The sequence below is a fragment of the Carassius carassius genome, chromosome 23 (genome assembly GCF_963082965.1).
Source record: "Carassius carassius chromosome 23, fCarCar2.1, whole genome shotgun sequence".
Lineage (NCBI taxonomy): Eukaryota > Metazoa > Chordata > Actinopteri > Cypriniformes > Cyprinidae > Carassius > Carassius carassius.
Window position 1 is genome coordinate 5,169,566 of NC_081777.1, and position 288,358 is coordinate 5,457,923.

Sequence of the window (288,358 nt, forward strand, 5' to 3'; positions counted from 1 at the left end):
TTTCCACTGTTACTCATTAGTTCCCTGTTTGTGTTCACAGTTAATAGAGGCACAGCCTACCCAGACGCTTGCATCATTCAGCCATTGCCCATCATCATTCCTCACTAGTCCTTCACCAATCTGCCACAAACTCAGAGCCAGTGCCACACCTGAGCCCACGGCAGACCCAGCCAGAGCAAGCCAAGTGTGAGCAGGTTTGTCCGTCCAGAAATCTAAACCTAACCATTTTTCATTCCAGAGCCTAAACCTGCACTGCACTCTCAACAGACAGAACCCCACAGACCCAGAAGCCTGCCAAATCTGACCAAGTGTGCAAGCTTGTATCTATGTTCATCCCCAAGGGACTGATCTTCCTGTGTCTCGTCAGCTGCGCCTGGGTCTCCACCAGTCCTGGCTCCTCCTTCCATCATTTCCACGATGGGCTTTGGTCTTGGCACTGCTCTGCTTTGCTCCTCCCTCCATCATCTCCTCCATGGCATTTCATTATGCCAGAGCTCCAGCCACGTCCCTCTCCAACTGCACATGTTCCTCAGAATGCAGTCCTTTCCTCTTCAGTTGAACTTGTGAAGACTCAGGGCTTGTGGATGTGAGTTTTTGTTCTGAATAATTGTTTATTAAGATTGACAACTGCATTTAGATCCTTCCTCAACTCATCCTTTACCTAAATCTATTGCGGACCATTATGCTGACCATGTTCTTCAAAGGGTTTCTCATATTGGATACTCTCATTTGTTATTTAATTCCAGTAAGTGTTCATTATGAAAGACTAGCAATATAAAACTTATTTTTACATGTACAAAAAAAAAAAAAAAAGATTTCACAGAAAAAAAAACATGTAACCCAATGGAGAAAAGTTTTAGAATTATAGCTACTAAAAGGCTTGCTTACAAAAAAAATTGTGTACTAGTAATCAGAGTGAGGTGGGCTTTTTTTTCAAGTTTTGATGTTAATAATTTAGACGCTTTAGAAATTCATAAGGTTAAGCTCTTGAAAGTAAGAGAAATGGTACTGAATGGTTTTGGTATGAAAAGATATTAGTATAAAAAAAAGTTAGATTTTCCTCCAAATATGAAAGTTGTGGAAAAATCATTCGTTAATCACTTAATCAGGCCAAAAAAACACCAATCACAGGGGTAATTCTTTTCTGAAATTGAGATTTATACATCAATAATAATTAAACTTTCCGTTGATGTATGGTTTGTATGAATAAGACAATATTTGGCCGAGATTTAACTGGTTGAAAATATGGAAAGTGAGGGTGCAAAAAAAAAACACACACACACAATTATTGAGAAAATCACCTTTAATGTTGTCCATATGAACATCTTAGCAATGCATATTACTAATAAAAAAATTAGGTTTCGGTGTGCTTACAGTAGGAAATTTACAAAATATCTTTATGGAACATGATCTTTACCAGTGTTGGGTAAGTTACTCAAAAAAAGTAACCCACTACAAATTACTAATTACTGCTCTAAAATTGTAATTTGATTACATTACTGATTACTGCATGTAAAAAGTAATCAGATTACTAATTACTTTACTTTCAAGTTACTTTGAAAACATATTAAACCTAAAAGAAAACACTACAAACAAATTGAAATTCAGTGCTTTCAGTAATTTAATATTGACTGAAAAATAATACAGAAATATGAAAACAGCAACTTGACTTAAAGATCCAATGCATTTCTATAACTTAACATTCTTAACATAAACTTGCCTAACAATGAAAACTGTAGTCTTTTTAAATGTGTCTACAGTCTCAACTACAACATTCCTTGCTGCGTGCAACATGCACTGTATGTGTGTGCTAGCTTGTACTAACTGTGTTTGTGTGCATTAAAGACAGGAAAAATACTTTAAATTGATAACACTTGAAAAAACTATTTGTAAAATAAAAAAAAAAATAAAAAACATTGCATATTTGAATGCTGAAATGTAGTTGTTTTTCAATTACAAAGTGAAAGTTTATTCTACACTACAGGGTACTAATATGCAATTATGTTTCTTTCTTGATACTGTTACTTGTGACATATTTGCAAATCTGTATCCGCATAGCATTTATCTAGATACCTTGCAAATGTCTTTCGGTCCTGCAAGGGTACAGAGCTGTCCGTCACGGGTATCATCGTAAGCAAGTCTCTGCGATTCCACAGTCGACAAGGGCAGCATTTCCTCCACCACATACGCTGCTACAGCTCTCTTCACCTGTCCAGAAGTTACCTTCCCTCCCGATCTTGAACAAAAATCCAATCTAGCTTGTTTAGACGAGGTTGCACCGCTCTCGTCTCGGGCGTGGGTAACGTTATCCTCCTTTAGCGACGAGTTTTTTCGTAGAATGCACTCTGTTCAAGTGCTTCAACAAATTGCTGGTCGAGTTAATAGCGGTAGAAAGTTCTTTACAAATTGCGCACTGTTTGCATTTAACAGTTATATTTTTGTTTTTACGATCACAAAACTCAAAATAATGTTTATATTTCCACTTGAAGAAACAACCACCACACTTGTCGTCTCCGTCCATTTTAACAGCACGAGTTCTCCAGTAATTCATTAAAGCGCATGCTGACGCAGCCGCCCCAAAACGTGATTAGAAATGCATTTTATTTACTTTAATATTTTTTCTTACCAATACATTTGTAACGCAAGTAACTTAATTTTATTGACATCAGTAACTGTAATCAAATTACATTTATTTTAAATGTAATGAAACGAAAAGTAATTAGAATACAGTAACGCGTTAGAATACAGTTACTTTGTAACGCGTTATACCCAACTCTGATCTTTAACTAATATCTTAATGATTTTCGTCATAAAATAATTTTTTTGCATTTTGAGCCATACAATTGCTACAAATTTACCAGTGCTACTTATGACTGGTTCTGTGGCCCAGGGTCACATAAATAAGTTAACATTTCATCAGCAGAAATGTCCTTCTTGCTGTAAAACAGTGCAGCCTCTGTAAACGTCCACCAGAGGACGCGCTCTGCTGGGGCGAGATGACGCTCGCCCGCGCTAGCGTGAGGTTTGCGGGCATCTAGTAAGGAACTCCCCATGTAGGCACGTGACGCACATGCGGACCCCTGAGTGCTGGTCTGTGAGAGGGAATCCCTGCGTGGAGGCGGTGTCCATAACATGTACAAATACTGAGCATGTTTTCTTGTCTCTGTGGTTGCCATGTAGTCAAGAGACTGCCACGTGTTTACTGCCTTTATGTAACTCTTTTTTTTCTTCTTAAAATACGAAATGTCTCATAGTTCGCATAGAGAGACACATTTAGACGCTTGGTAAGAGGCTTATGGAAAATGACATGCCATTATTTCCTAAGGGGATATTGTTATACTGACACAGTGACTAAAATATGTAGCTACGTTTTCTTTTTCTATTTTTATTAGGCGATATGCACATTCTTTTTTTTCATATAGACTACTGTAAGCACCCGGTTTTGTTTAAAGAAAATTGTTAGGAGTTTCAGTATAAAAAACTGCAGATGATTATAATGATTTATGTTTACTTGCTCAATTTATGGATCTCAAATGCCTGTATGTTCACACAGCCTCAGTCACCGCACACACATACAAACTCTCAGGATTCAGGATTGAAACCAGCCCTGAAGAAAAGGCCAAATAGGGAGATGTTAACGGTTTCCATAAAGAGATGGCGTCAAATCCTGAACTTGGACTTTAGGAAACTTAACGGACCCGAGGAAAAGATATTAATACCTCCTTCTAGGCCATCCCACCACATTCTTCACCACTGAGTCACAATGTAAACCAGCTAGCAATGGAGCAATGGGTGGATTGCCTCTGCTTCTCATTTGTGTTTCTTTCCACTAAGAAATTTAGGAACAGGGAGATACCCTTCCTCTCTTTCTTCCGAAACCCAAAGGGTCACAGTGACACACACACACACACACACACACACACACACACACACACACACACACACACACACACACAATGCCCTCACAGGTTGTGGGGTTGTATGAGAGAAGAGGAACAACACAGGCATTGAGTATATCTTATAAGATGTGAGAAAAGAGCTGATGATGAAGAGCTGGAAAGTATAAGAGAAGAGAGGATCGGGTGGTCGTGCTGGAAGATGGAAAATGTTGGTATGGGGTTTTGGCAGGGAGATCTGTGACTCACTGTTTATCAGGCCTGTCACAGAGCAACTCCACAGCATATGTGTGCACAAGACTGCAGCTTTTTATGCCTGCTTGTGCCTCCTTTCCCAAACATTCAACATTAGTAAAAGGATCTTTCCATTGAAAGGATACCAAATCGTTTTTTAAACTGTCTGAAAAAAAGTCTGTTTTTTTTATCATTGAATGAAAGGAGACAATGTGAAATGTCAACCCAGGGATGTAAAATTAAATATTATTCAGTCTTTCTTTCTTTCATTTAAAAAATGACTAACTGAGACTTGTCATGGCACTTGTATACTGTTGTTGTTCTCTTGTTGATCTGATTGTTTCCATTGTCCTCCTTTGTAAGTCGCTTTGGATAAAAGCGTCTGCTAAATGATTAAATGTAAATGTAATGTAATGTACAGTATAAGCTGTTTTAAATTTCTATTTGTTTTGAGCAAGGAGTGCATAACCCTGTTAGAGAAATTTGATATTTGATTTGTGGAATTTTGTTATTTTCTAGCAATAAACAATACATAAACACAAACATTACATAAAATAATAATGAAAAGGAAGTAAAAACAAACATGGTTCGGCTAGTTTGGCGTAAAGTGTTGGTTTATAGTTTGTACAGTTTGTTCTTTTTTTCTTCTTCAACATTTTACATATCAATGTTATGCTTTTACAGTGCAGTTCTTTATGTAAAAATACTCTCAAATCAAGAAGGTACAGTCAAAGGGTCTTTATTCAGCTCAATATATTTACTGTAAAAACACTGGATAAATGAAGCAGCTAGTGGAACTGTTTACAGTAGTCAGTAAGAAATCGACAATTTCGTATGAAATTTATATATATATATATATATATATATATATATAGATAGATAGATAGATAGATAGATAGATAGATAGATAGATAGATAGATAGATAGATAGATATAGATAGTGACATTCGTTCATAGTATGCATAGAGCTCATTCTATTAAAAAAGACAAAAAACAAAACCAATCACATATAAGCATACCTCATTTTTTATTTTAAAGCAATGACAGCAACATGCTACAAAACTGATTTCAATTAGTGTAATCAATGATTGATTAATCATGATTAATCACATCCAAGATAAAAGTTTTTGTTTACATAATATATATTTGCGTACAGTGTATATTTATTATGTATATATAAATACACACACATGCATGTATATATTTTGAAAATATTTACATGTATTGACATGCATATATGTATATTCTTCTAATTGTATATTTTTTATAAATATATTGTATATATAAACATAACATATTTTTCTTATATATACTGTATATATATATATATATATATATATATGCACATTTGTGTATTTATATATACATTTTATAAATATATACAGTACACACATATATATATACTGTAAACAAAAACTTTTATTTTGAATGCAATTAATCGCGATTAATCGTTTGACAGCACTAAATTAAATGTTCCAAAAACAAATTTCAGAAAGGCTTTTCACTTGCCTCCTTGGGTCTTCTGCTGTCAAAGGAGTTTCAGAGTTTTAAGTGCTTGTCTTGACTTCACATTCTGATTTAGCTGACTACATTAAAAGCCAAGTCTATAGATTTCTACAATGATGAAAATACTGTAAAGTCTGTTATCTACAAGAGTTTTTTCTTTTTTTTTTTAGCTATCCCTTAGTTTGGGAGCCATTATAAGTGTGTAGCATTTCTGGATGTGATGTCATATGATTTTACCGTCAGGAAAAGAATGGTGACAGATGCAACATTCTTTCCAAATTACTGAGACCAGTCTTTGGTTTATCACAACACTCTTTGGCTTCCAGCTGGGAATCATTGCATTTGAACCAAGAATACAAAGTAAGAGATTAATTGCATGTTACAAAATGACCAGAGTACAAAATGACACAAAAATACAGTGAACGGAGATGCACTGCAGCTGCTGTGGAGCTGGACAGCATGCAGGAAGTGCAGACAAGGATCAGTGGAAGCCAAGTGGGCGAATTGTCTAAGCATCAGAGCCTTTTTGTCGGCGTTTGGATGGAGGTACGAGACGGGCTGGCAGCTCAGGGGGCAGCCCGTGACCCTCCAGTTTCACTTCAATCAGATGGCTGGCCAGAGCAAACTCCTCGTCATCCAGCATGCCATCGCGATCCACATCCGAGAGCTTCCAGATGCGGCCCAGTACAGAGTTTGGCAGCCGTGTGCTCACCATCCAATCTTTGGCTTTGGTGCCACTTAGTTTGCCTTCGTTCGGCACTAGGTTGTAGAAGATCTCATCATACTTGGGCTTGTCCTTTGTCACCACCCATTCCTCATTTTCCTCACCCACTTCACCATTTTCATCCGCAGTCTCGCCAAAGGGGTCACCTTCCACAAAGGGTCCAGCACGGGATCCCATGAAAGCCCCACCTTGGACCCCAGGTTGGACCCCAGCCTCTATTTCTTCCTGCCTAAGAAGGGGCATGAGTTGGGCAATATTGGTAGACAACAACTCATCCAGCATAGCCATCAGGTTGGGCTTCAGGGCTTTGAACTTGGTGAAGTCATGTGCCATTAGCTGTTCCTAGGAAAGTCGAGAAAGACTCTTTCAAGCAACAGGAATTACGTTTTACCCTCAAAACAAGGACCAGGTGGTTGTACTAACCTGCATCTTGGCACAATCAGGGAAGTCTCCAGGAGAGATATGATGCTGTAGCTGAATCTTGGAGAAGATGACCGGGAGCTGGTAGATCAGGTTCTTCTTCTTATTGTCCTTCCTGAAGACAGATGGCATCTCTTGCTTCAAGTAACTGATGATATGGGCATGTACCTGTAAGTGAAGCATACGTAGTCCCTATTGACTTTCATTGCATTGACACAATTCATATTATTCAAAATATCATTCGATCAGTTTTAACTTCTGACATCGTCAACAAAGCAGTGATTGAGGATGTTTTAACATACCCTCACAAGACGGGCCCTCTTGACCAAGTCATTAAGTTTGCGTAGGGCTGCGTTGCGTGGCAGATTCTGGATATCAGTAAACAGGTCTTCCTCCTCCAACTCAAACAGCTTGCGATTGTCGGTCACCATAAGAGGTTCAGACCAGAAGGATCCGATGTACACTCTCAGAACCTCAGGAGTACCAAACACTTTCCCCAGAGACCACATTAAAGCTCCATACACCCGCATGAGCTGCTGGGTGTCAATCATATCAGCTTTGTTCAGTACAACACGGAGTTTATCTTCATTGCCCTTGAGAGCCCCGATGGCCTCCGAGAATTCATCCGAGATCTCCAACTTGTGAGCATCAAAGAGAAGGATGATCCGGTCCACACGTTCAGCAAACCAGTGGAGAACTGCTGGAAAGTCATATCCTACAAAATGAGAGAAGAGGTAAAACACAATCAATAAACTGAACAAAACAGACTAAACTCTTCAATAAAGGGTTTGTGGTGATCAAACCCAGCAGCTCTGATTTGATTTGAAGCAAATATTTGAAAATCTAAAAAATAAAAAAAAGCTACGTTAATTATCTAATAAGGGAATGAACTGCAAGAAGCATTGCAAATAAAAAAATCGAATTACAACCAACAGTACATTTTACAACTATTGGCTACAGTTATAAAATACACTATATTTGATGATTCAAATATAAATATATAAGTAGATTATGCACATGGGGAGAAGCCTATGTCATTCAGATTGTTTGGGAGTGGGCAGCAACTGTCTTTGTTTACATTTTAACATTGACATTATTATATGCTTAAATAGTTATGACAACAGCTGAATCCTACAGAGCCTCCTACATACATGTAATTCCTTCACATTCCTTCCCTTTCGTCTCCCTGTCATAACACTTTAATTGCTCACTTTCCCATTCTGTGTGTCACTTCAACTGCTGGAAAATATGTGAGGAAAAGCAGACATCGACCAGAGAGGTGCAACACTGATAAAGTAAGATTACCCAACGATGTTCTCCGTGGGAGGGCCTAGAGACTGATCGTCTGCTGTTTACTCTGAAACATGTCTCAGATCAGGATTATCCTTTTTTGAGTACCTTATACCTGAAGTTTCTTAGAGGGTCTTTACAGGGTTCATTCAGTTTTAACTCTTTACACCGAAAGTATTTTACCAGTAGAAACCGTTTGAAAGGGATATTGTGGGGTATTGTAGAGTTTTCATAGGGGACTAGGGAAAAAGGCTAATAATAAAGGTTCAACATTGAATTAAAGAGACATTGTAGGACCAGTTTAAATAAAATAATAATAATTTAAAGTGAGAAATGGATTGAAATTTGTCATAAAATACTTCCAAACCCCTCTCCACCTACTTTTCCAGTCAGCTTACCTCGACTCACTCTCTGTTTAGCACCGGAGAGGATGCCCGGGGTGTCAATGATGCTGATGCTCTCCAGAACCTGGTTGGGCATCTGAGCACACTGGAATCTGTCAGAGACAGAGATGAGGTTTAAACATATTTTATATTGCATTCACTGATCGAACCAAACTTTAAGTTAATTATTCCTCATGGTTGAATGGGTGCGTGAAGTAAAGGCTTAATGTTGTAAGAGTTAATGTTGTAAGTGTCCAACATTGTCTAAATACGCTTCAGAGGCACTGTATGTCTAATCATGTTATGCACAAAACAGCTGCGATTTGATTCTTTAAAAGGGTGCAGCACAATTATCAAACATTCAGGAGCTCTTTATTTAAAATCACTCTCCCCCTGAGAAAAGCTAAAAAAAAAAAAAAAGATCCATGATCCTATCACAGCTGCTGTGTGTGATCTAAGAAGCAGACTTCTAGCGTCACTCCTCCCAGGCCGAGCCATTGTGTGGAAGTGGTGCTTGAAACACACAGGGCTTCCTGAGGGAAAATAACCAGCGCTGCCAAAATCAAACAATACTTGTCCCTAATGATCTGCGGCATAGAAAAACATGGTCTCTTCCTGCTTTAAACGAGTGGAATGCTTCCCTGGGCAGGAAGTAGGAGAATACAAGTTCGCAAAACATGTTCGCAAAAAAATACACCCAAAGAGACCAGGGTATAACTGAATCTGATGAAGACTCCCTGGTACTCAAAAGAGCGCCGCCTCTGGTGCTGACAGACAACTGCAAAGCTAATAATGTTGAAACTCTCTTGGGAAGGTTAACGAGATGACTGAGGTATTCAGATGACCTGGACTTGAACTACAGCTTACTTTCCTCCCACCGTTTGACTAATGTTTGGTATTTTAATAGCCAGCATTGCTCATCGCATTCACCAAATTAATATTGTTCAGAGGGTAAGAAATTAGTTCTTAATATTAGGGTCAATGCTCTTGTCCAGATCTCTTGATAAAAAAAAATAGCAATGCAATAGAAATGCAACTTGTACATGCAAACACTTAAATAAACCATATACTGTATATTTACATTATAAAATAATGATTGACATGTATACTCTAAAATGTGTTCAAGGTGTAAGGAAAATATGTTATCACTCTTTAATTAGTTGTTACACTTGAGATCTGTAAAACTTTCTGATCGTTTGTTCCATATAATGTGTGCTACATGAATGCTACTTATGTTATAAAGCTAATAAGCAATAACACAACACACTTGCAACTGCATAAAAATAAGCAAAAAAAACTTTGGCAACCTCAATGCTCACTACAATCTTGTGTAAAGCACCATTCACATTATCTGTAGAAAATGCACAAATCCCTTCTTCATAAAATGTAAAACTCATAAATATTTGATTGTGTAAAGACAACTTTGAAACACGGTATTCTCTTTCAACTTTGGCGAACTCCTCTAAACAATCTCACGTTGCAGTTCTGCTTTAGGCACATAAGCGCTCGTTGCCCTCTCATGTGATATTGCTCCCTTCCACAAGTTTTCCACTAATAAGGAAAGTCCCTCCTACCTCAGAAATTTGGCACGGGCGCTTGAAATTCCATAGAGCAAAAACGAACACACTGTTTCTGTTATCTTCCCTGCGTGCCCAGAGTACGGATCAGTCGACACATTCTTCCACACAACCCACCCTCATTTCTCATGTCATGTCATACATAGCGGCTCAGTGTAACATCTGCCTGTATGACCCTATTCACCTGTTGAGGAAGGTGTTTCCGAAGGGGTTGAGCTTCCGGAAGGGTTTGTTGGGATCTACTATCAGGGCATTTCCAGGAATGAGTCCCTCCATGTCTCCATGCATGATAGCGGTGAAGCAGTCGGTGGTGGGCTCCGGCCCTATACGACTACCTGGGACGTCCTGTTCCAGCAGATACCTGTGTTGACAGAACAAAGCCATGGTTACAGTGTTGACATGATAGTTTTTAATAACCTTGAGGTTTTTATTCTGTCATCTACAAAAACAAACAAAACACTGTGGAACAGTTGGGGTTAGTTCAGCTATATATTGTATTTCCATTCAGTAGGCTAAAACCTAGTACCTAAAACCAACCCTTGAACTGAATACTGTGTTCAAACCAATGTTATATAGACAGAGAATAAACAGAAAATCACACCTAGTGAGCTGCCAAGATCCTATCCTGGGCCATAACCACACAGACACCATAGTTTAATCTTCTGTCAAACATACTTTAAAGTCATTGTAAAGCAATATTAAACATGACTGAGTTTGTCACAAAAATGGTGGAAAAATGTTTAATGGCCTAACTACACAATTCGGTACTACATAGTTCACGATTTTTGTAACGTGTTTTTTAGCAATACATTTCTAACATCTGTAATGTGTTTAGATTGACTTTACATGGACTTCAAACCCCTTAAAAGCCCTAGACTCAGAAAAAACACTAGTTAACCGAATTATGTAGGAACTTACTTGATGAAGGTAGTCTTTCCTGTGGAGTACTGCCCAACCACTAGCACCATGGGTTTGTTGTCAAAGTCGGCGTCCTCCAGACTCGGCGAGTGGAAGTCATGGAAGCAGTAGTATTGCTCCAGAGGAAGGAGTTTCTTTCGATAGAGGGACTTGAGGCCCTCGGTCACTGTCTTGATCACCTCAGGGGCCTTCTTGACATTCTTGCGTCCCCAGCGTGACATCTTCGACTTTCGGGAGTATTCAGAGTTTCCTTTGCAGTTAATTTATGGCTCTATTTAGCACTGTGTACGTATTCTCCGGGATGACTGTGAAGACTCTCCTCTTGCTTACAGTATTTATATAATGTACCCAAGTGTTCTGCCTCAAAGGTTTGGAGTTGTTAAGGTATGTTTGCTGGGGTTATAAAGCAAGCTATAGTATACAATGTTATATAACTTTTAACCCCCGGGTTTCTTCTGTTTTAGTAAATGAATTTTTTGCCTGAAAAACAGAAAAATGTAAATGGAAGGTTCAGTGGAAAAAGGTTATATTGTATACTTATACTGTAGGCGTTTTATTTCTTGGGTAACAGGAATTGTGCACATTAAAATGCCTAATTTTTCCATTTATCTTCAAATAAAGAATCTAAAGAGACGTTTTTGCCTACAGGCAAAGTAGAGTGCATTGTCCATGCATGTCCCTGGAAAATGTTGGTGTTCATTTTGGAAACATTTACCCACACACCTAAACTCTGGGTCCACAAATAAACATTCATAACTTATTTCCGTATATTGAATAGAGTGAGACAGGTTTTCCAGCGGCGGCTTACAGTGGAAAGTTAAATGAGTGAAGGATTTCGGTGTGTAAAGGGCTGAATACACAAGTGATGTGTCAAACACAAGTGTATTCAATGGTTTTTGTTGCATCCTGACAGGATTTTGCAGTAATTCCACTAATGAGCTTTTGGCTCACCATGGATTCGAACCACTCCCTACAAACACATCATGCTTAGCAAGACTTATTACAAAAGTTCATGCAGAAGTAAATTCATGTTTCTCACGTTAAGGTTGTGCCAAACTTAGAGCCTCTGAAAAGACACTAGTTGTGTTGTAATAAAAGATAAACTTTCGCACAGCTGCCTTGGCAAAAGCATGGTGGTTGGGATTTGACTTTTATGTAATAAAACTCACATGTTGCGCAGAAGGAAAATGCCTTGTGGCATCCTTCACCACAATTGCAACACAGACAGTTGACTTCTTTTGGAGAAGCCTTGAGATTCAGTTAATTTCCAGAAGTATTACAGAACCAGAACACTGATGTGTGCCAAATAATCGGAGGAAAGGCCAAAGGCATCGGTGCATGCATCAACTGGGATTTTAAAGTGCAACATACAAAGCAAAGGTACACTCCAAAAAGTTAAAGATTTCCCTCTTACCTGGAGAATGCCAAGTCTTGGATTGAAGTACTTGAAGAGATGATGAACCTTATCCACTCTTTCTACAGCTCTGGAGGGGTTTCTACACATGAAAATGTACCTTAGAAGAACGATCTTTGACCGAGGCACCCAAGTAGCACCAAGTCAAATGTTTCAAGTGATGGTTCTTCTCCGATTTTTCATGTATATTTAAGATGAGAGGTCTTGATCTGATCTGCCTGTGCGTCTGACTCCTCCAGCAAAATCAGCTCTAAGGCATGCACACAAGTACTGCCTCTTTCCCAGGCTACGTCTCTCTCTCTGCACCTCTTCAAACACTGCCTGACGCAGAAGCAGGGGAGAGCCCTGGACAGCGAGTGATGACAATGGGTTTAAACCAGGGTGGGGACAGGGAGTGAGGGAGGGCATCCACAAGCTAAGGTGGAGTCGAGTGTTTTACAGGGAGAGCAATTCATTGACAAAGTACTGCCTGCAAATGTGAGGGTGTGGTGGTGCTTGTCTTTCAGCTGATGCCGCACCATGGGGCAATGTATTCTGTTATGATTTCTTTGGCTTTCGTTTGATCTAAGAGATCTGTTTGCAAAGGAGATGTTCACGTGACTCTTGATGCTGGCATGGCAGACCACCTTTGAGAGACTTGGCAGATCTTTGTGCTCTGTTGCGCCTCTCGGACTCAGACCCGATTAAGCAATGCCCCCTACTGGCCTGTAAGATCATTACATAAACACAATGAAATCAAATCTCTAGCCATCAGCCTTGAAAAAAAAAACATGTCAAATGGCAAACAGAAACAAGTGTGATTGTTTCATAAAAGAAGCAAGGTTTAATTTACAGTTTTACTAAATGTACAGTTGTTTTTAAAAAGTGTCATTATACACAATAAATACAATACAAAATTAATCTGTAGTACTATACTTCAAATTCTTACAGTTCTATTTTCTTTTTTTCTCTTTACATTATTGTTCTTTTTTTTTCTCCATGGCATTGCTTTCGCTTTGTTTACTTCTGAGCGGTTTGAGGATCTTTCAGTCATTGTATCTTAAATGTGTAAAAGTGTCTGAACATACATAAGCCTACAAAAATAAAAAATAAAAGTATAAATGAGGGAGGCTTTGTGTCTAGGAACTTTTCAATAATATACCCGAAAAAAAAGTATATTTCTTTGATTAAAAGGGTGACCACATTTGCTGTGGTGTGTATGTAAATGTAAATGTTTGTAAATGTGCTCTTGATGCTGGAATGCTTTAAAAGGTCAAGAGATTTTCTACAGTTCTGGTGACTTTTCTGTTTGTGAATGCTTCATTGTTAATTCCTGTAGCTGAATAACCAAAACAAGATTTCATGTCTTAGGGGAGACAAAAACACTATATTATTATTCATTATTGAGCCTCTACACAGTTCCCAAAAATATAATTTCATGGTAAAGGGGGACCATTCTAACAAAGGGAGAAGTGATCAATTAGTCTCGCCAAAATAAATTCTCCATAATAACCAAATAAACCACTATTTGATATGACAATTTTCATGATATCACTTAAAAAGTTCCTGCAATCTGCATACGTCACAATAATTACAAACATTATTTATTAAATGAATGGTCATGGCTCTCACAAGTTGAGAGAAATCTTTAAATTGGGAAACTGACATAAGATTCGTCCCAGATTCGAACCCAGGAAAGAAACAGAGGGACAAAATTTTGAAAATCATATCAAAGTGCACTTTTTTATACTTTAGAAAGCACACTTAAAGGGCCATATGTAAACCAAAAGTACACGTCATCAGCACAAACCAAAGACAAACAAAGCAAACACAGCTGATCATGGGAAAAGTGTCTCCATTTGCTTCCCCTATCCATTGACATCCTGCTTTCAGTCTTTCAGTCAACATCAGCTAAAGGGGCTGTTATCTACTGTGCGTCTGTGAAACCAAATTTCCATTTTGTCCTCGGCCCCCCACCTGTGGATGCTGGGACATGGCGGCGGACGAGGGTGGCGTGGAGAGGGGAGGCATGGGCTGTCTGTAGGAAGGATGGGTTTGGTGCTGATTAGGCAGGCTTTCCGCATGAACCCTCCCTAAAGCTGCTTTCCCTGAGCCTCCATGTCCAGGAGGGCCCTGTTGGAGGTTCAGTATACTGTCTATGGCACACTGCAGGTGCTCATTCAACGAGTCGTCAGGCGGCGGGCTGCCGCTGGAGAAACTCGCATTGTCCATATCCGGAGAGTCGGACTTGCAGCGTTTGGCAGGAAGTGTGGAGTCTCTTGTGCAAGAAGTCTCTCCAGGAGAAGGTGGACCAGGAGCATGCTGATCCATCCTAAATGTACCCCTTCCTCCCTCTCGGTTTTTGCTCCCTATGCCCTTTAACCGCCCCAAACGGCCACCTTCCCCTGCCTCGTCTTCATCCTCTTTGTCGGAGAACTCTCTGTGATGTTGGTACGCATTTTTGATGCCACGGTAGAGGACATCCTCTACTGCCGCGAGGCTCTGCGACTCTGAATGGGGGTGAGACCGTCCATGTCCGCCCTGCCTTTCTAGTTTCACTCTTGCTATCACAGTCCGTTCGGTTTGAGGAGAAGAACCTTGTGGCTGGGGGGTAGTAGTAATAGGGGGTCCTGCTGGTAGAATGGGCAACGTATCTCCACCTCCTCCTGGTACACCCGGCCTATGACGTGGACTGATGTTCTCACGGTACGTCTTTCGAAGCGGGAGCCGGCAAGTGGTAAGTGGAGGAGTCGCCGTGGACGCTGGGTTCCGTTTAACTCCGCCTACCTCGTGGTGTTCTAGAGTGCCGTTCATCTGTGCCGAAGATGTGGAAGGGGACGATGAAGACCAGGAGGAGGAAAATGAGGGCGTAGGTCCACTGGAGGAAGTTGCGCTACTGGAGGCGGAGCCTGTGTGTGTGGTTACTGTAGGGACAGTGGAAGAGGGGGTAGGGTAAGACGTTGGGGGAGGAGTTCTAATGACTGTGGTGGGTGGGGTTACATGGGTGGGCTTGACTTTCTGCGGCTGCTCAGGGGGCGGTGGTTGTGGAGTGAGTTGGGATTGGGAGTGGACTGGATCTAAAGCAGTGTTGTGAACCACCTTACTAAATCCCGCCTCCTGTTTGATCTTCAGCTTCAAACCTATTCGCTGGCGTGCCTCGTAGGTCTTCATGGGTGGTTTGCTGGTCCGCTGGGGAAGCGCAACATCATCGTCGTCATCAGCAGGGCGGGTGGATGGAGTGCGGCTGAAGGAGGTGTTTGGCGTGACTGGCTCTGCAGATGGCCGGACCACAGGAGCAGGCGTAGGTGTGGAGCTAGTGGACCAGGATACCGATGCTCCCCCTCCACCTTGCTTAATCACCAGTTTGGTAGGAGGAAAGAGGGCAGGGGTAGAAGCAGGAGTGGGGGCAGCAGCTGGGGTAGGTGCAGGAGTTGGGGTAGGAGCAGGGGCAACAACTGCAGCAGGTGCAATTGCAGCTGCCACAGGTTGACCTGCACCTGCTGCTGATGCAATTCGTATAGAACTCAGCTCCACCTTTACAGGTCTCACGGCACTGCTGTCCAGCAAACTGGAATTGGCCACAAATTCTTCTGCAAAGAGTAAAAGAAGGTGATTAAATACCACACCTTTTGAAAATACACAGTTCATTCCCATTTAAAGTTCACACACTTTAATGGTAAGTCTTTACCTGGTTTCTCCTTGGCCAGGACCCTGTCCTGACTAAGCGCAACCTTCTCCTCCTGAATGAACATCCGGTCAATCATAACCATCTCTGCTGAGGGACCCAGCCTCTGCTCAAGGTAAAAAGCAAACAGGAGACCAATTAATTTAGGGCTCACAAGGTCCAAACATTAAGAGAGATCAAGTGAGTGAGATTTAAAATGATACCTTTGATTCCTCAAAAAGCAAGTGACGATATTTATCCACCATTGCTTGTGTGCGCTTCAAGAGTTGGCATGAGACGTTCTCAAATTCTTCATCCACTGGACAGAGAAGTGTAAAGCGAAAATTACACATCAGCCCTGAAGAGGGTGCCACACAACTACGCTACAGGACCTTAAAAGAGTATTCACAAAGCATTTACCTTTGCGGTAGTCTTCTGGGGATGAAGCCATGCCTTGGTACAGGTGGTACGGCATCAGTCGATGAAAAGTGTCCTCAAATGAGCGGAAAGGAGAGCTGTAGTCAGGATGGAGAACAGAGCCTTGCTGTTTTCGCAGCTGTTCCAGCATCCTACAAATAGATTCACAATGTCACATGGAACATTTTATCAATGTCCTTGCTACGATTATGGGTCTGGGGACATTTCAGTTGTGTTGTTGTCTATGCAGGGTCAGAGAATGCTCAGATTTCATCATAAATATAATTAGTGTTCCATGAGGGTGAGTAATTAATGATGGTATTTTCATTTTTGGGTGAACTAATCCTTAAATTTATGTACAAAATAAAGATTTGTAGCATATCTCATGAGCTATGCCTACGTCCTTCGCCCAGGAATGACTTGTGGATCTGAGAGTTTCTAATGTTGTAAATATGGATATTTTTCTCAAAAAAAAAATAATAAAAAGCATCGATTAGCTAAAGGAGGGGTTTATACACCACCCAGAGCCGTGTAAAGCACATTTTATTATGCATGGATGGGCTTTATTTGACTTCTTTTGGACTGTTGAACCATACTCCCAGGGGTGAGTGAAAACATGAGCAAATTTTCCTTTTGGATGAACTAAACCTTTAAATTTCACTTTCCCATCATTTATTGGGTTATTCTTGAATTTAACTAATAACATTTGTAATTTATGCTCTGTATTAGTGTTGGGCGATATGGCCATTTTTCAAATCGTCATTGTCAGCACGTGAGATCAACGATACACGATATTATCATGCATGGGTTGAGCAAGAGAGAGACTCTTTGTTCTTGCCATAGCATAACTATTTGGTGTTTTAAACCGCGCAGGTGCGTGAAAGAGACAGCCTATGGAATTACCAATAATAGAAAAAATATTCTTTCAAACATACTGATAAACTAACATTAAATATAAAAACAATATTTAAATGAGCTAGTTCATATATAGACACAACTGTCATATAGCGCTTCCTGTGAATTTGCCGCATCGTCGCACAGAAGTTATCAGTCTAAATGTTCTGCAAAATCAGTCAACGGTGTAAATCAATAGATTTCTTTTAAACTCCAACAGTTTAACACTAATACTGGACATACACGAACACGTTAAATAGAAAGTATTCAAAACAGGTAAGTTAATATATTTGGAGTAAAGTTGAATTGAACTGCTGCATCAGTCATACAGCGCTCCGGACCGCGCGCTTCATGACGAGCTCGACAACCGCCACAGAAACAAGAATGAGATGCTTTCTAACATAACAGTGGCATTAAACTCAGTTAGTGAGGGCTCGTTTAAAATAATGCACATATATAGGCCTTTCAAATTACATGTTAAAGTGCAATAAAATTCCTTATATCTGCAGATATAATATACGATGTACATCTGTTTGTGGATGGAGACTTTGTAACGGCCAAAACTATGTATTTTGCATGCATCACATTATAGTGCGGTGTGCATGAAAATAATAAGGCGGCAGAGTGAACTTATCATCCATAGTGTTTCTCACGAAGTCCTTTTACGTCATCACCACATAGTGTGTTTTATAAGTTAAGTGATCAGTCTCTTAAGAGAAGGACTACGTGAGAACCACTATGGATGATAGGTTTGCTCTGCCTCCTTGTTATTAATTTGTCTTAACTTTATTTATTGAATGAGAAGAGTGCGTTGCCGTGTAGCAGCCATTAAATGTGTGGGACACCAACTCCTCGTTTTCTATCGCTTTCGAGTTATCCGAGTCAAAGCCTTACAACTTTTTCAACTTATTCTTTGAATACATACTACATTTATAGGAGAATGAACCTATTATCGTCCTGACTATCGACAGAGACATCTGCTTATGTCAATATCTCTGGCTATCGTCGATACACGATACTATCGTCTATCGGCACAACCCTACTCTGCATACAGTATGTATACATTACCTTGCTTCTTTGCTTGGTTCCACACTAAAAGGCCTTTTTAATGCTGAAGTCTGTAAAAAGACAAGAGATAACAAAATTACCATAAAAATTACATCATCCAATTCATTTTAACAGTCTTATGTAATGTGATTTTGAATCTTACCTGTGTTTGGGAAGCAGGTTGTGGAGGTGCCGGCATTTGAGAGAGTGCAGCACCTAAAACCTGTATCTGCAAACCTGCTTTATTCAGAGACAGCCCACCAACTGAACTTATGACTCCTGGCTTTGCCTGCAAACCAGTGTTCAAAACTGAGTTAAGATAATTTTGCAATGTCTTAACTGCAACGGCAAATGGTCCAGCTGTAAACTACAGTAAAAATATTAACAACTACTCTTCTCTCACCTGAACAGCATGCGCAAGGTTTGGAGTCGTGATTCCCTGGTTCACTGTAGCCCCAGCAGACACAGCAGAAAATACATGAGTGTCATTTGCACCTAAGAAGAACATAACACTTTGTAAACATGGGAATATTTGAAAGTAGACATTTAAAGGAAAAACGTATGCAATCCCCACCTGTAATAGAGGACTTGACAAGCACAGACTTCTGCTGCAGAAGGGACTGGACTGGCGCTTGGATGGTGCCACTGGCCGTTGAATTTGCAGCTTGGACTGAAGGCTGATCTGGCATTTTGTTGAACTGGTTTGTGGCCTGTTGCTGAGAGGCCTGAGCTTGGGCTTGAGCCTGAGCTTGTGCCTGAGCTTGCTGCTTAGCCTGTAGAAGAATGTTTTGCTGGATCTGTATAAATCAAAAGCACACAGACAATCATTCAAGTAGAGTTCATATAAAAAAGAACCTTACCTATTACCAAGTAGCTCTTCCCACAGTGACACCTAAACCTTATCAAAGCTCTGCTCTATATAACTGCATTAACCATCTACCATCAATGTGATGATGGGTTATTTTATCAGTTATGGCAGTATTTTCATTTCAGTGCAAACTTTAGCTTTTTTTTACTCTCAGTTGGAACACTATATAAAGTATAAGGTGATGATACATTACCTGGTGAAGTTTTTCCAAAAGCTGCTTTTGCTGAGGAGAGGGCTGTGTGATGGATGACATAGTCTGCAGCTGCGCACTGACCAGCTGAAGGTGATGCTGCTGTTCTGCAGTCAGCCCCGGCACCACCGTCACCTGCTGTTTGACCACTGCAGCTGGAGGCGAGCTAACAGCAGGCTGGAACTGGAACTGTGCAGGAAGGGGCTGCGGAGACTTCGGGGAACAGGAGGAAGGAGGTATGTCTGGCTGCAGGGCAGTAGGCTGAGGCAGAGTCTGAGGAAGAACTTGAGGCTGGAGCTGCACTTGTATTTGCTGAGGCTGCTGCTGTTGCTGTTGTTGAGGAGCTGGCTGTGATGGTTGTGGAGAACCTCCGATCTGATTGTGTATGATAAAGAGGGGTGGTAGAGAGGAAGGCGTGCAGGAACGCGAGGGAGTCTGTGCCTGAGACTGAGGCTGGGGCTGTGATGGAGGCCGAGACTGCTGGTGCTGGTGAGGAGACTGGATCTGCTGCCCGATGGTTATGGGAGAAGCTCGGGCAGGTTGAGGACCGTCAGTCAGGGTGGGTGTTGGTGCATTTGTGACCACAGGCTGCGATGGGGAGGCGCTTTGGATCTTTATAGTCTGAGAATGTGCTGCCGATGGAACCTAGACAGCATAAAAAGAGGAGGAGGAGGAGGAAGAGAGAAAATAGTCAATGGATGTTTGGTTAATCAGCCAGTTAATATTTTGAATTCATCAATTTTGGGAAAAATTAATTTTTAGGGATGCACTGAAATTTCAGCAACAGAAAATGACATCGACAATAAAATAAAATGCTTTCAATAAAATAATTTCAACAGCATTATGAAAAACACCTTATCAAACTTACATTTTGCAATACTGACATTTGAACTTATGCACAGCAAAAAAATACAATAAAATAAAAATCAACATAATGATCAAAACATGATCAACATAAAATAGGAGAAATGTATTCAGGAAGATCCGGATTTGCTGTTTGAGACTTTTCCTCACCTAGGATAATAGAGGAACTTAATCGCAAACCACAACTATTCACAATCAGTGTGTAAATTAGGGCAGAACTTACTTCTGTAAATATGTATAAACTAGTGACACAGACACTATACACCAAGTAGATGGGAACAGCAGGTGAGGAAAAAAAAACAATGTTTAGACACACAATTCCAGGTGCTTTTAATATATTCTACATTACATTTTAAAATGAGATACTTTAGGAAATGACAGAACATCAGGTAACTCTAAATGGCTTTATACTTCATGTTGCTTTCTATTTTAAGCAGTTTAATGCCCTAATGACAAGAATACCAATAGCGAGAGTTTCTTTATATTACTGTTGTAAAATTCATTTCACAATCATTTTTAATGTATGCAAATGGTACCAAAAGCATAGGAAAAAAACTAAATGGTGTCTAAGAATTTCATTTCAGTGCATCACTAAAACAATAGTCCATAAAGTGCAGAAACAAAAAACACCACAAAAATTGGTGACAAAAACCAAACACACAGCAACAAGCAACAATAAACAAATACAAGAACGATAATACAAAAGCATGAAGAAACAGAAAGGAAAAATCTATTTTTTGAATAACATAAAGACTACAACAGCTGAAATAGTACAATTGTACAAAATATCTAAACTGTACATAAGCTACTCATTTAACTGATTAGTGCTTTCTGATAGACACCATTGGGGTTTGGGGAGGGGGGGGTGGGCAACTGACATGAGGACATAATTTTTACAGAGAACAACAAAAAGTGGTTCACAGAGAACAGACAGGAAACAAAAATAGTACAAATCTAAAACAGATTTGCTGGTAGAGGGCAAAGGTAGTTCAGGGCAGCGAGCAAGTGATCAAGATCAAATCTTTGAAAGTGATCTTGAAAGGAATTAAATTGAATTTCTCTTAGTAGGCTGGGTGGTGGTGGTGGGAGGGGGACCGATTGAGGTTGAAAACAGCAGTTACCGAACGTTTGGATAGCAGAGGTAGTGAGTAGGCTGAATGTTAATATGAATGGACAGAGTGAAGACGAAGATTTACAACAGCAAAACTAATAGGAAGAGCCATTGCTCCATCATGACATGCTCATGGGAAAATGCACGAAGATGATGCAAACACACAACCGAAAAAATAAAGTCATTAGAGTTTTATTGTTGCAGGTGAATCCATTTGAAGAGCAACAACTGGACTGTTATTAGCATCAACCCATATCCCAATTAGTGTCAACACAGTTCGGCAAGCTTCTTATTAAAAAATGATGATGCAAAGAACAGGAGAACAGAAATGGATATTGAGGGGAAGGTGTTGCAAGCAATAATAGTATGAGTTAATGGACAAAATAAACCCATTACGCTATAATTATAGTATCAATGACAGAAACGGATAACAGTGCAGACGAAAGACCTGATGAAAACAGAACACACGCAAAACCAAGAGTAAAAATGAGTAAAAGAAAAGGCATCCATGCCTGAGCAATGACAGTAGAAAGACAGGGGGACAGAGAAAGAAAGGGAGTTCTGTTGGGAGACAGTGGTCCAATAAGCAGCAGTGGCAGCAACAAGTGGGTGGAGCTTAGTGCGGAGCATGAGCTCATCTACCTTGTTAACCACTGTTGCCATGTGGGCGGGGCCAGGGGAGGGGCTGGGACACTGCCGAGTCTCGGCTAACAAGCTGTCATGGCCTGAAGGGGCGGGACCAGAACTGCTGCCGCTGACGATAACAGATGCAGGTACACCCACAGCGGCAGGTGGGTCTTTTCCTGCTTGATGCTGTTGGTCCTAACATGGGCACATTTATCAGTTGAGGAATGGGAGAGGTAAAACATTCATCTAAACTGGTCAGAGGTCAGCTTAAGGATCAAATGTTGTTATGTTAGCTTATTAGCAAAGACACACAGTTTGCAAACAACAGATTGTTGAGTTTAAAGAGAGCACACTGACCTGCTGCAGGAACATTTGAAGGGACTCCTGACTTAGGATCATGCTGGAACCGGGTGATGTGAACAACAACTTCCCTGGGCTGTGCTGGGCCTGAGGACCCAAACCCACCATTGAGGATGTGGACGTGGCCATAGTTGGAGATGGAGATGAAGAGGAAGGAACCGAGCCTGCTACTGAAACCGGTGGTGTCATCTGAACCGTGAGAATTGAGGGCTGCGGTTGGGTCTGTGCTGGTTGAGCAGCAGCATCCGTAGAGCCGCCCAATACAGTGATTCCCTCTCCTGTCTGGCACGGCGCCATAGCCGCAGATCCACTGCTACCGTTATTAGGGATGCCGCCAGATTGCTGCAACGTCTGTAAACTGACTGCTGGGCTAAGGCTCTCCAAGGACAGGGAATTCTGTATCGGCATGCCCTGGATGACCGTTTGTACGTGGCCTGTTACTGGATGGGCTTGTGTCTGCGTTTGCGCCAGGGACACCGGCATTTGGAACAGTGTGGGCTGACCCATCTGACCGGGCTGGAGGTGGATGTGTCCAGAGAGAATATGGGCAGCACCAGGGTGACCCTGTGAGGCCAACATCTGACCCAGGTTAATGTTCTGATTGGCTGTCAAGATCTGATTAGCGATTATCTGCCCTCCAGGCCCCTGACTGGTAATGATGTGACCCCCGGGATGCTGAGTCAGGAACTGACCCCCCGCCTGAAGCCCCGGTAACAGGAACTGGTGGTTTTGGCCCTGCAGGACAGTTTGCGAGGGAATGACAATGCTGCCCTGTTGGTTTAACAAGTGAACACTGAGCGGTTTTCCTGACGTTTGGGGGCCCTGTTGCTTAAAGAGCGCTTGAGAGAACTGCGTTCCCTGTGACGTGGCCTGTGTGCTCAAGACTACATTTGAGCCATGCTTCCCGAGGAACGTTACATTCTGACCAGCTGATACTGGGATTTGCTGCACCCCCAGAGCCTTATTAGCATCATTTGGCAAGGCATGTGGAGCAGGAAGCTGTTGCTGCTGCTTGAAGACTTTGGGTTGGATGGCTCCCCCTTGCGGAGGTTTGGGCTGTATTGGTGTTGGCGTTCGCTGGATGATGACATTCTGCATAATTTGGCCTTGAGGCTGGGTTTGAGATCCAATTCCGGCACCCAAAGAGGCATTACCGAAACCCACAATGCCACCAGGAGCGGCCATTGTAGTTGCACTGTTGTTAGTATTTGTGTTGCTTAAGCAGACAGCCGGCCCATTTAAGGCAGGGGACCCTAGAGTGGCCTTTCCCCCTTGAATTAAAAGTCCTCCCCCTGAACTCAAAACAGAGCCTCCAAGCCCAGCCTGCGTTCCAGCACTTGCTGCCTCAGGCCCAGGTTGATGCAATTGGTAGCCACCCATGGTTTTCGTCAAGATCTGCTGCCCAGATGGATTTATAGTCATTACAGTGGGTTGGCCCACAACTTGAATTTGTCCAATGCCCAACGGTCCAGACTGACTGCCATTCGGTAAGGCCTGAAGGCTCGAAATAGGTTGAAGGGTAACATTTCCAAGCCCGACTTGTTGCACGAATGGCTGGACGCTGATAGCTTTGTTCATGACCTGGGGTTGAAGCTGCAGGCCTGGATGTGCCAGGACTGAGCTGAGCATGTCTGGGGTGGCATTAGAGGGTGCAGTAGGGGTGCCTTGGTTTGGAAAAATCTGAGTTGCACCTCCAATGCCCACCCCAGACAGGCCAGCATCAGGCAGGGGTTGGACCACCTGCGTAAGGCCAGTCAGCCCAAACTGACTGAGGTCGAGCTCAGCATCTGCCTCTTGAAGGCTCTGTTCTGTGATGTTAGCCTCTGCCAGACTCTGCTGCAAAATGTCACAAGGCTCATGATTTGTCCCAACACCATTGCTTCCATTGTCTCCTCCCGGCGATCCCCCCAAGATGTCATCTTCCAAGAAGTCCAAATCAACGCTGACTCTTGGAAGGCCTGGCTCATTTGTCGACAGCTGAGCCTGTGGCTGGACCTCAGGAACGTGGCCCTGGAAGACACAGAGAAACCAACGTCAGCTGCTAAAACTTCACACATTCAGAATCACAAAGGAATAAAATAGCAGGGATGGATCTGGAATGGTCGCAGGCTTCTTGGACTGACTGCTGTAGATGCAGATCTGGTGTGCAATGCATCTGATGCGGATGGTGGGTCTGAGGAACATGTGCTACAAAAAAGGTTGGAGGCAGAGAGGTTGGCACAAATGGGGGATATTACTCACCCCAGTGCTGGAGAAGAACGAGCTGGACGGGTCACTTGAGCCATCCAAAAGGTCATCAGTGTCCAGCTATAGACAGATATACCCAGGATAGGACAGGCAGAAATCACCACAGCACACAGACAGGCGTGTGAAAGCGACAGGGAGCAGATGCATAAGGGGCAAATAGGCAGACAGAGAGGGAAAGGCAAGGGAAGAGCAGAGTGAGGACAGTGCACCAATCAACCAGAACAAAACGCAGGCATAACCAAGTTAAAAGGCCAAGCAAAAAGGAAAGAAAACAGGAGTCAAAAGACAGGAAAATCAGATTAGTATGTCATATATGTGAATTAACCAAAGAGGGGGAAATCAGGGCTGCAATTAAGAGCAGCAATAATGTTGTAAAGAAAAGATCAATAAGCTGGAAAACCGGTGTAGGGGCAGAAATGTAAAAATAACCCGGAAAGGATTAGGAGGTTCAGGGAATTCTGTGATTTATCTGGGTTCTAGTTTCAAAGTGGGATTTCTGCCTTTCCCACCAGTGAAGCTTGCAAAAATCTGAGTTTTTTTTTTTTTTCACTTCAGTACTCACTTGTGTTTCTGATCCATGAAGAAAATCATTGAGTGCTTGTGGGTCACTGTACAACAAGAAATGTGTTATTCAGCTGGGTTTACACACAAATAATGTTTAAACCTGAAGTTATGTGCAAAGTTATCGGTTGTTTAAGGTGCAACTTACCAAATTACATCTAGCAAGCACCTGCCATCTTCATCATCCATGTCAACTGTGAAAAAGAAAAAAAAGTGCACAAATATTAGTCCTGTGAACATACGTCTATTTTTAACAAATCAGCTAAACATTACACAGGACTCAAAGGCAAATACTTCCTCAGCAGTGAAATGTAGGTCATTTAATTCACACTCAATTTGATATTTGGATTGGATCATGTCTTAGACTAATGAAAACAAAGTAGAACATCAATTGGCATGTGCTTTAAATGTGAAAAACCTGTATGTGTTATCAATCTAAAGAAAAGGAAATCACACGTATGACAAAAATGCAAATAATATTAAAAGCAGACTGCAAAGCAAAAATGCAAGGTTAAGGCAAATGCCGTCAGGTAAATCTAAATCAGTGTCATGTCAAAAATATAAAAAGAAAGAAACATAACATGGAAACCAATCAAGTTTATTGTATTATACTAGCACATATTTGTAACAAAATATGATACAAAAACCACGTTAAATCTTGCCATTATTATTAACCAATCATTATGGTTACTGTTCTAGTGAATACACTGCAACCACGAAAACACTACATAGACCGATTTATGTTGGCCAACACATTCGTTGTTGACAAAACAAACGTATGTTGAAATATAACGCTTTTTAAAGCCTGTACAAGTAACTATTACAACACAAACGAGTGAATGTGTTCACATCCTTAGAAAGCAGCAGCTGAACTTTCGTGCACAGTCTGTAGCGCGAGAGAAGTTTAGGGAAAAAGCGCGCGCATCACCTCACATTGTCCCACGGCCAGAAAATCACCAGAGGGTCAAATATCACGATTTACAGACTCACAAAGACCAATTCTCACCAGTTTATCAGACTCTGGTGAGTCGCCGCGCTGTTCGCGGTCACAGTCTCCATCTAAACACATCAAACCCACAGAAGGTAGGCGGGGACGCCGCTAACGTTTGTTAGGACTAAAACACTCTCTGAAGAGCACACAGATCATCATTAACGAATATCTGCGAGCGCTTCTTCTGTCAGAGATCGGTTTAGCTCATTTTGAGCGCCTCACATCAGAAGAGACTCCGAGAGACACTCTCTGCAGGACACGGCGGTTATTTACGCGTTTGTAAAGCTGTAACAACTCCCTCGACATGCCCATATGATTTTATTTGCAACCATTTTACAAGTTTAACACTAAAGGACGCCTTTAAATCGTGTTTTTTTCGCTCGTTCTGCAGAATATTCAGTTAAGTTAGCGGTAGCTAGCTAGCTTCCTAGCTCTAATATGTGCGTTTAAAGACGCAACACGAACAAATCTGACAATAACTGACTGTAAACACGCAGTATTTCTGCCATAAGAGCGCATTCAGTGGAGACAATGCACATAATTGGTGAATATCTGGTCGGCGTCCAATAGACGCAATTGCGTAGCCTATCTTTATCCCTGCTAAATATGAGTTTATGTTGGAATACTCTTGGATCAGGGGAGATGTTTGGGAATTCGCTGTAAAATCTCCCTGTTCGCCGAGCTACGCGGCGAGCTGGATATATGAAGCAGAAAGAGGCGAGGTCTGCACGCGAATGTTGCAGTATTTATTGAGAATTATAGAAGAATTGCTACATTGTATTAAACTCACCGAGACGATAGAAGTGCAGCGGCACGGGGTCTCCAGTGCGGCCCTGCACGGGCTCCGCGTCAGGACCCAACACAAGCAGGAAACAGAGGCCCGCCGCAAGCGCCTGATCAATAAACAACACTACACCGAAGATGTTGTTACTGCAGCAGCACACATTTGTCCTTTTTACGTTTTTATTTGTGTATCAGTTGCATTGTGAAAGTAGGGAAATATTGTGCTGTATTAAATTGAAAAACATGATCTTGTTTCGCGGTTGTATACATAAGATACATCCTCCAATGACAACAGTTTAACCTTGATGTGAATGAGCAACATAACTCATTACCTCTTTTGATCATTTTATACATAAGCAAGATTGTAACACTAGCTTTCATATAATTACAATTATATATATACATTAATTACCTTAAATGTGTATATAAGCAAGCTGACCAACCCTTATCCACCCATATACATATGTATTTTATTATTTTAAAATTATTTATTATTATTATTATTTCAAACAAGAAGGAAAGAGTGTAATCAAGGGGATATACAAGAACATTAAGAGTCCTAATAATGTTTACTACAGCGAAGTTCAGTTTTCTACTATATTAATGTTTTGCGTATATATATTTCAGCCAATTTGCGATCAAATGAATTGCATAAATCTGGTAATCATCCTCCCAGCACCACAGAGAAATGCAAGGATGGACTCTCTCCACAATAACAATCAGGCGTTCGTCAGTACAGCTTCACCTGGGGTCCGGATGTTTTTATGACAAAGGAGTGTGTTTTGATGAAACACTGCGGCTCTCATTGGCCCTCTTTGTTAAACATCACAGCTAAGGGGTGGCGCGACCTCAAGCGTTACAGCGGAGGATTGGCTTCTTGTAATAAAGGCTAAAATTAACCATTTGCCCCCTCACAAAAAGGCATTTCTATTAAGTATGTAAAAGGGGCGTGGTCTTCCTTTTTGTTTACAGCCATTGATTGGTCCACTTGAGTCGTGCTTGAATATTGCTTACTACAGTAAGGGTGTGGCTTGGAGCTTCACGAGCTGCTGCTTTAAAATCATCGCTGCCTGATGTTGTGATGATTTATCACAATTAATAGATTTTCATCCGCCGCCGCCCTCTCCTTCCTCTTCGTCTCCTCTCAACTGCGCATGCGCTCCAGTCAACACAGACGTCTTTCAGCCATGTCATAATCGCTCGGAGCAGTATGTAACTCGATCAATCTCGTTAAATTGTGTCGACGAAGTATTACAAAAGAGACCAACCTATACGCGACCCTTCGTTATTCCAGATTGTAGTAATAAGGCACTAATTCTGTTGTCGCTGTACACAGTCTCCAGCAGAGGGCGCCAATGCAGCATTTCATGACGCTCTCCGCAATGACAACAATGACTTTTCAGTATTACATAAGTTTGATTTTTTTTTCTCTCTGAATGGACATGCTCGTTGATGTTGCTGTTCTTACTCCAAAAAGGGATGTCATCATTGTACATAAAAAAAAAATCCCACAATGCATTCAAACATATCTCATATATACAATTTTAACATGCGTATAAAATCGTAAAAAAATAAATAAATTCCATATTATTTACATTTAGTCATTTAGCAGACGCTTTTATCCAAAGCGACTTACAAATGAGGACAGTGGAAGCAATCAAAATCAACAAAAGAGTAATGATATATAAGTGCTATAACACACAGAGTATTGCATTAACAAGCGCAGGGTTGGGGGTTCGAATCCCAGGGAACACATGTTAGGAAAAATTGTCGCTTAAAGTCGCTTAAAGCGTCGGCTAAATGCATAAATATATAAAGTGGTATGAAAAGCCATGTTTCTGAATGAAAGAAAAATGATGCAATGTAGACAGAGAAGAAAAGTGGCCCAAGAGCTGAGCCCTTATATAATTATCTATCTATAATAGATATTATAGCCTACTGCTGTTTCATCTGAGATGTTCTCATAATATCGCACTAGCAATACTAGTACTTTCTGACAAAAAAACAATATCTACACATTTCAGTCCTGTTAGCATAAACACGAGATAATTCATTAGTCTTGGTTCTTGTTTTTAGAAAGAAAGAAAAAACACACAAGAATTATATATTTTTTTCTACTAAACTCAAATAACAAACATCTTTTCACTGTTAAACACATCGACAGTGAAGCCAAGCAGCATATTATAAACACAAGAAAACTAATAATAAAGGTGGAAATACTATCAAAACACGTAGAGCAATTGTGAATACAGATTAAATTAAAATTCAAGAGGGTCAGTCCATATGTATGTTGTTTTGAATCATTTTCAAAATCATTTTATTCATTTTGAAAAGCCTTTAAAACGTGAAACAAATCTATATTTAAAATAAATCTATATTAATCTATATAAAACTGTGCTGCCAAATTAGCTAACATATCGTTACCCCAAAATTATGCCTCTTTGTTTTGCACAAAGACACCACATTTAACAAAAAGGGATGATATCTTCCTTTCCGGACGAAATGTCTCAAATTCTATATATTAACATTAAATTTGATGTAGCTATCAGTATAACTGTATTACTTAATAGGTAAGGACATCAATTTTTTAAAAAAAAGAAAGATATACACTTTCAATATATATTTCTGTAACTAAGGAATCATAATTTCACACCCCTAAAATGCCGCGTCTCCTGGTTTCCATGGTAACACCATCATTCTTTACGACAGCTTACTGCCGTGTTCTGTCAGACCGGTGTCGTAGGTTTTTGCAGAATCACCATGGCGTCTGTGTTGAAGGAGACTGCTGGGTTATATGAGACGCTGAAAGCCGAGTGGAACAAGAAGAATCCAAATCTTAATAAATGCGGCGAGACCCTGAGCAAGCTAAAGGTAGGACCAAAGATATATACCAACAATAATAACGTTACTCCTAAATTGTAGAAACAGTCCGTTGTTGCTGAGCTGTTAGCAGCGCTGCTATCGAGAAGCGTTCAGTCCGATTGATTCCTGTTTAACAACAAACACTATATTTTATGTTTTTGAACTTACATCATACAAACACAGATTATTTTTATTAAATTTTGTGAATCTGGTTTGTTCAGCGCCAAATGACCAAGTTAGCTAGCAGATATCGAACCGATATAACGTTAGCAGTAAACAAGGAGACGGCGTATGTGAACTGATTAAAAAATAAATAAAAAAATACAAATTAATTCACAGGTAACGTTACGTTTTTTTTTCTTTTTTTCTCCATATTTTAAATTATTTTGTCTTGTATACTATTATTTAATATGTTGGCTAATATAAAAAAAATACACCGGTCTCTCAATTGACAGCTGTGATAGTTATTAAATGTAATTTTATGAACGTGAATCTGAACATTTTATGAAAGCATCTTTTTTTTTTTTTTGTTTTTTTTGTGGTAGATATCCCTGCTAGAATTGAACTTTCTACCAACTACTGGGACCAAGCTAACCAAACAACAGCTTATCCTTGCCAGTGAGTATAAATGACAATATTTTACTTATTTATTTTATAGTAAACTGTTTTCATTATTTGTTATTAATTATTATTATTTTTTTATTGTAGGAGATGTTTTGGAGATTGGAGCATTATGGAGCATTCTAAAGAAAGACATCCCGTCCTTTGAACGCTACATGGCTCAGCTTAAGTGTTATTACTTTGATTACAAGTAATTTTTCTTCTGTTTACTCACTATCACTCAGATTTGACTCAATGTGGGCTAACAATAGTTGTGCTGAAATCATGTATCGCCTACAACGCTGTATGTAGCTATCTGTAGTGTGATAAAATGCAGCATTCAAAAGGACTGGACATGCATTGTACACAGACCATCACATGTATGCACGAATATACATTAATGTTTCCAACGTAACTGCATTTCTTTGAGAAATAGATTGGAAATAGATTCTGAATGCAGTTCTAGTTAAATTTTCAGCATGTTATACCCTGAATTGTTTTGCTGGCTTTTTCTTTGCTCCGGTTATGGTCTGATTTCTTGTTAAATGTCACAGGGATGAGTTGCCCGAGTCAGCGTACAGGCACCAGTTGCTGGGTCTCAACTTGCTCTTCCTGCTGTCTCAGAACAGAGTGTCTGAGTTCCACACAGAGCTGGAGAGACTGAGCGCAAAAGACATCCAGACCAATGTCTACATCAGACATCCAGTCTCTTTAGAGCAGGTGTGGGACACTTTTTTTTTTTTTTTTTTTTTTTCTAGTTGCTTATTTTAAATATCAGTGTGTTTTTTACTATGTTTTTGTTTCTTTATTTTCAGTATCTGATGGAGGGCAGTTATAACAAGGTCTTTCTCGCTAAAGGAAATATTCCTGCTGAGAGCTACACCTTCTTCATTGATATTCTTCTTGATACTATTCGGTAGGGGTTATCTATGGTCTTATTTGCGAAATGGAGATGATGAACTGTCATTTAAATGTTTGTTTGTTTTTTGCTTGTAGAGATGAGATTGCAGGTTGTATAGAGAAAGCATACGAACAGATTCAGTTCAATGAGGCCTCACGTGTGCTGTTCTTCTCCTCTCCGAAAAAGATGACCGAATATGCAAAGAAAGTAAGTTTTTGATGTTTGTCAGACATTGTCACTAGGCCTGTCACAATCATGAATTTTGAGGTTAGCTGTCATACAAACAGTTGCCATTAATAATTAAGCTTTATTTTTTCCTAATATGTAATCTTTATTTTTACTGTTAATCATATATAACGTAATGCTGAACTTTATGATAAAACAATCCTATGTAATTTATTCAAAGAAGCACATTCATCTAAAAATGGGTTGAAAATGTACTCACCGTCAAGGCAGATTTTAGCATTGAATCACTTGCTGACCAATGGATGCTCTGCAGTGAATGGGTGCCATCAAAGTGAGAGACTAAACTGCTGATAAAAACATCACAATAATCCACACTCCATCAGTTAATGTCTTGTGAAGTAAAAAAGCTGCATGTTCGTAAGAAACAAATCCATCATTAGTATGTTTGTAACTTCAACCCATTGCTTCTGGCTAAAATACCAGTCATATATCCATTCTGGCTTGTGTTCTCTGCAGAGAGGCTGGACCCAGAGTCCTGATGGATACTATTCATTCAGTACCCAGCATCAAAAGACAGAGGAAGTGACCATCCCTTCCACAGAACTGGCCCAACAAGTCATCGAGTACGCAAGGCAGCTGGAAATGATTGTGTAGTGCAGATATAGCAGCATTTAGACACATGTATACATAAAGGTTCACGTTTATCCAATTATACAAATCAAACCATTGTACAGTGGCCATATGTCTGTACTCAGTTTAGCCAGAGGATGACATGGCTGCAAATAATGACTCTCAGATGATGAGACCAGAACTCTTTAGCCTACAAGTTATTAAGATCTACCTGTATCAGGGTCTCTCTGTATGATTGTGTGCTGCGTGTGTCAACCCTCCTGCATTACTGATCAACATCTAATGACTGGGTCTCAAGGTGTTTTTGTTTTCTAAATAAACGTTTAATATGTCTTATTTTGAAAATTCCTGTTGTTCCTCTCAACAAGGATGGTTTTTATCAAGAGTGAGTTTGTGTAGAAATGTGAGGAAGATTGGCCTGGCTGGCATTGTCACAAGACACTTCTGGTGAATAAAACCGTTTTTTTTTCGCACTCTTTTATAAAATGCCTTCTGGAACTCTGTACATAATAATAAACTAAACAGAAATAATAACGTTATCATTTATATTGTGTTAGTTCGATGCAGGAACTAATGTGAAAATGTTTCAAATGCAAAAAAAGTGAGGTAAGTAGTTAATTTGATTTTTAAACTGATTAAATATTATCTGAATTTAACAGATGTGGTTTATAGTCTGCTTCCTGTTCAGGCAAGACAACCAAGCTTAAGTCACAGATGCATTAAGATGCACATTTTCGCATGCTTGACTCCCCATCTAACATTTAGAGGCAGGTCAGCTTTCAAACAATGTTTGCTGTACATATTTCTTTCATAGTTGCATTGTGTTTTGTTCTGGACTTAGCATATGCTTAGGCTTTTTTGTGTGCATGGGGTCTTTCCAAAAACGATGTTTGTGGTGGTATCAAGCTGGGGTGTCATATTCTATCTTCAAATGCATAACCCACATACAAAAGCGATCATCACTGGTGTCTTCGAGGATCATCTACAGCAGTTATCTTCAACTCTGCTGCTGGTGACCAAGTCCTGGAGAGTTTAGCTCCAACCCTAATCAAACATACCTGCTAAATCAGGGTCTTGTGTTGAACAAGCTGGAAGTGAACTTTGCAGGCCAGTGGGCTTCCAGGAGCAGGGGTAAAGACCTCGAATTTACAGTATCACTGCTTTTTGAATTTTTTTGAGGGCAGAGCAGAGGGATTTCTGGGTGGTTTTGGTGTCAGATCCCCGGGACTTAAACATCTGTTATCTTTCATTCTCTTCTGTGCAGGGTTGACCTCTAATTGTGAATCTTCTTATGGCAATTCAGATGAGCCTCCTGTTTTATAAAGAAAAGAAAACCAAGAGAAGTTTAATGCAAAACATGTCCAAGTTATATTTAACCCAATATATCTAAAGAAAAAAGCATGAAGGAAATTTAGTCTTTTTGAAGGAGCCTTGGAATTGTGGCATTATTGTTGCAACAGTTGAGTGGATTCAATATATTGAACCTGTATTCAAATGTATTGAGATTACATTTCATGACACAAGAGCACATTAGACAAAGAGTCAATCGGAGGAAAGTTTCTTTAACACTTACTTGCATGCCCTTATTTCCACCCTCTTGAGTTTCCTGAGGTGTGTCGCATGTTTTCTTGCACTTCAGCATGTTGGCTTTAAGTGGAGCTGGTGTCTTTTTGGTTGTAGCCTCAATTTCCCTTGGCTCTTCAGGTACAATGTGTGCTGTCTAATAAAAGATCTGCCCTTGTTAGCACAGACTTTAACCTTTCCTTTCATTGATACTGTTCAGGGCCCTTCCTCTCTGCAAGCTTTTAATTTACCAGAATGTTACTGTGAATACAGCAGTCGACATGTTGGTTTGCTCATTATATATCTCATTCAAAAGAGTTCTATAGATATATTCAAGTATTATATGAGAGAATGTGGCTTTTTGTTTTTATTCCAGAAACGAAGATTTTGTGTTAAAAGTTCTTTTTCCAGCAGTGGCTTAGTTTGAAGAAGACCCTTGTGTCAAATATTAAAACATATTCCGTTTTAGCTAAATTACATCGATCTATGCGTTTGAAGCCAACAAACAAAACAAAAGCTAATACTGAAAACGCATTTCTGTAGGCTAATTCACCATTTGAACCAGAATATTATTACGTTACATTATCTCTGCTGTAACCTAATTCAGTAAACTCTACTAAACCTTGGATAGTATTTGTGAAAAATACAGTTTAAATAAATACCCAATTTTGTTGGAATATCTCCAGATAAAAGTGTATAAGAGAGATTTCATTTAGGAATTGATTATTCCTTAATTAGGTGTGGATTTTTGTTCATATAATTCCAATTAAAATAACAATAATCATTTTATTTTTCGTGTAAAATGACTATATTCGGGTCAAATGACTACAGCACCTGGAAAACATTATTAATAAAATGCAAAGAGAAGAGGTCAGGAATTTTTGTGATTTGTAGGCTATATGTGTACTGATAAAAAAAAACTATATATATATTTTTTAAAAGAACAAATGTTATAGGAAAAACAATAGCGATAATCTAGGCTACGACTAATTTAACAACTAAAAAAAGAAAAAAATATTATTAATTAAAATAGCAAACTATTTAAGCACTGCCGTGCTGTAACTTCATGTACTTTATGCATCTGTTTGAAGGAGTGCGAGACGGGTGTTTATTTGAGTTAGAAAGGCTCAAAGCTGGCGGAGCTGTTTATCAATGGTGGGCTATCAGTGAACATGAATGGGGAGTTGGAGATGAATGGAGCTAGCAGCTGTGAATCCTGTCATGGCGTATAGAGCTGTATGTATGGGAGCTGTCCAAGGTACTGAGGCGTGATCCATCGCTGATCTACACTAGAACAGATCAACCGAGTGCACTTACCACTGTGTTACCACTATTGATATTTTGCTTTGTGTAAACATCTCTCTCACTAACATTAGCAGTCACTCTCTTTTCAGTTTTGACAGTGGTGGCTGTTTATGCACATTTCCATTTATAGAAGCAGATTGCTCTGAATGTCCTGACAGCCACAGAACTGGACCGATGCGACTCCCACTCGGGGACACAGCGTCCATCCACGAGTGTGTGAGAACTGCTGTAGACAGGTAAAGAGAGAGAGAGAGAAAGGGAGGGACTGAGAGAGAGACAGAGCGAGAGAGAGAGAGAGAGAGCGAGAGAGAGAGGGGGGAAGCGAGGGAGGGAGGGAGGATGATGATGATGCTGACGGTGGAAAATGGCTGCTGCATCCTCGAGCCCATCCGAAACCCTATGAAGGTGGACAGAGAAAAACAAGAAAAAGAGAGCAGCGAGCGCAAGGAGTTAGTGAACGAGAGACGGTGTGCGTGCGTATGTGAGCGAGAGTGTGAGGACGCGTGCGCGCGCGTGTGAGTGTGAAAACGCGCGCGCGCGCGCGCGAGTGTGTGTGTGTGTTCGGTAAGAAGGGGAATAAAAAAAGACGAGAGACCGGGGGGCAGCCAGCTCGAAGCGGCGGGCAACACCGAGCCATGGAGGGCGAGTAAGTCCATGCATTTTTATTTGAGCAGAACAGACTGATTGATTTGCAGCACCTCTAATGGACTCTAAGATGCTCATAAACACTATTACGCAGCTATGGCTATCAACACTGTACACCATATTCTCCATAACCATCCAACATTTGATGAATAACGCCAGTGAACGGGCCTCGGCTGAAGTGAACTAACGGACATAAAACGCCTTCAATGCCGCGTGAAAGACGAACGGGTCGCAATAAGAGACGGCTTTTTGTCTCAAAGATGATGATGGTGTGTGTGTGTGTGTGTGGAGGCTCCACGTATAACCACCAAATACATCCGTGAATTATAAAATGTGTCGTTCCAAATCCTCGAGATATGGCGAGTTTCCTGGCGTCGGGAACACACCGGCGGAGAGGGATGCTTTTATCAACGCGTCTCGAGTTTCATTATGATTTTTAAAGCCAAACTTTATGAATGAAATGTGATTTTTCTCTCACCCCCTCCTCCTCTTCCTCTTCATGTCCCCCATCCCTCCCCCCAGCGCTTCTCTTCGTCTTCTTCTTCTATTTCTTGTCCATATCCTCCTTTCACCCACTCATCTGCCGTGCTGTAGCATATATGTGATTTTATCCATTCATAAAACAGCGGGATGAACGAATGAGTGCGCGTGAACGCGTGTCGATATGGTGCGGCAGTGGCTTATGATAACTGATGCTGTTTAATATCACGAACGGGGCTGTGAATCAAAATGGATGTGATTTCATAGCGTTTATTGTAATGGAGCTTGTCGGACTGGAAGACCGCTGTGAGGGCCTTGTATGGCGAATGGGCGCGTTCATTGATACATCTAACTCTTCATCTCCCAGCCTCTCCCTCATCATCTCCACACATTTCATTCCCCTCAGGCCATTCATTTATTTACGATTTGCTTCTCTGTTCTACTTCTCCATATGGAGCCATTATGCTCTTTGTTGTTTCATTGTATACAAGAAACGACTGTATTAAATACCTTTCTAAAGAAATGAGCGATGGCTGTAAACGTGCGCGCGCTGAAAGTGAGATTAGATTTTCCTCGCCCACGTGACCGTCCATTAAAAAAATCGCACTGTTTCCTCTCATTGTTTATTTTCGTGATTCACTGTTTATAGATTCCCCATTGTTTAGGGAATATAACAAAGCGCACGTGACGTTGTGATTTAAGATAATTGAGTCAATTTAAAAACGATAAACCTGTCCTTGCAACCATGCCACACCATCTTGTCTCAAGGAATCATTCAAAATTATATTAAAGGGCGTTTTTGTTTATACCCCTGTTACCTGACAGATAAAAGGGGCGTGTCATATTTATTGCGAATGGATGTTGCCAAAAGGGGTGAAATCAATTCGATCATATTTACTTGAGGTTAAAAATGTATGTTATGGGCCCTATTGTGGTACACATCAATTCAAACGTCTCAGTGATATTTTAACAAATAACTAGCTCCACGTCTGAAATGACTCTTCATTTGGACTAACTTCATCATCCTGGCGTGGGCAGGGAAAAGAGCCAAACATGTTTCATCCAGTCCCCTCCAGTCACGTGTCTGCTGCTATAGCTGTGACCATCACATCAACCATATTGTAGCAAAAGACTGTGAAGTGTTTTCTTCCAAAACCCCAATCTCCAGACTAACCTTACTTGCATTCGGCTTGAACTGACTGACTTTGAGTTTTTCAACATTGAAAAAAAGACAATTGTAGAGGTTTAAGGCACTTCACTACCAAGTACTTCCAAAATGTCAGTCGACATGAACTTAAGCCTACTTTTTTAATGCGTGTTCTTTGATGGCCTGTTCATTAGTGCATGCTATTTCTATTAATACAACTTTCTTGTTTTACAGATGTAATGTAACTTACTCATTGTCTGAAACATCCTTTCTTTTTTGTGATGGTTTAACGTCCACTTTTCGTGATCTAATAAGCTTCAAATGGATAAAATCCAATGTCCCACCTCACCTTTATTCACACTGAATATTAAGTTTCACTCGGAAATATGTCCAGAAAGATTACAGAAGCAAAATGGTTTATGAACGTCATCATTCCAGTGGATATTGCAGGCCAAAAAATAGTATTTCCTTACACATCTTAACTCTGCATCTTTGTGCTTTTCCCTATTAATTGTCAGTTACCTTAATTTTGAGGCTATTTTAATATTTTATACTGATGGTTGTATTTTCTTGTTTAATTGCCTATGTCTCAAAGTCTGTGTGTGTGTGTGTGTGTTTGCGCTGAGCTTGCTAATGCACTCACTGCTTTCATTTCCCTGACAGTGTGCGTGTCCGAGCCGTGGTGATGACACGTGATGATTCTAGCGGTGGCTGGGTGCCCCTTGGAGGCGGCGGCCTCAGTCACGTGGTCATATGCAAGGGGCGGAGCTCTCAAGGTCGTGGGCGGAGAGAGTACGTCATACGTGGAGAACGGCTACGCGATCGAGCAGTGAGTGTGTGCGTGTGTATTCATGCCTGTCTTTGAGTGCACTGATGATCCCTCAGCCTGACAGTCCTGGTAGTTTGGGTAATCTGGTAGCTGCCCTCATAAGTGGCCCACGAGTGACCCGCCTGCCTCTTTTTTTTTTTGTGCAGCCTGTGCTGGAATGCGCCATTCAAAAGGGTCTGGTCTACAACAAGGTGAACCCCATCTTCCATCACTGGCGTGTGGAGGAGAGGAAGTTTGGTCTGACCTTCCAGAGCCCAGCTGACGCCATCTCCTTCGAGAAGGGGCTTCAAAGTGTCCTTGAGAAGCTGGACAGAGGTACAGAAGCAGCAAAAGATAGCAAACAGAAAGCTAGTTTAGAGGTTTAAAGCCAAATAACTTTGTTGTTCTGACTTCTTAATGTACCAATACAGTGAAGAAGACAATACCATGTAAGGATCTCGCTAATGTGTCTAATGTGAACTTCTATTTTCTTTTTTAAATGTATTTATGATAAACCAGTCTGTTTTTTTTTATTTCCCTGCAGGATCTGACTCGCCATCCTCCTCGACACCTGAAGAGGGCGACACAGAGGATGACGGTCAAGCAGTGAGTGTTTTATCAAAACAAAGTGCTTCGAACTATCTGGTTCATCTTTGTGTCTGTCTGAGAATTATTCGTGCCTAGATACTCATGAAGTCGTGATAGTCAATTTTGATTTATTGACTTCAATGTCTAATTATTTTCCTAGGCATTTGTGGTCTTACTGTGCCCGATTCACTTGTACAAAGAAAATTGTCTTTGAAATCATCATAACGTAATAACTTGCTTTGCCGTTTACGGTCTAAAATCTTGACAATAATTTAGCTTCTTTTTTGAATACTATTCAAATGAATTCAAAGCAGAATTAGGGAATGACTCGTACATAAAACAAGAAAATCCAAAGTACACATTTACACCTTCTATCCTCCATCTTGTTGCGTAATCATGAGGTGGTTCTGCATGTTTGATGACTTGCAGTCTGTCTCAGTCTCATACAGGGAGTGAGTCGTCATCCAACAGCAGAAAAGAGATGCTGCCCAAACCCATTACCATTGTGACCAGTGAGTCGTCCTCCACCTGTTTTGTGCGCTCCACAGAGGAGTTTGCGTATGGGACAGGGCACGCCTGCACGACGCAGACCCCAGCTCAGGTAAAGGATTCACACTGCTTATAAGTTGACTCTGGTATGTCTGTCAATGCTGTGTCCATGTGTCCAAAAAGGGAACAATCTTTAAGAAATCAAGTTTGAAACAAACATCTTCTCTTTGTATTCATGTGGTTTTGAAAAAAACTTTTATACAATTTTCAAGAAATGGTGTACATCGATGGGAAAAATGTCATGTGGTTCAACCATCAATATAAAATAAAATTTGAATACATATGAATGTATTCATATTAATAATTATGTACAAAAATCTTTTAAATAAATAAATGTATTATTTTAAGAATTTATTTTTTTATAAATTCAATATATAAAATAAATATTGTTAATTTTTTATTAATATTACGTTTTTTGGGAGTCGCACCACATGACATTTTACAAGGTTTTCTTTTCAATTCTTTAAATTATTTTTTTGCTCCATAAGGCGCTTATATTTTACTTTATTCCAACCAAAAAAATCTAAATTAATTCAGAAATGAAAAACATGTTCATCACAGAAATTATGTTTTTGAGTCACAGAAATAAAATGTAAAAAGCTGTCACTGGGGTGGTACCATTTCAAAAAGTACTAATATTTATCATTTTGGTATAAATACATCCTTTTGGGTTACTAATAAGCACCTTCCTGTAGCTCAAACAGAAAAGCATGGTTCTAGCGATGGAAGGGTCATAGGGAAAGCAAGATCGGAAATGTTAATTGACACGTTTGGACTTTATTTTACACTACTGTTCTGCATGTACATACTATGTACTTAATATAATAATTTAAATAACTAGGTAACAACTAGTTACTAACCCTGAACCTACCCATAAACCTAACCTTAACCCATATAGTTACTTTATACGCCCAGTACTTTTTTACAATGTAAGTTCATGTACTGTAGAATAAAGTGTAACCTAAAAGGGTATGTCAAACTCATAGAAATTATGTACCTGTTAAAAAGGTGACAGCTTTTTATCATGTATTCACACCTGTCTTATTTGGTTAAATTAAATCAAACTCAAGTTTGTTTCCCCCCTTGGTGCAAATCTTTTGGGCAAGTGTGAATACAGCAATTGCACTCGGGTGCGGACCAAACAACAGTACCAAGATCAAGCTGAAGAGATGATCTCGGTCCGGTTCCAAATGAACTCTGGTATAGTTGAATGGATGAACCTATGAATGCACAACCTTAGTACACGTTTGGTACATGTTTAGTACAGGTTTAGTCCGCACCTGCCCAAAAGATCTGCACCAAGGGTGGAAACGAAATTTAGTTTGATTCAATCGAGCCAAAAAGACAGGTGTGAATACACAATTTCTGGTTCAGTTGCAAAAGGGGTAGTGTGTAAGCAAACCACACCCAAAAAAATAAAAATAAAATCAACACTGTATTTGGTCTGAACCAAAGCAAGTGAATTAGTAGACTTTCCTGGTGTGAATACACCCATTAATCTATGAATGAAGTGCATTTTTATTGTATTTTTAAATAAATAAATAAATTGATCCAGACTTAAAATACGAGAGTGAAGTCACTGCCCCTCCAGAGTTATATTCAACCCTCGCTCCTCTCTCACTGCAGATCCACACCCGACCTGCCCAGGACCAGCTCACCCAAGTAAGCGCCGTTTTGAACCCTCCGGCACCCCCTCCGCCTCCTCCAGCCCCCCCGACCCCCCCCATATTGCCCCCTGCCTCGTCCCCCCTCTCTCCGCTCTCGCCCACCATCTCCCTGCTGGAGGAAGGGGATCTCCGCAGCCTGGACCCCTGCAAGGACCTGTGGGGTACACGCGGCTACGAGGACTACCGCCGCGCCGGTGCTACACGGACCAAGGTGGGCGGGCTGACGGGGGGCGTGGTGGTGGGCGGCGGCCAGGACAAGACGGAGCTCTGCGTGGTGCGCTTCGAGAAGGAACTGGCCGGCGTGGGCACCACGGGCTGCGAGGTCACCATCATGCTGGACACCAAAGGCTCTCAGCGCAACTCTTCGCCCACTTGCATGCCCAACGCCGTGCCGGGAGTGCCGTCGGCCAGCGGCTCCCCAGAGGAGACGGGCAAAGGCTCGCCCTCACCCTGCTGCATTCACACCTCGCTCGCCACGCCCCGCTCTCGGACTCGCAAGCGAGGGGGCAGTGGAGGGGAAGCCATCTCGCCCGACGACGACAGCTCCTGTCCTCAGGGCTCCTCCTCCTGCTCGTCACGCTGCGTGTACTGCCGCTCCGTCTTCAGCGCCTCTGAGAACGGACGGGGTCGCTGCCGGGACGCTCCCGACCCGGCGCTACACTGCTTGCGCCAGTGGACGTGTGTGTGGTGCGCGGAGAGCCTGCTCTACCACTGCATGTCGGACTCCGAGGGCGAGTTCTGGGAGCCGTGCTCGTGCGAGGACTCGATGGGCGGCCGGCCGCACACGCTGTGCTGCGCCCGCTGGATGGTGCTCTTGACACTGTCTCTTTTCGTGCCCTGCATGTGCTGCTACCTGCCCCTGTGCGCATGCCTGCGCTGTGGGGAAAGATGCGGCTGCTGCGGAGGAAAGCACAAGGCCGTGCGATGAGGCCTGATTGGGGGGAGGGCGTGTGGACGGGGCTTATTGTGACGGGACGGGAGCACAAAGAAGTTGCCGTCGTTCGAGGAACAGCTGTAGAACCAGATCTACTACATAAACCTTCACGATAATATCCCCTTGCCCCCTCTGAGGCCGTCTGCTGCATTCCGCTCTTTCTATTCTCTGCTCGGACCCTTCGCGCTCGTACCGGTGGGGGGTGCATGGGTTCGGGGAGATCGCTCTCTGATTTGCTGGTCGTTGGGTTCAGGGGTTGTCTCCGGGAGGTGGGGAGTGAATGGGGATCAGTGATGTGTAAACAATTGTTAGTTTTTTTTTTCTGAGTTTTATTTCTTAATTTAGGGAGAAAATATGAGATGAAAAATGTTTATAGCTATGGTTATAAGACCTTTTTTTGAGTATCTAATTTTACTTGATCTATTTTTTGCAATTGAGTTAATGAACATTGACTCCCCTTGTACCTCTACGTTACTGGGTTTTACCTCAAAGTCCAGAGGAGAGGAAGGCAGATAGACTTATTTCGGGGACTGTGTGCTGTGGTGAGGTTTTGTATATGGTCTTTGCGGTAGGTTTTTCATGCACGTTCGGGCAGAACATATCTGTGAAGGAGAACATGTTGATGTCATATCACTTTTAGTTGTTTGAGAACAGGGAACATGAACAGTCGGATAGAGGGCAGTTTCACCAAAATCACCACTTTCACCACATACATGCTCATTCTTCTGTCAAGAGAGTATAGTTGTATTGAACTTGCCAGCAACCAAGAAGGTTGCCTATATTTGAAGTATAGACCAAAAACGTGGAGAGATAATCTAGACATAAATCTGCCGAACATTTGCACAGCAAATGTGAACCGAGGCCTTGAAATGTAGTTGTACACACCACCAAAAATAAATTAACTTACTTACTTGTTACTAAGAAGTAAAGAATAAAAGAGCAAAGGCTTGTTTTGTGTGACATTTTAACTTTATCTGTCCGTATAGCAACAAGAGAAGTACTCAGTCATTAACTATAATGAGTTACAATGCGTGTGCTTTTGCGTTGCTAAACAGAGCAACAAAGTGACATGCCATTTTGTGTGGTTAGCCCCGCCCACAGTGAAATCTCATTGGTCCAAAAACATCAGCTACAATTCTGACTGGCTGTGACTGTGTTACAGTACATAATTTAGTTTTCACTGTGGACAGGCAAATGACCTGATGCTGAAAACTTCATTGTCTGGCTAAAAGACGCTAAAGAATTTAGACCAATCAGTTCATACACTGCCTGGCATAACGGTTTGGACCACAAAGTGTTAAGAACCATTGCTTTAAATATCTCAAAGCTGCTATTTCAACTCCCCTAAACTTGTCTTACCTCGCTGCTAGTAATGAGGAGTTAGGGAATCAGACACAGACCTGTAGTCAAAGTTTGAGTTAGGAAGACAATGCCTCTAAATTATGATATCTATGATGGGGAAGAACTAACGTCCAAGAGGTTTCTCCATCAATGTATGTTGTATTAACTACTCATCAGAGTCACTTTAAAAGAAAAGGGTTTTACAGCAAGACCATTAGATCTACACACATGTGCACTGTATTTCATTGTCCATCTGGACTCATTTCAGTCCATTTTCAAAGACGTGAAACATTCTCTCTCACTCACTCACTCACACACACACACACACACACACACACACACACACACACACACACACACACACACACACACACACACACACACACATATTTATGGGCAGAATATTAGACATGAGTAGAGAAACACAAAAAGACCCAAAAATAGCACTGGAAAAAAAGAGAACTTTGCGAGATGAGACCACCCTTGAGGGCCCTAGTCATACATCCTATTAATAAATGTGCCTTTTGATTTATTTAACCAATAACCTATAATTTCTAAGTAACAAAGTACCTAAATACTCATTTTTTTTCCAGGTTGTTTATTTCTGCCAATGTGCATATTTGAATATGTATGTGTCTATTAGTTTGATAAGTAATCAATGGAAAATATTACCTGTTTATATATTTGAGATATTTATTCTAATTCTTTATTTATTTTTGGAGACGGGTTTTTATTTTCTGTGCTGTCTTACTTCTCTGACTTTGTGCCAATTTGCTGCTTTGAGGTGTTACATATCGTGGGTTTGTATCATTAATTAAACCCTAACTCTATATTTTAATGAAAAGTTTGCACTCTGAATCATGTTTACATGTGTTTATGTACTCTAATTGTGGAACGACATTATTCAGCATTCACTCAGAACCACAATATCAGTCTGGTGTACTAGAGCACAATTAATATAATTAATATTTTCATGACAATAACCCCCCCCCCCCCCCCCCCAAAAAATAGAGTAATGGGAGTTCTGTGCAGACAATATTTTTCAAATATAAATTCAAATCTGTGTATTTTATTTAACCTATATATTCATGTATTTTAAATAATTGTATTAATAATTTGTATTACAGTGGTCCAAATCACAAACTACAGAGAACTGGGAGGAGGATGCTCTTGATTGTCCGGAAAATAATGCTAAAAAATAATATTCTTGAAATAAGAGACAATTTCTGACCATTCTGTTTGATATACATTCAATAATCACTCTGACCACTAGGCGGAGCCAAAATCATCACGCGCTTCCTTGATTGTCCACAAGGGGGCGCCAGTGTAATGCAATTCCAGAACTCAATTAATGGCAAGTAGGCCTAGAAGAGAGTTTTCTCATTTATTTAAAATTGTAATAGAGAAAATATAAACACAGCAGAGATGAATGGACAGAAAAGGTCTTAAAGTGTGGTCATGTACCCACATGTGTGCGCTCAGGACAGGTGCTGGCGCTTGTGTTTAAGGATCTCCGTCGAGGTGAGAGTCAGGTCTTTATTACAGATGTCACAATGATAGACCCTTGTCAGACCTGATGAAGATGATGAGGATGTTTGTACACTTTCAGACTCTGTGAATAAAATAAATAAAAAAATAAACATTTACTAAGCAGAACTAGTTAGTGATATTCAAATCTAGAATATTCAAATTACAGTGTATCTGCCAAATCTTTTTCAAAATCTACAGCTAGCCTAATAAGTCATGGTGGAAAATGTTTTCATATTTTTGTGAACACTAAGCAAACATTTTGTTTTTTACATGTATTTATTTCAGCTATTTATGTAGGTCTCATTTTTCAAAATTAACATAGTGGGATGATGTATTGTTGTGAGCCAAAACATGGATATGAGTTTGCATTTTTGCATTTCTGATTGAATTGTCCTGAAATCAGTGGGTTTTTAGCTGAAATGCCTGGAAAAAGGTGGTGAACACAATATTTTAAAGGGTTTGTTCATCGAAAAATCATAATTATGTTATTAATAACTCACCCTCATGTTTTGTTTCAAACCCGTGAGACCTCCGTTTATCTTTGGAACACAGTTTAAGATATTTTAGATTTAGTCCGAGAGCTCTCAGTCCCTCCATTGAAGCTGTGTGTACCGTATACTGTCCATGTCCAGAAAGGTAAGAAAAATATTATCAAAGTAGTCCATGTGACATCAGAGGGTCAGTTAGAATTTTTTGAAGCATCGAAAATACATTTTGGTCCAAAAATAGTAAAAACTAAGACTTTATTCAGCATTGTCTTCTCTTCAGTTCAGCATTGTCTTCTCTTCAGTGTCTGTTGTGTGAGAGAGTTCAAAACAAAGCAGTCTGGATATCTGGTTCGCGAACGAATCATTCAGTTTACCAAATCGAACTGAATCGTTTTAAACGGTTCGCGTCTCCAATACGCATTAATCCACAAATGACTTAAGCTGTTAACTTTTTTAATGTGGCTGACACTCCCTCTGAGTTAAAACAAACCAATATCCCGGAGTAATTCATTTACTCAAACAGTACACTGACTGAACTGCTGTGAAGAGAGAACTGAAGATGAACACTGAGCCGAGCCAGATAAGAAGAATCGAGGAGCTGATGATACTGCGCATGTGTGATTCAGCGTCTGAACCGAACTGATTCTTTTGGCGATTGATTCTGAACTGATTCTTTGCTAGTGTTATGAACGCGGGTAAACCGAAGGCTTGAATCAAGGGCAATCATCGCCAATGACGCCATTATACGTCAAGCGCAAAAGAACCGGTGAAGCGTTTTCTTCAACCGGTTTATTGAATCGAACTGTCTGAAAGAACTACTGGTGATCCGAAAACCGATGCAACTGGTTCTTGACTCGTGAACGTCTTTTGTTCGTTATCTGGCTCGGCTCGGTGTTCATCTTCAGTTCTCTCTTCACAGCAGTTCAGTCAGTGTACTGTTTGAGTAAATGAATTACTCCGGGATATTGGTTTGTTTGAACTCCGAGGGAGTGTCAGCCACATTAAAAAAGTTAACAGCTTAAGTCATTTGTGGATTAATGCTTATTGGAGACGCGAACCGTTTAAAACGATTCAGTTCGATTTGGTGAACTGGTTCAAAAAGATCCGGTTACATCGAATGATTCGTTCGTGAACCGGATATCACAAACTGCTTTGTTTTGAACTCTCTCACAACAGACACGGAAGAGAAGACAATGCTGAATAAAGTCGTAGTTTTGCTATTTTTGGACCAAAATGTATTTTCGATGCTTCAAAAAATTCTAACTGACCCTCTGATGTCACATGGACTACTTTGAAGATGTTTTTCTTACCTTTCTGGACATGGACAGTAGACCGTACACAGCTTCAATGGGGGGACTGAGAGCTCTCAGACTAAATCTAAAATATCTTAAACTGTGTTCCAAAAAGAAATGGAGGTCTAAATGTCAATGTTCTATTCCAGTGGTCCCAACCCTGGTCCTGGAGGCACCCCAACACTGCACATTCTGCATGTCTCCTTTCTCTGACACAACAATGTCTCTACTGAATCAGGTGTGTTTTATTAAGAGGACATGCAAAACATGCAGCATTGAGGTGCCTCCAGGTCCAGGGTTGGGACTATTGTTCTATTCTATGGCACAAAATACATCAGTAAAATCAAAGCTTTTAGTTGTCTTGAAAAAGGCAGTTACTAACAAGAGTCTAAATGGGACTACAAAAGAGTTGGAAGCTTGGTAGTGATGCTCAAGTCATGTGACCGTGTTGTAGTTAATTTCAAACTATTTAAGTTTTTACTTCTGCCGACTATATTTAGTTTTCAGAATTCATAAAAGTTGTGTTCATGGAAATAATCATATTGGGTTTTTGTTGAGGGAACCACGGTGACACGAACTTCCAAGCTGGCCTACAAAAATACATCACTGCACTGCTCTATAGTAAGACATCTCAGCACATCCTGAGCCTTTACAGAGCACAATCCTGCCGCTCACCGTCCTCAGGCTGCTGTTCCTCCGGCGGCCTGCAGATAGCCTCGTGTTGCATGCGCTCCAAAGGAGTCAGGGGCATGTAGAGGTCACATTGAGGGCAGGTCCAAAAAGTGCGTAAACATTCACTGTATAGGTCCTTAGAGTCCTACACAACACCAATTAAAAAAAAAAACATAGGAAGTGGTGCTATTAGAGCACTGTAAGAAAAGGCTTTTAAGCACATCCTGTTTGAGGAAAAGCACTTACACACAGACAGTTGTAGGTAAAGTAGCTGCACAAACGCAGGCCTCCTTTAATGGGATCTGGTTCGGCTTTCATGCCAGGAAACAGAGAGCTGATAGCTGAAGCGGAAGACAGATCGGGATCCAGTTGCGGTCCGATGTAAAGGTTCTGAGACTGCAGCGCTGTCAGACGCCTCAGACTGTAACTAACCTAGTATGAGAGGACGTCATTATCATGTGCGTTTGATCAAGACTGATAGTACAGATGCATTATTATGCTTGCCTCGTTACCTCAGTGTATAACAGAAACCGTACGAGTCCCTCACAGAGTTTATTTAGTTCTTTGCGGGACACTTTGGGCCCGCCTGTCCCGAGGCCGCCCTGTCCGATCTGAAGCTGAAGCAGCCTCTCCCATTCACCCCGCAGACTGAGGGCCGAGGAGAGCACCTTCAGCGCAGAGTCTCCGTCCGTCAAGCCCAGCTCCAGCCAGCCGTCCAGCACCACCCGCGTGCAGTCAGCGTTACTGTCCACAGAGCTGGCCACCAGCAGCAGGGCCTGTGACAAGAAGAGTGTCCAACATCGGCCAAAAGTTTGGGGCAGGTGAGATTTTGAAGAAGTCTCTTAATCTTAGCAAGGCTGTATTTAACTGATCAAAAATACAGTAAAAGATACACATATACAAATACTGCATTTTAGATATTTTAAATTTACATTTATTGCGGGGTTATAGTTTACTAAACCTAAAACCATAGTTGCTTGAAATAAAATAAACTTGAACTGAAATAAAACCAAATATAAAAACCCTTTGGCTAGTTGCCAAAGCAAAAATTCTTATTTTCATGTAGTTTAACTTGATGTACTTAACCTAAAATATGCATTGAGGTTTTCAAAAAAAAAAAGAAGCAGTCTGTATAGTTTAAGTTGAAAACAAAAGTGTTTATTTAAAATAGAAATCTTTTGTAATGCTATAAATACTTTACTGTCAATTTTGATTTGCTAAATAGATGAATACAATTATTAATTTCTTTAAAAGATCCTACTTACCCCAAACTTTTGTATACTTAGTTTTTCTTGTTTGTCCTGAAAACTATTATAGTTTTTTAAGCTAAGTTTAAATTTAATGGCTCTAAAATTGTCATGTTGTGTAACCATTGAATAATAAATATATACAATTTTTCTCACATCTTGAATGTATGTGTGTGAGATTAATTTGGAAAATGTTTTAAATACATTTCTCATTATATATTTAATTTTATGTTTTTATTAATTCATGAATTTAATTACATTTTTATAAAATATTTTAGAAATTTCATTAAGCTTTTCAAGGATTTTTTTTAGTATGAACTAACCCTGCATTGTCTTAAAAAAAAAAAATTATCTGATATTTTGAAAGATTTATTGACTTCATGAGGGTCTGCAGGGGTCCCCTCTATCTATTTCCTGATTTTCTTTATAGAATATGTGAATTTAGTGTGTTTCTTGGTTCAAACGGCAAATAATAAAAATGATAAATCTAAATGATGGTCTCTGTTTTCTCATCCGTCACTGACCTGCAGTGCTGGAACCCGCAGACAGTTGGAGATGTAAGGCTTGTTTGTTTCTAGCAGAGTAACGAAGGCCAGTAACTGATGCCTGTTGCTCTGGCCTTTATCGGCCCCTGCAGAGAGAGAACGTAACAGTGTAACAGAGGACCGAGTCCCTAACCATTACTGTCTTATTACAAAGAGCAGCTTGTACCAAACTCGCTGGACTCGTGCTCGGAGACATGCAGGACTTCAGGGTCACTGGCAAAGACGCTGGTTGGGTGGATCACAACACCTTGTTTATTTCGCGTGTGGAACACCTAACACACAAACACAGAAAAAGGTGAGCCGTCCAAAGCTGCCTGATATTACCGTGCATACATGTGAAGCTGTTACCTGCTCGGAGTCTTTGCGGGTTGCGTTGTGCTCATCTGGAATGGCCAGCTGTGGGTAAAGGCCGCGGCACAGCACCAGCTTGAGCAGAGTCTGCTGCCGTGAAGACAGATCTGCACTGGCGTATGCAGCTTCCTGCAGCTCATTCACATTGTGACGCAATTTGAACTTGACTTCCTGTATGAGCCAGACAACCAAGAATTAGGAGAAAAAAATAAAATAAAAGAGTACAGTATGGGTGAACCTCATAAAACCTGGGTCATATTTCATTTTAAAATCAATAAATAAATAACATTTCTCAATAATAAAATAAAGCCTATTTTTGACTCGAAGCTCAAGCCTTGTGACATTATGATCATTTAAACACATCTGATTTCACCCAGTTTTGTCATTTTTACCAATTTTTCCCATTCAAAATGATCTTGTGCCTACCAAGGCTGCATTTATTTTATCAAAAATACAGTAAATAGAGTAATATTGTGAAATATTATAACAATTTTACATAGTTTCTAATTTAATATATTTTAAAATGTAATTTATTCCTGTAATTTTTATGCTGAATTTTCAGACTCATTACTCTAGTTTTCAGTGTCATGTGATCCTTCAGAAATTATTCTCATAAGCTGATTTGGTGCTCAACAAAAAATTATGGAAACAGTTATGAAACAGTCCCTATTATGGGTAATGAAAGGTTCATATTTTGGTTTTGGGAGTCCCCAACAACTGGTTGACATTCATGAAAATGTCAAAAAACACTTTAATTATCTTATAATATGCATTTATTTTTTTAACGTACTTGCTCAACGACTCCCAAACGATTCGCTCAGCGATTAATCTTTCCAAAAACGTTCCCTTCTTTGTGTGATGCTAATCTGTGGTGATTGGTCAAATTGTTTTAATTTTAATTTCATCGTGTCTGTAGTGCCTGATAAAGCAGTGTTTGTGAGCGCAGTGCTGCTTTGTGTACCGCATTACGGGGGAAGCCTGTTTTTACGGCTCCAAAAGTGGCACCTAGTGGCAAAGAATGAATTTACATTTTCATTCAGACAAACAGAAAAGACCAACAAGTGGGCGGGCAATATGCTAATGTGTCATGTTCACATCTACATGAAACGGCTTGGGATTCGTTAGAAAAATGACTCGTTTCAATAATTCAGATTCGACTCTTTCTTTTGAGAGAGACAGTGCACTTTCAGATTGAAAACTTTGCAGGATGGTTTCATTCACTTAGAGCTGTGTTACACACTGCATGAAAAGTAATAATGGGGCACTTTAATTTTTATGTGGAAATCACGAAACGTTTTTACAGGATTCTCTGATGAACAAAGATCAAAAGAACACAACCGATCTAAAATAAAAATCTTTTGTAGTATCTGAATTTTATCAACACTTTGACCAATTTAATGCATCCCCGTTGAGGACCATATTTAATTCCTTATTTGATTTTGATTATTATATATTAAACTGAAGAGATAGTCAACTCAAAAATAATGTCAAACCTCATGTTGTTCAACATGTTCTTTGTCCATTCACTGGATGTCAGTGAGAACCAAAACCATTTAGTTACCAACATTCTTCAAAATATCTTTTTTGTTTTGTTGCAAAGAAAGAAAGTACCTACACATGTTTGGAACAACATAAGGGTGAGTAAATTATGACGGGGTGTTCATTTTTGGGTGGACTGTCTCTTTAAGAACTGAATACAGGAAACAGCTGAATACAGTTGAATCTAGATGAGCGCTCTCTTTATTTTTCAATCTAAATCAGCTGAGGCACCTGTATGTCCACAGTCTGTTCAGCATCCTCTCTTCTCTTCTTGCTCGTTCCTGCTCCCTCATCGTCAGACCCAGACAGGTCTCCCTCCAGTCCTTCCTCCAGGCGCAGAACTTTCCTCTTGGTGCTCTCCTGGAGCTCATGGTCTCGTTTCAGCTGGTGGAGCTTCTGTCTCTCAGTAAGTCTCTCTCTGCGCCGGGCTCGGTCCTGCGGCTCTCTCCTGCCGCCGGGATCTGCCTCCAGCAGACCGTGAGAGCGCAGCAGCTCCTGTAAGGAACCAGATGACACTGGCAAGGTCAGTCACGTGGACAGACGCAGCTGAAGCTGTTAGAAAGGCACAGAGGAAACTGCTGACTTTGAACTGTCGCCTGAGGTTGACCATCTCGTAAAGCCTCTGTTCCTCCAGCCCTCTCCTCCGGCACCACTTTCTGGAACCACTTCCTCTGTCTGCTTTCACCTGTTGTCATTGGATATATTAATATTATTAGACAACACGGTTATTTGAAGTTACTTTAAGATGACCCTAGACGTCATCTAACACTCACTTGAAGTTAAACTCTTAATAACAGTCATAATCACTAGTGAATATACTGTGAAATTTGGCATGTCTCAAAACCAAAATATTAATTTGTATACTATACATCATTGTGGTAAGTTAAATTATAGCATGATTTTAGTTTTTGAATTTGTAATTTATTAAGACAAAATGTTATATAATTGTAACCCTTTCCATTTAGAGATTATTTTTGACTTTTTTTAAATAGTTAAACAGTGTCTATGGAGCCTTTTCATATAATGCATTATAAAGATAGGACTACGAAAAGGACTTTTTTAGTTTGTTTTGTCAGAACTGCAAGTTATAGCTCTTATAGTTACATACTGACTAAATTAATTCACAATTAACCTCACAATTTATTAAGACATAATAATACATCACAATTCTGAATTCTTAATTTATATATCTATTATGGGGTCCCTAATGTTGTGGATGATGCATAAATGCACAGTTCATGTTTACGCATATTTTGGTACATTCAATTTCATATTAATACTAATGCACGACATCACATTACATTCCCTTAAGGTGATATTTTATTCACAAATTTTATTTTGATACTTGATTGAGCAACACACTGTAATTATAGTACAGAGAAATAGTAAAAATTCTTCTTTTTTTATGCTCATGCAGGCCTCCAGTGCTGATACACACAAAAACAGGCCAATAGGCTTAGACTCTGACCTGCACCCAGGCATTAAAGGTGTTCATCAGAGTGAAGGGGTCTCCCTGGTTGCTGTTCAGGGGCTGGCGAGTGGTGGAGCAGTCAGGGTTGTGCTGAGCACTGCGCAGAAATGGAGACTGGACACTCAGCGCAGCGGCGACAGTCAACACCGGCTCCACCAGGTTAAAGACTGAACCCAAAACTAACATTTTTCCTGGACAAACACAAGTAGGAGAATTTACAATGCCATTAATACATTAGCAAGCTCAACCTCACAAAACATCAGGTAAGGGTTCTTTATCTTTACCAATGACCACATCCACGGGCAGTTGAGCCAGCAGGCTGCCAATAGGAGTGAGCTCCCCGTGTTCATCCAGAGCCCCCTGTTCTTTCAGATACATCACTGCAGTCTGAATACTAGAAGCAGGAGGAGGGTCTATGAAGGGAAAACTGCGAGGGTCACCCAAACCCATGCTCTTCATCTGCAGAAACATCATTCAAACACGTCTTAGTCCAGTGTCTCACTCCATTTTTATAATAATGACCCTTGACACCATTATATAAAAGCACTGTTCTTGTGTTTTCCCAAATGTGAGAGGGCACCTGTAGGATGAGGGAGTCGAGCGCCACCCTGTGGATCTCAGGAACAGCATACGAGGCGAAGGCATCGTAGTCAGATTCAGAGTAGAGTCGGTAACAGACTCCCGGTCCAGTTCTGCCAGCTCGTCCCTTCCTCTGTTCAGAACTGGCCCTGCTGATCCAGAACTCCTGCAGCCGCTGCATCTTGGCCTTCGGATCAAAGCTCATCTCTTTCACCTTTCCTATCGAGAAACATCAGGGATGTTTCAACATGAAGAGAACACACATTTTTGGAAAGAACGATGAGAAGTTGGTGGCAGGCTCTAATAAAATCATAAATTGTTAAATAAAATGTATATTAAAAAATTTAGGACTAGGAAAAATAATAAATAATACCTGAATCGACCACAAAGCGCACTCCATCTATAGTGACTGAGGTCTCAGCAATATTGGTAGAAATGATGCACTTTCTCACACCCGGGGGTGCAATGTCAAACACCTGAAGGTCAAGGTTCACACAGAGAAATTAGACATATTTTATATACCCTTCAAATGTTTGGGGTTTTTAATGTTTTTCAAAGACGTCTCTTATGCTCAAAGCAAAACATTTATGCAGTAAGCCAGTGAAAAAAACAGTAAAATTGTGGCATATTATTACAATTTAAAATTACTTTTTTTAATTTATTTTTTATGTAATTTATTTCTGTTGATGGCAAAGCTGAATTTTTAGCATCATTATTTGAGTCTTTAGTGTCACATGATCCTTCAGAAATGATTCTAATATGCTGCTCAAGTAACATTTATATAACCATTATCAATGCTGAAATCAGTTTTGCTGCTTAATATTTTTGATATGCTTTTTTCAGGATTCTTTGACTAACAGAAAGTTCATAAGAACAGCATTTATTTGAAACAGAATCATTATAAATGTCTTTACTGCCACTTTATGATAAACTGAATGCATCCTTGCTATTAATTTCTTAAAGAATGTGGTGGTAAAAGATGAGTGCAAATAAGAATCCCTGATCAAAAGCTAATAAAAAAATACATCTAGTGCATAAAGATCAGGAGGAAACCTGAATGAACCTGCTGTAGTGCAGAAGTACCTTATCCTGCTGGGCCAGAGAGAGGGTGCTGTGCAGAGGGAGGACGATCCAGCGCTGAGTGTGTGTGGCGTATGTCTGACAGGCCTCCTGGATGGTGGAGATCTCAGCCACTCCGCTGAGGAACAGCAGCAGGTCTCCTCTCTCCTCCGGCGGGTACCGCTGGTCAATACCCTGCAGCACACGCAGGTACGGCCGTGGGTCCAGTTTCTCAGAGCGGGACCCCTGCTCTTCTGGAGGAATGGGCTGGTAGATCACCTACACACATGCATGGAAGAAACTTGCATTTCTGCAATGAATTCACTTAAAAAACTAACCTGTATTGAGAGCTGACCTGAATGGGGAAGAGTCTGCCTGGCACCTGCAGAACAGGTGCGCTGTTGAAGTAGTTGGAGAAGAGTTTGATGTTGATGGTGGCCGACATGAGGACCAGCCGCAGGTCTGGACGCAGGGGCAGAAGGGAGCGCAGCACTCCCAGCAGGAAGTCACAGTGCAGGTGTCTCTCATGCACCTCGTCCAGGATCAGCACCTGGTACTGTCCCAGGGAAGCGTCCCGCTGGATCTGCCGGAGCAGGAGACCCTCGGTCAGGAACAGCAGTTTGGTAGCTGTGGTGCGGCTGGCCTCAAAGCGGATCTGGTACCCAACCTGAAGACAGAACGGACAAGACACTGTGTTCTTCCAGCTAACTCTCAACCAGTTTTCTCTGCCGTCATTCTTTAGCTCAGACCGTTTACATTTTGTATGAATTGTCTTGTCATATATATTTTATTAATCACTTTTCTTTGAATACTGATTCTGTTAATGATTATAGCTAGGTATATACAGAGTTATATTAATTAATAATTGTATATATATTTAAAATATATTTATTAACTAGTTCCACTTTGTATTTTTGTTATTATAAGCCCAATCATAAGCATATATAATTATACTATATTGGTAAAATGATAAAATGAGTATTGTTTATATACATTACCAGTCAAGAGTTAACGAACGGTAAGATAAAAAAAAAATTATGTTTTAATAATAAGGCAAAAAAAGTAACAATGTGACTGGTTTACAAGTATTAACAGAAATAATAAATGTAAACCTGTATCAGTAGAATTATAATGTAAAATTATTATTTTGGAATAGTATTTCTGTGAATAATTCCTGTTTAAAAAATGTCATAGCTGATGTAACCGAGTTTCAACTAGCCTATTATATTATTAGCCATAAAAGAAATATGCAAAAAGAAAATTAAGCCTGTTAACATTTCAGAACTTCTGCATTCATTCAAACAACAGTTATGTACATTTTTGTACCTAATACTCATTGCCACAATGCCAAAAGTAATGAAAATCCTCCTTTACTAAAACTATCAGTTGTTCTGAACTGAAGCAGGCTAACTCTATAGCTTGAGCTCTTGTTTATGAAAGTCACTTTTAATCACATCTTTTTGTGTAGATGACAGCTTTTGATAGCTTTCTAAAGGGTCTGCTGTCAGTTTCTCAATGGTTTATTGGAAGTCGTCTAATTTATATTCAGTTATTAAATAAAAAGGCTCTAACACTAAATTACTCTATTCTTTTTCTCTATTCTATCTGTTTTCTGAAACTGAGACTTGTTAAAGCTCTTGCATATCATTGCGTTTTCGTTGATTTTGATTGCTTCCATTATTGCTTTGGATAAAAGTGTCTGCTAAATGAATAAATGTAAATGCAAATGTAATGTCTGAACATTTATGTTGTGAAAATAATGCACTAAATGGCAGAGCACCTTGGAGCCGTACTGGTTGAGGCTCTCAAAGCTGACTCTCTTGGCCAGTGAGATGCAGGCGATGCGGCGAGGCTGAGTGCAGGCGATGTGCTCGAACCCTGAGGCCAGCAGATACTGCGGCACCTGTGTGGACTTCCCACAGCCCGTGTCTCCAGCCACCAGCACCACCGGATGAGTCCGCACCAGCTCCACGATCCTGTCCCGGTACTGGAAGATAGGGAGGCTCTTCTGCTCCTTCCTCAGCTTGGACAGCTTGTTGAAGCTCTGCTTCTGGTTGAAGTCTAGGAAGTGGAGGAGGGCGAGACGGCAGTCTGTGATCTCCTGTCTGCCGGCTCCAGAGGGATCCCTGCGCCTCCGGTGCTCTGATCCTCCCAGCCGCTCCTCTATGTCTTTGGAGCACACGGAGATGTTGATCCTGTACCTGGCATCATACTCCCTCGGAAGCCCCAGATCCACAGATCCAGACTTCTTCCTGTGTGACTCATGTTTGCTGGATCTGGCGGCTGACATCTCTTTCTTGGCTCTGAATCTCTGGAAGCGCTCAAAGAAGCTCCAGAACTCCTTGTGTTCGGCGCTGCCCGTCTGGATGTAGTCGTGCTGGCGGAAAAACACCTCGTCCAGCTGGGCTCGACACCGAGGACTGTCCCAGTCCCAGCTCCGACTCTCCTCTCGCTCATGGGACATCTTGAACCAGAGACGGTGCGATTCACAAGCGTGAACTAAGTTAGTGTAAATTAAACCTTCAATTACTTCCGGGTTTGCAACGCACAACTGTCCAGTTATTTAGAATTCATTTCACATTACCATTGTTCATACTTCTAGTGGAGCGTTAACATGAAAGGAGCGTTTCTGGTCCGTCTGTGTTTACAGTCCGGATACCGCGCGTCAATACATTATAGTTCCTACAACAACAACAACTCAGAAATACTAATTGCTATATATATATAAACACATACTATGGATGAAAAATGTTTTTGGAGTACAAATAAGCATGCATCACTCTTGCATTAATATATTTATTAAAAAAAAACGTTTTTTTCCCAACAGTGTCCAGTAAAAACGACATTAAATAAGCTTTAGAATTTTTGAAAACATGTTTTTTTTTATTATGATCTCAAAGTAACTGAAAGTATGTAAAGAAGATTGCTTTCATACGAAATAAAATAATCACCACATATACCACAGGGGCATTTAAATAACTGAGGAAAACAAACTTAATTTTGGTTAAACTTGGTGAAATTGAAAGTTAATGGATAAAAAAAAGGAAGAAAAGGTTACAAAATAATGGTCAATTCACATATGTGTAATTCTTGACCAACTGTATTGTTCAACACTATTAACAATGAAATAACAGACTGGGTATATTATTGATTGACAACATCTGAAAAGTCTGTAAGACTGTAAGACTGTATTTGAAGTTTTCAAACAATCTTCTTTAGGTAGAAAATGAATAGAATTTGTACTTCTAGAATCGATTTGTCGCACTCTTTTAGTAAGTATTACACAAATTTCACACTGTATTAATCAGATACACATTTTATTTGTAAAAGGTTGCAGAAATTGTGAATGAAACATTGTTTTTGTTTCTAAATTTATTGAAATCCCTGAATCAAATTTAAAGCGCTCCAGACTCTTGATTTCTTTTCAAGTGTTTCCACGTGTAACTCAAACTTTAAAATCACATTACATACATACATACATACAGCACAAAATTCAAGGAAAGACTTATGATGTTCACATTTAAGCATGTGAGTGTGACACTAGAAACACACACTCCTTGAACCGAAGAAGGCTGAAGGTACAGACTAAAACAAAGCTAAATCTAAAAAAGCTTCACTTTAAGAATGTAGTCACTAAAAACCATAAAACCGTTAAAAGGAGAAAGTAAGACATTTATTTACATATCTTTAGACAGAATAAAACCCTCAAACCGCTCTCCTTTTAAAATATACAAATGTATAAAGCAATCGTTAGACAAAAAAAACAGGTCAAAAGTTCATCCTTCTCTTCAGCCAAGCTATGCTGGGTTATTCCATGTATGTTATAAAAACATATGCGACCTGAGAAAACAAAACAGTTCATAAAATTTCTTTGAGCTATTTATACTCCTGTCTTCTCCTTGATCCAGGCCCTGAATTTTGGCACGTTTGTGTAGATGCCTGGCTTGTTTCTGCGAGCACAGCCATCACCCCAGCTCACCACTCCCGCCAGGTACATACGTTCATTTGTTAAAAAAGTCATAGGACCGCCAGAATCGCCCTGAGGAAAGAAAAAGGGTGTTATTTCGATACTAAAATGTGAGTGAACAAAGAAAAATAAAGAGAAACAGTTAAATAAAATGGCAATTAAATTAAGGACGACCAATATTAAAATTCTGCAAATAATTAAAAAGCAGATCATAATTGTTATTTTATGATAAATAACCAATAAATGGCAGATATTAAAAGTCTATATTGTTTTGTCTAAATATATATATATTTTTTTTACCTGTGTAAACAAAAATCTACTGTTGCTAAATACTACAGGAATGCACAGATATTAAAATTCTGGTTAATACCAAATAGCTCATATTTAATTTCCATTTTATGGTCTATAACCAATAATAGGCTAATATTAAAAGTAAAAAAACAATTTCAAAATTTTCTACACATTAAACCGTATAAACAAAAATTATTCATTTTAAATGCTTCATGAGTGGACTGATATTAACATTCTGGTTCATATCAAAATTAAATATAATTACAACAGTGATAATAATTGTATGTTGTATGATAACCGCTAAATGGCACATTTTAAATGTAATACTACATAAAAAAATAAAACTATAATGTAAAACACAAACGTTTCAAAATGCCTCAATTGAATTTTGGCATTGCATCACTATCTAAAATTAGGCATATACCAATGTATCGGCCACTGATATTTATCGGCTGATTTTTCCTACATTTACAACAATCAGTATATTGGCTATATAAGGAACATATAATGCAGAACATATAATGCAGATAAAATGCTTGAAATGGTGTTATTACTTGGTTTGTCGAGCAGAGAGCGCTCCATTGTTTGTTACTGGCGACCTGGATGAAAAGCTTTAAAGCTTAAGTCTACAGAAACCCATTGAAACTTTGAACAGCCATATCTAAAATCCACAAATCTGCACCAAATTTGGGTGATCCCTTCAGCTCAAGAAACACATTTGAACACGATTCAAGTGTACGTCTAGAGGCCCTCTTTCAAATGAGACCCCCGCATGTATAGCCCCCAGGGTACGGGAGTCACGGGTGATTAAATTCGCAGCCCAGCGCTGACTGATCTAGCGATCCACGGGGGCTAGCGACGCGCAGACTGAGGCGTTCGAGAGGGCTACTCGAGCTAAAGGGACCCGTCCAAATTTGGTGGACATCCACCAGCATGTTCACGAGATGACACCAGTCAACCCTTTCCCTTCAGTAAGGTGGTTTCTTGTTCAGACAGGAGCATTCAAGCATTGTCTTATTCGACTGCAAGTGCACTGCGAAGTGGACTTCAGATAAAATTCCGCCATGATTCCAGTTCCAAGGGAACGTACACGTTATAATACACATCATAGAGCAAATAATGTTCAGCTGCATTTCCCTGTGTCTCTCACTCACGCGTCTCTCTCACATACATGTGCACACTGCGTCTCCATGAGAACGGAAGGTTGGTATCTCGTGAACACCTTTACACAATCACGCATTAAAAAGTGGTATACAAATTTTTTTTAATTCTGAATATAATTTTGTCAGTGTGTTAATGTCGATCTGAGAAGTGATTGCTACTTTAGAAAGTTAACTAGTCACAAGTTTGAGGTAAAATGCATTTGGGTTGTCGATGTCAAAACACTATATAAGCTGTGATTCAAATATTAAACAATGATATGTCATTTGTTTACTCTTACTCTGAATGTTTGCTGCTTCAATCCAGATGAGTAGGCTATTGTATAGGGTACATTTAGTATAGGTTGTGAAAATTGTACAGCTGTGGTATTTGTATAGGGTGTGAATTCTGTATAGAAAATTATTGCTTGACTGAAGTAAAGCCATCTCTCTCTTTCTCACCCATGCACACTCACACACACAACCACACCCACGGCACACACAAAAAATTGAAAAGCTGTATTTCAAGTTTTTTTGTGGTTATTTGTCCTGTTCTTTTCTCAGATTGAGCTTCCTGACAATATGGCAGAAATGTCTTGTGGCTCAAAAATAGGTTGAATACAATGCGGTTTATGTATGTCTTCTTTAGTCTGTTGGCTCTTTAGGTTTTTTTACTGGCACACGTCACTTACACATTTTGCACTTACTGTGGAGTGTTGAGACATATTTGTGCCCATATGTAAATTTTATGTACTGGTTTTATTTTTGAATTAATGTTTTCTACAATTTTATAACATTTTTGTTGAGTTATTACACAATACTTGTTCAGACCTTTTTGAATCTTGCCCCAACAAATAATCCAAATTACAAAAAAATACTAAAACTGATAAAAACTAAACTAAAACTAAGCATTTTCAAAAAATAAAAACTAAACTAGCAAACCCACTTTAAAAACTAATTAAAATTAAACTGAATTTGAAAACAAAAAGTCAAAAAGAAAATGAAAGTGTCCAAACTTTTGACTGGTACTGTACTATAATATACACAAAGAATATCGGTGCTATATCAGTATTGGTCTTTTGTACTCCCTAATATCGGTATCGGCACCCAAAAAACAAAAACATGTATCAGTTGGGCTATAGAAATTATTTGATGATGCAGCAATAAAACTGCTAGTATAATTTAATGCAGGTGTTTTAGAACTTTGCTGATTTAAAACATGATCAAAATACCATTTTGATGCCAAAATTTCTAATAAGAGAGGAAGTATCAAATATCGGTATCGGCCACTAAGAATCCTATTGGTGCATCCCTAATTAAAATATAAGTGATTTTAAGAGAGCATGGTAAAAAGCGATCTAAATCTGAAAATAGGAAAAATTTGCTTTAATAAGTGAATATGTTGACCAAAACTGATATTGTAATAAATAAATAAAAATCTGTAATACTGATCACTAACCCAAACAATGAAATAAACAGAAATAAAACTATACATGCTTTGAAAGAGCAATTGTATGTTTAAAGCACTTAAAGTGTGCTTCTGCTCCAGTGAAAATAGACTTTTAAGCAGCGTATGAAACCCACCTGGCAAGCATCCACTCCTCCTGTCAGAACGCCTGCACACGTCATGCGAGATGTGATCTGTCCATTCATTAGTTCATCACACACTGTGCTGTTGATGATGCGAACATTTGCTTTCTGCAGCACAGCTGCTCCAGCGCCTGAAATACACACACCAGTTACTGAATGCTTTTAGTTACAATATTTCTAAATCTTTGTTAACATTAGTTAGTCAGAATACAACTATTCATTGCTAGTTCATGTTCGCTGAGTCTAATAAATAATATACAACTTTTTGTTTTTATAGTGTATTAGTAAATGTCAAAATCAACTAACTAATAACATTAGGATGCTACAGACATAAATGCTTTAGAATTATTTTTCATTGTTAGTTCACGTTAACAAATGGAACGTTAGGGCAAAGTGTAACTGATGAAATAGGCTTTGTGAAAGGTACAAAGCATCATTGTGTAGTTCTTTTACTGACCCCCTTCTCTGGTGGCACCCCACCCGGTGATAGTGACCGTTTCACCAGGCGGGAAGACGTCAGTGGCAGTGGGCAAGCAAATGGGTTTAATGGTTGTACTGAAGGTCACAGGTGAGTCCAGCTCCATCAGAGCGATGTCATTGTCATAGGTGTAGTGGTTGTAGTATGGGTGAGGAATGATTTGTTTTAGGAATCTCTTTGTTGCCTGTGCTTTCTCTTTTTGTTTGTGGAGACCTAGGTATGCTTCCCATGTTCCTGGCTGACCATATCTGTGAATTCATCAGATGTACAGACATTAATGTTTTCTCTGCCATCCTAAGTGTCTTGAGTAAGAAAACCAATGTAACAGATTGATACAAGTTTAAAGGGTTCGTTCACCCAAAAATGAAAATTCGTCCATGTTTTACTGACCCTCAAAGCATCCTACGTCTATATGACTTTCTTCTTTCAGATGAATCCAATCTAAGTTTTATTAAAAATTGTCCTTGTTCTTTCAAGCTTTAAAATGGGAGTAGGTGGGTGTTTTTGTTCAACAGTCCAAAAGAAGTCAAATAAAGCATGCGCAACCATAATAAAATGTGTCTCGCACACAAAAAAAGTATTTATAACATTTTAAATATGGATATTTCTCTTACAAAAATGCATGGATTTGCTACAGGAGGCTTTTTTTTCACCCCCTTGGAGCCATGGGAGGCATGTTTTATTACAGATGCGCATGCTTTATTGGACTACTTTTGGACAGTTGAACGAACAAAAACGCCTGGCTACTCCCATTCTAAAGCTTGGTAGAGCAAGGACAATTTTATATATAACTTCAATTGGATGTGTCTGAAACGAGAACGTCGTGTACACGTGGGATGCGTTGAGGGTGTGTAAAACATGGGCTTATTTAAATTTTTGGGTGAATAACCCTTTAAGACTTACTGATTAGATTAAAGCTAAATTATAAAACTTTTTCTTATTTGTTATTTTAGCTCTGATAAGATGTCCTGTATCTGTGTACAGCAGTGCATTGAACCACAGACAAAACAATGTTTTACACAAGACACAAGCATATTTTTAACAGCTAGAGGTCCAAAAGTTACATAGCGTAGCTTTAATATACATGTTATTTTTTCAATCTAAGTGGCAACATACCAAACCGAGATACTAGAACTTCTCTGAAAGTTTGCTATTTAATACAAAGAAGTTCACTTTTTACATTATAATTTCTATAGACAACTCTTCTGCACACCAAGATGGTTTATTTGAAGGAAAATACAGTAAAACCAGTAAAATTGTTAAATAATTTTACCATTTAAAATAAAATGTTAATAAAATGTATTCTATTTTAATATTTTTGTAATTTATTCCTGTGATGGCAAAACTGAGTTTTCGGTGTCAGAAATCCATCTAATATGCTGATTTGCTGCTCAAGAAACATTTCTCGTTATTATAAATGTTGAAAACATTTTTGCTGCTTAACATTTTTGATGAAATCATGATATACTACCATTCAAACATTTGGGTCCAGATTTAAAGATTAAAAAATAGAGAGATTAATTTTTTTATTCAGCAAGGACACATTAAATTGATAAAGAGACCGTAAAGACATTCATAAGATTTCTATTTCAAATATATGTTGTTCATTGAACTTTCTAGTCATCAAAGTATTCTGAAAAAAGTATCGTTTTAAATAAAAAAGCACCATTAATAACAGATAACTACAAAGCATGATTTTTGAATAATCGCCGAAGATGTAGTAATGATGCTAAAAATTCAGCTTTGATCACAGCAATAAATGCCATTTTAAAATATATTAAAATAGTTAACAGTTATTTGAAAATGTAATAGCATTTTACTGTATATATAATCAAAAACCCCAGCCTTGGTGACTTCTTTCATAAAAAAAAAGAAAAAAAAAAGTATCCTATTTATAAATTAGAAATCCTATTTAGTGCAAACTTTTGACCTATAGTGTAAGAGTCCAAGCAGTTTTTGAGGCCAGAAATGTTTAGTTAATGGAGCGGTTTCTCAAGTGAAAGTTATAGATTGAAGAAAGAAAAAATAAACAAAAAGAACATTTACTTGATTTTGGCATCATCTTGTACGCAGTGGGCAGCCGTCACAAGCCATCGGTCACTGATGATGGATGCACCACAAACATGTGCTGTGTTTTTAATGTGCAGGCTGACCTGCCATGGGAACTCGCCCTCATCTGCTTCCTGCCCACCCACAATTCGAGACTTTGTGTAAGCCTTCTTACCACAGTCTAAAGGAGAAAGAAAGAGTGAGAGAATACAGATCAAGATCAAACAATGCAGAATATGTGTTGAAGAACAGAGAAAGTAGATGCCACACACCACAGCTAGATTCATCCGAGTTGTCACCACAGTCATCTTGTCCATCACACACAGGGTGCTGTTTTGTGATACATTTGCCATTATTGCACGCAAATGTTGAGGTTTTACAAATATCTGTAAGACAGAGAGTCAAGCCATGAGAAAAAATGTAGAGAAGGAAACTGCTCTCGAAAAATATATCTCTCAAAATATTTTTGAATACAATAAGCAACAAAAATAGCACTAAAAATAAACAGGCTTGTATTATTCTTTATCAAACATATCATCACCTCTCGTACAGCCTTCTTCATCTGAGCCGTCTTTACAGTCTTGTTTCCCGTCACACTTCAGCTTCTCTGAGACACACTGATTGTTCGTGCATTTAAATTCTCCAGCCTTACACCCTGCCAGAGAAGAGAGCATCTATGTTAAACCAGGTGAGGATGTGTTTTTGAGTGGGAGAGAATGAAGAAAAGACAGAAGCTGGTAGTCATAACAAACAAAAAGTTACACTGCTCCATTGTACAATCTGTTGTGTTCAGCGTGACCAGTGCCTCACTGTGCTGATATAGCCGATGTGAAGCATGATGTTTTACGTCGATGCTACAAAGCCTATGAACTAATAAATAATATTCCAGCATCCAGATACATCACGAATCCCTAAAATTTGAATTTGTGTTCGGCATCAGTTTCATCTTACATTAATTTGTTTTTGAATCAATGTTTTTATAGCCTTAACGCATAGCCTTAACTTTAGAGGATTTGTTGTGGAGAGAAACCAATAACTGTGTTTATAATGTTTGTAACATTATTACTGAATGTAATAATAAAGCTACATGACGCGATTTTTTTGTTACATAATTTGTCAAAAATGTCAGTTACAATGCAGACAACACACAAAAACTGAAGGGGTGACACCACAGCACATCCGCGATGGAGGAAAAACACACAAAAACTTTTGAAAAGATATATACCTATGTGGAAATGGCAAATGAGAATGTAAGAATAACATATTGTTATTTAAGATGAACACTTTCTGGATAGAAGCTACTTAGGTTTAATTGATTATCCATATGGCATTTTTTTTCTTTTTTTTAGAAAATTTCATTTAAAATGTTAGTATCAAATATGAGCATTCAGTTAGCATAGCATAATGGCACTGTTAAATAATTTCAAATTTTATTTACATATAGTAATTTAGCAGATGCTTTTATCCAAAGCGATTTACAAATGAGGACAATGGAAGCAATCAAAAACAACAAAAGAGCAATGATATACAAGATCTATAACAAGTCTCAGTTAGCTTAACACAGTAGACTTTTAAGTGACACTTTTTAATAATATAAAAAATAAAACGAAAACAGACAGAATAGAAAAAGAAGAGAGCAAGCTAGTTTTAGGTCTTTGTTGCTTTTGTTAATTGTATAATAAATGAAAATAATGTGCTGTGGTGTCACCCCTTCAGTTTTTGATAGAATACAAAAAGATTAGAAAGCTAGTAAGTTAGTTTTTTTTTTAAGAAAACAAGCAGCAAATAAATAGAGTGCAAGTCTAAAAAAAGACAAGTGATTTTTTTTTTAAAGAATAGAATTAGAATATAGAGTGCTGAAGTTGGAGGGTCAATTAAAGATGAAAGAGATGTGTTTTAGCCGATTCTTGAAGATGCTCGGATTGAGTTGGGAAGGTCATTCCAACAGGAGGAAACTTTTAAATTTTAGGAAATTTTGGAAATTGGATATGCTTGATATATTCTTCACAGTCCCCCTGATTAAGCTAGAAATCTAAGTGAATAAAATACTGATTTCCTGGTAGAAACACTGATGAATATTTTAAAAAGCCCATAAATGATACATCTATGCTGTCTTGTATATTGAATGTTACAGAACCAATGGGTGTTCATGTCTTTTCCCTATATTGCCTACGGAGACAGTATTCCTCAAATTTGGATGCATAATAGAGGGTAAACTGAAAGAAAAGACAGGAGAGAAAGGAAAGCAGAAAAGGGTCCTACCACAATTAAGTTCATCCGTGCCATCTCCACAGTCATCTACTCCATCACACCGCCAGAACATCGGCTTACAGATCCCATTTCTGCACTGGATCATGCTTGCGTCACATTCTGAAATCCACATTCAAACTCTGTATATCTGAACTCAAATTCATATTCAGAGAGCAAGCGTGCAATTCTGTGTGTGAATTTAAGCTCTTACTGCAGTTCCTCTCGTCTGTGCCGTCACCGCAATCGTTCCAGCCGTCACAGCGCAAGTCTGGTTTTATACAGCGATTGTTGTTACAATGGAACTGCTCCGGACAAGCTGAGAGATTCAGAAACTGAATTTACTTTTTAATGTTCACACTGACACCACTTTAAAAACTGGCATCAATTAGTCTTTTTTCCATCTAAGGTCAGACTGCCACTAAAATAATTGTAGTTTTTACTTATGAACCATTGTTATGCCTTTACTTACGGTCAGAGGGATCAAAGACCTCATAAGTGGCCTCGAAACCTCGATCTACTTCTGATGAATCTGATTTGAACACAACCGACACCTGGTTACTGCTGACAGGAACCATGGTATTAGCAGGCAGCTGCCCACACAATGTTCTGCGAAGAAACAAACAAGAACTTGTGTATGTTGGAAATCTCCAACTAAACGATTACAAGCAGTGGTGGTTCAAGATCTGGGCTGGGGAATTTATCGGTTGTAGGTTCAAAAACCACAGTAGACAATCAAAAAAAAGAAAAAAATAATACTCCACAAATACAAGATTGAATTGAAGTTTTAAAACATATTTACCATGGAGAAAAATGCATTTCATGTGATCTTTCAAAGAGATCCTTTTTTTTTAAATGAATGGACCAAGTGATTTGAATGTATAGCCCCTATTGAGCCAAATACATTTTTGTTAGTGAATGAATGTTGTATGAGGTTTTGTGATTGTTGTGATTCTTTGCGAACAGCTGTTTTGGTGCCGCAGCTGAAAATAGTTTAAAGAGATACACTGAATTGCTATTAGCATGAAGAACTACTTTTGATTCCAAAATAAATTATCTCTGCTTAAGACGACTATTCTCATTATAGACATCTGCAAATTGGAAAAGCTTTAAAAGTGGAAAATATCATAAACTGATGTTGTCAGTTGTATCCTTAATGCAATAATAAAGCACACACACAAACAATAGTTGATTGTGAGCCCTCACCATCATGACCTTGAACAAAATGTTTCTATGACAAATGTACTGTACACTACGTTTCAATAAAACTTGACTCTACTGCCATTATTCAGATTTAGGGATTTATTATTTGCTTCATCTGAGAGGAAAAATTACACTAGTTTTCAGTCTTTTAAATATATACAATAAATATCTCAGTATTTATGTGCTCTGAAATGACAACCTCCGAACCAATCACATATTCTTACTGAATATTTCTATCTTGTACTCCAGTAAAATATATAATGTCCTTTAAACAAGATACTTTTACTTGAGAAGCAGACAAAAATAATAATATTCTTGTTAATATTTCTTAAACCAATGGGATTTTTTTCTTGTTTCATGCATAAATCTAATGAAGCTTTGATTTTTCTGAAGACAAATCCTTTCTTGTGTAACCTTTTCTTCTCAAAATAAATGATATAAAGATATTTAGACATGTTAAGACCGAGAGACGCTTTATCAGCGCTCTTGTAGGAACATCATCCAGCCAATCAGACTGAAGGACCAGAACTAAATGTTGTACAAGAGTCAATTCTGTAAAAAATGTCTAATAATAAATTGCTGTTTTACAGTGTTAATTTACTGACCTTTTACCAACAATCTGCACACTATCTCCTGTGCATTGAGGCCCTGTAGAAACCATGAACTTGGGGAACTTCAGCTTGATGAATTTACCATTAGGAACCTTTAAACAATAGAGATGGATATAACACTGTTATAAAAGTGGTTAAGCATGACAACGACTGGTTCAAAATGTGTTTTGGTCTTACCTCGATGTCCCACTGACATGTGGTGCTGGGTGGGTAATAACTGGGGAAGTTGGGTGATTGAAAACTACCGGAGGATCCAATCAATTTACCACCACATGCAACTTCTGTTGAAAGGGGAGAACCAGTGAGAGAGGCTCAACATTTTGGAATAAAGCATGCTGTACTATTAATCAGTCAAGAATGTAGTTGTTCAGCCAGCCAGGATTCATTTTTACCGCTGCTATCTCGACTGATTTGAGTCACACGGGCTCTGAAACCAGGAAAATTTTCGTCTTCGTCGGTTACCAAGGTGACCAACATAACATTCCGGGACGAGATGAAGGATAAGGGATTACTGGGAGAATAAAGTCCACACTTCCTGTTTAAGAGAGAAAGAAACTTGCATTAAAATGCCTTACAGTTGCATATACAGCCACCAGACGGTGCTACATCCACAAACACAACTCACTCTGCCATGAGGTACTTGTCCATGGCGACCAACGAGTCATACACTCTCACAAAGTCATTTGAACAGTTTTTTTCCAGGTTGAAGGTGTCAAAAGACAACTTCAGCACGTGGCCTGGGTCTCCCCGAAGCTGCCACTGCACAAAGGAATTTGGACTGTAAGGTTGGTTAGGGAAACCTGGTGATGTAATGATCTCTTCAGCAGCAGTCCTGGTTTGCTGGGTGAATCTCATACTCTCTGGACATACAGAAAACAAAAGGTTAATCTAACACATTTATTATTGGATACATGGAATATTAAGGAGTCTGAATGTGCTTAGGGAATACAGTCCTGTTTCAAAACCTACTGAACTTTGGTCCCTGAACTACTGTACGATAGAATTGAGTTCCCAAATTAATAACAACAACAATGCAGCTCATTTATGAAGGAATATTAACATTTTTCAATGATGTTTTACTTTAAACAGTAATCGGAAACAGTCTTTCTGACATCTATGATAACTTTACTTGCTTTCTATGGAGGCAGCTAACTAGGTTTTGGAAAATAGAGTATATGACAGACATAAGTATCGCAATACTCACTCCTAGCTTTTGAGAACAGACGTGTGTCCAGAGCTGTTAAGGAAAGATTGACACAGTTATGATTGATGTTTGAATGATAATTTTTTTTTGCACTGTTTGGAGGTTTGTAAATTTGTCTCTTTAATCAAGGTTCAATAATTGAATATATAACCAGCAGTGAAATGCGGCATCATTTTGGTAATCCACAGTTTCTAAATGGGACCTAGACATGCTTTAATGAGATCCATTAATCCAAAGAGTATTACCTGAAGACACAACATGCTCAAAGACCAGGGGACCTTGTTGAACTCTGCGAACTTTGTTGTTATACATTTCATCCAATTTGCTCACAGCCCGATCCACTGCTGCTTCCTGTCCCGCTGGAACAGCAAACTCTGACTCATAGTAAGCGATTACACTGCCCTCACTGCACAGAGACAGACATACAGAATGAGATTAAAACAGTTGAAAATGACCATCTAGGATGTAGATGAATTTGTTTCTTCAGTGAAACAGATTTGGAGAAATGTAGCATTACATCACTTGCTCAGCACAGCAGTGGATCCTCTGCAGTGAATGGGTGCCGTCAGAATTAGAGTCCAAACAGCTGATAGAAACATTTTGGGTTATGAACAAACGCATCTTATGTTTTTAATCAGATGTTTGGACACTCATTCTGACGGCACCCATTCACTGCAGAGGATCCACTGGTGATCAAATTTATGTTTTCATGTAAACGTACCTGAAGGCTATAACATTGGAACTAATGTAATGTTTTGACAGTTCTGGAGCTTCCGAGTACATTGATTTCAGCTAAGTATGAATAAAAAAAAAAACTACATTAAATACAATTTTCACTATCATTGCTATTAAAAAATAAAAAATTGTTTCAATCAATTAGGTTCTCACCTGAGCCATGACTTTGTTTGCCAAGTCTTTAAACTCTGTACTGTCCTGGTTTTTATATGCATCCACAAACTCTTCATTTGTTATCTTAAGTGAGCCTGTGTAAATCTTCTGTAGTTTCAAATCTTTCCGGACTGCAGACACCAGGAAGACATGAACCAATAAACACACGATCAGCACCATCATGACTGACACCGGTAACCGTGTTATGCTGTCTGTGGCTGCAGCTCCTACTTACAGTGGAAATGCCAGACCAGAAGCCCAATGATCAAAGCCAAAATGGCTGCCAAGATCACCAGAGCAACAATGATCCCAACTTTCCCAGGGCCCCTCTTCTTCTCCAGCTTTTTATTATCCGATGCTGGCAAGAATGTGACAGCCTGGTCCCAGTCCTTGTCCTGAACACAAGAGGCAAAATACTTTTTAATCTTCTCTGTAAATTTAACTACATAAAAGTCCGTTCGAAGAGATAAATAAATAATGACACTTGCAGTACATATCCTCAACAGAATAAGATTTTGATTGAGAACAGAAAATAAACAGTAAACTGCATAGCTTTTTTGACAGAATAAGCACAGATTCATAGGCATTATATAAGAGCAGCATGAGAACACTTCCCTAGATGCTCATACTGCTCCACACTTCAAAGTCTACATGGGCTTTGTTTTCAGAGGAGGAGAGAGAGGCAATGTCTCCATTTTTATAAAACAATCATTTTTATGAAGCAATGACATCCATCATAGATTTCTGAAAGTTATGAGTTGTGAAACTTAGGACTGCTTTTACTTTTACCTGTAGATACTAATTATTGTAATGCATTCTTTAACAATACAAAACATTATAAATGAATGCTTTTATTCAGTGAGGATGACTGATCAAATGTACCAGCATAATGTTACAAAATATTTATATTTTAAATTCTGTTCACGGAATGATGTTGAAATGTTATAATGTAAACATTTTAATATTATTTCACAAGATTACTGTTTTACTGTATTTGTGAATTTTATCTATGGCGAATTAATCCGATAAACTGACTGAATCATGAAAAGTGGACATGACTAGAATGAAACTTGTACTAGAGGTGAGGTTGCAGTAGTTAGTAGAGGACTATAGACCAAACATACACAATAACACCAGCAATGAGTATTAAGAATGTAAGCAGTGTTGAGTTTAAACCAAGACACAGCACACTGAATACACAATACAGCCTGATGATGGAAGTAAAAGGCATGATAGGACATGCTAGTCCATGTGGTTAGAGCAATTGTAATGAAACCAGTGGAGAAACATCAAAAGCTCAATATATTTGCAGAACAAAACCATTATTTTTGTATTCAATGAATACTAGTATTACCCTTTAATAGGCTTTTTAGAATTGCATTTCAGTAAATACTCTTAATTTATGTGTAAAATCAGTTGATTAAAATAAATAAATAAAAAATAAAAGGACTTTGGGACAAAACAGTGTTTACACTTGATGTTTACACTTAAAGTGCACTATATCAAAAGTCAGGGGTTCTCACTGAGACAGAATTTATGATTAATGTTATAGTAATGTTTAAAATAGTTGTGCTTCTTAATATTTTTCATGGAAATTGAGATGCATGTAATTTAAGAGTAGTTAAAAAATATTTATTTTTAACAACTTAAAAGTCTTAAAGGTACAGGTTGTAGGACCTGCCACTAGAGGGCGCACTACCATAACAATAATAATCGCATGGTTTGATGACGCTAAGAAGGAGCATGGAATGATGGGATTTGTTGTCTTCTACCCAACCGCTGACGGCCATCAATCAGACGGAAAGATAAATTATGGATTTAACGCGAGTTCAACGATTTGCTCGAGTAGATACATACAAAGTCAATGCAAAGATGCGATCAGACTATGGATCAGATGCATCCTAGAGACGCGATGCCCTGCGTTTGGAGTGTATGCCCCATAATTCTTATCTTGTTGATCGTTATAATAGCATACGCTTTCTGTAAAGATACGAATCAAAACAACTGACCTGTCGAGTAAAACACAAGCGAGATCAGCATCTCTTTCTAGTTGAAGTTTGTCGCGAAGCTACTTCCGCATTTGTCCACGACACTGTTGTCATGTGGTTTCTACATGAGTAAAGGCGGTAACAAAAGGTACCTAACATCATTGATACAGGCGACTGCACTGCCCCGTGTCACTGTTTAGAATGGGAATTTTCTCATGATTTACAAGTAGTTGAAAACATTAGAGATATTGTTAGTAATCAGCTGGACAAAATATATAACACTAGCCTAGTGGTTTTTGGATATTTTAATGCAAATATCTTACAAATTGTACCTTTAACTGTCATTTTAATGCATCCTTACCGAATAAAAGTATGAATTTCAAAAAGGTTTTACTGACCCCAAACTTTTGAACAGAAGTGTACTTTGCTCACTATGAAACACTTGCCTACAACTGTCTTTCATAAACATCGGTTGTCTCAGTTATCTCAGACTGCCGTCACATGACACTGTTCATGACCTATATTCTACTTAATTTGTATCAAAAAATGTGCCAAGACAAAAAGTCCCACCTGAGCTTGAATTCATGGAATAATTGGAAACATTTATGAAACAAAGACTTTGGATTTTCTATTAACGTGCAGTGAAGCCAAATAAAAACTGCCAGTCCCCAATGAGATTTTCAAGGACATGTTTAAAGAGTTTCATTGTCTGTGTAGTTTCCTCTTTGCCACTGCATATTTAAGACCACAGATTTAAAAACAATGATCAAAATGTTCTAATGCCATTTAAACTTAAATTCATTTTATTATATTTACAAACTGTGACTAGAATAACCGTTCCTTTTCCAATCAGACCTGCCTTTGGTGTGAACTTCAGACAGTTAAGTCTAATGAGCATTGAAAGTCTAGCTGTAAATGAGTGAACTAAACCTGGGTTAAGTGGTTAACATTCATTCTATGATGACATGCATGATGCATGAAAAGCAGCTGATCACTGCTGAATAAGTGGGATATCCCGGAGTCATGTTCAGGTTTCGTCTGTGTGGGTGTTGGCTCATAGTAAAGCGTACTGAAGTAAGCATGTCGCAACAGATCTGTGGAATGCGTGCATCTCTACACACACCACACAAATATACAATAACATGCTGTGGTGCGGATCATTCAACTCAAAAATGAGTCATGAAGGCATTGAAACATCAGTCCCTCTCATGTGCACCTGCTCACTTAACCAACTCATAGTAGTGTTGCATACACAGCAGCTCTCAGCTACAAGTTAGCCATAACGTAATTTCTTAAACTACGCCAAAATCTATATTTAATCCGTACAATATATTTTTATCCTTCTCTTATAACTTTATATTTTTCTTATATTTACAGATATTTATCATACATCTACTTTTACAATAAACACAATTCATAAAACTTGAAACCACACTACGCGCAACATTTTGCAACACAACATCTGACAGAAAGAGCGAAGGCATTTGATTATTTTGATAACATCGGCGTGACTATTGTCATTTGGCGTGTCATTTGCTAGTATAATACACTTGGTATTTTACGGGTCAACAGTCATGTAATACACTGAAAAATGTTGATACAGGATTTAAGACAAATTTCACAAATAATTACTAAAAGTTTGTGTTTGTACTTCAATAAACTTTATTTTCAACCATTTTAACCATGTACCCTTGATCGTGGTATCCACATTGGCTGCTGAGAAACCCCTATTGGTTGTCACCACCCCATAAAACCAAACAATTCACCAGAAGTGACTGTTCTTAATCTATCTTTTAAGATGACAGCTACCTATAATCACCAGAGCCATTAACTGCTGCTGTAGACTGGAGGCACTTCATTTAAAGTCTTGTGAATGTCTACTGACACCCTATTCTCACAGACGACAATGAAGAACAGCTAATCCAGCCAGCAGAGTGACTTAAACACGAACGTCTATTGATGATCAATAGAAATCAAATCCCCTACACATGCAAACCGACAAAGAAAATGAACGAATGTCAGCCGACCACCCCGGCTCAAGTTACTACAGACAGGAAATTATGTCTGTCACATTTTGGTAGCATAGAGGACCACAGACAGGAAATTATGTCTGTCACATTTTGGTAGCATAGAGGACCACAGACAGGAAATTATGTCTGTCACACTTTGGTAGCATAGAGGACCACAGACAGGAAATTATGTCTGTCACATTTTGGTAGCATAGAGGACCACAGACAGGAAATTATGTCTGTCACACTTTGATAGCATAGAGGAATAGAGGACCACAGACAGGAAATTATGTCTGTCACATTTTGGTAACATTAAGGGGTTAATGCACTTCACCATTCGGCTGTGCAATGTCCTTTTAATGTCCCTTTTCCAACACAGTTTGAGGCCTGGAAAACCAAACTTGTATGATTTCCTGATATTTACAGAATTGTTTTCCATGAGCGTGAACTCTTAAATATAGTTTTCAAACTTCCAGCCCTTCAGATCTTTATATGATGGCTTCTTAAAAGGCTTGACACAACTGTAAACGGATTAATGTGTTAAAAAATGACCAATGCAAAGCTTTTAGAACAGATATGTTATATTTCAGTTATCATTATGTATTTAAGGTTGCTTAAAAGGTTAAAAACATATGAAGTTGTTAATATGGTAAAGGCCGGAAGAATCTTACCTTAGAACCGGGAGTGTAACGCATTCCTCCATCCATAGGGTCCATTTCTGAGAGACCACCAGGAGAATAAATATCAACACTTCCTCCTCTGCTGACAAAATAAGACGTGTATTTGTGTATGGTAAGAAAGAAACACACACACACACACACACTTGTTATTCTCAGATGAAATCAAAAAAACAACACGCCCATTACAAAGGTGCACGCGGAACAAAATATAAATCGAAGTTTCCTAATAAAAAGTTTTCAATAAAATGTCGAGCAAACTAAAACGTGTATGTCTCAAAAACGAATTCAGAAGATTAAAATGAGGTACATTTAGTCTTCCGTAGAGAATGAAGACTGTTTCGTCTACCTGTGAGACGAGAGAGATATTTCCGGAGACTCGCGGTTCAATGGGAGTGACTAACTCAAGCGATACTTGTTCTTCAGGTGAGCGCTTCTCACAAATAACACTTTAAAACCCAATCTTTAAACTACAAAGTTGCCCTTAATACGTCAAAGTACGGTGAACACATGCGTTAATATTTTAAAACAACAGCAAGGTATATTTTAAGCATAGATATGACTGTAGAAATTCAGTATCGATATGTTTCTGCTTCGGAGTGACTCACCTTCCGCGGGCGTCGGCTGTATGTCGGAATCTAGTGTGCTGCCTACTTAGAGCGCGCGGAGGGCAGTGAACCGCGTCGGAATGCGCCTATGGGACCGAAAACGCTGTCTAGGTAGGGCACGTAGTAGAACTTGAGACAGTCTCAAATGCGGTTTACCTCGGCGTGATACAAACTAGACATGCCGGTTTCTGTTACATAAAAATGGCGTTTCCACGAAGTAGAGCTCACCGGAAGAACCGAGTAGATTTTAAGACATAGAAATAAAAACAGTTTACTAAAACTAGCATTAGGCCAACACAAATCAAATATCTAGAACAACAGCAATAATAAAAAACACACATAGACAACCCCATTTGTGTGTGTGTGTGTGTGTATATATATATATATATATATATATATATATATATATATATATATATATATATATATATATATATATATATGAAGAGTTCAGATGCAAAAGCCTCTAAATGCCATCTGAAATTTTCATCTAAAATTAGGATTTTTATCAGGCTCCTATATTTATGTTCAGTTATTTCACTTTAATAGCCAGGAAAAGGACCTGCACATTGTCATTAAAGTAAAGTGACTCAACCTAAGCATAGGAGCTTGATAAAAATCCTAAATTTAGATGAAAATTTCAGATGGCACTTAGAGGCTTTTGCATCTGAACTCTTCATATATATATATATATATATGTGTGTGTGTGTGTGTATATATATAAATGTGTTTGTATCTGTGTGTGTGTGTGTGTGTGTGTATGTGTATATATATATGTGTGTGTGTATATATATATATATATATATATATATATATATATATATATATATACACACACACACACACACAAACATAAATAGCCTACAATAAAATATAGCCTATTAGATCTTTAACATTTATTATTATCAGATATTAATATAAAATATTAATCATAAAAAGGGGAAGTCTGAATCTATTTGGTAAACTAAACTACAGAACTTAAAATGAGTTGCAGTATAGAAATTAAACAACTACATGAATATTCAGAAGGCAATCTCAGAATGAAGATACCAAAGTGAGTGTACTGGTCGAGTATTCACCAGGAATGGATATGGGTTAGTCTCTGTCCATGTTAAAGGGCATCTGTTGGAGAACAAATCGTCAAGCTTGTCAGTCTCGTGTACAATGGGTCAGCAAATGCAAATAAAATCGATTGTTGTAAATACTGTCTGTTATGTAATCTCTCGCAGCTTCTGAAAACAGTGCAAATGAAATACTATTTTCAACATTAACAATTTCACCGCCACAAAACATTGTTTTTATTCTGAATTATGTTTATGATCAAAATTATTTTATATAGTCTGATAAATGTTTAGATGAATGAACTTACTGACACTTGAAGGTAAGCAACATCAACTGCACAATCTATAGCACACAGTAACTAGCAGGCACTCTGATATGTCATCTATAAGATACTATTGGTTGTACAGTATACAGTGCAACAGAATGTGGGAAAACATAAATGAGCTGCACATACACAGATGGCAGATGACATTAAAGCTTCTCTGACAGATTTATTGACTATTGGATTGTGTAAATGTGGTGTGATGGGAGAAGCAGACAGTCTATTGTGTAATAGCAGCAGGCGGAAAAACATCATGTTGATTTTTCTGCCCACTGCTACTGATTTTTAACGGACCACCTGTAGATCTGTGTTTATGCTCACATGGACATGACAATCAGGGACCTGCTGTGTGATATTACTTCATATAATACAATCCTGGATACAGAATTGTTTTACTCTTTGGGTAGTTTTTTTAAATTATTGAATTATTTTTGAATTATCATTATTATACCACATGACCCTAGCAATTAATTTTTACATGACATTTTTGCATGTTAAAGAGAGGAAACTGTGGCTTTTTCTGAGATGCCAAATGTGATGTTGGTAATGTCAGCTTCCCCTCGTTGATTGTAAAACTGCTGTCAACACAGTGCAATATTGGAAAGAAGAGCATTTAGGTTTGTTTTTATTTTCACTTGGTCTCTTATAAACAAACATATCTCTCCTTTCTGCAGATCTGCACTCTTAAGAATGGTTCTAGACGGTACCAGTAGGGTTCTTCAGCTTGTAACAATAGTGTAACCCGTTTTATAAGGTTCCATAAAGAACCATGCTTTAAAAGTGCTATATACAAACTTAATGGTGTTGTAAAGAACATTCTAAATAATAATATTTTTTTAAATTAATTAATATATATATATATAATATATATAATATAATATATATATTTTTTTTTTTAATATTGTATTTATTTCTACCCCTGATCACCTGCCTGGTCTTATAATAGCTTGTATCTCTATTATATCTCTATTAGGGTCTTACATCAACACCACAACAGCATGTTGTGACAGTCAGGTACTTTTTTGACATATGAAATTGTAGCATTTATGACAGTGCTCTAACAAAAGTTATTAGCTGTATAAAATATGTAAAAGATAATTGACACAAAATATAAATATAAACATAAGTAAAACCAAATGTAGAAACAGAAAATATATGTAATGAAGACCAGTTTCCAGTAAAATATCTTGACAATCCTCTATATGGCAATTTCTCTTTGCAAATAATGAGGTTGTGATAGGTGGCAGCATCTGAATGTTAGAAATACACAATTGGGATTAGAGTTACAGTGCGTTTCTTCCATTTGTTTCAAGGGATGGTCCACCCAAAAATCTCATCCTATTTTTTCAATATTATTGAAGTCTGTGGCTACCGGCTAACAAATGATGTTCCTCACATTCTTCAAAATATCTTCTTTTGTGTTCAGCAGAAGAAATAAACTCACTCAGGTTTGAAACAAGTGGGATTGAGTGAATGACTTTTTTTTTCTTTATGTGAACGATCCCTAAAAAAATAATTATGTTTAGAAAAGTAGTCACTGTGAATGGACAGTATGTGGCATGGTAAAAGGAAAAAAGGGTTAAAAAGTCATAGGATAGCTTTATTCATTTATTTTTGCAACTGAATAGGCTTATGCATAATCCCAAATAATAACAGAAAATTCTAATAATACCATATCTATGTAGTGAGGAAGAAGAGATACATATCCTCAACTGAACAGAGCTGCTCATACCTACATTTTCTGTTAAAAAAGAGACATTTTCAGAAAAAAATTAATAAATTCAGATTTATTTTTTGCATGTTTGTCACACTTTAATGTTTTGGATCAAACAATTTTAAATTTTAGTAAAAGATAACAAGTAAAACACATGCAGTTTTTAAATGAAGGATTTATTAAGGAAAAACAAAATCCAAAACTACATGGCCCTGTGTGAAAAAGTGTTTGCCCCCTAAACCTAATAACTCTTTTGGCCAGCCTTAGCAGCAACAACTGCAATCAAGCATTTATGATAACTTGCAATGAGTTGTTTACAGAGCGGTGGAGAAATTTTGATCTACTTCACTTTGTCAGGCTGTTCCTATTTAAGAGATTTCTTGATTGTGAACAAGTGTGGCAGTAATAAGGCCTGGGTGTGGCTAGAGAAATTAAACTCTGGTGTGATAAACCACAGTTTTAACAGGGGGGCAAACATTTCTTCACAAAGGTAGTTTGTTATTTTGTTTTCCCTTAATAAAAACCTTTTACATGGGGAAAAAAACTTCATTTAAAAATTGGATGTGTTATATTTGACTAATATTTAAATTTGTTGGATGATGTGAAACATTAAAGTGTGACAAACATGCAAAAAAAAAAAAAAAAAGGAAATCAGGAAGGGGGCCAACACTTTTTCACACCACTGTGTGCATACACACACACACACACACACACACACACACATTACCAGTTTTTGAACCATAAGATTTTTTATGTTTTTAAAATAATTATCTTCCAAGCCATCATTTATTTGATCCAAAATACAGCAAAAGCAATATTGTAAAATGTGTTTACTATTTCAAATAGCTGCTTTATATTTTAATATATTTTAAAATTAAATTTAATTAAAAAAAGGTTTTTGTAACATTATACACTACCATTCAAAAGCTTGAAGTCAGTTTAAATTGTTTTTTAAAGCTATAAACAGTTTAATCTGTTTTCAACATCATCATAATAATAATAATGATAATAAAGATCATGTGACTGGAGTATTGATGCTAAACATTCAGCTTTGAAATCACAGGAATAAATTACATTTTAAAATATATTAAAATAGGGAACATTGGTGTGAATATAAAAAAAATACAGTTTTTATGATCGCAGCTGTACAGAGAACAGTAAAAAAAAAACATTAAAAATGAATTCTGTTTAATATTTTCCACTATATATAGGCCCACATTTTATCGTTAAAATCTATTAAATCCGATTTCATAATAGACAAGGAGGTGCTCACCATAGACATCTATGGTGCTCACACCCAGTTGGTATCCTCAGGAGATGACAGCATGATGACCTCATTTCCGGTCTGTCCCTTCATCAGTCAGCCGGGGGCGTGCGTGCTTGTGGTATGGTTTTGAGAGCTCGCGCTCGTGAAGAGGCAGTCGTACACGCGCAGCATTCCACACGCGCTGAGAGCGGGATCTACGCGTACAACAACAACAGCTCGCGGACCGTTTACTGAGCTGTTTTCTGTTTCAGAGCCTCTGATAAGAATCCACAGCGGGATAATTTCAGCACAAATCCTAAAAGAGAGTAACCGTGAAAGATGGGTTCAGTCCCGGCCATATCTGTGCTCATTCTGGCCATCGCGGTTCCGAGTCTGGCTGGATACATTGAGGTAACGTTACGTGCGCACTAATATTTCACCCTTGTTTTCATAATTATCTTCCATTGTTTACTCTGATATTTCTGTACTGAGACGTCTTTTTATTGTGATGGTATTATTTATAGGTAAGTAACGTTAGTAGTTTACATTTTTAAAACCTTTATATTCATTTAAATCTTTTTTTTAAACCCATAATGTAAGTTGCTGTTTTAATTTTTACATTATTTCATAAGTGCATGGATTATAACTGTGGTCTTCCATTGGAGAAGATCTACACTTTTCCTTGATGTCTCGATCAGAAGAGACCTTTTAGAGATTTGTATCTACTCTGAGCTTTGGCTTGGTGTAAAATGACAGCAATGAATCAAGATGGTTAATCCGCTTCAAAAAAAAAATTTGATCACACTATATAACCGAAATGATTCAGATCATTATACATATTCATCAGAAATAAATTGCTTTTCAGGTGTTTGGTCTGATGTTTGTGTCTGACAGGCTTTAGGTGATAAATCACTTCCTGTGTTAAAGGACAAGTTTGTATTTGTCGGAGAACACTGTCAGGCTTGTGAAACGTGTCAGTTGCTTCCACTGTAGGCAAATGAACTCATGTAAGAAAGTCAAGTTTCATTCCTTTCCTGGATGATCCCTGTCTGTTTGCTTTAAAACTTACCTTATCACTGCTGCCTTTGTGCTAGAGGCGTTTTTGTGCTTTTACATGTGTACCAATAGTCCTTTCCGATGGCAAGCTCCTCCAATAAGAGCACCGCCTGCAGGCATGATAAAACAAATTATGAAACAATTCTGTTCAGTGCAAGAAATAATGACACTGACGCACTGAAATAATGAAATCCCGTTGTTGCTAATTGATGCATTTAGAGAGAAAGGAGCTGCTTGTGTTTCACCGTCATGAGGAGGTGCAGTGATGTTTATGAATATGCATAGATCAGCATTACTGTAGAAAATCAAAGAATCATTTTACCCTTCAGATCGATATTACGACCCTATTGTATTTCTGTTATCACCACTTTCGTCTTTGTTATACATTTGACTCCTTGATTGTTTTGATCTGATAGCTCCTCAAGAATACGATTAATGGTAAAATGTTATTTTGAGAGAGGTGTGTTTCCAGACTCTGCAGCTTTGTGTTTCTGGTCAGCGGGAGTTTGATGCTGAGCTAGTGAGTCTCGTTGACCTCAGACCTGATTTATAACCTGGATGGGAAAGTTCTGCAGAGGTTCTGCGCAGCCCTGAAGTCTCACTAACTAAACTGCAGGGGAACTGCATGCATTGAAACCCTCCTAGTGCTGGGGATGGGAATTATTCCCTCTCTTTTGCCAGGTGTTATTGTATTTTGCAGGAGACAAAGGCAACGTGTTAAAATCACACTGGGCTGTCTGTTTGATCGTTGATGCTTTGCTGCTAACTCTCTGAAGCTGGTGCAAGCTTGGAATTTTTTCTTTAAAGGGGTGGTTCGGGATTTTTGACATCGGACCTCATTTTTAAGTCAGCCTGGTTGTTATTCATCAGTGGAGACATTTTTAAAAAAAAAATTATCCAGTCTTTATATTTGGATAGATAGCCGATGCTAGGCTAGCGCGAGTCAATGGGTATATGTTAGCCAGCCATTAAAAACCGTTTTACCCGCTCCACAGTGCACCAAACGCAAATCAATTATAACACTAGACTATCGATGCAAATGTCCGTTGATAGAATTATTTTAGAAATCAAACTTACCTTTCATCACATTGCATTAGTTATAATTTGTTCCCTGTAATCATAAGCCTTGTCGACAGCAGCAGCGGAGTGATATTGATTACCTAGGCAACCGAGTGAGCCGGTCCACACATGACGCAAGTGTATGGTATTTACCTGCCGCTGGCACACTGATTAAAATTCCGCAGCGGCTGAGAAACTAGTTCCTTTAGGATCATTGAGATGAAAGGTAAGTTTGATTTGTGGAGCGGGTAAAACGGTTTTTAATGGCTGGCTAACATATACCCATTGACTCGCGCTAGCCTAGCATCGGCTATCTATCCAAATATAAAGACTGGATAATTAAAAAAAAAATGTCTCCACTGATGAATAACAACCAGGCTGACTTAAAAATGAGGTCCGATGTCAAAAATCCCGAACCACCCCTTTAATCCTCAGCTGTGGATATGTCCCTTTTTTATGTTGTAACAGCCATATGTTATATAACCATGACACATTCAGGCTCAAAAATACAGATTTTTCCCGTTTCTTTTGCTGATACAACAGTTTCACTGGTCCTGAGACCAAACTGAAACCTTAAGCTTGGTTTAAGATTAGATTAGATTCAACTTTATTGTCATTATGCAGAGTACAAGTACAGAGCTAATGAAATGCAGTTAGCATCTAACCAGAAGTGCAAGAATACAGTGTTTTATATACATAAAAGTGCAGAGTAAGTAAAGCTATGATATACAGAATGTACAGTGGAGTTGCTATATACAATATTGATCAGAGTATATACAGAATATAAATATGAATGCAATGTAGGGATTGTATGTACATTATGAACAGAGCAATGAAGGATTATATATACATTATGAATAGAAGGACGTGAGAACAGTGGTAATAAATGCAGTTGGATGAGTGTGCAAAAGTATTGTTGAACAATGTATTATATGCAAAAAAACAGTAGTGCAATGATATTTTTGTAGAAATAGTTTACTGTGCTTGTACAGTAACAACTTTAGACAGTTTATAGCGTAATAGCTTTAAACATGTGCAGTCTGTGCAAAATATGAATAGTGCAAATAATGTATGTAAAGTACTGTGACCAGTGCAGTAAAAGAGCAGGTGCAGGTTAGATTGGTGGTGTGGAGTTCAGAAGTGTCACAGCCTCGGGGAAGAAGCTTTTCCTGAGCCTACTAGTTCGAGAGCGTAGGCTCCTGTAACGCCTGCCGGATGGAAGGAGGGTGAAAAGTCCATGGTTAGGATGAGAGGCAATCCTTGATGATGTTTCTTGCCCTGCCCAGACAGCGCTTCTGATAAATGTTCTCGATGGATGTTAACTGGGTGCCGGTGATCCGTTGAGCAGTTTTCACCACCTGCTGGAGTGCTTTGCGGTCAGATGCAGAGCAATTGCTGTACCATACTGAGATGCAGTTTGTGAGTATGCTCTCAATGGTACAGCGGTAGAATTCAGCAAGGATTGTCCGCGGTGATCTCAGTAGCTCCGGCGGGAGTAGAAAGGATGATCTAAAACTATGTTGGAACACCGTTTGTTGATGTCCAAAAGTGACCGTTTAGTATAGCTGTAGTTCGCATAGCTGAATCGCGCGAACACGTATTAAATAACCAGGTAGATTAACACTAATTTCCGAAGTCTGGTAAGATCTTACCTGCATATATTTACATCAAGTGACTGAATATATTTAGTAACATAAAATTTTTACTCGATAAATTTGCAACATTTTTAAATTTCACATTACCATTCAGAAAAAAAATAAAATCTATATATATGCATGTCTTTAATTCTCGCTCGCAATTATCATCATCGTCAAAAAAAACAACAACAGGGAAACCATTAAAATTGTAAAATATTATAATTAAGTAATAAATTACATTTTATCATATGATAGGTACATTTTAGTTTGTATGTAACTTTTAGGATGTGTTATTGTCATTGATTTAATAGCTGTAAATTGAAAAAATATAATGCAACTCTGTGAACTTGATTGACCAAAAGAAAAAAGACGTTAAGTGGGCAAGTGTTTGAATGTTAAAGTCTTGGAGTCATTGTTTTTGCAACTAAAGCAGTGGCGTTAATGTATATCAGTCACATGGGACTCTTATTGCACTTTTGCAGAAAATGCAATGAGTTGCATACATTGTTTCTCCAGTCCTATTGAATTTTTTGGCTGTTGGATTGCATCTCTCTGTTTTTACTGTCCTGTGCCATGAACGTTGCTTTTTTAAAACGTCATGTCAAGTAATAGCCCCAAAAACTTTACCTGTAGATACAAAAATATGCTGGTCACATTTCTTTTTTTTTTTTTTTTTTTTTTTTTTTAAAGCACCATTCACATATAATTTTAATGTGATATTCTCCTCCTGGTATTCTGTTTGTTAAAGGGGAAGGGTATACACAGTCAGTGTTTTTGATGTTTTAATTTTTTGTCAGAAACTCACACTCGTGCAGCTGCTTTTGGCCCAGATACATTGTGTTAGATGAATTAAAACCGAAATACACCGTGTGGAATACATCTGTCATATGCGGCAGAATGTTACGGTTGGTCCAGAGTCTCTAGTCATGTTGTTCTGAACTCGTAAATGCTAGCACAGGTAGTCTTGTTCTTTGTTCACATTAAGCACATTACTGGTTATTTACCGGTAATGTTACAACTTCTCATACCAGTAAACTGCCAGAACAAATTTACCAGTATTTCTGAAAAGATTGTTCACACATGATCCCTTTAAAGTACTTTACAGTGAAGGCTGTATGTGTGTAAAGGGCTATAGGTAAACCCCTCTTTAGACCCCTGTGTCAATTTAGTTTAACTACTTTTTAAGAATGATCATTATACTCAACAGAACTGGTCACATACTGGTTCTGTTAAGTAAGGAGTCATTGGCGAAACCTGAATTGATTGCATAAATGCAGCACTAGGCTCAAGCTTCAGCCTTGAGCTATCCTAATTGTTAAGCTCTGAACATTTTATCTGTGTTTTCCAATAGTGTATTTGATCAAATCCTGTTTTGTTAGCTTTCACGGTAGATTGTCTGGCTCAGTGTGACGGTTTTTGCTTGTACAGCTTTCATAATGACTGGCACTACCTCTCAGGTTTTTTTTTTTCCCCTTGAGTTGTTTTTGTTGTCAGATGTGTAATTAAAAGAACAGTTTCTATGGAAAAATGTTGTTTATTTCAAATGAGTTCATTTCTTGAACCATTAATTTAGAAATTAGTTCCTCTCCAATTCAAACGTATGAACTGCCCAACCCAAAGCCCAGCCATGCTGAAATAACATATTTCCAACTAACACAATGCTGGAATTTGACTAGTGCCAAATCATATATGTGCCGTGTTCGAAGCTTGCCTGCTTTTTCACATTTTAGTGTTTTCACTGATTGTAGCACAAGCTTTGGCACATACTGGCATGAATGAAGTGTTTATTTTAAATGCAATGCCCTGTGTGCTCTAGTAACCTGCTGCTGGAACAGACATGATTCCGATTCAGATCATAACAAGAGTGATCATAAAGCACATTAAAAACACTGAACTTGGCATACTTGTGAGTTACGCAACCCCAGTATTGTCACAGTGTAGGTTTAAGAGAAATCTACAAAGCGGCTTGTAAAATCTCAGTGGTTGAGTGGGAGTCTCTGTGCTCTTTTCCAAGCTGCTGAGATGGTAAACAAAAAGTGTTGTCTCTTCTCCAGGTTGCTCGAGGGCCCACCTTGCTCTTGTTATGCAGTCGTCCAGTGCTGCCTTCTATGATGGGACTCTAGGCCCTTGAAATGATGCATTGCAAGGAGTAGTTGCACAAAAGATTTAAAGTCAACATGAAATCTAATCAAATCACGTTCCTGCACTTATTTGGCATGATTCATCAGGGCACGTTTTAAAAAAAGGTTGTTTTTGTAGTCTTATCATTATAATGTGGTGCATCCCTGAAATTACTGTGCTTTTTGGCTGACCCATGTATATTTCTTGAAAGGGGGACAATTGCCTATTTAATTTTTGTAAATTTTCCTAACCATTTTCTACTGGAAACATTATTGGAAAATATTTATTTTATATACAAGTATTTAAAATAGTTACATTATTGTATACAATTTATTTATCATTAAGTCTATTTTCAGAATTTTTATATTATCTTATTTAGATCTTTTTAGTTTCCATGAATTTAGCCTTTGCTGATATGTTGTAAATTTATTAATACAGAAAATAATAATAATACCAATAATACATTTTAGCTTTTTCTGACATCCAATCCATTCTAGTATGGACTGTCCACTTTTCACAATCCGTGTCCTGCCTTATATTTCTTCCCAATGAAAATCTTGTTTCCCTCATGTTATGGATGTTAAAAGGGTTGTGTGAGGGCCTTTGAGTGTTGCCAATTTTTATTTGATTTTTTTTTTTCCTAAATCTGGTTGGTTCTGATCAAATCTTCCACCTGGTTAGAAACAACAATGGACTTTAAAGCAACATTTCATTGGTTTTCGCACTTGTGTTTGGTTAACTGCATGTAGTGGTTTTATGTGTGTTTGCGGGGGTGATTGCACACAAGCCATTTCTATGCAGTCTTCATTGTGTGGATGTGTTAGCAGGGCTTTTAATAGCATGGATTGCTCAGACCAGGAGTGATGAATGGATGTCAGCGAGGGGCTATTGTGAGCTCTCAATTGGTGCAAGCATACTGACCAGCACAAGGACCCGACTGGGACATGGCCGCATGTGTGTTTATCAGATGAGACGACAGTCAGACTGGAGATCAGATGTTAATTGGCACATTGTGCACTCCTCTTGATGTGATGTTCACTGGAAGCATAGAGAGTAACTCATTTGTTTTTCTGTGCACAGAGACATTTATTTAAAATATTTATTGCATTTAAATGTTCCAGTATTTTATTTATTTGATAAATAGTAAATTTTAAAACGTAAAGTTAATAGTACATTCTTTCTTTTTTTTTTTATTTAAATGTTGTTTAAAGGAGCATTGCGTAGGTTCTGAAATTTCTAACCGTAACTGACACCAGTGGCCGTTAGAGGAACTGCAGCCAGTCTCATGCTCGTTCTCAGTGCGCACGCTCTTTTTTTTTTTTTTTTTTTAACTCCCGAAGAGAGTCTGTGGGTGTCTGAATTGTGCTGAAGGCTGGTCGCTTCTTTCCATCCGCAGACGTCACATTTTGTGAAATTTCGCGCCAATTCGGGCCCGACTCCTCCACACACAATTGAGCCTACAGGCTGATAGAGGCAACCGTGGTGGACAGTCGAGGTGTCATTTCTTTTTTTTTACATCATGGTTGGCTCATACATGTACAAATGAAAACTCTATCTTAAAGATTTTTTTATGGTAAAAACCTCCACATAGCTCCTTTAAAAAAAAAAATTATTTTGCTTTTATCATAGGTGTGCAGTCTGTTTGATGGATTTGTACTCTTGCCTTTTTTTTTACCCCACATATTTTGAAATGTATTTCTTTTTTTTTTTTTATGTCTGACATGTTGAATCTACTCCGCTTTTGTTGCTTCACAGCTTTTTTTTTTAAATTGTCATCAGAATAAAAAGGGCATCTGCCTTTACTAATTCCATGACAATTTTTATTATTGATGTGAGGAATATTCCATGCGTGGAAAAATCAAACAAAAACAAAAAACTTGGCATCCTAAACAAAATTCTGATGTTTTCCCTGCTTTTCACACATCACTCACCCTGCTAAGTTGTTATGGCAGCACAAAACTTTTGGGTGTGAATTCATATGCATGTCAGGTGTGGCAGAGCACTACTGTTGGATTCGAGGCATTGATGATGGTCCGGTCAGCCATTTCCTGTTTCGTAAAGCCTCAGCTATGTTCACACCACCCTGATGCTCATCCTTTGAGCTGAGAGCTTAGCTTAGTGCTTAGAGACACTTTCAATTATTTTACCAGCTGCTCTGTCTCACCACAAATCTTCTTAGCTGTAAGACACACTGGGCGTTCGACAGGAGAGGAGAGGAGAGAGAACGTGCTACAGCTGCAGATGCTCCGCCCATCCATTACTAGCCGCATTTCCACTGTCGGGCCAGTGCGAGCCAGGGCTTAAAGCGGGCCAGGCGGGGCTCATAGCCTCGGGCCAGTAGCACCGAGGCCAGAATAGCGCAGGGTTTCCACAGTAGAGCCTGAAGCTCAAATTCAAAAGCATCGATGTTTTAACTATACAATAAGTGATACATTGATCATATTGATTTATTTTATCAGGATTCAAAATTAATCACGCAGAAATACACTTATTTCTATGTTATTTATACATTTTTAACGCTTATGAAAATAGCCTGCTTATTCAGTCGAGTTTGTTTCTGTTTATTTGTAGCCACAGTAGCCGTCACATTTAGAATGAATGATAATATCTCTATTTTTTTAAAAGCTCCTGAACAAAAACATTATTATATTTTTTTTATGATAGGCAACGTGAGCTAAACTCTTGAGATGAGGCTTGTGACAGATAATATAAGTTACTAAATAAATACATGATTGTGATAGAGAATAAGAAGCTGACGTCTTATTTTTTCAAGCGGTCATATTTACCATGTTTACTATGGTAATGTTAATGCCCAGCGTGCATAGTCTTTTTCATCGCTTATAAATATTTCTGCCTTGTATGGTGATTATAATCCACATTGGATCAAGTTATTTCAAACACTCGCCGCTGACTGAAAGTGAGTTTTGAGCTTGACTTATTTAAAAAAAAAAAGTGTTTAATGCTGGTGTTATCTTTCTGAAATGATCCGTAGTGCAGACACTCTATTTTTATAAACGCTCCCAAACAAAAATCATTAGGCTATTATATTTTGATGATATGCAACGTGGAGCTAAACTCTTGAAATGAGACGACAGATAAAATGTTACTTAGTAAATGCACAATTGTGATGGAGAATAAGCTGATGTCTGATTTATCCAAGTGGTCATATTTACCATGTTTACTATGGTAACGTTAATAGCGTGCATAGTCTTTTACATCGCTTATAAATATTTAGTGATTATAATCCACATCGGATCAAGTTATTTCAAACACTTGCTGCTAACTAAGAGTGAGTTTTGAGCTCAACTTATTATAAAAAGTCTTTAATACCGGTGTTAAAGCTGTTATCTTTCTGAAATTATACGCAGTGCTGAGCTCTCTAGACGCGGAGAAACTCTGCCTTTGTTCATAACCCCTCCTCTAGCCCCAGCTGGCCCGCTTTGGCCCAAGGTTTTCGTCGGGCCAAAAAACCCTGGCCGTTGGCCCGAGGAAGCCCCGGCGAGGCACGATCAAGCCCCGGAAGTGACAGTGGAAACGCGACTGGCCCTGGCACGCACTAGCACGCCCGGTTTAAGCTCGCTAGCCGAAACGCGGCTACTGATATGATGCATACATACGCAAACACACTTTGATAGCTGCACCCTTGAGTGAGCTCAGGCTGTGAGTCTGCACCTTAGTCACTGACATACTTTTTGAGATTGCACCCTTTATTCATAACACTGCCCTCAATCTCTGGTGATCAGAAGGATTATTTGCATCGTTGACTAATAGGCTAAGATTTATTTTAGGAGAGAATTTATTTTTGTTCTTATTCTGAAGCAATTTTTGAGTTCAACGTGTCCTGGGTTTTCATAAAGTATAAATAATCTGTACGTCAATTAAAGTCATTTAAAATGGATCTATTAAACTGTTGACACTGTTTCCAACCGTTAGACCATATGCCAGCATCTGAACAAAATGTAAAATTATGTAAATTAAATTAGTTTGGTTGTTAAAATGTAATCACTAGTAGGAGATGAAACTGATTCCACGTTAATATAATTGATCCGTTTTCCAACAAGCAAATAAGGCAAGTGTACAAAGGTTTTTTTTTTTTTTTTTGGTATAGTTCTGCATTCTTTATTATCGATGTATATAATATATTTATATACAGTTCATTATGAGGAGTTAGAACAACAGTCATACTTGAAACTGAGAAAAAAAACATTTTAATGGGCAAAGTATGGTATTTGTGTACTGTCAAGTTGGTTTAAGTTTAAAAGTTGGATTCCAATTCTATTTATTTTTTATTTTTTTACATTTATTCATTTGGCAGATGACTCTTCATTTGTTAGATTTTTTTTTATTCTCCCTACAATCTTTGTTTAAAAAAAAAAATCAAGAAAAAACCAACCTCTTTAATATAAACATGAAGTAAATGTCTTGGTCAATTTTGATTAGTTTTATGCATATTTAAAGTATTAATTTCTTAAATGCACACACATTTACAGAACCCCAAATGGTTATTTTGGTGAAACTGTCATGTCTGCTGCTTCAGGTCTCTCTCCAGGACCGGCTGCATTAGAGGAAGTTATATATAGCAAGCCCTGGTCTCTCCGAATCTCTGTCTCCTTGGTGGCGCGTTCGCTCGTATTATCCAGCACGTATTTGTCCATCTTCGCTTTGTATGAGAGAGTGAGAAGCAACGTTACCTCTTTCGGCTTGGCTCACCTCAAATTTAGACTCTCCACTATCAAAGAGTTGCAGAAGCAGGCACATTTGCTCCTTTAGCATGAATGCCAGGGGTCCGTTCCACCTTTAACTGCACCATAGAGATTTGTCAGCTACTCTACCATTTAGAGGACATGCTGGATTTTGAGGGTCTGAATATGTGCAAGTGTGTGTGCGCTGGTTGTGTTCAGATGGGGTGTGACTCCTCTCCTATGCATGTGTTCACATATGAATAAAACATTCGCTCTCCTATTCAAGAGCATGTTGTTCTCCATCACACGCACAAACAGATTTCATGTGTTTTTCATATATTTCAAGGATGCTTATGGCCAATATCTGTGGCCATCTGTGTTTCTCTTGATGCTTGGATATTTGTGTCAAGATGGTTGAGAAAGATCAGTACGTGTGGATGTTCAGAATGGCAGGTTGCCTGCCATTTTTGAAAGTAATATGATTGATTGTAAGCTAATGTACTACATTTGCACCAAGAGCAACCAGAATATAATATTCAATAATGCAGGGTTTCCTAAATGGGATTAATGTAAAGCTAATAATTAAATGTGTAGGTTTTAAATAAGGGGGTTGCAATTATCATCAATCGCTATTTGTTTATTTTCTTTATAACTATTTGTATAATGAGTGGCGTGCTATCACCGGCGTGCGATCAGATTTGCTCGAGCCGAGAATAAACAGGAACTTTTATATGCTATGGAGAAAGTCGAACCAGCACTAACATATAGCCTATTAATCTTTTTTAAACTACTCATGACCACCTTTACTAGAATTTATCAAAATTATTGTAGGCTTATTTGTGTAAAATTTAAGTGTCACTTGTTTTAGAATTTATATTAGATGACCTGTTAAGGGAATAGATTTTTCCCTATAGATTTATATTACAACTGTGGCATGTTGTAGCTATTGGTTCTAAATGTGCAGGTGGTTGTTTCTTCATAGCAAATGCTATATTGATTTAATAATAATAATAATAAGTCATTATTGGCTTGGTAATATTCAATAGGCTAGTCTTTAATAGGCTAGTCTTGTTACAAATGCTACTGTCAAGAACTATGCTATATGGCCTTCAGATATTCCAAAAGATGGCACAGATTAAATTAAGAGCCTGATGAACTGTAAAGCTGAGTTCAGACTGCACGATTTTAGCCCAGTTTTTGGCTCACCGACAGGTTTTGAGAAATCGCCGACAAATGCCCCAAATCACAGGCAAATCTGTGCTCGTTCATGCGAGTGACAATCACGCAGCGTGAATGAGCAAAGACGCTATCTGAGAGAAATCGCCGATGAGTCTCCGATGCCCGTGAGATATTTGGCATGCTAAATATCTGGACCTGTCTGCGATTCAAAATCAAGCTGACTGAAAACTACATCGGCGATGACCGACAGCCAATGAGAGGGCAAGATACAGAGCAGCGGGAGTTCGGGGAGGAGTTATAGACCACAATATCAGCAAGCATGGCTTCATTTCAGAAAAAGGCTTTCTTCTCGGTCTATTTGGACCCATGAAATGGAAGATAAATTGGTATAAATTTAGCAGGAGCATCCGTGTTTGTTTGACGTTTCATCTGAGCTATCGCAGTCTCACGTGAAAACTCCGGTTGCATGTGCAATATCGCGTTGTTTCCTTGTCACATCTCGGGGGTGTTTGGTTGTGAAACGTAGTTTGCGTGCCAGACAGAGTTGTCGGCGATTCTTCCTATTGTAAAGTCATGCAGTGTGAAACCTTCTGTCGCCGATCCATCGTGCAGTGTGAACACAGCAGTGACTGAATGCTGGCCAAGATAGTCATGCAGTGTGATAAGAACAGTGACCCGACTACTTTGAAAATCGTGCAGTCTGAACTCGGCTTTAAGCATTAAGAAATAAACCGTATCAATATAAGAAAATGTTAAGATTGACGTCCCATTGCATGTTGAATTAGAACTTTTGTAAAACTATGGCCTAAGTGTCTAAATATAAAATAGGCTACATCACACACACATTGCACCAACTTTGCATAGATAATATCACAAAAGACCATTTCACAAAAAAAAAACTATATAAGCAAACAAACAAAAATAAACCTTATGAATGAGCATGACCCGTGACTCTACTAAAACAGTTAATTCATTAACCCCCCCCCCCCCCCTTTTTTTTTCTTTTACCTCGAACCCCCCCCCAGTGTTCGAACCAAAACTACGCCCTTAGAGGTAAGACTTAATAAACTACTGTGCATCCCTAGCCAGACATTAGAAGAAAAAGTCTGTAGAATTGCATTGTTGCTGAGAAAAACATTGCTTTGTAATTTCAGGAATGAAATTAATCTGGACTTGGCTGTGAAACCGGGGAATACTTTTGTTTAGTTTTATTTTCTAGATTAATGCATTTATTTTAGTTGCAGTCATAAAATGACTGGTTTCTTGATATATTTTAGTTTTGTAATTCTTGAAATATTGTGTAATGTGGAAGAATGCGGATGCGCAAGAAAAAATATTTCCGCTTTTATTATTTCCTTACAGTGTATGCCATTTATGCCTTAATGTTCATGTTAAGTATGTTAAAAATACTTATTTAAAAAAAAATGTAGATGTTTACGTTCCTTAGTATTGTTGTACTGTAGGAATGGTGGTTTAAGCAATGTAAGTTTGTACAGTGCGTTGTGTTGCAAACATTTTGCACACAGCAGGCTTTCAAATAAAACATGCTAGAAACAGTAATGGGGGGGGGGCCTCTAGAGCTTCAGGTCGAATGGAACTCGAATGAAAAAATGTCTTGTATATATTGTGTATTTTTAACAAATACATTGCAGTTCAAATCGCTGATCCAGTTTCACAAAACTGCAATATTTTTATTTTTTTATAATAATACATCTGTTTATTTATATACATTACCATTTACTGAGAACCGTGAATGTGCAAAAATTGTTGAATTATTGAAGTTAATTTTTAGGGAGTACTTTTTTTTACTTTTAAGGAGTTTGGCTGACAGTAAATTTTGGGATGCAAAAATAAAAAAAAAAGTTATGTCTTGAGTTCATTGAGTTTGGTTCAACTGCCCAAAATGTTTCTACAGATAATGCAAAAGAAAGACAAAAGCAAAAATATTTCTTAAATATATACATGACAACAATGTAGCGCACTATATTTATTTAGCATTTTATAAAGCATGCGTTGTATCACATTTTTATTTTTTAACCGATAACTCAATTGTCTAGTTAAAACAACTCGAAGTTGCACTTTTGTCATCCCAAGTTTCCCAATTCCATTCCCTTCTTCCTCTCCCACTTTGCTTTCTGTCGATACTTAACTGTCCTATAAGGCCAAAACCCATTCTCCAGAGACATGGCCCCAGTGACTGACAGGCACAGTATAGCACTCCAAGTTTTGATTTTCTGGTGCACTAGCAGCGCTCCGACTCGCTATTTACAGAGTCAGGGAGACAAGTGTGATTTCTCATGACAACATTTTCAGTGATCTCTCTAGTTGTGAGGACATTTTATGGGTTGTATTCTCAAAATAAATTTTTATATCACCTTTATGCTGGAAACGGGATGGTAATATTTAGAGCTGAAACAACAAATCGATTTAATCGATTAAAATCGATTATTAAAATAGTTGTCAACTAATTTAGTCATCGATTCGTTGCTAAATAACTTTTTTGCCGTAAGCGGCTCATTTCGGGCATATTTCAAATCTGCGGTGACCAAAGTGTGGCAGTAATGAGCCACCGGAGGTTTTACTCAGCCAGTACAACAGGAGAAGTAGCGAATAGCCAATAGCTGGCCTCGTTTTATGTCACGTGCTTCCCGAAAAAGCGTCTCTGCAGCATTCAGAGGGATGTGGGAGTACTTTACTTTGAGCCTTCAAAAAAGAAGATTAACCTGTAAACTCTGCTCTACTGAACTGTTTAAGGGGCCGTTCACATATCGCGTCTTTTGCACGCTCATGTTCGTTATTTCCAATGTAGGCGCGCAATATGCGCGCTCATAATGGAAGCGACGCGGTTGCGTCGCGCCTGTTTTTCCAGGCGCGTCCACACCGCATCGAGTTAAAAACATTTCAACTTTTCAGAATGCGGCAAGCGCACCGCGGGTCATGTGACAAGAACTAAATAATCAGCTTCATCCTTTCCCGTAACAACGCTTAAAGCTCAGCCAAGATGAAGGAACAGCTGATCATAGCTGTATATGGATTTCCATTTTGAAATAAATTTAGTAGCAGAGCTACTGCAACCAATTTCAGAGCTGCAAATCCATTTATCCTTTGCTGAAATTTCCGCGTCTTCAAGGAGAGAGCACGTCATGGTTGCTTAGCAAAGGCAGATGCCTCAGGGGCGCTTCTGCCCGAGCGCTTTGGAAAGGAGAAAGCGGTGCGCCTAGCTTTTTCCACACGTTTTTAGGCGCGATATGTGAACGGCCCCTAAGACTTTTATTTGTGCAGATTCTCCAGTACAATGTTGTTTGCAAATGTTTAGTCGTAAAAGCTGATAACATTGCTTTTCAACAGTTAACATTTAAAGCTTTACAAACATGTTCTGTGATCAGTTTGTCGTTTACCAGTTCATAATTCAGTCGTGCAGCATAATTGACTGAATGAGAGAGGTAAATGTTTAAAGATATTTGAAATGCACTTTTTTTTCTAAGTATTCACTGCTCTTTTTCACACAGCAGTTTTTTGTGTGCATCCAATTTTTTTTTTCTGGACAACCTTCTGATGGATTTTACTTTAAATTGTGAGTTCCATTCAGGTTTCATGCCATTAGCACTTTATTCGAAGGATTGTTTACAATTTCACAGCATAAGCTATAAAGCTGTTTCCCAGTAAATAATAAAATACAACGCACTGCAATCTTATTCTGTTTTATCCTTATTCTTCATGAAAATATGTTCTGAAAGATTCCTTAATAAGCTTTCTTTGGGATGTTAAACTACTTTAGGAGCTCTAAGTAAAATATGAGTACATAAACCGATTAATCGTAAAAAATAATCGACAGATTAATCGATTATCAAAATAATCGTTAGTTGCAGCCCTAGTAATATTCCTCTTTGAGGATCGTTTTAATGTTTGTTTGTGTGCGTGTGTAGGTTGCTCATTCTTTTCCCATGTTAGGTTCATTTATATGGTCTTTCTTGATTTTTTTTTTTTTTGATGTCTTGTCAGTCGCCTCATTCTTCTCTTTTCTTTTAAACTGCTTTATTCTTGCTCTTGTAGGAGTGGCAGCAAACGAATCTGGGAATAAAACAAAACGCAGAACTCCTGTGTGCGTGGTATTGCTTTAATTTACATGATCAAATGCGCTTGTACATTTTGTGTGGGAGACTACTGAAGGCTCTGTATCCTCATTTGAATTCAGCTAAGGCTTCGACTTAATAGTCCCTCCTTTATTTGAGTTCTAAGAGCAGGTCTCATTGAGAAAGACATTCAGGTCTGTGATAGCGGGCCAGCCACTGTGCTTATTGAGCAGCACTCTTTCGGTAGTTTATTTGTGTGTCTTGAGTGCTTTTATCTGGCTGAGCAATGACCAATCATTAGCAGATTTTTTTGTTTAAAGTAGCTGAGTTTTTTTTTGTTTTTTTTTCTAGTGCTTCCCTCTCTTTTTCTGCCCAAGTAAACAGTATAATCTCTGCCAACGTTTATATTTTGACTGTGTTGGCATGTTTGTGCTGGTTAGCAGTCTTTGTCTAAAGCATCTGGAGTTTTATTACCTAACTATTTAGATAATACATGACCAGTGCCAAGAACAACAAAGCTGTGCATACATACTGACACCACCTACCATCCATCATGATCCAATAGAAAAACAGATTGTTGAAAAATGACTAACTTAGTTGGAGTTGTAGATTGTTTCAAGAAAACTGCTGTAAAGTGGGAATGGCAGTTATAGCCATTACGGATCTTTTATTAAATGTAATGGACTGCTGAACTTTCTGAGCTTTGTAATATTGTGAAATATTAATACGATTTAAAATAACTGTTGCCTTTTTGAACATATTTTAAAGTGCATTTTATTCCTGTGATGCAAAGCTGAATTTCCAGCATCATTACTCCAGTCCTCTGTCACACGCTCCTTCAGAAATCATTCTAATGTGCTTGTTTGCTGCTCGAGAAACATTTCTTATCGATGTTAAAAACTGTTGTGCTGCTTACTTCATGTTTGATCAACTTATTGTGTCCATGCTGAATTGAAGTATTATTTTCTTAAAATAAATCTTATTAACCCCAAATATATAATAGCCAGATAAAATAATGGCCTTTTTTTATTTCTTTTAAATTTTTTTTATTTTTTTTTAAGGCAGAATCCTAAAATTCATGAAAAGATGTGAATGGAAAAAATGGTGAATACACTTAAAGTATTGAATACACTCAAAAAAAAAAAGGTTCTAATATTGGTGTCTAGTTTTATGAATAACTTTTATTATTCATGGGATCTTTTCATGGTACAAAATCTTCTTTAAAAATGTGCTTTGCACAAAGAAAAATGGTTCTTTTGAGAACTTTTCTTTGCAGAACCCAGAATGTTTCTTCAATTGCATCATATGCCTTATTTTTAGGAGTATAGTGGCAAGTAGCTCAGTATTGTATTTACTCTTTGTGATGGTTTTTTTTTTTTTTCTGGTCTAAAGTGATCAGATCGAATTGGTCTTATGAGGAAGAGCAAGGGAAGAAGATGAAAATGTCAGATCAGGAGAGGTGAGCAGAGAGGTCAGTGTGCTGTAACCGTATACACCCCAGAGACCCAGATCTGCTCTGCTGAACCACCAAAATCACTGCCAACACTGATGCAGCACTTTTGGGGAAAACGGTATAGAGTGAGAGAATGCCATTTGGCTGCACAGTGAAAATCAAAGCATCCTGAATTCTGACCTCAATATATCTGGAGCCTCTGAAAAGTTCAGAGGTCAGCGGCTTACCATGAGTCTGATATCTGCAGCTTATTGGTCTGGATTTTTTGTTTATTGGTGGCAGTGACCGTGGAGAAGTGTCTAATCTGAAATCCCCACTGGCAGGGTTTCTCTACTCTGTTCTGTATGATGGAGAAGAAAACCGGATGAGTAGAAGGGCCTGGAGCAGGACGCCTGTCATGGAGAGATAGGTTGTCCTCGCATGTGGGAGGGAATGTGGGAAGGTTGGAAGGTGTAGAAAGTGGCTGATGCAATTTACTGTACCATGGAGATGTTTGCACAAGTTCAATCTCTGGGGAAGTAACTGCACAGCTCATGGCTGCCACGGCCCTTATTGTTTCTTCTACCTGTTCTGCAAATAGAACAGTACTAATAAAAGTGGTGTGACCAGGTTCTTACTTTCTAGCCTGCATCAGTACAGCTCATGTGAAACTTGTAATAGATGCAGAAGCACAGTTAGCAATTGCTCAAATTTGGGATTTAGAGCAATCTTACTTAGGATTTTTAACTGGTGCACGATGGAATCCCATAGACATGCTTAGATGTGGAATATTTTGACTAGAAAATAAATGAAACAACCTGTATTTAAAAACTTTTTAATTACCTAAGGAATCACAAAGCGACGCTATTGGACACATAAGGCCAAAGTATAGAATTTTTTTTTTTTTTTGTGTACGCCAGGCATGGTAAGTGCATACTGTACGTGCACAGCCAGATTTTTCTAACTGTGCTCAGCTTGCACATGAACCTTGAATTTTTTTTTGCTCAAATTAGTTGGCCCACAAGGTGGCATTTTATTTCAGTCGAAAAAGACATGCAACTCTAGTTTACATGAATACAAAGATGTTTGTATAGCTCATACTTTTTGGAGTGAAATATCACAGATATTGGATAAAGATTAAACTTTTTATTGTGCATGTATTGATTACCATCTTGGCACATGCCGTCACACTTTGTTTTAGGGTCCAGTTCTCAATATTACCAACAACTTTTGCCTCAATTTCCCAATTACTGCTTTTTATAATTAGTAAGGTAGCTAAGTTTATAAGTACTGATAAACAACAAATATGCTAGTTATCAGAGGCGGACCGTAGTGAATTATTTTTACTAGTATTGTCTGTCCTTTTATCTTCAGAAAACTACTTCACAACATTCCAAAGCATAATATTGTAGGTTTTACTGCACTACGTTTCATATTAAATATCATTTAAAACTTAATTACATTAGAAGTCTATTACTTTCTACCTTTCCTCAAGTAAAAGTAATTCCAAAATTTACTTAAAGTACAAGAATGTGCTAAATTTATGTTCTTAAATATTAAAGGTAAAATTAACAACTTTTATTCATGAAATGTAGTGCAGTAAAGTTTTCTGAAGTAAAACACTGATAAACTACAGATACTTTTTAAATTTACTGTCTGCTAGTAATATGCATGCTAATAAGCAACTAGTTAATAGTGAGAATTGGTCCCTGAAATGTCTATTCAAACTGCACATCTTCAGATTACGATTAGATTAGTGAGATGTTACTAAAATGCTTCTTGTTAATGTGGTTTCGTCAGATATTGGCTTGTTAGGGTGCGCCGTTACCTGCATGCAACAAACACAAACTGTGATGTCCAGCTTGAGGAAAAACGCACTCTTGTCAACTGGTTATTTTTAATGAGAAAAGTTTCATGAAACTGCTTTAATCTTGCTTATGAACTAGTGATTTGAATCAGACTCTCTTAATCAGTGAATCATTTAGAGCCACAACTTGCTTCTAAGTTCCCAGCCGACTCTTTCACTGAACTGCGATTCCAAAATATGGTGCTTTTAAACCAAATGCAGATGTCTAAATGTATTGCACACTGAAATATAATGAAAGCTCACCATAAGCTTGGCATAAACTCGGCACATTCTCTAATTGAAGATTCGCTCAATCTTTTTTTTTTTTTTTTTTTTAACTGCTGACTCAGATCCCAACAGATTGTTGTTTATCACAGTCCTCATTGAGAGGCTTTTCATTATTAGCTGCTAATTATAATGAATTCCACGCTGCCAGCTGACTCCACCATCTTCCCGCTACCCCCCAGAATGTCTTCATCCCGTTCCTAATGTCTCGGATAGCTATTAAGCACGGTGACTGGAATGCTCCACTGCTGCTAAGATGGAGCGCTTTGCATCATGCTCCATTTGAGCAGGAACGGGATGTTTTGTTGTGGGGGCAGAGAGACGTTTTGGAACATCGTTTTTCTGGTTTAGTGAGTTGATTTCCAGTAGTTTTAGAGCGGGACAGCTTTGTTTCAGCACACTGTGAAAAGAGGATATCTTCTGTATAGTTTGCAGAGACCGACAGGGCAATAAGAGAGGAGCCCTGAGGCTTGCGATTGAGTCACAAAACATGGCAGCATGACTGCACAAACACATGATTCAGCTTCCCGCCGTGCCTATCACTGCACACGGGTGAATCTTGTGAAAACATGGCCAGTTCATATAGCACTACAAAATCATAAGGTCCTCTATATATATATATATATATATATATATATATATATATGTATGTGTGTGTATATATTAATATCAGCCCATCCCTACTGTAAACTTCATGTGGAACTAGCCCTCTATGTCTTTTGTTTCTTTATAAATAACATTCATCATGATTGATCCTCCTGTAAGATAAAGATGGCCGCTCTTCATTCCCCTCCAGTGCCTCAGGGAAAACGGAGTATGTGTGTGTGGCACCGAGGGATATGCTTTTCTCCCGCTGCTTGTCGTATGTTCAGTGATAGGGGGTGGATCAGGGGACTCAATGATCCATTTAACCTCAACCTTGGAGGTTGTGAGAGGAGGGCAGAGCTGCAGACAAAGTAGGGGAGAGATTCATTTGCAGTGTGTGAATGTGTGCCATGGGGTGGTATTTCTTTCATTGCATTAATTTCTCTTCCTTGGCCTTCCTCCCTGGTTTCTGTTCTGCATCAGTATTTCTTGTTTGGTATGGTCATTCACTTACAAAAGGTACTGTGTATGGTGTGGGTATCATGGAAATTATGTGGTGCTGAATCATTTCTGTGATTGCTAAAACCTGTTTCCGGTTAATTATATAACGTGCTACACCAATGCGTTTTTAAAATAAAATACAAACCTCTTCCCAAAACAAAATATGGTATTACCATGAAACATATCCTTGTCATTATTATACAGAAACTGAAATAAAGTTTTCATTTATATTTTCATTATAATGCACCTTTTTTTTATCAACCATAGTTACTTTTCTACTCCGATTCCTTGTTAAAATAAACATTGAAATTTGTGTAATAACTTATCTTCATTACACATTTAAATGTACATTAAATGAGACTGGGGTTAAGGAGAAATATAATGAATAGTGCATATATTAAGCAAAATGTTCTCCTCTAAATGCAACATTACCTGCCATTGTTTAATGATACAAAGAAACAATGTATATTGAAAAACATTAAAGCACTTAGCTTGTTTGAATTTGGGATGAAGCTGAAAATTCGGTGCATCACTGATTACCATGGTACCACCAAAATTCATTTTATAATTACATAATTTTATAAAATATTCTAGAAATGTCCTTAAACAGCATTTCCATGGTACGATGTCTTAAAACTCTGTATTATCATGGTGCTTTTTGACACTGCTTATCTCCAGTCATGTTCTCTTTTTCTCACTGTGAGGTGTTTTTGTGTGATATGGGTAAAGCTAGTGTTTTCTGATAAGAGTGCTTCCATTTCTCTCTCTCTCACACACTCACTCTCTCTCTCTCGCACACACACACACTTACAGCCAGCATTGTCTCACTCCTCATTGTCTCGCTCCTCTGTGGTTTCAGAAATAGCACAGATGTGGGATTTTTAGAGTTTTTCTCCTTGCTGTTCTCACTGCTGGTCAGTCCAGAAACCGATGGTCTGTCTGTATAGCCGTTCTGCTCCACTGCAGCCTTCAGATGCCCTACAGGAACACCATCTTTATTTGAAAACTTTGAGTTTATAACAGTCTTTCAATGTTTAATCTACTTTAGTCTGTCTTTGTTTCATTTTCTCTCTCCCACTGTCATCTGTGTGCTTAAAAATTAAAGGTGCTCTAGTGGTTAGTTTGGAATGTCATACTACTGTGCTATTTATACCATTTCTGCAGTGTCTGTACACAGTATGCAAATTTCCTGACATGCATGTTGATTTGGGAAATATTTGGTATACAACAGGGCTCACAACATGAAATATTATATTCCATAATGCATTGCTTATCACCCTCTTGAAAAATTGTTAAAATTCAAAATGTTCAATGTGTGTTGCATTAAATGATTAATTGAAATGTTGGTATGTAGTCGTCACTCACGTAACACAAAGTGAGTCCACATACAGTAAACTCCACTTATTTTAATAAAATGGCAGATAGTACTGTGCACTAGGCAGCATGCTAGTATTCATTTGCAAGCAAGCTATTTTTTTCTTTTAACATTAACCTTTCTAATCAACAGTTATGCAAGTTTTCTTGATTGTTAAACTGCCATCTATTGGTGTGGAAGAAACCTAATTAAAGTGGTTTTAACAAAGCCATGTACCAATTATGTAACAAATGGACATTCTGCAACTGAAAATCTGAAAATAATGTTACCAAGATAAAGTGGACGGTATCTAGCTGGTCATGAGGTCTCAACATGGCAGCCACCATAAAAGTGGACCACCCATACGAACAAAACAGCTTTTTTTCATATCATAGATCTGTTTCTTTGTGTATCACACTGCTAGTTAGTTGCTATTGCAACTATACAGAGTAATTGGCTGCATCTGAAATCGCATGCCAAGTAGGTACTACTATTTTTTTTAAAGTAATTCCGTATATATTATTGGGAAGTGTGAAACTGCAGATTTAGCCATTGTCGTTCTAGAAAGTATTTGATTGGACAAACATCTGTATATTGCAGGATGAGTCATCAGTATTTTGGCTTGCCGCCTCGAAGAGAAAGGCAGTATATTTTAAAATTCGCCATGGATCCAAAAGTAAAGAGCGCGGACCTCTGAGAGCTGTCAGGAGCATCGTTGCTTGTGTATGTGTGTGGCTTTATCATTGTGGATGTTCTGGCAGTCCTCGAAGCAACAAACTTGTACTGCACTGCATGCTGATAAGTACAGGATGTAGCCGTACAAGAGAATGAGAATGAGAGGGAGAGAGAGAGATTGCTTGTGTCTGGCATGGTGAATTGAGCACAGGTTGTTTCTAAGAAAACCCAAGGCCTACGCACAGAGATTAGGCGGGCGAGCTGTCGGCCAGACAGAGCCCACGCTGCTGCTTAATCCTGTTCGTTTAAACCGCGAGAGACAAGCAAACAATGCTGAAAACAAGCACAGTGACTGACTGCGTTCACAGCGGTGTTCACTAAGCCCCAAATCTCCACTATACGATGCACTGGATTTCCCTGCTCAGACCTCAGGCCTGCTGCGGAAAGCAAGGTTAAAAGGGACCAAGCAATTGAGCATTCACGGTTACAAACAAAGAGTTTAGTCTTTACAACTTAACTTTACAGTGCGGACAAGGAGGAATTACAATAAGCGCTTTTGCAAAAAATGCACCTCACGTTTCTGCTTTAAACCCTCCAGGATTCTTTGCTCCATAGACTTCCAATTTAAATGCTTTACTCTGAATAGGGTTTTTGCTCACTCTCACCATTTATTCAAAATAAATTAGTTTTAAACTGGTATGACTTTTATTTATTCACCAGAACACAAAAGAATATATTTTGAAGAATGTTCGTACCGTGAGAGTCAGTGGGGCTCAACACAATATTGGAACCCATTTACTTTCTTTGTAACAAAAGATATATATCTATAATAAAATATCTATTTATTTCTATCTTGAGTGAACTTGAGGAAAATAACAATATTTGGGAAACTTTTCCTTTTTACTGCAAGCAAATTATATAACAGATAGAAAGCACAATTTAAAGCAGTTGGAACCACTTTATATCTTGCAGTTCTGAGTGTATAAATTGACTTTTTTTTCCATAGATATAAACTCATAATTGTGAGAGAGCCAGAATTTTGAAATGGAACAAAATTACAGTTGAACCATCCAACAAATTTTTTGTGAAAAAGCAAGAGTCCCTGAGAAGAAGGTGGGACTCAGAAGGTGATAATCAAAGCAAGGACCCCAAAAGATTTTGAACCCATTGATGAATTGTGGGTGAGTGTCACTTCAGAGCTGGTCTGTTATGGCGAACCGGTCACTGTCGCCTCCGGTGGGGGGATGCGTTATTGTGTCTATTTCTGTTGTCAGCATCTGGCGTGGTGATGTCCGGAATGTAATCCTCTAAAGGGGCACGTGAGCGCTAAACCTGGATTGAGAGGGCCGAGAGGTTCGACCTGTCACATGGCACAGAAACGCAGTCAGGGGAAAGAAGCAGAGCAACAAAACAAGAGCAGTCATGCATTTAGGAGTATGAGAATCTCACACGGCACTGTGGGAGAAGATGCTTCTGTCACAGTTTGCTGTCGGGATGAGAATGCCGTTGGAAGGGTGTAAGGGAAAAAAAAAAAGGCAGCAGCCCATAATCAATACCGATTCTGTTGTTACAATGACAGGACACATGTCACAGCTTCTTGCCTTACTCATTTTTTTTTTTTTGCAGAACTTTTTCAGACCTAGCAATTTATGTACCATTTTTGTGTCTGTTGTGAAAGTCTGCATGAAATGGAAGTTGCAATGGTCTCTTTTTTCACTCTTGTGATGTGTATACAAGTAAAACTTTAGATGTTTATTTTTTTAAAGGACACATTTTATGCTTCTGTATGCTTAAGACATTTATGTAAATGACCTCTGTTATGATTGAAACCGTTTTCCCCCTTCAGAGCCTCTTCTGCTAGTAAATTTATTTTTTCATGCCCATTTGCCACTCTCCCTGGCTATGAAACTCAATCAAATACTCTCATAGGCAATATTTTCCCCTCTTTGGTGTCCTTCAGTGACATAACGGACACATTGTATCATCGTCATTAAACATCGTTTTCCTTCGAATGCATCACAAGGTGTCAGAAACCACACTGAAATGATTAGGAACTTTGTTAAATGTGAACTTCTGTCTTTTGTTTCTAACTATTGGATACATTAAAAGCTTAAAAGTAGAGCTGCACAAGCTTTTCACAAAGCAAAACACCAAAAGCTTTTTTATTTTTATTTTCAGAATATCTTTTGTGTTTATACGGTTTGAAACAACTACGGCTGGAATAATAATAAAAATCTGAAAAAAAAAAAAAAAAAAAAAACGAAGCACTTGACTTTTTTTCTGCCTTTCTTTTATAGATTACAGCAATAATTATATTATAGCATTAGAAACTAGGACTTACCAATACAGAAAGCTAAAAATAATTTTGTCAATTACCAATACTGACATTTTATATTCAGAAAATGACACGCAGCTGTCCCTTCACAGTTCTTGCTCTCATAAATGACTTGCAGTGCATTTTAACTTTTAAACATAAATTTAATGTTCAACAACTGATATTTCAGCACAGTGAATGTTTTTGGCTGAATAGTGTCTCCCTCTCTACTGTGTTCTGTCTGTTTAACGTGCACGCCTGCTGTGCTGTCGCTCTTTCAGTAAAGATTTCAACTTAATGCAGACTATCAGAATGGGCCTTTATGCAAAAATGGAAAGGCATGCGTGAATTTACAGATACGGATATGACCGTTAACTGAAAGTGTTTTTTTGCGCGGAGGATGCACACGTATCAATCAAAGCGACTGACCGGGCAAGCCATTACACTAATGCATCAGCTTGAAACGTAGTTTTCTCATGTTTTGGGCAGCCAGGATCACATACTTTTTCCTGCTGGAGCTCATTCTGTTTCCTTCACTATGTTTAGATGCATTTTTGTCCATAGAAATGCGTTATTCAATGCTGTAATTTGATGCGACTGGCTGAAGTTGGACGTGCACTGTGGGCACACCCGACTAATCGATAATGAGAATTGTTGATTTTCATTTATCGATAATAATCGATTTTATCGATTAGTTGTTGCAGCCCTAGAAACAACATGAGTGAATCATTTGATTACAGAATTTTTATTTTTGGGTGAACTCATCTTAAGACTCATCAGTAAGGCGTTTGTTGCAACCACATGCTTATGTTTAGAGATGATGCTATCTGTAATCAAAGACTATAAAAATACACTCCTATGCTTTTGAATGGAAGAAACTGCAATGCACAGTATGTTAGGGGTGTAAGAAAATATCGATACATGTGACTATCGCGATATTTTTTGACGATACTGTATTGATTCTCAAAATTCCTGAGTGACGGGAAATACTAGTATTGGAGCATCCCACCAATGTTAGCGTTAATATAATTCACTGCTAGTAATGGAGGATGAAAGAATTGTCCCAATTCCTGTTTCAGTGTACAAAGTTGAAGTGTGCCGTCATTTGGTCTTTTGTGATAATCATATATAGTCTTTTTATAAAATAGATTTTATACGTAATAGGCCTATACATTTAACGGAAGGATCCTGCAAGCACTTTATATTTTCCTCCTTTACTCATACGGCACAAAAAGTGGTTTTATATATATATATATATATATATATATATATAGCTTGCTTACAGTATCGCAACATATCGTATCACAACCCCTGTATTGTGATGCGTAACTATTTGAGCATAAGAAACAACATTCATGAGCCAGTTCCTTTTTAATGATCGACCAATATGGGTTTTTCTATTGCCGATGTTTAGAGGTCCGGGTCAGCCGATAGCTGATATGTGCTGCCGATTTTTAGGGCCGATAGCTGATATGTGCTGCCGATTTTTAGGGCTGATATCAAGTTTTCCCCTTCAATTGCATGCTAAAATGTCACACTAATAATAAGTGGATGCACAACATTTCTAAACTTATCATCATTTATTGAGCACAGACTTTAACCATCTCTCGAATCTTAATTTTGTGCACTGCACGGTATTAAAATAAAAAATGTATCCAAAGTTAACCAAACAAATCAATAAACTGACCAAGTATTAAATATATAAAACGGGTAATATATATATATATCATGTATATCATCAATAATTTCATCAAGTTTTAGAGCATTTATCAAGCAGAATTTTTCAAGTTTGTTGGAACATAAATGTAAACTTAAATATACATTTAAATAAAATAAATACAATTTTATAAATAAAAATCAATTAAACTAAAAAAATATAAAAAATAAAATGTATAAAAAATAAATAATAGTAGTGCTGCAAACACACTAGCAACCAGCAACATTTGTGTTTGGTATAAATGACACAGAACATCTAAAGTGCATTCTAATTTCAAACTTTCAGATACATTGCGACTATGGAAACATTTTATATGTGCAGAACGAGACGCTAGCAATAACCTCCAAATACATCTAGCCAAACCCGCACTCGCTCGTCCTCGTATGCAAGCACTCATGCACTAATGATCTAACTGATCATGTCATGATCTAATGCACTGTAAATGCCGGATTCTTTTAAACAAATAGGCCTAGCGGAACGCAAAAATTCAAAAGTGAACATTTTGCAGAACAGGATCAAACAAAAAAGTACTGGTCATAATACTTGCATAAAATGTTTGTGAAAAAAGCGTTTCATTGATTGCGCAGCACAGGCACAAGCACCACAGTTACGTTTGGGATAATTTTATTTTTAATACTATAGTGTATTTTGAAAACATTGCAATTGTGTTTTAAAATACAACAACGAGCACAACGAAACCATTTAAAGAGGCGCATTCAGCGGTCTCCTTGACGGGAAACAGTCAACAAAGTAAAATGATCTCAAACGTATGGTGCGCTCTCTTCGTGTTATCAAATGATCATAATCCCATCTATTCATTTTACAGTCCTGCTACTAGCATTTTATTCAGACTAAAACCCCTTTTCGGGTGAGAAAGCTTTTTTTTTTTTTTTTTTCTTTTTTTTTTTTTTTTTTTGTGACTTTTGCACATAATATAATACCACTGCATATGCATTTTGAAGCATTAAGATTATTAATTGATTGTTAATTTAAACGACGATCAATCACGGAAATTCTAGAATATTGACATCCCTAAATGCAAATGAGTTGGATGGAAACCTGGCTATTGTCTGCATCAAACCATGCTTCCGAACAATTGTCATTCACCTTTCTGGGCAGCTCCAGGACCACTGTCTCTCCGAGTACAGTGCTGTCTCTGAGTGGGGCGGAGTAACGTAGACCTCAATCACGCTGCAGTGTTTGTGAGAGCTGCCAACTTCTCCACCCCATTTACAGAGTGAAATTCTCTGACTACCTTTATCTCCCAGGACTGTTGTTGAATCTTCCAAAAGTTTTTGCTTGGGGTCCTTCACATGCGGCAGCAGCACTTTCCAACGCACCAATAACACTGGGCTGCCCGGCGACGTGCCTGACTTTAAATCGGTGCTTCTAAACGCGGATATCGGTGTGTATCGATGCCGATATATTAAAATTACAAATATCGCTCTGCCGATATATTGGGCTGATAAATCGGTCGACGTCTAGTTCATTTTAGATTTTGTTGCTGATTTGAAATATGTAATTTAATCACGAGTTCAGCTAGCAGTTATTGAGATTTCAGGATTTCCCCCATTCCTCGAAAGGGACTTTGCTGTAATTCATATCACCATTACTGTGACTATTAAGTTGTAAAGATATTTAAACGGGCAGTTGGTCATTTGTTGATGTGTAAATGATTCTTCAGAAAATAGGGAAAGTACAGGGCTTTTGTTATTTATTTTATTTTATTATATGTCCTCTTTAATGCAAATCACTGCTGTGTTATCAGCATCAGAAACAATGGCACTGATTATTAAAATATCCCTAATGGTTTTTTTATGGTTGTGTGCCGTCGAGTTGATTGTTTTATCTCAGCATGCCCAAAAACATTACACGAAACAGATGTCTGATGACAACAAGTAGTTTCAGATGAAACCATCAGGCATTGATTATGTGACACAGACCTCAGTGCTTTCTTTAGACTGAAGATAGCTTGTTATTTGCTGCAGCATTCAGTGGCACGTTTCGTTGAGCTCGGTTTTATTACTTGCATGAAGAATTTCTGAATTTCATGAAGAACGTGCTCTCTTCCTCTCCAACGCTTTACTCTGACCTCTACAACGGGCTCATAAAGCTGGCTTGCCAAGCGTGACCCAGGGATCTGGCGGAGAGCTGTCCTTTCACCTCTGACCTCTGAATGCCCCTCACTACTCGAACTGCTCTCTATAAACAGCTCTGGATGGTTTTATTATTCTGCCTCTGCAGGTGAGAATGGAAATGTGTTACAGGGAAATTTGCTTCAAAGCGAGTCATTAGTTCACCGGACAGAGAAACTGGAGTGTGTGCAGTTCCTCTTCCACGAACCACGGTTCTCAAGCTGTTTGACAGGGTAAAAATGTTGTTTTACACAACCATTGAGGAATTTTAAAGAATCATACCAAGTTGTGGAAAATGGGAATCCATTGTCCTCTTTAATTAGCTCTAACTTTCTGAGCAAGATTCTCTTCAAATTCTTGCTCATTCATAAACGTGGTCATTTTGTTTACCATAAATAATGCCCATTCTTGCACTACTGTATATTGCAGAAACTGATTGCAGTATGAATTACCTTCTGACAAACTTCAGAAAGCATCAGTGCATGAAATTGAGCCTTCTGGGATTAGGTCCCTTGCATAGGTTGTTTGTGTGAGCAGGGTGTGTTTGGTTTTGAGGATATTTTTGTGCTGGAAATTTGAGGTGTCCCATCTTTTTTGGTTTTTAGGAAAAGCAGCTGTAATGGTGTTCTCGAAGCTTGCCAGATGCACATCCAAACAGTACTGATCTGTCTCGGTCTCTCTTTCCCTCTCGCTCTCTTTCTTTGTGTGTGAATAGCTGAGATGCCTCTGAGGTGTTTCCATAGAGATGAGAACGTTTGAACAAGTCGTCACTTATGTTGGCAGAACCCAAGCTTGAGAACACATGGATCCATCCTCTCACAAAAACTCTTGTTATTCTGTTCCAAATTTAGTGAGTTGCCTTGTCGCCTGCTGCCCACATAGGCAGCATCCTAACAGTCATGGAAGTTAGTATTTAGCATATTGCTAAGCTAGCAACACAGTACTCAAAAACATTACAAAACTTTCAGTTTTTCAGGAAGGTATGTGTAGCCTATATAAAATCATATAAAATTAAAATTTTTACTTATCTGAGAATGTTAAAACATTTCACATTTATTCATACACCTTTATTCCTATAAACGTGTATACAAATGTATATGATTATATTGCATAAGTTAATGAATATGCAATTATAAAAAATAAATAAATAAATTTGTAAATGAACACCCAAGTGTGATTCATTCATGAATTAATATTAAAGTAACTACTTAATGTATGATGTAAAATATATGTATATGTACATCTATACTTCAGATATGTACATATATCATCTTATTTTAGTTGTTTTAGTCATTTTTGTTTGGCTAGGCAGGTAACTACTCTGAAACCATGCTCTCTAGTATTTTTTTTTTTGCTCTGTCAGCTTTTCAGTCACATGCAAAGAGATGTTAAAAAGATTATTTCGTAACCGCAATTAAAGGTTTAGTTCACCCAAAAATTAAAATTCTGACCTTAATTACTCGCTCTCAAGTCGTTTCTCAGTAAGACTTTTGTTCAACTTCGGAACACGAATTAAGATTTTTTGACCGCAATGATATTACCACAATTAGAGGTTGACCGATATTGGTTGTTCACTGGCCGATTCCGATATTTAGAATTCAGGGCAGCCGATATATGGTGCCGAATGTTATTTTTTTTATCTAATAAAAGTGAGTTTGAGCAAATGATTGCAGGGTACAAGATAGTAATAGTAGTAGTCACCCAATTGAGAGTAAAAATACATTGTTCTAAAAATACATTGTACACAACTTTCTCAAAACAATTCTGAAGCATGCTTTTTGTTTGTTTATTGACAGACACCAGTGTATCCCATAGACTGCAAATTAATTCTCTGCCAGCAGGAGGCGCTGTTGGAGCTGAGATATAGCCTTTTCCCTGGTAACGGCTGTAATCAAATAAGCGCTGCTCACAAATGCTATTTTATCAGGCATTACAGGAAAGATTAAATTAAAATGATATCGAAGCTTTACTGAAGACAGTCAGTTCTTTTCAAAGATACATTCATATAAAAACACCCGCCCTGCGTTTTAATTTTGAAACGTGAAGCACTCATTTTATTCAACGAAGTATAAGCCTTTTGGAAAATCTATTTGTGGTGGTCAGTTTTGAAATGGTGACGAGCCAATTTTCTTCTGCAATCTTTTCCTGCACACACAGAATTGTTAACATGCACATTATAATCAGCCCAGAAATTTCGTCTGAATTGAACATGCTTCTACTTTCACATGCAAATTACTTGTTGCACCTATGAATATGATAATTTTCCGTCACCAATTCAGTAGGGTACAAAACGGGCTGTTTTGCCCTGCCATTAGCTGAAGCCGTCTGTGAACAAGCCTCTGCTGCAGAGTGTGAGCTGCTCCGTCTCTCACGCAGCCTCTGAGCCGAGTTGCCAGGTTTTCACTGCAAAACCCAACCAATTGCGACTCTAAACTAGCTCTAAACTAGCCCAATCACTTTTCAGGGGGCGATCCCTCGTAAAAATCGCATTCCGGGGAGTAAAATGCACATTGTTTGGTGGGTTTCACCTGGTTAAAGTCACATTCCAGGGTCTAAATATCACATTATTGGGGTCGCTTTGACCCACAGAGATTAAAAAAAAAAAAACATCCCACGGAAACGATTTAAAAGTAGCCGGACTTAGCAACACTGCTTCAGAGCGAGTTCAGCAACAACGCTTAGCTGCCCGCCTGTGCGCCTGCCTATAAATCGGCCTAATTTGTAGCACAATCCGATGCCGATTAATAAAAAGAAATGCTAAAAATCAGCTGATTAATAGGTTGACCTCTTACCACAATCAATGCACAGAAATGTAGCAAGGGTATCAGTAAAATAATCCATGTGTTATCAGGAGTTCAACTGTAATCTTACGGAGCTACGAGAATAGTTTTTGTGCGCAAAGAAATGATACCATTTCATTCAACAATTCTTCTCCCTGAGTTACCTCTTCTGATATTGTATTATTGTTTTCTTTTGTGCACAAATTATTCACATAGCTTTGTAAAATTACATTTAAACCTCTGGTGTCACATTCAATTTTATGTTACGACTAGCTCGTTTTTAAAGCCGCAACATAAAAGAGGAACCAATCAAACACTGTCGTTTGAATAATGAAGATAGTTTTTATTATCTTCAATTGGAGTAATTACCGTTCATACAAACATTAACATAAGTCTAGGGAAAGGAAAACAAACAAAACAAACTACAACAAAACAAACATTAAAGTTACATGACAAAGTAAGTATAAGCAAAGGATCAATAAGAATGAGCTGCTCCTGTGGGAGTCTTCCCACAGAGAGTGCTGAACCAAATGAAAACTCAAACCCTTAAATACTAAACTCTTAACAAGCAATCAATTAACATTTAACAATTAACATGGGGCAGTGACTCAAAACTCCCACAGACTGCCACCATCAGGGAAGGAGTCACTCAGGGTCGTTACACCTCCCAATCCAAAAAGAGGTTCCCTGAAGAACCGACAGAGAAGAAAGAAAAAAATAATAAAGAAATGAACAGCAACATTTCTCTACAGAAAATTAAAAAAAACATCAAGGTAGTTTATACTCATCTCAATAATCCCGTTCCATTTTTCTCTCGAATCTCATGGGCCCTAGGATAATCGAAGAAAGACAGAGAGAGGGAGAGAAAGAGAATTTTACACGCGCGAAAGCGCATCGGCAATCAAATTATCCTTGCCGCGGATATGTTTGATCGACAGATGAAAAGGTTGTAAAATCAGACTCCATCTCATAATCCTTTGGTTTTTACCACGCATCCGATCTAAAAAGGTCAAAGGATTGTGATCGGTGTAAACTACAATGGGACCACAAATGGAACTAAGGTAGACCTCAAAATGTTGCACTGCTAGCACAAGGGCTAAAGCCTCCTTTTCTACAGTAGAGTAAGCCTGCTGATGGCGGTTACATTTTTTTGAAAAATAACTAACCGGATGTACAATTTCATCGGCATCCTGCTGTAAAAGAACCGCGCCAGCACCAGAAGCACTGGCATCTACTGCAAGGAGAAACTGTTTCTTAAAATCAGGTGCAACAAGTACAGGAGCGTTGGCTAACAGGGCTTTCGCATTGTCAAAGGAACTCTGGCATTGTTCTGACCACTGGAATGGTTTCTTGGGACTCAATTGATCAGTTAAAGGAGTGACTACACTGGAAAAATTCTTACAAAACCCTCGATAGTATCCTACCATTCCCAGAAACCAACGGAGTTCACGACGGGTACTAGTTGTGGGGAAACTACTAATAGCGTCAACTTTGGCATCGATGGGTTTTACATGACCTCGACCAACCACCTTACCCAAATATGTTACGGTGGCTTTTCCAAACTCGCATTTGGCAAGGTTAATTGTCAAATTGGCTTCGGCAAGACGAACAAAAAGCTCTTTAATTTGGTCAAGATGTTCAGACCAAGAAGAACTAAACAAAACAACATCTTCTAGGTAAGCCTCGCAACCCGATAACCCAGACAGTACTCGATTTACCAACCGTTGGAACGTAGCGGGGGCATTTCGGACCCCAAAAGGCATAACGGTGTACTGCAGGAACCTATCAGGTGTTACGAAAGCAGAAAATTCCTTAGCACGAGATGTCAAAGGTACTTGCCAGTAACCTTTCAAAAGGTCGAATTTGCTGACATACTGTGCAGAGCCAACTCGATCTACGCAATCATCAATCCTGGGTAAGGGGTAACAATCAGGTTTTGTCAGTGTATTCAGCTTCCTGTAGTCAGTACAAAAACGATAAGTATTATCAGGTTTACTTACAAGAATGCAAGGAGAGCTCCAAGAACTAAAACTGGGTTCTGCCAAATTATGAGCAAGTAAGTAATCTACCTCTTTCTGTAACAACTCTTTTTACAGGGTTTACTCGATATGCATGCTGTTTTACAGACTGAGCCATACCGACATCAATGTCATGTTCAATGACATGAGTTCGAGTAGGGACATCAGAAAAAAGAGCGGGAAATGAACTTACTAACTTAATTATCTCAGTCTTCTCCGATTCAGACAAATGAGACAAATAGTTACTCAAATTAGCAAGAATTTCTGAGTCGCCCTTCCACTACTCCTCGAGAAGGAGAGAATTCGGGTCCCATCTCATCAGATACTTCTGAAGTATCCTGACCAACAACCTGACCTCATATAAGGCTTTAACAAATTAACATGACAAGCCTGTCGTTTCTTTCGGCGGTCAGGTGTGTTCAAAAGATAGTTGTTATTAGAGAAACATTTTTCAATGGTATACGGACCCATAAACCTAGCCTGAAAAGGACTAGTCAAAACTGGTAACACTGCCAGCACTTGGTCACCTACTTGAAACTCTCTAAATTTTAACCTTTCGGTCAAACAATCTCTGCATCTTCACCTGAGACTTACCTAACTTTCGTTGGGCAATAGCTCTAGCTTCATAGACTCTGTAACGAAAACTGCTTACGTAATCTAAAACATTTTCTGGCGGATCAGAAGTCTTCCATTCATCAGCCAAGACAGTAATAGGGCCTCTAACGGTGTGTCCAAACACTAACTCATTAGGACTGAACCCCATGCTCTCTTGTACGACTTCACGGATTGCTAACAACATCCAAGGGAGTCCCTCTTCCCAGTCACAGTCAAGTTCAACACAATAAGATCTCAAAAGTGACTTCAGAGTCTGATGGAACCTCTCTAACACCCCCTGGCTCTGAGGATGATAAGCACTTGAGATGTTATGTGTGACTTTAAGTTGTTGCATGACTTTAGAAAAGTTTCGAGACATGAAGTTCGACCCTCGATCAGATTGAATAATTTTTGGAATACTGAAAATAGACATAAAACTAGTCAACACATTTAAAATTGACTTAGTCATGATAGATCTCAAGGGGAAGGCTGCAGGATAACGTGTGGATTGACACATTACAGTAAGTAGATACGCATGTCCCGCCTTAGATCGTGGTAAGGGACCAACGCAATCTATAATCAAATGCTCCAAAGGAGTTGTGACAACAGCAATAGGCTGTAAAGGAGCCAACGGAATTTTCTGATTTGGCTTCCCAGTTATCTGACATATATGACAGGAGCGTATGAAATTAATCACATCACGTTTGACTCTAGGCCAGTAGAATTCTCTCAAAATCCTGTCATATGTCTTCCTAACACCCATATGACCAGCAACGCCCTCATAAGACAGCTGCAGGACAGCTTGCCGAAAAGTAGAAGGAACAACAATTTGGATCCTAGGATCTAATAAACTGTCAGAATGGATGGGTTGTTTCCTACAGAGCAATCTATTTCTGAGGAAATAGACAGGAACTGAGTTCTGGTCACCTCCTTCATTCACCAAAGAAAACAGATCCTGGAGGCTGCCACCTGACTGTTGTTCTTTAATTAGTTCATCTCGAGAAACACTATAGAGTGGAGATAAAGAAAAAATGTTAACACAGTCACCACAATCAACAGAACTTTCAGGGATGAAATCAGACTTTTCTACATTGCCAATGGCAGACTGTAACTCAGACACAGGGATCTTATCTTCAGTACCATTGAAACAGTATTACTTCCTGGGTGAGAGGAATCTACAGAAAAAATTAAGGTATTACTAAGATTAATCTCCCTGGCGTCTGATATTTCCTTTGGCCTTCACTCTAGTAATCGCACGTAGGATATAAGTTATGACAGTCAGAGGAGTCATACATTATTCCTCCAGCAAGAACTACTATAGGTGGAACCCCATCATCTGACTTTTCCCACACATTCCCTCCTGCTAGATCATTTCCAAGTATGACTGTGACACCAGGTATAGGAAGTACTGAACGAACTCCGACATCCCCTGACACAAGCTTGGAGTTAAGATGAATGCGGTGCAGAGGAACTTCCATAAATCCCATCTCAATCCCTCTAACTAAAACATTTGTCCTAGTAGCAGTACTATCAGACAAAGGCAGAAGTCCTTCCAAAATAAAAGACTGTAAGGCTCCTGTATCTCGGAGTACACAAACAGGAACAGTCTTCTCAGAACCAGGCAAAGACACGGTTCCTTCTGTAAGAAATGGTGAATAATCATTATGACTTTTAACATCATCTACCTCAGAGATATTCTTCTGCATTTTCACAAACTGAGCAGGAATATGGTTTTCACACGATGTAGAAATTAACTCTTTTTTTTTTTCTTAAGAATCACACAATCAGAAATTTTATGTCCTGCCTTTTTACAATAGAAGCAAACAATCTCTCCTTTTACATGTGTAGCAACATTGTGACCAGGAGAAGAATGATCAGGAGATGAATGAGAGGCAACATTTTGACGTACAACAGTCGTTTTGCTTTTACCAAAAACGCTGGACTTAGATCTATGCAGATCATTTAAATGGTTAATCGAGCCTCTGTGAGTAAGAACAAATTCATCAGCCATAAGAGCAGCATCTGACAATTTACTCAGCTTATGCTCATTTAAATGCATAGCGCCAGCATTTGGTACGCAATGTTTGAAAGTGAAAGTAGTTTGTTTGAACTCCTCCAAAAGTATCAGCTCTCTAAGCTGTTCATAAGTGCTAACTTTCATTGAAGAACACCAACGATCAAACATGGTTACCTTTTCATTGGCAAATTCAAGATAAGTGCACTTCTCAGATTTAAAAAAACTTCTAAACCTCTGACGATATGCCTCAGGTGCTAATTCATATGCTTGTAATAGTGTAGACTTAACAGTTTCATACTCACGGCTTTGCTCAACAGTTGACGCAGAGTACACTTCTTGTGCTCTCCCTGTTAAAACGCATTGCAATAATAACGTCCAAAATTCTTTGGGCCATTTTAATGATTCTGCAACACGTTCAAAATGAGAAAAATATTTCTCTACCTCTCTCTCAGGAAATGGCGGTACCATCCTAATGTTTTTAAAAACATCAAACACAGGTGCAGCAGAAACTGATTCGTTAGCTGACACGGACTGTGTAGCACTAATCTGAGCTGTTTTTGCATTCAGCTCTAACTCAAGCTTCCTCAACTGAAATTGTCTTTCATCCCTGTCTCTTTCAAGCTGCAACTCCAATTTTCGCAAGTCAAACTGCTTCTCTAACTCTTTCTCTTTTAAACTCAAAGCATCACGTTCGACACGAAGCTTTTCAGCATCAACGCCTAACTGCTTCTCTTTTAGAGACATTTCACTAACCTTTACACTGCTGTCATCAACATCATAATCAGGAAACGATTCACCCTCATCAGGGTTAACGTTAATATTGGTAACAACATCTCTTATCTCTAAAACACCCCGCTCGAAAAGTGCGCTTTTCAAAGTGTTCGTTATAGTTTCTTTAAGCTTCTTATCGTTACTCGTTAACTCCACGCAAAAATGCTCAGCAATCCTCACCAACTCTTCCTTCGTGCATCTCTCCAGTAAGATTTCTGAAGGAAACGCGAAGAAATCTTCAATGACTGAAGACATACTTATTAGAGTTAAGCTAACGCGATCAAAACCGTAAACAAACACTCGCGTGAGAACGCCACTAACCTACAACGTTGAGACTACAAAATCCCATAAGCCACTTCGCCAGGGACCGTCGCAATATGACACGCTGCAACTCCGCCTAATTACAAGATAGAGGGAAAAAAAACTTACCACAAGTAATTTTCCATATCTTCTTAACAGGCATGACAAACAGCACAGACACAGAGAAATAGTAAACAAAGTGTCACCTTAATTTAAATGAAGAAAATGAGACTTCAGTTCCTACCTACCTACTCAAGAAAACTAACTAAACCTACCTAATCTTCGAAGGTGTACCGGACTCGAGGCGGCGTTTAAACCCTGAACTCATGGACAATTGGTAATTTAAACCAAAAGCCTGAAGCGTACCCCTGACAGAGGCAAAATAACAAACTAAAATAACAAACAGTGCCCCGATGGAAGGATTATTTAAACCCAGCTGAGGTCACTCTAACTTACCGAAGTCTACTCATTTAAATGTTACACAGGTGAACACAAAACATTATACTTACTCATGCATGTAACACTCTCGGACGAGCCTCCAATTTTATGTTACGACTAGCTCGTTTTAATGTTGACATGTGTTTCTGTGCGTTGATAATGGTAGTATCCTTGCTGTCTATGGGAGGGTGCATGAGCTCTCTGATTCCATAATTAATGACATAATTTCATTTTTGGGTGAACTAACCCTTTAAGTCTTTATTAAAAACATAACTATTCTCATACAAAACGACTGAAATCTGAAGCTTTGCTCAATACTGTTTCACCCAAACCATGAATGTGACCCTGTGATAAATTGGATCATTGTAATACACGGAGTTGTTCATGTGTGCGAGTGCAAATTTTTGTGAATAACAGCAAGATTAGGGATCAAGTGATTAGCTTGTTGAGCTTTGCGCCGTTTCATGCTTGTATTTCCTGGAGCCTTTCCTCTTGTACTTTCCACTCTGTATGTGTGTGGGCACGAAGGTGTGCTGCCAGACCTCCTGTGATGAAGGACTGAAGGCTAATGAACCATAGGGAGAGACACTCCAGTGCTCTCAGGAGCTCACACACACTTGTATGAGTTCAGCTGTCCATGAGAATGTCACGCGTCACGCTGAACTGGTTCACACTCCTGTAGAGACAGGCCTCTGCTTCCTGTGACATTGGCCAAGTATTCCAGAGGACACAGTGGCATGATTTATTGAGGTTTCTCTTTCTTTTTTTTTTTTTTTTTTTGCATGCATTTTGTGACCAGGAATTCATTTGGATGATTAAAGAACTATCCCTACAAGTATGACCTAAGTGTTTTTTTTTTTTTTTCTCAGTGTAAATGAAATGCTTGTGTACTGTGAGGACACTTCGAAGGCTGAAAACAATTCCATCTGATCTGGCTCACATTTTTACTGAGAACTGAAGAGTTTCTGGTAAACCTGAAGTGTTGTTTTCCTCAAACTCTTGAGTTCTGAGTATTAGAACTGTTTTTCACAGCTTCAGGTCAGTAATAATGTCTCACTCCAGCAGGAATTTAGAAGCACTGGATATGTATTCAAACAATGTAATTCATGATTGCACTTGATATACCCTTGGTATATGTATACATCTCTAATGTATTTATTTATGATAAATTCTAAGTTATCTTTTAACATTTCTTACGTTTTATTTTTGTTGCATGTTTCTTTTAAATGTTTATACTAAAAAAAAAGATTTAAGTATCCCAATTTAGATTTCATAACTAAAGTAAATATTATTAAAACAATGTCATGTGATGGACTTAAAGTGAGTCTTGGGTTAGTTTAGGTGCATCACTCATTCAGGCCCAAACATGTTTCAAAAGTCACGTTAAAAAACAAACAAACTCATGAATACATATTTCAGCAGAAAGTGTAAGAGTGGGATTATGGCTTGCAGTGTGAATGTAGCCAACTTATCTGCCAGCATCACGTCAGTCGGTCACAGGAGAATAGGATGGTTGTGATGCTTCACACACCTTTTATCTTGCGCACGTGTGTAGGAAAAAGCGGTCATTCGTGATCTAGTGTGACCGTTTGCTCCGAGATGTGAAAACTAGCCTGATGTAAAGGTCAGGAGAAATTGAACAGACTTCTAAACCTTTAGAAAAGGACACATTCAAAGTGAATAGGCAAATGGTTTTGTCTGGCTCTGTGCTGTTTGTCAGCTTCCTGATCATTAGAGCGGCGGATAAACTGCATTCTTTCTCCGGGTCACACACACCCTAAGCATTGCATTCTGGGAATCACCATGATGTGACAGCCTGGTACAGTACTGCCATGGATTTTCAGCTGTATGACCGACATCTTTAAAATAGCTTATTTAATAAATAATTTTTCATTGCTTATGTTGTACTTTTTAGTTGTGTTTTAACATTTAAAAAAAGTGTTAACAGTAACTCTTGTGAAAACTCTTCACTATTAAATAGGTACTTCTCAGCATGCATATAATTTATTAGTACTTATAAAGCACATATTAATGCTTTTATTCTGTGTGACCGTATTCTGTATCCCTTAACCCTGACCAATACCTAAACAGCTACTCCAACACCTAACTTGCATACTGTCAATAAGCAGCTCATTTTATTATAACTAGCAAAGTTTATTGTATGAAAACTCTTTCCTAAACTAAAATGCTAACATGTTAACTGGAACCTTATTGTGAAGTATTACCAAATTCTTGACACATTTCTACGGTTACATGATTTATACAGTCATTGATACGGTCCAGCCATTTTCCATGTTTTTGTTTTGGTTCCAGGTTTTCACAGAATTACAGTCTCGTCACAGTCATCACAAACAGGTGTCTGTGTTTACAGGAGATGTCAGAAGCACATTGTGACGGTATCTTACAGTCAGGCTGTGTGGAGTGGCCTCTGTTTGGTCTGTTTCACTTCACCCCTGTCGTGCCCAGACATGTTACAAGCTGGGTTTAGAGTGGGTCACAGATGGACAGACATTGTAAAAGTTGAATTAGACAGTGATGGGATTCTAGCATTGGCCATAAAGGGATTCGGTTTGTGTTTTTAGGATTGCCAGTAGTTTTACTGTCCAGCCTGAGGTGTGGGCATCGTGTCTGAGGCCTGCAGGGTGGTTTTTCCTCATGGTTTAAAATAGAAAAACAGAGGCCAGATGTACAAAAGGGAATGGACTGGCGGGGTGTTTCCAAACATCAGAACTGTACTTTTGTGTGTTTGTATGCTGTACTGTTAAATATCTCTTAGTGTAGCTGTGTGAGTTCACTAATAATGCAATACTTAGGCAATAAAGTACCAGAGGCTATATTATATTGTGAATATAGTTATGACTAAAACAACCTTTTACAAAACTGCTATGTCATAGGTTAATAAATATATCAAGAACTCATTAAAATGTTATTTAATCACGAATCTTTGTACTTAAATTAAACTGATTTGGTGCTGCATTCATGTCTGATTTTGTAGTGGAGTAAACTTTGGGTATTTCCGTGATGTATGATCCACCCATTGCAGTAAAGGTGTTTATTGGGGAACATAAATCCAGTTTTATCCTGAAGGGAGAAACTGGGCTCTGGTTTGTTTTTATGGCAGATCTTAAAGTCTCTCTGTTTAGTGGTGTAAAATAACAGTAGTAATTGTCAAATAAAAATAAATAAATGAGAACGTATGTATGATACAAATTAAAATACAAATATATAACAAATTAATAAAATTATGTATTACCTATTTTGTAATTTAATTGTTTTTATATATAATTATTATTTTTTAATGATCGTGCAAAGCTGAAACCTTCAGCGTTACATCACAAGAATATATTTTAAAATGGAAGTCAGATTTAGAATTGTAACAATTTCAATTTTACGTTTTTTTTTTATCAAATAAATTCAACCTTACATTTCAGTAATGAAGTACAGTAACATAGTTACTGTAAACAGAATCATACTGTGCTGTCTCTATCTTGACAGTGATTTTTAACACGTGCTTGTGTTCTGCGCTACAGGATGCTGTTGAGTAGGGTGTGTTTTGTCAGGTCTGTGTGAATATAACAGCAGTAACACAGTACGGCCAGAGCCACAGGAAACCCGTCTCCAGCACCGCTGCTACACATTCATACAGAGCCAGCAGGACATACTGGGAAAGTGTGTCTCTGAACGATGAGCAAATAGAAAATGGGAAATGAGAAACAAAACTAGAGTGTGCTTGTGCTGATTGAGCTCAGAGTCGCTGGAATGAGAGCCTCATTTCCACACAAGGTCTCTGTTGTTCAGGTTTGTTCACTAGTGATGCCAATTTCCAAATCTCTCTCTCTCTCTCTCATTAGGGTCCCCCTGTTTCTTTTCAGGACTCCAGCCCACTGTTTGCTTCCTCTTTCAGGTCTAAACACATTAGAGCTTGTATTGTGTATCTAAAGTAAGTTTTCTGCCCTCAGCATATTCAAGATGAGGACACATAACATGCTGTCTCCTCATGGGTGCGTTAGTTTGCCTTCGCACGGATTCTGATTCTTCCCAGCAGGCTTCGTCCACTACTTTGAGAGTGTGTGTCAGTCAAAGTTTAAGTGCTTTTGATATGGCCTGCCACTTGTCGTCTTCCACTTACTGCTGCTCTTGCACTTAAAGATGGAGTATTTCTGCTTACAATGGTCATTGTTACTGGCCTTTTCTTTCTCTCTTTTCCATCTCATCTGTCCTGTCTCTTTGCCTTCTGGCAGCCTGGTGGGATCGGTTTATCTCTCTCTGTCTCTGACTCTGTATCTGCATCTTTTGGCAGCCATAACATTACAAATATGATAAACAATTAAAAGATAATAAAGATAGTTTAACAAAAAAAATTGCACATAGCAGTATTTATTATACAAGTAATACATGTTTGAAATGGCATATGCTATTTTTTTTGTAGCTAAATTGTATTTTTAAAACATTTATTTAAATAAAAAATGTTTTTATATAATTTAAATTTTCATAATTTATTTACAGTATGTATGAGCATATCTAATCTATTGCATTTTGTTGAAGCAGTTTTAATGTTTGTTGTTGTTTTAAATTGATAAAGTGCCAGTAAAAACATTTAGTATGTTATAAAAGATTTATATTGGGGGACAATAATGTTCTTAATAAAATGTAAATGTAAATAAAATGTATCATTGTTTTCAACATTTGATAAATGTTTGAGCACAATCATATAATATTATTTTTCACAGTATTTTTTTTTTTTTCAATGTTTTTACTGTATTTTTAATGACATTCATGCAGTCTTGGTGAGCATTAGAAACTTATTTCTAAAACATTAAAGTACTTTTTTTTTTTTTTTTTTTTTTAAACCAAGTACTTTGGTCACAAGTTCTACAAAGTTACTACAAACTCTCTGGTGGGCTGTCAGAGTGACCAATTTTGAATGCCAATTTTTATGCCCCTATAAAAAAAAAAACACATTTATGGCATGCATTTTGAGGCAAGTTGTCCTGAAAAAGTTAAAACTCTTTCATAGAAGTTTCGCCCCTAAAACCATCCCCTCTGAATCATCACCAGCCATCAAAGTGCCACTCTTGTAATAAATTGACCACCTTCGGTACATTTCAAGCCTATTTCTGTCAGACTTCAAATTATCTGCTGTGAGTAATGTTCCTGTTATTATGTGTAATCCATTTTTGTTATAGTTTTGCACAACAAAGGTTTATAGTGATTTAGGAGTTATTTGTCAGTCACCCCACTGAAGGGCTACGTTTATATACTGCTGAGAAATGCATCTGCTTAATTATACAGGGCTTCATAAAGGCATCTCTCACAACCAATTTTACTTCCAAATCTGACACACTTCCAGATGAAATGGGTTATTCAGCTAGAAAAACTAATTATATAGGATGGGTCTCATTCATGGTGAGTTGATTGCATTGTGAAAAGTGTCTTGTATAACCCTGGAGTATGGAGTTTGCTGGTTTTGGAGTGGAGCGTATCCTGAGACAGTAACCGAGTGGAAGGAGTGAGGCAGAGCACAGAGAGGGATTGTGGTGGAAAGATGAAGCGGTCACGTCTGTCGTTTGGCTGTGTGGTTTACCGGGGCGTCCTTGCCCTCCTCAGGGCTGTTTTACAATGTTGTTTCTCGCTCTCCAAACATATTCTTTGCTTTTCCCTTCCTCTCTCTCTCTCCACTCTTCTCTCCATTTTAAAGACGGAAAAAACTTGTGGCCACATGATAGTCTTAATGTCTCCCACTGCGCCTGTAAACTTGCACTGATTTATAGTGCAAGTTTACACTATAAAGTTACTCAAGAGTTACTCAAGAGCATTTGCTTGGAGTCAGGTTTTTTTTTTTTATTAGCATTTTTCAATTTAATTTTAGTTTATAGTATAAGTGTGGTTGTTTGTCTTGAGATTTAAGGCTACATTAATATTGTTATTAACATTAATATTGTTTTATTATATAATTTTTTTATTAAATTTTTTTTATACTTTTTTCAGCAAAGATGCATAACATTAAACACATTTATATATCTCTAAATCAAAATTCTATTTCAAACGAATTCTGTTCTTTTAAACTTTCTATTCCTCAAAAATATATATATATTTTTCACTAATACATTAAATTGATAAAATGGCAGTAAGAATTTTTAATGTAAGATTTCTATTGGGGAATAAATGCTGTTCTTAAAAGTTATTAATAATAGAAATGATGATGATGATGATTATTATAAAAAAAAAAATCACAAAATGAATGCTTCACTTTCATTTTCACTATTGATGATAAATGTTTCTTGAGTACCAAATCAGCATGTCAACATGTTCTTACTATATTTTTAATCGATTATAATGTTGTGGTGAGTATTAGAGACTTATTTCTAAAACCGTTTTTAAATAACACTCTTATATAGGACAAATGTTTATGTGAAGATGTCAAAGAAAGTGAGCTGATTGTGGTGTTGAGACGTGCTACTCAAAGCTCTACATGTCTGGGCCGTGACCCGACCTCCCGCATCTCTTCAGGCTCTGTCTGTCTTCAGATTGCAGAAAACACAAGGTTTCAGCATAACGCACGCCCCTGTAATTATCCCACGATTACACCAGTTTGTTCACATTTTAGAAGTGTAATCTTACAGTTACTCGGAATAAATACATAACTTTCATCACAGTCGAGAAATGTTTGTGTAGAGCTTTAATGACAGGCCGGGCGTAGCTGCTTCCTGTTTCAGGAAAAGAGGAAGAACATGGTAATGTAAACGAGAGTGTCTGCTATCTGCAGGAAGGACGAAAAGGACAAGAGAAGGGAAGCTTAACTCGTTTCACAGAGGTGGGGGATTTTGTTTGAGCTAGTGAAACCAGGTTTTGGACTTTTCAGTGATTTTAAAACACAAAGTCCTCATGTATTCTGCCACTTTCTCTGACCTTTCATGACAAACATGTTTGAGACACTTGGTATCTTGGATGTATTTGCAGTGGTCAAAAGTAATTGTCCAGAATCGTCTGTCCAGAAGCATGTGCGGTGTTACCTGCGCTATGGCCAGTAAATGTGTAACAGCTCTGTTGCTGCAGTGTAGCGGGCATCATCAACCTCAGCCATCGGCAGGAAATGATGCGTTTAGAGGCTGCTGGACATTTTAGTTTTGTCCCTGGAGCATTGAGCGATTGAAAGCGTCGTTAGGTCACTGCATGAGTTCGTGTGCTGCTGAGCACACATGAATAGGACTGACACAAACTCTGTGTAATCAAGCATGTATAAGCCAACAAACCAAATCAAATTTAAACCTTGACCCTATAGCACAAGAATATGTCTTTAGAGGAAAATCCGAAGCAGATATTAGGTTTATTCTGCTCGCTCCAAATAATATCTTTCTTTATGAGAATAGACAGATGGGCGTCTTGTTTTTATAGATCGCATGAAATCAAAGTCCATGCTTGGGGGAAGTCGTGGCCTAGTGGTTAGAGAGTTTGACTCCTAACCCTAGGGTTGTGGGTTCGAGTCTCGGGCTGGCAATACCACGACTGAGGTGCCCTTAAGCAAGGCACCGAACCCTCAACTGCTCCCCGTGCGCCGCAGCATAAAAGGCTGCCCACTGCTCCGTGTGTGTGTGTGTGTGTTCACTGCTGTGTGTGTGCACTTTGGATGGGTTAAATGCAGAGCACCAATTGTAAGTATGGGACTTTTTTCAGTCTCTGGCTAAAATCAGTCATTATAAAAGCACTCCTGTGTTATGTCTAGGCCCCTATGAGTGTGTTATGACAAGTCTGATCCTGCTTGACTTTTATTGGACTATAATAAGAGTGTCCATTTAACCTCATCCCTTAATCTTTCTCTCACCTTTCTTCTTTGTTCTGTCTAGGCGTTGGCAGCAAATGCAGGTACTGGATTTGCCGTTGCAGAGCCGCAGGTTGCCATGTTCTGCGGCAAGCTCAACATGCACATTAACATCCAAACTGGTCGCTGGGAGCCGGACCCTTTCAGATCCAAAACCTGCTTCGGAACCAAAGAAGGAGTGCTGCAATACTGTCAAGAGGTAAAACAATGCAACACAACATAACATAAATGTCCATTAGAATTAATTTCTTGTTCAGTCCTTAGAGGGAGTGAGCAGTGAGCCATCTGCTTGAGCATCCACTTCACAATATGATCATTTGCTGATTAATGGAAATTCAGCTATGCTAAGTTCAATATAAAAAAGAAACAAATGTCTGAGACCGTTTGGTCCGTAGAGGAAACATTTGTGCTAATTGATATTATAACGTCACCTACTCTTTATTTTATTTTTCACGTCAAGAGTTTTTTTTTTTTCTTTTTTCTGTTATTGAACATGGTAACGTTAAATATCAGATAAAAAATGAGAGAAATCTAATCATCCATATCGCTTTTTATATTACACAATCAAGGCAACTACTGATGCATTTGTATTGCGTTCCAAAGAGCTCCATTATATGTGCGACATTGGAAACCGTATCAGTGCTGACTGGCCCACATCGGCACGGAATGGAAAGGTTAAGCAAAGAACCATTCAGCCAGATAGTGGAAAAGCAGCTTCTGAATCAGCCATGAGTGAACCTCATGATTCAGTTCATCTGGAAGAGAAGACACAAATGCCGAAGACCTCTGCTGTGTGGGAGCACTTTAAATTGAGTGTGGACAAGACAAAGGCAGTGTGCCAGATAGGCGATTTGAAACTGGACCACAACAAGTTTGAAAAATCACTCTCTAGTTCTGGAAGTAGTACGCTATAGTATATTGTTGGTGTAAAAAAATGAGCTGTTTTTATCCTCCATGTTAATCAGAAATTTTACACACGATAAAAATGTGCAGTTAATTTACTTGGAAAATACTTGCGAATACAGCAGCTATAAAAAAAAACAACAACAAAAAAAAACGTACAGTAGCCCAGCCTAATATTTATTTGTCTATATTAAAAGTATTGCACCGTGAGAGGCGTGCCGTGATGTGGAAGTCGATTGGATGAACCGTTCTCGACATCATATATATGCAAAGAGACAGACAGACACGCAGAGATGCCTGCCTTTATTAAAGAGAAGAATATGTTCCTCCCCTCGATGCTTCGAATATTCAATGTTGATTACTACCGATGCTTCGAAGCTCAAAAAATGGTATTCGGACCAGCCCTAGTAATTAACATGTTTAATGATCAAAGAGCCAGTAAGTTTATGAACATTTGTTACAAAAAATGCTGTTCTTTAGTACTCTATTCATCAGAAAAATCCCCAAATAAATCTATCACTGTTTCCACCAAAATATTTAGCAGCACGACTGTTTTTAACATTGATAATGACAAGAAATGTTTCCTGAGCAGCAGATCTGCATATTAGAATGATTTCTGAAGGACACTGGAGTAATGATGTTAAAAATTCAGCTTTGCATCAAAGAAATTGTTTTCAATTGTTTTAATGGTTTAAAATATATACAAATGGAAAGGTTTTTTTTGTTGTATTAACATTTCACAATATTACTGTTTTTGTTTTATTTTTGATCAAATAAATGCAGCTATTGAATGGGAATCTTAGTATTTAACAAAATATAAAAACATTTTTTAACCTTTAACCAGAAAAGACTCTTGTGATTTAAATATCTTTTTTCACAGGAGTGTCCTGGCCGAAACGGGCAGCAATACATCAATTGCATCACAGATTTACACAACACCCAAACTAAAAACACCTCAAACTATTACTGCATTTAACTCTCTTTATACACTACTCTCAGACATTGGTGTCTTTTCCTGCTGATTTATAACCGCAATAACCCTCCCAACACACTGTACTCTAAAAGATCCTTTCCCCAACTATATTAAAAAACACTATTTGGTTAAAAATGTCTAATTACTCTCATCTGTCATATGGCTGACTGCAAAAACTGCAATACTGTCCCTGTACAGAGATTGCTTTTCATAGATGTCCTTTTAAAGCATTTGAGGGGAGAGTAAATCTTGTTCGTTCCAATACGCGAGCAGATGGTGTCTGGAGATTGTGAAGCAGGGATCACCACTTAGTGTATAGTCTCAATCTCTCCGCTCTCTTGCCTTTTAGATGTATCCTGAGCTGCAAATCACACATGTGGTGGAAGCCAACCAGCCAGTCAAGATCGAGAACTGGTGCAAGAAGGACAAGAAACAGTGCAAGGGCCACGCTCACACTGTGGTCCCCTACAAGTGCTTGGGTAAGTGGTGTTTGATTGACAGCTCTGTTGTCCTCTTAAACAACCAGTTATCCAGAATGTCCTGTGGGGTTAAAGACGCCATTGTTGAAGTGAGACATCTGAGAAGCCAGATCAGCAGTTCAAAGTGACAGGCGAAGACGTTAAAGATGGATTCAGTTTCTGAACTGGAGCTCAGGTAGCTTTTTCTCATCTGTGATTGGCTCCAGGCTCAAAATATTGCACAATACCAAGAAATAAGACATTAAAGTATTTTGTGACACATCACCCCCACTTGTTAGAAAAAGTACCTATAGTTTAACTAAGTTTAATTACTGTCACACGTCTTGATAAAAACTGAATGTTCAGTTAGTGCTGCTGCTCATTACTCCTGAACACTGATCTCAGGAAGATGATAATGGGGAAAAAAGCCATTACTGTGAGGAGAAATTTATAGTAATAAAGCAAAATCCCATTTCACCTTCCAGACAGGCTGTGAGGCTGGTGTGAGTGCGGGGGTGTGGTATTGTTTCTTATTCTACAATACATTGCCTCTCTTCCAGGAGGTTTTCCAGTAATTGCCAATGGCAACTTGGTCACCCGAAAGGTTTAAACTGTCAGAGTTTGTAAACTCTCTTTTAAGACTTTTTTGTCTTTCTTCATTTTTTCTTATTTCATCTCGCTAACACGGCCTCTGGCTCATTGACTAGATGTTTGCGATGAGGTATAGTTAACGTTAAAAGCACATCAGTTGAGAATCTTTGCATTAAACTGCTCAAAATTATGAGGTCAGTATGATTATTAGTGTTTTTCACTGTTTTGATTCAAAATACAGGAAATTTCTACATTTTTTTTTTTGAATTGGCAACAACTTTTTATTTGTAATATGTCTTTAGCGTCACTTTAGATGTACTTGATGCTGCTTTAATTAATAAAACGTTTTCCTTAATTCCAAAAAAAAAAACTGTCCCAAACTTTGCAGTACTTGGCTTGCTTTATTTATGCCGTGATGCATGCTGGGAAACAAGTCCAGAACCACAGAAATCAGAACACATTGTACTGAATGATTACAGCATATTGGAATGATTTCTGAAGGATCATGACACTGAAGACTGGAGTAATGATGCTAAAAAAAACAGCTTTATCACAGAAATTAATTATATTAAAAGTATTAATTATATAAAGTATATTAAAATGGAAACTGTTATTTTAAATTGCAATTTATCACAAAAAACAAATTCTGTATTTTTGATCAAATAAATGCCTTGATGATCACAAGAAACCTAAAAATATATAGCAAGAGAGAGAGAAATATCTGATAGATGATAAAAATAAGTTTCTAGTTTACTGATCAAAAACACATTTGTGACCATGAAATACAGGTCTTTTTTTAATTACACTACTGTTATTATGCTGATACAACATATTTAAATGCAATGTTATAATACAGCCCTATGACAGTAGTTTTACACTGTAAATGTATCTGTATTTGGCAAAAATTGCTGGCAAAAACTGCTGCTAGTAATGCAAATACAGTATATTCATAAAGACTAGTCATAGTCTTATCAACCAGGCATGAATTACTTCCCACTGTTATTAATTTTCTTAAGCAAATAATTGATTCCAGTCCTATACTTCCATTTGTTCTAATCCACGTAAGAACAATAACCTTTATCTCATTGCATCTCATCAGAGAAAGTCCTGTCCATGCCTTTTCCTCATCTCCTCCTGTGTTTGTGCCTGTCTTGTAGGAGAGGATTGAGTTGTGGCTCTTTGCAGGCTGAAAAAAGCCATTAGCACTGCTAGCCGACTGTGAAATGAGCCGACGGTCAGAGGCTTTCCAAGATGGCTGATTTTTGTTTTGTATGTGTGTGTTTGAGCTGACACGGCAGCTGTTGACTTGCTTCACCTGATGTGGGCTGCGGTTTGATTTGACCGAGTCGGGCACACGGCGCACTTTCAGTCCAGAGCTTCCGGTGTCTCTCTCTTTGAGCGACAGCTTGTCAATCGAATCTCTCGGTCTGGAGGAACCTAAACCTATAGCAGCAACACACCGCTCCATCAACAGCTTTCTCTACTTAGGAGTTGCCATGGAAACTGTTTTATTGATCTGAAGTGGAGCGTGCAAATTGGCTGAAGATAAAAATAGAAAAATGAAGCTGCAGCAAAACCCATTAAAAAAAAGCAGTTTTTTTTTTTGGCCATACTGCATTGCTTTGTAGTAGCTAGGATGTTTTGGGGGGCTTCTACAGCCGTTTTACTTTCCATATCTCAGTAATGGCACATTTCAGTTAAAAATCGCATTATTTGAAATTAGTTTGATCATTCGTGTCTGTGAAACAAATCATGCTGGACAATTTACAGACTGATTTTTAATGCATACTCATAACCCTATCCATAATATGAAAAGTATTGATGTTTGCCTTGACGAATGGTGCTAAAATGTGGGTGTTTCTGGTCACAGTTGATGTTGATTTCTGCTGCAAAGCGGTCAAGGACTAGGCATATTCTGAGTCTAGAAAAGCAGCCCCTGGTGTTTAAGGAGATTTTCTTCTTGGAGCATTCGTAACCTTGAATTGAAGTCAGTACATCAGCGAGACTTGCTCGTGTTTTGGCACACCTGGTCTTCTCACCTCTCCGATTCCTCTGGGGTTTAACTGCTGTTATTAATGAGGAATGAGGTTTCATTGTGATTCAGCAATATTATGGCCTCTGGAGTTTAATTAGGGAGAGTGATTTTGTTTTGGTGGTGTAATGCAGTGAAATGGGCGGCTCGTCTGTGTCTCCGTCTCCGTCTCTCACTGCAGAGTAAACCTCGGAGAAATCTGCAGATATGCTTGGGCTTGATCTTTGAGGATTATGCATTATTGCACTTCCAAGCACTTCCAAGCAGTTGCATTTCTTTAAAAAATATCAGATGCATGCTGTTAAAAAATATTTTTTAAATGGTTATTAGCTCATCTTCGTGTCATTCCAAATCTGTATGACATAAGAAGAGGAAATGTACATGCTGCAATTTTTAATACAGTGGAAGCACAGTGATGAGACAGCCAAGCTCTTAAAAGGGCCAAAGAGTATGAAATGTATATGTAGTCCATAATTGTAAGCCATACAATAGTTTTGTTAGTTGTTGTAAGCTCGTTATTAGTAGTACCAAACACAATTGGATCACACTGGTCTCGGTTGCATTTACATTAAAGTTAAACTATCAGCAAAACTGTAAGAGATCAGCATGAGAGCAGCATGAGCATTCTTCAGAACTTCTCTTTTTATGTTTCACGAAAGTCATGTGATATTACGTATCCACAAGACATTTGTTCATCTTTGAAACATTTCAACATTTGTAATCTGAGAATAACTCCAGTGAAAGTCCATTCCAACAAGTTTTTGGATGAACTATCCTATTTTTAGTCCGTCTTCCCTAGATCTTTTTGGTTTTAGTTTCCTCAAACAGAATGGAGAGGGCTTAAGACGAGGAGGTTTATATGACATCAATAATTACATCTGTGAGTGCATGTTAAGAATTTTCAGAGCTATTCTGGTCATCTGAGAGCAGAGCTCATATTTGACCATTAGAGCTTTACTTTCAACACTGGCTTGATTCATTTCAGCCAACATTAACTCCTAATGGGCAGTCAGCGGACGTTTTCTTGTATTTTAGTTTGGATCTGTTTAGCTGCTGTCCATTTCATCCTTTTAGCCTTAATAGATCTGAATGATACCAATACAAGGTAGTGCTGAGATCAACAGCTCTTTAGCAGAGAGGATTGTGCTAAATCAACAGCAGCTCTGCTCCACAGAAACTTCAGCAGTGATCAGCTCTCCAAAGGTTACACTGGTTCATCTGATGCTAGTGTTTCTAAAAGACAGACGCGGAGTCTAGTAGATACAACCAGAGATAAAAACTGAAAGAACAGGGGGGGAATTGTTTTTAGAGCGATTATACGGTTTAATGTGTAAAAGCCATAAATCTTTGATGCAGGACTGGTACAGAGCTGAGGAACTGAGCTATAATCTATAAATTGAAAGCAGCTGGCCTCAATCCTTTTGTGTCGTTTTTCTTCATAGCATTTTTTTCTCTCTGAAGCACCTTCTCGCGGTTCTTTTCCATACATTGAATGTCATACTTTATTCAGCGTTTTGAAATGTTTTGATTTGTTCTGTTCGGCTTCAAACATCTCCAGAGAAACAGTGAAGCTTGCCATCAGTGACATCAAACCTTGCACAGTGCATCAGTATCAACAAGCAATTTGTGCTTATTTTTAGAGAGTAGTGACCTTCAGAATGTGTAATTGGTTCACACAGAGCTTATGTATGGCTTCAAAAGACTTGTGCACACAATTAGTTAGAAAAAGTGTTGCTTTTTGGTTATTGGCATTGTGGGTCAGTGGACAGGTGCTTGTTTGATCAACTACTACATATACCAAAATGTGCAATATACAACAGAACATATTGTTGTAAGCAGTGTATTTTTCTCATTTCCTGGCTGGTAGTTTTGTGTGTGTAGTTGTAGAGGCAGAATTCCTCGCTCTTCAGATGATATCAATGTGATACCCCGTTTATTCCAGTTGAGCAGCAGTGTGCAGTCCTATCGATGCTCTCAGGACTTACTTTTAGCTTTTTCTACTGCAGCTGTAAAATAATGTAATTTGCTGAATCACCCACATGCTTTTTCAGCAGAGCAGATTGTGTTGTGAATGTTCCGGGTTCAATACAAGTTAAGCTTTATCGAAGGCATCTCTGACATGATGTCCAGTGCATATATAATTGTTTTTTTTTTGATGACTCCCCTCATCCCCTGAGGTAACAACAACTATATTGAAGGGGTTTTATATACAGCAGTCAACAGACGTTATAAAAAATAATAAATCCTTTTATTAGTTTGTGGATTTGCTTGAGCCAGAAAGAGCTAGTGAACATAAAATGTGCAAAAGGATTTTGAAAAAATACCCTTAGAAAGAGCTACTGCATTACTTCATTAGCTTGCGTCTGACCTGCAGCGATATCATTCAGGCTTGGTGGGGTGTCAGCCAGCGAGTCATCTGATTCTGACCGTGTTCTTTTAGTACTCAGAGTCTGAAGCCAGGAGAGCATATTAAGTGTTGTTCATTGTATTTGTATTTTTACCGAGCCGAGTGTGCGCGTTTCACACACCCTCTCCGGCCACGTTGAGTTGTTACTGACAGCGGCAAAAGCGTCTCATGCGCTTTTCACTTGTTAAACTCAAGGGTGTATGGGTAATGTAGTCTCTGCTCTCGGTGGGACGAATTAGGAAGTGTGCATTGTGAAGGGCGCTCTGAAAAGAGGCAGCGCAGGCAAAGGATTAAACCTCTATTAAAACAGATGTCCAAATGAGCGTACTGGTACTCTAAAAGCACGTTCTGGGCGCACGGAGAGGTGGCTGTACGCTCGAGCTATATTTGGAAGTGGAGGTACTGAGTACCGGTGCGTACCGGCCCACTTAAAGCACTGATGCCGTCCATTGCCACTGAAAATAATTTTGACGTGCCCCTCAGCTTGTAAAAGCAAGCGAAATCATTTACATTAATGTGCTTATAATGGAAACCTATGGGACCAGGCATAAAATACCCCTTTATTATTATTATTTATTTGTTTTTTTTAATATATATAGTAGTAGAACCACTACTGAAGATGTGCTATATAATCTTGTCTGTTTAAACAGAATCCTGTCATGAACTTTTAAAGCCAGTAATCTTTTTAACCTTACAGGCAAAGTTGATGGAAAGGAAGTGTTTTTTTTCCCCCTTGATAATCAGCAACATGTTGTTTTGCATCTATAACATTCTTCTACACATCTCAATAGCAAGAACAGGTATAGATTCATTTCATAATGTGACTTAGGGTCCTGTGAAATCACACATTTTTCTTCCGTTTTTCCATTTATATTTCACTGGTTAATTAAAATTTTAGTAATAAAAAAAAAACTAATTTAATTGAAATCATGAAACAATTATCAACAATTTAGTTAAAAAAAAAAGTTATGGTAAAAAAAAAAACATTAAGGAAGCCAAGAAATCCAGTTTGTTTGTTTTAAGAAATTGTCTATTTCTCTGGGGTCAGTTTGAATGCTTTAGTTATATTTATCTATCAAATTAATTCATGAAATACTTGTGAAGTGACTCCTGGAGATGAAGATGGTTTTTGTTCATGTCCAATAGTATTGTGGCAGTTTATTATTCCCAAACCCTAGTCTATATCGCCATTGATCAAGAGTATAGCCCTGCGTTTTAATTTATGCTTCCAGAATTTGCCAAATTCCAAGGCAGGCCACATTACACATTACACAGTTCCTTGTTTTTAAAATCTGGATTCTGTGATCCCTTCTGTGGTTTGTGCCTAAAGGAAATCAAAGGGCCCTAGTTAGTGTTTGGCAGTAGTTGGTGAATGTGTTATGTGAGTAAGACTGTATGTTTTGAGTCATTCAGGTTAGATGCTGTTTTTTTTAGTTTTGTAAGGACTTTAGTTAGTTTGGCCCCTGAGGGCCGATGGGACGAGTTTTGGCGAGAATGCATGAGTTTGTATGGCTTGGAGAGGCTTTGGTTTGTACAACAGATGTGTTCTCTGCTATTTCCGGTTCTTTCCTCCAGACCCTCTCATTTTCCAAAACACTGCCCTTTTCTTTCTCTCCTGTCCTCCTTTTCTCTGCTCTCTGGATTCTGGCTGATTTGGCCCTAGGCCTGTTTTGTGGTAACAGCTAAATGAGCAGTTTGTGAATGGTCACAATCCTCTTCTATTGTGAACAGACTTCTGGTCATTACAGGATTCAATCTCTCTCTCGTTCGGGCTCAAAGGTCAGATTGGCCTCCCAGCTGTCCAGAAATCAGCTCTGTGATAACTCTCCTGCATATGGCACACAATCCCATGCTGGCCCATCTGATGGCATCTGAGCTTCTCGGCTGTCACTCGCTCATTTACACGCTACCTTTCCTGTTTCATTTACACATTAATCCTTGTTTAGTAACAATGTATCAAAATTGAATGAAAATAAAAATATATTGCATCAAAAAACACTTATTTGGGCTATCAATTCAATTGATGCTTTCAGTGATTAACTCAATGTTTCATTTTTTTATTTTTTTTTATTTTAGAATTTACACCAATTCAATATTGATTCTCAAAAGCCACAAATTAATCTTTCCTGGTATTTATTTCAGCAAACTAAATCCTGTCAAAAAAGTTTGATTTAACATGAAGAACCTATGACAGAATAAATTAGTATTGTGCAGTCTTAAGACTCGATGAAACGGCAACAGTACTACTACTACTACTACTACTACTAATAATACATTTTAATAACTTTATTTTTAAAGAAATATTTTTCTTTTTAATTTTAACCGTAAACCTGTTGTTTGGCACTTCATTTTTAAAAAAATAAAAGGGTTGAATTTTTATTTGATAAGGATGTTTTATGCCTTGTTTTGAAAATGTAATAAAATGTAATACAAATATTTTATAGGGCCCTAATATTGTTTAAAAATATTGGAACCGATCCAAAAAAAATTTAATTTCTTCAACATTTGTAAACTGATTTTTGCTTTTAATTTTTTGAAATATCAATAGCATTTGTATTAAAACTATATTCACTGAAATCAAAATATCGAGAATTGAATCAAGAATCGAATAGGATTGAATCGAAAGCTTGCGAATCTGAATCGATCAAATCGAGACATCTGAATTGATACCCAGCCATATTAACTTCCCTCAGTTGGAGTGACTATAAAATGACACACAGGCTATTTTTTATAATTAATTAATTTTTTTAATTGAATTAAAAAAATTAAATAAAACTATAATATGGTTGTAATTGCAATATTGAGTCAATATTGACAGACCTAATCCCAGTCAGGATGATTTTTTTTTTTTTTTTTTGGCTAAAATCATCATATCGTTTAGTGCAATTACAAAATCACACAGGCTGCGTGTATTTAAATATGTCATGTGTTTCATAGTGAAATGTGGCACTGTTCATACTCAAAGTATTAGTGTTGTTTTTCTTTAACACTTGATTTGGTGAAATACTATAATAGTTATTTAATTTATTAGTAATTTTATATTTTATTCAATATTTATTTAATTGTTTAATAATAATAACTACTCTTATTGTTATCCTTATTTTAAATAATTATTGATAGCCATATTGATACTATATAGAATCACAAATTTATGCAGCCTACAAACAAGCACAGAAAACCTTTTTCACATTTTAAAATCGCAATCAAAGCAAGGTTTCTTAGCACCTCCATGGTCAAACTCCCCAGAAATGTTAAACTCCTTCAGGAGTGCAGTGAGACGTCTGTGTGCACCAGATCTTTGTTCGGTCTCCTGGTACTGACCAGATGTCTGTTCAGATGCCACTTGCCCTATTTGTAATATGCTCATTATAGAATGCAAAAGACCATGTGTTGATGAATTATTGAGCTGTGTTGTCTTTTGCTGTCCCAAATTTGCAATTCTGTTTTGTTAGAGTGTGTGTTAGATGTTTTGCTGTTTGCATTGTACCAGCTGCATGATATTAAAGCCTCAGCTTTGCCAATAATCTGAGTGTTGTGTGTCTGTTTTTCAGTTGGGGAATTTGTGAGTGACATCATCCTGGTGCCAGCAAAGTGTAAATTCCTCCATAAGGAGCATATGGACATGTGCGTAAGTCATCAGCAGGGGCACGGTGTGGCCAATGAGGTGAGATATCAGCATCCAGTGCCACATACAGACACAAACGACACATAATACACATTAACGCCTTATCATCGGGAACCTTTACTTGGTACCAAAACTAATTGTGGTACTAACCACTTCGTACTGTTTTCTCACCGCCGGAAGTGGGTGTTCTTTTTTTATTTATTTATTTTTCCCCACTGACAAACTACAGTTCCTTTAACACTAGCTCACAACTCATGAATACTACTCTGCTTCTGTCTCTCGTTTTATTAAAGAAAAAATTATTTCTTTTGTAACAAGTCTTTGCTGTCACTTTTGCTTCATGACGAATTTAATGCATCCTTGATGAATAAAGGAATTAATAAAAATAAAAATCTTACACCAAATGTTTACATTATAGTAATTAATACTATATAAGTAATTAAGTCATTCTTAATTAAAATTCATAAAAATGGTTTATATATTTAATAGTCATGTGGTGATGCTAATCTTGTGAAATTAAAATCATAATCTCAGTTTCACACTAACAGACTAAAATGCTTTGATTGCTTGTAGATTTACATGTAAAAAGTAAAGCAAAATCTCCATCATATCTGTGAAGTCTCTAGCAACATTTTGGCTTCTCGCATGTCAGCATGAAATATATGTATAGCAACAGTTTAGCAGTTTTTGAACTAAAGTTAGCATCCTAGACACAGTCATCACTACTTCCTCGTGAATTAATTTGCAGAATGCTGTGAACTGTGTGTACAAGATAGGATTGAGCATGTAGAAGAGGACACAACTGTGTGTGTACGTGGTCACAATGTGTGTTACTGTAAATCACCCTGAGCTGCCATCATTCATTCTCAGTGTGTGCGTACTGAAAGCATCTGCATGCGCTGACTACTGATCCCTGGACAGACATTTAAGAGCTGAATTTCTTACACTGCAGACTGGCCTTTAAGAGCACATTTGCTCTAATTGAATGAGATTTCTTGACCCACTCTCTAGGCCTGCTTTAAGGGGAACATGGTCCTGCACAGCTATGCCATGCTGCTGCCCTGTGGCATCGATGTGTTCCATGGCATTGACTACGTCTGCTGCCCATCTACTCATCCTGAAGAGCTTGCACCTCCTGCTTCACCTTCTAACGAGCTAGATGATGAGGATGAAGATGAGGATGAGGAGGTGGAGGAGCCTGTGGATGAGGATGAAGCAGCAGTAGAGGAGAGGTAATGTAGTGCGTGTACATGTGATCCACCACTGATGATGACCGTAATAATGATGAAGATAAAGTTTTGAAGATCATTCTAAATATAAAAGAGTAGCAGAGGGCTAACAACGCAGGGGAACACTATCATTGGAACCACTTATCCAGCTAATCAACAATCAAAATAGGCATAAACATTTTTTAACACAATTTATCTTGAACTATGAACAAGAAAACAATATTATGTTCACATGAAAATGCATTTTATTGAAACTTTGACACACCAGGTCAAGGTTGTTTATAATTTTTCATCTCTGATCAGTTCCATTCAACTCCTAAGGTTAAGACCAGTTTTAAGAGAGTGAAATAAAACCGTTTTAATGGCAATTTAAATATAAGCACTATTGTTCTGTGTGTGTATTGTATTTTTTTCTTTTTTTTTATAGCCTTTTATGCTCACCAATGCTTTGATCAAAAATACTGTAAACTTTTTAAATTTTACTACAATTTAAAAAGCTGTTGTCTATTTGAATATACTTTAAAATATAATTTATTCCTGTGATGTAATGCAGGGTTTTCAGCATCGCTAGTCCACGATCTTCACATTCCTTCAGAAATCATTCTGATAAGCTGATTTGGTTTCTTAGTTTATGGAAACCACTATACTATAATATAGTGTTTTTTTAAGATTCTTTAAATTGAAAGTTTATTTATTTATTAAATATTAAAAAAGATTTAACAACATTCTAAATGTCTTGACTGCTACTTCTGATCATTTTATTAATAAATACTAAATGGAAGTAATAATTTCTTTAAAAGAAAATAGTGTACATTACTGACCTGTTACATTTACTTTTTTAACTTTTAAAATAACTGCAGTAATACAGTAAAAAACACATTGTGGAGCATTTTTATATGATAATTTGTATTATTTTTATTAATAATGACATTCTTTTCATCAAAAGATCATCAGTAAAATAAGTTCCCAGGCATGGAGGTTAAGCTCTAACTTAGTCAAACTTAATGATTGCTAAAAACTGACTGACTCATAAATCATTGTTTTTGTATTGTCAATTATTTACCACTGCCTCCTTAACCTCCTCGGAGCAAATGCCCTGGCACGCTTATCAAAGGATGATGTATCGGTATCTTATCACGTTTTGAGGGGTAGTAGCTGAAACATTGTGTGTGAGAGCATGCACCATGTGAGGAGGATAATGTGTAGGATAAATTAGGTTGACCATCTGGATATTTTCGAGTGCCATGCCCTTGACCTCAGACAGCTGCTTGATTTACTTCCATAAATCAAAAAACCTCCAACCTGTGCTCCTCCTCTCCCTCTGTTTCCTATGTTCTCATTCCCTCTCATCCCACTGTGCTCCTGTCATGTCTTTGTCATATCTCATCCTGCTTTTTTTCCTGAATAAAATCAATATGTCCTTCATAGTTCACCTAAAAATAAGCTTGTCGTCATTTACTTGAGTATCGTTTAAATACTATTATCGCTTTTGTTGCTTAAATTTTTTTTTTTATTTGTGTGCTTTTGTCATGTTATTTTTAGGGTGTGTATGTATGTATGTATGTATGTGTGTGTACATATTTATTTATTTATTTATTTATTTATTTATTATTCTTTTGTTTGTTTTAGTTATTTTAGGACTTCATCGTAACCTAAACCAAAATGGAAAATGTTACCTTGACCCGATAACTGAAATATATATATATATATATATATATAAAAAAAAGATTTCAGCTAATGTTTTTTATTTCAAGTAATGCTTTTTTATGGTTGCCGTTTTAGATAACGAAGTTTACACTCTTCATTCAAAGTATGTCTCACTTTCTCCTGTGGATCTAAAAATGACAAATGGTGAAATCATTCATTACATTTTATGTAAATTACATTAAAGGGGGAATCTCCTCCACCACCACCACCAGTGTGCAGCATCCACCTAGATGATGCGACGGCAGCCATATTGCACCAGAATGCCCTCCACACACCAGCTTACTGGTGGAGAGGAGACCGAGTGATCAAGCCAAACATTGTATGATTAGGATTTGGAGGCCATGGTTGTAAGGGGTCAGTGGGGAAATTTGGCCAGGATGCTGGGGTTACAGCCATACTCTACTGGGATTTTTAATGACCACAGAGAATCAGGGACTTGGTTTAATGTCTCATTCGAATGGACGGTGATATGTTCAAGCTGCTCATAAATGCAAATTGCTATCTAAAGAAGAAAGTGAAAGTGACGTGACATACAGCTAAGTAAGGTGACCCATACTCAGAATTTGTGCTCCGCATTTAACTCATCCAAAGTGGATACACACACAGCAGTGAACACACACACAGCATGAACACACACTCGGAGCAGTGGGCAGCCTTTTATGCTGCGGTGCCCGGGGAGCAGTTGGGGGTTCAGTGCCTTGCTCATGGGCACCTCAGTCGTGGTATTGCTGGCCTGAGACTCAAACCCACAACCTTGGGGTTCAAACTCTCTAAACACTATGCCACGACTTCCCTATCTAATAGCACTTCAGTATAGTTACTATTTTTCAAAGGGTACTTTGTCAGTAATACTTTTTAAAATGTTGAATGGGGTGTAGATTGGGACACTACTGCTGTAGATAGATGTAAGTAAAGGCAAAAAGTCGTAAGAAAAATGTAACCTTACTCATTACTTTTCTTGTCTTTTCATTTATATATATATAAAAAAAAAAAACATGGCTATGTGTTCAATACTAGACTAATTGAGACTTGTCATGGCACTTGTATACTGCAGTTGTTCTCTTGTTGACCTGACTGCTTCTATTGTTCTCATTTGTAAGTCGCTTTGGATAAAAGCGTCTGCTAAAGGATTAAATGTAAATGTACTAATCATGTTCATTCTGTCTTTTCTTGTTTTTAGCGATCCTGTTGTCAGTGAGCCACCCACTCCAGAGGACACAGCTGAAGAGGAGGAGGAGGAGGACGATGGAGACGAGGAAGACTACCATTATGTTTATGAAGATGAAGAGGACGACCGAGACAGTGAGGAAAAGGACACGAAGAAAGACAAAGCTGCCATCCCTGAGAGCCAGGATGTTGACAAAACTCTGCAGGAAGTGGAAGGTCGGTATCACACTGTTTGCTACCTTTATTTCCTTACTGCCACAGTGTGCTTCATTGATACATATTTCTGGTCCTGTTCACTGTAGTGGTTTACAATTATTATTTTCAGAAAAAAAAAGAAAAAAAGAATGCATTTTATTGTTTGGCATTGTCTATGCCTCCTATATAGCGCAACAGCCAGGGTCTAGAAATAAAAATCTCATTCATTTTTTTTCCAAAGAGAAATACCGTATTTTTCGGACTATAAGTCGCACCTGAGTTTAAGTCGCATCAGTCCAAAAATACGTCATGATGAGGAAAAAAACATATATAAGTCGCACTGGACTATGTCGCATTTATTTAGAACCAAGAACCAAGAGAAAACATTACCGTCTCCAGCCGCGAGGGGGCGCTATAAGTTTTCAGTGTAGACTACAGGAGCACTGAGCAGCATAGAGCGCCCTCTCGCGGCTGGAGACGGAAATGTTTTCTCTTGGTACACTCTCTTAGTTCAAGTCGCACCTGACTATAAGTCGCAGGACCAGCCAAACTATGAAGTATATATAGTGCGACTTATAGTCCGGAAAATACGGTAGCTTTATTTGGTTTCATCATTCATGTAAATTACTTGCAAGAAAGATTAACAAAAGATATGACTCTGTTAAAGCCACGTCAATGTGACTTCAAATTTTTATATATATATATATATATATATTTTATATATATAACTATAGCCTGAAGTACAGTACATTACCTAGAATCCTGAAAAAGATGAATACACCAATCAGAGAAGTCGCTGTTTCCACGGAAACAAAATTATGGTCGAGCTCAGCTGTGCTCGCTAGCTATGAAGCTTGAAATCAAATAATTTGCCCCTACACTCTCAAACGTATGTATTTGTAGGTATCTGAATATTTAGCAGTGAAGTTGATTTGTTTTATTCTAAAGGCTCATTCACACCAATAATGAGAACTATGAAAGCTGTTAGAGAATAGGGCGGTCCACACCGCAACTATAATGATAAGAGGAACAATATTGTTGAAATCACATTCAGAACAATTTTTTCCAGCTCATCAATGATACAAATACATATAGCCAATCAGAATCCATCCGACTTCAACCAACTCATTTAACATGGCAAATGAAACTGGGGTCCACCACACCAATATGGTTATCGTTATAGCTGAAGCCTTGAGTGATTCCTCTAGGTGCAAAGTCAATGGAGAAAGTAAATGGGAAAAATATTCCGGACCCGAGTCCGCTGAAGTGTGCGGTCACTGTTGCGCTCTATAGTTGAAGGGCATTACTGATTGCTGTCCCCAGTGGCTGGAGGCTCTAACTGCGCCTCCCCTCCTGTGTTAGCTGTGTGCTCTCTGGAGGCGGAGACCGGCCCCTGCCGCGCCTCTATGCCTCGCTGGCACTTCGACATGCAGCAGAGGAAGTGTGTGCGTTTCATCTACGGAGGCTGTGCCGGCAACCGCAACAATTTCGACTCAGAGGAGTACTGCATGGCCGTGTGTAAACGTTTGAGTAAGTCATACTCGTCACCATGGACTCCGCCCCCTTCTGCTCCGCCCTGCACCTTTTCCTTGCTTTCTCTCACAATAACAATGCTATGTTAGCTTACCTAGATGTCAATATTATAACTTCTTTGCTAAAACACTGCGTGTTGCAACCTTGGAATACGAATGATTGATTTTGATTGGATGAGATGCCGTTACAAATGGACATTCTATATTGATGTAATTTCCTGTGTCGCCTTACAACTGTAAACACTTTTTGGGCTAATTAACTATTACTTTTACTTTCGAAAGACAAATTTTATTTCACCTTTTAAAATGGCTTATTGTTATTGGAGTAACAGCATTATTTATTATTATTATTATTACTTGATAATGTTGTTGTTATTGTTGTATTAAATTTAATTACTAATTTAATCCATAATAAAATATTATTATTTTAAAATACATTTACTAATAAAATAATTCAATTTAGATAATATATTTTAAAATTAAAAAATATATATATTTTAATGTAATAACTTATTATATTTAATAATTGTTATTATACTAATAGTTGTAATAGTTATTGTTGTTATTAGTTGCAGTAATTTAGCATGGGAATATTTATCAAATTGTTTATACGTTTTACTAAAGAGAGAATTCACGCAAGGTCATGTGTTTTACCACTGTTGATATGTTATTGCTTTAATCTTATCGAATTCACTCGAATATGTGGATTAACAGCAACATATTATTATTATTTTAAATGACGTATTATTTACTAATAAAAATACTATTTTTATTTAATTGTCATTTAGTAATAATAATAATAATAATAAATGTTTAATTATTGTTTAATGTAATTATTATATTTAATCATTGTAATAATAATAGTAGTAGTTGTAGTAATTATTAGTAGCAGTAATAATTTAGCAAGGGAATATTTATTAAATTGTTCTAGAAAAAAGTCATGCAAGGCCATCCGTTTTAAACACCGTTGATGTAATGTTATTGCGTTAATCTTATCTAATTCAGGTTAAAACGTTATTATCCTGTTATTTCTGCTTGCACACTGTCCCATCCTTTTTTATTCTGTCTTTGCTTTTGCTTTGTGTGGTTCAGCGCTAATCTGCCAGTGTTTTAAATTCATGGAGTAGAACCATCATCGTGTTCCTGTGGCAACATGAAATGATGGGTTCAATATGATGTTTTTTTTTTGTTTTTTTTTAATCATGTTAACCTTCATAGGTTTGTGCTCGTATCAGTCTAGATGCTTAAGACTGTTTGTTCTCATTAATATGCATGTCTCATGTTGCCCTTTGTGCACAGCCTTATGGGAAATCATGTTAGTCTTGTCATCTGTATACTAAGGAAATCTGATTTGAGCACATATCTTGATCATAGCGTGTAGAACTGCGCAGAAACTCTTAAGATAAATGCTAAGGAGAGCGCTTCTGTCAGAAGAGAGCTATTCAGAGGACAGGATGAAAGGAATGGGAAACGAAGTACTGTCTGGTTCTCTCACAATCAGGGGAATAACAAAGTCAACTCTTGTGTCATAGCTCTCTGTGGGAAGCTTATTCTTCACTTTTTTTTCTCTTCGCTTTTGTCTATTTGTTTTTGTGTGTAAATGTGTTTAAAAAGTCTCTTTAGTGCTGTTCTAAAAGATAGTGAGCTCCTTAAATGTTTGCTGTCTACCTAGAAACCTAACCGTCATGGGAGCCTCATAAATGAGTAAGTTTTGAAACACTTGGCTAAAATGATCACTCATGCACCGCTCATAGTATTCCTCACTTAACCCACACAAAAGGCCTGACTGACTCTCACAGTTTCAATATAATAGAAATATAAAACTAAATTCTCCAAGTCATTCACAGTGATTTATAGAAGTGGATGGGTGCTAAAAAGTTATTTTGGTGTGATTTTTCTTGCCACTGTTCTCCTATTGGTGTAGGAGATGTGTCATGTAATTTTTCCACCTGGAATTTCACCATCAAACAGGATTACTTGTGATGTAGTAGTATTTTCAAAAGCTTATGCCATCAATTAACAACCTCATAGTTCCATCTGAAACGTTTTTAAGTTATTTTTTTAAAATCAGTTCCCTCTGTGAAGTAAATGAATGGGATTGTTGCAGTCTATAGAGTTTAATGTTAACATGTTGCTAAGCTAACAGGTTGATACTACTGCAATAAGCTCAAAATACATTGCACACAAAAATGGCGAGATAAAGGAATGTCAATTTTAAATAAATGTAAGCATATTTTTCAGTACTGAGTAAATGTATTTTAATGGACATTTCTCTTAACTCTTTTCACTAAGCTTTACGCAGTGCATTAAAGGAAAAGTTCACCCAAAAATTTTCATAATTTACCCTCATGTTGTTTCAAACCTGTAAGGGTTTCTTTATGTTGAACATAAAATAAGATCTTTTTTTAGAATGCTGGTGATCAAACAATTTAACTTCATCATTTGAAGTGCACTTGCCGTCCAGTAATCACAAAAAGCTTTTTGCTTTGTTACTTTTTAATTTACAAAGTATCAGCTTTAAAATGATTCCAAATTCATAACAAAATTCAAACAATAAATACAGTTTTGGTGCTCTTTAAGGGGCCGTTCACATAACGAAACAAAACGCTAGGCGTGCCGCTTTCTGATTTTTTTCCAAAAGCCTTCAGGCTCTTGTGCTCCTGAGGCGTCTGCCGTTGCTAAGCAACCATGACCTGCTCTCTCCATGAAGACGCGTAAATTTCAGCAAAGGATAAATGGATTTGCAGCACTAAAAATCGCTTGCAGTAGCTCTGTTACTAAATTTATTTAAAAATGGCTATCCATATACAGCTATGATCAGCTGTTCCTTCATCTTGGCTGAGCTTTCAACGTTGGTACTGGAAAAAATGAAGCTGATTGGTTGGTTCTTGTCACATGACCTGCGTTGCGCTTGCGGGATTCTGAAAAGTTGAGATGTTTTTAACTCGATGCGGTGCGGGCGCGCCTGGAAAAAAATGAGCACGACGCTTCCATTGAGCACGCACGCATATTGCGCGCCTACATTTGAAATATGGAACTTGAGCGCGCAAAATACGCGACATGTGAACGGCCCCTAATGCGGCAGGCGCGATCGCGAGTAGTGCCTCAGTTCAAGCAGCACGTGAACCTATCATACCTTGCTCTTTACTACTAGAGTACATAATGAACATGAATTAACATCAAACGGTAGGCTATTTTATAAGAGATTCTACAGTACAACATTTTCAAACTGCGGAAAACGTGTAAAGCTTGTAAACATTGCAACGTAATATTAACCTCAGTAACCTTTAAGTCCATAAGCTCATCAGTCAGCTAGAAAAATAACTATAAAGAGGAGCATTTTGCTATATTTATGAGCTATTGAATTTTAATATTTTTACTTAACCTGTTGTCTACATGATTCAACTCCTCCTATAAAATTTAATTTTACTAATTAAGAAAAACAGACTGAAAGTGTGAAAGACATGCACTCTTAAAAATAAAGGAGCTTAAAAGGTTCTTCACAGAACAATTTTGGTTCCACAAAGAACCATTCAGTCAAAGGCTCTTTAAAGAACAATCTCTTTCTGACCTTTTCATAATCTGTTATTGTCTTCAAATGTTAAAGGTTCTTTATGAAACCATTTAGACAGGAAAAAAAGGTTATTTTATGGTATCATGAAGCACCTTTATTTGTAAGAGAGTATGACAAAACTCTCATAGGACCCCAAACTATACTCAGGGGTCAAGTGATGCTTATGGTCCATGATATTGGTACAGATTTTGTGTAATAAACAACGCATGACTGTATATTTCAAGTTGGAAAAGACATTTAGCTCCCACTTTAAGTGAACCTTCATTCCCAGGTCATCTACAAGATGGATTAAAATGCTGATAAAGTCAAGAAAAGATGAGACATAAACACGTCAGTATGATTAAAAAGTTAAAATGTAAAATAAATAATTTGAATAAAACGCATAAAACATGTTTATTCTGTGGCACCTAAAAAAATAATTTGGCACCTAAGTTTTTTTCTTATAGGAGCCAATGGCTCCTTACTCGATTTTTTTGTTTGGAGCCCTGCCAAGTCAATGGGGACCATCGATTGTTTGATTACCAGCATTCTTCAAAATATTTAGTTTTATGTTCAACATAGGAAAGAAACTCATACAGTTTTGGAACGACATGAGGGTAAATGATGAAAATTTTCATTTTTGGGTGCATTTTTCCTTTAAGGGATTGCCTTTTCAAGAAACTACATGCAGTACTGCCTTACATTTTGGCCAAAAAGATACCTTGAAAGACCTAGTGTCAACAGCAGCCTATGCTTCTGCAGTGCTGTGATTCCTAAAAATGCTTCTTATTTGGTTCTTGGGAGAGAGCTTGGATGTGCCACCTGTTTATAAACTCTCTCTTTACCCCCTCAGCCGTGCTGCCCACCCCTCAACCCACAGATGATGTGGATGTGTACTTTGAGACCCCAGCAGATGATAAAGAGCACATACGTTTCCAGAAGGCCAAGGAGCAACTTGAGATCAGACACCGCAACCGCATGGAGAGGGTGAGTAAGAGGTCACATTTACAGTTTGTAAACACACAGTGGTGGAGTTGTTTCCATGTGGCTAGTCAGAATCAAGCCATTATTTGAGCCCCAAGTGATTTGTGCATGTTGTTGTTGCCAGCTGAGGAAGGAGTGGGAGGAAGCTGAGAGCCAGGCGAGGAACCTCCCCAAAGCTGAGAGACAGATACTGATCCAGGTAAACCTCAGCTTCCGTACCAGAGGACATCTCATACAAGAGGTGACTGTTTATTCATGGGGTCTTCATTATTCTCACTGCAGCACTTCCAGGCTATGGTGGAGTCCTTAGAAGAGGATGCAGCCATCGAGAAACAGCAGCTGGTAGCCACTCATCTTGCCCGGGTGGAGGGCATGCTGAACGATCGCCGCCGTCTTGCCCTGGAGAACTACCTTGCCGCTCTTCAGTCTGATCCACCAAGGGTGAGACAACACACAATGACCTAATACACCCCATTTACAACTGAAATCATCATCCTTATTAGTGGTAAATACAGGCATTAAACACTGCTGTCTACAGTCAAAATAAAATCTACTTTAAAACAAGTTTAAGAAATATACTTGTTATATACTTCTATGTTGGTTTCATGTTTTAATATAAAATAATATAATATAATCAGCTTTTAAAATATACATACATAAACTTTAATATAATTAAAAAATACATTTAATTACTTTAAAAATGTTATGTGGTGTAACCACCAGAAACTAATAAATTTTTGTTATACCCTGAATACGTGTGACTGTACTCATCTTTATTAGGGATGCATCGATCCGATACTCGGGATCGGTATCGGCTCGGATCCAGACATTTTCTGTGGATCGGGTATCAGAAAAGACGAGACCGATCCTGTGTATACTATTGCGTTGTTGTTGTGTTCCACGAAAGACACAAAAACATTATAAAGCACCAAAACATTTTCAAGAACATATTTCAAGTGTTCTGAAGCTGTTCCATAGTTCAATGTGATGTACAGATTAAATTATATTGAAGTCATTAAATTCAAGTTCACAAATTCTTCTCTCTGCTGCGGCTGTCTGTCATCCTCCATTCAGTGTTCAAACAGCGTGTCTCGTTCGGTTACTACGGTCAAAACAATGAGACTCTCTTCAAGAGCTCACATAACTGAGGTTTAAAACTGTTCAAAGAAAAGGCTCATTAAACTAACGCACAGATTTAATAGACTACTTATCAATATCTCTTCCCTTTGTACTAGTGATGTCTGGTTCGCGAACGAATCGTTTGATTTGACCAGTTCTTCTTAGTGAACCGATTGAACCAGTTCACCAAATAGGACTGAATCGTTTGAACCAGTTCACGTCTCCAGTAAGCATTAATCCACAATTTATTTACTTAAAGTGGCCAACACTCTCTCCGAGTCAAAATAAACCAATATCATGGAGTAATTCATTTACTCAAACAGTACACTGACTGAACTTCTGTGAAGAGAGAACTGAAGATGAACATGAGCCGAGCAGCTTTCTATGTGGACTCGGAGGGCTGTGCAGCTGCGCACTGTGGCTCAGTGTTGTTTCAAGCTCATCTTTCTGCGCACTGGATGCGCATACACGCTCTGTTGTGCTCTTATATTGGCGCCTTCAGTATTATAATATTTTCTGCGAAACCAAAGATTATTAATAGTCTTTCTTGTTCTGTCCTATCTATGATATGTTGATGCCTTTATTACTGTGCTATAGACTTAAAAGAAACGTCTTTTAGATCTCTATATAAATGTATATACTTGTTTTTTCAATCATGTATTTTACAACACTACAAAGAGCAGTGTGTAACATTTGACCAGATTTGAGACTTATTCACTTTTATTTGTAAATAAAATATTTCAATAGATTTGATAAAATGATTGTGCTCCCGTGATTTTTCTAGAATCTAGAGTATATTTTGCTGCTGAATTGTCTACCATCCTAGTTTATAATAATATTTTTGTAATCATTTATGATTATATATTTTTTCATTTTTTTTTTTTTTATTAAAATGAAGTTGTTTATGCAGTAGATTGTGATTAATAACAAAATAATGATGATCAGGTCAACACAGAGCAGTATAGAAATTCTATATTGAATAAAAAAAACTGTGCTGGTATCGGATTGGATCGGTATCGGCAGATACTCAGAATTGTAGGTATCGGATCGGTTCTGAAAAAATGGTATCACGGCATCCCTAATCTTTGTTTTTTTGTTTAAAATATTTTTCAAGGTGAAAAGGTTTTTTAATAATTCACTGTCATTAATTAGAATTAATTTAGAAACATCATATTTTTGGGGAGTTGTACCAAGTGAAATTTTACAACCTAACTTTTCAGAGAAGTCAGTCTTAAAAAAATTTAAGAGACTTGTTGACACACAGTCATGAAGGTCTGCTGGTCTCCTTTTTTTTTTCCTTTTTTTTTTTTTTTGGGTTGGTTGCACCACATGACTTTGGTTTGACAGAAGTTCTCCAAATATAAAGCAATATAGCAAGTTTTGTAAAGCTTTTTACTAATAAAATGATGCTAAATTATTCTAATTCCATAAATAGTTTCTACCAAAACCATATGATGGTTTTTCTTTTCCAAAATTTATTTTAAAGAGGCTTTTCTTTTTCACCATAATGTCAGAACAGTTGTCACGCTGACATTTTTGACTGACTTCGTTAATCATAATTAAAATAATGCTCATCTGGAAGAAGTGTATTTCAATCATTGAATGTATAAATTGCATGTTATGTAATAGATTTATCATGTCATTGAACCACCAATTTGCCCTCAAAAGCTGATCACAAGTAGTCACATGAGATGCATGCTATTCCCAAGTGAGGATGTTATTGTGTCTCAGTAGTCGACCACGTGTGATCAGATCACTTGAGATGCATGTAAACACCAGCCCACTGCTTACTTATTGACATTGACCGATCCATTCCTGTATATAAATGAGCATGGATCATGTGCGGTCATGTGTGAAATCCATGCTCTGTGAGGGATTAAAATAAGTTTGAGAGTAGATAAGTGCTTCCTTGAAGGATTGTTCTTATCTCATAATGACCAGATTACAGTTGGTCTCTGATGAGCTATGATTGTCTTTTCTCTCTGCTGTGTGATTTAATGGTGGCGGATTACCCTCCTATATTACCCTGCTAAAAGCTCATAACAGGGAGGGTGGCTTCGGTTGCTTAAAATATTAATTTGAATTGTGCACCTATGTAATGTTTAATCCCCTGAAATGACTTGCACTAAGAGAGCCATAGCCGCACTCGCACAAGCAGGCGCACTTTCAGCATCTCTGCTAATCCTCTTGTTAGTTCCATCCTGCGGCTCTTTAATCCTAGCGCTGATTCACTGATCATCCAGTTCATAAAGAGACGTCCACCTGACTCACCCTGCCTTTTATTTTCACTCCTTTATTGTCAATTTATCTTCTGTCTCTGTCTCCGTAGCCCCACCGTATCCTGCAGGCTCTGAAGAGGTACGTGCGTGCCGAGAATAAGGATCGTCAGCACACCATCCGCCACTACCAGCACGTCCTGGCCGTGGACCCTGAGAAGGCCGCCCAGATGAAGTCCCAAGTCAGTGTTGTCCAATCTGCCTCCCTTTCTTACTAAATACCATGTTTTCTATTGTCTTTTCACACCTTGCAGAGTTTTGGTCTATTTATAACTTACCTTTTGGTACCTGCTTAATAGACCATAAATGACCCATTTGCAAAAGGATTTCACATGAAGGTCTTAAAAACTGTGGCTGTTTGGCTAAACTGGTGTTTGAAAACAATCATTGTTGCCTTCTAACTGGTTCCACTTAGAGGCACAAGGAGTTACACACTTCTCCTTTAATGGTGCTTTCTGTGCATATGTATGGTGTTCAGAAATTGATATGATTGTCCAGGACAGCCATGAGTGAGTTGGCATGACTGGATTCTCTTGTTCGAACATTATAGGAAAGATTTGCACCGCACTGCTCTTGTGCAACATCACATGTAGTGATTTGATTGGATGTAACTTAAGACAGCCAGTGGCATGGCTCTGCAATTTGCATTCCAGACTGACCAGCACAGATGTTTGTCATGAGAGACAGGACATTGCACAGATCTGATAATCATGGGAAACTCAACCCAAAAGCACAACAGTTTATGTCCGGTGTATCTGTTTACTGATAGTTCCTGATTTTCAAGTTTAAGTAGGGGCAAACTTCCTGGTGTCTAGTACTGGGCCTGCATTTACATAACATTCTTCAGAATAACATTCTTAACTTCTATGTTCTTAGTTTCTAACCAAAAAATATATATTTTGGTCCTAAAAACATTTTTTAAGAATGTTCTTAAGACAAAACAAGTTCTTAAAACATTGTCACGCCATCTTAAAGTTAGGATAACTTCCAACTTGATTCACCAAAAGCTTGAGTTTTTAAAATGTATTAAGCATTACAACATGACACACTAGCTACATATAAAACATATGCATCAAGTGACACCATTGATTATGTAAAGAATGATCAATCATGTTACCTTTTTTGCTGAATTCAAAATTTCTGTACAACAAATCACTGCATCTTGCAACAGGTTCTTTAAAAGAAACCATTCAAAACAAATTAAATCTAAAAACAGCACATCTCTGCATAACAACAAAACAGTTGTAATATAAACTGTAAATAATTATGATTAATAACAGTGCAAAAAGACTGTCTTTTTAGGTGTTTTTGTTGAGCTAATTGGCGTTTTCAGCTAGAAGCAGATAAAACCACTAAAGCCTGTAATTTTCTTATAAAAAAAAAAAAAAAAAAAGTTATTTTAAAGAAAATATTTGTGAACTCTTATTTGTGAATAAGACTTTCTCAATTTGTCTCTTGAAATTTTTAAACTTCTTTTAAGAAGATTTTCGTAATTCTGCACCTGAATCTGTAACCATTCCATTTTTGGGACAATGGAACCGGGGTTAAAGGGATAGTTCAACCAAATTATAGTTTTGTCATTGGCTTTCCTTCATGTCCCATATGACTGACTGACCTCTGTGGAACACAAAAGGAGAAATTTGTCCTAAAGCAAAACCTGAGATTTGAGCAGAAAGGGGATGATCTTCTGTGAATAATGAGTTAAATTTCAATCTGAGCGTCCTTTTTTGGGAACTTGTCATTGTATGGAAAAATGCACTATGAATCCTCTTTTTATGTTCTCTACTGAAGAAATAAATCATACAGGTTTGGATTGTCATGGGGGTGAATAAATGACGGCAGATTATTCATTTTTAGATTAACTATCCCTTTATCAGCTGTCATGTCTCATGTAGGTTTTATAAAAGCACTTTGTGTTGTAGCAAAAATAGCAGTTGCACCAATGACTTGTGGGGCTGTGCTTTATATAACCGTGTGTTCGAGAAATGGCAGTCCAGTCTATTTTGGCAACTCTGCTCAATTGAGTAGAAGTCCAGGTATGACTAGCAGACCAACATAAACTAACTTACTTCCTAAAGCAACAGCTAAATACAGTATCTGAGGTCCAGAGATGGGCACCTAGAAGGTCTACAAGGACATTTTAGAGCCATTTCCCCCTTCGTTTTCTTCAGATATATAGGCCCTTCATTGCCATCTGTTGCTGGTTTTTGAGCATTGCACACAAATGCAGTGACAACAAAGAACCAGGCGTGGTTGCTTATTCACACTCACACATTTTACAGTCTACAGTGACCACGTTTCTTCTCTTTACTGTTTGCTTATTAAGATTTCCACAAAGCTTTTGTGTTTCCGAAGTTGCATTAATCCATCCAACAATACACAACCACAGACAAGTTCCAACCTGCAGGATGGAGCCTTTTTATAAATATCATCTCACCTTAGTGTGTCTCTGGTTTCTCTAGGTGATGACCCACCTGCGGGTGATTGAGGAGAGGATGAACCAGAGCCTGTCTCTGCTTTATAAGGTGCCCTACGTCGCAGAGGAGATCCAGGATGAGATTGGTAAGTCTGGAGATCTGGATCAGATTTGGAAATCACATAAGCAAGAAACAAGAGAGAGAGAGATGATAATGCTTGGTATGTTTACTACTACTTCCTTTTGTCACATTGTATTATTTGCATCATGAAATTAACACAGTGAGTACTTGTGGCAGGTATTTTCCTCTGTTGCTTGTAGGGGTGTGCAGCGAAGCCAGTATTTGTATCTGATACAATCACAAAATTATTTGTATCTGTATTCGGATAAAACCGGAAGTAGGCGGAGCTTGAACCGGAACTACGTACAATTATAGTTGCGAAGACCGTTATGGTTTTAGAGATAAAATATTTGAAAATATTTGTGCTTCGACTATTTGTCCTATTCAGTGTTCTAAAGTATACAATTAATTTCTAAAAATAAATTGATCATGCAAATAGAGAGCTTTCATGACAAACGTTTAGTAATCATCTGAACACGACTGAATTTATTCAAGGCGCACTCTTTCATTACGCATGAATCTTTAAGCAGTCTTTTTTGAACTTCACTAAACAAATGTGCGCGTGCCACGCAAACCAGCAAAAGATAAAGAAACAAACATGTATGCCTAGTAGAAAATATATTTGTATCTAAGCTGATTATTAGCCCACTCTTGACAGAGAGATGGTTTGGTTTTTGAGAGACGCGCAGAGACTGCAACACGGCTGTTTGATTGATGATCGCGCAGTGCTTATTCCATTCATTCATGTATCATTTCCTAGCCTATAAGGTTTAAATCATTGCCTTTTAAATACACACAAATAGTAGAACATGGTATTATTTTAGTTGATATTACTCTTGCCAAGCTCTGATTTCTAAGAGATGCACAGAGAGGCAACAGCAATGTGGTGTTTGATATGCGCTCTTTTCATTCATAAAGTTTACATTCATTCACTTCACACACTTATTATTGCGTGACTTTAGGAGGTTTGTGTAAAATATTGCGCTGATCCCCTGGCTCACCTGTTACCTAGCAAACACCAGACTGTCCTGCAGCCTCAGACGAATATTCGGGCAAAATTATTCGTTATCCGTTATTCGTTTTTGAAGCCATTATGCGTGCCTTCTCGTATAACGTATTCGGCTTCGGGCACACCCCTAGTTGCTAGGCAACAATTTAGAAGGCGGCGTCAACTTCAATGTTACTCTGTTTGGTAAGAGATCAAGAATGTGAGATGTTTGCTTGCAAAACTCAAGTGGAACTGTCCAGTTTTTTTTAGTGGCTTTGGTTCTGGAAGTTTTCTTATTCATTTTCTCCATAGGGAATTTAAAAGGGATTTTAAGCTATGAGCCAACTCTGAGATAAATCACAAAATTGCAAACTTAGATTGGAAGCAAAAATGTAAACAGGAAAAAAAAAAGTTTTGTATTTAAATTCTTCTATAAGGGAATGAACTACAATCTCAGGAAACAGTGCAAACGGTGTCATCCGATCTCAAACTATTGTATGAAGTGCAGTTATTCGCTCATAATCATTAAGCCCTTTCACACATACAGACTCTTCCGGAAAATTATTGGTAAATTGCCGTAAAGAAATCATGTGTGAACAGGATCTTTTCAAAAATACCGGTAAATTCGTTCCGGCAATTTACCAGTTTGAGAAGTTGTAACATTACCAGTAAATTGCCGGAATTCTGCTGTGTGTGAACGCAGAAGGAAAATTACCGGTATTGGCATGTACAGAACGCGGTGACGTAAGACGTCTACTCCGGGTCAATCATAACAATGTGACGCATTCATGCACTATTTAAGAAAATAAAATAAATGTCATCCAACTGAAGCGACAGTGAAATTAAAGCGCTTCTCCTTATCTGGGCGGATGAAGAAATATGTCGTCATCTGAGAGAAACTGTTAGTGATGCAGTAACGTATGATAAAATAACTGTTAACTGTCTCCAAGAGCAATGCATTCACAGGACAAAGTCAGGTCATCAATAAACTGAAAACATTGCGTCTTATCTAAAAAATAAATGACTATCACAAACGAAGTAGTAGTGGAAGTATTTCTTGTTCCTATTATGACTTTTGTCAATCTATTTGGGGGTCCTGCTACTCCACAAATCCTGTAGCTCTAAACCAGTTGATCTCGACCCGCGGCACGTCATGAAATGACACGCTGCACACCATGCCGAACACAATAAAAAAATAATAATAATAACTTTAAGTTTTACAACTTATTTTAGTTTTTCCATATGGAAAAACACATAGGCTACAAACGAGAAGTCGGAGCAGTGGAGAAGAGTGCTGGACATTCGGCATCAACTTTCGGTTTGCCCCGCAACTCACTTGAGGATGTTCAGCCCATCTTTTTTCCCAATTCTCCCAAAACAGCTTATACTACTGTTTCAGCGATTTAAATAGTTCAGTTTTGTATGTTTGGAGCAGTTTTTGATCGTTAAACAGGCCTATAAGTTTTGTTTTTAAAGCGGCCAGCACAGAGAGAGAGTTTACATAGCCTATGTTTAATCAGTTTAGCCTTCTCAAATCATCACGAATTGTCTAAAATAAAATCTAAAGATATAAAACAGTTCAAGCATGTAACAATGTTTTAACGTTAAACCCAGATGTGGGCTATATCGAATATTTTGTGTGGAGAGTGCAAGATAAAGCACGCTTTTTTGGGACATATAGGTGCCAGCGCGATCATAATATAAAATAAAGAAATATAAAATAAAGAAAACAAATATGCTTTCTGCCGTCTCGTCTTGAACAGGAGAGCTTACAAAAATAGACCAAAACTCAGAGAATACATGCCTCACAGACATGATGAATATATATATGGAAAGCTTTAAATTACTACTTAACGAAATAATAAAAACAAACAACAAAAAATCTCAATACAATCATAATCCATATAGAAGTTGCGTCTATGAGGAGATGATGAGTCAGGCAACTTCATCCTTGCGACACAGACTCTAGTTTATTAGTAAATAATTCAAATATATTTTTACTATTCCCCTGTCACATTCATGGTAATTACTTTTTCCGGTGCTTTGCGACATCTTTTGAACTCAATTTGAACGCAGAACTGTTTATCTGCACTGATAGACTATTTTAAATGAATTTGCATCAGCATAGTCTACATTTGTGAACGCACCTTTTCTGCAATGTCGCGCGTCTTACAGACTGCAATTTACAATCGCAACTTCATTGTGCTATTAATCCTTTCAAGCTGATTTTCACTAAATTGGTCCGCTCCCGACAGCATCAGGTGTTTTATTAATGGTGAGTATAATTATTTGACCAGTCGTCTATTACGATGTCTCTGTAACAAAAGCAGTTGCATGAATACTAAAGTTTGAAACAAAAATGAAACAGATCAATCAACAGAAATACTGAACACGTATTACCCTCCATGTTTAAAAATACAAGCGCAGCTGTTTAGAGGTTATTGACGTCACAGAATTTACCGGTATTTTGGAATGGATGTGTGAATGGTGCTTTTCCGGAAAAAGGCGGAATGTCGTTGACCGTGTGAACAGCGCATTTTTGAATTTACCGGTAAAGTCGTTCCGGTAATTTTACGGCAATTTACTGGGTGAAAGAGGCTATTGAGTATGAAATTCTTTATTGCAAAATTCTCAAGTGTAGAAGACTGTTGCATCATTTGTAATTCTTTATGGGAATGTCTGGTCACTGCTGAACCCCTTTTTTTTCATAATGAAGACAACTGTGATTGGTGGATCTTTGTGCAGGATTATGGGTAGTGTAGGTCTTCACTGGTATTTTGCATATTAAAGACAGTGTGTAATTATTGATTTTTAAATAAATGTTATTAATTTTGCTATGAACAATTCAGGCATGAATGCATTTCTTTTTTTAATTTAGTGGTTAATTTTACGATACATTTTTAGAACTGTATCATTATTTTTTTTAATTATTATACATTTTTTATTATATACTAATGACTGCAAGCTCTCATTCAGATCTGATTCAATCTAATCCACAACTGATGATACAACCAAGTCCCAGTCCTGTCCTACCCTTTTTCTTACCCTTTTTGATAATCAGGCTGTGAATTTTTTTGTTACTTCTAGACTTAAACTCCCTAACTGTCCCAAATGATGCACTTACACATTTACTTGTACATTATTTACTCAACCATGTAGTGTATAAATTATGTAAGGTTATTTTGATATGCATAAACGGAGTCTGATAGCCCCTCCCCCTTCGCTACGTAATTAACGCTGAAACAGTTGAGTGCAGGAAGTGTTCTACATTCCACAACAAGTTCTTTCGGTTATTTAAGTGCATCATCCAAATATTTAAAGTACACTTTTTATTGTATTTTTTTTATTTATTGTATTTTTTATTTTTTTGGAATTTTCAGTGTGAAAATATATACTACAAAACCTATTAGAAAATAGAAAAGCTGTACAAAGATTTTCAGTCTGTTTTATGCTTTCTTTTGTCCTGCTTTAAGCTTTTAGTCTCCTAAACAACTGCACAATCTCTCTGCATCTCAGATGCCAAGATAATTACACCTGTATGAAAAGCTTGGCTTCAGTAATTTGTGCACACACACAGGACACCTGTATGAAAAGCTTGGCTTCAGTAATTTGTGCACACACACATAGACACACACACAAAAAAAGTGTAATTTGGCTTCTCTTTTTATTGCTCAGCTTGAAAACATCTCACCGCAATCAATGTAAATTAGAGTGTTCTGAAGTGTCTGTTGTGCCATGCTCTTTGTTTCAGGTGGAAACATTCAAGCTGTTCCCAGAGACACCCATCTGCACTTATGTGTTTTTTTTTTTTGTCTTTTTCGTTCATTTTAAGAGAGGAGCCTTGGCATTGTGTAGTATAGATGAGATTAGTGTGTGGGGTTTGACAGAACTGGGTCAAGACCTCCTCCAGATTCCCACTAGTGTGTGAAGATGCATAGTTTTTAAGCCAGACTCTGCAGAATGTTTTTGCAAGTTTAGAGAAGTAGAAAGGGTCATTTTAGCTACACCGATGCCTGAAAGTGCCGCAGTATGGAACCTCGTAATGGATAATTGATCGTGTTTGTGACTGCTTGGTGCCTCGTTTAATGGTTTTAGAAATAGATCACTTCCACCATCTCTTCTCTCCTGTGATTTTTTTTTTTCTTCTGTTTTTAACCTTGTTCCTCTCTGTATGCCCCAATTCAGATGAACTTCTGCAGGATCAAAAGGCAGATATGGACCAGTTCCTGTCCTCCATCTCTGAATCTCAGCCTGATGTTACTGTGTCCTCTGAGGAGAGTGTGGAGGTTCCTGCCTTTGAAGGAAAGCCTTTCCGCCCCTTTCAGGTCAACTCTCTGGGTTCCCCCGCTGAACCTGAGGGTACGTTTCTTGTCTAAATTTACCCAGGCAAAACTTTAAGGCTCGTGGCTGCTCTCCACAGTCTCTCAATATGGCACTGTTGCCGAGGCAGATTTTGTGTCTGTGTCATGCCACTACTACCCCCTTCACTATTGGGAAAAAAACAGCTTAACCATCTTAGCAGGCTCCTCAGCCTGAGTTTAGCCTTTTAAAAAGCCTTCTAAAACCAAAAAACAGACCAGTCTGGGAGACCAGCTTGTCATGGTTTAAGTTGTTTTTCATCAGGGTTGGACCCTGTAGCACTTAAAATGAAAATAACCTAATACCCTTTGGAAAAGTGAATATCATATTTCCACTTCCTATTGAATATCATATTTCTAGTACTATAGTGTTATTACCGGTTCTAACACTGATAGCATTCTGTGAAGAGGAGAATATGCTTGTTTAGTTGGTTAAATAGTTAGCTAGAGTAGCTATAGACACAAAGAAAGGTAAATGTTTAACCTGGCATTATTATAGAATATGTTCATATGAGTTATTGGAGATATATACTGTGAAACGCATCAAATTGTTCATTCATCTTTGCAAACAATATTCAGCCAGTCTTTGGCATGACAGAAAACGTAGTTCACTCATTATTACCCACAGCCACCTAAAGTGAATCTTCTAAAACCTGTTACGGTCATATTTCATCCCCAAAATAAAAAATAAGAATTTTACATATTGAAAATGAAGCAGCTATTATGGTCTTTTAATATTACAAATCCTGAAAATATAGTTTTCTTCATGCAAAATAAAATCTTTGTCTTTTTTCCTTTGGGGTGAAGTGAACTGGAAGTTTTCCAGGTGTTTTTCTCTGGCTGGCTCTTGTTTAAAGTGTCTGTTTTGAGTCAGTTCTAGAGCTCTGCTCATAGCTTCTCTCTCAAAGCCGTTCAGGTGAAGCTCTCTGGCAGCATGCGGCCTGTTTACGTTAACTACCCTAATGCTGAATGAAGTCCAAATATTGCACTCGGACCATAGGTTTCGGTTTATCTATGCTTGCCTGAATCCCCATTGGCATCGCCTTAAACACCATGCCATTTGAAGTTCAGCTGAAATCATAAAGCCTGAGGCTCTGGCGTCACACTGCAGCCAAGTGCTTTGAAGATCTCTCTCTTTCTGAGCCCAGTCCTGCTCATTCAATGTCCTGCCTGGGCTTGCCAAGCCTTCAAGGAAAGTGCAAAACTGTGAATTTAAAATGTGATATACTAAAAGAGCAATGTAATAAACACATTAGAGCCCAGGAGGGCTTTCATTATGACAGGCCTGTCCAGAAACCCATCCTGGGTCTTTCTTACCCTGTTCTTTGATTTGATTTGTTTTTCTTTGTCATTCTGTCCCTGCGGGATTCTGTTCTTCTTCCGCAGACACAGCTTGATAAGCCTGACTACTGCTTTTTTACTCACCTGGGTTATTTTCTCTTTCTATTCCAATCTTTTCTTGTTTTGTCTTTTGCTTGAATGCAATGCCTAGGCGATCTCTCTGAACCCCCTCGTGCCTTCAAGAAAGGTGGGTCTCTGCTGCTAATGTTTCTTTTTTTTTTTTTTTTTTTTTTTTTTTTCAGTTGCTGAAATGTTGTTTGTGCTATCATTTTTTTTTTTTTTTGCATAGAGAGCTGGGTATTGAATATATATATATGATTCCATCCGATTATTGATTAAATTTTGGAATATTCACTAATGTCAGGATGCCTGTTTTTATACAAGACAGTATTGTTGTGATGCTAAAGTGCATTACATGCATTGTGAGCAAATTAAGAGCATATTAAAAACTGTTATGATGATCATAAACTATTAAAAACACCATTCTGAATGGAATAAAGTACAAATAAGTTTTGGTATTGTGTGAACGGCTGTGTGGCGTTGTCCTGGATTAATATTATTGTATTGAAGTAAATGGTTTTTTTTTTTAAATACTAAAAAAGTACATTGTTATAATTACTTTAGAATTAAAATTAATAACAAATTTAAATATTACTACTTTTATATTCAAATATTACATAAAAAAACATTATTATTATTATTATTATTATTATTATTAATATTTAAGGATTGTTTGGCATTTTGAGAATCTATATCGGATTGTTTAAATGTAGATTATTCTCAATGTTTGTACCCAGCCCTCCTTGCATACATCTTAACACATCTCCCCATCTATCCTCATATTTTTACTGTATTTCCACCCCATGCTTTTGCTCTGTCCGTCCCTTCAGCTGTGTTAGCCATCTTGTTCTAAATTTCCTCTGTCACACACATGTTGAGACCAAACATCCCATCCCTCAATGTCTGGCTGGAAGAGCTTTGCCTAATGAAAGGTCCAGGCAGCTTGTTAAGATAATTAGCTAATTGGATAGGAGAACGAGTCCAATGTAAATGTGCTGTATGGTGCTTATCCCTTATGGCTGCCTCACTGCCTGCTTGTGTCAGGGAGACAAATAACCTGATTCAGACCCAGCTCTCTGTCTACAGATCCTTAGCTACTCATTTGGCCTCCTCTCTTCGCTTTTCATGATAGGAGCTCATTAATTATATTTAGTCGTTTTTTGCAGGACCGCTGTTAACTGACCAATGGCCAGTTTTTGCCCTCAGATTGTTAAACTGGAACATCGACCTGTTTACCACTTAACCTTGTGGTCCTACCCCTTATGAATTCTCCTATAAACCTGCTCTCAAAATATTAGTGGTAGAAGCTTGCAGATCACTATGACTATTGTTGATACTTATGGTTAGCAGTTTAAACAACCTTCAAACCCGATTTAATTATACTGTATCATTTATACTAAATCATACGGCTTGTTGAAAAGAGTCCTGACATTTAAAAGGACACGTAGAGTGTCAGCCCCTGGACTCGAATCTAGCAAACAGACTTGAGGTTGGGCTCTTTTGACTTGAACTAGTTAACAACCACTTCGAAATCTTAGAAAGCCTTAGAAATCACATAGAAAACCACTTGGAATGAATTAAGCAACAATAATAGCAATAATAGAAATAATAGCAACACCCACAAGATACCGGTCTCATTTTCTTCCGTAATTGATGTCTGGTTGGTCTTGGTGTTTTTGTCGTCTCATCTCATGTGTAAAGTCTAACTGTCTTGGTGACACACTTCACCTCCATGTAATGAAGTAGCTTGACCGTGTGTGTTCTTGTGGTTAGTGGTTCAGCCGTGCATGGTTAAGCTGTAAGCCCTTCTCTCCAGAGACTGAGACAGCCGCTGAACATAGTTAATCTTTTAGCATCAGTGACCTGCTGCTTTGACAGTCAAACAATGAGTGTGGGAGGAGGGTATTGTTGTTCTGTCGACCAATGAGATTTCCAATGTGGTATTATGCAACCAGGACTCATTTTAGCCAGGTGTCTTTGGAAATTTCTAGCATGTTAATGTTTACCACTATTGTATTACGACTAGGGCTGCACGATATTGGGAAAAAATGACATTGCGATATTGTTTTTTTCTGCAATATATATTGCGATATGAAATCTAATATAATTTTTTCTTACAAACAAAAATGGGGTGAGCAGATTTACATTCTCATTTTAAATGATTTAAACATCGACACCATCGTGTCAATTGATTAATATTCGCGAGGGGGAGAGAGCAAGACAGCACTCGTGTTGTTTGAAGCGCTCTCTCCCTCTCTCTCTCTCTCTCTCTCTCTCTCTCGCGCTCGCTCGCTCGCTCTCTCTCTCTCTCTCTCTCTCTCTCTCTCTCTCTCTCTCTCTCTCTCTCTCTCTCTCTCTCTCTCTCTCTCTCTCTCTCTCTCTCTCTCTCTCTCTCTCTCTCTCTCTCTCTCAGTGCATGCTGGGAAGTGGTAGGGTGTGGAAGGGTGATCACGGTGAGAGGGAAATTTGAACACGGCTACTTAACTATTGTTTTGGGAGCCTATTGGGAGGATTTCTATGTATGTAATTTCGCAAAACTAGTTTGGTTTTAGTGTGTTACATTTCCAGATTTTGTACGTGTAATAGTCGAGTATTGTCGTGTCGGGGACGGAGATGGCGTCGCATGGGAGTGTGCAGGCGTCGTCTCTGTCGCTCCGTCATGGTATCAGGTGTGTCACGAGCGCCGGCGAGTCTGTGGAAGATGTGCTGTTGGATGTAGCTGAACGCCACGGTCACGACAACATTGTTTCTGCGTCCCGTATGAACAAAGCGGTGGTGGTTTTTTCTCAAGGATGAACAACTAGTGGCACGTTTGATCGGTAAGTGGTGCTTTTATTCAAGTTCAACCGTTAGCAACACCAACAAGTAAAGTAACCATTTCCAATGTCCCGCCGTTCATTCCTAATGCTGATATTGAGCGCGAGCTTTCGCGTTTTGGTAAACATGCGAGTGGAATCAAAATGGTTCCACTTGGCTGCAAAAATGCAGCTTTGAAACATGTTCTGTCGTTTAGGCGGCACGTGTTTGTTTTTAAACTCGCAGACTCTTAATGTGTCGTTTCGATGCATGTATGAAGGCAAGTCGTACATGTTATATGCGAGCGCAGGTGAGATGCGATGCTTTGAATGCAATGGTTTCGGGCACGTAAGGTTATCATGTCCCAATAAAACAGAGGCAGGCCCAAGTGGAAGTGAAACTGCCGTGCAAATAGATCCACATGGAGATCAGGTTGTTGTGGTTAATGCTGAAATTGTAAGGAATGATGAGGAAATTCCTAATGAGAAGGTAAGGAATGAAGGGGTCTCTGCTAAGAGTGTGAGGAAGGACGACGAGACATCTGTTGAGAATGAACGAATGGATGAAGGTGATGTTGAAGTTCAGATGTCTGAAACAAGCGTTGATTTAAGGGATAAAGGTCAGACAAGCAGAGATTGTGGAGTGACCAAGTCTGGAAGGAATGAGGATCAAAGAAGTGTCAGAGAGGTAAATTCATGTGAGCCTAAAGAAAAAATACAAAAAATAGTTAATTCGTTTTTGGATGAGACTTTTGGAAAGGTTGGCAAAAGAGGGTAGGAGAAGAAAAACTGAACACGCGAAAGGTTTCGCTTTAAAAAATTTCTCACTAAACTTTGAAAGGGGAAAACCCCAGTTAAATGTAAGCCAATTGATTTTGCGAAATGAGATGCACATCAAGGGTGTCTTTGCAGTGCTTTCTGTTTTTTCTGCCTCTTTCTTTCCTCTCCTTTTATCTTTTTATGGATATTTTGAGAATAGGATCTATTAACATTAATAGAGGCAGAGATAGAGAGATAAGAGAGCAGTGATATCAGAATATGTTCATCTGAATGACATCAATGTTATGTTTTTACAGGAAACACATTCAGATAATGAAAATGAAATTGAATTGTATAGATGATGGGAAGGTGAATGTATTCTGAGTCATGGAACAAATTTAAGCGCAGGAGTAGCGATTATCTTTTCCAAACATTTGGATCTAAAGATCCTATCCACTATTGAATTAGAAAAAGGTAGAGTTTTAATAGCAATAGTAGAAATTAAAGAATTAAAATTTATTTTCATTAATGTATATGCTCCAAATTTAGGTTCACAAAGACTAGAATTATTTGAAAAGTTAAGCAGTGCAATAAGAAAATATGATGATGGAAAAATGTGTGTAATAATGGGAGGAGATTGGAATTGTACTACTGATTTTGTTTTGGATAGGAATGGGCAAGAACCTCACTTACAGTCTAGTAATCTGCTCCTCAGGATAACAAAAGAACTAGAACTGAATGATGTGTGGAGAAATAAGAATCAGTTAACAAAACAATACACATGGGTTAAAATTTTGGATTCTATTGTGAAGGGAGCAAGACTGGATAAAATAGATGTAAGTAAATCAGACAGTAATAGAGTCATGAATGTTGGTATATCTCCTTGTGGGTTTTCTGACCATCATATAGTGACTATTGATTTTAATACTAAAAGCTTGCCACATTCAAAATCTTATTGGCATTTTAATGTCAAACTGGTACAGGATAAGTTATTTTGTGAAAAATTTAAATGGTTTTGGGAGAGTTGGAAAGTAGAAAAAGATCATTTTGAAAATGTTGTTCAATGGTGGGAGGTAGGAAAAGTCCAAATTAAGATTTTTTGTCAGCAGTTTTCTTATAATAATACTGTGATTGTAAAGAGAAATATTGAGAGTTTGGAGAAAGACATTAATGAAATAGAAAATGTAATTGATTTGAATGTTTCGGGCATGACTACGGATTTAAAGAAAAAGAGATTGGAGTTGAAAACACTGTTAGAGGAAAGGTGCCTTAAAAAAGAACTTTGTAGGGGCATCCATTTCTTTAATGGAAGATATCCTTGCTCTGATTAACTTGAAACGTAAAGTAGTAAAGAGAAAAATGTAAAATATCTTTTACCTTCGGAAGGACAATGGCACATTAACATCAAATCCTATCGAAATGAGGAAAATTGCAGTGGACTTTTATGCTGAACTTTTCAGGCACAAAGACTGTGATCTTGAGAGTATGGATCAGTTATTAAAAGTACTGCCTATCTTAAAACCTGAGGACAGAAAAACTCTGGATAAATTGATTTCATATGAGGAACTTTCAGAGGCCGTAAAGCAGCTGTCCACAGGACGGTCCCCGGGAGTAGATGGTTTGCCTGCTGAATTTTATAAATCATTTTGGGACATTTTAGGAGAGGACTTTTACAATGTAATTTGTGAATGTTTTGAAAAAGGTATTTTACCCAGCAGTTGTCAAAGAGCAGTACTATCACTTCTGCCTAAGACTGGTGATTTTAGGGTTGTTGAAAAACTGGCGCCCTGTCTCTTTAATGTGCCAAGACTACAAGATACTGTCTAAATGTTTAGCAAATAGATAAAAAAGGTTTTTGAGCATTATTGTGAGGAATGAGCAAACGTATTGTGTTCCAGGATGTACAATAATGGATAATTTATTTCTAATAAGAGATGTTATGGACCTTTCTATGAATGATGATTTTAATATTGGTTTTTTATCCATTGACCAAGAAAAGGCGTTTGATAGCGTGGGTCATGAATACATTTTAAATGTTTTGAAAGCATTTGGGTTCGGAGAAACATTCATTTCTTGGATCAAATTACTATATAGAGGGGCTTCAGTAATGCTTAAGGTTGGAGGGGGACTGAGTTGTCCAATACCTGTGAAGAGGGGAATTAGGCAGGGGTGTCCAATTTCTGGACAACTATATAGCTTAGTTATTGAGCCCTTGGTTATTAAACTGAGAAATAATTTGAAAGGTTTTCATGTACCAGGGGATTTTAATGGGTCAAGTGTTTCTGTTTCAGCATACGCTGATGATGTCACTGTGTTTATTACTGGACAAGGGGATATATTTAGATTCTGTCTAAAAGTTTAGCTTTATATGAGAGCCTCATCATCAAAAGTAAACTGGTCTAAGAGTGAGGGTTTTGTTGTGGGTCCCTGGAGAAATGGTGGGCCACCTAAGCTTCCAGGGGGGTTACAGTGGAATACAGAGGGAATTAAAATTCTTGGAGTATTTCTGGGTAAAGAAAATTATAGACAGAAAAACTGGGAGGGTATGCTGGAGAAGTTGTCTAAATGGAATTGGCTATTACCTGAACTATCCTACAGGGGTAGAGTCTTAGTTACAAACAACCTGGCCGCCTCCATGCTATGGCACAGACTAAATGTGCTGGATCCCCCCAATGAAAAAAAAAAAAAAAAAAAAAAGTGTGAAGTGACATTCAGCCAAGTATGGTGACCCATACTCAGAATTTGTGCTCTGCATTTAACCCATCCAAAGTGCACACACACAGAGCAGTGAACACACACACGCACACTGTGAGCACACACCCGGAGCAGTGAGCAGCCATTTATGCTGCGGCGCCCGGGGAGCAGTTGGGGGTTCGATGCCTTGCTCAAGGGCACCTTAGTCGTGGTATTGAGGATGGAGAGAGAACAGTACATGCACTCCCCCCACCCACAGTTCCTGCCGGCCCGGGACTCGAACTCCATTAGGATGTGACTATCGTGGATTCGTACATCACGAATTGCCATCTTGCTCTTGAACATTAGCCTTCACATCCTGATTGCCATCTGAGTTCCCAACATGTAGACGCTCAACTGTCTTGATTCCTGGTTCTTGTGTGAAATGACCACGTTTGACCATCTAGTCATTTGTTTCACTCAGAAATGTCCCATTATGGAAGTAAAATGGTTTATGAATCAAGTTTCGTGTTGATTTTAATTGTTTACTATGTGGGGCGAGGATGTATTTTCATAGAGCTGTTACTGGAAACAAGTGCTCACTCACAGGATGTCCCAAGACACTAATTCTACCAGGAAGAGACCTTTTGACCACAATAGATCACACCTCTTACTCCGAGCTGAATTTTGCACCGAGCTTGTCTGAACTGATCCAGGACTCTGAACTTCTACTTCAAACAAATAAATGCATGACTAATGAATGAGTCTGTGTTGGCGTGTCACGTATTTAATAAAATAATGAACAAAACTGCAAGGCAGCAGGATTCTGGCCAGGATTTGGATTGTGATAGAAGCTGAGGTTATTTAGCTAATTGCAGCTACTGTTGGTCACAGACATTTTTGTAAGCATTCGAGTTTTATGAATTCCGATATGCCAGATTCCAGCTTGTCCTCCGGTCTCTGATTGGCTGTTCCCTCTGCAGGCTCTGGCATGAACAGTCTGGATGGTCTGATTGGAGCAGAGGAAAAAGTCATCAACAGCAAGAACAAGATCAGCGAAAATGTGGTGAGCCCACCAGCCTGCCTTCAACACCACACACGCTTTACTGATCTGTTGCGAACACTGTGCCGACTCTCATGACTAAAATAACATAAACAAAAAAACAAAACTGCAGGATTTTCATACACGTTCAGTTTAAGTGCTAATAATAAAATCAATAATTGGCTTCTTGATACACCTAGATGAACACTTATTTAATAAAGACCAGATGCTCTGTAATATTTATTTATATAACTATGTTCTCATAGTTATAACTGCCATTTGAACTTATTTGACTTGACTGCATTTGCAAGGCAGCACTAGTTTGAGATTTTCTGCGTTTATTAAACATTTTGACCCCCAAATATGATGGTCACCTCTCTTTTAAAATATAAAGACGGCTATCTAATGTATAAAAGCCATTTATAGTTTGTAAAAAAGGTTAGGATTGTTCACCCAAAAATGAAAATTCTGTCATGAATTACTTGCCCTCGTGTTTTTCCAATCTTTGGAACACAAATGAAGAGATATTTTTTAATGAAATCCGAGAGCTTTCTGACCCTCCATAGACTGCAACAGAACTACCATGTTCAAGGCCCAGAAACGTAGTAAGGACATGGTTAAAATAGTCCACATCAGTGGTACAACCGTTACTTTAGGAAACTAGGAGAATACTACATTTAATACTACAAATGAAACAAATGTCAGTCTTCGATGTGCAATCACAAGAGTACGTGCAAGTGGTGCTGCTGATGAAGGAACATTTTTGGGTGAACTATCGCTTTAAGACCATATGCTTTTGGCAGAATAAAATTGTATTTTTGCATTGTCATTGCACAAAATGATTAAAATACTTTATGGAAGATATTTTAAGACATTTTGTTCCAAAGCAAGCACAGACAGTACAACTGCAACTGGTTTATTTTATTTTTATTTTTTATTTTTTTACACTATTTAAAACAATGGCTGCATACAAATTAAATTAATCACAATTAGTCTCATGATTTCTGACTTGCTTTTAGAAAGTGCTGTAGACTGAGAGGGTAGTAAATATCAAACTCTTTAAATTGTAACTTTAATTTCTTAACTTTTTCCTCTCATTGACTTGGATTGATAGAATGTTAGTGGTTTAAAATCTAAAAGTATTTGCATGTTGAGTTGAGATTGGAATTCTTTCTTGCATACTTGTTTATTTAAACATCTATAGCTGAACCAGAGCCTAAAATCTAACCTTATACAACTTTAGCACCTCTTCCACTGCCTTGCAGTCACTGCTATCTCCTTTCAGATAGACAAATCTGCTTTATTTCACTCTTCTCATTCATATCCCAGCATTCATTGCATGCCACGTTCACGTATTTCCCAGTCACGTTCCAGTCTCTTATCGCAGCTCACACAAGAGCCTGTGTGGTTGTGGAGGACTGGAGCTAGACACATGCAGTGCACGATCTCTCTGAAGAATGTGGCTCATGTTCAGCTTGTTTTGTTTGTACAGTATTTCTGCATGCTTGCCTCTGAAATCACATAGAGGAGCTATCAGAGGTTTGAGAGAATCTAAGCTACATTAAAGAGATAGTCGATCCAAAAATCAACATTCGGTCATCATTTACTCATCCTCATGTATTTCCAAACCTGTATGACGTTTTCTTCTGGGGAAGATGGTGTTTTGAGTATTTATGTGGACAAAATAAAACTGAAATGAATGTAAATTCAATGTGAATGTCAAAATATCTTCTTTTATGTTTTACAGAAGTTGGTTATAGAGGTTTGGAATTGACATGAGTAAATAATGACTATTAATGAAGGAGCTATCAGGCAAAGTTTTGCAATGTATGTTGAGGTGTTTTGTTTAATAGCAACATACCAAGATGAAAATTATCTTTCCTGCATTAAATGCTGACAGCCATGTTTTCCAACAAGGACGTAGTCACTGTATTAAAGATCATGAATTATTTTGGATTTGCTCACAGTATTTATTACCTATCTATTGCTGTAAACCAGCACCATAACCACCACAGACAACTGAGTCAGCTTAATTTGGTTCCCTTGATCTTGACTATTCGCTAATGCCCTTTCAGAAAACGAACACACTGCACATCAGGCACACAATGACTCACTCTTCACTTCCCAAGGATGTAACTGAGTCTGCCCTGTCTGTGTTGACAGGTGATTGATGAGACTCTGGATGTTAAAGAAGTGATTTTGAATGGTGGTGATCCTCTGGTAAGTACAGTGCTCTCCTGTGTCCAATACATAGTACTGTCAAACACTGCAGTCTCGGATTATGAGCTGGAGGGAGATTACAGTAGTCTGCTTCTGTTCGGTCTGTGAGCAAATGACAGTTTTACATCATTCATGACCTTATATTGTTGATCCACAAGGTTCCACAGCACGTGCATGGTTTTAATGCGATCGCATGAGCATGTCCGGTGGATACGGGTCATCGTTTGTCATCATTAAACTTTCACACAAATGGAATTTTGCACTTAACATTTGGTTGTGAAAATTGCTAGGCACGGCTGTCAGTGCGCATTCAGTCCATTTAGCACTTTGTGAAGCAGATCAATACCACCAAACATATTCATTCATGTTAAAGCTCAATTTCATTCTTAAAGTAGTCGAGATGAAAATTTTCATTTTCGGCCTTTTTTGGCAATTGTTATTTTTGGCCTTTCAAGTATTTTCCCCAGCTCAAAATGGTTTTAAGGCAGTTATCTTTTGCTGTAGTGTGTCAGTAGGAAATATCAGTCTACATTTCCAAACATTCATTTAGCCATTAATTGTAATAATCCGTGCTCCACACGGATATCTTATCTTATTATCATCCAGTCTGTCTGGAATGACATGAAGAAACTGAACAAACTGAGACTGAATAAATCCAGAAGAACTGTGGCAACGCCTCCAAGATTCTTCAAGAAATAAATTCCTTTAGATACTAAAGTTCTTTAAAGTTGGTAGATTTTGAAGAGCTGTAAAGGTTTTTAACATTCATAGGTTGGAAAATTAACTCCGAAAGTGATTGCAAAGATTTTTCCTTTGTGCCATATGCCATTATCATAGTACATTATGGACATCTCTATTTAAAATAATTTGAATAATTATTAAAACCTTATAGTGGTATTTTTGATTTATAGATTTTATCATTCTAAACCTGTATGACTTTCTTTATCTTTGTTGGAATGCTGGAAAAGAGCAGTATGAATGTTTCAAAGTATCTTTTTTGTGTCCCACAGAAAAACTGTCCCTTTAAGAAGCACAAAAAAAAAACAAAAAACAGGCTTTTAAAATTTATGATATTCATGTGGAGTGTGATGAAACATCAAAACATTTTTAGAGAATCTCTTTTGCCTCTATCTGTAGAAAATTATTTTGATTCTTATTTGTAACCAATTATGGCACAACAACCATTCTGTGCCTCACTGTACATGCGTTACATAATGAGATCCCTGCTTCAGTGGCATCGACAGCTCTTTAAGATGTCTGTTAACCATGTTTGTCTGGGCTCTTTGTGCTTTTGGAGTAAATAACACTGGTGTTTATTTTTCCCTCCCAGTTCAGCGGTGGATCAGAGCAGGAGACGTTCCGCCCCCTGGTGGATGAGTTCAGCTTCGGAAGCAGCGCTCTGATTGGCCTGCTGGTGATTGCAGTGGCCATCGCAACGGTGATTGTGATCAGTCTGGTGCTGCTGAGGAAGAGGCAGTATGGCACCATCAGTCACGGCATTGTGGAGGTGAGATAACGGTCACACGTGACGCTCCATTCACTCTTAGTGTTTTCAATGCAACCTTGAGGAGAACAGCAAACAGGCTAGACAGACTCACTCAATCGCTGTGAAGGATAATACTCTCACTCAGAGCACACAAGGACAAGGAGGTTCAAAGGAAAGTTTATATTCATTTAATTATATAACATATTTAATGAATATTCACGACTGTTGAAAGGTTTGTTGTCAGTAACATTTCTCTCACAAAATTACGCTGCACAACTGCACAAAATGAACATTTGCAGAAAATGTACAGGCCATCTAAGTTTCTTTATCAGATTAGGAGATATTTAGTATTCTATCACTTTCTCACCAGTGGATCCTCTGCAGTGAATGGGTGCCGTCAGAACGAGAGTCCAAACAGCTGATAAAACATCACAATAATCCACAAGTGAGGATTTCAAATTAAAATGCCTTAAAGATGATTTTTTTTTTTTTTTTTAAACGTGCAGCTTTTCTTTTTACAAGACGTTAATTGATAATTGAGTGGAGTGGTGCGGAATATTGTGATGTTTTTATCACTGCAGAGCATCCATTGGTGAGAAAGTGATGGAATGCTACATTTCCAATCCATTCGGATGAAGAAACAAACACATCTTGAATGGTTTGAGGATGAGCAATTTTTCTTTTTTTTGTCAACTTATTCTGAAAGGATCCTGTGACACTTAAGATTGACAGAGCTATGGCTGCTTAAAAAAAATCAGATTTGCAATCAGAGGAATAAATAAAATTTTTGAAATGCATTAAAATAGGAACCATAAAAATATTTCATAATGTTACAGTTTTTACTGTATTTTTGATCAAATAAATGCAGCCTTGGTCAACATGAGAGACTTCCAGAACATTACAAAAAATCGTACTGTTCCTAAACTTTTGAATAGCTGCTTATGTTGTAGGTACTGATATCTTAAATCTTCCTCTTGTGTTTCAGGTTGATCCTATGCTATCTCCAGAAGAACGTCACCTGAGCAAGATGCAGAACCACGGCTACGAAAACCCCACCTACAAATATCTGGAGCAGATGCAGATTTAGCCTTCGTGGGGTGCTAGAGAGGGGTGAACATACTACTGACCAATTATAAAACTGCTCTCAAATAATTTCATGCATTTGGAATGCATATTCTGGTTCATTTTAAAGAAAACAAAAAACAATGGTTTATTAATACTGCTACTTCTAATACTGCTACTGTTGTACCATGGAGCGCAATCTTATGCTCTTATAACTTTTTCTTTTATTTTAAAGTCAACTGTTTTAAAACAGGAGAATGTGATTCTGCAAATTAGCCTGGAATTGATTTTCCGTATTTGAAATCAGAACGTATTGTAATGTTATTTTAAATGTAAATTTTATAAAGTTCAGATCTAGTCTATAGAGGTACAGCAAAGCTGAAACAATCAAAATGAGACAGCAGTTTGTCTACACCATCGCCGGCCGCCAGGATATACTTCTTTTAAATAGATTGCTTGTATATGAAGGTTATTTGTAACGAATTAAATGTATAGTGAATCAGAAAATATGAAAAGAAAATCCTTAAATCATTTACTTTGAAATTATTAAAAACACACAATATATACATAAATAGAAAAAGTAGATGGTCAATTTATTCATAGTAATTTTTTTTTTCAGAGGTTACAGGTTTAAACTTTGAGATTAAGGACTGATATTCCCGGTCCAAACATCTGATACCATCGCCTGTGTAAGATACGATGAAAGGTTCAAACTGAATGGTGTGACAGCCTGCCAGATATTTTGGCTGATTGTGAATGTAGAGGTGCCTGATTTCAGTAACATTTACGATGTCATTTGTTTTTATCTTTTGGTTATGGTGTCATATACTTGGACCGATAAACAATGCGGCCCCTGCACATGATTGGTGCAAATTTGTTGGAAGGGCCACAAGGTTAAAGGCCTCCAGTCTCCCATATCACACTGAAATGTCGCTCTACTCTGAATTAATGTTATTTTTCCTGCTGTTACATGCACACACTCCAACGCTCCCTTTTATAGTAAATCTGACCTGATAAAATGTTGTATTCAGTTTAGGTTTATCGCAGTTATACTGTATTTTTATTAATAGCTGCCTAATGAGAATTGCCATGGAGAGTTTTATTGTGTGGCAATACTTTGCACACATCACTTACATCAAAAAGAGCATAAAGTGGGCCGTAATTATAATACTACGATATATGTTGTTTATAATACTATGAGTTATAACATATATATAAATGTTAATTCCTACAAGGACATACCCTTGATAAGTTACTCAGCTGGAGGCCAAGGCAAGTGCAAGAAATGTTTTGCATGTCCACTGCGATGCAAGGCAAGGAAAAAATTGACTTTGTATCCCTGACTTTGTATAGTTGATGTCGCAATTATGGCTTTTATCAAGGACAGCCTGTGGTTTGCATTGTTCTTAAATGAAATGTTATGATATATATTTTTAAGTTCTTTTTTTTCCTCTCTCTCTTCCTGTGACAGTATTTCTGTATGTGACTTTCACTATGCACCTAAATGGCTCCAATCTTGGACCTTGTCATTGCCTGCTTGATTGTGGAAATGGTCATGGGGTGAGGGGAAAAATAATACAAAGGTCATACATTAGAGGTAAAATATGGTGGAATCCAGTGGAAAATGGCTTCTTGGTTACAGTTGGGAAACACATCAATAAATTCACTACTTCCATGTTGGTGTCATTTTTGGTCTTCTTTATTCTACTTTTTTATACCAGTATAAAAAAAAATGCATGAATGTTCTCATATCTCATAAGTAGTCTGATTTCAGTTTACAATATAAAATAAAAGCATATTAAATATATTACTTTATATAAATATATATAATATATTACTTATTGAATTAGTTAAATCAACTTTTTGATGATATTCTAATTATATGACCTGCGCGCGCGCGCGTGTGTGTGTGTATATACATACACACACACACACACATATACAGGTGCTGGTCATGTAATTAGAATATCATCAAAAAGTTGATTTAACTAATTCAATTCAAAAAGTAAAACTTGTATATTATATTCATTTGTTTACACACAGACTGATATTTCAAATGTTTATTTCTTTTCATTTTGATGTTTATAACTGACAACTAAGGAAAATCCCAAATTCAGTATCTCAGAAAATAAGAATATTACTTGAGACCAAGACAAAGAAAGGATTTTTAGAAATGCTGGCCAACTGAAAGGTATGAGCATGTACAGCACTCAATACTTAGTTGGTGCTCCTTTTGACTGAATTACTGCAGCAATGTGGCGTGGCATGGAGTCGATCAGACTGTGGCACTGCTCAGGTGTTATGAGAGCCCAGGTTGCTCTGATAGTGGCCTTCAGCTCTTCTGCATTGTTGGGTCTGGCATATCGCATCTTCCTCTTCACAATACACCATAGATTTTCTATGGGGTTAAGGTCAGGCAAGTTTGCTGGCCAATTAGGAACAGGGATAACATGGTCCTTAAACCAGGTACTGGTAGCTTTGGTACTGTGTGCAGGTACCAAGTCCTGTTGGAAAATGAAATCTGCATCTCCATAAAGTTGGTCAGCAACAGGAAGCATGAAGTGCTCTAAAACTTCCTGGTATATGGCTGTGTTGACCTTGGACCTCAGAAAACACAGTGGACCAACACCAGCAGATGACATGGCACCCCAAACAATCACTGACTGTGGAAACTTTCCACTTGACCTCAAGTAACGTGGAATGTGTGTCTCTCCTCTCTTCCTCCAGACTCTGGGACCATGATTTCCAAAGGAAATGCAAAATTTAAGAGAACTTTGGACCACTCAGCAGCAGTCCAGTCCTTTTTGAAGCGAGACTCTTCTGACACTGTCTGTTGTTCAAGAGTGGCTTGACACCAGGAATGCGACAGCTGAAACCCATGTCTTGCATACATCTGTGCGTAGTGGTTCTTGAAGCACTGACTCCAGCTGCAGTCCACTCTTTGTGAATCTCCCGCACATTTTTGAATGGATTTTGTTTCACAATCCTTTCCAGAGTGCGGTTATGCCCATTGCTTGTACACTTTATTTATTTTTTTCTACCACATCTTTTCCTTCCCTTCGCCTCTCTATTAATGTGCTTGGACACAGAGCTCTGTGAACAGCCAGCCTTTTTTGCAATGACCTTTTGTGTCTTGCCCTCCTTGTACAAGTTGTCAATGGTCGTCTTTTGAACAACTGTCAAGTCGGCAGTCTTCCCCATGATTGTGTAGCCTACAGAACTAGATTGAGAGACCGTTTAAAGGCTTTGCAGGTGTTTTGAGTTAATTAGCTGATTAGAGTGTGGCACCAGGTGTCTTCAATATTGAACCTTTTCACAATATTCTTATTTTCTGAGATACTGAATTTGGGATTTTCCTTAGTTGACAGTTATAAACATCAAAATTAAAATGAATAAACATTTTAAATATATCAGTCTGTTTGTAATGAATGAATATAATATACAAGTTTCACTTTTTAAATGGAATTAGTGAAATCAACTTTTTGATGATATTCTAATTATATGACCAGCACCTGTATATGTGTGTGTGTGTGTGTATAGTAGCCACCTTTTGCTTTGATTACTGCTTTGCACACTCTTGGCATTCTCTTGATGAGCTTCAAGAGGTAGTCACCTGAAATGGTTTTCACTTCACAGGTGTGCCCTCTCAGGTTTAATAAGTGTGATTTCTGGCCTTATAAATGGGGTTGGGACCATCAGTTTTGTTCTGCAGAAGTCAGGTGGATCCACAGCTGATTGTCCTACTGAATAGATTGTTAGAATTTGTATTATGGCAAGAAAAAAGCAGCTAAGTACAGGAAAACGAGTGGCCATCATTACTTTAAGAAATGAAGGTCAGTCAGTCCGAAAAATTGGGAAACTTTGAAAGTGTCCCCAAGTGCAGTCACAAAAACCATCGAGCGCTACAACGAAACTGGCTCACATGCGGACCGCCCCAGGAAAGGAAGACCAAGAGTCACCTCTGCTGCGGAGGATAAGTTCATCCGAGTAACCAGCCTCAGAAATCGCAGGTTAACAGCAGCTCAGATTAGAGACCAGGTCAATGGCACACGGAGTTCTAGCAGCAGACACATCTCTAGAACAACTGTTAAGAGGAGACTGTGTGAATCAGGCCTTCATAGTAGAATATCTGCTAGGAAACCACTGCTAAAGAAAGGCAAACAAGCAGAAGAGACTTGTTTGGGCTAAAGAACACAAGGAATGGACATTAGACCAGTGGAAATCTGTGCTTTGGTCTGATGAGTCCAAATTTGAGATCTTTGGTTCCAACCACCGTGTCTTTGTGCGACGTAGAAAAGGTGAACGGATGGACTCTACATGCCTGGTTCCCACCGTGAAGCATGGAGGAGGAGGTGTGATGGTGTGGGGGTGCTTTGCTGGTGACACTGTTGGGGATTTATTCAAAATTGAAGGCATGCTGAACCAGCATGGCTACCACAGCATCTTGCAGCGGCATGCTATTCCATCCGGTTTGCGTTTAGTTGGACCGTTTATTTTTCAACAGGACAATGACCCCAAACACACCTCCAGGCTGTGTAAGGGCTTTTTGACCAAGAAGGAGAGTGATGGGGTGCTGCGCCAGATGACCTGGCCTCCACAGTCACCGGACCTGAACCCAATCGAGATGGTTTAGGGGTGAGCTGGACCGCAGACAGAAGGCAAAAGGGCCAACAAGTAATAAGACTGTTGGAAGACCATTTCAGGTGACTACCTCTTGAAGCTCATCAAGAGAATGCCAAGAGTGTGCAAAGCAGTAATCAAAGCAAAAGGTGGCTACTTTGAAGAACCTACAATATGACATATTTTCAGTTGTTTCACACTTTTTTGTTATGTATATAATTCCATATATAATTGTTATAGTGTTAATTCATAGTTTTGATGCCTTCAGTGTGAATCTACAATTTTCATAGTCATGAAAATAAAGAAAACTCTTTGAATGAGAAGGGGTGTCCAAACTTTTGGTCTGTACTGTGTATATATATGTGTGTATATATTTATTATTATAAAATATGCAGGAATTACATTTACATATTTCATAATGAAACATATATACAGTATGCACCCACATGCATTTCAATTCAAAACTAATTTTATTACTTGGAAAAGCAAAAGTTACAGTCAGTATGTGTTGTATCCACAAGCTTCTTTATAGGAATAGTCCACCCCAAAATGGAAATTTGCTGATAGTGCACTCGCAAGATGTAGATGAGTTTGTTTCATGGGAACAGATTTGGAGAAATGTAGCATTACATCACTTGCTGAGAAACCAACTCATCTACATCTTGGATGGTCTGAGGGTGAGTACATTTATAATTTTTTGGGTGAACTATTCTAACGTCTAAATACTTGAAAGAAGATTCAACAACTAAGAGAGACTGAACCTGCAGATTTGCAGAGTCCTGCTGGAGGATCATGTCAGGATGAGTCTGAAGGCACGATAAGGTCAGTCTGATGCTGTGACACACCGACCCAGACAATGAATGACCCTCCACCTCCAAATCAATCCCGTTCAAGACTACAGACCTCAGACAGTGTAACACTCCCTCCTTTAATGATGAACACAAGTCTGACCATCACTCCTGGTGAGACAAAACCATGACTTGTCAGGGCCGAGCACTTTTTGCTAGTCCTGTCTGGTCCAGTGCAGTTTTAACCATCAACTATTTATTTCTGGGGGTTTCAGAAAACCCCAATATCACGTTCAATCTGTATCTCAATTAGAAATATACTGTGCATGTAATATTCAATGCTAGTTGATGTATTTAAGATTTTCTGATTTAAGACATTTTTAGGAATTAATTTATGAAATTCAGACTTTAAAGAAATCCTGAAAGGGGTTTTGTTTATATAATTATATAAATTGTTACCCTGGACCACAAACCAGTCATAAAGGTAATTTTTTTTTTTTTTTTTTTTATTGAGATGTGAATAAATAAGCTTTCTATTGATGTATTGTTTGTTCGGATAATACAATATTTGGCTGAGATTACAACTATTTAAAAATCTGGAATCTGAGGGGATGCAAAAAAAAAAATAGTAATCAAAAAGTAAGCTTTTATATAGTTACTGTAGGAAATAGATTCTATATAAATAGATCTATACAAAATAGATTATATTAATATCTTTATTCTAATGATTTGACCCATACAATGTATTGTTTACTTGCTACAAACATGTCCATGCTACTTAAGACTGGTTTTATGGTCCAGGGTCACATTCATGTATTATATCATGAATATAATTTGTGTGTTATATAAAATGTATAAATTTATATGAAACATATAAGTGCATACATGTACACGAGTGCTTGTGTGACGCGATTGAAATGTCATTGGCACGTTCTCTTTTTATTCATTGGACGGCTTTGAAGTAGTTTTATTTTTTTCATTGGTTGGGAGAAATGGCGGAAAATTCCCATTGGCACAGTGAGGAGAATGGTATAAGAGCATCAAATGCCAATTATCTCGATATGAAAAACAATTTACACATATCGGAGTTCAAAATAAACGACGCGGATTTTATCCAGCACAGCATTTATGCCATTTTATCCCCATCATTCCGCAAATCTCCATCGATATATATCGAAATGTAGAAAGCGTCGCCTGGGGCCGCGGGTCTGTTGCTAGGTAGATTATGTTAATATATGCAAGGCAGCCATCTCTGCAGCTACCATTCAGAGGGAAGACCCACTTCAACCTTTTCCTAAAAATGATGAAAACTCTCGGGAAATCCACACCCGAAGCTTAAGCGCGGATTCAGGGTCGTCTCTCAGTAAGTGTCACGTAAGATTCACAGGCTGTTTTCCGTTGGACGGTCGATTAGAGGGTAGATATATTTTGTCAAGTGTCTTCGCCGTGCTTTGTTGTTGTCTTAGTCCCACCCAAAATGGAGTCGTGTCGCGTCGCGTTTTCCTCATTCTGCCTCACACTCTCGCGAAGCGCGTCGGGCTCATCTATGCGCGGGGAGCCAAGCGCCCCTGTCATGCATTTCAAAACCTCCATGAAACTAGTGTACTCGATTAAAACGACACCGTAGGGCCGTTCCAGATCGAACAGGCCCTCTGCTCTCACTCCTCTGTCGTAGCCGGCGCCCAGCGCGGGTTTATGTCTGATAAAGCTACTGTGAAAGTGTTTCTGTGCCGCTGCTGGTTGTGTGGTATAGTCCGACTGGAACTCCCAACCTGCGGGCTTCAGACGGGGGGGAGAGAGCCTCACAGACAGCCCGAGCCCTTCATTCGCCATCACAGCCTTTATAATCTCTGTATCTGTCTCAGGGTTTGAAGAGGCCCGGGGTGATAGGCGTCTGCGTGTGTGTTTTCTGTCGTCGCGGGTGTTGGGTATCTTCTGTCCGGCCGTGTGTCTCCTCTAACGTTACCCCCGTGCAGTATTAGACTGACCGCTGCTCCAGTAGCGTTACGCGCCCGTGTTCGGGTTAAACCGCGAGCTCTCAGCATTTCAGTAAATCACAAATAATAACACAATCAACGGATGAACTGCGTCGAGCCTGAGCTTTTATCGGTTCCGTTCACATCAGCCACTGTCAGTTATACAGACTGATCATGATATTTTTTAAGTACATTAGACTTCCATGTAAATGTCATGGCATATATTATCATTATGAGACCATTGGTCAAGTACTTTTTGTGAGTTATTCCATTAATTTGGGGTAACGTTAATTCTTGTACAAGATGAACACAGTCTGGTCTTGAAAAATCTTGAGAATATGAAAACTGAGATTTCCAAAGGTTTCCCTGAGGCCAAGTCAAATGTATTTGTCTAATGCTTGTCACAATGCGCACCTTTGCAAGGCAGCTTTACAGAAAAATAGATTTTGTTTATAATATCTCATTCCTTTAGCTGATTGGAACTGGGCAGCTATATAGTTTAAATTTTATAATAGTAGATGCAGTCAAACAGTTGAGATTTGCTATTATGTATCACCTTACATAAGGATAGGGATGTAACACATTACAAGTAACGCGAGTTATGTAATCAGATTACTTTTTTCAAGTAACTAGTAAAGTAACGCATTACTTTTTAATTTACAAGAAAATAACTGAGTTACTTTTTCAAAAAAAGTAACGCCGGTTACTTTGTTTTCCCATTTGTTGACGGACAAGTCTCCTGTCCCCATATTGGGAGAAATCTGAAGTACAGAGGCATTGTGTGCACTGTGTGAACATGATGTAGCTCTAGAGTGAATGTGAATGTGCATTTATTAATCACTCGAGAAAAAGTCTTAGTATTCATCAAAATGAATTAAGAAAGTGAAATGCAAACTCCGAATATGTCACAAACCGGCAATAATTAAATGTTAAATAACACAAATGTATCTAATCCTATATGAACTGATGTCTTTGCTGCTGATCTTTGATGATCCAGTGCAACCGTACTAATAAGCAAAAATGACTTTATTGTGCTTCATTGTTTTGTTTTATTGCTGAAGAGTGTTAAACCTTCCTCTCCTTCTCTACATTACAGACGTGAATTTATTTTTCCTTCAGCCTGAGGTTTATTCATTACACTTTTTGGTGTTAACAAACACTGGTGACGAATGCAGGACTTCTCTAGTCATTTAGTCAAAAGGAAGGACACGTCCTCGTAAGGCTGCCACATCATAAAGCTTTGTGAAGTAGGCCTGTACTTAGTAGGCAGTCTTCCTTTTGTGTCCCTCATTCGGCCTGCTTTGAAGGATGCATCAAGTGTCCTTCAATCACCCACAATCCTTTGCACACATTCCAAACTCACCCCTTCAAGCTCAAGTTCATCTGCCTTCACTTTTGAGTGCAATGTCCACATTTCAACGTCCAGTTAACACCAAGTTCTAAATGGTTCTGTTTTTTGATAATCCATTACACTTGGATGTTTGTCACAATAGGAAAGATAAGACTTATCAATGAAACTTTCTGAGGTCATGTGGTCATGAGTTAATATGGGTTTTCATAATGGCTCAAGCTATTTAAAGAAGTCATGGATATAAAATCTTAAAAAGCCATGGCACTTTGTGTAATGCATGTGCAGGTGGTTGATGAGTGGTGGATTGGTGGAGGAGGTGTTCGCTCTCACCTCGTTCTGATGCTATGGAGGCCAAGCAGGAGTCAACACATGTGTGGAGTACAGCAGCCAACAATGACACTGGAAATACTCCTCAGGTACAGCCAAACCTTGCTCTTTAGTTCGATTAGTTACGTGGAACTGTTTAGTTACCTGCATCTCACATTCTTCAACCGAGAATCAATAAAGCATGTATCTCTGTTTCAATTCTATAGAATGCACTGCCCCTCTGTCTTAAACAACAAATGTTTTAAAACTTCTCTATAAAGGATCTTGATTTCAATTGCATTACAATTAAGCATGTCATCCTGCAAAAGTTTAATTGTTATGAGGCCCCCCCCAAAAAAAACATGAGTACTGTATAAACTACAGTAGTTGTCACAGATATGTCATGATACGATAATGTGTGCAGGTGCATTTTGAGAGCGGTGCGGTGGCTCAGATCGTGTACAGCGGAGAGCAGTCTGACCGCGCTCAGCAGCAGGTTGTGTACGCTGCAGACGGGAGCTCCTACACCTCGGTCGAGTCGGCCGAACACACACTGGTGTACATACACCCAGCCGATGGATCGCAGGTGTGGGGCACAGCCAGCACACAGGGTTATGATTCATAATTATTGCTGTAATTTTTGAAGGGTGATCGATAGACAAAGCAACTTGTGAAAGCAACATTTTGATAAGTTTACTCTCCTATTGCTATTATGCTACTTAATGTTAGCTAATGCATTCAAATTTAAATAGTGCAACACTGAAAATGTGACTGTATTCTGTATTGCTACCAAAAGCATGTGGGGAAAGACATTAGCATCTCATTAAACGACAAATATTAAACGGAGAGATGAAGATGTTCCAGACTAAAAAAATTAAAAATACAGTCACAGCATTCTTTACAATCTTTTGTGTTATGAACATGTAATTGAAGAGTTTCCTGCAAAGCTGTGGTAATATAATTTTTCACTTGCCCCACTTTGTTGTTTTCTTTGTTCCTAATTTCAGCTCCATATTTAATGATTTATTTATTGTGCAAACAGGTGATGTGTAATAAGCTGTGCAATCGATTGCAGAATAAACCACTTCAAGTGTGATACAAGATCGGTCACTTTGTTGGGTTTAGTTTGTGGTGATTATTTGCGGACTGAATGTTATTTTCATATGTACTCCTCCTGATAAATAATCTCGAACACTGTAACTCAGGTTTACTGCTCTTTTTCGTTCCTGTTCAGGCGGTGTTTACAGATCAGCCCCAAGTGGCCTATATTCAGCAAGATGGCACAACACAACAGGTAGTGTGGCATTCCATAGCATTATCAGGTATTTATTTTATTTATTTTTCATTGATGTTGACCACTAACATTGTCTGTTGCCCATCAGGTGACTGTGTTGCTTCCCAGCGGTCAGAACATGAACACTGCAAATCTGCACGTACTGAGTAATGTAGCTGATGGCCCACAGGCGATCCTGGAGCCTGTGACACAGGTGAACCCGTACTGTGAAACATATCCAGCAAAAGTTTTTGTGTTGATTTGGAATCATGGACTCAAACCTCTTTTACCTCCTTGAAATCGTGTTCCAGGGATGTTTATCGCTTTAACCCTCGAGACAAAATTATAACCTGCAGCAACCGTATAAAAGTAGCCCAATTCTCCAGGAAAACCACTGACTTATTTTGCTTTACACTACATTAGTGATATATCAAAACTTATGTCTAGATTTCTTCGCTTTCCTGAAAGAAAAACTGTAATTTCAGTAAAAATGGGTTTGCAAAAAATACAGTAAAATACTGTAATCATCTGTCCACAAAAATTTTGGAAATGATGCAAATGTGAAAATAAAGCATAACTGGCACTGTGTCTCACAGTTCTCAAATGCACATTAAATTCACACAAGCAGACAGTTTGTTTCGTTGTGAACCGAGATGCTGAAAACCGAGTCGTGCGCTGCTCGCATGAACACAGTGCTGTGCTGCACTTAGTTTGCTGCACTTGCTAACACTCCTTCAGCAAAGTGTTCGATTTACTTCACCAATATTACAACCAACAGTGGAGATGCATCTCATACAATCGTCACTTCCCTACAGCACCAACTACTAGCCTTACATACGTATTCAGCATTTTTGGCTGTTTTCGCAGATTTGTGTGAACACAAGGGAAAACCGTTTCCATTTTTTGACTACATCGTTGTCGTGTAAACATAGCCGGAGAAGTGAGCTGTTCACCTGAAAGGTCTCTTAACATTGTCCTACCATAGGCATGAGTCTACAGTGTATGAAATAAAGCATCACTTGCATTAGTGAAGCCAGATTAACCTCCTCTTGACTAGAAAGTGATTGTTTCCCAACAGATACCAATCCAAGATGGCGCCGCACATGGCTGCTTCAGTGCTTGGCTCTCCAGTGTTTGTACTGTTTTTGTTCGTTTTTCCTGTTTTTTGTTTAACAAACACGATCAGTTTCACCAGGGATGAACTGCTGAACATTCGGCAGAACACACCACATGATATTTTCCCGGATTTCTATTATACAGACGTTTTACTGAACATTGTTATCGGAGGAGCAGCGGCGCTGATCAAGCGCTTCAGGACGCGCAGACGGGGAAAGCGAGCGGGAGCGCTCGTCAGACTCAGGAAGCGCGGATTTCGAACGCCGTTGCCTAGCATCCATCTCGCAAATCTCCGCTCTCTACCCAACAAAACGGACGAACTCCTTCTGCTCTCTCGGACAAATAAGGATTTCTCTCACTCTGCTGCTCTGTGTTTCACGGAAACCTGGCTGAATGACGCCATACCGGACAGCGCACTCCATCTGCCGGGCTTTCAGCTGTTTAGAGCGGATCGCGACGCAGAATCAACGGGGAAATCACGCGGCGGCGGGACATGCTTTTACATCAATGAACGGTGGTGTACAGATGTAACTGTGTTAAAGAAGATGTGCTGTCCTGATCTAGAAACGCAGTTTATCAACTGCAAGCCGTTCTATTCGCCGCGGGAGTTTCACTCGCTCATTCTGGTTAGTGTTTACATTCCACCTCAAGCGCATGTGAGCTCAGCTTTACAGAAACTCGCTGAGCAGATCACAGACACAGAACAACAACACCCGGACTCTGTTTTAATCATTCTTGGGGACTTTAATAAAGCCAATCTCTCCCGTGAACTGCCAAAATACAGACAGCATGTTACCTGTCCCACCAGAGACAGTAATATACTGGATCACTGTTACACCACAATAAAGGATGCATATCACTCTGTTCCACGAGCAGCTTTGGGATGTTCTGATCACTGTCTGGTTCATCTTATACCGACCTACAAGCAGAAACTTAAATCTGCTAAACCTGTAGTAAAGACTGTGAAGAGATGGACCAGCGAAACAGAGCAGGATTTACAATCTTGTTTTGACATCACAGACTGGAGCGTTTTTGAAGCTGCTACCACCGATCTGGACGAACTCACAGAGACTGTAACATCCTATATTAGTTTCTGTGAGGATATATGCATTCCTACCAGGACTTATTTAACATTCAACAATGATAAGCCATGGTTTACAGTAAAACTCAGACACCTTCGTCAGGCCAAAGAGGATGCCTACAGAAATGGGGACAGGGTCTTGTACAATCAGGCCAGGAACACACTGAACAAAGAGATTAGAGCGGCTAAAAAGACCTATGCTAAAAAGTTGGAAGACCAGTTTACTTCCAACGACTCTACTTCAGTTTGGAGAGGACTGAGAGCCATCACAAACTACAAGACACCATCCCCTTGCACTGAGGCTAATCAACGACTTGCTAACGACCTGAATGAGTTTTATTGTAGATTTGAAACCCCCAACACCCATTCTGACCATCTCCCTACACAACCATTAACACCCCCTGCAATCCCCCTCTCCATACCTCCTGCTCTTCAAATCTGTGAAGATGATGTGCGCCAGGTCTTCAAGAAAAACAAAAGAAGAAAAGCACCAGGCCCAGATGGCGTTACACCAGCCTGTCTGAAAATCTGTGCTGACCAGCTGGCCCCCATCTTTTCACAGATCTTCAACAGATCTCTGGAGTTGTGTGAAGTGCCTTCCTGCTTCAAACGCTCCACCATAATCCCCATTCCAAAGAAACCCAAGATAACAGGACTTAACGACTACAGACCTGTGGCTCTAACGTCTGTCGTCATGAAGTCGTTTGAAAAACTGGTTCTGGCTTATCTGAAGGACATCACTGGACCCTTACTGGACCCCCTGCAGTTTGCGTACCGAGCAAACAGGTCCGTGGATGATGCAATCAACATGGCATTGCACTTCATCCTGCAACATCTGGACAAAACAGGGACTTATGTGAGGATCCTGTTTGTGGACTTTAGTTCGGCTTTCAACACCATCATCCCAACAACCCTCCAAACCAAACTGACCCAGCTCTCTGTTCCTAGCTCTATCTGTCAGTGGATCACCAGCTTTCTGACAGATAGGCAACAGTTAGTGAGACTGGGGAAATTCATGTCAAACAGCTGCTCCACCAACACTGGTGCCCCTCAGGGATGTGTTCTCTCCCCTCTGCTCTTCTCCCTGTACACCAACGACTGCACCTCTAAAGACCCCTCTGTCAAGCTCCTGAAGTTTGCAGACGATACTACAGTCATCGGCCTCATCCAGGACGGTGACGAGTCTGCTTACAGACAGGAGGTTGAGCAGCTGGCTGTCTGGTGCAGTCTTAACAACCTGGAGCTGAACACGCTCAAAACAGTGGAGATGACTGTGGACTTTAGGAGAAACCCCCCTGCACTTTCCCCACTCACCATCATGAACAGCACTGTGACTGCAGTGGAGTCATTCAGATTCCTGGGAACCACCATCTCTCAGGACCTGAAGTGGGACAATCACATTGGCTCCATTGTGAAAAAAGCCCAACAAAGGTTGTACTTCCTTCGCCAGCTGAGGAAGTTTAACCTGCCACAGGAGCTGCTGAAACAGTTCTACTCAGCCGTCATTGAGTCAGTCCTGTGTACTTCAATTACTGTCTGGTTTGGTTCAGCTACAAAATCAGATATCAGAAGACTACAGAGAACTGTTCGGACTGCCGAAAGGATTATTGGTGCTCCCCTGCCCACCCTCCAAGAACTGTACACATCCAGAGTGAGGAAAAGGACTCAGAAAATCACTCTGGATCCCTCACATCCAAGTCACCCCATCTTTGAACTTTTGCCATCTGGCCGGCGCCTCAGAGCCGCAAATACAAGAACAGCAAGGCACAAGAATAGTTTCTTCCCCCAGGCAATCTACCTCATGAACAGTTAAATGTTTCCCACTTAAACGTATGCTTATGCAAAAATGTGCAATATCCTTATATTTATTTGTTACCCCTCCATCCTAGAACATTCCTGCATCTCACTCAATCCTATTCCATTATCATTTATAGCACAATTGTTTATACACTTATTTATTTGCCAATTTGTAATTCTCCTGTAAATTTTTTTTTTTTTTTTGTCGTCTGTGTGTTGTTGTCTCTGTTTACTGGAAGCTTATGTCACTAAAACAAATTCCTTGTATGCGCAAGCATACTTGGCAATAAAGCTCTTTCTGATTCTGATTTCTGATTCTGATTCTGATTCTGATTCAGAGCCAACTTGCTGTGACTAATGCAGCTCTTCCGAACATGCCGGAGGCCTCGTCGAGTCCCCTGGGGGCCACCGATTCCACTGTGGATTCAGAAGATGAGGAAGACAACGATAGCGACGATTCTGACATGGATGACTGGGAACCTAGGACGCCCCAGCCGTTCACCCCTCAGAACCTCTGTGAGGAGACATTTAACACTCAAGACTGTGTGGTGAAAGGAAATCCGTTTTAGTTCTCTTGCAAAATGCAAGGTCGAGTCACTTTTGAATGTGATCATGTGTTATTATTTCTGTGTGTAGGGTGTGAAGACTGTAACAATGCTAATCTTGGAGCATGTATGAAACACGGTCCTCTGCACCCCATCCTCAGCCGCCCTGTGATGTCCAAGGCTCGGGCCAGTCTTCCTCTCGTCCTGTATATCGACCGCTTCCTGGGCGGAGTCTTTACCAAGAGGCGTATCCCCAAACGCACACAGTTCGGTCCTATAGAGGGGCCACTGGTGCCACAGAGCCAACTGCAGGACACGCACATCCACCTCAAAGTACGACAAACCTTTTAATCTACATAGTTTTCTAGTATTGTGTGTAAAATTCTCACATCCTGCTTCTTTGCTTCTGTGTAGTTATACATGCTAGACCCTGAAAAAGAAGGCGAGAGGGCAGAGGACCTCTGGTTTGACCTGACCGATGAAGAGCGATGTAACTGGATGATGTTTGTCCGGCCGGCTCAGAATCACCTGGAGCAGAACCTGGTGGCTTATCAGTACGGCTCGGACATTTTTTACACCACCATTAAGAACATACAGCCCAAACAGGAGCTTAAGGTGCGCTTAAAGGAACCCTTTCTCATCTGTATCAAACAAAAGACTGGTCCATAGTGATAAACATCTTATTATTAGTTGATTTCTACCAGTGTTAATTATTAATTGAAGATACTATTGTAGTTTCTCTTAATATTTAGATTAGTGTTGTCAAAAGACCCGGTACTTCGGTACCAAGTCGGTACTTAAAAAATGTAAATGTGACGGTACCAGGTTTCTTTTAGTACCGGTAGTACAGAGGTCCCGTTCAAACCCGGTTCAGCGCTATGATTTCCGCGAACCAGAAAACGAGGACGGAATTTCAAAATCCAGTCATGAAAATGAAACCTACATTTTAATATGGACAGTCATGGAATTTGTCACAGTCAGCATAAATTAATCAAATCAAATCTCCATATGGACCAGTATCTGTAAATGTTAAGCCGCAAAAGTTGTTTGAAATATGAATCCGTGTTCTGCGCGTCTCTGTGTGAATTAATGAATGGCAGAGACGTGCGGGTTTGTTTACTACATAGACCGAAGCGCATGACGCTTGCATCAATTTCAGCATCTGAGCTTCAGAGTTCTCTCTCCATCAAGCGATCTGAACTTTTCAGTTCATCTCAATGGATGCACAGCGCACCTGTATTTGATGCTCTGTAAACTCTTTGTGAAGGCGCACAACTCACCGTCGCTTTACTGATAGCGCTGTTTCTCACACATGCAAAGAGAGAGAGAGCCAGAGTCTTACCACGCTTTTTTTTTACAGAAACCCTCAATGACCAAAAATATCTTAAGCATCGCCACCAGTTTTAAGTTCAGTTAAAATGACAAATATGCATTCATTAGGCCCAAAAGTTAATTTTTACATAAAGGCATTGTGCTAGAAATATTACTATTATTTAGTAAAATGTATGTGATACTGCTACTACTGTTGAAAAAATTTATAAAACTTTATTTTTTAAAGAAATAAATCACAATATTTCTTCCATGTTTTCATTTTAATAGCAAATCCCCTTTATTTACCAAAAATAAAATGTTTACATTTTATAAATTAAAAGACAAATTAAATTTGGGTGAAACTTGTTTACTGTTTTTCATAATTATATAACTTGTAGAAAAACTTTAAACACAATTGTAAATAAGTATAAAGAATGGCATTGGTTTTATTTTTAGTGCTAAAAAGTTATTTTTTTTTAATTAGCATATTTTTGTGTTTTGCTTTGGTACCGAAATTGGTACCGAGAACCGTGGATTTTCACTGATATCGGTACTGAATACTGAAATTTTGGTACCGTGACAACACTAATTTAGATTTTATTTTAATATTTTCTGTTTTTGATTTTAATTTTAGTCTTGTAATTTTTATTATTATTATTTTTTTTTAATTAGGTTTTGTTCTTTTATTTTTAGTTATTTTAATACTTCATCTAAAACTAAATGAAACTAAGAAGTGTTGCTTTTGCAACTAGCTGAAATAAAGTAAGTTTCTGTTGGTTATGTAGTTATGTTTTTTTATTTTATTCTAAACTTCAAGAATTTCACATGCGGTTTTCTCTTCAGGTGTGGTACGCTGCATCATATGCCGAGTTTGTCCACCAGAAAGTTCATGATGTCACAGATGAAGAGAGAAAAGGTAAATTGTCATTGTCTTCTTTGAAATTAGTATCTGCTGGAAGTGTTATAATTGATGACATTAGTGATTCATTCTCATAGACACAGGCATGAAAGACTATATATTTACTAAGGATTTAATTGCTAACTTTCTCAGAGATCCAGTCATTTTGCGTGTTTTTTTTTTTGATTTTCAGTACAATAAAATGTAAAATGAAGTTTAAATATGTGCATTAATTTCATTAAATTATATTTACATAATATCATATCCTTTGGGAAGAATGTAATAATGCTTAAAGCTTCTGATCACATGAGGCTGATTACACACAGGTCAAAGCTTAAAACCTTAAATGAATCTATTAATCAAAAAACTTTCATAATACATTTATTCATTCATATAACAACAATAGGAGCCATGAATTAAAAAAGAATCACACTAAATGCTTATAAACTCCTCCTTTAACTAATTAACTTCTAATTTACATTTTTTTTTATTTTACCGAGAACTGTACCCCTAGTATTTACATCTGACCAATGATGTTATCTTAGTAATATTTGAAAAATATGTTTCTCTTGTGGTTCCTGGGTCAGTTTTACGTGAGCAGGAGAAGAACTGGCCGTGCTATGAGTGTAACAAACGGTTCATGAGCTCAGAGCAGCTTCAGCAGCACTTAAACATGCACGACGACAAGCTGAACCTCATCCAAAGGTGATTGATTTCTCTGATGTTCATGATTGTATTCCTGACAGTAGCTATGTTTCCATCCACCTATTTTCATGCACATTTGGGATATCGCGTATAAAATGCTGAATGGAAACGCAAGATGCGCATAAATTCTTAAAATGCACATTAAAACTAAGTAGAAAAACATATTGACAGATGCCGATAGTTGACAAATGGCAAATATCGGCCGATATATCAGTCGACCACTATTCGTCTGCACGCTCCGAAGCTCGTAATTTATTGTATACAAACATTATTATATACAGTGCCTTCTCCCACTGCAGCAAATGAAGTTTTTCCTTTGTGATATTTAGCGCAAGTTATTCAGGAAGTAATGATTTTGTTATCTTTAACTCTCTGGATGGAAACAATCCTTTATTCAAACGATTCATGCAATATTCCAATTTTGCACATAGGTTTAATTTGAAATTTTGGATGGAAACATAGAAAGTGAGTCCATTGCAGAATCTGGCAAAAATTCTTCTTTTCCAGGCCAAAAGGCCGCGGCCGAGGAAGGGGCAGGAAACGATTCGGTGCTGCAAGGCGACCAGGACGACGTACGAAATTCATCTGCCCACAGACTCCTGTTGAGAGTGCTGACAAAACACAGGTACTGCAGACCTCATTTACTCACCATCATGTCATTTCAAAACCGTAAGATATTCATCCAACTTCGAAACACTTATTTTTTATGAAACCTGAGAGATTTCTGTCCCTCCACTGAAAGTCCAATTACCCAAAATTTTTACATCGTAAAAGTAATCCATGTGACTGGAACAGTTTAAAAAGTCTTCTGAGGAGGCAAAATTGCATTATAGGATGAACAGATATAATTTAGGCTTTTATTCACATATAAACATTGATTAACTCACACACATAGAATCATCAAATATGGCAAGGTTAGCACAAATTTGTTTGCTCGATGCAGAGTGGATTTCTGATCTCTTTATGAACTTTTAAACGTTTGAATCGACAGCAAAATTTTTGTCTTGGCACCTGCTGTAGGAGCTTTTAGCATCTGTAGATAAACTACCATTTGAGGAGCGAACGGACGGAGCTCTTAATGGGCTGAAGGGGGTGGAAATGGCAGCTGAATCGATGGAGACCGAGACGGAAGAAGGGCTTGATACCCCAGAAACCCACATCGAGGCAATGCAAGAGGAGGGGGATTCTGTCACCCCACCTCCAACCACAGAAGTCCCAGAGTCTGCCAAAGAGGACCTGTCTCAGACAAGTCCCGAAGACCCCCACCTCACACCGCAGGACATGAGGAGGGCGAGGAGGATTAGGGTAAGATACACCCGTCATGTGTGACCCACAACCTCAGATCTCTGCATTGTAGTGTGTTGAGTAGGCTAGAGTTATTTAACAGTAGCGTGTGTGTGGCTGTGTCTTTCTCTTTTGTTGCGTGCTGCACGTTAAGGTGGACATGCAGGTAGGTCTAATGTGGGCCAGAGTGGAGTCAGAGGAAACTTCCTCCTTCAGTCAATACAGTGTTGACTCCCTACATCCCCATTACATCTGTCTGTATCAGTTCAGTCCCCGAGCTTCATCAACCAGCAGAGTTTTAGGACAGCTGCTCCAAAAGTGAACATTCACATCATTTAATTGTAGGATACTAGGCCTGGGTTGATAGAATATTGATTTCGATGAACCAATATCAATTCTTAAATGCCAAGAATCTATGCTGTTTTCTGGTGATGCATGAACAAAACATTTCTTAATTTTATCTGTAGCATGCCTACCTTACAATATTCACAATAAGCTTTGTGCTTCATTACTTTTAATATTAAACAAAGTGCTCCTAAACCCTCTTTATTTTAAATGTTCATATTTCAACAACAGCAAAAAAAAATGGAGTAGAAACTTAACTTAATTACAGAATTAAAAAGAAAAATAGGCTTGTGTGAAATTTAAATGAGAGTTGATCTGAAATTAAATTGTACCATTGTTAAATTTGGACTGGTTGTTATCTTAACTTTCAGTATTATAGTAATTTACTGATTGACAGCTCGTATACTGTACCTGATCTATATCCAAATGAATTGATATCTGAATCGAATCAAATCAAATCAAGAGCTTGTTGGGAGTTGGAATTGAACTGAACTGTGAAATCTGTTAATAGCGAGCACTAGTGCTTACTATTGTGCTTCAAAAATGCCAAGAAAACACTGTAAAAGTGGTTCACTTAATAATTTGCCAAAATAAAAGCTCTATGGTTAAGAAATTAAGAGAGCCATTAATATTAATATTAATATTGGCAATGTAAACCATTCTTTGCTTTCCATGGATGAAAGTGTTTTGGGTTTGGAACGATGTGAAGGAGAATAAATGACAATGTTCATTTTTGTGTGAACGAGCTACAACTGGAAGATGTTTGTCCTGTTTGTTTTCTGCATGTAAAAAAGCGCCTTGTTTCAGCCGCCACCTCTGTGACACACAGACCACCCGAGTGCATTGTGTCATCGCTCACAGATCATATGAATTCAATTCAATCGAAGTGATTCCTCATCATCCTGCTTGGATTCTTCACCTGGTCGTCTTCTCATTCCTCCATGCTTTCTCTCTTCCCTTACCCAGAATGCCGCTCTCCAGCATCTATTCATCCGTAAGTCCTTTCGACCCTTTAAATGTTCTCATTGTGGGAAAGCCTTTCGAGATAAAGACAAGCTGGAGCAGCACATGCGATACCACGGGCGGGACGGCTGCCGTCACATGTGCCATCAGTGCGGTAAGGGCTTCCTGTCGAGCTCTGCGCTTGAGGATCACCTGCAGCTGCACTCTGACCAGCGCACCTACTCCTGCCTCTTCTGCGCCGAGTCCTATGACAGACTGGACCTGCTCAAAGTGCATGTGGAGGTTCACCTGGTCAACGGCTGCTTTTCCTGTCCTTCCTGCAAGAAAACCTTCACTGACTTCATACAGGTGTGATGTGCTAACAAACAGATGTACAATAATCGCCCAAAAATGAAAATATGCTGAAAATTGACTTCGTCTAGGATAGATGGGTAGATGAGTTTATCATGACATCACTTCCTTACTAATGGATCCTCTGCAGTGAATGGGTGCCGTCAGAATGAGAAACCAAACAGCTGACAAAAATCAATTAATGTTTTGTGAAAGTGAAACGCTGCTGGTTTTTAAGAAAGAAATCCATCATTTAGACAATTTAACCATCATTTTTGGGTGCTCAAAATCCATAATAATGCTTACTCCAGTGAAAAATACCATCCCACGTTATCTTCTCACATCAAAATCCACCAATATATACACTCAAACCAAAAACTTTTCGTTTGGTTTTTTACTAGTGTTCATGTATAGCAAAATAAAGTAAACTGTGGTATTATACCCAAAAAATCTAGTAAAACCAGTAAAACTTTGGGACCAAAAATTATTCAGACAGTTTGATCTGACCATGTTTTGCTTAAATGTTTTTCTTCAATTGCTAATGGGACCTTTTTACCCCACAGACTGAACAAAGTGAAGCATTGCTTGGTAATTGGTTGACCTCAATTGGTGTTATTTAATTGAGTGCTTAAATCTAACAGCTGACAGCTTTTCAACCCTGATTCAGTACATACCTTTCTTAGTTATCTGACATTATCAAGATGAATTTGATTTTACAGTCATTCTAAACTATAGTGAATAAACTCTGATAATGTGAGAAATCTTGAAGGTGTCTGAATACATTTTGGTTTGACTGTATGTAGTTGTTTTGACTTTTGTTTTTTTTATACCGTGATTAATCTGTGCATATTTCTCTCCTCATTCAGACAAAATTATAGTTATTATTATTACACAATTTATTCCAAATGCACAGGTTTTGACTTCGCTAGATGTAAATTGATGGCCTGAAGTGGTGTGGATTATTGTGAGGTTTTTAGCAGTTGTTTTGGACTCTCATTCTGACGGCACCCATTCACTGCAGAGGATCCATTGGTGAGCATGTGATGTAAAGCTTTGATAACAAGTGGATTTTCAAGGGGAAAAAAATGAAATCAAAGGTGTCTGGTCTGGTTACATGGCAGTATTCTGATGTTTAATCATGTGATTAGCCAATCATGCATATGTGTTGTGCAGGTTAAGAAACATGTGAGAAGTTTCCACTCAGAGAAGATCTTCCAGTGTACAGAGTGTGATAAAGCCTTCTGCAGGCCTGATAAACTACGCCTCCACATGCTTCGCCACTCTGACCGCAAGGACTTCCTGTGCTCCACATGTGGAAAACAGTTTAAGGTGATTCAGATATGCCCAGATGAATATCATTCATGCATAAATGTATCCACAAATAAATTCAGTGCATTGTGATGTTTATGCGTCTTTAAGATTTTGAACCCAAATACAGTTAGGCATGAACGATGAATAGAGTGTGTCTGAGTGTTTAACAACTTCTCATTTATTTTGTTGTGTGTTGCTTCTCCTTTGTTGGCCAGAGGAAGGATAAACTACGGGAGCACATGCAGAGGATGCACAACCCTGAACGTGAGGCCAAAAAGGCGGACCGCATCCACCGCACCAAAGCTTTGAAACAGAAGGAGCCCACCACCGACTTTGAGAGCTTCATGTTTAAATGCAGACTCTGTATGATGGGCTTCAGAAGACGAGGAATGCTGGTATTTACTTTTTTTTTTAAATCTTAAATCTATGACCTTTTTTGCTGTTTCTTAGGCTTTCTAAAATGTATTTTTTTCTAAAATAGACCTTTTTTTTTACTGTACTGTCCACAGGTGAATCACCTGTCTAAACGACATCCTGAGATGCGATTGGAGGAGGTTCCTGAGCTGACGCTGCCCATCATTAAACCCAACAGAGATTACTTTTGCCAGTACTGTGATAAGGTCTGGACTTCTTCAACACATGAATGTTCTTCTGGGGTTGTTCATGATAGCTGTGAGCTCTGCCAATTCTGTCTTACCACCTTCTTTGGTTCTGCACATTTTAACGGCATTGGCTGCTTTTATAATAGTCAACATTTGAAGTGGATCAAAACCTTTCATCAAAGTTGCCCTAAAACTAAAATGCGTTCTTGTATTAGAACAACTTTGGTGATCTTTTTTGATCCACTTCAAATGTCAGCTACTGTAAGATCAATTGCAGTGTGTCCTCGTGCCTCCTCTGAAAATAGTTGCCACTTGGCTCTTCCTGCATAGTGCATTCATGTCAACAGGTTCTCTCTTAAAAGTTGATCTTGAAAAAAAAATGTATGCAAACTTTTATGAAAAACGAACATTATAGGGTTCCCATAGAAATGGAAAATTTTGAAAAATCAGTCGATTATTGTGTTTTGAGAGAAGAGAAAAAAGTTGATTTCCAGTTTATGGTCACACACACACACACACACACACACACACACACACACACACACACACACACACACACACGTATACAGTGTTGTTCAAAAGTTTGGGCTCAGTAAGATTTGTAATACTTTTTTAAAGAAGTCTCTTATGCTCATCAAGGCTGCATTTATTTGATCAAATACACATACAAAAAAACAGTAATATTGTGAAAAATTGCAACTTAAAACAATTGATTTCCTGTGATGCACAGTGAATTTTCATCAGTCATTACAGGAGTCTTCAGTGTCACATGGTCCTTCAGAGATCAAATTTGCTGATATATTACCAATGTTGGAACGAGCTACATATATATAATTTTATATAATCATTTTTTTTTTTTTTTTGGAAACTGTATATATTTTTAAATACTAAAAATAGTTTTCCAGGATTCTTTTATAAATAAAAAGTTAAAGAACCAAGTTTATTAAAAATAGAAACTTTAAATTGATAAAAAAGTGATTAAGAGTTGATACTTTTGTTAGAAAAGTAATAAATGCTCTTTTACATTTTTATATTCATCAAAGAATCCTATCAAAAAGTACCACAGCTTCCAAAAAAAAAAAAATAATTAACATAAAAAATTTTACTGAACCACCAACCTTTTGAACAGCCCACAGACACACACACACACACACACTTATATTTATCATGCAATTAAAAACAACTGAAGAAGTCATGGAAATTCATCCCTGAAAGTAGTAATTGTATTTTTTTATTATGTTGTTATGTTCAGGTGTATAAAAGTGCCAGTAAGAGGAAGGCCCACATTTTGAAGAACCACCCCGGGGCAGAACTGCCCCCCAGCATTCGAAAGCTGCGTCCGGCCGGGCCGGGAGAGCCTGACCCCATGCTGAGCACACACACACAGCTGACCGGCACCATCGCTACTGCACCTGTCTGCTGCCCACACTGTGCCAAACAGTACAGCAGCAAGGTACAGCCATCAATGACATGCTATGTGTTCATCTGTATAGATTTATGTGTCCTAACTTATGTCTTTGTTGATTTTTAGACAAAGATGGTCCAGCACATCCGTAAGAAGCATCCGGAGTATCAGTACAACAGCAGCAGCAGCATCCCGGCACCTCTGGCTGCTACCGTCATCAGCAGCGCTCCTGCCGTCATCACAACAGACGGCAGTACTGCAGAGACTGTGGTGGTGAGCACCATGTGCACGCTCAGACACACTCCCCCAAACACCTCAAAACGACAGCATGAAATCAAAATAGACCCTATTTTACTTTCTATACAAATGTTTCAGGTGTCAGTGAGCTCATGTTATTCTAAAGAAAATGTTCTTGGCTGAATTTTATTGAATGATTTTAATTTAGAGTTGTCTTTAAAGAGATATCATTAAAGTGTTACTGATTAGATGATCGGTAACGACCCAGTGTTCATCAGTTTCTGTCTTCCTCCTAGACGACCGATCTGTTGACCCAGGCCATGACGGAGCTGTCCCAGACCCTGACCACAGACTACCGCACAGCACAAGGGGATTTCCAGAGGATCCAGTACATCCCAGTGTCCCAGGCAGGAGGAGGCCTGTCCCAGCCACAGCACATACAGCTGCAGGTGGTGCAGGTGGCCCCGGTACGCACACACTCATACACACTCGCTGTTTTGCTCTTTATTACTTTATTATTGCTTTCATTATTTTGACTTCAAAAACTTTTGAGCGGTATTGTTTGCATATATAGAACATACACAGTGTTCTCTGCTTCTATTTTGCATACTTGTGTACATTATCAGTTTATGTGTAGCGCTTTTCTGTCTTCTGGTGAGTTTTAGACTGATTTGATAAGCGAGTGCTGTGTCTGTTTGTCTCTGCAGGCGTCCTCTCCTCACTCTCAGCACTCTACAGTCGATGTGAGCCAGTTACACGACCCTCACAGTTACAGTCAGCACTCTATTCAGGTTCAGCACATCCAGGTGGCTGAGCCCACGGGGACGGTGCAGGCCAATGCACAGGTGAGCCGCTGATTTTTACAGGATATGCATCCTGTGTAGAGCTCAACAATACTTTTTCTAGACATGTAGTACTGATTGAAATTTTTTTTTTGCATTTCTGCTTCATAGACTACCAAGTCTTGCCAACGGTGAATTTAGATCCCCCTTAGATAAATGTATGCACTGCAGCTTTTTAAAATTGTATGGATTTTCTCTGGCAAGTCCCCGGAATCATGCTTGATGGATTAAAGTTTAAAAAGAATAAATTAATATGTAATTATTAGTATTGTAATTTTACAGTACTGTAAAATTAAATATTAATTAAATACTTGATTTATTTTACATTACAATGGTATTACTACAATATATTTCTTATTTTTATATTTCTATTTAATAATAATAATTACAAAAAAATAATTTGTATTTAATAGAAAATATAAAAAATATATATATTATTTAATAGTCATGCTGAATAAGTTTAAAACAGTGGGAATATAGCTCATGAAATCTCAAGTAAAAATAGTTACTGAAAAAGGTTTAAGTTGGTTCTTGTAAAGATTCTTTTATATTAATATTTTTTTATATCAAGATTTTTTCCAATTTGTTCAGTCCTAAAATGATTAAAATAAAAATAAAAAGTTATGTTTTTACATTAAAAGTTTTATAATTCTGCTGAAAATTCCTGTTTTTTCATACTGCGATACATTTTGCAATATTTTTTAAAGCATATTCACACCAAGACCACATTTGTGGTCCATGATATTATATTAGGATGATATATAATGATCTTGTCAGAGTATGTTTAATAATGCAACAAATATAAAGTATGTTAATAAAGTTATGCTTTTGTGTAGTTTAATGGCATCAGTCTTACCATCGCTTACATTTGAACACTTTCTATCATCCAATCAGGTTTCAGCTCAGCCTCTAAGTCCCTCCTCTCAGCAAGCAGCTCAGGAGCTTAGCACCGCCCAGCTGACCCCTGTGACCCTCGCTCAGGGCCAGACTCTACAGACGTCCACCAATCAGACGCAAGGTGCTGCTCAGCATGCGTACCTACCCAGCAACTGGAACTACAGGAGTTATCGTAAGCATCTTCAGCAATAGCTTCTGTAATAGATATTTATCGCTATATTAACCTGCATTTATACAGACAACATGATGGCAGCATTGTGTTTTCCTCCCTTTGCTGCTGTAAGCCTCTGAGATCCAGATGATGGCTCTTCCTCATACTCAGTATGTGATAGCAGAGGCCAGCACTCCCGTCACTGCGTCCGTCAACAGTAGTCAGGTCAAGACGGTGAGTTGAACAGCTATCTGGCTTCCACAAAAATTCCAGTTTTTTTGTTTTTATATTATAGTGCAATTATGTATTGGTTTCTCGTGGACTGCAGACACATTATGTGATCTCGGAAGGACAGACGGAGCTGGATGGTAAGCAGCTGAGTGTCCCGTCATCCGCTGGGCAGGTTCACTCCGACCCACTGGAGCAGCCGGCCGTCAGTCAGCAGACCACCACACAGTACATCATCACCACCACCACCAACGGGACAGGGGCCAGTGAAGTTCACATCACCAAACCCTGACCCTCAATCACACATGAAGAAACTGATTTGTCGTCTTCAGCTGCAGAGTTACTTTAAATGAACAGATTTCTGATTTATTTTCTTGAAGAGTTAAAAAGATGAACTCAAATAGTGAAGATGTTTTTGTATGAAAAATAATAAAAACACTGGAGTTGGTAACTGTGTTTCTCTAGACACCCAAAAATACTTAATTGTGTTTGTTTTCAGGAACTATCATGACTTTTAATCTGTGACATCTTGCCCTTTATCTTCATTTTGGTATTTTTTTTCCCCTCTACTTAAGATGAGAGACCTTTAAAAAGATCTCTTTTTTATTAGTAATTCTTTGTTTCCCCACAATAAAAGGGGTCAAGCGCTGTGGATCCTCATTTCGCTGGCTTTTGTTTGAATATATTTAGAAATCTTCAAGTAAAATTTGACACAGCCACAAAGCCTGTAAAAATACTGCCTTGATGAGCAGGCGGATCTTATAAAAGATCACAATTTACCCCAGAATCCAAAGAGAGAATTAAAATTTGCATAGAGAATGTGAAGCTTTGTGACTTAATTTTTGTGACTATTAAGTGTTAGAATTAAAATTAGCTTGATTGTCATGAACATAATGTCACAATGCAAAAATATTACTTCAGTTTCTTACTATGAAATGTAATGTATTTTTGTAATGTGTTTTGGAGTGGAATATGACCTTGACATTTCATTCCGAGAATCTAACATCTATCTCAAAATTGCGTTATTTTAATAACGCAAAACTTCCCAGATCAGATCGTCAATACCCACATCAGCTCCCTTGCAAATGAAAGCGAACCCCAAATGATTACTTAATATATTAACTATAAATAATTAAAATATGCCAGAATGAGGTTCAGATGAAGGTTGAACCCTTTATACCCCCCAAAAAAATCCTTCTTAAAATATCTCAAGTTATCGGAGTCCTCATATTATTTTATGCATTATCTGTTAAAATGACTGGAAGATCTTGTGTATTTCATGTAACTTGTGTTTATGGACATACTGGTATTTATTTGGGTTTTGCACATCCATTAGTGGAGCACTGCTGCAACTTTAGAACCTGAGAAAGGGAAATGTATCCAGCATACACTATTTATACTGAGACAAACTTGTACAATGTAAAAAAAAAATCTGTACTATGATAAGTATTGTAATTATTGACAGTTTATGTACAGTAATGCGCCTCAGTGTCTCTGGGTTGGTGTCTCCTGTTGTTCCTAGTGATCGTAAATAAACATCCTTTTGTACACTTCATGTCTTATCATCTGTCAGTTCTCAAATCCCTCATCTTGGCTTTATTTTGTTTGACTGTCTTTTTTAAAAGAAATATTCTGGAATAAATACAAAACTAAGATCTATCTACAGTATAATTTTAAGTATAATGTAATTTTTTGACAATATCCCCCATTTAAACCCTCTTAACAGAAAACTCCTGTTTTACTCCGTACTGAAGCCTGATTTGTTCACATTCTGTAGCTGCACAAACCAATGGTTCTTCAGTACGCTAGACCTAGAAGGAGCAGCGTCATTTCATCAGAATCATTCAACTGAAGTGACGGTCATTGATTTGCATGCAGCTTATAGCACAGCCAGTGACAAAACGCTCATTCCCTTATTTCAGAGAACCGCGGTTACATCAGTAACTGAAGTGTTCCCTTTTCAAATGTTCTCTCAAGTTGTGTATAGAGAACGCATCTAATCACTCCGTGCTATGAGCAGATACAGAACGACTTGCTCTGCGAGCCCAGTCGCGGAGCACTTAAGAAAGGACCGGTAAAGAACATGCGCTAACTAAGCCCCAAGCACAGCTGAAGGCTATCCACATAACCATGTCCACCCTTAGGGAGAAATAGGCAGATCAAGCAGACAGAACCCATGCCTGCAGGGCTAGGACATTTAGAATATAAAACCTGGCAAATGTGGCTGGCAACGACCAGCCGGTGGCCGCATAAATCTCACCAATAGAGATCCCACTCGGCCATGCCCAGGAGGAGGCAGTTTCTCTGGTGGAGTGGGCCCTCACACCTTTTAGGGCTTTGTTAGCCTTCTGAGGTATAAGCCAAGGCTATAGCAAAGACTATCCAGTGAGAAAGCCTCTGCTTTGTAACTGGCAGCCCTTTAGATGGACCTCCAAAGCAAGCAAATAACTTCTCCGACTGTCTGAACAGGTTGGAACGCTCAAAATAAACTCTCAAAGCCCTTAAAGAGCAAAGTGCATAAGGACCCTGTGAAGAGGAGCACAAAAATGGTGATAATCTGGGCTCTGAATGGAGTTGAGAGCAGCATAGGGATATGACCATATCTAGGCTTAAGGATGATTTTACAGTCATTGGGCCCAAACTCAAGACAGGAAGCACTGACTGACTGATGTTAATGCCATCAGCTGGGCGGTTTTAAGTGACAAAGGCCACAGCTTTGCCAAATAAAGTGGTTTAAAGAGACTACAGACAAGTCCCAGACTGGCACAGTCTGAGGACAAGAATGATTCAGGATCCGCCAATCGATTGGTCAGCTTTGAGGGAATGACTCGCTGCAATAGCTGCCACATAAACCTTATAAGTATGGAAAGGGTGCCCCCATTGTCCAACAACTCCTGTAAGAATGTAAGCACGTGGGATACGTCACAAGAGACTGGATCCAGGCTTTGTACGGAACAAAGGTCATGAAATACTGACCATTTTGTGGGAAAGGCGTTTTGCAGACCAGAGTTCCCCAACCACCGAAAACTAAAGGGCCATGGAAGAGCTGCTACCGGGTTGCAAGAACGTTCTAGGAAAAATGTGTATAGATATGACATACGTAGATACGAATACGATTTATTGAGCATTAATGATTGTTCTAATTATTCTCCATTTTCGATGTATGCGATTTATATGGAGAAGCAATTTGACGGTTTCATGTTCAATTTAAAAAAATTAAAGATTGCTCTGGTCTGTCGTATATTAGGGGTTAAATGGTTCGCAGTTGATACGTATGGACCAGACCCCAACATTTGTCATGCATGTGATTAATTTTCCAGTTAACAAGTACAAGCGATTAAGAAGAAGAAACTAAAGAGAACTCAATTCTTTACTCACACACTGTTCTTACACACAGCCAAAGTGCACACAAGCACATAGACATGCTTTAGACAACATGAAAATTTTTCATTTTCAAAAAAACCATTCACGCATTCTCATTCTCTGTGCTTTAATTTTTTTTTCTTGCTTATCCAAAAAATCCTCAATCTGTGGCTCAAAAACCATATGATCTATCGAACCACATATTTATTTTATATATATATATATAAAATAACCCCCCCCCCCCCCCCCAGGCAGTCTGCAAGAATATTTTCAAAATGCAACTGGTCCATATGGGTAAAAATGGAGACCCCTGTTGTAGATGGTGCTCTGCCCTCTAAAATGGTTTTGCTCACTCTCATTGGGTGCCACACAGGCTCCTGTCGAGGCTCCAGACATAAAGGCTCCACAACTGCATGACAACCTTCCTCAGAGGTCAGTCCCAACTGTATGCATAGCTGAAACAGATGAGAAGTTGTCCAGGGGGCCACAGCTGTAAAACCGGAGCCAAGCATGGGACGGGTATTGAAGAGGCCACAAGTGAAGCCACCATGAGGCTCAGCAACCTCTGAAAAGCCTTGAGGGAACGGGAAGTCCCTGGTTTAAAGGAACCTGCTAGTCTCTGAATAGTGATGGGCCAACAGAGTCTATGATTGCACCCAGGAAGACTGCTCACTGTCTAAGTGACAAATGACTCTTCTGAAGGTTTATCTGCAACCCAAGTCGCTCTAAGTGACTGAGTTACAGTGTTCTGTGAGGGAAGAACTCCCATTCTGATCTGGCCAGTACCAGCCAGTTGTCAAGGTTATACAATATGCAGATTCCCATCCGCCTCAGAAGGAAAAGAGCCACGTCTATGCACTTCGTAAAAAGTGTGAAGGGCCAGAAACAGTCCAAATAGTAGGACCGCATACTGATAGGCCACTCTCTCGAATGCAAATCTCAAGAAAGATCTTCAGATCTTTCAGATCCACCATCAGAAAAACAGTCCTCAGGACAAATGTGTGCCAGGATCTGTTTCAAAGATCTGTTCACTCAGACATTTTGAACGGCTGACGCATATGTGAGCGATTCAGGTCTTTGAGTACCAGAATAGGTCTGAGCCTGCCATCTTTCTTGAGGACAAAGAAATTGCAGCTGAAAAAGCCTGACTCGCTGTTCACTGGAGGCACTAATTATACAGCACCCTTTGCCAGCAGTGTTTGAACTGCATGTTGGAGAACATGCACTTCTTTATCCTGAACAGAAGTCTGAATAATACCCCTGAAACAAGGTGGCCTGAGAGTGAACTGAAGCGAGTAACCTTGTCTTATTGTGTTTAGAACCCAGATTGACATGCCCGGAATGGCTGCCCTAAGCCTCGAGCCGTGATGCAATGGGTTCTAATCTTGCGAACGAAGGCTTTGCGCGTGGAGGTGGGGAACTTGCAACCGAAAGGTTGCGTGTGGGAAAGGGAAATTTGCTCTTTTGAGTATGTGGGTCCTCTATCATAGCAGTAAAACATTCAGGTATGTGCTGCGCCTGCAGGACATGACCTGCTGGAAACAAAATTCCATCTCTCAGAGGTGCTCCAAGGGATGGTTGAGTGAGTTGGTGAGGGAGAACTGATCCCCTCCTCTTCCTCTCTGCTGGATCAGGATGGCTCTGGGGGTAAATGTTTGCCAGATGGCCAGGCTCAGTTTGTGCTTGGATCTGAGGTGGCACTGGCTTCGAAGGCTGAGTGGCGGGAGCTTTCTGGCAACTGGCAGTCGCTAAATTGGAGCGCTTGGGGAGGAAGTGATGCAGCACTTGCAACGTCTTGTGAGCCTGAGCTGAGCTTCTTCTTCATCTTCTTGCAGAGTCAGAGAAGAGATGATTCTCATTACTGAAGAAGATTCTGATGAAATGGCACTGCGAGCCGACTTATATGGAGGTCGGCTCTGCCCCTTCTGGCGGGCTAAAGCGCCATTGGTTTGTGCAGCTACACAAATATGAACAAATCAGGCTTCAGTACAGAGTAAAACAGAAGTTTTCCCCATACACAACATGAGATAACATTTGAAAGGGAGCTAATAATATGCGCTGTTACAGTTTTGTCCCATTTTGTCCATCTTGAGTGATTTTTTTTTTTTTTTAAGTTGCTGTATTCTTTAAATGATGCATTGCATGAGCTGTTGTGTGTATATAATGTGAATGTGTTTGAGGAGGGAGTGGTGTAACTGGCACAGGTGGGTCGGGCAGTGCCTGACTTCTCTCACCATACCGCATTCCGCACATATTCTTCTACAAACCAACAAGGAAAACAATAAACATTAGTGTTTGATGAATTAAACCTGCTGGACCGACTGGTAAAGCTAGAAAATCCAGTATTCAAGTCTCCATGGCATGGGTTGAGGAACCCAAACACTTCCCACAGGACGTCCGTGAGGATACATGCCTCAGCTGAGCGTGGGAAATGTGTGGAGCTGCTGGGAGCGGAGCAGGACTCGGAGCCGAGGAGGAGGGGATGGAGCAGTGGAGGACAAACAGATGATCAGCCGAGAGCTGGAGGAGAGAGCTGGGCAAGAGTGGACACGGATGAGGTGTGTGTTTGGAGAGCTTAGGATGGGTTAACCCTTGTGAAAAATAGTATACTTAATTGTGTTGAATGTGCATTTGTAGTGTACTTCAAATCTGAAAAAAATTTCTAAAAGTTTTTTTTTGTATGTGTGTACTTACAGATAATATAATAATACTGAATTCAAGGACAACTTAGGTGTACTTAAAGAGAGCAGTACACTTTTAAGATGAGCATTTTGTAAAAATGTCAAATATAAGGCTTTACTCTGAAGAGTAAATTGCTTTAATATTTTGTTGTGCTTTTAAAAGTTAAAAAACTTCAGCACTGAAAATGTGTAATTACAAATATTTTTTAAATACATGACATACAAGTTTCATTAGTACATTAGTTATTAGTTACATACATTAGTTACATTTTAGTTTATCATAAAGTCTTGTCAGTACATTGTGTAGTAAACTGTATATTTCAAAGACAGTAGAGGTAATTATGAAATTATATATAAACACAGATGGGAACATTCTCAGAACTTTGGCTAGCACCCTGACAAGGTTCTTTCAAAGTTATAAACAAACCAATCATTCTTCCACTGATATTAATAGTTACAGTTTCGGAGTTACATGTTTTGTAAATAATGTTATGGAATGTTTTTTTTTCTGAAATGCTTTGGTTGGACATCTATCTAATGTACTTTACTATTTAAGACTTGTCTCAGAACGTTCATAGAACATTCAAAATGTTCTCATTATGTTTGCAAAATGATAAAATGAATGAAATATTTTCTCTAATTGTCATAATAACCAAGATTAGCCAATTGTATTGACTCTCTGTTTCTTTCATTGTCAGACTGCATTGGAGAAACTGGCCGAGATGGAGTCCGTTTCTGGCTCTGATATGCTTGGTTCTTCTGGAGGAGTCTCCTCTGCACCCCTCTGTCAGTCTGCCTGAAGCCGCGGGTCGACTGCTCCTCGCTGGGCTGCTGTGTGCTGCCTTGGGCCTCTGTGCTCTAGCTTTCCAGTTCCTGCTCCGTTATGAACAGAAAGTAAAGCAGGTCTGTCTACTATTGTATTCTTTTTTCTTAAATCGAGATTAATTTCAAATGTGCTTTAAAATATGTTTCAGAACAATAGTGTTTTTAGTTTCGCATCCTCTGTCAGCTTGTCAGTGTTAACTAATGACATTATCTCACATAAGCAAATACGAATGTATTGTTATGTGTGATTTTCTCAGCATCTCCCATGCAATGGTGAAGTGATAGTGAGACAAACTGCTGAAAACCAGCAAGCCTGGTGAGACAGACCAAATCCTGTGAATATACCAAATACCAAAATTATCTTGTTGACTTCTTTCTTTGTTTTAGGGGTCAAATCGAACCCTTTTGATTTCAATGCAGTTCACCACATATTAACACTATGAAAAACTCTATAGTCTTGTTTTTACATAAAACCTCAATTGCAGCTTGTCAGAGACCAAAACAAGACATAGATGTGATAAATTATGAACTCCTATTGTGTTAAAAAAAATACAATTTCCCTTTGAGTCTTAAATGTAAAAAGTACACGATTGAAAATGTTTTCAAAGTGTTAATTTTTGGCAAATTGCATGGAAGCCAACTAACACCATTTAACACCCCTACTTACTCTCATCTTACTCTCTAAGATTTGTATAGCTTTTCTATTTGTCGTAGACAATTCCTTTAATCAAAACCCTCCTTCCTGGGACTGACTGGAATTCAACAATAAACAGTTTTGTCATGTTTTAGATGTAGATATGTTGTCAGAACGCAAAAGACTGATTCGCTGCTGATTTCTACGAAACGAAAGGGGTTTTCAGTGTATGAGTAAAATAAAGCCTGTGGTAAACATAACTTGACGATACTTTGACGTTTTGTCACAACTGGTAAAAACGGTCTTATCTTACAACCCCAAAGGACAATCTGGAAGGAAGCAGCAGCGAATGAGTCTTCCTGGTTCTGATGTCATACCTGCACCACCTACACTTGGTTGAAAACATTTGTCTCATTTATCTGATTTCTCTCAGCATAAATCCACAGCAGGACGCAGGTCATCTGGAAACGCAGGTCAATGCTCTAGCGGATGGTTTAGCGGTGTCCCTCCTGCATGAGCCCCTGCCGGACCCCAGCGAGCCACACATACGCAGTCTCCTCAACAGACTAGAGGTGTGTCTGTAGTGGATGGGTGGTCAGAGAATGTGTCAGCAGTATCATTACATATATTCTCATTTTCATTTCGAATGATGTTGCTTTTGGAAACCGAATGCTCTTGTTGATCCTGCTAAACAGGAATTTGTGATGTTTGCAAATACCAGTAATGTTTTTGTCTTTTTGCATTTCAGGCAGTGTCTCGGGCTCTCCACAGGAAGAGTTGTGAAGAAGGAACTGAGGAAAAGGAGAAATGTGCTCTTCAAGATAGAGTTAACCGTATAAGCTCTTACCTGAGGGACAGGTGAGATGAACTCGATGAACAGATATGACATATATTTACCCGTTGTCACCAATTGTTCAAGGTTTGGTTGTTTCCAGGGTTGAACTCCACCTAAAATGTCTCACACCCAGTCTTGTGTCATGCATGATTTCAGACAACAAGCTGTCATGGGAAGAGCCGATGCCTCTCAATATCCAGTTTCATTTGAATGTTAATGACAAATAACTGTGCACTCGTATAATCGTATAGTCAATGCTTATGACTAGAGACAAAAGTCCAGACACACCTAATCATTTTTAATGGTAAAGTCATTCAGATGATCACATACAAAACAAGAATTATTGAAGATACAGTGGCCAAAAATGTTACAAAAATCAAAACAAAAAAAGTTATATTTTGATTTCTTTAGTGGCACTCTTTAGATGTTTTCTTTATAGAGAGAGAGAGAGAGAGAGATTTTGCCATGATATTTTTTTTTGTAGAAATGTATATATATATTTATATTTATAAATATATATTTTTTGTATAAATTTATATATTAAATATAAAGTTTTTTTTTTACAGTTTAAGTACAGTTAATAATTGTTCCAAAAACAAATTCATGCTTACATCTTTATATTAAAATGATTTAACGATTATGAGACACAAATTCAGCCAAGTGTCCAACCTTGAATGACAGTGTACATAAATCAGGCAAGTTATGTAAGTTAACATACAAAATTACCGAAAAATAAAGATTAAAAAAAAAAAAAATTTAGGTAGAGGTTAACAGGGTAGTAGTAAAAATGAGCAAAAATGTAAGTATTGTAAAGAACAAATATTAATATTTTTGTGGAAATGGTGATACATTTTTATAGGATTCTTTGATTGCTAGAAAATGTAAAATCATTTATTTGAAATATTATTTATTTATTTGAATTTTTTAGAACATTATAAATGTCATGTTTAATGCATCCTTACTAAATGAATTTTATTTGTTAAAGAAAATAACTATTTTAGACTCCACATGTTAGCACAGTATTTACTGTGTCAGTTTTCATGCAGCACTTTTTTGAAAAACTCTTTTCTAGTCTGTTCTGAACTGATATTCTTTTTTTGACGGTGTTGTGTTTATAATGGCGTTATTCTGTGTCTCAGGGTGAGCGGTCTGCGCTCTCTGCTGCAGGTTCAGCGTGAGTGTGACGTGAGTGTGTGTGCGGTTCAGAGCGGGTTACAGAAGCGCTGGGCTCTGCTTGAGGAGTTACACACACGAGTGACTCTGAGGCCTGACAGTACACAGGAAGCACTCAACCCTCACGCAGTCCTCACAGACACTGAGGTGATGCACGCTTGTCATATAAAACCTTACAGTGGCACCCTGTGATCAATGTTTACTGATATATGTGAATGTGTTTGTGTTTTAGAGCCTGTTCAGTGAGCTCAGTCAGTTCAAAATCAAAGTCCAACAGTGCCGGACACAGCTGGAAGCCAATATAAACCTTTTACAGGTCAGAACACACAAAATTAAAGATTATATAGTCATTTCTGAACCAGTTTTACAAGATTCAGAAATAGTTGCCAATACGGCAACTTCCATGCGATAAACTTGAATAAGTGTGTTTTTGCTGGCTGATCTTCCTCAGACACTTCGCAGCAGTCATCAACGTCTGAAGGAGACTTTCAGTGCCACCATCGACTCAGTATGGACCAAAGAGTTACTACAGTCCAACACTGATCTGGTATGAAGACATTTACAGAGAACAACCGCCCCAACCTGATAGTTAGCCACCAAAAATAGCCCAAAAGTGAAAAATTCTTGCTTTTCATATGCTTTGATTTGTTCAATAAATCATTTCCTTTCTTTGCGGTGACAGTTTTCTGAGATCCTTGAGGATTTCATGTCTTTGGAACAGCAGACGTCGAATTTTGTGATCCACTTGAGAGGCCTGGAGGCTTCTGAGGAGGAAAAGACAAAGTTCTGTGTGAATCAGTCACGACTGTCTCTTCCCGCTGTCCCTGTGTACGTTGCTGCTCCGGAAGCATCGCAATTACATTCTGACCCAGAAAGTGACCCGGAGTCGCCAGAAGCCTCACAGAAGACCCGCTCCAGAACGTCGGCCTTCCATATGCTCTGTGGGTCGAGGAGGAGGAGGTCATCGCCGTAGTTTTGACAAAAGATGGATGTTTTTACAGGACATTTTTTAATGCCAGCCTGCTGAGCAGGTGTAACGACAGTTTGTGCACTTTATTCACAATTTATTAACTGGAATCGCTATATAGTGTCTATACTGTGACTTGTAATTTTCAACATGTGAAATGTGTAAATAAGAACTCTTGCATAATTAATACAATAATAATAATGTATAACATTACATATAGTATTGATGTTATTTTATTAACATTAATATTACATAATAGAATAATAGAAAAGTTTGATGTCGGAAGATTTAATTGAAAATACTGTGAAAACAGTAATATTGTGAAATATTGCTTTTTAAAATAACATTTAAAAATATCTGCTGTCCTTTTGATGGCAATGCTGAATTTTCAGCGTCATTACGTCAGGCTTCAGTGTCACGTGATCCTCCAGAAATCATTCTAATCTGCTGATATTGTGTTCATCAAACGCTATCTTTTACTATCTTAAACACTATCTTCTGTCTCTCTCTTAAAAATAAATAAATAAATGAATACAAATCTTACCGACCCCAAACTTTACCGCATAGTATTTGTCTAGTCAATAGTCGATCAGCTCATATGATGAAATCCTTCTTGTATTGTTACTGTGCTGTGACTTGTGATTTTCTGCTCGTAAACTGTGTAAATAAGATATTTTTTTGAATCTTAATCATTTTAAGCGCACATTAAACGGACAATTAACTGAAACAAACAGTAAATGTGGTAACAGCCACAGAAAGGTATTTGTCTCTATGGTCATGCCATGTTTGAGCACAAGAGGGCGCAATCCAATCAAAAATAAACAGTCAACTCCTTCACCAGAGCTCAAGCCCAGCTGCACGCTTACACGACAAGGTCCTCAACACTAAAGATGGGAGCATTATATCATACAAACCATTTTACGTGTAGGCCTACTGGCATGTACAAACATCACATTGCCTTTAAATTAGGATAGTTTACATTGAAAAACCAACTCAACAGCTGTAAGTGCAATCTTTGACATGTTAAGTTGTTGTGGGCAGTATTAGCCAATCGAGCACTTACACCTTTAGTATTCTAGTTTCAACATAGGCTACAGTGGATTTGAATGAGTTTGTTCCCATACACATTTAGGGTGGATATGCAAAATTCTTAGAGGAACAAGCCATTCTTCACGGTCTGTTCTCTATATATCTATATTTCAGCCAGATACAGATTTTACAGTGTTTTTTTTTCTTCTTCTTAGCAGTCACTCATAGCAGTGAGGCCAAACTTTTCCACCAAATCAACTTTATAGTGGGAAAAATCTGCTCGGTTGCTGTAAAGCACAGTCTGAAAGTGTATTTCATAAAGAGATGAGAGCAAAGGGGTTCCTTCATTCTCTACTGGCCTTTGTGGATTTAGTAGGAATTTTTATTTGATCTGAGGGTCTGTATTTTTTCAACGTTTCATTTTGGAGTCTACCTCTCTCTTATATACACTGAATAAAATTATTATTATTAGATACGCTTTGTGAGGAAAACGCAAGTGGTGCTTGCCTGTATGAAAAGCTTTTGCCTTTTATTTTATAAATATTAATATTATATTAAAGTAGGCTTTTTTGGTGTTTGTTTTTAACCCGTTGCTATATGGTTGTCAGTTTGTTTTTGAAGCATTTGCTTGTTGTCCCTGGATACAGTATGGCTTGAGTCCCTCATATGGGATTTCGTTTTTTATTTTTTGATCCAGCTGGCAAAAACTGATCACTTTTTTGTCATTCCTTCAAAATGCTGCAGGGTTTTATACATCGTACATGTCTGTAGCACAAACTTGTGAAAAAAGTTACACTACTGTTCAAAGGTTTTAGGGCATTTTTTTTGACAGAACAAAATGATTAGAATTAGTAAGGATGCATTAAAAGTGACACTAAAGACTTTTACATTGTTTCAGATTTCTATTTCATATAAATGCTCTTCTTCTAAACTTCAGAGTAATGAAAAAAAAATCAGTTTCCACAAAAGCTCTTTTGAAATTGAAATTTTCAGTTTTCAATAGAGTATATTACAACAGAAAACAGCTATTTTAAATTCTAATAATATTTCACAATATTACAACGTTTGCATTATATTTTTGAGCAAATAAATGCAGCACTAGTGAGCAAAAGAGACTAAAAAAAAAAAACACAAATATTCCAACCCATATTTTAAACTGTAGTGTATGCTATAGTTTAGGTTTAGGGGTTTGTTCAAATTATGAACCTTTACTATTAACTAAAGTAATAGTGCCAGTTGCATTAGTGCTCCACTATTAATATCAATCTGTCATTTGAAACGGTTCCACACGTAACTCATGTAAATACACATTAATGTTAAGTGTGGCCTTTGCTATAATCATAATCTTTAATACTTGACTGTTCATCAGTTACTATACAACCCTTTTCTTGGTTCAAGGACTCAAATTGGTTCGCTCTTTAAAACATGAATTCGACATGATTCCTCCCTATACTAAATTTTATGGTCTTGAAAGGTTATTGCCAGAAACCTGTTATTACTAAAAAGTGAGCTGCCCTCTGGATTCACTCTGAACCGACAAACACTTTTGATCCAACTTCAGTCAGTTCCGCATTCATTCCTTTTTACAGGACAGTTCTGTACAGTAACCGGCAATCCGCTCTGACCGGAGAACGTCTGTTCAGAAGTCAGTGATGGATGATAATGCACTGATCAACTGCTGATCTCATTATGTGACAGTCCAGCCTGTGTGAAACGTTGACAGAACATAAACCATGTTGCTTTTATGGGACTGGATCTCGAACAGAGGATGAGATCAAGTATATTTATGCGCTGGAAGCTGAGATACGCAGAACCAGTCCAGCTGACAGTGTGTCTTAAGAATGTCGAACAGAAGGCCAGAAAAACAACATCTCAGCGCTGGAACCTCAAAACCGCAGCTTAACCAGCGACAAATATGTCCAAATTGTGTGTGAACTGGCTGTGTGTGTTTGGGTGAGTGTAATTGCATGTGTTTCAGTGGCTGCATTGGCTCGGTGCCTAATTCATCTTGTTTTGTGGCCTCTGCACCTGTTGGTCTTTCTGTGGCTGCGGCTCTAATTGAAAAGGGTGGGCCGTACCCGGGGGACCGCTAGGAGGAATGGAATGTGCGTTTAAGCGCTCCGGGATAGGAGTTGTCACAACACTTTACATGCACACACACGGCGAAGAAAGAAAGCAGGAGAGGAGTGAGAAGTGTGAAGATAGATATCATTTGTGCGAAGCAAAGGCTGAACAAAAGCGTTTCATCCCTCTACACTGCATGACCTTTCACTCATTCATTATTAAACTAGAGAAACAATGCAAATAAAAACGGCGTCATTCATTCTGCTCAGATGCCAGATGCAAATACAGTCTAATTTGACACAGCGGGACTGTTAGAAAGCCAATGAGGCAGATAGCACTGGAATCTCTGCCATGTACCAGGCTGGAAGAGGAGAAATCCCCTGATAATGTCAAGCCTGCCATAGCTGACGAGTGAGATCAGACCTTTGGAAAGATGACTGTGATCGAAACGTGCTGGCTGATGCGTACCATAACTGAGAAGATGCAGCTTGTGTGCATACATTGGTTTGTCTATCTATTTATCTATTCCAAAACATATTAAAGAGAAAAAAAGGGAAAGTTCACCCAAAAATGAAAATTCTGTCATTAATTACTCACCATCGTGTCATTCCAAACATGCAAGACCTTTGTTCATCTTCCAAACACAAATTAAAGGGTTAGTTAAACCAAAAATGAAAATTAGTCATTAGTAATTAGTTTTACTCACCCCCAAGGCATCCTAGGTGTATATGACTTCATTCTTTCAGATGAATCCAATCAGAGTTATATTAAAAATTATCTTTACTCTTCCAAGCTTTATAATGGCGCATGGTGGGTGTTTTTGTTCAACAGTCCAAAAGTAGTCAAATAAAGTGCATCCATCCATATTAAAGGGGACCCATTATGCAAAATTAACTTTTAATATATTGTTTAGACATAAATGTTTGTTGGCAGTGTGTTTACACAACCACTCTATAATGATAAAAATCCACCCATTCCTTTTTTTTTTTTTAATCCCCATAAGTAATAAGAAGTGTCTCCCAAAGACCAGTTTTTTAGCATTGCTGCTAAATGTGACATCACATTAGCCACAGGCCCCGCCCACAAAAGTTGACAGACACTGCCGTTTTAACATAGAACCGCCCCGAGCGAGTTCACAGCGAGTTGTATACAGTCTGCCATTGCTGTACTGATGAGAATGTCTCCCATGCACTTTAGGTGTTCTGTAGCTGGATGTATAAATCCACATAGCTCTATCCATTTACTCCCAAAATTTGAGCCACTGAAGACAAGGTGAGTTTTTTTTTTTGAAGAAGATGCTCCCTCAACTCGTTTATGTCTACATGAATCATTTACACCGGACTGCTTTGTGAATGAGGGTCAGTACACAGGTGCATATCAATACATTAGAATGTTGTGTAAAAGTTAATTTATTTCAGTCATTCAACTCAAATTATGAAGCTTGTGTATTAAATAAGTTCAATGTGCACAGACTGAAGTAGTTTAAGTCTTTGGTTCTTTTAACTGTGATGATTTTGGCTCACATTTAACAAAAAACCCACCAATTCACTATCTCAACAAATTAGAATATGGTGACATGCCAATCAGCTAATCAATTCAAAACACCTGCAAAGGTTTCCTGAGCCTTCAAAATAGTATCTCAGTTTGGTTCACATGGCTACACAATCATGGGGAAGACAGATGATCTGACCACAAGACAATCATTTACACCCTTCACAAGGAGGGTAAGACACAAACATTCATTGCCAAAGAAGCTGGCTGTTCACAGAGTGCTGTATCCAAGCATGTTAACAGAAAGTTGAGTGGAAGGAAAAAGTGTGGAAGAAAAAGATGCACAACCAACCAAGATAACTGCAGCCTTATGAGGATTGTCAAGCAAAATGATTCAAGAATTTGAGTGAGCTTCACAAGGAATGGACTAAAGCTAGGGTCAAGGCATACAGACGTGTCAAGGAATTTGACTACAGTTGTCGTATTCCTCTTGTTAAGCCATTCCTGAACCCAGAGGTGGAAAGTAACAAATTACATTTACTCGCGTTACTGTAATTGAGTAGCTTTTTTGTGTACTAATACTTTTTAAAGTAATTTTTTAAATCTGTAATTTTACTTTTACTTAAGTATATTTTGTTTGAAGTATTGTACTTCGCTACATTTTAAAACACATTAATTACTGAGTAAAAAAAAAATAAAATAAATAAATAAATCGCTCCCTGGAGACTACGGCAGTAAATAATGGGCAGGAGGGCAAACTGACGCTAAAATCACAAGAAAGATGCAGACGGACAAAACAGGCGTTAGTGGTGCAGACACAGCTGAAAACGAAACCCCGTCATATTCTGAAGTTGAACTCGAAGGAAATGAAGTGAACCCTGGCCATATGTATGCTCTATTATGCAGTGTAAGCTGTACTTGCCTAGGAAGACCAAACTAGCAGCTTATAAAATCTCGACAAGACATCAACCCTTCGCAAGAATGTAGAGGTAAGCTAAATAATTGCATCGTTGCATTGGTGGTTAAAATGAAGCTTTGACATTTTAGCAAGAGGTTTTGCACAAATTAGCCAAAAAGACAGTGGTGAGGAGTGTGCTATATATATCATCTGCGATAATATCATGTTTTTTGTTTTAATGATGTGCGCGCGCATTTATAGTGCGTTCTTTCACTGTGTGATTCAGTCTCCTAAAATGCATTTAGAATGATCACAAAATTGAAGATATAGGGGCAGAAAATTCACATAGTTATATAATTTCATATATATTAAATCAAAATCACACAAAGAATGCCATCTTTTCCTCCAAAAATCATCATGAATATATACATAACAGTTCAGTAAACAAGTTAATTAAGAGACTTGCGTTTTAGACACCATATTGACTTTTTTAGCTCTATTTCTACAACAGAAAATAATTCCAAACACAGCCACCAAAGCACAGTTTTGCGTCTCTGAGCAACGTGACAGTGTTTCGTTCCTGAATGAATCAACCGTTTAAATGATTTGGTTCAATCTTAATGACTCACTTATTAACAGTGACTTGCTGACACATACTGGCCATTTTAATTTCACATTTAAAGTATCTTTTGATTTTTTTAAATAATTAATTTCTTATCATTTCAAATGAGTATTCAACATTTTATGTCTTGTATATCAAAACATTATTCATGCATTTGTAACTGCAGGTTAAATGCATTCTTGTCCTGCACTAAACAGTGTAATACATCTAAATGCCACTTCCAATGAATCTTCTGCATTTCCTCTGCATTAAAAGATGAGTTTGTTGATACTGATTTGCCTGGTAACAGCCCAAATGTCTTATTATTCTAAATAACTGATTCCTTTAATTAAAAACAACTAGTTTGTGATTAATAGACCTATCCCAGGGATGTCAAACTCAGTTCCTGGAGGGCCGTAGCCCTGCAGAGTTTAGTTCTAACCCTGCTCCAGCACACATATCATGTAGTTTTCAAATAAACCTAAATGATTAGATTAGCTGGATCAGGTGTGTTTAATTAGGGTTATATCTAAACTGTGCAGGACTGTGGCCCTCCAGGAACTGAGTTTGACACCCTTGGCCTGTCCCATTTTGACTCCCTCCCACTGTTAAAATGTAACTAAGTAATTTTTACTCTGAGTAAATTTTAAATGAGCTACTATTTACTTTTACTTGAGTAGATTTTTAGACTGGTACTTTTACTTGTACTTAAGTAAAATTTCATTAATGTAATGGTACTTTTACTTGAATAGAATATTTTTGTACTCTTTCCACCTCTGCCTGAACCACAGAAAACGTCAGAGGTGACTTACCTGGGCTAAGGAAAAGAAGAACTGGACTGTTGCCCAGTGGTCCAAAGTCCTCTTTTCAGATAAGAATAAGTTTTGTATTTCATTTGGAAACCAAGGTCCTAGAGTCTGGAGGAAGGGTGGAGAAGATTGTCAAGAGGAAAATGAGAATCAAGAGACCAAACAATGCAGATGAGCTGAAGGCCACTGTCAAGAAACCTGGGCTTCCAGACCACCTCAGCAGTGCCACAAACTGATCACCTCTATGACACGCCGAATGGAGGCAGTAATTAAAGCAAAAGGAGCCCCTACCAAGTATTGAGTACATGTATAGTAAATGAACATACTTTCCAGAAGGCCAACAATTCATTACAATTTTTTATTGGTCTTATGAAGTATTTAATTTGTTGAGATCGTGAAGTTTTTGTTAAATGTGAGCCAAAATCATCACAATTAAAAGAACCAAAGACTTAAACTACTTCAGTCTGTGTGCATTGAATTTAATACACAAGTTTCACAATTTGAGTTGAATTACTGAAATAAATAAACTTTTCCACAACATTCTAATTTATTGAGATGCACCTGTAAAGAAAGATTTGCACAAAAGTAGCTCCTGAAGGATGAAGCAGAGCCAACTGTTCGTGATCAAGCTACACCTCCAGAAGAAGTAAGTATCACGTGTCAGTTTTCCAAATTGTCTTTCCGAAAGAGCTTCTTGGCATTCTGTTAGGCTAATGTTGCTAAAGCTTCCATTGTCTGTCTGTTTTCACTGATGCTGCCTTCACGTGCTACCAGAATGATCGTGAATAGGAAAGTGGGATGCATATGAAAGCAATGTAAAGTTGACCGCTGGAATTAGTCAAGCTCATAATCACAAAATGGACTTAAGTTTGTATTAGGATGCAATGACACCATGAGTTATTTTTTAACTGCATTAAGTGTTTTTTATGCACAGTACGTACAATCAGACTCCTCATATTTTTGTGCACTTACAAGTGCCCAGTCCCCAACAGGTCTGTTCAATAATGTTTTTGGTATTATATATTTTTAGTATTTTTGTCTAAGCAAACAACACTAAAATGCCAAAATGTCTTCAACTTCATTTCCTTCCTAAGGCCTTGGTCTTTGATGGCACTTTGAGATATGGACCAATCCGATGGAGCATCTGCTGCTTAGATAAACGAGAAACTCTGAGGAAAAGTAAACTCATTCATTTTTATGATGGAGTGCTCTGTGAGATCTACTCAAGGACGAGATCACCATGAATAGTTTTCCAAATGTTCACCCATATGCTCACAGCTTAGTTTTGTGTTAGATGCCATTCGATTTTGAGCAGAATAATTTGGCTATTTGTAATAGTCATGTTGGAATCTAGTTTTATTGAGGTCATAAAAGAGAAAAGCCTCATGCCAAATGATAATAAGTTATTACTGATAAACTTTTTAGAGCAGATGTGTTACTTTAAAGTGTGTTGGACAGCCTAGAAGTCTTATGAGAGCATAATATCATACAAACCAAAGGATTCTGGGATATTGGGGAAGGACAGATGAATAACACAGCACCATACAGGCTGTGCAGATATGATTCTCTGGATATGTAAAAAAATTTATATATGCAAATGAATCAACATAATCAAAAATAAATAAATAAATAAATTCTTTTAAAAAAACAAAGTAAAACCACAGACTTCAACACACAATAAAATGCTATCTGAACATGTTAAAAGCTTAGACACCAGGAGAAACAAACATCTTAAAGGCCATGGTGATGAGTGAATTTGACGTGTGATTTTAAGCGCTTGGTTAGTGATTTTCATATCGAAACCCCCAGCTTTAAAAAGACACATCATTAAATTACCTGCTATTTGGAATTGTATCATTTAGCAATAGTAATTGAATAATTGTTTATTTATGATATACATTGTGAGTAGCTTGTATCTGCGATTGTTGATCACTTAGCTGAAAAAAGTTCAAAGTTCAAACTGCAAAAAGTATTGAAATTAAAATAATTCTGTATTATTAAATAACTCTTTTATGCTACGTAGTGTTACCTGTATTTTATATGTTCACTTCAGGATGCAGTGGTCTTACAAATACATTTTTGTGTGTGTACACACTTTCTTTTAGTACGTTTCTATAAGGCAGCATAAATGTGGATGCAATCATTACAAAATGATTTACTCATATTACTCACGTTACTTCCTGTTTTTGTTAATATGTTCTTATTGAACTTAAAGGCTGCAGGCAAAAACACTTTCTATCATAACCTCTGTACGTCTGTCTTATATCAATGATTTAGTCCCTGTCACGCCATGCTGATGGACTCCTGGATTCCTGCCGCGCAACTTGGATTATGAAATGTTAACAGAACTACAGAGTTCTCCTTAAAGGATTAGTTGAACATTGTCATTCCAAACCAGTGACTTTCTTTCTTCTGTGGAACATAAAAAAAATTCGTACTAAGAACTTTTCCAAACTCTTAAAGTTCCAAAATGAGTTGGAATCATCCAGGACTGGAATGATCCATTTGATGATAAATTATATTTATACTGATTATCTCTTTTTCCATGGCTTTGTCTTTAGGCCACTTCTAGCAGTTAATCCCACAGGAGGGTCCATCATTTTCTACAAGTTTTGTTCTACTGATCTCCCTCTCCTCTTATCTCTCTCTCTCTCCACCCTCTTCATTCAGTGTGTAAGGCAGACCACTCACTTAAAGGCTAAACAAACAGCCTGTCCTCAAGACAAAGGCCTCGCTGCTTGTACACATGTGACAGAAAACCTCTTCACACTGTTCCCTCAGAAAAGAGAGAGAGAGATGGAGGGGTGGGAGGAGGCTGCTGATATCTATTCAGAAATTGTCACTAGTACACAAAAGGGACTACATGACACTCAGGCTAAATCAGGAGTTAATGGACTCTTTTCTCAGGCCTCTACATCTTGATGGTGTGTATGAGGTTTTGGAATCTGAATCTCTCAAAACTGGTCAAGAACATGTCCAGGTCATTTTTCATACAAATATTCATATTTTATTTAATATATACGTATTTACAAACATTTATGGTATAAACACACACACACACATATAAAAAGTATATTTTTTACAGATAAAGAGTAGAGCTGTTGTGATATCAGATGTTTCACTACACAATGAACATAGGCACAAAATTTCATGATAGCGATGAATATCGTGATATGTATAGAAATCTTGAAGAAATAAACCATACATTCAAGAATGTTTTTTTTTACCAGTGAATCACACCCTTGCATATGAACAACTATACTAAACAGAAGAGACTAAAATGTTAACTGTTTTTAGCATAGTGCATATTTTTACTCCAAATGAGTGTTTTATATAACTTATATTGCATGTGAGAGTTTAGTGCTCCATAAATCAGCGCTCCATAAATCACACCGCCAAAATAACACAGTAACTATATTCTATTGTTCAAATATCGTGATTATCATCATCATCAGATCTGAGAGGAATGTGTGCTTAATTGCAATGAAAATATTGTCATTAATGCAAAATAAATAAATAAAAACAAAATAATCTTTGGAACAGGTTTTATTTTCTTTAAGCAAAATATACTTTCTTATTTTTTTCCTTTTGGTTTCCGTAAAAAAATGTAATCTATTAATCAAAAACAACACTTTAGCTTGCCATTTGCTAAGCCCATACAAAAGTCGAGACAGAGCTAAACACACAAACAGAATATTTATTTTTGTATAAGATGAACTCAAGGACCAGAGGGATGAATTCTAGCTGTCTTTCTTGTGTCATCGTTTGAAACATACTGAGCATAAACAAACATGTTAGCATGTACAGGCCACATAGAAAAACATAACAATAAAGAGATAGATGTTTAGTGCAACAGATACAGAGAGGGGTCCCAACCTTCCCTGCAGGAGACCTGTTGTCCTCTGCATCGCAGTCACTGTAGCCCATCAGCTATTTGAGACCTTTGACAATCCATCAGATCTCCAAACCGGCCGATCGCGGGATATTAGCATGAGAAGACGTTAAACACAGCAAGGTGGACCTCCAGGGGACTGACTGCAATTTCTGTGGCTTTTGTTTTCTGTTCTCGGGACCAGTCCCCTTCAGCTTCAATCCCTCCATGCCGGGGACGGATGGCATCGGTGTCAAGTCTGTTCTTTCAGATCGCCGCTGCCCCCTGCTTGCCGTGCAGCAGGGAAAGAGGGCCAGCCGGCGAGAGAGACATTAGGAGCCCTAGGTACCGACCTCATTAGCAGATAAAAGCAACCTTTCCCCATAACCCTTGACCTCAGGGGTTGCCATGGAGTCTGCCAGTCCTGACTGGACTGGAGCATGCTGGGATGGGTCCCAGCAGGAACTTAGGGCTGCTACGAAAATGACTGTTACCGCAAAATGTGTAATTGGTAAAAATTGAAAAAAAATTTTTGAAAAAAAAAAATTGGTAATCATAATGCTGTCTCCCCATGGCAATAAAGAGCAGGGTCATGGAAGTGTTGTGTTTCTGTTTAGTGCACCGTTCAAAATGTCATAGTGTTTTGTTGTTTTGGATGAGGTTGGAAGAAATCATGGATATCTGATGTTTTCAAAATGTTCTCTTGAGCTAGGTCAACATAGAATTGCATTATTATTTATCATTAAATGTCACAGGCACAAATTTTCATTTGATTGAATATGTATAGATATTATCAAGATTAGATGCACCTGGTCAGCATAAAGGAAAATGTTAGGAGCTGACGTCACTGCGGTCACAGAGGAGATACTTACAAAAAGTACTGTATCAGTTAAGTGGAATCAGATGGTAAAATATTATGGCTTTGATATACATACTATGGTATGGGATAATTATGTACTATATTCATACACTTCAAAGTACTCTTTTAAGAGTCTGTAAACTTTGTAAATAGATTCCTTGGTCCCCTACACACACGCACGCACGCACACACACACACCCACACACACACACACACACACACACACACATATATAAGCCATGAGTTTGTAAACTTTGTTTACACATCCCTTGGTATTTTCAAGTATATAGTGCTGAGGGAGTGTGCGTGTGTTAAAGATGGCATGTGTGTGTATTTGTGTATAATGTGTGTGTGCGAGGGGTATATCTCGGTCACGCTGCCTGACTTTTATATGCTGTGGCTAACCTCACTCCCCACAGCTGACTGAATATTAAATAAACAGATCCAAGTGGCTGAATTCAGTTGGGTAAGTACTCAAGCAGGCAGGAGGAGTCACACACACACACACACACACACACACACACACACACACACACACACACACACACACACACACACACACACACAAGGCCCCAGGGCCCCTCGGCAGCCTGTCTTATTTTTGGCAGCTGCACTTGAGGGCCTGGGGGGAGATTTGGCAAAGGGGGCGGTATGTCGAACTTTCAGACAAAGAGAGAGAGAGAGAGAGAAACTTGTGGAAAAAAGAACGAGGGAGAAGTGAAAGTAAGAGAGGGATGACAGCTGAGAGGGAGGGAGGAATAGAAATCCTTGTGTTTATTACTCTGGAATGAAAATCAGGAACAGCAGTGGACAGAAAAAGCCGGGATTGTTGAACGTAGCCACACTGCTAATTTTTCTTGTGGTTAGTGGCTGGGGGCCGGCTGCTGTCAGTCAGTCAGTCGGAGCGGTCAGTTAGGGTGTCAGGCTGTCTTTGTGTGAGTCTAGATTAATCCCCTGTAGTGCCGTCCCCGGACCCCGCCTCTCATCACTGCACCATACAGATGCATAGAGACGTGGGGTCAAAGGTCAAACCGCTCCATCCTGTGAGGGTAGAGTATAACACTAAAAAGTCACTCCGCTCTCGTCCCAGTGTCGCAGAACCCAGACTTCTGACTTAGGGCATAAAGTCTGGTGCTCACTGTAGTTTATTCTGGCCAAGAACCGCTCCAATACTCACAGGACAGGAAGAGACTGTCTGATTGACTTATTTAAAGCATCCGACCGCAGTTAGCTTTTTATGAGATGTTTAGAAGCGAGTAAATCAGAAAGAAATAACAGTCCAACATGCAACAAAGTCGTAGCTCATTTAAATAACTGCACAGCAGTCTGCACTACTGCACAAACAACACCAAAGAAATTAGTGGAAAATGTGTGCTGACCTTGTGGCCTGGAATTCCACACATCCAAAAGTAATAAGGACTGATTATTTTAAAACAAAGTGGATTCATTTTTTGAAAAAAAAAAAACAATGTTGGAAAGGCATGTTTGATTCATGATTGTATAGATAGATATATCGATAATAAATAAATAAATAAATAAATAAATCTAATCTGATACTAATGAACACAATTTTTAACATTTATTTTAACAATTATTTTAAATATCTGCAATAAATGAATACAAATTCAAAGCCACTAACATTCCAAACAGGCAAATTTTGATAAGAACTGATTAATTTATGCACATAACTGAGAGAACAAATTGAATTGGAAATGAAACATAATAAACTTTTTTCTTTTTTTTTTTTTCAAAGTCTGGCTTGTCATTTTCTGTTTCCTGTAAATTCAGTCACTATATTTATTGTAAAAATGGCATAAGTGTACATGTCATGTATGTATGTATGAACGAATAATTAAATAAGTATTATTGATATTATTCCAAAAAAAAAATGTATTTAAACGTATTTAAACAGTAGTTTTTTAATGAAAACAACATCAACAACCAAACAAACAGTAACTAAAAAACAACAACAAAATGCTCATCGTTTCATTGTTGTTAGCTGTACCTTTTAACCTAACTTTGTTTCCCAGCAGGCTACTAAAGAATCTGGCAGCTCTTGTTATTTTAGAGCACAATTTACATTGTATGGTCTTGTAAAAGTCTGTCTCCATGCCATCTATGGCTTGAACTTGTCACTATTCTTGCCTGTCAAACTGAAAAATAAAAATGCTTCTTCATTTTTGAAGTGTGTCAGCACCAGGTAAACTCATCTGATATCATGATTTACTGTGCTTCTGAGTGAACATTTACAGACGGTGAAGTCTGATTTGACCTCCTTCTCCCTCCTCTCTGTACATCACTTCTCATGCTCCCTCCATCCCTCTTCCTGTCTCTCCTCCTGCCAAATGAGTGCAGCACATTAGTCAACATGAAATGGAAATGGACCCTGTTTTCTGATTTAAACTGAAGCAGAAATGTTTTTGGCTCTTTCTCGCAGCTGGCCTACTCACATGTCCTGTTTTCGCCTCCTGTTGTGTTTCATTCTTAGTGCTGACTTTACAGTACTGTACAGACAGACTCATCCACCCTTTCTACTTCTACATCCGCCCACTCGGACTCCATCACATAATCTGTCGGCCCCAGCAGTCCTTCACTGGTGCGTAAACATGTTTGTGTGTGTTGCTCTCGATAATTAACCTCATTGGTCAGCCAAATATATAATTTTGCGGGGGATGCAGAAGTTTCCTGCCCTTTGGATGAGGCTGTTTGTGTGTGAAGGAGTGAAGCGAATCAATAAGCTTCCTTGTGTTTTTGTGATTAATCACTTGCCCTTTAGTTTTCCCTCCCTAAGCGTTCTCTCTCTGCCTTTCTCCATCTCTCTCGAACCTCCCACAGTAGGTTGAATTAAAGGAATACTTCACTCCAAAATGAGAATTATTTACCCACCCTAATATTATGAAACAGAAACAGAGCTCCGCCAAATCTTTGAAATGATTTACATGTGTAATATAGGCTACATGAAAGGTGTTTGACATCAACACAATTTACAGCATTTGGTTCTTGTGCGTCTTGTAATCAAACATAATGAAGTTCTACAGTCTAATCCACAGGTGCAACCCAGGTCCATTCGAACTACATGAGACCAGATACATTTCACTGCAATTTTCAGGTAACATATCCATATGAGGCACTTAAGTGATATAATTTTTTCTACAATGTCCATTTGTTTCTTGGGACTCATACCCGAGTGCTCCACATCGCAAGTGCAATGCTTTACTAGGTGAGCTTTCGAGCAAGTTTACACTGTCTCAAAAAAGCCGTTCATAAGGAGTGAATTATGTGAGGCAACATTAGTTTACAAATCGTGCACTATGGTAAAAATGTTTAAGGCTGAAACACAGTATTGTGCAAGGAACTGCAAAAAAAATTACCATGCCATGCCCCTGCAATCATAATTTGTGTGGAAAGGAACAACGGTTGTTGGTGTTTAACTGCCACTAGTGTTCATTTTACTTGGAAACTGCAGTGAAATGTATGTAAAGGAACATTTTGTAGAAATGTAGTCAGAAGTCATGCATTTCCAGTCAGCCTCAGTTGCAACGGCACCATGTTTGATCTGAAAGCTGCAGGGGAAGGCATGAAAAATGGCTTGTAATTTAGCCTGTTCATCACACAAAACAATTGTATGACTTCTTTGGAATATAATAATAGAAGAGTCATTATTGGTGCTTGTTGGAGTTTCACAAATGTGGTCACTATAAATGTGGTGTAAAAGAGCTGCATCAAGTTTCGCCTTTTGTGTTTCCACTGAAAAGAATATCAACAGTATGAGGTTTTGGAACAACTTTAGGACACATAATGTAAATAATGACGGCATATTTATTTTTTGGTGAACTAGCCCTTTAATGTTTTCGTGAGGAGTGTGACGGTCACTGAAACAGAGGGAAAGAACAGGAACGTTGCTGTAGATGGAAACCTGGAGAAGAGGAATAAAGTGATGAAATAAAGAAGAGATCTGCTGTAACTCGATGCAGTTGTCTCGCTGCTTTACTGTCTTTTTCTAGATTTTTTTTTCTCTCTCTCTTTTTCCATCCCTGCCTCTGTCTCACTTTCTTTCAGCACTCTTCTTGTGTGGTCCGGAGCTAACAGTCATTCCCAAACAATCGGCATTAATCCAGCGAGTTTGGGGTCTTGAGTGCAGCTCTGCCAGAGAGCGTGTTCTTCCGCAGGCTCACGCTGGCCCTGTTTGGAGGCACGCTATAGGCTCTGCTCAGCCACACCAAAAGCCCAGTGCTCGGGGCGCTTTCTCAGGGACCCCTCCATCCACTCATCCCCTAAACCTCGGTATGATTAACCACCGCGGCCTGGAATGCGCTCCCTGGCAGGACTTACAGTAAATTGCCGCAATCAGCCATTAGTCTAATTCAGCCATTTACTGAACTCTGCACATTCATCACTCTCTTCCTCTCTTATGTTCTCTTGTTCTCTCTCTCGCAAGCACTCTTTCTTCGCCAGATGCTTGTATGATGGACTGGAGTGTTTTAATGGGCCTCCAGCTCATAGTTCAAGACAAAACAGGGCCCCTGAGAGGAGGACTCTCTCTCACCTGATATGCATAGGAAAGAAATATCTCATGATCGCTTTTATGTTTCTTCTTGACAGCAATGAAATTAAATGGAGAGCTTTGCTTAAATTCATCACTGAAGCACAGTGGAGCCTATTTGCATTCTTAATACTCTTTTGTTGTCTTATTGTGTGTCTTCAGCATTTACCCCCTGCTGGAAGATATGTATACTGCATCATTATATGGACAGAAAGCATCTTTCTCTTTTGATGGACATGCAGATATGAAAAAATCAGTACTATTGATTTTTACTACATTTCAGTACTATTTCTCATGAAATTCTCCAAAAGCCAATTATACATTTAGCCATATATTTCAGCGTCGTATTTCAATCGCTTTTTTAATTGTTTTTTTTCTGACAAAAAATAAATAAATAAAATATGAGAAGACATTAATAATAATAAACAAATATTCACAGTTATCAATTATGTCATGTCAATTTCAGTGGTGTCAAATGTATTGGCATTCATTACTCAAGTAGAAGTATAGATAATAGGGGTTAAAAAGACTTTTGTAGAAGTTGAAGTATCAACTCAAGCTTTTTAATCAAGGAAAAGTGTAAAAGTACTGGTTAAAAAAACTACTTAAAGTGTAAAAGTAAAAGTAATGTAAGGGAAAAAATGCCATTAAGAACAAAAACTTGGGCCGTGCCACGGGGGCCTATTGTGCACTACCCCACCTCCTCAAAAAAAAAAAAAATTTTTCTAAAGGCCATAATGACTATAATGTTATATTAAAATGTTTATGTTGAAAAATTTGGGATGCACTAGGCTACCTGTTTCAGCCGCATATATGCCCATTGAAAATGAACGCATTTTAGTACAATGCAAATACATTAAAGAACTAGAGATATGATGACTAGTTGCCAATAAGTATTGTTATGGTGCAAAAAGTCAAACTTCAAAGGCATGTCATCAATAACCTTTAATGGAATGTAAATGTACATCCAAGTTTAGCTGCAGGAATCTGCGAGGGCAATGGACAAGAACATTAGTGCAGGCTTAGGAACAATTACACTTGTATCATTGTCTATTTAAAATAAACATTATAGTGCTGTCAAAATGAATGATTAATCCAAGTGAATAATCAAAAACTAAAAATGAAAAATAACTCCTAATCCTGATACCTTCTTGATTGATAGCTTCTTGTATTCGGTACATACGTCTGCTATGTCCAGTGTTCGGGGGGTAACGAGTTACAAAGTTGGTAAAACCTAGTTATCACAACATTGTCAATCGCGACATCAATCGCAAACGATAATTTATTAAAACGTCTCGCTACCGAACTACCTACAGTAGCTTAATTTGTGGAGGAGGAAGAGAAAACACCCATTTGGTAAATGAGCCAGTGAGAAATAATAACTTTTAAGTAGGGTCCAGTGCCTTTTCGATACTTTTAAAACAGTACCGGCGCCTAAACGGTGCCTGAACCGATACTTAAAAAAAAGAACCTAAAAAAAAACTATGGATAACTTTAAAGAACATTACAAATATTTAAACGAAATCCATAGCTTTCACCTTGGATGCTCTCATTTCCCAAGTTGTGCTTCCCTTAATCTAAGGCTAGTAAATGTATTTCACAATCTAAGTCATTATTTAATACAAAACCACACATAATGTTTCTACGGTATCTCTGTCAATCTCTCTGATATTTAGTTAAGATGAGTGCTGTCTGTCACTGTCTTTAATCAGTTCTGTGAATTACTGTATGCTCATTCTTTATAAAGTAGCAACAATGTCGTATTTAAAATACAGTAGGCTACTGTGCAAAAGTCTTATGGAAAAGAAAAAATAGTATTTTCACCCCAAAAAAGGGTTTTTGGAGGAAACAGCTGTTTAGTGATGAGCGGTGAATGCAGCGAAAACTTTACAGTAGATGGGAAACCGACTGCTCCCTCGTGACTTTTTAATAAACTGTATTTATGACAAAGAACTACACAGATACAGATATTCTAACAATCTATCGATAAACACATACCTTGTGTCCTCCGTCTCTGTTTGAGCTCACGCTGCTCCGCCGCGGTCTGCGGATTGAAGAGCGCGCTGAAAGACGGGAGGAGACCGGTCTGACGCCGGTTTCATTTACATTTACATTTACATTTATTCATTCAGCAGACGCTTTTATCCAAAGCGACTTACAGATGAGGACAGTGAAAGCAATCAAAAACAACAAAAAGAGCAATGATATATAAGTGCTATAACAAGTCTCAGTTAGGTTAACACAACACGTAGCATGGGATTTTAAATAATATAATAAAAAAAATAAAAAAAAAACCTATTCAGATAAATCGCGCCATCCGGAAGAAGTGAATTTGATTGTGGTTGGTAGTATAAACATATACCATTCCGACACCCTATTGGTTTGTACGATGTGTCCATCGCACCTGCACATGACACAAATAACATCACACTCCAGCAAGGACATAGCCAGTTTTGGGTTCGTTTATCAAAAAATATATTTCTTAAAAATAGGGTTGTGAATGGAACCGGTATCCTATCGCCTCAGAGTCAGTCCGCTTAATTATCATATGAAACCTCTTTTTATTATTATCATATTATTTAAAATCCCATGCTACGTGTACTGTGTTAACCTAACTGAGTCTTGTTATAGCACTTATAAGTAACGAAGTATTTGTACTTCGTTACTTGACACCTCTGGTCAATTTACAAATCTATTTACTAGAATCATTTTTTTTCAGTAATTCATTAATTAATTTCAGTAATTTTGTGTACATTCTGAGTAGAACAAGTGAATTAATTTCAATATATTTGACTTTGAAGCTGATTTGAAGGTAACACGTCCAGTACATTAAATATTATTTTAACATGAACTAATGATGAGTTAAGGCATGTATTAAAAACTAACTTTAAAATAAACTTAACTGTACGAGTCATGTGTGGAAACTTACCCCAAAGTGTTAATTAACACATAAACTAACAAACATGTACTAACATGCAGTCATGGTGGTCATTTTTCATGCATTAATTCATATGACTCATGTTGTAGTTAAACATAGTTCTTAACTAATACATGCCTTAACTCATTGTCATTAGCTCATATTACAGTAATATTTAATTTAGATATTAATGCGTGATTATTTATTTGTTAACATGGACAAAATACAAATAGATTACTCCGTAATTAATCGAAGAGATTAACACTTGTCAACAGCTGTATTGTTTGTGAATATTTTTATATCTCACTAGGGATTTTATGAGAAACACCAGAGACAAAGTACTTCAGTGAAACATAAGGGAGAGCTCTGAACAAGAAACCACAAGCAATAAAATTTTCCTCTGGTTAAAAGCTGCCCTCTCTTACTATATTTCTTTCTCTCTCTCTCTCTCTCTCTCTCCATTTCCTTACCTAATCACCCGCACAGACTGGTCATTACTCAGCTCTCGGACCCCTTGAAACCGTATCCGGCTGGGCCCCTCCCGGGAGCACTGTGTGTTTGTGTGAAGGATACAGAGGAGAAACGGGTCACCAGCCCCCTTACAGCCATTACAGTAATCATAGTTGGCATTGTTAATTGTTTTTTTTTCCTTCATGGAGGCTAATGAACTATGGGGGGGAACTTGCTCTTGTAATGAGTTCTTGGCGTTGGCTGTGGAGGCGGGCAGGACAGGTGGATGGAAAAATAAAGGCCGTGAAAGAGAAGCACTGGAGGCGTGATTGAATTGTCAGTCCAGGTTATGATTAGTAGACGCTCATCCACCCATGTGAGAAATGAATTTCATGGCCATTGATTCTGCGATTTCTGCTGGAATGCGCCGGAGAGCTGTAACCCTTTCACCCTGAAAAACACTCTCCCTCTTCACAGCACAAGGTCAGACGAATGAGAAGATAAATGCCACTGGGTTTAATATTTTGTTGTCTAGCATGATCTATGTGTCTAAATACGTTTTGAGGCAATTGAATGTACAGAAAGAGAACATCCCACAGAAAAGGATTCTTGGTGTTTTTGGCAAATCAAATGAAGACATGTAAAATAAATCAGCTATTCTCGCATGGATAGTCCTCACATACCACCCTCACCTCAAACTAAGTCAACACTGGCGTGATTTTTTGCTGTGTAGGCAGAAGACGTGCAGAGTGTTTTCGTCTGATTTTGTGTTAGTTTTATCTCCTCCCAAACAAAGGGAGTTTAATACGCCAGGTGAAATCCAACACATTCATCATAAACGTCTACGGGAAATGGGCAGAACCACTGGAAAGAAAAATGACAAATGAGATCTTTTTAACATGCCATCAAAATCAGAGCTCAATGGCTTTATATATATATATACAAACCCGATTCCAAAAAAGTTGGGACACTGTACAAATTGTGAGTAAAAAAGGAACAGAATAATTTACAAATCTCATAAACTTGTATTTTATTCACAATAGAATATACAGTAGATAACATATCAAATGTTGAAAGTGAGACATTTTGAAATGTCATGCCAAATATTGCCTCATTTTGGATTTCAAAAAGTTGGGACAGGTAGCAATAAGAACCGGAAAAGTTAAATGTACATATAATGAAAAGCTGTCAAGTCAATTCACAACATGATTGGGTATAAAAAGAGCCTCTCAGTGTGGTAGTGTCTCTCAGAAGTCAAGATGGGCAGAGGATCACCAATTCCCCCAATGCTGCGGCGAAAAATAGTGGAGCAATATCAGAAAGGAGTTTGCAAAGAGTTTAAAGTTATCATCACCTACAGCATAGGCGCCGATACCGTGGGTGCTCCGGGGCTCGAGCACCCACGGAAAATACCGAGCACCCACGGAAAATGAGCACCCACGTGTGCCAGTGCCAGACAGCCAGTAGGCTACATTTATTTAAAATTAAACATTGCAGTTGGCGCTATGAAGCGTCTGCCACACTGTGATTGGTTATGTTGTTGTCAGTGACAGTGACATAACCAGTCGCATGCATGTTCCATATCCTATCCACCAATCACAGCGTTTCTGAAAACGTCCCATCCCCCACTATACAGTGCCGTGCGAGTATGTAATCATTTACTGCTTTCCGTAATCACTAATCATTAATCAGACTAAAATGGACAGATTTGTTATAAAAAAAACTGCACTGAAGATTTCGGTTTATTTTCTACATTTTGCTTTGGTTAGATTAGGTTTAGATTAAGGATTGTTTTCTTATATTTTGTTCTTTCCTTTGGCGCCGCTTTCGTTCTTTTCCCATTTTATTGTTTGTTTGTTTACATTTTCACCTTGTACATAGCGCACATTATTATTGTTATTTTACTGGATCTAGTGGCTTTGGCTTTTTGTGAATAAACGTCCAGTATTTTTTCTCTTTCAAAGTTTTGTCTGTCATGTTCTTCCACCTCATTTCATACCCAGCAGTACGTTAATATGTAAATGTTACGGTACATTCCCTAGACTCCTTAAAGTTCGTAACAGGGTTTAAATGGGAACATTTTTCTGCTCAAGTATAGGCCTATATACGGTTTAAAAGAGGAAAAACTAATGGACACAAAAGTAGCCTACTTTTGGACAGAATACGAGTTCTTTGTTAAATACATAAAATAAAAAAATATTTTTTTAGCCTATATGAATAATGGATTTGAAACCTCAAAGAAAAGCCATGCCACTATCAAAAGAAACCTCGAAACATAAATGAGGTAGACATTCCCAGAAACTCATTATTTTAGTCGCAACAATCGGTTAATGGAAACGCTGTCCTTTCGCATTTTTTTTAATCAATATTTACAAAACATTAATTTCCCAAGAAGCTGAATGCATTAGCGGTTACGTGTCAGTTAAACTTTTCATCTCCAATCCTGTTTGTATTTTTGAGAAGTGACGCTGTTGTGTTTGTTTGTATCGGCCGCTGTCCATTAGCCTAAGGTTCTGAAATGCAATATTTTTTGAATAGCCCGGTCTATTTTTTTTATTTTTTAAATGGCGTGCGCCCTTGAGCACCCACGGAGAAAAACATAAATCGGCGCCTATGACCTACAGTGCATAATATCAACCAAAGATTCAGAGAATCTGGAGCAATCTCTGTGCGTAAGGGTCAAGACCGGAAAACCATACTGGATGCCCGTGATCTTTGGGCCCTTAGACGGCACTGCATCACATACAGGAATGCTACTGTAATGGAAATCACAACATGGGCTCAGGAATACTTCCAGAAAACATTGTCGGTGAACACAATCCACCGTGCCATTCGCCGTTGCTGGCTAAAACTCTCTATAGGTCAAAAAAGAAGCCATATCTAAACATGATCCAGAAGTGCAGGTGTTTTCTCTGGACCAAGGCTCATTTAAAATGGAATGTGGCAAAGTGGAAAACTGTTCTGTGGTCAGACGAATCAAAATTTGAAGTTCTTTTTGGAAAACTGGATGGCCATGTCATCTGGACTAAAGAGGACAAGGACAACCCAAGTTGTCATCAGCGCTCAGTTCAGAAGCCTGCATCTCTGATGGTATGGGGTTGCATGAGTGCGTGTGGCATGGGCAGCTTACACATCTGGAAATACACCATCAATGCTGAAAGGTATATCCAAGTTCTAGAACAACATATGCTCCCATCCAGATGTCGTCTCTTTCAGGGAAGACCTTGCATTTTCCAACATAACAATGCCAGACCACAAAGTGCATCAGTTACAACATCATGGCTGCGTAGAAGAGGGATCCGGGTACTGAAATGGCCAGACTGCAGTCCAGATCTTTCTTCCATAGAAAACATTTCTCTCATCATAAAGAGGAAGATGTGACAAAGAAGACCTAAGACAGTTGAGCAACTAGAAGCCTGTATAGACAAGAATGGGACATCATTCCTATTCCTAAACATGAGCAACTTGTCTCCTCAGTCCCCAGACGTTTGCAGACTGTTATAAAAAGAAGGCCTTGTCCCAACTTTTTTTTTATTTATTTATTTTTTTTATTTTATTTTTTTATTAAAGATTCATATATCAAACATACAACAAGGCACATTGTAATCATATTCAGTCAATCTTACAACATGAATTGAACATGGAGTACAACGTTGATGCATTTTCCAAAAAAAAAAAAAAAATAAAATAAATAAATAAAATAAAAACTTTTTTGAGATGTGTTGATGCCATGAAATTTAAAATCAACTTATTTTTCCCTTAAAATTATACATTTTATCAGTTTAAACATTTGATATGTCATCAATGTTGTATTCTGAATAAAATATTGAAATGTGAAACTTCCACATCATTGCATTCTGTTTTTATTCACAATTTGTACAGTGTCCCAACTTTTTTGGAATCGGGTTTGTGTATATATATAGTTTTTTTCTGGCCCTCTAATCTTATTGGCTGATAAGAGTGTGATATCAAAGTAATAACAGAACTCCACTTTTACTATTTTAGGTAATGTATTCTGACAAATTTTTAGATTACTTTTAGATTACTTTTTTAATCAAACCTGTTTTACATTTACCATAAATGTACCACACTGATATACAAAAAAATGACTAAGAAAATGTTTTCCATTAAATTATTATATTTCAAGTAAATATTTTATTTTAAGGGGTTTAGCTGACCCAAAAAAAAAAAAAAAAGAAAGAAAAAAACCTACTGGCAATGCCTGCATTATATCAACAACCATTTTTAAACATAAAAGAACACCAAAGACATTACATGCACAAAGTCTTCCATGCTTGAAATACTTTTGTCCAGATTTCCAGAATCAACAGTTATTGAAAGTCACTGGATATTATGACGATATAGTGTACCACAGCAATACATCGCCAGTGTTTAGCAAACTAAACAATTGCTTACACACACACACACACACACACACACACACACACACACACACACACACACACACACACACACACACACACACACATTCATGTTTTAGTGCTGTCAAATGATTAATCGCGAAGTACATTGTGGCAGAGTGTTGGTGTGAGATGTCTGGGCGCTATTTGGGTTGAAACAGGACTGTGGAATGGGCGAAGGATATTTACACTGGCAGATTGACGGCGGCCCGGGCACTAGACTCCCATCCAGCAGCAATGCTTCACCCTCCTCCGCCTTCCTGTTCAACGAGCCTCCGCCCTGCCACTTCACACCAAACCATTCATTCCTGTCTGATACCACGCTGACCGCTTTAGCTATCGTTTCTTTGTTCATCCTCTACAGTCCCTGTCACACACTCACTCACTCACACACACACACACACACACACACACACACACACACACACACACACACACACACACACACACACACACACACACACACACACACACACACTTCTCTCTCTCTGTCCATGTCCTCCCCTCTGTGTGTTTACTTTTCTGTGTGTGCTCAGAGTGGGGTGATGTGTATGCGGTAATAGTTCAGACCCACACTGCAGCACTCTGTTGGTCCACCCGAAGGGGACATCATATCATGGAAAACGGAGCATGCCAGAATGTTTTGTTGGTGTAAATTGCGTTATCCCTCCAAAGGCACGTCAGACTTGTGTCAAAGAGCTTGTGTTGTTGGAAGAGACAACTCCCTCTTCTATTAAATGGTGTCAAAAACCAACTGGGTGTGTGTGTGGATGCAGGTGCATGAGGAGACTGGTAGTGTTTATTGCTTTGCATACTTATAGCCACTTTAAACTGGCTAAAACATAGCGAGATTGGACTTTTTTCTATTAGAGCAGGTTACTTCCAAGTGTAAGAAACATTTTCCTTTCAATGACTCCTGTTAAATGTGTGGAGAACGGCACATGATATGCAGATAAAAAACAGATACAGTAGCTAAAAATTTTCTGTTTTAATTAAATCATGGCCATAGTTTACTAATTAATTGCCTCATTTCAATTTTTGGCCACAATTAAACTAAAGTGAGGGAATGGGTAATTTGTTTCTCACATATCATGTGTGGGAATATAAATTAAATATATACAGCACCGGACAAAAATTTGGACACACATAATTACTCTTACACTTTACACATAAAATAATACTGAAATTATCATAACAAAATGAAATAATGATGAATCCACAATTGGAGGTATGGGAATTGTACAGTGACTAATTTTAAACAGATTAAAACATCTTATATTTCGGTACTGGACATTTCCTTTAGTCATAAAGTACACATCGGGATGCTTTTTAAAGAGCATTGAGGGACTTTCCATGTTTGTTCAGCACAACTGGTAAAAACATTCATAAGCAAAATATAAATTTCTCTACAAAAAACAAAACATTTCATTTGGAGAATAGCATGTCATAAAATCATAAGATTTATTCCAAATGTATTCATATGACTCCAGACTGTATTAGTATATGCTAGTGTTCTCCTAAAATTGACAAAATAAACATTTGTTTGTATGCATGTTGTTCAAGTGTGAATGCAGTTGAGGTTGTATTTGTGTACAGTATATGGTGTTTGCACATAACTGTGTGTGGAGTTGGAGTTTGTAACCCCTGTGGATGAGTAGATGTGTGTGAATGAGCAGTAAGCTCAGTCCCTGACCTCCCCGCTGTGTGTCTTAATGAGGGGTTGATTGGATTGGCAAGCTGGATCAGGGGGTTTGGGAAGGAACCGGGCCGGGGCGGAACCCCTGACAGCAGCTCAGATGAAGGGGACAAACCTGAGAGAGACTACCACTGAGCACTATTCTCTGAGCTTATGTGCCCGATATGAGGGATTAGAGTGTGTGCGTGTGTGTAGCATTCAGAACTGTGTTCAATAAGTCCAACCTTGTTAAAAAGAAAGAACAGGACACATGAGGGGTCAAGGAAGTTGTCGGGCCCTTTGGCTTCAAAACAAACCACTGAAGTGTGATAAGAAATGGCTGAGAAATGTTGGGGTTTACTGAGGTCAAATGAGGCAAGAACATGCACTGTGAAGGGCAATGGGAACATTACAAGAGCCTTGTTTATACAGCGTGTAGTATAATAGGAATTTGTCTTTAGGACCTCAGGGAGAAGACCAGAACCATTTATTTGGCGCTAAGAGAGCACTTGAGTTTCAATTACGTAGTGCTGGCTGTAGTATTGTAGGATTTTACTGGATCGCACTCAAACACATTTATCCATCACAGTCACTTAGAAACCCAAACGAATCACAGCCCAACCCAAATACTCAAAGGACTTTTCCTACAATGGCGCAAAATGTATGTATTGATGCAGATTCACTAAACATTTCATTCTGAAGATGCAAATATTGAAAATGCAGGAAACTACTTCAAAGTGAAATTAAGCATGGCGCTAAAAGCAGTTTATCCAAAACAGATGAACGTGAATCTTCTAAAGTTTTATCTTATCTGTTCAATGTTGTAGGTATCACAGCAGATTGGAAATGAAATATCCATGAGTGGCGATAATGCTCTATAGCTTTTGAAAATAATGTGTCATCTACACTGAACCCTAAACCTAACTGATAGTATTAACAAAATCAAATATGACATAAAAATAGTTACAGTTTATTTCAAGGCCCAATTCTGACCATTTACTAGCATGCATGTTACTAGCACATTGGCTGTTTATTAGTACTTCTAAAGCACACATTAATGTCTTTTTCCACTACCTATAACTAACTCATCAACTACCCTACTAATTATTAATAAGCAGCAAATTAGGAGTATATTGAGGCAAAAGTCTATAGATAAAAGTTAGCAGTGAGAAATGGACCTTAAAATAAAGTGTGACCTATCAATTTATTAAATTTTTTTAATGTGTTTCAGAACTACGAAAAGTCTGAAGTTATTTTGAACAAAAGCTGTGTGAAAAATCACGGAACACCCTCCCATTTGTTATTCTCCCTCTTTTTCCCATTCCTTCATTCCCTCTCTTTCTCCACTGAGTAATTGTAAGTCTTCCGGCTGAGGCGGCCATGGCTCCTGATGGTCTCAAACAGGATTAGTGGAGCCTGTGGCTCCGGCTTCTCGGTCCGGATTTGCCAGCATTACCATGGTGATGCCACTTCTGGTGCGCTTTAATTACCCAACCAGTAGGAGACCTGAGGAGAGAGAGAGGCAGCAGCCTAATGCTAGGAGCAAAACCCTCTTTCCTTAAAGCAGAATGAGCACACTCTTTTTCCTCAGGTCAGACTAAACTTACATCTGATATTAGGCTAGCCCAGTTTGACACACCTATCTGTCAACAGACATTCATGGGAGTGCCTCCTTCCATGCCGGTTATCACCAATTTGAGCCGCACTCAGAGCGGGCTGAGCAGAAATTACCAGGGGATTTAATCCGGGTCATGGCACCACTTTAACAGAAGCAGACTGAGCAGGGCTCAAACTGGTGATAGTCGACGAGAACTGAGAAGCTAAATTAGGCGCTGTTTATAGATTACAATGAACACCAAAAAGCAAATACTCCAAAAGTGTAAAGCGCCACTACGCAATGCATTCGCCAGCCGAGCGCAAAAGCAGAGTGGGATCAGAAACCTGCATAGTGCAAATAAACATGCGCTGCACTTCCGCCACAATGTAAAGTGATAAACAATGCAAGTTGCTTGATCCATTCAGATGTGACAAGAAATTGTGTTATACAGTCTTGTGAAATGAAAACATTAAAGATTCTGTAGTGATGCTGGCTGAAAACAGCCATGACAATGTCAACTTCATGACGAGGTAAATTGGAAAATGCCAATACATAGCTTGTCAGTTCAGCACCATAGTAATTTAACTTGCAGTTATTAACAATGTACAATAGAGATGTATTTATTATAAATGTTACTGTTATGAGCCTACTTAAATATTAAATATTACCCGTAAATACAAACCCGATTCCAGTAAAAAAAGAATGGAATAATTTACAAATCTCATAAACTTATATTTTATTCAAAATAGAATATAGATAACATATTGGCTCATTTTGGATTTCATGAAGGCTACACATTCCAAAAAAGTTGGGACAGGTAGCAATAAGAGACCGGAAAAGTTAAATTTACATATAAGGAACAGCTGGAGGACCAATTGCCAACTTATTAGGTACATAGCAACATGATTGGGTATAAAAATAGCCTCTCGGAGTGTCTCTCAGAAGTCAAGATGGGCAGAGGATCACCAATTTCCCAAATGCTGTGGCGAAAAATAGTGGAGCAATATCAGAAAGGAGTTTCTCTTTGAAGTTATCAGTTATCAGTTGAAGTAACAGTGCATAAAATCATCCAAAGATTCAGAGAATCTGGAGCAATCTCTGTGCGTAAGGGTCAAGGCCGGAAAACCATTCTGGATGCCCGTGATCTTCGGGCCCTTAGACGGCACTGCATCACATACAAGAATGCTACTATAATGGAAATCACAACATGGGCTCAGGAATACATCCAGAAAACATTGTCGGTGAACACAATCCACCACGCCATTCGCCGTTGCTGGCTAAAACTCTATAGGTCAAAAAAGAAGCCATATCTAAACATGATCCAGAGCGCAGGCGTTTTCTCTGGGCCAAGGCTCATTTAAAATGGACTGTGGCAAAGTGGAAAACTGTTCTGTGGTCAGACGAATCAAAATTTGAAGTTCTTTTTGGAAAACTGGGTGGACATGTCATCTGGACTAAAGAGGACAAGGACAACCCAAGTTATCAGTGCTCAGTTCAGAAGCCTGCATCTCTGATGGTATGGGGTTGGAAGGTATCTGGAAAGTAGGGCTGTGTATTGCCAAGAATCTGGCGATACGATACGTATCACAATACAGGGGTTATGATACGATATGTTGCGATACTGTAAGCAAGGAATTTATTGGGATATTTCTTTTAGGAAAAGGATATTTTTAGGAAAAGCTGTCATTAAGAACACACCACCATATGCAAAACTTAGCAATAAAAAAATAAAAATTATTTAACAAGAACACAGTGGGATCTATATTTGCAATAATCAGTCCCTGTAACATTCAAAGTTTTTGAACCACTTTTTGTGCGGTAAAGGAGGAAAATATAAAATGCTTGCAGGATCCTTCAGTTAAATGTATAGGCCTAATTCGTATAAAATGTATTTTATAAAAAGACTTAATATTTTTTTAGACCGTGCTTTAAAGGTTTACAGTTTAAGTTGTAACATACAATTTAACATACAATGTTGTAACATTTTGAGCTGAACAAAATAATTACATCTGATTAATATCAATGAATAATAAAGTGCTTACAGGATTCCTAAAGAACGCTAAACAATTGTAAAACAATAAAATAAAATACAGATGTTGAAGCTTACCACTTGGATTTCACAGGTTTTTCAGTTTGTATTTATGTTCCGAGTAGAATCGCCTAAACCGCTACGCGTACACCGGCCCCAAAAATGAGAAACAGTTGCAGGCACACGGCGACGCTACTACCTGCTGCGCCCCACGCGAGCCTCTTCACACGGGAGATGGCAAGCGGTGGAACCTAGGCGGTGCCCGTTCCACACTTAAAGGATAGTTCACCCAAAAATGAAAACTGTCATTTACTCAAGATTGTGTCATTTCAAAACTTTATGAATTTCGTTCTTCTGTGGAACATAAGAGAAGATAATTACAGAAATACAAGACATTTTTGTCTGTACAGTAGAAATTTATGGGAACCAAAATGGTTTGGTAACATTCTACAAAATATCTTCTGTGTTCTACAGAAGAAACTAAGTCATATAGGTTTGGAATGACATGAGGTTAGGAAATGATGACTGACTTTATCGATAAATTTCCTGAATTCTAGCTCAAAATCAATGCTTTAATGTCAACTGCATTTCTATGTGACAAAAAATGCATTATTAAGTTTGTTGCATTTGTCATAAATTCAGTAATATCTATTATAATTTAATCCAACTAAAGGCCATATAACCGAGCAAAACATTCATGGGGGAAATTGTGTGCCAGATGGGCTTGATTTGTCCAGGGCCGAATTATAACCCCAGCCCTGGTGGCAAGTGAGTTTTTTATGCTATGAGTGAGTCAATGAATCATTCACTCAACTGTTTTGTTTAAAAACATGTTTGTCACAACCAGGACAAGGGTTATTTTACCCAACAAATGACAACAAAGTCACTTGTAAAAAAAAGTTTTAGCATACTTTTAAAAAGAGTACTTATTATGGAAACATACTCTAAAATAAAGTGTGAAATCAGAGTTCAGTTTTTGACCCCCTGAAGTAGGACTTAAATAAATTTTATATGTAATTACACAATTTCTAATATGTAATAACACAGTACTTCTATTGTCTTTACATTGGTTAAAGTGTACTGTCAAGTATGTTTGATAAACTAAAACACACTTTAGTGTAATTCTATGGACACTTGTGTTTGTTGATGTACTTTCAGTTTAGTACATACATTAAATGTAATATCAAATAACACAGTAAAAATTTGTACTTCACATGTGCTTTAGTATGTTAACCAACACATTAAAATAAGCATACGTCTTTAAAGCATGACAAAATGTATTTTATAGTAATACTTTTAATTTGACTTTTTTTACATAGTTCACTTTTTCTTTAAGTACACATAAGTTATATTTTATTTCAGTAATATGTTATCTGCAAGTGCATATTTTTAATAATTTGTTTTATTTACATTTTTTTTAACAGGTGGATGCTGCACATTGGTGGTGGATGGGGAGATACCCCTGCCAATGTAAAGCGATTTGAGTACCTAGAAAAGCACTATATAAATGTAAGGAATAATATTATTATTATTATTATTAACTCTTTCCCACCAAACACAGAATTTTGCATTATTCACGAGCTCGTTTCCCCGCCAAAAACGGAATTTTCCGGAGTTTAAACAGAGGCTCTGTTCTTTATTTCGATGTATTGCATGTTTAGATATTCATACAACAAAATTTTCAGGGGGCCATGAAATTTGAGTGGAAATGATAAAAAATGCTGGCAGTGGCTGGCAACATTTTTCAAAAACACTGGTGGGGAAAGAGTTAAATAGACTTATAATTTTGATGTACAGTAAAAGTGCACATTCAGTACAATTCAACATATAATTCCATACAATTAAGTGCACTTCTTTTTCACAAGTGGACACATTCTTCAAACGGGAGAAACCAGTGAATAAATGATATCTGTCAGCACACGGATGCGAACAGGAACATTTAGTTCTCTTAAAAGATTAATTCAAAACACTGATTTGTTCACTAACACAACATGACTATTGAATATTCACAGAGTAATAGAGAGGAAGTTGAGTCTGTTGACCAGCTTAGTGACTCCCCCAACACCTGTCATTAGTATGCCACGTATCTGTGAATCATGGGAAAAAATCTTTTCTGAGGGGATTACAGAGACAGTAGAACAGATCTTAAACAATAATCTTAAACAGCCCAGATCTCAGGTCTTTCTTCTTCCTTTCTTTCTCTGGGCAGTGTATGAGTGTAATCTTATTACAGCTTATTTACTGCATTGTTTTGCATTTCATGGATATAAAATGGCACCTGCAGGCAGAGCTGGGATTCGGTACCCAGCGAGGGGAAATGTGCTGTAGATTAGGACTGCCAGCATGCTGGTTCAGGCCTCCATGACGGGAGGGAAGGTGGCTCCCTCTGACAAAGGTGGTTCAGTGTGTGTTGCGTGTATATTCTGGACCGAGCAGAGCTGTGGAAAATTTCCCTCAATGCACACGAGCCAGCTTCCAGCTCTCAGGAGCGAGGATCAACCTGCACTTACCGTAAGAGACCTGCAGACTTGACCAAACACAGCATAACTCACCGGACAGACAGCAGTGCCGCCAACTGAAACCATATTCCCAGTACTCCGCAGGAAAGTCCATTTCTTTATGAACATCCGTCTCACTACAGTCAAACACAGACAGAGCGATGTGAGTCTCACACTGCTTATGCCATGCAGAGCCATTCCTTTTAATTAGCCCCAATATATAGAATAAAATTTGATGAATAAAAAAATCTAGATTATTAATTATTTCATTTATCACAATTAAACGTGAGTGGAGGTGAATATGAAATAATTTAAATAGCTGAATAATTTTATTTTGAGCATATTTTGACATTTTTCGTTGTGCTAGGGTTTTCCTGTGTCTTCAGTTTTGTACTGTTATTATTATTATTATTATTTTTTTTTTTTATGACCAGTAAGTGACATCATTTTCAGCAGGAAAACAACAACACAAACATCATTCTGAAATGAAATGAATCTCATTTCATATAATTACAAAAATCTGTAGAATAATTATTGATTAAAAAATGATGATCAAAAACATAAATTAATGTTATTTAAAATTCAGTTAACAATTGCTCTGTTCATTTTCTTATCATTGTGTAAATAATGTAATTATGATGAATATAATTAAGGTGTCTGAGCCTAAACGTGTGTTGTGGAAAAGAAGCACAATTTTTCATACTTTCATACTGTTTGCATTGTACTATTTATGAAAATAATGTACTTTAAAAGAATAAACTTAAGCGAGCTCTGAATCTAATGTTTTCAGAGAATTTACTACGTTAACTGAAAATAAATGAAAATGTATTATATTTTACATTTATAATGAATGCAATTAGTTGAATTTAGGAATTCTTTTTTGACTCACTTTAGACAGACCTTTATTTGTAATTTCATAATTACTTATGTTGTCTTTGAAATATGGTTAAAGTGTACTCCTGAATACTGCAATGGATTTATGCAAAACTTGCCAAACATGGTAAAACTTACTAATTTATGGTAAACATGGTGAATGTAATTTTTAGTGAAACTTGTATGAAATGCACTGAAATATATTAGTAAATATAAAATATGTTAACTAAATGTAATACTGAACAAGACACAACATTTGAAATTATAATCAAGTACAGTAGTACTCAAGTGTGTTACAAAACAGTCATCAAAGTGTCTCTCTTTAGTATACTTAATTGCCATTTAATTTCATTAATATTACACTACCAGTGCAAGTTTAAAAGTTAAAAGAACTACTGACCCCCTTAGACATACTAGACTACAACAAAAAGCATATAAAAGCATTTTTAAAAGTGACAGAGCTGTGCTGCATAACAGGAATGACCCATCCGTCTTACCAGAGTCATGTGTGCAGCCATGCAGAATACTGTGGACATGATGAAGGTGATAACTGTAGTGAGAAACCTGGCGTACATCCAAAACATTCAAGGAATGGCATGGGTTACACCACACAAACCCAGACTTCATCACAGAGATTGTAGACATACCACAGGACAAACCACTAAGACAAACATACACAAACCAACATGTATTGCTTGGATAATATACCATCTCTCTCTCTCTCCCTACATTCATCTCTCACAGTTCTTATATTTGTTTGAGCTCTGCCAAGTTTCTTTTCATTATCTTTGTGACCAAGTTCTTGTTGCTTCTTTCAGCTGTTGTGCTGATACCTTCAGCTGGTTTCTGATCTGGAAAAGCTGGAGTGTATTTGCAGGTGTATTTACCAGCACATCTATGACAGAGTGTACAGTACTTAAGCTGACATAATCACACTTTCTATACATCAGAATAGTTTAAGTTCTACATTTTCTTTATTGGTTCACTAACAACAAACAAACTAAACAAAATCAATGACAATACTGTCAACAGCAACAACAACAAAAAAAGAAAGAAGAAACTTGAACATGAAGTTATATTTCACTAAAACAACTATATACATTGCACAAATGATATCAGGGTTATTATAGTTAACTAAAACCAAAAGCATAAAACATACGGTTTTTATTTATTTTTATTTTTATTTCAGGTAATTGAGAAGGAAACATTTCTTACTTGATATATAACATAAATAAAAATACCAACATCAAAATAAAAACTGCAGAAAAAAAAAAAAAAAAAAAAAAAATATATATATATATATATATATATATATATATTAAAAACCAAACAAAAAACACATAACCTAATGAAAATATCAAAACAACAAAATTAAGCAAAAATCTTTACAAGAAAACTAAATAAATATGGAAAATAAATAAATGAATAAATTCAAACTATTAATGATAAATAGCAAAATAGTATCTCAGTGACCCTAAAATAATAAAAAATTGTACATGTATGAATATGATAATCATTCTGTACCATGGTAAATATGTCAAACAGTTCATACCATCAGTGTTTTCTGTAAGGGTTGCATGCAAAAGTCTTGCTCTTCTCCAGTTGTTTTCACTTATTCTCAATTGTTTTCTACTAAGTATCATTTTTTATTTTGAATATTTTCCTTTTTGTTATTCCAAGAAGGCCTGAAAATACTCTTGTCCCTCATTTATTTCATTTTTTTCTGCTGTCTCATCTTGGCTCCGAGGCTTATGTCCAGTGGAACGAATCCTTCAGCTCTGGCTTTCTGTGTTCCCATTATTTTCCTTAATCTGTTTTGCTATTTTTTTTTCTGTTGGGAGTAAACCTCAGTTCACTGTCATTTTTAATAAAACTGTTCATCTTTCGAAGGTTAATCTCATTTTAAAACCACGAAACCAGACTCATTTAAAAACCAGACTCACTCTGTCTCTGTCTCTCTGCAGGTCTTTAACTCTTTCTCTCCTCTTTTTTTGTCGTTCTGCTCTTTCCTCCACTAATCTAATATGATCATATGTCTGTGGTTGTGCAGTAGCATTTATTGAGAGTGTTGTGTTTCACAGTAAGGTAAATCTGTGAAAGCATAAAGTCACAGCCGGTCCGAACCACAAGCTGCTTACGTCGATGTGTGTTAATATATATAATAGTTCAACCTAAAAGGAAATACTGTCATAATTTACTCACTCAAGTTTTGTTAAAATCCCATATGAGTTTCAATTTTCATGAAAACTGAAAGGTGAGTTTTTTTTTTTTTTTAAACACCCTGATTGCACGATTCCTTTATCTTTTGGATATTATTAGCCTAAATAAGATGAATAATTACATGATTAAATGTAAAACGTTACTTAAGATGGCTAAATTTAATATCCTCAGCTCAACTTAAATGGGTTGTCATCTCATTTATCATCAGTAAAATATGGAGTGCCACAAGGATCCGTCCTAGGTCCCCTTCTATTTTCAATATACATGTTGCCCCATGGTAATATTATTAGAAAATACGGAATTAGCTTCCACTGCTATGCTGATGATACTCAGCTATATATCTCAACAAGACCAGATGAAACTTCTAAATTATCTAAGCTAACAGAGTGTGTTAAAAATGTAAAAGATTGGATGACAAATAATTTTCTCCAATTAAACTCGGATAAGACAGAGATATTAATTATTGGACCAAAAAGCACTACACAGAATCTTGTAGATTACAATCTGCAACTAGACGGATGTACTGTTACTTCCTCTACAGTCAAAAATCTGGGTGTTATATTAGACAGCAATTTGTCTTTTGAAAATCATATTTCCCATGTTACAAAAACTGCATTCTTCCATCTTAGAAACATTGCCAAGCTACGAAACATGTTATTTGTTTCTGATGCAGAAAAGATAGTTCATGCATTCATGACCTCTAGACTGGACTATTGTAATGCACTATTAGTTAATCTAGATTAAATCTAGATTAAAAACGCATCTCTTTCCCCAAGCATTCGAATAATGTATCTCTTAAATTGTGAGTGTAGTTGCATCTGATCAAATGTGCATTCTTATTCATTAGCTTGGGTTAAACTAATTTTACTTTGTTGGATCAGCAGCTATGCTAATGATGTCTCTATTTTGTTTCTATGTTTTGCCACGGGATTTAGACAACTAGAATTTACACAAGCTCCAGTCTGGATCCAGAACACCTGAGAAGAGATGATGCTGACCCGTCAGAGGACCTCAGATGATGCTAACCCTGAATCAACAAACAGAACTAACAAATATTGCTACAAGTGTGACTGCATCATATAATAATTATTAATAAATAATATTAATAATGTTCATCGTCTGGTTGACTACGTCTTGTATTATTTTTTTCTAAAAATCCTGTCATACGTGCACAAACTGACAGTCACCACTTATAAGCTACTATTAAATATTGTAGAAACATAATTTTCTGTAAAGTTGCTTTGTAACGATTTGTATTGTAAAAAGCGCTATACAAATAAACTTGAATTGAATTGAATCAATATAATTTCAAGGTTAATGAAAATAAATTTGCAATGCTTCATTGATTGTTTCTTAATGTGCATGTGCTGTGATAATTTGCAGAGCGTTTAGTTATATGCATGTGTTGTGAGGATTTGCAGCGCATTTCGTTATATGCATGTGTTGTGATGATTTGCAGTGCGTTTCGTTATATACATGTGTTGTGAAGGATTTGCAGCGCATTTCGTTATATACATGTTTTGTGATGATTTGCAAAACTTGTGTTGTCAAACTGATGAAGATGTTTTCTTCATTTGCTGGTGTTTTTTCAATTTGCATGTGTTTTCTTAAGTTGTAGCGTGTTGAGCTCTCTCGGCCACTGTACATTTGTGTGAATATTTATTCATATAATCAAAAAAGAAAAAAAAGAAAGAAACAAGTTACCAGTAGTTTGATTATGAGTATTTTAGAATGAAATATAATCTAATGACAAGTACTTAATTCTTGGAATCTGATTACGTAATCCAGGAAATATATAGTAAATTACCACCCAGCACAAATATTCAGTGAACACAAATAAACTATTGTTTGTTAATACTATTTTAGTATTAAATGAAATATTGTGAATTTATAATATATCTAATTTATTACTCAACAAAAAAATATATATTTTTTTTTACTAAGGTCAATGCATTCTGGGATTGTTTTCTTCACATAGGCGATGCTGCCTTAGAAAATAAAGCATCTTAAAAGGCAACATAATGTTGCTATCTACTTATTGCACTGAAAGCATGGGATGTTACTTTACGTGAAAATTTACCTAGAAGCACAGAATACACACAAACTTAAAAATGACGCATCGAAATGCATAGACATCTGCTGGGATGAAAATAGGTGAAAACGAGGGAACGAGTGATAGAAACACAGTGAAGGAAAGAGAAAGGTCACTTCTGTCGTGCCCCCTCACTAGTCTCTGGCATTCCTGAGGCACCTGCACTCACTTTACATCTTGGCAGGACTGAAAAAAGCTTCAGCGTCTGTCATGTTTGTTCACGGAGGGAAGCAAGTTTGGTTTTAATTAGAACTCCTGCCAAGAGCTGAGGTAATTGCCGCTCAGTGTGTCTTTCTCTTACTTTCTTTTTCCCCTCCCTCCACTCTTTCTCCAATAGTGGAGGGAGGAATAAAAGCCAACGGTACGATCTAAATCCGAACATATGTGTGAGAGAGCTTTAGATGTGTGCTGCAGCTGACAGAAACAAGCGCAGTCTGGACTCCATACTAGTGAGTTGAGGTCTCATTCAGGTACAGGGCTGAGGTCAGAGGTCACTGCCTGTAGGTCACAGAGTATGGCTGTTTAACATGGGCCAGGTAGATGCTGTGACTGTACCATCTGGAAGCAAAAAGTATTTTTGTCACACTGTATATGCAATTTCGGACTGTCACAGTTAAGACATTTAAATTGTATATTCAGCTTGATATCATAATTGTTACGTTTGATTTCTAAACGTTTAGCACATGCTTATACTAAATGTTAATGATCATGGAAAAACAACAACAACTAAATGGAACATTTAACAAAATTAAAGTAATTTGTAGTCTGTTTTCTTTGTATTAAAAACTAAACTAAACTAAAACATCCTAATGTGTATTGCATCTTTACATCCATAAAATATAAGGAATCTATCTACACTGTAAAAAAGAATTTGTTGAGTCAACTAAAAATATTATGTTACCCCGCTGCCTAAAATTTTTTTGTTATCTTGACAAAAAAAAACTGTTTAGAAACAACTTCAAATTAGAGTGGAATTAGTCCAGGTAACAAATTTCTTTAAGTTGACTTGACTATTATTTTCTAGTCCAGTCACCTAAATCATGTTGTGTCAACAGGGATTTTTTTTTTTTTTACTTCGATCAATAATCGTAAACAAATGTTACCCCACTGCCTTAAATGTTTAAATAAAGATGACAAAACATTTTTTTTATGTAATTTATTTAATGATAGAGACAACACTTGCATTCACATTTAAATTGAACAAGCAATTTGCTGTCAACACATCAACTGATAATTGATTAAAAAAAATTGCAAAATACAAACACACACGTCTAAAGATCTGAAACGACACTTGAAAGTGTGATGTATAATAAATAACATTGGCATGGGATTGAGAAACAAATAGTTTCATTTCAATTCATCAGATCAAAACCAAAGGAATTTGTTTTTATTTCATAACTCAATATGAAAATCAGTAGGTTAAACTCTGCATATTAGCCCTGCAAAAGTTCACATGCACTACCCCACCATAATGCAAGACATGGTCAAAATGAGAAACCAAGATATATGTATATAATATCACAATTAGTTACAAAAAATTAGTGTACTGTACTTCTGTATAATAAGATATAGTAAATGGAATGAATGCACATGGAAGCACAAAGATCTAAACCGTCAGATTCTAAATTTCATAGCACAACATGACCAGACAGAGGTGTTAACATCAGAAGGATCTTGAAAGTTTCCAAACTCTCCACCATCATAATGCTACATACTGAAAATGTGTACAAACTGTTTAAGAAATGAGAGGTGAAACAACATTTGTTTACATGACAACATGCATATTCCAAGTCATGACATGAAAAACTTTAATGTACATTCTAAAATGTAGTGAAAGGCACAAAAAAACCTAAAGTTCCTTAAAAAAAAAAGCAGTGGGCAGCCATTTATGCTGCGGCGCCCGGGGAGCAGTTGGGGGTTCGGTGGCTTGCTCAAGGACACCTCAGTCATGGGGTTGAGGGTGGAGAGAGCACTGTACATTCACTCCCCCACACCTACAGTTACTGTCGCTGTAGCGAGCACATGGTGGGAGCAGCTGATCTTCACAAGTTTTTGCAGAGCCTCAATGGTGTATTTCATGAGGTAGTGGATGTTCACTGCATACAGACCCATTAGGGGTCCAAATGCCTTGGGGACATGGGAGGTGTCAATGATGGCAGGATGTCCAAATGAGACCAATGTTGGTTATTCCTTGGGAAGCACATCACATTGCTGCTCCTCAGTTACAATCAGAATGCCCTCTTCAATTTCTTTCTCAACATCCTTAATGTCACCGGATGGCTGGGAAAACAAAAAATATTACATTACTAAATAAATTTATAACAAATTAACACACATTTGTACATACACTAATAATGTTGTGTGTTTTGTTAAAAGCACAGCTATCAATAAATGCAAATTGTAATTCACATTCAAGTGGAAGATATTTTGAAAAATGTAACCAAAAATGAAAGTCAAAAGTAAATGGTGCTCCTCAACTGTTTCGTGTAGAAACATTCAAAATAACTTCCTGTATTAAACTGTTAAAAGCCTGTACAAATTTCTTTGTTATGCTGAATGTGGCGAGTGGGGCGGGGCCGAGAGCTGTGGGAACGGAGCGAGGCCGGTGGAGTGATTGGAAATGAGCTACACCTGCTCGACCCACCGGTCTCGAGTCCCACGGAGGAGATGGAAGGATATAAATTGGAGCGACGACAGTGAAGGACGAGAGAGGACCAGGCCTGGATTTTAGTTTGTGTTTTGGATTTGTTTGTGCGCGGCAATCATCCGTGAGGGGCTGTCGCGCTGTTTTGTCTTTATTTTATTATTAAAGTTTCATTTGATTGTCTGCCGGTTCCCGCCTCCTTCTTCCCGATGATTATGAAGTTTTGATTGTTACACTGAACAAAAAGAGTTTAAAATCCCAATGGGAAAATAGGTGGAAAATGCACTTTCGGAACCAACTAGGCTAAAAATGGGGGGGGGGGGGGGGGGGAGATTATTTTCTTCATTGGTATTCTACATGATTTCTGAATGACATAAAATGTGACAAACCAATTCAACATATTCAGGTTTTTTTTTCTTAATCCAATTTTAACTTTCTAATCTGTCACATCATTTTTACAATGATCAGAAAATATATTGGTGTAAAGAGGTATACCTTTTAAATAATAGTCTGTTGCACTGCATGTTCAGGGTAAAGCATGACTGCTAAAGGGTTGGTTAACCCAAAAATGCATGCTTTACTCAACCTCATGGCATCGTAGGTGCCATGGTGACTTTCTTTTTTCAGACAAATCCAATCGGATTATATTAAAAACTATTCTTGCTCTTCCAAGCTTTATAATGGCAATTCATTCGATTCACATGACGTCACTGTAGCTTTGCGCCACCATCTTTGCGACCGACAGTCTGAATATGCCTGCAATATGTTGTGCGGTTGGCTGCAACAACAGCCGAAAGAGGAACCCTGAATTGTTATTCTATTATATACCTAAAGAAAAGGATAGAAGAAAGAAGTGGTTAGCTGCCATTCGAAGAGATCACTGGACACCCACATCTCACTCCTTACTATGCAATGAACAGGTAAGTTAAGCCTTCAGCCCATGTGATGCGTTTGTGTTGTATTATTTGCTATTTGTATTTAGGTGATTATAAGCCGAAGCCGGTTTCATATGTTTTGTGTGCAAAGGCAAGCGTGAATTTAAAATAATGAAAACCAGGACATTTTCATCACTTTTTTAAAAACCAGCCAGGACGGCCAGGACAGGGCGTTAAAACAGGACATGTCCTGGGAAAACAGGACGTTTGGTCACCCTAGATTAATGACAGCTAGCCGTGTGCTGGCGCGTGGCTACCAGCTGTTAGCCACTTAGCTAGCTAACAACTCGCTACCTAGTCAGAGCAAACTACCACCAAAATCATACATTTGAAATTGTTTTTATAATACCTACATTTCCCATGATTAAATATAAATCCTTGGTGGCCAGGTGCCGCACTTTCACGTTTTTCACCCATCCAGTTACAGCATATTGATACGCATCTGTACTCTTGAAAGCCTTCAAGCGATCCCCACTGTATGGGGAGGGGTTATGTACAAGATATATATATATATATCATGGAAGGCCAATTTGGGCAAGTCTGGGGCAGATAATAATGGACAAAAGAAAACTGGGGGTAACAAATAAGGATCGGAGCCTAAAATAAAAAATTTTCTCCAGGTATCTCTGTCTCTCTCTCTCATTCAAATGGGCAGTTTTGGCGGCCATACCGGGCGAGTCGGTCGCAAATATGGCGGCGTTCTATTTGTAGTGACGTAGGTGGCATCTTTGAATAGGTTTTTTTTCAACAGTCCAAAAGTACCGTATTTTTCAGACTATAAGTCGCACATAAGTATAAGTCGCATCCGTCCAAAAATACATCATGACAAGGAAAAAAACTTATATAAGTCGCACTGGACTATAAGCCGCATTTATTTAAAACCAAGAACCAAGAGAAAACATTACCGTCTACAGCCGCGAGAGGGCGCTCTGTACATGGTAATGTTTTCTCTTAGTTCATTTCTCTCGGTTCATGTCAAATTAATTTTGATAAGTCGCACCTGACTATAAGTCGCAGGACCAGCCAAACTATGAAAAAAAGTATGACTTATAGTCCAGAAAATACGGTAGTCAATAATGTGCATCAATTCATAATAAAAAGTACCTTACACGGCTCTAAGAGGTGAATAAGAGCCTCCTGTAGCGAATCAATGTGTTTTTGTAAGAAAAATACACATATTTATAATGTTATTTAAAACATATTTAAACACTTTTCTTTCACTTTCTTGAGAGCCATTCCGGGTGGATGAAAATAGGACATAGGGGTCATGCATGCACCGGTGATTAGTGACGAACACGGAAGAGCAGAGGAGAGACAACAATACGCCGATCACGAAGTAGATTCACAAAATTAGGCTTGCACGTATGATAGTCAGTGGAAGAGAAAAAAAAAAGTGTTTATAACGTTTTAAATATGGATATTTTTCTAACAAAAAACGCATCGATTTGCTACAGGAAGCCTTAATTCACCCCCCAGAGCCATGTGAGGCACGTTTTATTGATGGATGGGTGCATTTTATTTGACTATTTTTGGACTGCTGAGAAAAAAACACACCTGTCTACTGCCATTAAATAACTTGGAAGAGCCAGGACAATTTTTAATTCAACTCAGATCAGATTCGTCTGAAAGATGATATATACATGTGTATATGAAAGATAATCATGGATGACTTGAGAATGAGTAAAACATGGCCTAATTTTCATTTTTTGGTGAACTAACCCTTTAAGCAAAGTTGCTAATGGCCAATATGCTAGCACTGAATATTTTTCAGGATTCAAAACAGTATTCAGCAAAATAATAAAGAATGGCGATGTCCATAAACAGGGTTTCTGTTGATTTTATGGAGATAAATTTAACGCTTTATAAAGACTTTTTAAATACCAATTATAGAAAATTCAAGGAATAAAACTGAAGGGAAAATAATGTCAAATTATGTTTTCCAAATTTTTAAGCTGTTTTCCAATGCAAATATCTACATTTTCGTAAAGGGTTCACCCAAAAGAGAAAAAGAAAGAAAATTGTAATTTACTAAACCTTAAGTTGTTTTAAACCTGAATTAGTTAAGTTCTGTTAGTCCCAGTCCAAGATCGTCTAACACAGTACACAACCCCACAACGTGTTACAACCCCAATCACCCAGATTTCTTCTTCTTCTATTACCTGGACCACATCACTGCAGACTGATGGTGCTCAGTTTGGTTATCCACAAGCGTGATCCCAACAGTCATGTCCTTGATGAGTTCCTGCGCCGAGCCTGTGTGCTTACAAAAGCAAAAGGAAGCATTAAAATGTGCCTTACAATTGTAAAGCTGATAGACTCCAATAAATGTACATTTATAAAGTACATACATTTACTTACAACTTTGTCCAAGCTCTACAATGTGAATGTCATCTCCATTATGTCTGCAAAGCATTTTGATGGATTAAACTGCAAAAGGAATTGCTTCGGTCCATCCACAGGATTACTGAATTCTGCACTGATCTTCAGTCATTCCAAAATATCATAAACATGAAAAATAAAGAAAAACACGTTAAAACACTGAAAAATAATAAACATAAATATATAAATAAATCTTTACAGAGAAAGTCAAATGTATTGACAAGTTTGTTTTAAATACCAAAGACAAACTTTACCATCCAGACGATGCTTTTAAATGACATAACAGAATTATAACACAATAAAAAGAAATGTAACACATTTGTGTCGATCGTTATTGTATGGCTATTTATACAAGATATATGCTATTATTACTTTTATTCTAAAATATATAGTTTTAAACGTATGCAATTTACTTATGACCGTATATTCACCATAGACTGTATAAAAACAGATAACATTATTCATGCAGCAATACACTGAGTTCTGGTGAGGCACTTGAATGAATAACGTCACTTCAGAAAACTGAAAGAAAAGTTTGTATACCTTCAGAACTTCATCTGAACCGTAGACTGTAAAAAATCATCAGAACCAAGCTTATGTCAGCGATATCAAATGTAACGTTAAGTTACGCGCTCCAGAAGAACTCTGAGGAAAGTGCTCATTCGTTTCCCTTATAACATGCAGAAAAGAGACAGTTCGAGTAGTAGTCTTCTTTTTCCCCCTAATTTTTCATCGATGTATATTCTGACGGATGTCTTTACGCTGTCAGGTTTAGAGCGGTTCCTTTTTTTTTAAATTCCCGCTGTTCTTAATCCATAGAGTGATGCGTTGTGCTCTCGCGCTCTGTTTGAACGGTCTCTAACGCAGCTCTGGGCTCAATTAATACATACAAACTGTATTTTTATCGTTCTCCACATAAGTTCAGCTCCGCTGTCGCGCATGGGAGAATATCTGTTTTAATACTTATAAAGAAAATACTGTGGAACCGCCTGTATTCTGAGGCTTCAGAGTGCCGCTAAATGTAATTTTATTAATAAGATTCGGGAGGAGCGCGTCAGATACTTAGCCTAATCAACACAGGTGGACCATAATCAAGTAATCAATCCCATAGTATAAATATCGCTGACTTACCTCTATCCATTGACGGTTTATCAGCATCCCTCCTCCACCCCATCTCCTCACTTCAAGTTCACTTTATAAATAGACGGAGACGGGGACGGGGACGGGGAAGGGGGGGGGGGGTACTCTAGGTTCGGGCCATTCCCGAGCTCGGAGCCCTTCCCCGGACAGCGCGCCAAATACGCATTCCATACCTCAGCTAATTATATGTAAGCGTGAACTATTGAAACGAACATTTGCATACAGTAAATAAAAAAATAGTCTCTTTAAACCATACTTACTCTTCTGAGACAACAAATGTAATTGTACACATTAAGCCAATGAATACGAATATTTTACTTACCAAAGTTGTATTCTGTTAAAATGTCCAAACTTTGTGGAGAAGCTTACTAGTATGGCCGACGACCGTATTCTGTCTGCATCTGCAACAGCCTTCACGAGAATGACGAGATCTCACGATAAGTGATGTTGAGAACGTGAATTGCTATTGAATTGAGTAAACACATTTTATTTTAATTCAGAGGACAAATAATCTAGTTGAGTCAACTTTCAAACTAGTTGAGACACTGAAAACTTAAAATTTTTAGTTGAATGAATAAATTCAGTAACTGAAAGTTGTGTCAACATAAAAAAATTCATTGAAACAACTAAACTGCTAAATAATTTTTTACAGTGTATCTGTCTGTCTGTCTATCTCTCTCTCTCTCTCTATATATATATATATATTTATACTCTGTGTGTGTGTGAATATATATATATATATATATATGTATGTTGTTAATATATTTTAAGAATAATCTGTTCCTGAGATGCAAAGAATGTAATATTCTGATGTAATATTCAAGAAACATTTCTTATTATTATCAATGTTGAAAGCAGTTGTGCGGATAAATTTTTGGTCTAATTTCGTATACATAAAAATACAATTTAAAATGATTAATATACATGTTCGTTTATTTATAAGATGCTTTGTGAAAAAATAGCATGTTCACTTTATTTTTGATTTTTTTACACTTTATTTTTACAATTAAAATACCATACAAGACTTAAATAAAATTAAATAAATTAAATAAATTTATGCATTTAGCAGACGCTTTCATAATTAAAGTGCATTCGGGCTAACATTTTTTACTTAACATGTGTTCCCTGGGAATTGAACCCACAATCTTTGCGCTGCTATTGCAATGCTCTACCACTGAGCCAAGATAAAAAGTATTTAAAAAAAACTCATTCATACGTTAATTTTTGTACAAAAAATCAATTTATGGTAAGATTTTCTTTCTGTGCCCTACTAACCCTACTTTCTCTCTAATATTCTTCAGCATTTCTTGAGTCTATCTCTAGTGGGCAGTGTTCTGATCCCTCCCTCTCTCGCTTTTCACATCTCCACCTGTATCCCATCTGTGGCCTTGTGCAGCTCATGAAAATTCCCACCAAATTATTTTAACAAAAGAGCAACATCTGCTGCAAACTCACACACACCACTGCATTCAACAGCCATGCACAGCTCCACTCACACAAGACCAGCCAAAATGCACGGATATGAGAGGAGACGAGAGGAGATGAGGCGAGATCATTCTTTAAGGTCTGAGGACATGTTAAAGTCCCTTTCCTCCCCCGTCCTGTCCCATCCCGTCCTGTCTCTTCTCCTCCCTTCTGCTCAGCTCTGGAGCATAAAGCACAGACTCCGGATCTGATTAAGCATTCTAAAGGTTATGTGTTGGCCATGAATACGATGAATTGATTTATGCTGTTGGAAAGGCTGCTATGGCGATAGTCAGTACTGAGATGAGTTGAGGCATTTTTGGCTGCTTTAAGTTCCAGTTTTTAGCTGCTACAATGTGTGTATTTGTATGAATGTATAGATCTGTGTGTAACTGTGATTAGAAACAGGGATGTGTGTGTGTGTGTGTGTGTGTGTGTGTGTGTAATCGCTGCATGCTGCTCTGTCGAGTTGCACACTGAAAGCGCTTTGCTGTACTCCGTGTTTGGGGTGAGGGGGTAAAGGTCACAGAGAAGCTTCAAAGACATAATTGTGGTCAGGTGTGTTTTTCCTGAGAGAGGAAGAGGCCTCTCACTCTTTCTCTGTCTCTCTCTCCTTGAGGCCTTTTCTTTTCTGTGTGCAAAACAGTCTGATGTGCCCTTCAGAAACTCTTGCCCCGACCACATCACACTTTAATCACACTGACAGGTTTGTGTAAAAAAAAAAAAAGTTGTGGTGAATAATGTTTAAACTTAACGCAATTCCTCTGCCGTTCCCTGTGTGCGCACACTTGCACAATACAAACTCTTGGCAACTCTCAGATGCAGATAAGGGAAGAATCCGGTAAAGCCGTTGAAAGGTTTGGAATCGATGAGTTCCAGGAAAAACATTTGCATTCGGTGAAGTTGCAAAATCAATCTTCTTCCTTGCTTTCAATCTTCCATCATCTCCGCTGTCCAATTCAATCGCTGAGATTTAAATTTCACAAAATTATTGTTGGAATAAAAATGTGTGCAAACTGGAGGTTTTCCAAAGCCATCACTTTCTTTTTTCTGTCATATAAACTGAGATCATGGAGAAAAAAGGAATAATTGGAGAATTCTTTTTTTTTCTTAATTCAGACATTAAGAAAAGCAATAAGTCACATGAGGAAACACATTACAATGATTAATCCACAGTTAAAGTGTTATAAGTTGCACTATAAAGCACAGCAATAGTATAATATAATATAATATAATATATGTAATTTATATTTTTTGTTCTAAATTTGATAAATATTAAAAAAATATTAAAATATATAAAGCTTTTAAAATATTAAGGCCATATATTTTACTGTAAATACTATCTATCTATACGTATATGTATGAATATGTGTGTGTATATATATATATATGTTCATGATTTTAACCAATTTGATAATAATATGATATAATATGATTTTTAACAAATAACACCTGTTATTATATTAAGGCCAATTCTCACCATTAACAAACCATTAACTATGCCTCAATAAACTTATTTTTACTGCTTCATTAATAGCTAATAAGATAGTTGTTAAGTTTAGCTATTGGGCAGGATTAGGGATGTAGAATATGGTCATGTATAATATGTACTTTATAAGTACTAATAAACAACCAATACGTTAATAGGCATGCTAATCAGCAACTAGTTAATAGTAAGAATTAGTCCCTTTACTAAAGTGTCACCGTACTGTTTATAAGTCTTATAAAGTCTTTTTATCAAATGTAAAAAAAAATATAATCATTGATTTTTATAGAATTTTCATCCACTGTCATATTCTTAGTTCCCTTATATTTGTCCTCACGGTGCACAGATATCTATCACTCTGGTACAGAGGTGTACAGCCATGTCCTCATGTTGCTCTCACCTCTCGTGTGAAAACAAACGGTGTGGCTGGTTAATGGATGACGCTTGTTAACAGGCTTCATAGTTGTTCTTGTGCTGCGCACTCTGTAAAAGAGATTCCTGTAAAAGAGTGACCCTGGCAGATGGATGGAGAGGTGAAGAGGGGGAGTTCTGTGCTGGAAGGACAGATATGGTTTACTCATCTTACACACACACACACACACACACACACACACACACACACACTCATAACCTGGAACACAGTGTCGTTAAACAGAGAGTTACATTTCAGTGCCCGTAAACCTGAAAACCATGAAATACACTCAAGAGATAATCTGAACACTAAAAAAAGCTTAATCTATAGCACATGCTCATTTTAAAGCACAAATTTTAATCGTATTTCTTTAAACCGGAATTCCAATGCTTTGCAGTATGGGTATGAAGCACATACTACATTTTATCATTATTTACTTACCTTAATGTCACTCCTAACTTGTATGACTTTTGTTGTTCTGCTTTGACCACAGTGTTTCACATATTTTTCTCCATATTATGAAATTTAATTGATCCACAAACATTTTCAAGTTTCAAAAAAGACTTTAAGGTAATGTGAAATTAATTCAGGCTCCTGAAGGTACAGACATTTTGGCAATATTACACATTTAGGAAAATATATATTTGATATTTCTAAGAAAACATCTGCTTGCAATTTCTATGAAATACATTTTAAAAGAATTTTAAGGGTATTCAGGGAATTTTAGGGGTATTATAATGCCTTACAGCACACCTTATAACCAGATACATGTTTAAATAAAAAAAAAAAATATATATATTATACATACATTTATGTATATATATATATATATATATATATATATATTCATATATAAAACCTTACCTATTACGATTTTTACCTTTAAAGGCTAAAAATTATTACAGCACCAATGTCATGTGTTCCATTGGATTTTATCATGTACTGGATTTTTATCATAGTAATGAAAACCTTTAAATGCATTAAGTGAAATCCACCAAAACACATTATAGTATAATAGACATGTATAGGCTTAATAGAAAATTGAGTTATATATGTTAAATATTAATATTATCCTGTCACATAATTTTCAGCTGTAAACATAAAATTCTTTAATGGCTTAAAATAACTATTTTAACTTGAATGGCTTGTTTTGTAAAACCTGGTCTTGATTAGTAAATCTATGAATCTTCTGGTATCTTTTGGCACATTTTTGTATGTATCAGTCTCTCTGTTGTTCTGGATCTAATTCTTAGTATTTATATGGATCTGCCAGTGTGTATGGAGGAGGTGGATAAGGCTGGATCTCTGTCCATTATATGAGATATTAATTCTGCTAGTGAGTGCACAGGCTCTGGAGGTTGAGCGGTGGATAGGCCGCTCTTTGTGCAGTAAGGCTGTGTGTGGCTGGCTATCTTAAGAGAGTCGTAATCACTCACAACCTGCAAGTCTTAACAGCCAACTAACAGCTGTCCTGCAGCAAGGCATTCTGGGCATCTGCGACTTAGAATGCACTGTGTTAAACCATTAAACTGTTTCTGCTGATTAGCACATTGTGTTACTTAACATACAAATGCAATACTATAACCCCAAAGCATGTTTACCATAATGCTTGATAACTGCATTACATAACCAGCTCCATTTTGACATAGTAAACTTGCTCAGTAGCTCACCTGGTACAACAGGGCACTAACAATGCAGAGTGCTTAAGTCCCATGAAACACAACACTCAATAAAAGACTCAAAAACATTTAAATAATGACAGTTAAAATAACATTGTTGGCTCTTTTTAAAGGGGATGGGAGATGAAACTCTGATTCGTTTATTGCATGTTACGCCCAAAAAACCCCATTACTCATTAAGAGAATAAGAACAACCTGTTTAGACCGTGTGGTGACTGCTTTCGTGTCATTAAACTAGCAAAAGTGGATTCGGACATGCCCTGAGTGCACCTACACTGTGCACTATAGACCATGTGCTTAGATCGCTAAAATAGGGCCCTTTGTGTTGGGACTGAGTCTTTAACCAATTGAATTTGAGTGGGACATTTATTAATGAATGAGACTCTATATAGTCTTTTTATTAATATCTTAATTTTATGTTGTTACGCATTTATCTTTCATATTACATATGACATGAATTCCAGAGTCCAGCCGACTCCAAGTTCATTCATAATTGCAGTCTGAGTCCAGATACCCCAACTCTAAGAAGACGGTGCTATTCCAAATAATAATAATAATAATTGTAATAATAAGTGTGACTGGTTTACCTTTAACTATTTGCATATCAAATAGTAACTGGTGTTTTATACGTCAGTATAACTTTATAACTTTCATGTTAACCAAAACACTCTTGTCTTGCAGCACTAGTATTTCCTTCAGGAAATGGATATTTATTTAAAAAAGTGGTCTACGTGCGATCTTACGCAAACACTTAATTGGTCTTGTGGGTGGTGTGTGATCTGTCCAGTGTGTGATCTGATGTCCAGAGGATTTTCTATCACTTGTTTGAGAAGGATTTGGGAATTATCTTGTCTCTGCTCTTCTGAAAGGTAGAATCGGACAGAGCTGTCATCCCCGTCGGATCCCTGGCATGTGATCAAACAGCAAAGCCTGCAGATTATGTACATCTAAGGCCTGTGACCTCACCGCGGCCCCAACCAGCTGTGTGATAGGTGGCCCTGATCTTTGTTGCAGCTCTTTGCAGGGTAGTTGAGGCCTCTTTCTCTCTGTGTGTACATATCAAGTTCTCCGTTTGTTGGTTTAAGCAGCTGTTATTGCTGTTAAAAGCTCAAGTGCCCCCTTCAGCCCCTCTTGCACACAAACACGAACACATAGGGATGGCATTGCATGTCACCCCCCTTCCATTGGCTTACACTGATGTCCTTGTGTAGTACGGAGGCTGGCGCAGCATGCACAGGGGACGATGGGCTCAACAGTACTTTGCAACTGGCAGTGGAATGGCAGCAGTCTTGGTGGTCCAGTCTTGTTTACCATGCCGGGCTGAGCCAGGCTTGTTTAAACAAACCTGGGTGACTGCGTAAGCTTCCCTTCGTTCACTTCACGTCATCAGCTCTGGAGCTACTGCCCTGGACCCTCTTCCCTGGAGCTTCGCAAACTGTTTACTCTAGACACGCCACTGCTGTCTGCAAGTTTGAGGTTGTGTGTGTGCACCAGAACAGGAAAAATACCTAAGTTATGTATGCATGTGTAAACACAAGATAATCAGTGTGTAAATTCGCATGCATGTGAGCAAGATTTCCTGTAAGCGTGGCTTCTAATAGCTCGCATGTTTATGTCACTGGGTTTGTGTGGAGCAAATCCCAGATCAAAAGTTCTTTATTCCGGGAGACTTCTCCTGGCCTGGATGAGTGGCACTCTGTGCTGGAAAATGAAGTCAGTTATGTGCTCTTTCACCTGCACCTGAGAGCAAATAAAAACCTCATGCACTACTGCGGGAAACTCCCTCCGTGCAAACTTACACTTGGTCCAGAGTCTTTTCAGCATGCAGATTTGTTTCAATAACCTCAGTATACCTCTGCTTTATCATCAGAGCTCAGGAAAAGCTGTTGACATGTGAATTGTAAGTGTTTACGCTTGTATAACTTTATGTGTCATTAAAAAGCTTGACGTAACTGCGGTTGGTCTGCCTGGTATGGTGTTTCCACAAGGTTGTGCGGTGGACACATTTGTCTGAGATACGTATTGCAGTGTTGTTTATGTTTTTCATAAATTAGGAAGAGCATAGAGAAACAAAGGTATGAGAAATGTTTATAATTACTCAACTGTTTCTTCTAGACAGCAGTGGAAAATGGGAGCTTTCAATTCCAAGATCAAATGATCTGAGCTGTGCTATCTACATAATTTTTAAAGCTCTAAACTCTTACTGTGTTAACAATTGTCTCATTTTTACTTCTTAGAACTGTAGAAATTTTAGGAGAAACATCTTGGACAAAGCTGTTATTTTGAGCTATGGAAAAGCAACTTTATAACAGTAATTTTTCTGTAGACGCTTAAATAACTAAATAAACTACCCCCAACATTTGAGATGTTCATGACCCTCTTTCTTTGGAGCAACACTGTGGCACTGACACCAAGTGACCGCCACCCACTGCTGGCCATGTCACCGTGATAAATAGAGGCATGGATCAAAGCAGGGATGACCCCATCACACCAGCTCCTGAATGCTGTTTTCAGTTGGATATTGTTCTACCACAGACAACTTGAGACACCAGCAGTCATTAGGAGGAGAAACATATCAGCTCGAGAAACTTGGTCTCAGATGTTTCTCCTAAACATCCTTCAAAATTTTAATGTATAGACAATAAGAGCATGGCTCAGATCATTTGGTCTTGGAAAAATATGACGAAAAATCTTTGAGTTCATATTGAACTCTCTGACTTTGGTGTCTGCACAATACAGTTTAAGACAATGTTAAGATCTCTTCTATAACTCACAAAAGATTACTAGGGTGGTATGAAAAGTAGAAGAGATAAGCAAGTACCAATTAGCTGTCTATCAAATCTGTTACTGTCTTAGATATTAAAGCTATTTTCCTCTCTTATCCTCTTGTCTTACCTCAACTCAGCAGGCAGCCGTCTCATTTCCCACCCCGTGACATGAATATTTTATCAATAGCTGGAACCACCAGAGGGTTTATTCCAACATGGTTTCTCTTGCCAGCCGGAGGGGTGGAGAGCCCCCCCCGTATATACCCCCATCCCTCCCCTGCCCTCATGCTCTAAAGCCTGGGCAACTCCAAATGTCAGTAATGTTAGTTTAGCCATTGTACACGGCTGGGCAACTCTGAATGGGCAGCTTGTCCACAGGCCAGCCCCCTACAATGGCCCCCTTTTTCCCTACAACTTGTTCTCAGCCTTTTCCTCCATGAAGAGACATTTCTTTCTCTCTCTTTTGCCCGTTCTGTCTTTTTGCTCCTTTGCTCTGGGCCTGGGGTTTGGGATCTAGAGTTAAATAGGGAGAGAAAGCGAATGAGAGATGAACCATGACTGAGCAGTAAGCGGGTTAAGCGCTGAATTGTTTCAGTGGACCCTGCCAATAATTACTAGTACAGCCAAGCAGCAGTAAATCTGCTTTTCAGTGCGCAGTTAAGCTTGTTAGTGTGCTTAATTGGACAGAGAGAGTGTGTAATCTTTCAGTGAGAATACAGCGACTGAGAGAATTAAAGTGTGTGTACAAGAGATGGAGAGACCGAGAAGCTGAATACAGAGATAGGGTTTGGTTGGGGATGTATTAATGGATAGGGTCAACCAGAACGGGTTACATTTTGTGTTACATTGATCTAGTATAGGTGCGAAAGTCTTCGGTTAGATGCGTGTTTAGAATAGCAGTTATTTCTTCATATTAGGGTTAATGGTTACACCACTGGGGTCTGGCAACAGAAGTTGGGCTTGCCACAAATTGGATCATATCCTGTACTAACGTAATATGAAAACTGGATTTTAACAGTTTCCCAAGAGAATGTGAGTTTGTCTTTGCCAGTCACCATCATGTTCCAGGTGTGGATTTCAGTCAAGATGGTTTTAGCAGGTCTTCCAGCCTGGTCATAGCTGGTTTGTAAGATGGCTTTAGAAGCATTTTGATCAATTCTTTAGCTGATCAGGCTGGGAGACCAGCTGACCAACTCGCTAAAACCAGCTTGCAAACACAGGAAGACCTGCTTGTCTGGGAGACAAGCTAAAACCAGCTACTTCCATCTTGAACTAGCTTAAGACCAGTCAACCCCCTCACCCCAGCAGGGACTTTCAGGGTGTTGCGGTACAGTTGCTAAGGTGTTGTGGATGTTTTTAGTGTTAGTATGCAGTTGCTAGGGATATTGAAGTGTTTTGAGCAAATTATGCAGTTTCTAAGGTGTTCTAAGCATTTCAGTACAATATGTGTTTGTTTGATTGTTCTGTATGTTTTTAGCAGCTGGTATGCAGTTGTTATGGAGATTTGAGTGTTTTGAGCACAAAATGCAGTTGCTAAGGTGTTTCTGGGTGTTTTAACACACTACTAAATATTTGTTCGGCATTCAGACGGTTTTTGGCATATCACTATGCAGTTGCTAGAGTGTTTTATCCCTTTACGTTGTGTATTATTGTTCTTAGTGCTTTTAGCACACTGTAGTTGTTAGGATGATTTGAGCGTTTTAGCATATTGCTGTTATCAACTGAAAGACAAATATCATAAATCTCATTTAAAAAATGAGATTATTTTTATTACTATTATTAGAGATATTAGAAATCTGAGATAAACCAATAGACATAAATGAACTTTTGTTTTATGGACTCAGGACTAGCACCTTCTCTTGGGGGTGACGGAGGCATATGTCATTCATTTTCTGGGTCTTTCTTTCCGGACAGAAGTACAAAGACCCAACAGAGGGCTCAAAGTGTTGGAAACGGATAAACTGTGAGAAAAGGAGGGGGTTCCTCCCGCCTTCCTTTCTCCCCAGTCAGCCGCAAAAATTATTATTATCATTAAAGGCTTGTCTACATTTCCCACGGGGAAAAGGTTTATTTTAACACATTTTAACACAAACAATATTTATGTAATATTTTTCTAGAGTGGCTGATGACTGGGCCGCTGCCAGAAACCAGAGAGGACTGATGAGATAACAAAAAAACAAAGTACAATTTCTTTTCTTTTTTGGCAGTCGGATTTTTGCAGACAGGGAACATCTGGTGGGGGAAAAGTTCGACTAAAAGCAAACGATATGAAAGGAATGTTTTGCAGTTGTTACTTCATGACATTTGGGTGGGTAAGTAATAACAAACGTGAATCATGGCTAAAGGGTGGATACCTACAAGCATTTCAGCCATAACTATAGTGACAGTACAGCAATTATTGTTTTAATAGAATGGTTAATATAAAATACAAATGATGGACATGAACTATAGCCTACTTTATTGGAAAATGTAAGTTCTATCCTTCTATCTCCTAGGAGATAGTCCCTGTCTGACATTAAACATAGCTGATTTAAGTTAACTCTGGGGGCTCATCCGGGATATTCCAAAGAAAAATTGGTCTGAAAATCTTCTTTTATCACAGGTAAGACTGTTTTAATGTTTCCTGTGGTGGTAGGGTTGATTGTCTTAGATTGAGTGCTTATATCTCTGAAGTTTCAAGGAAGATTTTTTTCTGCAATGGTTCTGTTTAAATGCATACCTACATGACAAATGTTTTAAGTAGTCCGAAATTAACTAGGAAATTAACAATTTTATGATGCAATTTTAAACATTTCTTAATAATTCAAATATTTTTTAAAGCCAAAGTACCAAATGCACCATATCTACCCATTATTTAACCTTTTTTCATTTTATTTTTATCCTTTTATCTACTTTATCTACTCAAGGCACTGTCTCACTATTTTGCAAGGGCAGTGGTGTTTGTGCTGCCACTTATTGGTAAGTTGGAAAATGACACGCTCATGTCATTGGCCTGAGTGTCATTGGCACATCTGGAAGTCACATGTCGAAGAGACAGATGTGAGAAGGTCAGAGGTCATTTGGACTCTTTAATTAAGATAAAAAGGCGAGGAGCAGCAACAAAGCAACTAAATATATGTATGTGTGTATGTTCATATGTTTGTGTTTTTATGGATAACAAAAACATCAAGTAGGATTTTAATAGAGAATTTACTTGACTTTTGAGAATGTTTTTTTTCCCTTTTATAAAACCTCCCACAACAGAATGCATGTCATGTAAATAAAATATTTCCCTTGTCAAGTGTTTCTCTCTTGCTCTTTCCAAGTTGCCCTTTAGGTTTCATGAAGGCCATGCTCAGACTTGTCCCTCCCTCATCTTCTGCATTCCCTTCTTTCAGAGTGGGGTCATGAGTCAGGAGTCATGACCTGCCCTGAGGGGGATATGACCCTTCCGTCCCCCAAGCCACATAAAAGAGCCTTTCAATGCCTTGGTTTTTATTTTGTACACACCTGAAGCCCTTACCTGTGGCTGGATCACCTGACAACCTGCTGATAGAGCCGCTGGCTCAATTTTCTGTCTCTCTCCTCTTCTTCAGTTAGAAAAGCAAAGCGTGTTTATTGTGGCAAGTTGGGTTTATTTTTATAAAGACTTTCACAATGTATCGTGAGAGTACTTTATACACAAAAAAATAAAATAATAATTAATTAAAATAAAGCCCCCAAAAAATAAAATTATGCGGAAACCCCTTTACATTAGGCATGCTATTATACGGTCTGGTTCCTGGAATGGGGTTTTAAAAGAAATCATGAAAACACCTACTCCACTTTGCAATCCTGTTTTTAGTTCTTTATCCTATATTCCATTTCCTCTCTTTTCCTTCCTTTTGATCTCAGCAGTGGATCAAATCACATAGCCCACAACTTTCTGCTGTTTTGGAATGATCTTGTGTCAATCACTTTACGCTTGAAGCTTGGACAGTTTGTGTATATGGGTATTCCGAAAAATCTATCACTCTGTAACTCAATCCATCTCTCTTTGTCAGAGTGTAATAGCCTGTAGCCCATTTCTCTGTTTTTATTATTCTCTGTCCATGCTGAGGGGTCTCAACATGGGCCCCTGCTCTGGACCCCACCAACGCTAAAGTATATCTCCTGTTTACTGCCCTTGAGGGATACCTGTCATTCCACCTATCCTATTGTGCTCACTATAGCGATACACAAAATTCCATGGAGCGCAGGCCTTGACCCCTGCCCTCGCCTTTATAAAGAGCTGACCTTTGACTCCCACTGCACCTGGAGAATCAAAAAACTTGTGCTATGAATCTGAGAGAAGAATGCCTGAAAAAATAAATTAAACAAAAATGTGTGAAAAATATTTGTATTTAATAAATGAATTATATTTATTATATTTTACCATTATTGTTTAATTACTCAATTAATTATATTTTTCATGTCTCTCTCTGACTTAAATTAAATGAGCCTTTTTTCGTGATAGGACAAACATACAGCTCAGGGTTAATATTGTTAAGTAAAACTAAACTAAAACTTAATAAAAATGTTAAATGATTTATATAAATAACACAACAAAATGACTAAAACTTTAACTAAAATTTAAATAAAACAGAAAATACAAAAATAAAATCTTAATCAAAATATTAACAAAAACTAAAATTACCTGCAGAGCTGTAGGTGCTACACAGCCAGAAATGGCACAAGATTTAGCAAACTTTCCTACTTGCAACTCTTATGGCTATTTCTTTTGCTGTGTGTAAAAATATTAATATCCTATCTGTCTAACTTCCTCCTCTTTGATATTCTAATGCATTCATCTGTCCAACGTCTGTAAGTTCAGTGCAAGCTCTTTTTTAGAAAATACTCTTGTTGGACTGTAGAAGAACTTTTGGATTTTCATAGTACATCAAACACTTATTTCAAAAGATGAAGGAAAAATCTCATGATATGACCTCTTTTAAATTATATTGGCATTGACACAGGCCCAGCAATAAATCTATGACCTCATGCAAAGAGTACAGACACATACTAGAACATAAGTGTCTGACTGTACTGTATTCAGTTTCTAAAGCTCTTCAGTTTTGAAGACTCTTTATGTACAGTGATATCCATCTCCTTAATCTATCTCTCTTACTTTTGCTGACATTTTTAGCCTAAGGGGAGTGTGTTACCCAACTGCTACTTTTACCAGTAAAAGTGATCCGTCTGTGGATGGAGGTGAAGAAAGGGTAGTTCAAACACAGATATAGTCTGGTGTGTTTGCAGTCATAAGAGGCCCAATGCTGATGATGGTTTGTATGCTTTTCCAGTAGCACTTTAAGGCTGCCTCTCTATTGTGTGGTTTTAATGTCATATAGACCAACTGTCAGAGCGTCAAAGTAATCCAGACGTATTTTTCCCTGTTGCTCTCTTTGCACTGAAATTGTGCCAGTTCTTTGGAATGCCATTATGTTCCCCAGAGGCAAAGCCAAGACTCTGTCCTGGCACAAACACATACACACACACAAAAAGACATTTTTGGCTCAGACCAGGACCGGTGGCGCCACATAGCAACATTGCCGATGTGGCATAAGCACAGAGTCAGATACACAAAATGACTTGAACATCTTACATACACTTAAAAATCAGGAGAAGCTGAAAAAGAAACCAACACTGGAATGAGGTCACCAAGGTAAGTGTTTGATTAAGATTGGCCTGATAATTTCACCCGGTCACATCTGAAAGCTCTGTAACCCTCTGCCCTGTCCAACATGGAGTGCTGTTGGTTAACTTGGCTCAGTTTATCAGAGGGCTGTCACACCATACAGCTCTGCAGGCCTGCAGAGAAGCCTGGCTGTCCGTCTGCGGCCTTGGCATTTTCCATCTGCCCCTTTACTAGCCCCCTGCGATCAGACTGTATGCCCTCGCCACGAACCCTCCCTCTACAGACCATCTGCACACTGTTCGTTTAGTGCTATTAATGGAAGATAAAATGGAAAACAGGACTGATGATGTGCTATGTAGACATACGCCAAGTGGAAAAGGCTGATCAATCAGAAATCATTGTGATATTGATGTCGGAACATGATTATGTAAATGTTAGACTGCCAACATTGATATATCAAATTCTGTTCAGTATTCAGCGACTTGGCCCGCCGTGATGAACGACAGTGTGAAATACATTGATCGGCAGAAGTTAACCAATCAGAACATGTCTCAAAGGTACAGTAACACAAACAGCCTTTGGAAAAAGGGTTAGTTCGAACAAAAATGTAAATTCTGTTCTTGTTTAATCCATATGAATTAATTTACTTAAAAAAAGAAAGAAATAATACATAGAAAAACATATAGTAAGGCAATTGAGCATCATGAAACAATAAAAGTAGAAAGAAGAACAAAAGAAATTGGTAACACTTTAGTATAGGGACCAATTCTCATTATTAACTAGTTGCTTATTAGAATGCCTGTTATTAACATATTGGCTGTTTATTAGTGCCTATAAAGCACATATTCTTCATGACCATTTTCTACATCCCTAATCCTAGCCAATACCTAAATTTAACAACTACCTTACTAACTACTAATAAGCAGCCAATTAAGAGTTTATTGAGGGAAAAGTCGTTGTTAATTGTTGTTAACAGCGCAAATTGGTCCTTAAAATGAAGTGCGATAAAAAGTCTTCTAAAATCATACAATTGGTTTGCGTGAAGAGAATAATGAAATATAAGGTCATTCAAAGACACTGAAATTGAAAACAATCCTCTTCACAGTAGCTTTGTGCATATATTTGATAACACAATAGACACAACTCAATGACGTTTGCTGTTATTTAGTCCAAACAATGCACAATGCCCCTAAAACATCACGTTTAATTATGCACAAGTGTGTAAATGTGATTTGAAAGCTTTTAGCAGATTTCAAGAACTCCAACACTGCATCAGTTATATGGACTTCTTTTCTGTCCTTTTTTGAGCTTCCCATCTGCTTTCATTGTACAGAAAATGTTTGGCTATAGCTCTCCTATTGAGTTTCATGGAAGGAAGAAAGTAAGAAGTGGGTTCAGAATGACATGAGGGTGAATAAAGGATGACAGAATTTCCATTTATCACTGTAGAACTAAGGGTCAGCAAGAGGGTGGAAAATGGTTGTATAAAACTAAATTATGACTGTTTTTAAGAACCCTTGACACACAATATTAGTGGACTTCAGGGGGAAAATAATATTTTTATTCCAGAGGTACTCTTAGGACAGCAGATAACTGTTGGAAAGGGAGACAGAGTGAATCTATTCCTCTTGTAATCCTTTCATATAAAGACAATAAGGCGCCAGAAGGTCTGGACACTCGAGAAATGTTAGGATAAAAGGGCAGAGATCTTACAATTGCAGTTATTATGGGTCTATTGCGTAGTCCCGTTTATCTATTGTTTCCTCTGCATGTGAAGACCTCAGATTTCTTTCCTGTGCCAAGGCCGAGCAGCTCAGGTGATGGGAAAGCAGTGATCAGTAGAATAGTTTTTAGGGTGGACGTGGGTTTAGATGTGGACTGTGTTGGTGTAGAACTTGATGTTAGGAGTGTTAGGAGGTCTGGAGCAGAGGTGGGCGGTAGTCGCAGACGGACAGCTGGGGAGCAGGAGTGCCAAGCAGAGATCAGAGAGCTCATCTTACAGTCACTGAACTGGCAATAACCAATACCACTTTCTTTCTCTTTCACACACTTATCTGTATACTGTATATAAACACACAAAACCACACAATGTTACGCTCTAAAGCCCCTTTTGGCTCACTAACAGTTTCACTCACCAATGGACTCCAGGCTACTGTAACCCAGGGGTCCATGGCCAAAAAAATACTGTATTTATATGAGTGCTTTGAGTATGATTTTACAGATAACATTCAGAGTATTAACTCAGTGTAGTGCTATATTTTTATGCTATATAATCTTTGACAAGAGTAAATTATAGTGTGTTCAATGGATTGTACTGTTGATTAGCAACATGCTATTTGTTAAGGTGACTGTATATCTCAGCCTAGTTTTCATCCATGTAAAATCAAATATGGCCACCACCCTGACTAAGGTCTATTGGTTTAAATAATGTATAAATTTGTGTCCCATAAGGTAAATATAGTATAAATGTACAATAATAGTATTCAATATACAGTATAAATGTACCATACTTAATGTTTGACAGGAAAGAAAACTAGGCTGTGATGGATAGAAGCACAGTGCAGAGGTGTTTGCCATTTGTTCAGCTGATTAAACACTTTTCCAAAAATCTTTAAGCTGACAGAAACTCTATTTTAAAAGCTGAGATTTTTTTTTAAAATATATATTGTAAAAATTGTATGCCTGTCTATTCCTCACAGCCTTATTTTATCCATGTAAATTTCAATATGGTGTCTCTCCTGACTTTGGCCTGCTATTGTAAATTGTCATAATTTATGAATTTGTGTCCCATAGGGTAAATATTACTCTACAAGCCTGTTGAAATGAACAGACTGAACCACTAAAGTAGTTTGCTGGCCTTTCTGGTAATCAAATTGGCTTCACCTGGTTAAGTTAGTCTAGTTTCACTCAGCAATGAAGTGCAGATACTATATTTGGATGTCATAAGAACTTTTTGAGTATGAGATTACAAATTACACATTCAGAGTATCACATGACTACATCATGAGTTTTCAAATCAACAATAGAGCTCAGAGTAGAGTCATGTTTCATTTTTGACAAGAATGAGGTGGTGTGTTCATTGATACTAAAATATATTTTCAAAGAACTTTCAACAAGCATAAAGACTGTAGGTTTGTAGAGTTTATGAATTTGTGTATTATAAAGTAAATTTAAATTTACAAGCCTCTTGACTGAGCAGCTTAAACTGGCCTAAAGTGGTTTATTTCTGGCCACCAAATTGGCTTCCAGTGGTCAAGTTGTGCTAGTCTTAGAGGGCTTTGGGCCAGGTGGTTAAGACTGGAAAACTAGTTGGCTGGGATACCAGCATACTAGCAAAGACCAGCAAACCACTTTAAGATCCATTCCTATAGGACAGATTCTTGTGTTCAATAACAGCTAGACGCAGTGTATTTAAATGGAATCGAACCAACTTGTCTCATTGCACAAGATGCTAGAAAAACATTGATGATTACAGAAGACAGGACACCAAGATGCATCTTGTGTGAACAACACCTTAGGCTGGTTTAAGCTGTTTTCCCAGCAGGGAGGTTATTTGACATTAGCAACGCTGCTCTACAAACAATTCAGTCAAAGTTTTTTTTGCTTCGTTTTGTATTGAATAGAGCTGATTGTGCGGGTGTGTAAATATGTCACCACAAATTCATAAACAGCTGGGTTGATTATGGACCCAATGACTGTTTACTGGTGTACAGCACATAACACATATATTAACAGTGCATTCATATTCTGTAATACATTCTGAAACAGTGACATCATCCCATAAAACGACTTAATTTTGGCCGGCGTGCAGCGTTGTGCTCGATTATTTTGTTGCCATGTAAGAATGTACCTTAGTAAATGTTGTCGTCAGCGAAGGGATAGAATAAGGTGACATCAGCAAGCATCATTATGATGAGGATGAGAGACAAAGATTCTTTTCAGCTGGGGTGAACGAGGCCTGACCTCGAGTCCAGCGCTCAAATTTACGATGACACTCACTCTGTAAGGCCTTAAACAAGAACAGTGAGACTGAATGAGATAAATGAAGAGAGAGAGAAAAACAGGGAGAAGGACAAAGACAGAAAGAGAGGGAGACGGAGGGGGGGGGGTAATCTTTGTTAATCCCCGCACATCTGGCTTCTATTAGGATGTGGGGGCCGCTAAAATAATGTTTTTCACCCTGCAAGCTTTTCTTTGCTATAAATTACCCACCAGCCACTGTGCCTCTCTCTCTCTCTCTCTCTCCCGCCAAGTTTCTCTCTCTCTCTCCCTGTCCATCATTTTCCCCTGCCACTATCCCGGTCTCCTTCTTTCTTCATGTATGGTAGCTAGAGTTGTCAATTTTGTAATAAGTGTATTTAATTATATGAAGTATAAATAGTACATTTGTTTTGAGTGAAATGTAGGTTCAGTAATATGAGTTAAACAATATGCTGATTTCTGAAGCCACTTTTTGGCTATTCAATGATTTACTTGTCTGCCACAATAATGTCTTAAAATGATAAATGATGTTAATTTAGGAGCTTTTCTCAGCAAATAATATACTATGCAAATAAAATTATTATTAATCATCATGTCATTTATTTGATTAATATTTTAATTGATTGGCAGCTATAGTTTATACAGCTCACAAGTTGTAAGTAAAAGTACTATGGTATTACTGTTTTATGAACACAAAACTATAGGACTAAGTGAACAAGAACTTAGAACTAAGAATTATGTAAAAATAACCATGGTATTGTCAATATATTTTGCATATGGTACCCTAAAAATACCATGTACAATGTTAATACCATGTATCATGTTAATACTAAGTTTTGAGCATGTACTATAGTATGACCACTATTTATGAAGTACTTTAGGGTACAATAAATACCATGGTATATGAAAATGGTAATAATATAGTCCATGGTATATATTAAAGTACCATAGTACCCATTATAATAAGCAAAACAAAACAAAAACATATCAGTATTATAATCATTTTGAACAAATTCCGGCCAAAACAAAGTTCATTTTGAACATTCTGGAAATGTTTGCTCCAGCTGGTAGTTCATCAAACTACCATTGGTCCTTTTTTGACCTGGGAATCTTCTCTAGTTAATTTCTTCTGTATATTCCATCAAGGTCAGTCGTGAGTAAAAGCATGAACACACCTGAGAACTTCTTTATACTAGAAATTTAATTTAATAGAAAACACTGACAAGGTTTTTCATTCTTTGATATATCTGGCCCTTTGAGCAGCAAGATTATCTTGGTCCACCAACTGCTCCAGAATGATTTTAGACCCAATTTTGCTGGTCGATAAAGCAACCAGAAACATAACTGAAACGTTAACAGGACAGTGAGTTCAGTCTCCAAGCAGTGCTCTACTTCCTGTGGCCCTTAAAAAACTTTCTGTGTATGAAAGACTGCTGCTCATTCAATCTAGGTAGCGAGAAAGTTTATATGGAGGGTGAGAGAGAGAAGAATACAGAGGACAGAGAAAAGGAAAGCGTTGTCTGTGATGTGTCATTTTGGGATGAGGCCTGGCGGCAGGGCCAGTGTGGGGCCAGCGCAGGGTGTCTGTAGAGGGGGCGTGGGGTTAAAGGCTGGAGGGTCAGTGCCTCTTCACCAGAAACTCCAATTAGCTAAATTGGAGCTGACAAGGAACAGCAGATGAAAGGAGAAAAAGTTTGGCTAATGAGAGGAGCTGAGCACTAATGATGAGTATGCTAGTTCAAATTGGGCACCTGTTTACCCAGGCTGCACTGGGCCGCAGCTGGGTATGACAGCAGGGTGAACGTGCCATTCGATGATGGCCGCCTTTCCACCACCATCAACCAAATGCCCTCAAGATGCATTTGTCATGCTTCCATACTGACAGCCTTATCAGAGAGATCAAATCAGCACAATGTTGAACATACAGCTCAAGGCAGCGGCCTCAGGGAACAACTATTATAGCCATTAGCATAGCTTTACCTCACTGGCTAAATCTAGCATCGGGCCGAAGCACACTAACTTCCAGACTAGCATCAGGCATTAGCGTGATTAGTATCGACGTAAGAGAAATGAAGTTAGCGGGTGTGTGCGTATGTCCACATTTGCAGACAAAGAGCAGTTTTGTCCTCTGCTTGTATGAATGAGGCTGCTGTAGAATCGAGACTTGCGTATGTCACAGCGACACATTACCTCATCTGTTTCAAAACGGCCCCCTTAAAAGCTGTTATGATGAAGTTCGACAATTAATTCAAGTGTGTTTGTGAGCAAATGTCCTTGTGAGCATGGCTTTAGGCGGAGGAGCCATGCCCATTAAAGCGAGGGGCACGTGCCAGATCAGATTCACAGACTTCCACAAAAATCTGTCTGTGTGTTTGATAATTAAATTCAAAGTTAATCAAAAAACAAGAGGAGATACTATCAATATTTCTGAGTTATTATTTGCCCTACCACAAGTCATCAGGGGCTGCCAAGTTCAGATGCATATATATGATATATAGATCATGAGGTTGGAATAATTAAGTTTTTGAAAGTCCCACAAAGGCTGCATTCATAGTAACATTGTTAGATATTATTAGAATTTCAAATAAAATGTAATTTATTCCTGTGATTCCAGCTGAATTTTAAACATCATTACTCCAGTCTTTCTTGTCACATGATCCATCAAAAATCAACGTAATATGCTGATTTGGAGCTTAATTATCCATATTTTATTCTATGCATTATATATTAATATACATTTAATATTAATACTTATAGTAGGAATTACTATTTATTACTATTACTATATATATATATGTCATGGTGCAGGGTGCCGTCTCAGCTTCCCCTGCGGTCTGTGTTGTCCTGTCTGTTCGGTAGCTCGTCGTCTGGGCAATCAACGCTGATCGTGGCAGGGTTGTGCAGATCACGAGCTGATTCTTCCCCACCTGTCGCTCGTTCCCCCCCTCCCTTATATGTCTCTGCTTTTCTGTCTGTCGTAGTGAGTAGATTGTTTTGTCTTTGCCCATGTTTTGTATGGTTCTAAGTATCAGTCTCACCTTCTGTTTTCCCGTCAAAGGATCCGTAGTTCGGAGATCTGGCAGCACGAGTGGTCCACAGTATGCCGGCCAGCTCGGAGATCTCTGTGTGCGCCAGAGCATTTTATTATTGTTTATGTTATTTTGTGTTTTGTGGCGAGAATAAAGATTCTCCTTTTCTCTACTCTGCATCTGAGTCCTCTGTCTAGTACGCAGCCTAGTACAGAATCTACTCACCATAAATGGATCCAGCAGAGGAAACGGAGCTGCGCCGAGCTCTTCAGCAGCAGGGCTATCTTCTGGGTCGACAGCAGGAGGAAATCGCAGCTTCTCGTCGCGCCTACTCAGAGATCACTTTCAAAGTCAACCGGCTAGCCGAACGGCTTGACCAGCTGCAGGCCAGCCCTTCGGCTGCCCCATCTGTCCCGGCTGCCCCGTCTGCCCCACTTGCTCCTCGCCACGCGGAACCGCAACTCAATCCATCCGCTCCATACTCGGGTGAGCCCAACTCATGTTGGTCATTTCTGTCCCAGTGCTCGCTGACTTTCACTCTCCAGCCTTCCTGTTTCCCCATGGAGCAATTGTAACGACTGGGTGAAGGAGTGGCAGGAAGCAAGTGCGAGATTAATGAGATTTAATGAAGACAATGAGACAATACAAAACTGAGACACAAACCGGGAACCGGGGTAGGTGGATTAATACGTGAATAAAACACGGGTTTAATTTTGGACACGTGGAAGGCGGGATGTATCCTCCTGTACGCTGGAGGTAGTTTGAGGCGGACTGTCACCGGACTAATGATCTTGGTGATAGTAAACGGGCCAATGAATTTGGGAGCTAATTTGTTAGAAACGGAACGGAAAGGAATATTGTTCGTAGAAGGCTACACCTTTTGACCCACTACGTAAACGGGAGGCTTTGACCAGTGGCGATCGGCCTTGGCCTTAGTGCGCTCCCTCATCCGGAGCAGAGTTTCGCGGGCTCTGGTCCAGGTGCAGTGGCACCTCTGGACAAATGCGTGAGCGGAGGGGACCGTGACTCCGGAATAGAAAGAGAGTAAAGTTTGCCTTTAGGCGGAGACTTACCTGGCACTAAATCTATAGCACAGTCGTAGGGACGATGCGGAGGAAGAGAAGCAGCACGGGACTTACTGAACACCTCCTTCAGGTCCAAGTACTCTGCGGGCACGTTTGATAACACCATGGTCTCCTTCTGAAAGACAGAAACAGGCAAAACAGGACAAGCAGAAACCAGACAAGACTCATGACAACTTTCACTCCACAAGGTGACAGTGTTGGAACCCCAATCCACTTGTGGATTATGTTTGATTAACCAGGGGTGACCTAAAACAATGGGAGCTACAGGGGAGTCCATGAGGTAAAAGGATATGGTTTCACTGTGGTTGCCTGAGGTGAGCAGAGTGATGGGTTCAGTGTAGTGGGTGACGTGTGGCAGTTCATGGCCATTGAGTGCGGTGACATGGATGGGATGAGACAGGAAGGTTCAAGTGACGTGCAAGGAGAGAGTCAATGAAATTACCTTTGGCCCCAGAGTCCAGAAAGGCGTGACAGTCGTGAGTGTGGTTCTCCCACCGCAGTTTCACCGGAAGGTGAGTCGATGATGTGGTTGAGGACTTCCCGGCGGAGATCCCACCCGATAGTAGCCTCAAACTTACTACCGGGCTGGGTCTTTTTACCGGGCAGGAATGGATGGAATGCTCCGAGCCACCACAATATAAACACAGTCCTTGGGACCTTCGCCGCTCTCTCTCCCTCCAGGAAAGCCGAGCTCTACCCACCTGCATGGGTTCGTGATCGTTGACGGGACAGACCATGTTCTCTCGACTCGAGCGGCCCCTTTCCGGAGAGATGTAATGGCGTGTAGGACTGACTTGTCTACCCAGGCGGTTAATCCGAGCGTCCACCTGAAGGGCCAGGTCGATTAGGCCGTTGAGCGTTGGGGGCAGCTCGAGGAGGTAGATCTCCTTCTGAACACGGTCGGCCAACCCATGCAGCAATCAATTCCACTGCGCCACCTCGTTCCACTGGCACGCGGCCGCCAGGGTGCGGAACTGAATGGAATAGTACGCCACTGATGATTTTCCTTGTTTCAGGTCCGAGAGCTGGTGAGCAGCCTCCCTGCCAGCTGCAGCTCGATCGAAGACCCGTTTCATCTCTTCGGAGAGGGAGTGGGACGAGGCGCAACACGGATGTTGATTCTCCCACACCGCCGTCCCCCATAAGGCGGCCCTGCCAGAGAGTAGGGTAAGAGCAAATGCAACCTTGGACTCCTCTGTCACGTAGGTGCGGGGCTGCAATGCAAAATGCATGGAACATTTGTTAAGGAAAGTCTTGCAAAAGTTTGGCTCACCGGAGTAACTCTCTGGCGCAAGAAGTTGCGGCTCTGGCTGGAAGTGGTTCTGGGAGGTCTCCCGGGGGACAGGCGGCGCAGGCGGTGCGGTGGGCGCAGTGGGAGAGGTGAGTTGATGAATCTGCTGGGTGAGCTCGGACACCTGTGTCACCAGCGCTTGGATCGCGCGTCCGGTGATCACGATGCTCTCCTGCTGCTGATCCTGCTGCATGGTTGGTGAGAGCGTTCTGTAATGACTGGGTGAAGGAGTGGCAGGAAGCAAGTGCGAGATTAATGAAGACAATGAGACAATACAAAACTGAGACACAAATAACTCTGGGAGGAATGCACAGTCCAAGATGGTGGTGAGGAATGATGAATCTGGAAGGCGGAGGTGAGTTTGCAGCAGGAGAGGGTGACACAGGAACTGCGGGGAAGCGAGCCGAAGGTAAGTGGTGTTGCTTGGTGGTGGGTTGCGTAGAGTGGACAGGGTTCCGGGGAGACATGGACATCCAACGCAGAAACACACAAGAAAGCAAGGCATAGGTTACAAACATGAAACAACGCTCTCACGAACACAAGACGCTAGACAAGCCAATATATAGGGATGAGTAATGAGTGACAGCTGTTGCTGATGACAATTAACGGAGACGCCCACAAACTAATCAGTGCTGATGCGTAACACACAGATTTCACCCACAAAGTGCAAAACCCAGAGATCACGGTTTACCAACCATGACAGCAATCCAGGGAGGTGTTCGTCATCACTCTCCTAGTTGGTCAAGCGAGAGAGTGGGGAACGGCTATGTGGGACAGCAAGCATGACTGTTGTGCGTCGTTTGAGGCATTCTTGAGGGAGCTGCACAAGGCGTTGGACCGCTCGGCACGCGGTATTGAAGCAGCACGAGCATTGTCGCTGCTTCAGCAGAGAGAGCAGTCAGTGTCCAGTTACTCCATTCAGTTCTGCATGCTCGCCACGTCCTGCGGCTGGAATGAGAAGGCTCTCTGGGATCACTTCCTCCACGGCCTTGCTGAGCAGGTGAAGGACGAGATCTATTCACTAGAGCTGCCCCCTGGCTTGGATGGGCTTATCGATCTCGCCATTCGGGTCGACGACTGGATTACTCTCCGTTCTATGCACCGTAGAGAGGGGATTCCCCATGAACACGTCACTGGGGTCCCGTATGGAGCAGCATGTGACACGATGTCTCAACGCCGCATCCTCCCGGAGGAGGAGCCTATGCAGATTGGGAGAGCACGGCTGACAATAGGAGAGTGACGGCTAGGATGACACTTGGATAATCAGCTCTGTCTGTACTGCGGTGAGGCGGGTCACGTAGTAGCGGTGTGCCCTGTTGCAGGGCGACGCTTTTCACGCAAGGGAGAGCGCATGGTGAGCGTCACTACAACTCGACTGCCACCTGGTGGCCGTTCAGAGTTCCAAGCTTCAGTACAGTTTGGGGGAGCTGTTTTCCAGGTTTCGGCATTGATTGACTCTGGAGCGGAGGGCGACTTCATGGATTCCAGATTGGCAACTCGTCTGGGGATTTCGGCCGTTGCACTGGCTGAACCTATTGCTGCCAAGACCTTTGCGGCACCCATCTCACTAATATCACTCACACCACCCAGTTTGTCACATTAACTTTGTCTGGTAATCATGCTGAGGAGATTAGATTTCACCTCATTCACTTGCCCACTACTCCAGTGGTGTTGGGTCACACCTGGTTGGTTAAACTCTCTCTCACCGCCTACCGCCCAACTTTGGGCATAGGCCACGAACAAGGGCTCTCCAGTCGTCCCGGTCCTGGGCCAACTTCTCTAACTGTCCCCATGTGTGGCCAGACCTCTTCACATCTGCATCCAGATCGCGGCACCAGCTGTTCCTTGGCCTGCCTCTCTTCCTTTTCCCTGGTTGGTTAAACATAACCCTCATATTGATTGGGCCCGTGGTTCTATTTTGGCTTGGAGCCCTTTCTGTTTAGCTCAGTGTTTGGGTGCTGCTTTTCCCCCTGTCTTGTCTCAAGGAGGAGCTGATTAACTTGGTGGATGTACCGGAGGCTTACAAGGATTTGAGAGCAGTTTTCAGTAGGTCCCGAGCTTCATCTCTGCCTCCACAACGCCCGTACGACTGTGCGATTGACCTGCTTCCTGGCACTTCTCCACCTAAGGGGCGCCTTTACTCTCTGTCGGGTCCGGAGCGGGAGGCCATGGAGAGGTATATACATGATTCTCTGGTAGCAGGCATTATCCGTCCCTCATCCTCTCCAGCCAGGGCGGGGTTCTTCTTCGTGGAGAAGAAGGATGGTTCGTTGCGCCCCTGTATTGACTATCGGGGGTTGAATGATATCACGGTAAAGAATCATTATCCTTTGCCGTTGATGTCATCAGCCTTTCGAGCTCCTTCAGGGGGCAACCATCTTTACGAAGTTGGACCTTTGCAGTGCTTATCACTTGGTTCGGATTAGGGAGAGGGGACGAATGGAAGACCACCTTTAACACCTATACAGGGCACTTTGAGTATTTAGTTATGCCGTTTGGGCTTTCCAACTCCCCGGCGGTCTTTCAGGAACTCGTCAACGTCGTGCTCCGAGACATGGTCGATCGGTTTGTTTTTGTTTATATCGACGACATCCTGATTTTTTCCCAGAATGAGCGGGATCATGTCCAGCACGTCAGGCGAGTGCTCCAGCCGCTGCTGGGTTTTATTCTCTTGCCTGAAGGTATCCGAATGGATCTCGCCAAGGTAAAGGCAGTTGCCGTCAGCGAGGACGACTACGGTCTTAGATCACATTTTCCATTTTCATGGCCTCCCGGTGAACGTGGTTTCTGACAGAGGTCCCCAGTTTGTGTCTAGGTTTTGGACAGAGTTCTGTCGACAGCTGGGGGCGACTGAGAGCCTATCTTCCGGTTATCACCCGCAGACTAATGGTCAGGCCGAGTGTGCAAACCAAGATTTGGAGAGAGTCCTGTGCTGTGTGGCGTCTGCTGAACCGTCATATGGGGGTTCCAGGTTGACCATGGTAGAGTATGCGCATAACTCCCTCCCGGTCTCATCTACGGGTTTGTCTCCCTTCCAGTGCTGTTTAGGCTACCAGCCACCTCTATTCCCCTCTCTGATGCCGTTGTTCCTTCAGCGCATGCGTTTATTCAGAGATGCCTCCATACTTGGAGGATCGCCAGAGAAGCCCTCACTCGGACTGGCGAGAGGAACAAGGCATCGGCGGACTGTCACCGCACTAAGCCCCCACTTTACGTGTGTGGTCAGAGAGTCTACTAAGGACATTAACTTCAGACTGCCCTCAAGTAAACTGGGACCCAAATTTGTTGGACAGTTTATCATTGCCAAGGTGCTTAGTCCGGTGTCAGTACGGCTCAAATTGTGTCCTAAGTTTAGAAGGATCCACCCGGTTTTCCACGTTTCTAAGATTAAACCTGCCTTTCGTTCCCCCTTCAGCCCCTGACCTCTGCCCCTCCGCCTCCTAGGCTCATCAAGGGGTCGCCTGCCTATACTGTACGGCGGCTCATTGATGTGCGGCGTAGGGGTAGAGGTCATCAATATCTGGTAGACTGGGAGGGTTATGGTCCAGAGGAGAGATGCTGGATTCCGGCTCGCGATATTCTGGATCGCGCTCTCATTGATCAATTTCATTAGCGTCATGGTGAGTCCTCCAGGAGGCGTCCCTGAGGTGGGGGGTACTGTCACGGTGCAGGGTGCCGTCTCAGCTTCCCCTGCGGTCTGTGTTGTCCTGTCTGTTCAGTAGCTCGTCGTCTGGGCAATCAGTGCTGATCGTGGCGGTGTTGTGCAGATCACGAGCTGATTCTTCCCCACCTGTCGCTCGTTCCCCAACTCCCTTATATGTCTCTGCTTTTCTGTCTGTCGTCGTGAGTAGATTGTTTTGTCTTTGCCCATGTTTTGTATGGTTCTAAGTATCAGTCTCACCTTCTGTTTTCCCGTCAAAGGATCCGTTGTTCAGAGATCCGTCAGCGCGAGTGGTCCGCAGTGTGCCGGCCAGCTCGGAGATCTCTGTGTGCGCCAGAGCATTTTATTATTGTTTATGTTATTTTGTGTTTTGTGGCGAGAATAAAGATTCTTCTTTTCTCTACTCTGCATCTGAGTCCTCTGTCTAGTACGCACCCTGATAATATATATATATATATATATATATATATATATATATATATATATATATATATATATATATATATATATATATAACATGTTATTTGAAATACTGTATTCAGGACAGTATTAAATAAACAATAACATGCAATTTTCATGATCCCTCTTATTTTGTTAAAATTATTAACATTTTGCATATTCTGCAAGCGGCATGTAAATTTATGAGCACAACTGTATATATATAAAATTTTATTTTTATTTCTTTATTTATTGTGGGAGCTGCAATACATTTTTTTAGGATTCTAAATCTAATTTTTGGTAACATTGTAAATGTCTTTATTTTCATCTTGATTAATGCATCACTGAATAAAATTATTATTACTATTATTATTATTATTATTATTTTAAACTTTTTAATCAAGTTTTGAATGCTAGTGTCTCATGGGTTTGACTGAAATATTAAGCAGCAAAACTGTTTTCAAAATAAAAAATAATAAGAATTGTGACCTGTAGTATATGTTCAGACTTTACGGGCCATATTTTAACAATCTAAGTACGTGGTCTAAAGCGCATGGCGCCGGTGCAACAAGGGCACGAAATCCACTTTTTGCTGATTTAACGATGGGAAAACGGTTGGCGCGCCCAGGCCCATGATCTAAACAGGTTGTCCATTTTCTCTGAATGGTGTTTTTTGGGTGTAACGTGCAAATAAACCAATCAGAGTCTCATCTCCCATCCATTTTAAAAGCCAGTTGCGCTCGTGCCATGGCGGAAATGTAATTTTTCATTTTTAAAAATGTACTGCTGCACGTCCCTGCAAGTTTGTGTAATAAGCAAAGTGTATGAGCGTTGTGCACCCGCTTATATGCACGTATTACTAAGGCGCTCTTTAAATAACAAAGAAAACATATTGTCCCAGACTTTAGACCAGGTTTGAGTTGGTCTATGGTGCAGTCTATTTTCAAAAGTAACAAAGAAAACATATTGTCCCAGACTTTAGACCAGGTTTGAGTTGGTCTATGGTGCAGTCTATTTTCAAAATAGTAACGTGCCAACAATGCACCTGAACACAACTCTTTTTAAGACCGGCATGGTAGGCGCACAAATGGGCACAAATGCATTTGCTATTTAAACAATGCGGCGTAGGACGGAAAAAATGAGAACTGCGTTGGGCTGAAACTAGCAAAAACATTTGCGCTGCACAGTGGCGGCTCCAGACAATTTTGACTGGGGGTGCAATGGGGGGTCCTGGTCATTTCAAGGGGGGTCTCATGAAAACAAAAAACAAATACAGTGGACACGGCTAATAACTGCATATTACTGCATCGAAAATACATTTTGGTCCAAAAATAGCAAAAACTATGACATTATTCAGCATTGTCTTCTCTTCAGTGTCTGTTGTGTGAGATTTTAATTGTGGCTGACACTCCCTCTGAACAGGGCCGTGCAGAGACCTTTGGAGGGGCAGGTGCTCAAAGTATAAAAGGGGCACATGGAACAAGGCTTTAAATGGCGCTGTTCAAAATATCAATACAGCAATATATTGTGATGCATTCACTGCTGATTCGCGTATCGATATTGATGGTTATGTATTGATACAGCAGCAAATGCTTTGATGCAGTTTTGAAAAAGAAACAGATTAGAAGAGACAATTTTAAGTTTAAAATAATAATAGCTCTGGGATTAGAAATGTCTTAAATTGTCCCAACCTGATGGTTTTTTCTTCTCTGTTCTACAGAATAATTAAGAACAGCGGTTATAGTAAAAACTATAGAAACCGCTCGTGCCTCTACATTTTCCTCTTTCTCACCAGCCTCTGTCTTATGGCTTGCTGTTCCCTGCTCTCTTTCTGTCACTTGTGCCTCTACATTTCCCTCTTTTTCTTCTATCTCCATCTCCTCATCTGATCGATTACTTTCCAATCTCTGTCCATCTAGGAACAAGGCTCAATTTACTATTTCAGCATTGATCTATTATTTTAACCATCACTACTACTCTTGCACCTAATCAATAAGTCCACCTTAAATATTGATACAAAACATTAAAAAACTGATACACTGGAATATAGTAATTAATATTATTATTACTGTTGTAGTTGTCTAAAATTGAACACCTTTGCGATGTAAACAAATGACAGGCTACATTTGTTATTCATATCCTTCACACTGCACTTTGATGTCAGGTATATTATGCATTTTTTATTGAAATTAATATTTTTACATTTATTTCCAGAGAGATATTATTGAGTTCACAGGCTAAAGTGGTCTTGCTGTTGTAAACACTGTTGCTATTGTAGAAAAAAAAATATTTGCCTCACATTTAAAATATAATTATATATTTATAATATTTTTATTATGATAATTCAGAGAATGAGAAAATCTGAATAAGCCTTACCAGTGTTGTGATAATTATTTTTAAGGCACTTTACGTGTTAACAAATAAATTAGTACTGTAATATAATAAAAGTTTAGTCAAATAACATAAAAAAGACCAGACCCCTCGATGCCTGTGAAACTTTTCTCCCTCAAACAGCACGCTAGTGTTACTTCTACACTACAGGCTATACACACAGCAATATAAACAACATATCTGTATGTTCTCACATCACATCGTTCTTGTAAAATAATAATAAGTAAATAAACATCAAAATCAATTCGCTGAGAATGAAACACCACTTACCAGCTGCCACTGTGTTGAAAATATCCTCTAGCAATTTAAAAATGCGTGTGCGGCGTGAGGAATCGTCCCGGTCGGACGAGGTTGTCGTCGTCAGGTGAAAGGTCATCATGTTGGTCATTTTATTTACGGCTAAATTATTATTAATAAATTGTACTAATATTATATATTGGGCGTGGGCAGGCATTCACAAAAGGGAATGTTATTACAAAAACAATTCGAGGAAATTTTGCTCTGACAAAAGGGCACTTAAGGGGCAAAGGAGCAGGCGCTCAAGTGAACCGGTTCTTTCGGACAATTCAATCAAATAAAACCAGTTGATTAAAAAAAAACGGTTCACCGGTACTTTTGCGCTCGATGTAATGTCATTGGCGATGATTGCCCTTCTTTCAAGCCTTTGGTTTACCCGCGCTTATAACATTAGCACAGAATCAGTTTAGAATCAATCATCAAAAGAATCAGTTCGGTTCAGACGTGCTCTGTGTCAGTCTGCTTTATGCTGAATCACGCATGCGCAGTATCATCAGCTGCTCGGTTCTCGAATCGGACGCGTCCGACAGAAACGGTTCTCGGTTCAGTGTACGAATAAATTTTGAAATAATTATTTATTATTGTTCTGCGTAGTTTGAAGAGAAACATTTTTTAATCTTTATCCCGGATATATATATTTTTTAATCAGGAAGAGGCTGGGGCGTCAAATGGGAGGTTAAAGCGTTTTTTTGCAGGGTCTTGAGACCCCCCAAGACCCCCTCTGGCGCCGCCGGTGGCGCCGCACCTTACAACACATTGCACAGGGTGTATGATAGGGCCCTTCATGTACACCTTGAGGACAACTAAAGTAAAGTAAAGTAAACTGGTTAATAGTTTGTTTAAATGGAAACTTTTTATAGAAAAAAAAGACTGAAAGAAGGAAAGAAAGAAAAAGAAAGTTCTGAACTTATGAAAAGAACAGTTATAAACTTCTGTTCAAAACATGGCTCCCAAGTGAAGCAGCATATCTAGTGTCTGTTGAAGAAGCTCACAGCCCACCATGGGCGTCCACTGAGTTCCTGGGAATGGTGCCATGTTCTCAGTTGTGTCCTCTGCCTCAAATCTCCACCCTCTCCATTACACCATCTCATAATTACCTTGAGGATTTCTCTTCTTCAGTCCAACTTCTCCTTCTTTGCCCAGTTGCCAGCTCCTCAGATATCGGTGGAGAAGCATGTCATTAGCTCAGTAGCGTGGACGGGCCTGAGGAGAGAGTGTCTACGGCCTGTCGCCTGTCGCCTGTCTGCCCGCACCACTCTGGAGATGCTTCTTTATTCGGTCTATATTTATTTGGCTGTGGAGCAACCAATGTATTCTATAAGGACACATGCCATTTTCATTCAGTTTTTTTTCCTTTTGCATGCACAGACTATAAAGTCTTTTACATCGAGTCTTCCCTTCCCTTCCCTCTCTCTTTTTCTTTGTCTTGGTCTTTCTCTCACATTTGGGATGAAATGTGACTCTCTTTCATGTCTGTGCTGTGTGTATCCCCTCTGTGTCTTTATCTATTAACTATTGAGCTATCAAATTCACCCTGAGGGAAGACTCTTGCGGTTAATCTCAGTCATCATCACTCTTGGGCTCAGGTAGGATGATGAGATGATGGTTTTGCAGGAGATGATATATGGATCTGTAATCCAGTGTTCAGGAAGCTACTTTGAAACTGTAGCTTCCCAAGTTATCCATAATTGCCCACCCTTACCCACAAAGCAGTTAAATGACAATCATGTTGCCCTTCACAAACAGTATTTGGCCACAACACAAGTTGCTAACAAAAGTAGCTAACAAAAAGTAGCATGAACCCCAGTAAGCTAATTATGTGCCCCAGAAAAAAAATATTCTTGATAAATCCTTACGTCAATAAAGATTACTGTATTTAACCTTATTATATATATATATATATATATATATATATATATATATATATATATATATATATATATATATATATATATATATATATAGGATAATATTTAAGCAACCAAGTCATTTTTTTTATATCAGATTGGTGTAATGATTCCTCACTCTTTGTTTTTTAATCAGTCTAATGATTTAGCAAAAAGTTTTTCTGATTCAGTTTGATTTATCCAGACATTTCACTCATGAACTGTATCATCTGCAGCGGTTTCTCACACCAAAATAATAATGGCATGTTTCATAAGAAAAGATTGTAAAAAAAAAAAAAAAAACTGGATATCACAATTTGTTTAACATCTCAACTGACTTGAATTGTTACATATTTGTAGCGATTTTCAACTAGCTCAGGGTGCATCATTACATCCCTATTATTTTGGTGTTCAAAAACTTCTGTCAGTAAAAAAAGGGATGAAAAAGTGTGGACAGTTATTTTTGTAGCTGGCTTTATTGTAGGAGTTTCCCTTTCAGACACAAAATTTATAGAAGAAGAGTATTTAACTGAAACATGTAAGGTGATTTACTAAGGTTTAAGGCAGTTATTTGTACCTTTATTTAATGACCCCAAAAAGCATTGCTGGATTGGAAATCACACACTTCCTAGTATCCAGTATGTGAAAAACAGCATGCCATAATTCAGCATGTGTGTCCGAAATTCATAGTATTTGGTGAAAAGTACCAAATGACTTACTTACTTATGCCTAGATTCTGAAGTGTACATTCAATAGACACTTTACTATCCCATGTGGCCATGGGAGAGGATTTTTAATGGCAGTTAAGTGATGCAAATGATGCTGGCAGGTCATGTGACAGTATCAACACAATGGATGCAGTACATCCAAATTATATCAATACATATCCATACATTAAGGAATGTACTTTTTTAAACAGTTCTGAAATTCAAATTTAAATGTAGCACACAGGAAGTATGCCCTGTTTAGTAAATCTGGACCACAATTTGTTCTTCACCCCAAAATGAACATCTCTCCGCATCACCGTAGCGCCATTTTGGAGAAAATCCTCTGAATGCAAGCAGCTTACACTCTTCTGTGTCAGCTGCGACACAAGGATTAATTTTCTATGTGTATTTACACTTTGATTTGAATTAAAACAGCGCATCTGTGCTGCGCGGCTGACACAGAAGAGCGTAAGCTGTTTGCGTTCAATGGATTTTCTCCAAAATGGTGAAATGGTGATGCGGAGTGATACAGAGGAGACAAATTGTTGAATAAAGTTGTTATTTTTTGTTTTCTTCTCATACAAAAAATATTCTTGTCATTTCCTAACGTTCCGGTTGAACCACTGATGGCAGATGGACTATTCTGACGATGTCTTTTATACTTTTCTGTACACGACAGTATAATTTACTTGACAGTCTGTGCCAAGCCTCCTATAATATCTTAAATTGTGTTCTGAAGATAAAAAAAGTTTTGACGGGTTTGGAACGACATGGGACTAAGTGATCAATGACAACATTTTCATTTTGGAGTGGAGTATCCCTTTTAATTATTGAGGCAGACAGGAGAACTTTAAGTTACACCAATGGAGGATGTTTGAAAAGTAGTTTACTGAAAAAAATTGACTGAATTACTGAACTGCTTATTCCCAAACACTGAAAGTCAAGTTTTCCATTAGACCATCTCATATACAAATAATAAAACATAAAACACATCCCTGCCTGTGTGTTCATACAGCATTCCAACTAAAGCGCAATATCAAAGGATTGTAGAAAATCTTGAATGAGTGAAACAGACAAGCTTTCATATGTGCCATCTGACTGGGGACTCTAAGTCCGTCATTTTTCTGTCATGATCCGTGGGATTACAGAGTGAGTGGGAGGTGATTTCCCCATGCGGGGGTCTAAGATATCAAAGCCGGAAGGGTGTGGGGAGGCTGGTGGAAGAAGAGGAGAGTGGGGGGAGATGGTGGCCTTTGTTCCAGCTCCACCCCAGGATTCCATGAAAAGATCACCAAGCAGCCTGATTCGTCACGGCCACAGGCTCTGCGCTCTGATTGGTTCCGCAGAGCAGGCAGATGTTCCGGCTGCAGCAGGGGGCTTGGAAGATTCCAACTCTACACTCTCACCCCACAGGCAGACACTTACACACATGCTTAAGAACTAATGCATACTCACACATGCCACAGGACAGTCCCATACTCACAAACACCATCTCACAGTCTTCATATACCCATCCAGCCTGGCATGGCAATTTTGACTCTTATAAAACTCTTTGGGAAAACCTCTGATGAGACACCTAAAATGTAATCTGAGCAGTCGTACATTTTCTAAGGATGGGCATGAAAAAAAACTTGACCTTATAAATTCAACAATTACTGGCCAGAGGAACTGTGCAGTCAGAACATTAGTCACTTAGATTTCTGTTTAGGTAGTTTAGGTAAAATGAGAAGCTAATTGAAATGCCATTTTTGTTAATAGGGGTAATAGAGAGAGGATGGGGGAAAGGAACTGTGTGAGCAAGACTCAAACTCAGTATTCCAATGTGAGCACCGGAGCGCACATGTATTTGTTATCAATATTTTAAGGATAATGTAGTCTTTTAGTAATTGTTTCAATTGTTTCCTACTATAAACATATCAAAACTGAATTTTTGATTAGTAATATGCATTGCTAAGAACATTTGGACAACTTTAAAGGCGATATTCTCAGTATTTAGATTTTTTTGCATCCCCAGCTTCCAGATTTTCAAATAGTTGTATCTCGGCCAAATATTGTCCTCCTAATAAACCATACATCAATGGAAAGCTTATTTATTCAGCTTTCAGAAGATGCATAAATCTCAATTTTGATTTTGAGGTCCAGGGTCACATTTTTATAGTATATTGGTCATTTTACACACATATTTGAATGAAGAATGCTGTATCGACCAATCAGAAACAAGTATTTCAATAAGCCATGTAATTATTTAATTTAAAATATGCTTTGGTTCTTAAGCAGAACTGTATTGCCACTTTTTGGCTCTGACTATTTTTGGACAATCCCATCTGGAGACATCTAAAGAGTGTCTTTATCCATAATAATAAACAGGTGGTTTTCTAGGGGTTTAGTTGGTGTGTGTTTGTGAGAACCTTTCTGTTGTGCCTCAGATCAGTTCCAATCAGCTCCAAAGGTTTTGATCAGTCATTAGAAAATGCACAGAACATAATACATTCATTACAATGCCAAATCAAATTATTTGCTAATGGTATTGACCAACATGAAATTAGAACGAGCAGTTTGCAGTGGTCACCACTGCACAACTTAAGTTTCCAGGCAGATGAGAACATGTCAGGCCTTAATGAAGTCCAAGGGATGTCTAATAGCTCACAGGACAGCTATTTATGCAACTCAGACAAACACAATTAATCGTTGAAGACTTCAAGTGGGAAAACAAAACAGATTTGACTACCCTACATGTATTTGCTGCCTCTGTGTTGTGCTGTTTGTAAATCAGGCTGTTTACATAGTCTATTATTAAGTGCACTTTCCCCCTGTTACAAAAAGCACATTCGCATGAGACAGGAACATTAAGCAGATGTCCGCGGACAGACACAGAGCAATTTGCAGGGACAAAATCACAGAAGAGAGATATAGAGTCATTGAAGCCAGGGAAATCTGTGTAATTGTGGTAGGTCTGATTAAAGCTTTAGGTCTAATGGGGAGCATGGGGTCTCTGGCGGAGTAAGCTCAGATACCTTATCTCAGCAAATCGCTGCTGGTCACTATTTTAAAGGATTCCCACAATGCACTCTTCTTCTGGCAATGTCGGAGGCAAAAGAGAGCCACTTGAATTATCAAACACACACACGCACATATGCCACTGAAGTCATACGCTGCTGGCATCTCTACTATCCCACCCACCCAACCAACCACACTTAACTTAATGTTAGCGGCACACCCACCATGCACCTGCATGCAGTGACTCAAAAAATACACTGAATAGAAACATTTGCACTCTTTTTCTTTCCTTAAACCAATATAAATATATATATATTGCTTTGCTTTTTAAACCAATTTTATTTTTTCGTGGATGCTCTTAGATGTTGTTGATCAGCCCCTTTTAACCCCTATCTAAAATTTTCCCAATACTGTGATGGTTAAAAACATACACAGGTTTGCTTGTATGGCTATACGTTCCTGATGAATGTAACAAACAGTCATTTTGTCAAGCCCCGGGTCAAAGGTCAGTAATTTCATGGAGCAATGAAGACTTGTCTTAACCATTTACAATCAAGCAGCAACAAACATAAAGGCCATTTTTCAGAGTAGGTATGGCATGGCATGACTAACTTTGCTGATAAGGATATAAAAAGGAGAAAGAGAGCAAAAGAAGAAAGATGTTCTGGATGTGGTTATCGGGCCGGAGCTGGCATCCACGCAATGTGTTTGAAAGATAACAAGCCCCAGAGAGCCCGTCCACCTCCTAATGGCACATGACCAGAGCTCCATCCAGGGTCGCCAGCAATTGAAGTACGAGCCAGGAAGGCACATCTGGCCCTTATTTTATTGGTGTTCAATTTTGCATTGGTATGTGGAGAGGGCAACAAACAAAGCTCCAGTCCCACCCTGTTCCCATATTCCTGCCTGCCGCCACCAGCCCCCTACTTCCCCCGGGCCTAAAATTCATTTTAACGCACATAGGCTCGGCGCACATTAGCGTGTATAGGTACAGATCTTGTATTAAAGTCGAATTCCAGAGTAGCCCCCACAGGGTAGATGACAGGGTTTATTTAAAAGAAAAAAAGTCAAGGAGACTTCAAGTCTGAAGAGGATATTAAAAAAATACACAGGAGGAAAAAAGCACCCCTCTGGCAGGAATAATTTTGTACCTTTCCAGAGAGAGAGAGAGAGAGAGAGAGAGAGAGACTGCGTGAAAGTTGGAAAGGTTGAAAAGAAAAGCTCTTCTGATTCTGTTTCTGAAAAGAAAGAAAAAAAAGAGACTGAAAGCAACTGATAAAAGGACATCTTGAAGTTTATTAAATCTATAATGAGAACCACTATGGTCACCTGGACAATTTGAGCAAAAAAACTGAATCAAATCCAGAAGAGAGATCGAATTCGAATGTAAAAGACAGAGCACCTAATGGAAACCAACTGCCATCCTGTCACCTATACATCATCCAACTATTCCGCTACAGGACGCCAAGGATGGGAATAACAGCCTTCACTTCTTATTCAATCTCCACTCAACTCCCTCTCACTTCCCTTCTCTTTCCTGCCCTCTTTGTTTCCTGTTCTTTGATTAAATTTTCAAAAA

General features: G+C 38.5%; 9 protein-coding genes and 1 long non-coding RNA gene across 25 annotated transcripts; 5 read left to right on the forward strand and 5 right to left on the reverse strand.

Moving 5' to 3' along the window:
* Nucleotides 1–5,455: 5,455 nt before the first annotated feature.
* Nucleotides 5,456–11,441, reverse strand: ehd2b (EH-domain containing 2b). Its single transcript, XM_059506065.1, has 6 exons — nt 10,949–11,441; nt 10,215–10,391; nt 8,469–8,566; nt 7,083–7,495; nt 6,784–6,948; nt 5,456–6,702 (listed from the first exon to the last, which is right to left on the reverse strand). Exons 1-6 carry the CDS (start codon nt 11,167–11,169, stop codon nt 6,145–6,147), a joined length of 1,632 nt encoding a protein of 543 aa, XP_059362048.1. The 5' UTR covers nt 11,170–11,441; the 3' UTR covers nt 5,456–6,144.
* A 1,718-nt stretch (nt 11,442–13,159) lies between these two features.
* LOC132101258 (BRD4-interacting chromatin-remodeling complex-associated protein-like) lies at nt 13,160–27,084 on the reverse strand. Of its 9 annotated transcripts, none has more exons than XM_059506059.1 (15): nt 26,973–27,084; nt 25,340–25,385; nt 25,193–25,238; nt 24,625–24,690; nt 22,381–24,393; nt 22,039–22,209; nt 19,425–20,066; nt 18,938–19,160; nt 18,767–18,858; nt 18,527–18,652; nt 18,385–18,434; nt 16,426–16,574; nt 16,230–16,324; nt 16,030–16,135; nt 13,160–15,931 (listed from the first exon to the last, which is right to left on the reverse strand). In XM_059506059.1, the coding sequence occupies exons 2-15, from the start codon at nt 25,378–25,380 to the stop codon at nt 14,265–14,267; spliced, it is 5,487 nt and encodes a 1,828-aa protein (XP_059362042.1). In that variant the 5' UTR covers nt 25,381–25,385; nt 26,973–27,084; the 3' UTR covers nt 13,160–14,264. The 9 variants fall into 9 exon arrangements, with proteins under 9 accessions (XP_059362042.1, XP_059362041.1, XP_059362038.1 ...); XM_059506058.1 differs by having other exon boundaries at nt 16,030–16,132; nt 22,039–22,218; nt 26,973–27,083; XM_059506055.1 differs by having other exon boundaries at nt 22,039–22,218; nt 26,973–27,083.
* A 2,593-nt stretch (nt 27,085–29,677) lies between these two features.
* Nucleotides 29,678–32,480, forward strand: psmd8 (proteasome 26S subunit, non-ATPase 8). Its single transcript, XM_059506066.1, has 7 exons — nt 29,678–29,836; nt 30,373–30,445; nt 30,536–30,638; nt 30,982–31,147; nt 31,243–31,343; nt 31,424–31,535; nt 32,031–32,480. Exons 1-7 carry the CDS (start codon nt 29,726–29,728, stop codon nt 32,166–32,168), a joined length of 804 nt encoding a protein of 267 aa, XP_059362049.1. The 5' UTR covers nt 29,678–29,725; the 3' UTR covers nt 32,169–32,480.
* Nucleotides 32,481–35,324: 2,844 nt separating this feature from the next.
* Nucleotides 35,325–43,495, forward strand: spred3 (sprouty related EVH1 domain containing 3). 2 transcript variants are annotated; one of them, XM_059506067.1, is made up of 6 exons: nt 35,325–35,658; nt 37,948–38,113; nt 38,260–38,428; nt 38,637–38,698; nt 39,120–39,281; nt 40,856–43,495. In XM_059506067.1, exons 1-6 carry the CDS (start codon nt 35,648–35,650, stop codon nt 41,822–41,824), a joined length of 1,539 nt encoding a protein of 512 aa, XP_059362050.1. In that variant the 5' UTR covers nt 35,325–35,647; the 3' UTR covers nt 41,825–43,495. The 2 variants fall into 2 exon arrangements, with proteins under 2 accessions (XP_059362050.1, XP_059362051.1); XM_059506068.1 differs by lacking the exons at nt 35,325–35,658; nt 37,948–38,113 and having other exon boundaries at nt 38,290–38,428; nt 39,110–39,281.
* Nucleotides 43,496–44,541: 1,046 nt separating this feature from the next.
* Nucleotides 44,542–56,593, reverse strand: dhx34 (DEAH (Asp-Glu-Ala-His) box polypeptide 34). The gene is made up of 16 exons (XM_059506069.1): nt 55,725–56,593; nt 54,300–54,611; nt 53,969–54,223; nt 53,259–53,361; nt 52,887–53,104; nt 52,591–52,765; nt 52,304–52,497; nt 51,419–51,520; nt 51,067–51,330; nt 49,294–49,467; nt 49,112–49,217; nt 48,925–49,031; nt 47,666–47,929; nt 47,400–47,585; nt 47,157–47,298; nt 44,542–44,783 (listed from the first exon to the last, which is right to left on the reverse strand). The coding sequence occupies exons 1-16, from the start codon at nt 56,406–56,408 to the stop codon at nt 44,650–44,652; spliced, it is 3,420 nt and encodes a 1,139-aa protein (XP_059362052.1). The 5' UTR covers nt 56,409–56,593; the 3' UTR covers nt 44,542–44,649.
* Nucleotides 56,594–57,298: 705 nt separating this feature from the next.
* On the reverse strand, nt 57,299–75,038 carry st14a (ST14 transmembrane serine protease matriptase a). Of its 3 annotated transcripts, none has more exons than XM_059506072.1 (20): nt 74,894–75,038; nt 74,280–74,367; nt 69,847–70,006; nt 69,612–69,742; nt 69,445–69,515; nt 68,969–69,129; nt 68,720–68,756; nt 68,145–68,369; nt 67,912–68,054; nt 67,697–67,800; nt 67,514–67,611; nt 66,178–66,314; nt 65,920–66,024; nt 65,721–65,828; nt 64,000–64,113; nt 63,731–63,844; nt 63,456–63,639; nt 61,389–61,657; nt 60,926–61,062; nt 57,299–57,983 (listed from the first exon to the last, which is right to left on the reverse strand). In XM_059506072.1, the coding sequence occupies exons 2-20, from the start codon at nt 74,322–74,324 to the stop codon at nt 57,825–57,827; spliced, it is 2,502 nt and encodes an 833-aa protein (XP_059362055.1). In that variant the 5' UTR covers nt 74,325–74,367; nt 74,894–75,038; the 3' UTR covers nt 57,299–57,824. The 3 variants fall into 3 exon arrangements, with proteins under 3 accessions (XP_059362055.1, XP_059362053.1, XP_059362054.1); XM_059506070.1 differs by lacking the exon at nt 74,894–75,038 and adding an exon at nt 74,635–74,876; XM_059506071.1 differs by lacking the exon at nt 74,894–75,038 and adding an exon at nt 74,635–74,876 and having other exon boundaries at nt 74,280–74,370.
* A 4,328-nt stretch (nt 75,039–79,366) lies between these two features.
* aplp2 (amyloid beta (A4) precursor-like protein 2) lies at nt 79,367–171,577 on the forward strand. Of its 4 annotated transcripts, XM_059506073.1 has the most exons (18): nt 79,368–79,648; nt 124,651–124,824; nt 126,851–126,980; nt 135,541–135,653; nt 136,626–136,846; nt 139,731–139,933; nt 141,275–141,442; nt 145,851–145,984; nt 146,106–146,180; nt 146,264–146,422; nt 149,430–149,558; nt 151,839–151,938; nt 157,087–157,260; nt 158,752–158,787; nt 165,871–165,953; nt 168,093–168,149; nt 169,480–169,656; nt 170,621–171,577. In XM_059506073.1, the coding sequence occupies exons 1-18, from the start codon at nt 79,577–79,579 to the stop codon at nt 170,720–170,722; spliced, it is 2,307 nt and encodes a 768-aa protein (XP_059362056.1). In that variant the 5' UTR covers nt 79,368–79,576; the 3' UTR covers nt 170,723–171,577. The 4 variants fall into 4 exon arrangements, with proteins under 4 accessions (XP_059362058.1, XP_059362056.1, XP_059362057.1 ...); XM_059506075.1 differs by lacking the exon at nt 168,093–168,149 and having other exon boundaries at nt 79,367–79,648; XM_059506074.1 differs by lacking the exon at nt 158,752–158,787.
* Nucleotides 171,578–177,258: 5,681 nt separating this feature from the next.
* prdm10 (PR domain containing 10) lies at nt 177,259–197,510 on the forward strand. 2 transcript variants are annotated; one of them, XM_059506079.1, is made up of 23 exons: nt 177,259–177,468; nt 179,718–179,848; nt 180,163–180,324; nt 180,973–181,032; nt 181,121–181,225; nt 185,344–185,521; nt 185,642–185,883; nt 185,965–186,165; nt 187,705–187,777; nt 188,347–188,464; nt 188,972–189,089; nt 189,485–189,769; nt 191,060–191,404; nt 192,560–192,715; nt 192,913–193,092; nt 193,207–193,317; nt 194,552–194,752; nt 194,831–194,977; nt 195,238–195,408; nt 195,649–195,786; nt 196,678–196,852; nt 196,965–197,065; nt 197,160–197,510. In XM_059506079.1, the coding sequence occupies exons 2-23, from the start codon at nt 179,777–179,779 to the stop codon at nt 197,349–197,351; spliced, it is 3,531 nt and encodes a 1,176-aa protein (XP_059362062.1). In that variant the 5' UTR covers nt 177,259–177,468; nt 179,718–179,776; the 3' UTR covers nt 197,352–197,510. The 2 variants fall into 2 exon arrangements, with proteins under 2 accessions (XP_059362062.1, XP_059362063.1); XM_059506080.1 differs by lacking the exon at nt 177,259–177,468 and adding an exon at nt 179,041–179,328.
* Nucleotides 197,511–202,652: 5,142 nt separating this feature from the next.
* On the forward strand, nt 202,653–208,379 carry si:ch211-151h10.2 (uncharacterized protein LOC567699 homolog). The gene is made up of 9 exons (XM_059507084.1): nt 202,653–202,980; nt 203,802–204,006; nt 204,186–204,244; nt 204,996–205,134; nt 205,311–205,420; nt 206,537–206,717; nt 206,803–206,886; nt 207,022–207,117; nt 207,253–208,379. Exons 1-9 carry the CDS (start codon nt 202,832–202,834, stop codon nt 207,541–207,543), a joined length of 1,314 nt encoding a protein of 437 aa, XP_059363067.1. The 5' UTR covers nt 202,653–202,831; the 3' UTR covers nt 207,544–208,379.
* A 38,065-nt stretch (nt 208,380–246,444) lies between these two features.
* On the reverse strand, nt 246,445–250,522 carry LOC132101863 (uncharacterized). Its single transcript, XR_009423222.1, has 3 exons — nt 250,412–250,522; nt 250,213–250,313; nt 246,445–246,754 (listed from the first exon to the last, which is right to left on the reverse strand). It is a non-coding gene; the product is annotated as an uncharacterized LOC132101863 (long non-coding RNA).
* Nucleotides 250,523–288,358: the final 37,836 nt, after the last annotated feature.

Excerpts from the sequence above, each read along its gene's own strand:
- ehd2b (XM_059506065.1), bottom strand. The coding sequence starts at position 11,169 with ATGTCACGCTGGGGACGCAAGAATGTCAAGAAGGCCCCTGAGGTGATC. Across the intron at positions 10,392-10,948 it reads GGAAAGACTACCTTCATCAA|GTATCTGCTGGAACAGGACG; the intron begins GTAAGTTCCTAC and ends CTGTCAACACAG. Across the intron at positions 6,703-6,783 it reads CTGATTGTGCCAAGATGCAG|GAACAGCTAATGGCACATGA; the intron begins GTTAGTACAACC and ends CGACTTTCCTAG.
- LOC132101258 (XM_059506055.1), bottom strand. The coding sequence starts at position 25,380 with ATGGATGATGAAGATGGCAGGTGCTTGCTAGATGTAATTTG. Across the intron at positions 24,691-25,192 it reads TTCATGGATCAGAAACACAA|CTGGACACTGATGACCTTTT; the intron begins GTGAGTACTGAA and ends ATCTGTCTATAG. Across the intron at positions 19,161-19,424 it reads TTTTGGAAAAACTTCACCAG|ATCCAGCAAAACATTCTTCT; the intron begins GTAATGTATCAT and ends TGATTTATACAG.
- psmd8 (XM_059506066.1), top strand. The coding sequence starts at position 29,726 with ATGGCGTCTGTGTTGAAGGAGACTGCTGGGTTATATGAGACGCTGAAA. Across the intron at positions 29,837-30,372 it reads AGACCCTGAGCAAGCTAAAG|ATATCCCTGCTAGAATTGAA; the intron begins GTAGGACCAAAG and ends TTTTTGTGGTAG. Across the intron at positions 31,344-31,423 it reads ATTCTTCTTGATACTATTCG|AGATGAGATTGCAGGTTGTA; the intron begins GTAGGGGTTATC and ends TTTTGCTTGTAG.
- spred3 (XM_059506067.1), top strand. Across the intron at positions 38,114-38,259 it reads AACGGCTACGCGATCGAGCA|CCTGTGCTGGAATGCGCCAT; the intron begins GTGAGTGTGTGC and ends TTTTTTGTGCAG. Across the intron at positions 38,699-39,119 it reads CAGAGGATGACGGTCAAGCA|TCTCATACAGGGAGTGAGTC; the intron begins GTGAGTGTTTTA and ends AGTCTGTCTCAG.
- dhx34 (XM_059506069.1), bottom strand. The coding sequence starts at position 56,408 with ATGTCCCATGAGCGAGAGGAGAGTCGGAGCTGGGACTGGGACAGTCCT. Across the intron at positions 52,766-52,886 it reads TCGACTCCCTCATCCTACAG|ATGAAGAGCATGGGTTTGGG; the intron begins GTGCCCTCTCAC and ends ATGTTTCTGCAG. Across the intron at positions 49,218-49,293 it reads CCCGCAAAGACTCCGAGCAG|GTGTTCCACACGCGAAATAA; the intron begins GTAACAGCTTCA and ends TTTGTGTGTTAG.
- st14a (XM_059506072.1), bottom strand. The coding sequence starts at position 74,324 with ATGGACCCTATGGATGGAGGAATGCGTTACACTCCCGGTTCTAAG. Across the intron at positions 67,801-67,911 it reads AATCAGTCGAGATAGCAGCG|AAGTTGCATGTGGTGGTAAA; the intron begins GTAAAAATGAAT and ends CCCTTTCAACAG. Across the intron at positions 61,063-61,388 it reads GGGTGCCACCAGAGAAGGGG|GCGCTGGAGCAGCTGTGCTG; the intron begins GTCAGTAAAAGA and ends TGTGTATTTCAG.
- aplp2 (XM_059506073.1), top strand. The coding sequence starts at position 79,577 with ATGGGTTCAGTCCCGGCCATATCTGTGCTCATTCTGGCCATCGCGGTT. Across the intron at positions 79,649-124,650 it reads GTCTGGCTGGATACATTGAG|GCGTTGGCAGCAAATGCAGG; the intron begins GTAACGTTACGT and ends TGTTCTGTCTAG. Across the intron at positions 151,939-157,086 it reads GGAGATCCAGGATGAGATTG|ATGAACTTCTGCAGGATCAA; the intron begins GTAAGTCTGGAG and ends GCCCCAATTCAG.
- prdm10 (XM_059506079.1), top strand. The coding sequence starts at position 179,777 with ATGGAGGCCAAGCAGGAGTCAACACATGTGTGGAGTACAGCAGCCAAC. Across the intron at positions 185,884-185,964 it reads ACACGCACATCCACCTCAAA|TTATACATGCTAGACCCTGA; the intron begins GTACGACAAACC and ends GCTTCTGTGTAG. Across the intron at positions 197,066-197,159 it reads ACAGTAGTCAGGTCAAGACG|ACACATTATGTGATCTCGGA; the intron begins GTGAGTTGAACA and ends CGTGGACTGCAG.
- si:ch211-151h10.2 (XM_059507084.1), top strand. The coding sequence starts at position 202,832 with ATGCCTCAGCTGAGCGTGGGAAATGTGTGGAGCTGCTGGGAGCGGAGC. Across the intron at positions 205,135-205,310 it reads GTCTCCTCAACAGACTAGAG|GCAGTGTCTCGGGCTCTCCA; the intron begins GTGTGTCTGTAG and ends TTTGCATTTCAG. Across the intron at positions 205,421-206,536 it reads AGCTCTTACCTGAGGGACAG|GGTGAGCGGTCTGCGCTCTC; the intron begins GTGAGATGAACT and ends TCTGTGTCTCAG.